The sequence below is a fragment of the Biomphalaria glabrata genome, chromosome 14 (assembly GCF_947242115.1).
Source record: "Biomphalaria glabrata chromosome 14, xgBioGlab47.1, whole genome shotgun sequence".
Lineage (NCBI taxonomy): Eukaryota > Metazoa > Mollusca > Gastropoda > Planorbidae > Biomphalaria > Biomphalaria glabrata.
The window spans coordinates 20,197,242-20,485,599 of record NC_074724.1 but is presented as its reverse complement, the minus strand read 5'-3'; the positions used below and the strand labels follow the sequence as shown (position 1 = coordinate 20,485,599).

General features: G+C 38.0%; 3 protein-coding genes and 2 long non-coding RNA genes across 11 annotated transcripts; 3 read left to right on the top strand and 2 right to left on the bottom strand.

Moving 5' to 3' along the window:
- Nucleotides 1–34,601: 34,601 nt before the first annotated feature.
- LOC129922974 (uncharacterized) lies at nt 34,602–46,866 on the bottom strand. Its single transcript, XR_008774902.1, has 3 exons — nt 45,985–46,866; nt 42,179–42,235; nt 34,602–34,655 (listed from the first exon to the last, which is right to left on the bottom strand). It is a non-coding gene; the product is annotated as an uncharacterized LOC129922974 (long non-coding RNA).
- Nucleotides 46,867–70,502: 23,636 nt separating this feature from the next.
- LOC106078045 (uncharacterized) lies at nt 70,503–89,271 on the top strand. Of its 3 annotated transcripts, none has more exons than XR_008774833.1 (4): nt 70,503–71,068; nt 72,579–72,711; nt 73,219–73,250; nt 87,015–89,271. XR_008774833.1 is itself a non-coding variant. In XM_013238787.2 (3 exons), exons 1-3 carry the CDS (start codon nt 72,867–72,869, stop codon nt 87,258–87,260), a joined length of 324 nt encoding a protein of 107 aa, XP_013094241.1. In that variant the 5' UTR covers nt 72,718–72,866; the 3' UTR covers nt 87,261–89,271. The 3 variants fall into 3 exon arrangements, 1 of the variants encoding a protein (XP_013094241.1); XR_008774834.1 differs by lacking the exon at nt 70,503–71,068 and adding an exon at nt 71,075–72,445; XM_013238787.2 differs by lacking the exons at nt 70,503–71,068; nt 72,579–72,711 and adding an exon at nt 72,718–72,912.
- On the top strand, nt 75,842–77,090 carry LOC129922877 (uncharacterized). Its single transcript, XR_008774835.1, has 2 exons — nt 75,842–76,772; nt 77,015–77,090. It is a non-coding gene; the product is annotated as an uncharacterized LOC129922877 (long non-coding RNA).
- A 14,713-nt stretch (nt 89,272–103,984) lies between the features above and the next one.
- LOC106073216 (filamin A-interacting protein 1-like) lies at nt 103,985–171,677 on the top strand. Of its 5 annotated transcripts, none has more exons than XM_056010280.1 (7): nt 103,985–104,260; nt 117,416–117,520; nt 126,573–126,696; nt 136,655–136,747; nt 165,154–165,887; nt 170,545–170,599; nt 171,045–171,677. In XM_056010280.1, exons 2-7 carry the CDS (start codon nt 117,416–117,418, stop codon nt 171,470–171,472), a joined length of 1,539 nt encoding a protein of 512 aa, XP_055866255.1. In that variant the 5' UTR covers nt 103,985–104,260; the 3' UTR covers nt 171,473–171,677. The 5 variants fall into 5 exon arrangements, with proteins under 5 accessions (XP_055866255.1, XP_055866256.1, XP_055866257.1 ...); XM_056010281.1 differs by having other exon boundaries at nt 117,413–117,520; XM_056010282.1 differs by lacking the exon at nt 117,416–117,520.
- A 1,202-nt stretch (nt 171,678–172,879) lies between these two features.
- LOC106075544 (alpha-(1,3)-fucosyltransferase C-like) lies at nt 172,880–285,646 on the bottom strand. The gene is made up of 6 exons (XM_056010286.1): nt 285,585–285,646; nt 267,519–267,629; nt 214,345–215,000; nt 202,405–202,530; nt 181,122–181,216; nt 172,880–181,028 (listed from the first exon to the last, which is right to left on the bottom strand). The coding sequence occupies exons 2-6, from the start codon at nt 267,554–267,556 to the stop codon at nt 180,540–180,542; spliced, it is 1,404 nt and encodes a 467-aa protein (XP_055866261.1). The 5' UTR covers nt 267,557–267,629; nt 285,585–285,646; the 3' UTR covers nt 172,880–180,539.
- Between the last annotated feature and the right edge of the window lie 2,712 nt (nt 285,647–288,358).

Below are 288,358 nucleotides of genomic sequence, written 5' to 3'. Positions count from 1 at the left end.
TCGTCCTGGGGCTTTCGAAAATCAGTCTCGAGTAGTACACTGAAGCGCTCTCGTACGTCAGCCAGCTTTTCGACATCTAGCTTCTTTGCCCTAGGCAGGCCACCTTTTTTACCAGCTTGATGGTGATTTTTACCTTCGTCCGGACAAGACGATGATCCGTGTAACAGTCGGCACTGCGCATTTCTCTAGTGTGCGTCACATCCCTGACATCACACTGCCTCACTATTATGTAATCCAACAGGTGCCAGTGCTTTGAGCGTGGTTACATCCATGTGGTCTTGAAGCGGCTTTTTTGTTGGAAATATGTGTTGGTTATAGCAAGCTTTGCTTCAGAGCAGAGTACCAACAGGAGCCTGTCGTTATCGTTGCAGTCGCAAATGCAATGCCTACATAGAACACCTGGCCAAGCGCTGTAGTCGTTCCCCACTCGAGCGTTGAAGTCACCCATGATAATAAGTTTGTCAGTAATGTCCACCTTGCAGAGGACTCTCCTCAGGTCAGCGTAGAATCTTTCCTTGGTTTCAGGCTCTACCTGCAGCGTAAGCACTGATAATAATGACTTATCTAGAGCCATTTAACGGTTGTCTGAGCGACATCAGTCGGTCTGAGTGACCAACAGGGATATCTAGTAGTTTCTTGGCAAGAGATTGTTTTACCATAAAGGCTACCCCCGATTGCCTGTGCTCCTCAGTGCATCTTCTGGACCAGTATAGGGTGTACTCAGCCCCTCTTTCGATCAGCGACCCCTGGCTCGCCAAGCGTACCTCACTGAGGGCAGCTATGTCTACATCTAGCCGAGCCAACTCTAATGCCACCAGTGCAGACTTCCGTTGAGGGCATTCACTTTTGTTGCTGTCCTGCAATGTGCGGACATTCCAGCAGGCGACTTTGAGAGGTATCCTTTTTTCGACTCGTTTGGGACTAGTCATTTGTGGGCTAATTACTGCATTGCCTCCAGCCTGCGCAGAGTATTTTTAAAGTGATAATTGGCTCGCGCAGACGAATGCCACTCTTTAAGCTAAATGCAGTTCACAGTAGCATATATATATATATATATATATATATATATATATATATATATATATATATATATATATATATATATATATATATATATATATATATAATTAATCTTTATTACATTCTCACCCTTCATTGTTTCGGAAGTCGTTTTTTGTAGCCTAGAATAGGTTCTTCCTGGAGTTAGTAAAAATAAAACTGTAAATACCCCGCCTTTGCTAGCAAGGGGGTCTGGGGGAGCGCTCAAAACCCCCACGGCGAGGTTCGGGGCTAAGCCCCGCTGCCAGTTACTATTTGCGGTATTTAAAATAAAAAAAAATAGATATTCTGAGGTATCTACAGTGCATTATATTGCTATAAAAAAATGTTAGTTCAAAAACCTAATCCGCTTTTCTTACTTACTTAGTAATTAGCTCCTCCCGTGCCGTTCGTCGCATTTGGCAGCACGATTTCTCCTCAAAAATATGTCACTGGCAATGTCTGAAGCCTCTTTCCACCTGGTGCCTACTGCTCTGAGTTATTCCACGAAAGTGTGGCGCTAAGTTATAGGAGGACGTTCCTGTTTGCACTTTCCTCGTAATGGCCTTCATGTCATCGCAATTCTTTGTATGCGTAATTCATTTTGTCGGAGAACATGTCCGCAAAACACATGCGACACTCTGTCTCAACCTCACTAAAAGGTCGACTCCCAGTTCGACATAGGATTTCCTTGATTGAGACTCGATCTCTATAACTGACTTCTAAAATCCGTCTTTATTAAGCCACATTTAGTATTTTTCAATTTCGGCAGATGACTAGCATGCACTTTATTAATGGAGCCCAGCGACCGGTAGAAATTTGTAATCTCTCTTGGCTACTCTTTTGGAATTTGGTGACTGTAGTTTGCTTTAGATTTTATATTTATCGCGAAACCATCTGTTGGGGGAGGAGAATAAATGAAAGAAATCTTTTGAGTTTTTTTTAAAACAAACTCAAAATCCCTTTATCTACGCTCATAGAGCCTTAGAATAATATTGATGAGGGGTTTTCAACCTCAAAACTATCGGTAGGGAGATTTTAAACTCAAAATCATCTGGAGGGGTTTTAAACTTTTTAAGCCCTTTGGAGGAGTGGGTTTAAACTAAAAATCCCCCATGGCTACGCTCATAGAATTTTGAGTGTTTAGTTTGCTTTTTTTTTTTTAAATAGATATTTTGTAGCGTAAAACACCGCTGGAAGGGAGGGGGGTAGGGATGCCTTTCCAGTCAGTTAGCATGAATATTCGTTGGGAGATAAGAATGGCCCTGCCATTGTTGTATGTCATCGAAGCTTAAGGAAGTGGGGTAAAATCAACGGTGAATCGGCAAGCTGCGAGGGCTGAGGATTGTCTTGAGATGGTAAATATTCCTTTTTTTTAGTCATGGAGTTAAGGCTGGATTCAGTCGCAGCCGAAAGGATTAAAAAACAACAACAGGAAAGCTAACAGGAATCCAGATCCAGTAGCTGGATAAAAGGATCCAATCGCATAAACTCCGGTGCCGGGAAAAATGGAATTAGTAGGAACAGACAGAAACAAGGATTCGGATCCAGAAGTAGGAACCAGACAGTGTCTCTAGTCGCGGTCAGACTGAAATAAAAACACCAAGTTAATTCTTTCTCTCCTAATTGACGATATCATCGTTGATTTGACCTAATTAAATTAGAATAATGTTTGATTTTATCAAATTTACTTTGTGTTATATATATATATATAAAGAGAATGCATTCCCCTTTAATTCTAGACCAAATAAAACACTTTCGTATAAAGGAAAAAATTATTCAAGCTTAATCATAGCAGGGTAGAAAAATACTAATGAGCAAAATGAAGAATTCCATAGGAATGTGGAAAATAATTACGGAGAGATAGAGTTAAATATATTCTTTATATAATATGGCATTGTGTTCTCCTCGTCGATTAGTGAATTTCATAAGGTCAATGGACACTTACAAGCACTGCAGGTCAATGAGATCAGATCAATACAAGGGGAATCACGGAAGGGGGGGGGGGGGGTAAACACAAACAAGAACAATGGATAGTGGTCAGTGGCCATGACGTCGTTGTTTACATACGGTCGTCGGTCATGAACAATGGAATGAAACTTAAATGTAGAGAGTGCCTGTTCAAGGGAAGCAAAATAGACAAGGGGATTTAATTCATTACTATTTTGTAAATGCAGTGTCAATGCGTTAAAAAGATTAAGGCGATCAGCCGAAATAAAATAAAATGTGCAAATATTGGTTGCAAGGTTGCAGCAATGACTAATGTGGAAAATAATAACGTCACACATGGTGGACATAAGTTATTGCAATACATAAATATGTACACATAATGTTTCTTACTTACAACTGTGAGAGATACACATAATGCACAGCACACATTCAATACGATTGAAATTCGGTAAATACAAATTACCAACGTCCAGCAATGTATACAATTCTTACCGCAAAGTCCTAGTGAATAGAATACGAATAAGGGAGCCCTACGAATAGAATCTGAAATGAACGCCTTTTAACTTTCTAAAGAAAATGGACTGACCATAGACATATATATATACTACTCTAGACTGGACATGGAGATTTTTTAACTCTACAAAAAATGTCGTGAAATTTTTTTAGAAAGTTGGATGAAGGCGTTGTTTTGTAAAGTAGTTAAAAGAAGTTTTGTTTTTTTTCAACCCTAACCTACGTAACATATAATTTAATTTTTAGATCTAGATCTAGTAATTGAACATCAAAAATTAGAGTACTCTCGTCTCATAATTATTATTTTGCAATTTTTATATACATAATCTAGAAAGATCTAAGTAATCAATCTATTTAAAGGAACATAAGATGATTTAAATCAACATGAGTTATTTCGGTCTAGGATTTTTGAAACATCTGAATGGAAACAAACAGGAAATGGCTTTGTTTCATATATTTGCGTGAATATCCGAGAAATGATTTTGCATTATTTCTAAACTTTGAAAACTAAAGATCATTACTTTTTTAAGACAGAAAAGATTGATTAGAGCATGAAAAAGAGTTTACGTACATAAAAATTTATCTATCTATCTATCTATCTATCTATCTATCTATCCATATATACATATATATATTATAGGTCTGTGAATCGATCAATCGCGGATAAGAATTTATTTCGTCTAGTATAATATATAAGTCTATGGGACTGGCTCTCTTGATTGAAGAAGTTTAAGATTTATATGCTGCTAGGGATTCGGCAGCAAAGCATGTGATAGATCAAGATAATGTGTCATCCGGTCAAGATCAGAGTCTCTTCAGACCTTAGTGGGAGGCGTTAATCTTGACCGGGCGTGAGGTCAAGCGTGACGTGCGCTCAGGGTCTAGACAAAGGGGAGGGGTAATTGTCGCCTCGCAAGATGAAGGACCTCATTGTCTCGAGCTATCAAGATTGACAGACCTGAATAGAATAATAGAGCCATAGGCCAGATATGTTAGATGATGAGTAGCAAATGTGGTTTGACTTAGGAAAGGTAATGTGCTAAGAGATGCTGGTGAAAATAGTCTAGGCACACAATTTTTTTCACGGCCCTTAATAAGGCAAAAATAAAATAATTTCTGCGTAATATGCTGAGGTCGATTGATTTTGCTCAGCAGACGGATCGTCACAGATGTACAAGACAAGTTTAGAGCCATGCATGAGGCCGAACTCAGAAAGTCTCAGGAAATTGAGGCAAACTGGAACCAACTAAAGTAGGCTCTGCTTGACACAACGGCAAATGTCTTGGGCTATTACAGACACTGGTTCAACGAGAACGACATAGCAATTCAAGAGTTATTAATTTTAAGAGAAAACGCACCTACCACTGTTATGTGCTGGTGAACCCCAACAGCACCGAAAAAAATCGCTCTACAGAGCCTTGTGTACTACTTTGATGGCAAAAGTTTTCGAATTAAAACAAAAAAGCTGGTTGGAGCTTTCAGAAAACATACTACGATACGCGGACGCAGGAGACACAAGCACGTTCTTTGAACTTACGGTCCAACTTAAACATACAGGACTATGGGGTCTCTAAAAACTGAGACGGCCATTTCTTGCTAACCGACTTACTTAATCAGTGACTAATTAGCGTCAAAATGATGTGTCTGATGAGTTTCTTTCTGAAATCCCGCAAGAAACAGTGGAAATGGAACTCAGCGAATATCCAAGTCTTCCTGAGGTTTCAACGGCAATCGGGACGGTCAAAAGACAAAACGCCTGGCTGAGACGCTCTTTTTTATTTATTTTTTTTGTTTGACGTCGTTCGAAATGAATTATTTAAATGAAATGTTATAAGAACCCTTCGTCTATGTCAGATGGCCAAGTTTGACTAACAAACTGTCTTTATCGACACGAAAGAGTTGATGAGAGTTACTAGACCTTGCCCAACGAGTTCTTATAGCATTTAAAGAATTCATTCCGAATGGCGTCAAAGAAAAAAACTTTTCCATTAAATCACACTGCCTAGTTTGACTAACAAAATGTCTGTGTTCTAGAAATCATATTGTGTTCGAAAAATGAATTAATGTGTCTTTAACTGTTCATAACATTGTAACTTTGATAGATACCAAATTCAAGTTTGGAACCATCATACATGCTTTTTAAATTCACTGTTATTCGTTTAACTTTTGGTGGAGTAAAACAATAAGAGAGGTTTCGTGCTGTAATTAGTTAACGCAATTCTGCTTTCAAGGCAGCTCTAATTATTTATTCCAGAATAGTTAGAAGAGTCTTATTATTGATGAAGTGTTGTCCTGTTTAAGTTTACAATTACGGCATTTTTTAATTTTTTTTTGGGAAATTGTATTACTTACGTGAGCAGGTCAGGAGGCGCGAGAGATCTTTTCTCTGCTCAACATTAATTTTTATACAGTAGGCAGATGTTAGCGCTACTAGGTGGGCTCAATCTGTGACACCTCAGTCTACGACCAAGGGGCTAGAGTCGCCTAAGACTAGACTAGACTAAACTAAGTAAAAGAAAACAAGAACAAAAACTTTACTTGAAATACTAAAAATAAAACGATACTTTATTTACGTGAAAAATAAATCAATAATAAAATATAATATATACACTAACAACTGAACCCAGCGACTAACTAAAATCCTCTAAATCTACGCCACTACCAAACACCAACAAACTAACCAAACCAACTATCTAACACAAACTGATCAAAAACAACTAACTAAATCACTACAACTACTACACTAGACCTAGATCTACACTAACACTAAAACAAGAACACCTTAGTACCTTATTATTCACTAAGCACAGACTAAGCCACTAGGTCTAAGCCACTGGCGGATCCAGAACTTTGGAGTGGGGGGGGGGCGATTTTTTTCCAAACCCTAACCCTAACGCCCAGTAAACCCTAACCCTGTGCATAAACGTGCGTACAGCATATATATATATATATATATATATATATATATATATATATATATATATATATATATATATTAGGGGTGCACCGGATAGTCCCTCCGGCTTCTGCCGAATATCCGGCATTTTTTACTATCCGGTGCTATTCGGCTCCGGTCGGATATCACTACCGGATAGTAAACCGGATAGTAAAAAATACACCTATTTAATATGCATAAAGTGGACCTCGTTCCATTACTGTCTGTTATAGAATGTATTAATGCTTATATGAAAACAAAATAATGTGCTTAAAAATAGAGCCATTATGAATATGCACCAAACTTTGTTTATGATAAAGACAAGGCGTGTTAATAACTTAATATAAATAGAGATGAAACTTTACATCATAAATGCGCTTTACATACAGAGCAGCAATGGCTGGCACTTTTTTCAATTTGTCTTGACCTTTGAGTAAGTTAGTTAACATGTTAAAATGCTACATTCCTTGACTACGTCATGCTGACCAGACGTCTGTCTAGCTGTGCGGGTATATCTCCAGAGGTAGAGATGAACTACTCCCACCCCCTTTTATTTGTTTAGTCCATCACATTGAGTTTTTTATGGGTGGGTAACCACAAGTTAAATACGATGGACGTAGGTTTAATGTCAGCGTATTGACACTCTCTAGTGGTCACACCTTTCGAGGGAACTGAGTTTGTTTACTTAGTAGTTAATCTTTATTGGGGGGGGGGGGGGCTGGACTACAAGAGCCACACCTCTAATGTAACCAGGTATATTTCTAGATGAACAACTCCCTTCCCCTTTTATTTGTTTAGCCCATCACATTGAGTTCATTGATTGACAGATGACCCCAAGTCAGATACGATGGACGTAGGTTTAATGTCAGCGTATTGACACTCTCTAGTGGTCACACCTTTCGAGGGAACTGAGTTTGTTTACTTAGTAGTTAATCTTTATTAGGGGGGGGGCTGGACTACAAGAGCCACACCTCTAATGTAACCAGGTATATTTCTAGATGAACAACTCCCTTCCCCTTTTATATATATATATATGATATATGAGAATAAAATAAGACTGTTTCTCAATCTTCGGCGAAAAAAACAGAAAAAAAAACAGTCTTTCTCTTGCAAGCTTGGGGGTCTGGAGAGTGCTGTAAGCTTCTTCAGTGGGTTCGACGCCCAAAAGCGTTTTCTTGCATTTTTCTCTGCAGAAACGCATTCTTCTGACATCTACAGCTCATTATTTATCAATGAACTCATCTCAACCGTGACTTATATTGAAAAATTTCGTTTGAAAAAGTCTTTCTTAAAATAGTTATGATAAATTCATGTCAAATTACACAAACTCTGTCCGGAAAGGGGAAGGGCGATAAAATGAAAACGATTAATTCTCGCTCCTTTTTATAATTTCTGCTGTTGATTGCATTTTGCATTAAAGAATAGGGGTTGGGCGACTCGATATAAGAATTTACTTTATAGCATATATAAATTATATTAGTGACAGATTTTTTAAAATTTATAATTTCTTACTATAACACAAAAAGAAAAAGAATTGATTTGTCCGATGGGGGGAAGGTGATTGCATGTATCGCACTTCCACCTGTTTATATTATATAGATATTTGACTAATTTTGTTCACATAGCCTACTATGATTTCTCCAATAAAAGTAGGACCGCCCCCCCCTCAAAGGGTTTAGATGGGAAGGGCAGTGGAGGTATTCTCTCTTCCCCTTCCAATCGGCCAACAGGTGAACGAAATTATATAAAGACCGGTTAAAATACCAATAACAAGTTTTAATCATATTGTTACGAATCTCACTATCCAGGCTCTCTGCAAACTGCACCATACACCACCAACTTAAAGAACTTGACAAGTCAGGGCTCCAAAATAACGTAAAGGTTTAATGTCCATAAATAACAGCCAATACTGTACAATTGGCAGCACGTAGAACAGTACAAATAGCTCTGCGATAACAAATATCTCTCCGATAACACCGTTCCGCCGTATCAAGTCTTGCACTGGCCTCTCCGTCTCGTTCCGGGCTTGCACTGGGTTCAACAGTTCGGGACTGACTTCACACACTTGGGCTCGTTGTGTCGGACTCGATCACAGACCAAGATCAAGACGCCATTCGTCGGTTGACCGCTCGTCTAGCGCTGGCCTGCGGCGATTTGCGTCGGCTGACTACACTCACACCACTACCCCCATCTGTGCCACCACCAGGTTTATAACAATATAGATATTTAATTGATTCTGTTAGTAAGCTGTGATTTCTACAAATAAATAGGACCGCCCCCCCCTCTCGAAAGTTTATGGTGGGGGGGGGGGCGGATTGATACCATCGCCCCCTCCCGACCCTACCAAATCGGCCAAAATACTAGAAGGGGGGGGGGGCGAAATAATCTAAAAATAGGTTGAAATATAAATAATTAGTATATATTATTAAAATAAGTAATAAATTCGCATACAAATTGTGTGAATTCTATACTATAATTCGTGTGAATTCTATACTATAATTCGTCCGCCCCCCCCCCTGGATCCGCCAGTGGTCTAAGCCGACTAAGGCAACACTACAAAAACAACATAACACTAGATTCCCTACATCTATCGACAGAAGCAAAAACAATAGCAGTAATAAATGCAGCAGAGGTTGTTATAGCAACAGAGTAATAGCAGCTTAAAGCAGCAATAACACAGCAGTAATATTCAGCAGTAACAATAGCCTGCAATACATAAATGCAAAACTATAAATACAAAATCATATATTCTACTAGATCTAGAGCATGAACAACATATTCATATCATGCTAAGCTGGGCGCCGCCATTTTTAATACAACAACTGCCAAGTAGAAAATAAAACTAAATTAAAATATATCTAGCATATTTACACATAGTGTGACATAGATCTAGTAAAAGAAAATATAAAATAGTTATACACTTACAGGCCGTCCCAGGTACAGAAATATAGCAATGATTAAATTATCATACGCCAGATCACTCAGATCATCAACTGTCACACAGACAGAGATATACTTTACTGACCGCTGGTCAACTGTACAGGATGTAGGATAGATTTAACTATTTGTACTACCCGCCCTAACCCATATAACAAAAAGCGGAAGTACAAATATTAATTCTGGCAGAAGCCTATAAAAAATAGAATACATAAAAATAGCTCTAGCCTATAAAAATACACACAAACAAGATTACAAAGAGAGTTTGTGTTGCCACACAAACTCAGAGGCGGACCCCGTGGGATCCCTGTCGGATCCGCATATTCATTGGTCGACTGAGGATGGCATCGAGCAGGGTATGAAACCGAAACCGTAAAGATAATCAGTCCTGCGCGCTACCCGCACGACCAGGCATTGCTCTTAATCTAATGACAAACTTGTTAGAAACTAATAGCCTACTATTGATAATATACCTACACATTAAAAAAGTAAAAGTAAAGTTCCCCTTTCAGACCTAGTGGTCTATGGGGCAGATGATGTAAAGGTCATCTGTTTCTCTGGCCTACGGTTAACAAGGGTGTCATATGGCCAGAACAACGACCAACCGCCTTTACTTTTCCCTAACTAATGTCAGGTACCCATTAGAGCTGGGTGACCTCCGAGGCGCCCGAAGATCCGAAATTAAAAATCCCAGTCTTCACCAGGATTCGAACCCTAGTCCCCGGTTGGGAAGCCAAGCGCATTACCGCTCAGCCACCGCGCCTCCATGCCTACACATTACGGAATGACAACTACCGGATATGTACAATATGTCAGAAGAGCGATTTTAGATAATCTTTTGGTATTGAGCATTTTTATTTAAATGGAACTAGAATGAGGATAAAGATCTACCTAAATTAAACTACTAATTTAGCACTCTCAATATCTATATCTACTAGATCTAGATCTAAAATATATATTTGGGATAATGTAGATGTAATTTAGATAAGATTTATATAAAAACAAACACTAGATAATCAATTAATAGACTAATTGCAATATGATAGATAGTAGATTAGTTTTAGTATTTTATGACATTGCAATATTGACATATTGACAATCTAGACTTTAGAAATAAAAATCTACACTTTAAGCCTAGAAATTAAAATTATAGATCTTGACCTAGTCTAATTCATGGCAGTCTGGTAGTGCGGTTTGCGCGCTGGACTGTCGTTTGGATTCATCAATTGTCCCAGGTTCAAACCCTGCCCGCTCCCATCCCCCGTCGTCCTACGGGAGGTTTGGACTACAACTCTGAAGGAACATCCGAAAAATGTAAAAAAACAAACATTCTAAACTAGACCAAGAAATTCTAGATCTAGATTCTATAATGATTTTAATTAGAACTTAAATCTAAATCTAGTTTTAAAAATCTAGCTCTAGTGTAAGAAAAAAAAATCTAGATCTAGTGTAAAAAATCTAGCTCTAGTGTAAAAAATCTAGATTAGATCTAATAGCTATTCTGTCTTTTTAAAATGCGAGTCATATTACGAGGTTTAATAAACATTACTATACCGAGTTGTTTTAGCATTTAAAGAATTTATTCCATATGACGTCAAAGGAAAAAAATCCACTACGTCACACGGCCTAGTTAGACTAAAAAATATCATCTATACGATCAGCTTGTTGAGTGTTCATAGACATTGGTGCACCGAGTGAGATCTTTTAGCATTTCATTTAAAGAATTAACTCCATAAGACGTAAAAGGAAAAAAAATTCATTACGTCACACATCCTAGTTAGACTAAAAAATGTCATCTATACGAGCAGCTTCTCGAGGGTTCATAGACATTGGTGCACCGAGTGAGTTATTTTAGCTATTCATTTTATGGGCTAGTTAGACTGTCTGTCCGTTATGTTAATAGAGAGAGAAAAAAAGACTAAAAGCTATTGAAAATCTTATTAAAATTTAATTTCCCTTCCGAAACATCGCGTTAGTTTTAAGTTTCTATAATAGATTGTTCCGGATGTTTATATATTTATAGTGAGAGAAAATAAGAATTCCAGATTAATCAAATGCCGTTAATTAAATTTATGGGATGGTCTGTTATGAAAATTAGATGTACCTTAGCCTTATGGAGATTTTTTCAAACCATACTTTGGTGTTAGGAAGTTGTTTTCGGAGCATAATATTAACGATAATTAGATTTTCTAACGTTTTAGCTAGAAAGTTTAATGTAGTGTAAGAGAGAAGTGCGATTTTACATAAATAGAGTTAAACTTTTTTTCATAAAAAATCCGGAACAACCAATTTTCGTAAATAAGAAAATTATTTGTTTTATTTATTAGAAGAGGGATTTCAAACATTTATTAGCGTTATTAGATTTTTCATATAAAATTCGGATCATTTTTGGCGACGATTTGTAAGAAATTTAAGGTAATGTAGGTCGATTTCTTTTTCGAAACAAAATCCGGAACATTCTTTACCGATTAAACAACTTTAATATATTTCGGCAAGAAAATTAACTGTAAAAAAAGTCTAAAAATTGATTTTCAATAATCGTTTCTAGTAAATTACTTTATTTTAAAATCCGGAATAACATATTGTTGATATTTTAAAATATATATATATATATTTGACATAAATTTGTTTTAAGTTAAAAATTCGGAACAATTGATATTGATAAATAAACTATAGTGACGTAGTGTCAAAGAATATAAGTCTAATAGTAGTCAATTATGCGATTTCAAATAATCATTTGACATAATTTATTTTTTATAAAACAATATCGGAACAACTTTATAGTTAATGAAATATAAATCAGTACAGATATTTTTATTTAGCATTTATATGCTATTTACATTAAAAAACCGGAACAATATATAAAAGATCATGTGTTTCTTGCAACGTTTAAGCATGGAAATAAAATCTAACATAAGTTAGAAGAGCAAACAAATACTCATTGGCATTGATTTGTTTTTCACAAAACATCCGGAACAATCTATTATAGATACTTAAAACTATTGCAATATTTCTGAATTAAAAAGTAAAGGTTAAATCAGATTTACAATAGCCTCTAGTGTTATTTGTTAATCTAATCGTGACGGACAGACTGACCAACAGACAAAACGCACAAAAATAATCTTCTTTTATTCGGATGGGGGGCACTAAACAAAAAATAAATAAATAAAATCTAATTTTTTAAAAAAGTTTTAGGAATTAAATTTTTTAATTGGTTTAGCACTTGATTATGTTGCGACGTTACGTTACTGCACGAAAATCGCTGCATAAAAAGTCCATTTTTTTAAATGTGCCTGATATTTACATACAAAATGCATTATTAGCCTTTATAAACAAACAGAAATGTTTTCTTATAATTTTAGCAGCTAGTTGACCAGAAAAAACATCTTTAACTATTATTTATATTTGTTGTAACGTTTTCTGTACATTTTATAAATATATTTGACTTAGTGATACTGAAAATACACAAAAATTGTCCATCTTTGTTAGCATATTGTAACATTGCCTCCCTTACATTTACGTAATTGTTTTAGAATTTTATGAAAAAATCGCTTGCATAATTAATTTTATAAATGAAATAGTTTGCTTTTAGAAAACCAAAAGTAGCCGTTGCACCTAAACTTTTCAAGCCGCATTTAATGATGAAATAATATTTTTCATATCTCTTCTAGTTTTCCAGATCTGAGTGTGACAGACGGACAGACGGACATTTTGCACAAACCTAATAATAAAAATAGCTCTGGGAGCGCAAGCTCACAGTTAAAACGATAAAAACAAGACCATGGCTTGAAAATTGCTGGTCCATGCGGCTGGCACTGGGTTTGCGTGGTAAGATAAACTCTCTTTATAATCTTGTGTTGTTGTGTTTTTTTTTTGTTGTTATTTTTAGCGGCCCCCGTAAGGGGAAAAAGCCGCTATTAGGTTTGTGCAAAATGTCCGTCTGTCCGTCTGTCCGTCTGTCCGTCTGTCCGTCTGTCACACTCAGATCTCGAAAACTAGAAGAGATATGAAAAATATTATTTCATCATTAAATCCGGCTTGAAAAGTTTAGGTGCAACGGCTACTTTTGGTTTTCTAAAAGCAAACCGTTTAATTTATAAAATTAATTATGCAAGCGATTTTTTCATAAAAATACACCAATTCTAAAACAATTACGTAAATGTAAGGGAGGCAATGTTACAATATGCTAACAAAGATGGACAATTTTTGTGTATTTTCAGTATCACTAAGTCAAATATATTTTTAAAATGTACAGGAAATGTTTACAACAAATACAAATAATAGTTAAAGACGTTTTTTCTGGTCAACTAGCTGCTAAAATTAAAAGAAAACATTTCTGTTTGTTTATAAAGGCTAATAATGCACTTTGTATGTAAATATCACGCACATTTTTTTAAATGGACTTTTTATGCAGCGATTTTCGTGCAGTAGCGTAACGTCGCAACATGATCAGGTGCTAAACCAATTCCTTAAACTTTTTTTAAAAATCAGATTTTATTTATTTTTTGTTTAGTGCCCCCATCCGAATAAAAGAAGCCTATTTTTGTGCGTTTTGTCTGTTGGTCGGTCTGTCCGTCACGATTAGATTTAAAAAACTAGAACTCTAAAAGCTATTGAAAATCTGATTTACCCTTTAATGTTCCTCCCATAACATCTCAATAGTTTTGAGTATCTAAAATTGATTGTTCCGGATTTTTTTGTGCAAAACTAATCAACGCCAACAAATGTTTGTTTGCTCTTCTAACTTATATTACATTCAATTTCCATGCTTAAACGTTGCAAAAACACATTATAAATAATATGTTGTTCCGTTTTTTATGTAAATAGCATATTAATGCTAAATCAAAATCTCTATACTGACTTATATTTCATTAAGTGTAAAAATGTTCCGGATATTGTTTTATAAAACATGAATTATGCCTAATGATTGTTTGAAATCGCATAAGGCTTTTAAAAAAAGTAATTTACTAGAATTGATTACTGAAAATTACTTTTTAGACATTTAATTTTCTTGTAAAACATAACATAGAAGTTTTGTAATCGATAAAGAAAGTTCCGGATTTTGTTTCTTACAAATAGTCGCCAGAAATTTCCGAATTTATTTAAAAATCTACTAACGCCAAATAATTGTTTGAACTCCCTCTTCTAATTAATAAACAAATAATCTTCTCATTTACGAAATAATGTTTTTACGGATTTTTATGAAAAGTATTTTAACTCACTACTCTCTTACAGTACATTTAACTTTCTACCTAAAACATTAAAAAATCTAATTATCGTTAATATTATGTTCCGATTTTTAAGGAAAACAGAATCCAAACACCAAAGTAAGGTATGAAAATCTCTCCACGTGGCTGTAGTACATCTAATTTTTATACGAGACCATCCAAAAAATTTAATTAACGGTATTACATTTATCTGAAATTCTCTTTTTCTTTTACTATTTATACAAACATCCGGAACAATCTATTATATAAACTTTTCAATTGTGTTCATACCTAAAAATTATTGCGATGTTTTGAAACGTAAAATAAAGGTTAATCAATTTTTAATAACTTTTAGTTGTTTTTTTATATCAAGATAACGGACAGACCGACTGACAGACAAAACGCAAAAACAATGTGGCTTTGATCCTTTTTAAATAATATCTATTAGAACTCAGTGCACCAATGTCTATGAACCCTCGTTAAATATCTCGTGTAAATAAAGACATTTTTTTTTATGGTACCGGTACTAGCCTATTGTGAGGTAATGGAATTTTTTTTCTTTGACGTCATATGAATGGACTCTTTAAATGTAATGTTAAAAGAACGCACTCGGTGCACCAATGTCTATTAACCCTCGAAAAAATTGCTTGTATTAATGAAAACATATTTTAGTCTAACTAAGCCGTGTGACGTAGTGTTTTTTTTTTCCTTTGACGTCACATGGAATGAATTCTTTAAATGAAATGCTAAAAGAACGCACTCGGTGCACCAATGTCTATGAACACTCGAGAAATGGCTCGTGTTGATAAAGGTGATTTTTAGTCTAGCTAGGCCTTGTGACGTAGTGTTTTTTTTTCCTTTGACGTCATATGGAAAGAATTCTTTAAATGAAATGCTAAAAGAACGCACTCGGTGCACCAATGTCTATGAACACTCGATAAAAGGCTCGTAATGATGAAGGCGATTTTTATTCTAGCTAGGCCGTGTGACGTAGTGTTTTTTTTCCTTTGACGTCATATGGAATGAATTCTTTAAATGAAATGCTTAAAGAACGCACTCGGTGCACCAAAGTCTATGAACACTCGATAAATGGCTCTTATAGATGAAGGCGATTTTTAGTCTAGCTAGGCCGTGTGACGTAGTGTTTTTTTTTCCCCTCTGACGTTATATGGAATTAATTCTTCAAATGAAATGAAAAAAGAACTCGGTATAGTAATGTTTATTAAGCCTCGTTATGTGACTCGCGTTTAAAAAAGGAATGATATCTTGATTTAGATCTAATCTAGATTTTTTAAACTAGATCTAGATTTTTATTACAGTATATCTAGATCTGGATTTATATTCTAATTAAAATTATTTTAGAGTCTAGATCTAGAATTTCTAGATCTAGTTTAGACTAAAATAGACTAGATTAAGATGTAGAATTTCAATTTCTAAACTTAAAGTGTAAAAAAAAAGTGTAGATTTTCATTTCCAAACGTTTTGATCAATATTGTAATGTTTTAATATACTAAAACTAATCTACTATTTTTTTATTAAATTTAAATTTAAATTTACGGCAAATGAATCTTTGAAACATTATTACTTTTGACCATCGGATGGCTGCCTGGTCGTGCGGTTTGCGCGCTGGACTGTCGTTCAGATTTATGGATGGCCCAGGGTTCAAACCCTGCCCGCTCCCATCCCCCGTCGTCCTGCGGGAGGTTTGGACTAGGAAGTAATTATCTTCAACTCTGAAGGAACATCCGAAACGTGTAAAACATTTTACATCAAAATTAAATCACCTCTTGAATATTATTTGCGAATATGCAGATCCGACAGGGATCCGACTTCGACGGGGGCCGCCTCTGAGTTTGTGTAACACAAACTCTCTTTGTAATCTTGTTTGCTTTGTTTTGTTCTTTTTTAAATTGAATTTTAGCGACAATCGTCAAGAAAATTAAATGTAAAATAAGTCCAAAGAGTGAACTTCATAATCATTTGTAGTAAATGATTTTTCCTTTTATAATCCTGAACAACCTATTGTCGATATTTTTTGTAAAATTAGGCATTTGACATAATAAGTTTTAGAGATCTAGTTGGAACAATTTGATATTGATAATTAAGCTTTAGTGATTTATTGTCCAAGAATATGAAGTATAAGAAATATTGTTACAGCCCTGCCATGCACACCCCATCCAAGCTAGTGCAGAAGGTGCGCACTGTTAGAGACTAGACTAGGAAAGGATGTTTATATTAGGAAGAGGATATCGGAGTTCCGCCCAAGTCTAGAACTTACAAAGAGGTTGTACTCATGGCAGACGTTGTTCTTTGTATTTGTGATGTTCCCATGTAAATAAACATCTACTTTTCGGTCTATCTATAAACCTCGGGAAAACAAAAGTCATGTTCCAGAAGTCACCCAATGAAACATACTCAGCCCCAAGGATCACAGTAAGCAGACAGCCCCTAAACGTGATGTCAAATGACGCCTCACTTTCAAGGGAAGTTGATAACCGTCTGCCAGGGCTAGTAGCGCTTTTCGACGCCTTCGGGCGTTAGTATGGAAGAACAAATCGCTCCGCCTGCCTACAAAAATCAATGTCTACCAGGGGGTGGTTCTCTCAACCCTTCTATATGGCTCTGAGACATGGACACTATATAAAAAACAACAAAAACTTCTTCGGCGCTTTCACCAAAGATGCTTGTGCTCCATCATGGACATACGATGGCAGGACCGCACTACAAACAGCGATGTCCTTGCGAACGCCGGTATGGACAGTATAGAGGGACTTCTTTTGGTCCGACAGCTACGCTGGGCAGGACACGTATCCCGTATGGGAGACGAACGTATGCCAAAGGCATTTTTTTTTTGTGAGCTAAAAGGTGGTCGACGTAACAGAGGCGCCCCACGGGAACGCTTCAAAGACCAGCTTAGGCGTCAACTTGCCTTAGCTGACATAGAAAAGAGCACCTGGCTGCATGCGGCGTCGGAACGAGATAGCTGGAGGTCACTCACGAAGGCCGCGGGATACACATTTGAAACCAAAAGAAAATCTGCTGCCGAGGACAAACGCAGACGACGAAAAGAAAATCTAAATCGACCACCTGCGGACAAGGGTTATGCTTGCCATGGATGTGGCAAAATATGTAGGTCACAGCTGGGGCTGCGCAGCCACGGGAAATACTGTATTCCTCACTAATGTTCGGACTCGAATACAAGCCTTATATCTATATCTATATTTATTTATTCAAAAAATTATTAGGGATTTTGAGGTGGTGCTAATTTCACAAAATGTTGATTCTATATTTATTGAGTTTGGTTATTGAGTTTTGGTTATTGAGTTTGGTAAAGTAATGGCTTCTGCTATCAGTGAGTCTTTTGATTGTTAAAAAAACTCTGTGGTTATCTTTCCTATAAACTTCATAATTGCTATTGAGAAATTATGAGTTATAAATTTCAGGGTGTAGCCAAGTTTTTGTTCCTGCAATTAAGTCAGGCTTATTTCTTTCTAATAAAATTTCTAAGCTAAGTCTTATGCATATGATGATTTGTTTTTAATACTTTGAAAGCTTATTACTAGGGGTTTGAGGTACTTTCTGCTTTAGTAGGTTCATTTGATGAGGGTGTTGTACTATTAGTATTGGATGGCTGCCTGGTCATGCGGCTTGCGCGCTGGACTGTCGTTTGGATTTATCTTGAAGAAGCTGAACATTTCAGGCTGAAAGCACATTATTACATAATGAGTGTTACTCTGAATTCAGCATGCAACAACCGTTCATTTTGTGATCATCTTCAAGATTATCGTTTAGGTGACACGAGTAACAAAGGATATTTCTTAGCGTTGATAGATTTAATCCCCAAGTAAGATTGTTGAAAGAGAACACTTTAGTCGCCCCATAATTTCAAAACTAGATAATGGACTTGTTGGACAATGCAGGTCTAGGAAAAATACTAAAAGAGATCCAATCCGCGCATGTTTATCTATCATTGTTGACAGCACTGAAGACGATCAAATTTTGATCAATTTCGCATTACTTAGATGCGAAATACCCAAAGATAATAATTTCTAGGTCTTCATATTTGTAAGAACCTTCAGTGAAGTCCAGTTGGGAATCGACGTAGGCGCCATTATCCTGTTGATTATTAGAAAGGCTTTTATCCAACAACCGGGCTGGACATGGGGTTCCCCATCCCGTGTCCTGTCTGAGGACTCCCAGCGGTAGACAGCCATATCGGTTGAATGAGTCAAACCGGGCCGTGCCGCGTACAAGCCAGAAATTTGCAAAGGAAAGATACTCCATATAATGAAAAATCACCATTTAAGATTGTGCTGGGAATGGACAATACAAAAGAAGACTTTGCGCATTCTGTTCACAAGTTTGACTTGGTCAGAATGATTTCTTCAGAGGACGTGGTGGCTGAGTGGTTAAGCGCTTGGCTTCCAAACCTGGTGTCCAGGGTTCGAATCTCGGTGAAGACTGAGATTTTTTATTTCGGATTTTTAGAGCGCCCCTGAGTCCACCCAACTCTAATGTTGTATCTGACTTAGTGAAAGTAAAGGTGGTTTGTCGTTGTGATGGCTGTTACAAGATGTTTAAATAGTTATTTTTGACTCGTTTGTTAAGGTCTAGGGGTAATTAATTTTATTTATCCCGCTCAAATATACACGTGATTTTAACAGGCATACCGCAACTAACAGTAAGAACAGACCAGTATAATAAATTTATAAATTAAAATGATTTAATGACAATAATAAATTAAAATGATTTAATGACAATAATAAATTAAAATGATTTAATGACAATAAGTTTACACAAGATAACTGATGAAAAAAATATATAAATGTGAAATCAAATGGATGCATTAATGTAAAAAATAATTGCTGATCATGGATTGCTAATTAATGAGTGAACGATAGAGTGTTCCTATTGCCTTGACTACTTATATTTCTTAGCTGCTAGCCCGTTGAGTCTTCTTCTGGTGGTCGTAGGACTGGCACTCAGAAGGATGAGTCATCCGGCTCTGTCTAAGGAGGTCCGCTCGGGGTGTCCTCTATGCTGTAGGCAAGCTGGCGCTAGGGTTAGGTCGCTGCCTGTTTAGCAGTAGAGAGGGTTGGTGCTGCAGACTAAGTTTTAGTTGTTGTTGTAGAATGATCTCTCAGCTGTGGTCTCTAGCTCGTAGATGGCCGTGCTAACTCACACCAGTTTATTTTCTGTAGCCAAGGTTTCTCTAAGCAGTGGGCAGTAGCTATTGGGCAGTGGACAGCTTGGGCTGGATACTGGGCATATGATACTGGGCAGTAAGCACTGTGGACACTGGGCAATATTCTATGACCAAGGACAGTAGGTAATGCCTTTTTGCTGACAGGTATGTAATGGGGTGGGGATATCAGGTGTGGTCGGCTCCGGTTACAGCTTTGCGTGGAAACTGCAGATGTGGGAACCAGTTACAGCAAGCAGTTACAGCAACAGCAACCAGGCTGGGGATATGATACACAATTAGGAACCTCCTAAAGGAATTGCATAGGGATTCTCATATGCCTTGCAATCTCTCAGATGCAGGCATTGGTGTCAATCTCAATAAGGCATTTAAAACAATTAGCATGAAATCTTAAAATATACATAGCTCAATGATAAACAAACTAGAAGGGAGTTAACCACAATTATTGTGTAAGATACAATGTAAGATTCATCCATTGAATGTGATTACGTCGATAAGTAATCAGTTATAGTAAAATGGGGAATGAGCACAGTACACTACAGCACAGGATAAGGCGAAAATAAAATGCTAGGGATAGAGCTAGAATGTTAAGAGTTGGTATGATTAATTGAAATCATATTCATCCATGGAACTATTAGCTCACAAGGGTGTGAGACATATCTTATCTTATATAATACAGTTGTTACTTTAAAAAAGAAGATGATTGTGTCCTACGCGTCATGCATTTAGTCATGCATATTAACCAATGACTTAAATTCTGCCAAGTCACTGGTTTTCCTGGCTAGCACAGGCAACCCATTCCATGCTCTAATAGCACTATGGATGAAGGAGTATTTGTACAAATGTGTTCTAGCATATGGGACGAGAAATGTGACTTTATCTTTGTGTCTTTCAGATTATTTTATTACATTTTGTTTTTGTATTTGAAGATTATGGTTCAGTGTTTCGTGTATTATTGCTACTTTACTTTTGAGTCTTCTGTCCTGAAAGCTTTCTAAATTTAGTGATTTTACTAAAGGTGTTATAATAATATTTATTAGGGATATAATGGGAATGTAAAATAATGAAACAGCTGCGCTTTATAAGTTTAGAGCACGGTGATCTAAGTTCTTAGACAGCACTTTGATTCACAAAAGGCTATCGTTTATAATGATCACTAAGATTCAGGGATGTATAAAACATCAAATATAATAACTATGGTTTCCAACGTAGACAACCGTAGTGGCATTACTAATACTATATCTATATGAAGATAGAGCATCGATATAAAATAACACAATACTCTTGCATAACAAAGTAATGATGTAATGACGGGGAACGTGGTTGTGTACACACACATTCCTATAAGATAAAATAAGTATAGTAAAATATTTATACTCACACGAAAAGTTCCGTTTGTCCCTAATGAAACCTCACAAAATTAACTCCCTTACAGAGGAGACTATGAATTCCAGCGGGCCTATCTTAGAATGCTTTGGTCTCTCTTTATATTAAGTTGGGACCTTTTGTTTAACGGGGGAAAGGTAGGGGATTTTCTCATGAAGATGTCAGGCGTCAGGTCAGATTTATGGTTTATATTCGTTGCCTACCGTGTGAGTAGGGACTTATACCAATATGTCTCTGTGCAGCCCGAGCAATACTATTCCTAGGGCGGCCTGTATTCTACGGGGGGGGGGGGGGGGGGGGAGTGAATAGCTATTAAAGCCGCTGTGTGTAGCGCGGGTGCAGCGCCTTTTGTGTCGTTGGTCATCCGTCCAGCGGTCAATAATTAAAACTTAGCCCTAGAGAAGCTAGTTTATGTTTTACGTCGAGTTTCGTCCCATGGGATACAGTACCTTTGTCTTGAAGAATTTGGTTATGGGTGGACAAGAAAATAATTGGTAAAGTTAAAAATAAAACCGTCTTTGTAACCTTGTTATTGTTTATTTTGGCCGGATTAACCCTTCTTTTCTTTTTTTTTTTTTTTATAAACGGACCTCATTAGTGAGGTTGTGACAGAGCGTAGCATGAGGTTTGCGGGACATGTTCTCCGACAAAATGAATTACGCATATTAAGAGTTGCGATGACATATAGGCCATTACGAGGAAAGCGCAAAAAGGGACATCCTAGTACAACTTGGCGCCACACTTTGATAGAGGTCCTCAGAGCAGTGGACATCAGGTGGGAAGAGGTTTTAGACATTGCCAGTGACATGTTTTTGTCGAGGCAGCATGCCGCCCAATGCACCGAACGGTGCGGGAGGATCTAACTTCTAAGTAAGTAAGAATAGCAGATTTAGTGTTTTAACTAAAACTTTTTAATTGCAGGATAATGCTCTGTAGATACCTCAGAATATGCATTTTATTTTTGGCTTCAAATACTGGAAATAGTGCTTGGCGGCGGAGCTCAGCCCCGAATCCCGCTAGGGGAGCTCACAGCGCTCCTCCAGACCTCCTTGCTGGCAAGGGCTGGGTGTCTACAATTTTCCCACTAACTCCAGGAAGAACTCCATTCTAGGGTACAAATACAATAAACGTCTTTTGAAAGAATCAAGTGTCAGAATGTAATAAAGATAAATTATGTACACATACACACACACATATATATATATATATATATATATATATATATATATATATATATATATATATTAAATATATATATATATATATATATATATATATATATGCCCGCGGGAGGGGAGAGAAAAAATACCCCCAACCCTCCCCCCCGAAAAAAAATCCAGTCTTCGCCTATGCTCTTATTGACTACTGAGAAGAAACAATTCAAGATGTAGCGAAAAAATTCAAGATGTAGCGAAGACTAAAAATCAACGTATATTTATTTTACCGAACTATTTAGATTAATTTGTCATTTTGGCTCTCACATAGAGTCTACATTTGTTTTGTTCACAGCGCTCTATAACTTAATAAGCTCTATAACTTATATTATTATTATGATTATTGCAACGTTAGTTGCTATTATCCCCTTGGTTGATATAACAGGAATCAGATTTATTTTTTGATAACTTCCTTTGTCACTTAATCTCCAAGCTTAGGTTATTATATCTTCTTTGTTTTTCAATTTCGGTTTTCTTTTTATTGTGGTATAGTGGTATGGCGACGATGGTTGATTTTTCTTTTTTCTATAAAAGTAAATTAAGGCGATTAAAATCCACGGCCTATCCCAGTATTACTAGATCTATTATTACTATAATTGTCGGAAAAAACTGACGGTAGATCTATGATAAACAAATTGAAGAAATTTGTGTATGTGTTTGCTTGCTTAGCTCGTGAATGTTTTTGTTGGTTCAATTGTTTCATGCACTCCCTTTTGTCTCTTTTTTTTTCTTCTAACCATTTGGTGTTTGCTTTGGTCTAGGAAACATGGACAATCCGAGGATGTGATCTATCTTGGGGAGGAGACATGTAGTTGGAGTCAGGAGGACTACTGCTACGGTTTGTCCTCACACAACCTTCACACTAACAGTACAATGCAAACACCAAGAGCAATTTCGAGCCGCCGCTTGTTTGTTTGTTTCTTGAAAAGGTGGAAAGAAAAGCAATGAGATCAAGTGAAACAACTCTCAACTGAGGATGTGTACGATAGATGGCACAATCGCTGTATCCGCCCAGATCACTCACTACCTGGTCTGAACTTAAACAAATAATCCATGTTGTCATGTTGGCAGACGGCACTCGGTGTACTTGACAACGTCTTTGGCAAATATCACTGTGTTGTTCATTCAGAAGCGGCCCTAGGTGGTGGAGATTTGGGCAGCCGCCTAAGGCCCCGCACTTTTGGAGTGCACCGCGAAAAAATCTTTTGTCGCTATCAGCCCAACAAGTATTAATGTCCCCGATGGACACTCGCCCAGGCCCCTGCGCACTGAGATGGCGGCCTCTACTTTATTCTTATACTCACTGATTACTCAGCAACACATTCGATTTTAGAAAACCAATTCAGACCCGCTCTGATTTTTAAAAGTTTTGATTTGTACTTTTATTAGCGGCCCGCGAAAGGGGAAAAGACGCTATTAGTTTTGTGTGGCCTGTCTGTCCGTCCCGTTTAGATAAGCTTAGGGGTGCAGATTGATTTATTATGTAAGCAGTAGTAATAGAATCACATCAAGAAGTGAATCTGTAACCCAGTAGTAATCCTGATCATAATATTGACCTAGATCTAGTAGATCTAGATTCTATTTATAGATCTAGTCTAGATTCTAGTCTAGATTAGGCTATGGCTATAGATTTAGTTCTGGATCTTTATTTAGAATCTATTTAGTCTAGACCTACTCTAGGGTGGCTGCCTGGTCGCGCGGTTTGCGCGTTGGACTGTCGTTTGGATTTATCAATTGTCCCGCGTTCAAACCCTGCCCGCTCCCATCCCCCGTCGTCCTGCGGGATTTTTGGACTAGGAAGTAAACTATCTTCAACTCTGAAGGAACATCCTAAACATGTAAAACATTTTCAAAACATTTTCTAGGCCTAGTCTAAATTCTAGATTGAGTCGACACCATTTTGGGGGTGACAACCAAGTTGGAAAAATTATAACTTTGTAAAAGCAGACACATGGGAAAAGATAATAATAAAATCTCTAGATATCTGCCCAAATATACCTTGGCATATCTAGATGGTAGTTTAAGTGTAAATGATACAGCACAACTTTATACCATTTAAAGTATAACAAAAGAAACCTGTTCATATTATGTTAAGTCTGATTATAATTTTAATTAAGTATTATTGTAAAATGTGCAATAACAATTGAATAAATGTAATTAACATTGGGATTTTACATTTGAGTAAAAATCAATAAAAGTAGGTAATCAGCTCACTCTGTATCGGTGATCTTAGGTGATCACTTAACGCTACTCTGCTTATTCCAGAAGAGTTAGAAGAGTCTTATCAAAGACGACGTGTTGGATTGTTTGCTTTTATGTGAAAAATAACACCGAATTCCTTTAAACGATCAAAACATTGATGAATTTGATGGGGGCCGCCTTGTTATTCTTGTTATTCACAAAGTTGGTTATTTTGTTTTTAACAGATCAAGCTTTCTCGCTGGGACTATTCAAAAGTAAAGCTATGAGAATTCAAGCATAAACCTGAAATAAAAAAATAAAGCAAACTACAGCCACCAAATTCCATAAGCCTAATCAAGAGAGCTTTTGAGGTTCAATACCTCTACTAAACAAAAAGCTAAAGCTAAACCACAGTTACCGAATTCCATTAGTGTAGCTAAGTAAAGAGTGGTGGGTTAATTTTCATCCTCTTACCCCAAAATTAAAAGAAAAAATGAATACTACTATTACCAAATACAAGCTTTAGCTTCTAAAAATTATTAGTTAAGAGACTTACAGATGGCATAAATCTTATTTAAAAAAATTACTTTTTTGCTCTTTGATAGTAGCAAAGTATCTAGTAAATGTGAATATTCCAGGGACTGGACAATATCTCGTTCGATAGATATGGTTGCATGACTGTTTAAGCGTTCTTGTATTGATTTCAACTTCAAAAAACTTTTTCATTCGACTCTATCCGAATCTTCAATGATGCAAAGGACTATAACGACATTTAGAACAACAGTATTCAAACCATGATCATTGTAAAATGTTTGTAAAATGTTTTACATGTTTCGGATGTTCCTTCAGAGTTGAAGATAATTACTTCCTAGTCCAAACCTCCCGCAGGACGACGGGGGAGGGAAGCGGGAAGGGTTTGAACCCGGGACCATCGATAAATCTGAACGACAGTCCAGCGTGCAAACCGCACGACCAGGCAGCCATCATTAATACAACGTAAATCATCAAAAGAATATCAGCATCTGGAAGAAGGTTAAAAACATTTGCAAATAATTGCATAAATCCTTTGGATAAATATCTGAACGAATTCATCGTGGAGCGCAACTTTTCATTAAATCGTTTTTGTTCCAATCCTGTATTTTTAGCGGCCCCAGAAAGTGGAAAAGCCGCTATTAGGTTTGTGTAAAATTTCCGTCTGTTCCTTTCAGATCTCAAAAACTAGAATAGAAAGGGGAAATCATATTTCATCATGCGTTGTGGCTTGCAAATTTACGTACAGCGGCTACTTTTTTGTTTTCTAAAAGCAAACCTTTTTTTTTTTTAAATTGATTATGCAAGCGATTTAGAAAACAAAACAAAACACTTCTGAAGCAAAACATAAATGTAAGGGAGATAATATTAACACTGTTTACAAGAAAGATAATTTTGTGTATTTTTGTATCACTTATTCATATATTTTTACATATCGGTAAAATGTACAAGAAACTTTCTCAACAAATATAATATGAATTACTTCTGTAATTTTTTGGGTACACTAGCTACTAAACTTAAAAGAAAACATTTATGTTTCTTCGTATAGACTGGCGGAGCATTTTGTATGTAATTTTCATTTTCTTAAATCGACTTTTTTTCAGTGACTCCCATAAGTCAACCTGTTTATGCTCTGTGTTATTGTAAGTGAAAGTATAATCTGAATAAACCACATAAAAAAGCTTTAAATAATTAGACTTTATTTTGTAGTGCCCCCGTCAGAATAAAAGCCTCTTAGTTGTGTACTTTTTGTCTGCCTTTGACCATTAAGTCGCAAAAAAAAAAAAAGAATAAAAGGCTATTTACTTTTCCTGATACACTACTATTGAAATTAAAAGAAAATATTTAATGTTCTTACTAAAACGTTAAAAAATCTTAATATCGTTATAATTATTGCTATGGATTTTTTTAAGGAAAAAAACTTCTCAACACAAAAGGATTGTATGAACATTTTTCTTCTACGTTAAGGCTTAGACCATCCCAAATATTTAATTATCGGTATTAGATTATTCCAGGATTCGGAATATATTACATGGGCGTAGCCAGGGGGGTTTGGGGTTCAACCCCCCCCCCCCAATGAAATCCCCCCGCAGAGGGGGGGGGAGTTTAGTGACTAATGTTTTTGCTTTGAGTTAGTTGAGATTTTAATATTAAACCATCACTTGCCCCAGCGCAGCCAATGGGGTTTTGATTTAAAACCCCCTACCAGGGGGTTTTGCAGTTAAATTCTCCTCTTCTATAGAAGAATAAAATAAAAAAAACAATAATGCATATTAAAAGAGCATACATAGCTAATGAAGATTTTGATTTTAATACCCCCTCTTCAATATGAGACTATTTATTTATCAGTCATTAGAATCTATGAGCGTAGCTAAAAAATACCTCTTCAATATAAAAAAAGCAAATGACACACACACAATTCTATTAGCGTATCCAAAAGGGGTTTTGAGTTAAAACCCCTATTTAGCAGGGTTTTAAACTAAAAAAATACCTCTTCAATATAAAAAAAGCAATTACGCACTGTGACAAGTTGGATTAGAATTTGGCCGTTGTGGGTGTCTATGGAATTTTATGATTTGAGAACCCACACTTGCACATATAATCTACAAGCTACATTATGAGTGGGTTTTGAAACTCTAAATCCCCCTGTTAGGGGGTTTTAAATTCAAAACCCCTTTGGCTATGCTGGGGCAAGTGATGGTTTAGTATTAAAATCTCACCTAAAATAAACAAAATCAAAGCAAGAAATCAGTCACTAAATTCCGATCCCCAAAATCCCCCCCCCCCTGGATACGCCCATGATCAATTATTGATGTTCGTCATCCTTCCTTGTACATTTATTTCTTCTACACGCAGTATAGTAACTGACACTTTAAATAATTTGATTAACCCCCTTTGGCTACACATGCATTGTAACTCGAGCAATAATTCTTATTGCCTCCCTTGCATGTGTTTAATTGAGATTATCTCCCCTACTTTGTTTTCTTTTTTTTACTGTATTCTTGATATATTAACATTCTCTTTAAGCTATTATTTTGTCATCTCACAGTTTTATAAATCTATTTTTTTGCTAGCCTTTTTCCAATGTATCTGTGATAGTCATATGTCAATGATGACAATTGTAACCAGATCGTCTCATTCTTTTTTTTTTTCCCCTGTATGTTAATAAAACCATTACAGTGATGGGGTGGGGGAGAGGAAGTATAGACAGTATTTGTTAAGAAATTATTGATCTGTTGCAGAGAAAAAAATGGAGGGGCCGACTATGACAATTAGGCCTGTAAGTGTTTAGAAGTTTCCGTAAATATACAACCAATAAAATATCTTGCTGCCTTTACCCTCAAAAGCATTTAAGAAATAATATTATATGAGCTGGAGCTCCAAGATATTATTTGTACATTTTTATTTATATTATCTGTATAGTTTAGTGCTATGATAGAGGAAATTTGGTATTTTTAGCGGCCCCAGAAAGTGGAAAAACAACAATTAGGTTTGTTTAAAATTTCCGTCTGTTCCTTTCAGATCTCAAAAACTAGAAAAGAAATGAAAAATATTATTTCACCATGCTTTGTGGCTTGCAAAGTTTAGGTGCACCGTGCAACGCCTACTTTTTGTTTTCTAAAGGCAAACCGTTTTGGTTTAAATTAATTTTGCAAGCATCTTTTTAATAAAAATACACCATTTCTAAAAAATCCATAAATGTAAGGGAGATTATGTAATTTATGTTAACAATATGTTAGCAAGGAATGATAATTTTGGTATATTTTCTGTATGTCTTATATATATATATATCATGGGCGTAGCCAGGATTTTTTTTCGGGAGGGGGGGGTTCTCCCCCCGCCCCCCCCCCCCGAAAAATATATATTTATATGTATGTATGTATGTGTGTGTGTATATATATAATCTTTATTACATTCTGACAAATTATTCTTTCGGAAGACGTTTCCTGGAGTTAGTGGCGAAATTGTAGACTCCCCGCCATTGCCAGCAATGGGGTCTGGGGGAGCGCTAGGAGCTCTCCCAGCGCGCGGCGGAGCCCCGCCTCCAAGCACTATTTCTGATATTGAAAGCCAACAGAATGCATATTCTGAGGTATCTACAGTGCATTTTCCTGCTATTAAAAAGTTTTATTTCAAAAACCTAATGTGCTATTCTTAATGACTTAGACCCTCCCGCGCCGTTCGGCGTATTTGCCGTCAAGCTGTTTCCAGAAAAATATGTCACTGGTAATGTCTAAAGCCTCTTCCCACCTGCTCTGAGGACCTCCATGAATGTGTGGCGCTAAGTTCTACTAGGATGTCATCGCAACTCTTCTTATGCCTAATTCATTTTGTCGGATACATGTCCCGCAACCTCATGTGACGTTCTATTACAATCTTACTAAGGGGTCGACTCCCAGTGCGGCATAGGATTTCCTTGATTTACACCCGATTTCTATAACTGACTTCTAAAATCTGTCTTAGCTATCTTTGTTGAGCCACATTAAGTGTTTTTCAATTTCGGCAGATGACTATTCACTGCACTTTATTTATTTAATTTTTCTTCTTTTGTTGCTTGGTGCAAGTTTCCAGCCTACTTGTCGTTTTAAACTAAGCTTTAAGCATCCATTAAAGCAGGCAGGCTTTGGCGGATCAGCACCTAAATGACTGGGGGGCTGCCCAGGTTGAGGCGAGTGGTAGCTGATCAATGAGGCGCGAAGACCTCTCACACCGTCAGAGACAACCCGTGTTATCCATACATTACGCCAATCAAGTTGGACTTATATCCCGTATCTGTTGTAGCCCGTGTTTTTTAGCCGCTTTGCAGCAGCACCAGAGTTTCCTCTCCCGGACGCTTTCCTGGGCCTTAAATAAAGGGGTTATGGGTAGTACAAGCGCCATGATCCTTCTCTCGACCTTGTTGATGAGATCCAAAGGAACGCTTCGCAAAACATTTGGCACCAGCTCAGTTGCAGAAGCTACCGGAGGGAATGTCATAGTTGCTATTCCCAACTCCTAAGGGGCTACACTCCCGATTTTTCCTCGAGGTTGTCTCCTGAAGCCTCAGTACCGTAAGGCAGCGGGGGTTTGGAGTATCCCTCTCCTAGATGAATTGCCTTACTAGGCTTACGAGCTCCATATGCCCAAAGCTCCCGGTTTTGTGGCGCGAGGTATCCGCCTTCACCCCTTCACCTGTTAGTAAGAGTAGTTTCGCGAGGTTTAATAAACATTAATCCACCGAGTTTTTTTTTAGCATTTCATCTGAAGAATTCATTCCATATGATATCAAAGAAATAATTCCACTACATCACACGGCCAAGTTAGACTAAAAAATGTCTTTATCAATACGAGCAAGTTGTCGAGGATTCATAGACATTGGTGCACCGAGCTCTTTTAGCATTACGTTTAAAGAATTGATTCCATATGACGTCAAAGGACTAAAAATGTCTTTTTCAATACGAGCAAGGTGACGAGGGTTCATAGACATAAAGTATTTCATTTAAAGAATTCATTCTATATGATGTAAATGCAAAAAAATTCCATTACGTCACAATGGGCTAGTTAAACTTAAAATGTCTTTATTAACACAAGAGAGTTAACGAGTGTTCATAGACATTGGTGCACCGAGTTCTAATAGAATTTCATTTAAAGATATATATATATATATAAGGATTAAAGACTCATTTTTTTGGCATTTTGTCTGTCAGTCTGTCTGTCCGTCATGTTAATACCTTAAATAAAACAACTTAGAGCAATTGAAAATCTTTTCAAAACAAAATCCAGAACATTTTTAAAGTATAAAAAATCTTCTGTTATGTTTCAGCAAGAAAATTAAATGTAAAATAAGTCTAAAAAGGGATTTTTAATAATCGTTTCTAGTAAATTACTTTCTAAACAACCTATTTTTTAAAAGTCATTTAACAAATTTGTTTTAAGTTAAAATTACGGAACAATTTGATATCGATAATTAAACTATAGTGAGGTATTGATCAAGACTATAAGTGTAATATTAGTCAATTATGCGATTTTAAACAATCATTTGACATAATTTATTTTTTTATAAAACAATACTTGGAACAATTTTATTGTTAATAAAATAGTCAAAATAGAGATTTTCATTTAGCTATTTACTTTAAAAAAACGGAACAACATATTATTGATCATGTATTTTGCAACATTTAAGTACGGAAATTGAATGTTAGAAGAGCAAACAATCATTCGTTGACTTTGATTTTTTTTACAAAAACATCCTGAGCAATCTATTATAGATACTTAAAACTATTGTGTGTCATTGGGAGGTATGGCGAGAGTAAATATGTTACTTTTATATTTTCGTATGATAGTTATATCCCCGTGTTTATGTACTCACAGGTTATGAATGTGAATAGTCTTGCGCGTGTTATGAACACGTTTTATCCCGGACGAGCCCCCAAATGTCGGGTTCTTTTTACTGCTTGGCTCGTTAGGGGTTACTTAATAAATACAATTAAAAAAAGCTTCAAATATGCTGACAAAATTATTAAATTCTTGATTCCTTGTGCCCTCCTTCAACACATATGTTTGTCATAAAAATCATTGCCAAGTGACAAGAACGGCATAATTCTAACAAATACTACAAAGATAATAAGTGTAAATATTTTGACAAATGTACAAATGTCTTGAATAACTTTATGCTGTGTTAGCTTTAGGATTGCTGCATTTCATGTATGTTATGTGCTTGAATGAGTACCTTTCTTTATATTTAGGAAAATACACATTTTCAGTTCTGGAAATACACATTTCCCTTTGAGCATGTAGGTATCTCTGAAAATGGTATTTGAAACAAAAGCTAACTCATTACAAATACACGTCCTTATTGTTTCCAATGTGTAGATAGTCTCCTTCTCTCCAAATCTGCATTACGAAAAATCAGCTCATATTTCAGCATTCATTCTGCATAGCCAACAACCTATCGCTAACTTCTTTTCACTGTCACCTTAAAAACTAACATACACACACTCATTAATAAGGGAGCTGTGTTGTAAACCTGTTCCCATATATCACTAACTTTTTATTTTCATACTTGTCACGTGTTGACCACTCATGATTGTGTCATTTCTTATGCTGAAAATGTAAACAGTTCATGCGGACCCAGAGTTATTTGTAGAAGAGAGATTTATTGGTAGATTTTCAAGAGCGAAGCATTTTTTTTTTACAAAGCTTATAGTAGCTGACTCTGTCTGTATAGTACACAGTTCTCCCACACCCAATTTCGGATTAAGTTGAGATTTGCACACTTATTTCTTTTATATGACATCACAAGAATCGATAAAAAACAATTACTTAATTTACTATTGGTATTAATTATTTTGTTTGGTATCTTGAACAAGGGAAAGAAATCGTACTAGACAGATGTGGTGGTATAAGTTGTGTTACTCCCCTTGAGCCCTGAGTGAACTTTTTTATGCTTAATGTGAGCAGGTCAGGGTGGCGCTTACTGAGTGAGGCCTTTTTGTGGTATCTGCTGCTCATCATTTATTTATTTATAACAGTAGGCAGGTGGTAGCTCTACTGGGTGGGCCCAATCTGTGCACCTCGGTCTGCGACCAAGGGCTAGAGTAGCCTAAGCAACCAGACAGCACAATTAGACTAAACTAAACTAATCTAGCTAACTAAAAGAACAAACTAAACTAAATTTATAAAACAAAACTTATATACACTTTATTAACAACAAACTTACAAAGCAATAGAAATATAGATGAATACAAAAAAAATAAACTTTACAGAAACAACTAAATAAACTTAGAAATAAACAACTAATCAACCTGACTATACCACTTGTGACGAACCGTTTTAGCTCACTCAAGGTATCACTCAGATCTAAGCATTTAATTAATTTATCTACACGCCAGTAATCATCAATTTTATTAATTTAGCCAATCAAGCGCTAAAAACACAGCCACCACCCCTCCAATCCAACCCCACCCCCTTTGGCAGCGATGTCACATTTTACTATCCCCACCTTGACACGTGCCACACTAGATTCTTGACAAGAGTACGCTCCCTTTTTCCTATCTTGGCAAACATCCGTTGACCCCCCCCCCTCTCGTGGGGAGCGACTGGTCAATTTAAAGGGGCCATTCAACTCGACACCTCGGGCGGCGGTCTCCCCGTTCGTCTAGCGCAAAGCCATTATCAAGGTATAATCTCCTTTGATCCAGCCGAGCTCTGATACCCCACCCCCTCCTTTCTATCCTCTGACCACCTGGCGAACTCCCTGGCGCCTTCGCGCGGTGTCTATCTCCCGGAAACGCCGTCACGGTCAAGCGAGGATCTCTTTGTCAAAGACGCCAGATAGTCTAGACCACCTTTGCACTTATCTTCCGCCACTCACACCCCCCCCCCCCTTTTTTATCCACGTGTATATGGACAAACTTCATCGTCCGATCTCATTCACGCTGGAGAGCCCACAGGGGGCACATCTATCTTTTGCTTGAGCTCTAGACTATTTTCATTCCCTTATTTCACTTTGGATTGGTGGTATGTAACTTAGTAAAGTGCTTGAGAACCATTTTACTTAGTAATGTATATATATATATATTTGTGCATTTATTACTACATTATTTGTGTACATATTTGTGCATTCTTATCATGGATAATGTAAGTAGATTACTGTATACTTATATTTTTTTATCATGACTTTGTGGCTAAATGTGCAAGCCATCTGGACTAGAGTCTATTAACAATTCTTACCAGATGTATTTAGCTCTTTAACTATTATTAATTTAACTCGGCACGAGCTTTTGATATATTATCATTGATTAATTCCTTGGCAGGGAGTTATCAAAGCATTTCTGTAAACATGTCTTATTACTGAGTATGTATTTACTTATGCTCTATGTTTACTTATGTGGGAACTTGGGCGAGTATCAGACGTTGATCTCCCCTTCCCCTTTCATCTCATTTATCTTAGTGATGTATGTACTTGCTATTCACCGTGATTGGTGAGCGTCACTTATATTACTTACCATACATCACTTACTACTGTTTGTTATTTCCCTTTATGGGAGTCCCCATTATTATTGTTATCCCCTTTGATGGGACACTATATTCATTTGTTAGTTCCCTTTGATATTTATGAAACTAGATTATAGTTTCTCCACATCAGTCTGAAGATGTCCTCCACGGAAAGGCATCTACCTCCCAGTGTTATCATTATGGCTAAACCAACGCATACATCATATCGTTACAGCTTTTATCTGTAGGCTACATCCGCCTGAAATCTTAGCAACCTAAAGCTGATAACAGATTTGCTGACACCAGATCTGTAGACATCAGTCCTACTCATCCTTCAAGAGTCCAAGTAACAACGCTAGCCACAGACTCGTCACTGGCTTAACTGATTGGTAGACGCAGCTTAGCTCTGCAACCATACAAGTTGGACTGCACACGGAGCCTGGATCCACTACGCCAGCCCACCAGCAGACAGCATCAGTATCAGCCACACCAGTCTCACCAGTGCAGCACCGGACCAAAAGCTAAGCAACCAGCCTAATGACACTCAGACCACTTGGTTCTAATATCTGATGATGATAGTCTCCTACATGTAAATACGCTAGATCCCATTCTAGCAACTGTACAGCATTTCACCTTTCATTATCTTATTTTGTATAATAAACTGTACATATTTTACATCTAAATAAAGCATTTGTTGCCTGCATTATAACGCTGTGCTTGTAGTTTATATGTGCAAGTAAGGATTCTCAAACCATAAAAATCCCCTAGACACCCAAAACGGCCAAATCTTAATCCGACTTGTCACACCACTACAAACGCTAATAAGAAACCAAAATGTCTAACTATCTTTACTAGATTACACCTAAAAATACCAACACTAAACACAACAGTACAGCAGACAGCTTAACTGTGGCAGTAATATACTAATAAAGGCAGACAGGCAGGCAGTAAATAATGGCAGCTATAACTGCGGCAAACAGGCAGTAGATGTAACGACAGTAATACCGCAGTTAGGCAGTAAACGTAACGACAGGCAGTAGACGTAACGACAGGCATGCAGTGGACGTAACGATAGGAATTATGGCCTGCAATTACAAATACATAAAACATAAGACATATATATAAAATAATCATTATAATATTAATGGAAATACTTTTAGAAACATTTACAAATAGACATAGTATAGAAAAGCAACAAGGGGATTATTAGGGATAGCTCGGGGGGGGGGGAATGGTGACGCTATCCAGATTAATGGAGCTTCCGGTCCCATCAGAGGTAATCATGGCTAATTAACTAGCCAGTGATGCCACTACACTAATCAGTCTACATCTAGACTATAACAGTAGATGTAGGAATAATTAATACAAATACCAACTAAAGAAATAAAAATAAAAACATTTTCCAACTTACAGGCGGTCCCAGCTGAAATTTACACTACATTAAATAACTATTAACTCCTACATGGTCACACTGACCAACGGTCAACACCGGAAAAAGAAAGAACTGACCGCACCTTTTCTATTTATAGAGCCAGGTCATGACTCACCTAAACTAACTCTAACATTAAAGAGCTGGCGGGAACCATGCATGCACTCAGCACTAGCCTAGATAGACTAAAAAGACACTAAATTACAAACATCATAGCCCTGGCCTATATAAATTACAAATTAAAATAAAGATAAAAATAGATAAAAAATTAGATCTAGGAGCGCCAGCTCACATTAAATAAACGATCATGTAAATATTCACAAATATTTCCCCTTCTCCTCTACCCCTTTCTCAACTGGTCCAGACAAGTGATTGGATCATAGTGCATTGGTAAAGATAGAAGCTAAGCAAAAAAAAAATAGGTAATAATATTTCTAATCGCTCAGATTTACTATGTCTAGGTTAATCATATATGAAATTACACGACAGATTCAAACAAATTAATACAATTACACTTAATTTAAGCTTCATTTAAAAACAATATTTTTTTATGTTGTTCTTGTTTAGTGATTGAGGATTTCTTAAATTGAAAGAATTCGTTTCGGATTACTGTAATTTGATACTTTCCTTGATCATACATTCAATGTTTTGGGCAATGATAAGATACTGTGCTTCTTGTGACTAGGCTGTATTCAGAGACATGTTGTTTTTTTTGTAACCCTAAATTATTGGAAACTACTACAGGATCATTAAGCACTTTTCTTTGACATCTGTCTCCTAGTTACCAGCCAACCTACCATATTTGGATCAACTCTTCATTATTAGTGTCATACACGGATATATCAAAAGACGATTGATCGAAGCATCATTGAGAGCCTACTGTGACAAGTCAAAAACTCGCTGTCAGAGTCACTCAAATTTATCACAGCATTAATTATTATTTATTTATTTTATTTTAATTATTTCCCCATCCTACCCCTAAATTCTCCACCCGCACCACCTTTTCCGCTCCAGGCTAGACTTAGTTGACCACATTGGAGATAGCTAAAGCGCGTCCTTTCATTTATCTGCCCTTGATCGGGGAAAGGTAAACACACAATCTCTTTTGTCTTGCCCGCCGGATGTCTGAAGGACGGTCGCGGTTGACACCACCTTGGTTTGAATGCAAGCTAATCCTTCCCCCCCCCTTCTCCCACGTCTCTCTTTGATCTAGGAGATTACTCCGGTCAACACACCGCGTGATACTCCAAGGTGCGACTCTTGTCGGACCTCACCCACGTGTAAGATAAATCTTAGCCTAGGACATTTCCTGCTTCCGCCCACATTTTCCAGGCCTATATATAAAGTAGGCCCAAATCAAATTAGACTCTCTTTCGTTTCTCATTCGAGCTGAGCTATCGAGTCTGGACTATATCATTTATTCTCCCTCCTAGAGGAATACCTGGTGGTAAACCGAACTTAATCACAAGTTCCATCTTAATTACTTTTGTGCTATTTCCATTGGATTTTATCATGTGTATTTTGCTTAGTTCATTTATATTTAATTAGTGCATTGTGTATTTCTCACTGGCGTAAGTAGAAAACATAAACATGCCCTATGTATTTATGAATTGCATTAATCTATTAATGCTACGTTGCTCAATTGATCGTTGATGCAACCATGTATATATTTGTACATCTTATTTTATTTCCTTTATCTCGGTTGATCGCCTTGATAATTTTGCTAGCGCACTAATACTGCGCTTAGAAAGGAGATATGAGTTATCTCCCCTGTATTGAATTATCTCCCCTTTACCCATTTTACTCTAAGGAGAGTTGCGCCGCTTGAAGGGACACCCTCTCCATTCAAGCACGCTTCATTGTTCTCGACCCACGGTCATATGTAAACAAACCATCTGGGTCGCTGACCACCGCCCATTCTCCCCCACCCCCTTCTTTCTCTATCCACCTGTGTTGTTCATTTGAGATTATTATTTCCCCTTCTATGTACATTTTATATTATTATTTCCCCTTTTATGTACATTTCTATATTGCTACTATCTGCCATCTATTTTCCCAAATCCCATTTGTCATCATCTCCTCATTGTGCTCTAAAGCAATTTCACCAATCTGACGAATGCACCTCAGTCGAGGGCATCGATAAGATGCATGAGAGACATGTCCTAACTTGTCTTTATTTATCCGCAGCCTCCCTCAGGTGTCTGCCTATTTATTTGCTATCGAGAATCACCTACTATTTATGTGCTTAGTGCTATTCAGCACTGCACTTGCCTACTGAGATCTACTCAACTCTACCACTTGGCGCTATCGGCATTGCCCGCCTATTCGACAGCCCACCTGTCAAGCTATTAGGTGCGACGTCCCTATAGATTCAGATCTGTGTGAGACGTCATAGCTACGCCTACCCTCTGCAACTCACTGGACTTATCCTGTCAATTACGCTGCCCACGGCAGATCAGCTCTGCCCGCAGTAACCTTGTGCCCACGGTAGCCGGCCACCCGCCCTACTGTGCCCACTACAGATATTAGATTTTGGGGATTGAGACTCCACAAGAACTATATCACAGGCGTCCCTCTATCCGCTAGAGCAGTGATGCTCAACCTTATACGGCCTGCGGGCCATTTTAATTTCTAAAACTCGTGTCGCGGGCCATATTAACAAAAAAAGATACCAAAAAATGAAATAGAGAATAAACCATTTTAAATAGTTATATTACAATTTCGTGGCTCCAATGGGCCTACTTACACCATAATTAAATTACGTATCAAGGGTTTTAAGTGTCTTATAACTGAAAAAGTTATCTACTAAAATAATTGCTTGTAAACATTGTGATCATACCATCAATTTTTTTCGCAAATGTGCAAGGCTTATGTAGACAACCTGGCATAGATATCTATTGTCCTCATTGTTCGAAATCTGGATTTGTAAGTCAATCAGTTCCAGCAGCAATAGTCATTATTTCGAAATCTGCTGCTCTGTCATTTAGTTTTGAATGGAGATTTTCACCAACTTCGTCTACTCGACTCGTTTTGCTATTGTCATGCCAGAAAGGCGGCACAGCTTCATTTTTTTCACGCCGATTTAATTCCATCACTGCTAGCAAGCACTCTGTTATGCTTCATTTCTCGCTAAACATCCAATTTTTGTTTCTTCAGCTCTCCCATTTCATTAACGTGCAAATGTGACACGACACGGCACCAATCATGTTGACGTCAGAAGTACACGAACCAAAATGATGCAGAAAAGATGTGCTGTGCTACACACATGAGATGTCATGAACACGGCTAGCTCTAGACAGCCGCGGTAGTGTCTAAGACTCTAAAACAACTGTAAATTCTTGTCGCCGAAAATAAAACAAGAAAATAAACATGAATACTACAAGAAAATAGATTAGAATGAAATCCATCAAAGAAAAAGCTAGAGTCGTATCAAAGAAAAAAAAATAATTTTCTACCTTTTTTCCCCCTACATTTTGTGCCGATGTTTTGGCGGGCCGGTCCAAACCACGTCGCGGGCCGGATGTGGCCCGCGGGCCGTAGTTTGGGCATCACTGCGCTAGAGCGCCACCTCCAGCTGCAGAACCTCAAGCCAGGACACAGCCAGCTGCGACATCAACAGGAATACCAGCTAAGTCAGACTACAAAGTGACATACTCTCTTATTAGGTGCAAGAGTGATGATTAAATCCATTATTATCTAGAGATAGCTGCAAACCCTCCCCCTTTTTATTCTTATATGTATATTTATGTAAATAAATATTCTTAAATTTTAACTTTTGTATCTATCTTTCATTGCTTGTCTCGTTGCGTATCTGCTCCCGATTCATATGCTGATAGGTTGGTGTGTGATAGCTTTAAAAATAATCATCCCCTAGACATAAAACGCGCCAAACACACATCACATTTCCCCACCTGTCACACCTACAACACGTCTTTGGGACAAGGTCAAAATAAACTTACGCCAGTTTACTATATATATATATATATATATATATATATATATATATATATATATATATATATATATATATATATATATATATATATATATATATATATATATTATCACGTCAAGTGAATACCAAAATTATCGTATACGACGATTTATAAAGTGTCATAATTATGTTATAAGGACGATGTATAAGATGAAATGAAAAAAAGTGAGTCAAGAAAAGCTTTTCGTCAACTTTATCCTCAATTCATGTCGGCCATTTATATTCAAATGTACCAGTACATGAATGATTGGCCATGGAAGCCAAGATGTTGACACTACAAGATTTTCCGTATAAGGTCAAAAAAAGTTCTGACCTCTTTTGAACAACATACAAAATTTGCTTCGGCAGATTGTTTTACTGGTGTAATGAAGAAATACTTAAATAGGCTGAAAGCTAGAAGATCATGAGAAGAAAAGAATAGCACAATATAAAGAAGAAATGGATTATAAATGTCTAATGATAGAGGAAGAACGACTTTTAAAAGAAACAAATATAATTAGCACAGGCTCAGAAAGAAGCAATAAGAGCTGAACAAATATAGACAAATGTCAAAGATGGCAACTTTTAAGGAAACAAAGGAAAATATCGATTTTTACCTAATGCGTTTTAAGGAGTTAGCAAAGTCATCGAAACTATCTACAGCACAATTTAATCTGACCTTAAAAAGCCTTTTAACAGGAAAAGCCATAGACTGCAGCTGACGAACTAGACATATGCAACAACGTCAAAAAAGGACTTCTGAGATTGACGAAATGAGTAAATTTGACTTATGGTCTAGAAAATCTTTATCTTGAACAGACTACGTCTTCTGGTATTTCCGCATGTAGGCTCTATTCTAAAATGTTTAATATTATAATAACTTAAGGGAAGCGAATCAACGATATATAGATGTTTATTCACAAGAGGACATGACAAACACAAAGTAACAATGTCAGCCTCTTCATAAGTTCTAGACTTGAGAGGAACTCCGTTATCAAATCTAATGTCAACATTTCTTTCTAGTCTAGTTCTTAGCACCGGTGCACACCACAGAGGTACAAATCAGAGTTACAACATTGCTCCCTCCTTTATGAGTCTTCGTTCCAGAGCACTATCTAGAGCGATGGGGGTTTATCAGTGGAGACGACAGACGAAAGGGGGCGAATTCCCCACGAAACCATATGCGCAGTTTTCTGCGGCTGTCGATTTCTCTTTCTACAGTTGGCCTGTCTGCTCTCGAGACAACATCGTGATCGCTGATTTGACCTCATGACAATTGTCGCTGATGCCAGCTAGCTGACACATGGGAAGGTAGTGGAGGTCACGGTTGCCAGCCACTTAACACAAAGGGAGGAAGTGGAGGTCCCAGGGCCGTAGTTCCAGGTGGCCAAGTCAGCAGACCTTTTCCATTGACGTCTTGTGAAGAGTTTGTAGTCACACAGGAAGCCAACCATGCAGTTTGCTGGTATCTCCTTTGCCATAAATTTTGCAGATATCGTCTCTGCCACACAGTTGCAGGTATTTACTATGTCACACATTTGCAGATATCTCCTCTGCCTCACATTTGCAGGTATCCTCTCTGCCACACATTTGCAGGTATCCTCTCTGCCACACATTTGCAGGTATCCTCTCTGCCACACATTTGCAGGTATCCTCTCTGCCACACATTTGCAGGTATCTCCATTCAAGGCATCGCACATACAGTTATAGTTAAACACCAGTGTGCAGTTATCAGGATTCGAGTTTCCCTCGTAGGTACTGGCAGATAGAGGCCTTTAAGGTCCACAGCAACAGTCTTGGGCGCAGACCAAACAATGTATTGACCTGTCCGGCTCATTCAGGTACTCGTTGCAGGTACATCAGGAAGAAAAGCTTCAGGCACATAACAAGGCTTCTCAAGTTTCTTCATTTGTCTCTTTCAATTCTTTGAGATCTTCGCAGCAATAATCCTCGTCACGTTGTTTACGTCTTCAAAGTCACCCCCGCAAGACTTACCCACAACACAGTTACCCCCGCAAGACTAACCCACAACACAGTCACCCCCGCAAGACTTACCCACAACACAGTCACAGACGGCGCTACAGTCACCAGCGCATCCGCCATTACTGTTTGTGCAGCCACAGTCCTGACCAGGTGACTGCTTCTTCATTAACGAGTCTACAGACAACTGTTTCTTCACTAACGAGTTTAGTCCGCCTTTCGGTTGCGACACCATTTTATCACTTGGTTTTCTACTAGGCCTTCCACTTGCACTACACCTTCATTCATGTTCATCGTCGTTTTCATAGTGCTCATTCAATGCATCCATAGATATTTCTGGATCTTGCCAACGACCTCAACAATCCCAGGTTCAAATTCAGATCTGTAGGTCTTCGGATCTTCTTCTTCATCGATAAGGGCTTGCCAGAGACGATCTTTGAGCTCTTGTCTTAGCTCTTTAATTAAGAGTTGATGTAAAAAGCTTCGAAGATGCCATTGAGATCGAATCCTACCTCCTCTCGTTGAGCCGCCTATAAGAGAGGCGACTCAACGATATACAGATGTTTATTCACAATAGGACATCACAAACACAAAGCAACAATGTCTGCCTTGAGCACAGCCTCTTCATAAATTCTCGACTTGTCTAATGTCAACATTCTTTTCTAGTCTAGTTCTTAGTAATGCACCTTTCGCAGAACGAGATGTGGATACACGTTACATGGGTACAAATCAGAGTTACAATATGTTGTTATAAATCTGGTGGTATGTTGTTATAAATCTGGTGGTGGTGCGGAAGGGAGTAGTAGTGTGCGTAGTTGACCGACACGAATCACCCCAAGCCAGCGCTAGGCGAGTGGTCAACCGTGACGAGTTGCGACGGACACCCGAGACGAGTGACAACATGACGGTTCGAGAAGGACATGTGTTGTGAATAGTACTCAGGCCAGTGACGTCAGATATAGTCAGTTGACCACTTAGAAGGGTCGAGCGATGTACCATTCGGTTCTAGCAGGGTCGAGTCAGTCACAACTTTCCGATCTACGATTCAGTACGGTATGACAGAGTTCAACAAAGTAAGGAGAAGCCAGTAGAGTTCATGCTACAATGTACAGTGTTTATACAGCGGTTCAGATATCCACGGCAGAGCATTTGTACAGTCAGTGTTATGTGTTGCCAATTACACAGTATTAGCTGTGATTTATTGAACGTTACGTTATTTTGAATACCTTTAGTTGTCAAGTTCTTTTGGTTGGTAGTTTCGTGTTGTGCAGTTCACAGGGAGCCTGGGAAGTGTAGTCATAACAATATTATATTAATAGACGTTTTTAAACATTTTGTACACCGTCTTCTAAGTCTAGATCTAACAATTAGAATTTTATATACTTTGACTCTTAACAAACTTTTAACCAGGATCTTTTTCGTGAAAGAAGGCGGAGTATAAAATGTTCCTTTTTAAAAAGAAAAAAAAATTATCATGCTAAATTAAGAATAACATATTCGCTTTTACTAAACAGTAATAAAGGAAAATTGTTTTGTTTAAGTAGTTTTTATATCTTACTTGTTTCATTCTTTCTCCGCCTCTTCAATTTAACCTTGTCATTAAGAAATTGAAACATACACAATTTTTTTTTTTAAGATTTGAAATTGTATTGGTTTGAGCAATTAAAAAAAACGAGGTCTCAAAACAAAAATATTTTTTTAAAGAATTTTACATTATTCTTTAATCCACTCCATTGTCATTAAGATATTATATATATTTTTTTTATTATTTGAAAGTAATCCTATATTCCTATTTATTTCATTCCCTTTCAATCTTTTCATTTATTATTATTTTTCGTTTCTTTCCAAGGTCCTCATAGAGAACAATAAAGACACAAATGTTTCCCATGAGCAATTATCGAAAATAAGCGCTGACCCATTGACGTCATGGAATTGACGTCATCAACTTCCTAGTGCAGATCGAACGATTGTCATGGTGAAGTTAGCTCATCACATAATAAAAAAAAAGATTTTGTATTTAAGTCTGCCATCGGTGATTGCAGTCTGGGAAATGTCTTCATTGTATCTGTTCACAAATGTCCTTACATTTCATAACACGAGTTCTGTAATAACTGTCTCGGCTTACTCCCTAATTCATTACGAGATTAAAATTTAATTATTCCAACACGACGTTGAATTGGTAGCAATTATAACATTTGAAAATCAAAACAAAAATAGACAACCCATTTATGATGCTAAGCTTGTGATAGAAAAATTCAAATTTCATTTAGACGAATGATTTTTTAATGTAACGAAGAGGTAAGATTGCGTATTTCTCATACGTATCTGCCTTTATCTATCTCCGTGAGCAAGTTTTAAGACTTTTCAACATAGCTCAAGGTCTATAGCGCAAAAGTCCAAACAATTTTTCTACTGCCGCTATACCAAAAATAATTCTTTCTTTCATCCCAGTGGTAGTACGAAAATACGCTAGGTAAATAGACAAGATGAGGCAAGGAAGAAAAAAGTCGCTACTAAGATGAGCTGAACTAATTAACCATATTGCATAGACTTAGCTTACATAAAGACTTTTTTTACCGAAGGAAAGACACTCACAAGGCAGTGATTACTAAATGCGTCAAAATACTTTGTAAGGCCCCCCCCCCCCCAAAGAATATAGAATCAACACCACTTATCCCCACTCCAAAAAATATAGAATCAACACGTTTTTTTCCCCCCCAAAGAATATAGAATCAACACCTCTTTCTCCCCCCCAAAGAATATAGAATCAACACCACTTATCCCCACCCCAAAGAATATAGAATCAACACCTCTTTCTCCCCCCCCCCAAAGAATATAGAATCAACACCACTTATCCCCACCCCAAAGAATATAGAATCAACACCACTTATCCCCACCCCAAAGAATATAGAATCAACACCTCTTTCCCCCCCCCCCAAAGAATATAGAATCAACACCACTTATCCCCACCCCAAAGAATATAGAATCAACACCACTTATCCCCACCCCAAAGAATATAGAATCAACACCACTTATCCCCACCCCAAAGAATATAGAATCAACACCTCTTTCCCCCCCCCCCAAAGAATATAGAATCAACACCACTTATCCCCACCCCAAAGAATATAGAATCAACACCACTTATCCCCACCCCAAAGAATATAGAATCAACACCACTTATCCCCACCCCAAAGAATATAGAATCAACACCTGTTTCCTTAATCTCAAAGAATATAGAATCAACACTTCTTTCCTGTCACCCTAAAGAATATAGAATCAGCAGCTCTTTCTGCCCACCCCAAAGAATATAGAATCGGCAGCTCTTTCTCCCCACCCCAAAGAATATAGAATCGGCAGCTCTTTCTCCCCACCCCAAAGAATATAGAATCAGCAGCTCTTTCTGCCCACCCCAAAGAATATAGAATCAGCAGCTCTTTCTGCCCACCCCAAAGAATATAGAATCGGCAGCTCTTTCTCCCCACCCCAAAGAATATAGAATCAACACCTGTTTCCTTTATCTCAAAGAATATAGAATCAACACTTCTTTCCTGTCACCCTAAAGAATATAGAATCAGCAGCTCTTTCTGCCCACCCCAAAGAATATAGAATCGGCAGCTCTTTCTCCCCACCCCAAAGAATATAGAATCAGCAGCTCTTTCTGCCCACCCCAAAGAATATAGAATCGGCAGCTCTTTCTCCCCACCCCAAAGAATATAGAATCAACACCTGTTTCCTTAATCTCAAAGAATATAGAATCAACACTTCTTTCCTGTCACCCTAAAGAATATAGAATCAGCAGCTCTTTCTGCCCACCCCAAAGAATATAGAATCGGCAGCTCTTTCTCCCCACCCCAAAGAATATAGAATCAGCAGCTCTTTCTGCCCACCCCAAAGAATATAGAATCGGCAGCTCTTTCTCCCCACCCCAAAGAATATAGAATCAACACCTGTTTCCTTAATCTCAAAGAATATAGAATCAACACTTCTTTCCTGTCACCCTAAAGAATATAGAATCAGCAGCTCTTTCTGCCCACCCCAAAGAATATAGAATCGGCAGCTCTTTCTCCCCACCCCAAAGAATATAGAATCAGCAGCTCTTTCTGCCCACCCCAAAGAATATAGAATCGGCAGCTCTTTCTCCCCACCCCAAAGAATATAGAATCAACACCTGTTTCCTTAATCTCAAAGAATATAGAATCAACACTTCTTTCCTGTCACCCTAAAGAATATAGAATCAGCAGCTCTTTCTGCCCACCCCAAAGAATATAGAATCGGCAGCTCTTTCTCCCCACCCCAAAGAATATAGAACCAGCAGCTCTTTTTGCCCACCCCAAAGAATATAGAATCAGCAGCTCTTTCTCCCCACCCCAAAGAATATAGAATCGGCAGCTCTTTCTCCCCACCCCAAAGAATATAGAATCGGCAGCTCTTTCTCCCCACCCCAAAGAATATAGAATCAGCAGCTCTTTCTCCCCACCCCAAAGAATATAGAATCAGCAGCTCTTTCTCCCCACCCCAAAGAATATAGAATCAGCAGCTCTTTCTCCCCACCCCAAAGAATATAGAATCAGCAGCTCTTTCTGCCCACCCTAAAGAATATAGAATCAGCAGCTCTTTCTCCCCACCCTAAAGAATATAGAATCAGCAGCTCTTTCTGCCCACCCCAAAGAATATAGAATCGGCAGCTCTTTCTCCCCACCCCAAAGAATATAGAATCAGCAGCTCTTTCTGCCCACCCCAAAGAATATAGAATCGGCAGCTCTTTCTCCCCACCCCAAAGAATATAGAATCAGCAGCTCTTTCTGCCCACCCCAAAGAATATAGAATCGACATCTTCCAACTCCAAAAAATATAGAATCGACATCTCTTATTTATTTAGATTATTAATGGCCTACAAATAAGAATTTATATACGTATAAACAGATAAAAAAAAACTGACTTAAATTGAAAGCGATTATCAGACTAAACTAAGATTAAAAAAAAAAAATCTACTGTCACTATGCCATCTCAGTCTAGCGTTGTCTTTACTCACCTATATCAATGCTAAGTCTTTGTTGAGTACAATGTGTGGAGCTCTTGTCGTGCACACAAAATGTTGAACGAGCGAGGCAGTTTATTTTGATTCCCATCAATGGAATGTACTCTCTAATCAGAAGATATACTGGCACATTCTTTAATACCTACAAATGCTGGAAAAAAACAAACACTTTGCATAAATATGAATTTGGAAAAGGAAATATGTATTTCAGAATCTTTAAAACCGGATACACGTATTGCATTTGTAAACAGTATGATAATAAAGTACACTACTTTAGGGTTGATCAGATTTAATGATCTCCATTTTTGCTGGTACATCAAAACTAGAACTCTCTTACAATTATTCATGAAGTCTTCAATCTGTGGGTCAAATTTAATACCAAGCATCGCTCGGTTAAATAATTTTTCATGGAAGGTTGATATTTACCCCAACTAATTTTCGAAACATTTTCTAATGACGAAAATTAGCATTGTAATTGCTTAAATGTTTAAGACAATAATATTTAGTGATGGGCAAAAATTAACTAAAAAGCTAGAAACTTTTAGTTTAACTAAAAACAATTTATTAAGGCAAGGCCATTGTTAAACTTAAAAAAACAGTTTAGTTAAAATCGTAGTTTACTTATTTTTTTTTTTAGTTACTAACTATAAAGTTTAATTAAAATTTGTGCAACTTTTCAACATGTGGTCAGGGTTGAAAGTTGAAACACACATCCCTGTTTTCTGGTCATGTGATATCAATAGGCCTAACTTTGATGATCAGAAAAATGATGCAGTTAACAACTATTTAGTTCGTCTGCATTTGAAGAGGGTAAAGTAAGATGCTGGTAGAAGTCATGGGAGTAAATATTTCCAACTGAAAGTAGCAGTATTATAAAATGTTAAACATTTTTTGCCAAATGCTTCTATGCAATATTATGAATGGGTTTGTTCCGAATTTTTGTGAGCCACGTGGAGGTGTTTAATTTCTGTCTATAGTGGGAATCTGATTAGTGAGTAATGTCATGTCAATATTTAGTGGTTTTAATCAATTCATTTGCGGCAAACAATAATTTTTTAACTGCAGGAACATCAAGTACACCTTATTTATAGTCTTAAGACTTATTTTTGAGATCTAGGTCTGAAATCCAGTAAATCGACAACTATGTAGGCCTATTATAGATCTAAAAGCATTAGGATAACCAACTCTAGAAAAAAAATTAATCCACACCCTCTCTAACCATAAAGTAAATAGACTGTGTCCAACTGATTTTAACAACTTGGTCAGCTAGACATACACATGTAGGCCTAGTGTACTGAATGTGTGTAGTCGATAATACTACAAGACTACCCTGCATTTTTTGTAATTGCGCGTTATGCAATAGTGTTTAGTTTGCTTAATGTGGAGTGGTCAGACAAGAAAATAACACACTGGCGTGGCTAATCAAGCATGTTCGTAGATATATCTTTACACTAAAATAGTTATACACCCTCCCTGCACAGAAAGTAAATAGACGGTGTGTCCGACTGATTTTAACAACCTGACCAGATAGACGTACACGTGTAGGCCTATATAGTGTAGGCCTACTGAGTGTGCAGTCCATAATGACAAGACCACCCTAGTTGTTTTTTTCCCTTGCGCGTTTAATGGTTATGCAATAGTGTTAGTTGTTTTTTTAGTGGTCACACAAGAAAATAGCACATCGGCATGGTTAGTCTTTTCAATATAAAATAGTTATACAGGTCAAATGTTTCTTAAAACTGTAACGATTTCGTTTCTATTTCTTTGGTTACTAGATCTAAATTTGAAATTCTAAATCTATGTTATTTAATGAGATTTTAAACTTTACCGGTATAAGTAAGATTTTCCGTTATATAATAAGTAAATATAATTTTTAAAAAAGGATACCATTCTTTTCTAGAGGTTTTAATTCAAGGCAAAAATACAAGCACACATATTTATTTAGACATCTTTTTTTTTTATTTCATTGTGCATTAACGTTTATGTAAGAAACATATTCCTTAATACTGATTCTATAATGGATAAATATTTCTACAATGTTAAAAGAAAAAAGAACCGTAAGCATACAGTTGGATGATTATATCTATATAGGTCTAGTTCAACCCCGTCCCCCTTTTTTCACTTTTTATTGCTATAACTTTTTTATTTGAATGTTTACCAAATTACTACTATATTGCTACTGCGCATGCACCTTTTTTCTTTATTTCCGACACATACTATTTCCTTTTCCTTGTAAAGGCTAAGTTCATGGTGAGGTCAAACTCAGGAGGTGTGAAATTATTCTTTTTTACTACCCGGTAGTGAAGGAAATGGGTAATGGGATTAAGGCTATTTTTAAGTCTGATTGCTGATCAGCTTATAGAGACTATTTGAAGTTGTGGAGGGTAGGAAATGGTGCAATGGATGGTGTTCTTGCGCTGGAGTAAAAAGAAAATGACTTTATAGTAAAAATTAAATATTAAAACATGTTTTTAGATATATTTTCTTTGATCTGCTCGAACCTTCCATCAACCCGATCGAGCTTACTAACTGGGGAAAAATCCGCTCTAGGAAAAGTACGCTTGGCGATACTTACCCTACACCTCTTTGACTTCGTATTTAATTTTAACTAAGCCTAGTGATACATTAAATCCAATCTATTTTTATAGAAAAAAGGACGAGAAATTCAGAGATACCATCAGTTTTTTCATAGGTCAGACCGTTACGGTGCTATAAAAATCCAAACTTGAAAATTGCTGCCAGCGGGCTTAATGCGCTCGAACTTCGCACTTTACTCTATATTTTGAAATTCATGATAAACTAATAGTTTAAATACTTTATTTTAGTTGAAAACTAGTTTTAGTTTAACTTTTAAAAGTTAGTTGAGTTCCCATCACTAGACATTAATATTGCAGCAGTCCATCAAATGTAAGAATATATCAGCAATACTCTGGCTATTCTCCATATTCATTATGTCTTTTGTGAAACTTCTTAGCTTCATCTAACATCAAATGAAGCTATGTCTCTAGGTTACAGAGTAAAACATGGATTTTGTAACAAAGTAAAATGCCGCACTATTCCCCGATAGACTTGAGCTCAATGCCATAGTGTTCTAAAGAAGGTCTCATTAAATCCATTTTCATTTTCGAACAATAAAGTCGAGCATTAAAGTCTAATTATAAATGTCAAATTTATTTTAAAGTTTAAATTTATATTATAATAATAAGTATCAAAATGAAATATATACATACATAATTTTGGAGTACATCTGGACTAATCTATGTCAGTTGTCTATTGAAGTTTAATTATATCATTATTATTAAAGAAGAGTGTTTCACAGAAATAAGGGGGGGGGGATTTCAAAGTTAAGAGAGAAACATAGGAACTTTATTAAAAATAGTTTTTTGTTTGGGAGGATAAATAAATGTTAAACATTGTTAATTTAATTGTGTACTAAATAAACTTCTTTGAGTAGCATAATCCACCTATTGTATTAAAAGCTTCATAGGTAAATAAAGAGTAAATACACCGAAAATCTATACATATAGGCCTAATATTAAGGCTTGTTTTGGTTCAAAGAAACTTTAAATTTATCACATCGAAAGACAACTGGTATGGATATCTTCTCCAAGCCAAAACAAAAATTAATCCCACTCCAGGCCTTTACTAAATATAATAATAACTATACTTACGTGCAAATGAAAACAAATCGTCACGACTAACGTGCAATAGAATTTTGACACAGTTTATTGTGCAGAAATTTAAATTGCAAGCCTATAATAGAGCTTACATGGTCGGACATAAACTATGGACTAACCTATTCTAGCGTATTCTCACAACTGTACATCAACGGAAGCACTACTTGCTCAGTTGCTACTTATAGTTTAATTGATTTGATAGTTCAAAACAAAAAGAGATAGAACTTTGCCACATATAATCCTGGAGTGTACATATGCACCACCTTGCACCCCCCCCCCCCCCCCCGTGGACACCCATGTCAGTAAGTTATATGTCGGGTTGGCTTGCAGAATAATGCATGATAGACAAGTGACAGATGCATTTGAAGTCCAAACAGGAGTGAGGCTAGGCTGCTTACTCTCTACTCTCTCCCTTTTTATTTCTGCTAGCCATAGATTGGGTCATGAAGACATCAACAGTGGAACAGTACACAGTGGACACTGTGGAAACAGCTAGACGACCTTGACTTTGCAGATGATCTGGCTCTTCTTTCTCTGGCTCGTCCGTTTCTCTTCTTTCTCACACACAGTAGCAGATGCCGGAAAAGATAAGCGTTTTTATGGACAATTCAGCTAGAATGGGTCTTATCGTGAACAGAGGGAATAGAAAGGTGTTCAAAATAAAGACGACCAACAATACACCCAATGCGAGGTGCTGGAAGAGGTGGAAAGCTTCACATATCTTGGCAGTAACCTAGACAATCATGGAAAAACAGATGCCGATGTCAAAACCCGCATTGTTAAAGCTCGAGCAGCCTATAAATTACCTGGGGCTCTAGGGAAATAAACATCACTACCAAGATCAGGCTCTTAACACCATTATCGAGCAGAGACCTAGAGAGAACCACAATTATTACCATGAAAAACAAACAAAACATGTATTTATCCATTCTTATGATCCGCTGACCAGACAAAATCTCAAATGAGGAATTGTGGCAAAAATTGACTGATGTGTATGACTGATATGTGTTTAAATGTTTATATGTTTAAAAATGAATGATTACAATGTAAAGTCGTTTCTTCTATGTGAGATTGGTTAAATTCCTTCAGAGTGACGTATCAACGTTCGACACTTTTTACGCAAACAATTAGGCACGCCACAAGATATCTTTCTAAATACCAGTAGGACCTTTCGATCAAGAACATCACAACGTACCTGCTCTAATGCCTAGAATATACCGCACAATTCAGGATTAAACTGTTCCAAGCTTCACTTTGACTTTAGCGCACTTTTCTTTCTAAGAGTAAAGTGTGGTATAGACCAAAACATGTTGAATATTGGATAAGGTGATGGGGGAGGAGAGTCTCGAAAGTAAGTTTTAATTTTTGGGTAGAGGAAGTTGGGGGAAGTCACTATTAAAAGTATGAGAAACATAGTTATAGGCTTGCCCCCCCCCCCCCAATTGGAACAGCTCGATCAATCTTGAGGTGGCAATGAGAAAACGAGCGATACGTTTGACAATAGTTTGGAAATACTTTACAACGTTTAGATCTAATTGAGCAACAGTAACCCCCCTCCCCCCCGACTCAATTTGGACATTAATTATGCACTAATTACCTACAATGCTTTTTTTTTCTTTATTCTTTATTGAACGCAGGTATGTAATCTGACATCAGGGCAGTATCATTATACTAGTGTGATCTAGGCTACAGTTTATTGATTAAATATGATAGAAAATGGCGTAGGTTTTGTGAAATATTGTTAGTCATCCAGTCTGTGATAGGTATTTTTATAGTGGAATGAGGATTGTGCAGACCAAAACCACTCTTTAGGCGTAACAGAGATACCCGCCACTGTAAGCGATATAAAGATCAACTCAGGCGCCATTTTTGCCCGCACTGACATAGAGGAAAGTAGCTGGCAACAAATGGTCTCTGCAAGAGACAGCTGGAAAGCTCTCACGAAGGCGCGAGACACATATTTAAGTCCCAAAAGGAAGCCCTTGTAGAAGACAGGCGCAGACGATGTAAAGAAAACTTAAATAGATAAATAGATCCTTAGCGGACAACAACTTAGTCTGGATCAAATGCAGGAAAATATGGCAATCGCAACTGGGTCTGAGTAACCATAAATTGAGTCAAATAAAGTTCCTAATTTTATTCGTTTAGTGCCACTTATAAGTTAATTTTCAATTTAGATCCCAGAGGAAGAATAAATTCGTTTGAAATAATGGTTATACGTATAGGGTTTGTTGGACTAGTCCGTTTCGTTTCTTTGATTAAAAAGTATTGGGCCGGAAGTGGCTTTTTTCCTTATATATCTTTGCATTTTTCAGTTCTCTCTTTAAAATAAACTGACATTATTATGCTATAATCATAGACATATATATAGTAGAGTCACTATTGCGGAACAGTTTGCTGCTACTTTTAGTTTTAATTTTTTTGCTCCCTAATGATTAGACCTATGGAAAAACTAAAAGTATCTAGGCATTGCCCATCCATTTTCCGATAAAAATAGAGGCATTGTTTAGTTTTTCAACATATATTTAAATTTTACATTAAAATCGACTGAGATATGGTCAGTCACAATTACGGAACAGGATTTTTTAAGAAGTCACAATTGCGGAACAACGCCTATATGAAGCATATATTAATATTAGTCTTATATAATTCGAACTAATTATCCTTTACATTAATTTTATTTTATTAAAGTTTAAGACAACACATTGTCACTTTTTAATCCTTTATCTCTTCTTTAATTTATTGGACGTCACACTACCCTGATTTTCCTTACAAGGTTTTATTTTTCATTCTATTTTTTTTTGTTATATTAATAATATCTATAAGATATTATTTGATATTTTGATTTGTCCTCTTTTTGCTAGACGTCTGGTAGCCTAATCATAATTCTATATTATATGTAATATTATTCTCTAAATGTTTTTAAATTTATATTATTCATAAACTAATATTTAAACTCCAATATAATCTAAATCACTATGTAAATGCGCAAGTCAAATATAAATAGCATCTATAGTGTTCCACAATTGTGACTATCTTTAAAAAGGTAAAAACTGGGTAATTTTGTTTTTAATTTTTTGTAATTGAATTCCTGGTAGATAGCTATAAAATGAAGTGTTTTCACATCCATTTATAAACCGAAAATTAGGTGTATCATGCAGGTGATGGGTCTTTATCATTTTTAAAAGCCTTAAGCCCCGACCCTTGCGGTTCTCCTGGTACGTGAAAAATAATGGACGATTCCACACCTGTCAACTTTAACCTGAAGTCAAAATTAATTTTCAGCTGTAAAAGGAAAACCCTTTTATTGGAAATGTAGAGAAATGGACCATGCTCAGTACCGTTAAAGTAGTTTAGCAGAAAATTTCAAAATAAAGTAGATTTAAACTAATTTCGACGAGCTGTTCCGCAAACATGCCTGTTCCGCAATAGTGACTCTACTCTATATAAACTGGACGACAAAGTAAAAATTATTATGGGAAACATATGGGAAAAGATAAGTTTGTATGAGTTATACAGCAGTTATGAGCAGTGTAAAATTAAAAGTATTTATAGTTGTTGTTTTTTTCAGCCATAACCTATATAATTGATAGTACCCCTTCTGTATTATTATATCTCTAATCGTGCCTACCAAATCTATGTCAGGCGAGCATTCTGATTATCTTTTGTTATAAAATGTTTTCATTTTAGCTTATTTGGGTCTTCTGCTGAAAAAAATCCGTTAATAGATGTATTCAGCTTTAACTTTAATTTTGCCTATGACACACTAAATGCAAAATCGGGCTAGTAGGCTACTAAATAAGATTATAATAACAAAATTACTAGCTCACAATTATTGGATGACTGGTTCTTAGAGACAGTAACCAACATAAGAAGTATCATAAATAAAAAAAACTGCGACAAACCAATAATAAACTAAGCAAGAGTCTACTCCATATATTTCAAGATATTTGTCAGCAAAAAAAAAGGGCTTTTTTTCACCTGAGAATGCTGAACATGACCTTCAAAGCAGCTATATGGAGAACTTCTAATCTGGAAACCACTGCGCAGTTCATCTCAGATATAGGATTACTGATCTCTTATCTTATCTTGTATAATACAGACGTTACTTCAAAAAAGAAGATGATTACGTCCTACGCGTCATGCATTTAGTCATGCATATTAACCAATGACTTAAATTCTGCCAAGTCACTGGTTTTCCTGGCTAGCTCAGGCAACCCATTCCATGCTCTAATAGCACTAGGGAAGAAGGAGTATTTGTACAAATTTGTCCTAGCATATGGGACGAGGAATGTGCCTTTATCTTTGTGTCTTTCAGAGTATTTTATTAAATTTTGTTTTTGTATTTGAAGATTATGGTTCAGTGTTTTATGTATTATTGCTACTTTACTTTTGAGTCTTCTGTCCTGAAGGCTTTCTAAATTTAGTGATTTTACTAAAGGTGTTACTCTAGTCAAATGTGAATATTCGTTTGTTATGAATCGCGCTGCTCTATTTTGTGTCTGTTCTAGTTTCTTAATGTTTTCTTGAGTTGAGGGGTCCCAAACAGAGGATGCATATTCTATTATTGGCCTAACCATCCAACATGTAAAATGAGAGCAAAGAAGAAAATAACTTTTTATTAATTTTTAAAATCCTTCACATCTGCTGACCAGACACTATTAGTAGCAGACATGCTGAAATGCAACAGTCCTATTCAAGTATATAAGATTACATTACAATCTCTTTAATGGAATTGTGTAATATTTTGCCCTTGGTGATTTACAGAATCTCAAGTTTATATAAGATAAGATAAGATTTTGTCTTTAAATTATTTTCTCCAAAAGATCTTATCAAATATTTTTATAGCTATAAGCAAGTGTAATACATTTTTTAGAATATAATCTTAAGAGCTCTTTTATCATGCTACTAAAAATATATACTTTTCTCACATTGTAAATGTAAATGCTTTTCCTCCTGGATAATAAAGATTATTATTATTATTATGAAATAACAAGTACAGAAGCATTAATATGAAAGCTCTTTAATATCATTCAATAAATTACATAATCTACTGATAGGAATGAAATAATAGTGCAATATATTTGCTACACAGAAAGACCTAAAATGATGTCTTATATTATTATTACAGAGTAACTGAATTCTTTACAAATAAATATAAATACAAATATATAACACAATGAATTATAATTATTACAAACTGCATTATAATATTACATAGCATCCTAACTAGCAGTACCTGAAAAGCTATTAAACGATTATTTATTACAAAACAATACACCTGAGCACCATTTTTATTAGCTCACACTGTCTCTGTGTCATTCCCATTCCTTTCATTAGCATAATTAAAAACTATCAGCTACTCATAATGTTGGAGTTCCTATATTGAAGTATTCTCCCATTCTAAAGAATAAGCAATCAAAAAAATATATTTTCTAAGTCTAACATAAACTTGTCAATAAAATGTATAGTTTTTATCTAATTTGCTTTCTTGACATTAATAACATTCAAGCCATGTAAGAATACAACTGTGGATTGTCACTAGCTTTTACCATGCTTTCATCATCTCTTTGTGGATGTCCGACTAGGCATCAATCTGGGCTAGTCAGAATAAAAAGTGCACATCATAGATCAATATTTTTTGCTAAAATAATATGTTAAGCATCAAAAAATATTACACATTTTTTTTAAATAGATAAATTAAAGACAAGTCATATTTACTATTACACAACTTTTGTGCATAAATATAAGATAAATGGGGTAAAATCATTTGTTTCTATGACCCAAACTTTGAATGTTCATTAGAATATTAGTTTTTTTTTCTCTCACTATAAAGGTACAATGGACCAGTAAGACCAACATATTTTTTTTTTTATAGCAAGGTATGGTAATGAACTTCAGTAATGCTTTAGAGAAATATAAAAAAAACACATCTATTTGCTCATTATGATCTAAGCCCTTTGATTCAATCAGACCTATTAGATGGGTTTCATATGACCTACATTTTTTTAAAGCTATGCTCCTATGGAAAAAGGACCTTACGTTTATCTAATTTGTTTGTTGTGACGCTACATATTATGTTTTCTAGTATTATACATGTACTGGTTTGTAGTTTCTTGGATAAGATTTATCTACTTGTTTAATTACAGGAGTCACATTAGCTTTGTTTCAGTCACTTGGTACTCTACCTGGATAAAGTGAAGTTTACAAAAGTAGCCTGAACATGATGTTAGCTTGTTGTTTACTTCCTTAAATTATATAGGTGCAATGCTATAAGGTCTAGAAGCTTTATAAGGATTTATGTTAGATAATAGTTTTACATCCATTTTTGTATTTATTTTTTTTCATGTGTCTCCTATGCTTTCAATTTGGTTTAAATTATGTTCAGTGCATGTCATATTATTTATGAGTAGAAATTTTACCTTTTTTGAGCTTCCTTAAGAATGTCTTCAGCATTACGGCCATCTTCACTTGTATTTGATGTTGTAAGTTTGACAATCTAGGAACAGAAAAAATAGTTTATTCCATAAATTTATTGATGAAGCCTAGTATAAAAATTCAAATAGTTTTTGGTATATCCTCCTTTTATTTAAAAAAAAATATACATATGTGTGTGTGTGTGACAAAACAGATAATCATGTCTACCGTTAATCTACCTGATGGAATATCTTATTGACTACTGTCATAAAAAGAACATATAACAAGCTAAAATCATTTTTTTTTTCTTTTTCATTGGAGGGTTTAGAGGAGTAGTACTATGTCTGCACTGACCTACGCAGTGGTTTCCAGTTATGGCAGCTCTCGACATATAATCTTGTTTTATAGGGGGGCTTGTGGCTAGTGTTTTGTTTATGCCTCTCAATAGAGTGTATGTAGCTTTGAATGACATGGTAAGGATAAAACATTTTTAAATTTGTGCAGTTACTATATAACAAGGTGCATGTCATACCTGCCATTGGCTTTAGTTCAAAATCTTGATCATTAAAATCTGTACTGTCCACTAAATCATGTACCTACTCTATTCATCTGGAGTGTCTATTCTTTCATTTGCATTATATAAATTGCCTTTCTCCATTTCAACAAGATGTTCATATGTTTTGAAAATCTGTTACAGATTAAAACAAAAATATTTAAATTATATACATATTCATATAATATAATATATAATTAAATACATGGACATGTATTATAATTGTATTACATCAGATGATACTGATAGACTGACTCTATAACTCTACTCTAGATCTAATTATAATAAATAATATTCAGAGAGATTCTAGATCTAGACATAGAGGGTTTAGATTGACTAGTCACTACTAGATCTAGAGTCTAGTGTCACTATAATTCACTTCACTAGATCTAGACTAGTTGTCTAATATTATATTAGTAATTAGCTCTAGTCTCGTACTTATAATCATAGATGTAGACTGTATTGACAATATAGTCTTATTTCTCTGTTCCCTCAAGACTCTAGTACAGATTCTGAAATTTTCCCTAAATGAAAGAAAAAGAAATACAATTACAGATATAATATACCACATTAAAATAATTATAAATAGTTTTAAATACTAGATTTAGATCTAGATCTAGTCTATATAAATACTATAGTAAAAAAAAATACTAATTACTACAAGTACTATATATACTATATGTAGTGGGGAGGACATAATATACGGGTCGGCTGAACTTGACCAAGCACCGGTCAGCAAAGGGTCAAGTTGACCTCTGCCCCGGTAGCTGGGATTTGAATTCCTTTTCCTGCTGGCATCCTCCATTGAAACTTGCTGCTACGCACCCTCCAATACCACCTTGTCTGATCCTGCTGTGCTTGTCCTAAGTTCATTGTTTTGACCAAGGCTGCAGGTTTTTTGTGTACATTAAACTTGAAATAAGCCTCCTGACTTGCTTCGTCATTTTGGTTGTCATATTCTGTGCTGAACCCACCACAGAATCTTTTGGTGTCAGAAGTGGGATCCGAAGAAAGAGTCTACCAGACCTCCCTGTCAGACGATAAGTGGAGCCTTCGGAACCTTCCAATCAAGTCAGAAGCTGACAAGTACTATTTTATTTTATATTGTACCATTTAAGATATTCCAGTTGTTTTTTTTCTACTTTCAGGGTAGTTAAGTTAGTTATTTTTTTAATATACAATTGTATTAAGTTAGAGTATAATTGTATTAAGTAAAAAAACCTGCAGTCAATGGAGAAGAACAGGATGAAACACAATGCAGTGGATTGGGGTGAGGTCGATCCGTTGAGTGGCGAAGGGGAGCCAGAGGAAGCAGGAGGGAACCAAACAGAAGTCGCCACCCTCCGGGCACAGTTAGAGGCACTGAAAATGGCCTGCCAACGGCCTCTCTTATTGTCGGAACCGACAAAGCGGATACGGCAGTTCAGTGGTAGGGGCACTGCTGATGGACCAACGGGTGAAGAGTTTGCAAGGGAAGTAAGGGAAGCCTGGGAGCTTAGGCCTTACTCTACCAAAGAGAAGGTGGCCGTGATAATGAACAATATCAGCGGCCCCGCCAGAAAAGAAATCGACCTGCAAACCCCAAGGACAAAGAGCGACCCAGAAGCCTTGTTGGAAACCCTCCTTGAGGCGTTCGCCCAGACTATGCCAGTGCGAGAAGCAGAGGTGGTCTTCCTGGGATCACGCCAACGCAGAGGAGAGTCCCTTCGATACTTCTCGCACAGGCTCTTCGGCGAACACTCGGTAGCGGTAAGCCAACAAAGGCGGGAGAGAGTTGAGTGCTTCAGCGAAGCAAGGCTGAGGGACCAACTCATCCATGGGCTCAGCGACTCTGCCCTACGCAGGGAACTGTTGAAACTGGTGGAGGATGAACCAGCAGTACCATTCATTACAATTAGAAATCAAGCCTTCAAATGGGAAAGCCAGGATCAAGGAAACTCCCATCCACAAAACCAGTGGTGCGAACTGGTAAGTTCCCAGCTGACCAAGTTTGGAGAGCAATTGGAAGCATTGAGGAGCTCCCAGCAAAACTACACACGAACTGGCCAACCTCGCAACCAAGGAAGGACGACAAACAGGGGACAGTGGTCAACTAATCGCCCAATGGCATCTGTAAACAGCAGTACCACAACACCAGCAATGAACCGCCAAACAGCTCCTGCAGGACTTGTCTGGACACAGACCGACAGGGGATTTTTTCCATATCCCTCTGACGGGGTTCCGGTCTGTACCAAGTGTTGGGAGCCAGGTCACATTGCTCGCCGCTGTGGAAACCACCCAATCTCCAGCCTCTTGGCATGAGGAGTCAAGTGCTGGGAGGGGCTGTTCATGACTCAATTAGTCATATCAAGAAGAATGCCATTGGCACCTGTCCTATTACAGCCACAGTCATCGGAAATGTAAGAGTCACGTTCTTGCTAGACACCGGGTCACAGGTATCTCTGCTCACAGAGTCATTTTTTAATGAACACTTTCGATCTCAAGGCCATGTGCTACAGTGGTGGTTCCAATTGACCGCAGCTAATGGGCTGGCTATACCATACGTTGGTTACTTTGAAGCGGATGTACAGCTCATGGATAAAGTTATAAGAAACCGAGGTTTCTTGGTGACCAAAGATCAAAACTCCCCCGGATGGAAGCGTCACAAAGACGAAGTCCCTGGGACATTAGGAATGAACATGCTAGGTGCAGAGGGCCTGGGAGTGCTTGTCTCCAAAATAGCTGTTAAAACTTCAATCAAACCCCAAAAGCAAGTATGGGGTAGAGCTCGACTTGCTCTCAAAGGTAAATTGTTGCTGCCAGCAGAATCTAAGAAAGTAATCCAATTGAGGGGATGCCCCAGGGACTACAGTGGTGACCTACTCTTAGAACCATCCCAGTCTGTCCCAAGGGCACTAGTTGTTCCTCGAGCGATTGTTAAGTCTACAAATGGCATCTGTCAAGCTGAAATTATCAACCTCTCAAGGGAAAATCTTGTTCTCTCCGAATCCATGGTTCTTGGCACATTTACAAGTTTTGACTGGCCAACGCCTAAGGCTGCCAACTTCCTCAAGGTATCAGCATCAGAGATCTGCATTACAGCCATTTCAGAACAGACGAGTCTCAGTACCTACGTGTGTCCAGTTGACTTGGAATCAATCGATTGCACTAAGCCACAGAAGGATGCACTAAGAGACCTATTCATCAAGTATGCTGACTGTTTTGCTACAAATGAAGATGACCTAGGGCTGACAACGGCAGTAAAGCACAGAATAGAGCTAGAAGACCAGACGCCAGTACACCAACCGTATAGAAGGATTCCACCCACACAGTTTCAAGAAGTGCAGGAACACATTAACCAGTTGCTCCACAAACAAGTAATCAGAGAGAGCACAAGCTCATTTGCCTCCCCTATAGTTCTGGTGAGAAAGAAGGATGGTAGTCTTCGACTCTGTGTGGACTATCGTCTTCTAAACAACAAGACCAAGAAGGACGCCTACCCGCTACCTCGAATTGATGAAGCATTAGACACATTGCATGGTGCTAAATTTTTCTCCTCTATGGACCTGGCCTCTGGTTACCATCAAATTGAAGTTGATGAAAGGGATAAGCATAAGACCGCTTTCACAACGCCGTTTGGACTATTTGAATATAACCGAATGCCTTTTGGCCTGTGCAATGCCCCTGCCACCTTTAGCCGCCTCATGCAATCTCAAATGAGCGACTTGATCATGCAGAGTATGCTGGTGTACTTAGATGACATCCTTGTTTACAGTTCTACTTTTGAAGACCACATTGCTCGCCTAGGGAAGGTGTTGGAGCGGCTACGGACAATAGGTTTGAAGCTGAACCCAGAGAAATGTCAATTTATGAGAAGTGAAGTTAACTATTTAGGACACACAGTTTCTGCTGGCGGTGTCTCAACTGATCGTGGCAAGATAGCAGCAGTTGTAAACTGGCCAGTCCCATCAACCCTTAAAGAACTCCAGTCTTTCCTAGGTTTTGCTAGTTATTACCGTCGGTTTGTGAAAGATTTTTCAAAGCTAGCCAGAACAACTGGGATCCTAGACATTTCAAGGTAATTGCTTTACCTCGGAAGGATGGTGATCCATACCTAGTGAGCCCAAAAGATGAAGAAGGAACTCCAAGGCGTGTTACCAGAACGGAGATCAAGCGCTACCAAGCTCCACCTGACTGGTGCCGAGGTAGTGAGGAGCGCCCAGAACTAGGCCAGGAGGCTAATAAAGTACCAGAGGGACAGCGCAGGACCCAACGACTGACCGCAGGGCAACATAACAATATGTATCACCTCCCAAAGGCTGTGCACACCAACTCGAACCAGTTGTTTGATTTTCAAGAGTCATTCTAGGACAGAACGCCCCGAGACGGGTCGTTTCAAGCTAGGGGCTCTGTAGTGGGGAGGACATAATATACGGGTCGGCTGAACTTGACCAAGCACCGGTCAGCAAAGGGTCAAGTTGACCTCTGCCCCGGTAGCTGGGATTTGAATTCCTTTTCCTGCTGGCATCCTCCATTGAAACTTGCTGCTACGCACCCTCCAATACCACCTTGTCTGATCCTGCTGTGTTTGTCCTAAGTTCATTGTTTGACCAAGGCTGCAGGTTTTTTGTGTACATTAAACTTGAAATAAGGCTCCTGACTTGCTTCGTCATTTTGGTTGTCATATTCTGTGCTGAACCCACCACATATACTATAAACTATAATTGTAATCTGTATAGTCTAGTCTATAGTTAGTAGAAATCTATATAAATAATTAAATACTCTGTCAGTACCACTGTGAGTACTGTGACTGTGACTAATTTAATATTGATAGATGATAATAGTTTATTAATAGATCTAAAAGACTAAATCTAATTATTCTAATTATTAGAATATTAGACTAATAAATATGACTAATATTTGTAATAACTAGGTCTAATACTTTTCATACTTTTTACTACTAACTATTAAACTAGTCAGTCTATCATCTATGCATGCAGACAATAGACTAGATGAGTAGATCTAGAGGTCTAGACTAGAATTATAAGAATCTACTATCTAGACAATCTAGTCCTAACTGAATGAGGTAGTTCCTTATTTCTGACCTACTTTAACCAAAGTCACGTGATTGTTGGACAACAAAGAGAAGAGAGGCCTTGTCTTTCTATATTTCCGTTGCTGTTGCTCCTCTATTTTTACGAAATTTTACATTTACAAACACTTTAAAATATACAGAGTACATCAACGAACTCCCTGAATGTTCAAATAATGTTTTCATTAAGGGCCAAGAACTGTTTAAGGATAGGTTTAAATTATCAATGATATTTCCTTTATAGTCATGACAAGCGTCAACACTTTGCCGATGATAGATCTACATTCACACACAGAAGAAGACGTTTTTACAAACGTTCTTGTAAGATTAAAAAAAAAGCTTGGTATAAACTACACAAAACACACACACACACACATATATGTATTTATTTATAGGCCTATATATGGGATAATATTAGTTGAAACATTGTTATTTTCATAAACTTCAGCTATTTTTAACTTATGTATTTCATATTCCGCTTATTGTTAATACATTATGCACATCGGTTACATTAAGAATTATTTTTTGTTTTGGATACATGATGTATTATTATGTTGTTAAAAGTTCTATCATTTTTAAGAAATTCACAAAATGTTACATTAAAGTTTCAAAAATGCGTCGACGAAATAGATCTAGATTCATTTTATTACTTAGAAACCAAATTTATCAATGAAAGGGCGGGGTAAGACACATTTGGCCTGTGTAACTGTAAGAGTAGATCTCGATTTATCCTTGACTATCAGATGTGTTATTTGTTCGCTAAACAACTGAAGCCTATTACGCATGGCAGTCTTTTTATCTTTTATAACAACTAGTCGACATATCGACTACACACTAGCCCTAGAGCTATCTGACCGATACACACTGGTCTGCTGTCAAACATTTAGTGTTCTACTCAAGTTCAAGCTTGTTTACTTTTGGGCAGAGAGGAAAAGGGGGGGGGGGGTGAAAGTGTTACTTTTTTTCTAGGACTGGTTACCCGAATGCTAAGAACTGTAAGTGTAGTCATTCATTGTAGATCAAGAAATCTTGATCTCAGTATGACAGATTATAGGCCAACGCTTCGGTACCTTCTATCAAAGGTATAACTGTTTGTTTTAGTTGAAACTATTAAAAATATGTATCTCTAGATTCTCCTGTTATTAACAAATTATAGTTTAGAGCTAATGAGTAAATTGAAACCACTAAATATTGACTTAAAACGCTTCAGATTCTCACTACAAACTAACTAAAACTAAGCACGGTGCGCGTTGTATACACACAACCACGTGACTCGGGGGGAATACGAAACTACCTCATTATTCTGACTTACCGGTACTGAAACTGAAAGTTAAAAAAATGTGTTTAATATTCAATTTTTTTTCAACCTTTAGAATTTATCCTTGACCTATCGTACTACGAACATTAGAGCACGTTCTGCTCATTTTCTTTGACTTTTTTGACTAAAAACTAATTCTAACAATTTGAATCGATAAGACGACCGCCATACATACATTAATTTTAATAAAGAAGCCATGTCAACAAACATAGATCCACATCACAAACCTATGTATATTTGCCTATGTCTATGATTATGAAACAAAGGCAAAATATTGGGAATATGGCAGTTTTGTACTTTTCAAAACTAAAGATCATAATTATATATTGGCTGAAATGTTAGTCCTAGAATTTATAGCTCAATTGCCGCCATTTTTTTTTCACATAGATATAGTACATAAAACATATTTGACTCCCCCCAAATAAAAATAACTTCCTACTTCCAGTCTGTATTTATTTATGTCTATGGCTATAATTTTAAGTGTGCCTGATAGAGAAAAAATTCTGCACAAAAATACGGGTCGTTGTGATCAAACCCGATAGAGGCTATAATAAGAAAAGACCTGAAACTAGCGCGTAAAACTACACATTTACAGTACTTTATTTGATGAGTATTTTACCCAAGATCTGTATTGTTTTTTAGGACTAGCTTATTTCAAGTACCCGGCATTTTCCGATACACAATTTCATACACAAAATAATTGTTGAAAAAAATTGTAGTGATTTTAAACTTTAAATGATTACTTAAAAAGGTGTTACTCTAATCAATTTTGAATATTATTTTGTTATGAATGTCACTGTCTATTTTGTGTCTGTTCTAGTTTCCTAAATTTTTCTTGTGTAAAGGGGTCGTTTTTCTCCTAATGGGTATACCTGATTTCTCCAAGCAGCCTTTGTAAAATATTGGTCCTAAATAATGCTATGTTCATAATCGAAAAATCACATGGCTGCATTATGATGAATGTACGTGTTAGTTCAATATATTTTATATTACTAGGTAACTAAAAATAACTGTATAAATAGACGTAAGTTTCATTTTTTTCTGTTAGACAAAGTCATATGGCAAATTTTTGTTTATATCCTGATTCTAAAAAGGAATAATAATAGAATTATACAGTAAAAATAATCATTAAGTTTTTTTTTAATAGTTTTGAAAGTCTAACTGAGTTTGTGTTTTTGCAGATGTACACAAGTTACACTATGAGTCAGTCCATCTCTTCTAATTGTTTAAAAATTAGTGTAAAAATGTATTTTTAGCCTGAATTTAAGAAGTTACAAACTTCAAACAACTCTTCCATAAATTTTAGTATTTAAAAAATAAATTTATCCAATGCTCGAAATCCTGCTTGTATACTTAGGCCCTATTTAAATCGATCCGGTATCAATGTATTAAGTAGCAATAATCCCGCAAAATAAAAAATTAAATGAAAGAAGATTGAGATATACATGTATTTTTGTGACGGTACGCACCGGTACGGGGTACCGGCACCTTTTTTCAATGTCGGAGAAAATGATTACTTTTCTTGTAATTCAACGTTAATTGTTAATTTATTATTAGTTGAAAGTTAGGCAATCTATCACTGAGTACCGGCACCTATTTTTATTTTTTAAAAAAAAAAAGCACTTTATAAACTTTACGTGAACTTCTTAATCATCTAGAGTTTAGACAGTCATTATTTTAGACTAGATTTAAGTATAGTCTAGACTCTAGACCTAGATCTAGTAGGCCTATTACTATATAAATTATTAAAATAATCAATCATTATAGACATCATTCGCAATTTTATTATTAGGTCTAGGCATTAAAAAGTACATCTTTTAATAAACTATAATAGATCTAAGTCTAAGTACTAACTTATTAAATAAGTCATTATAAGAACTCCGCCATATGCCGGTCCCAAGCCCGGGTGAGAAAGGAGGAGGGTTTGGCGTGGGGCTAGCGACCCCACCCTGTAAAACCACTATTGCTACAGAAACGGCAAACTCGACACATAATGAAAACTATACATGCGGCGAGGGCGGCCAAACCCTGATGAGGGTGTTGGATCAAAGCCAACTGGAAGTCCAATACCCGATACATGGCAAGCCTTTCAACGCAAAGAAACCGTCTCTTATAGGCACGTGGAATGTAAGAACCCTGAATCAATGCGGTAAACTGGCCCAACTTTTAAGAGAGTTTGACTCTTACCGGCTGGACATCCTTGGGATCTGCGAGATGCGGTGGACATCAAGTGGACAAATAATCAATGATGGCAAGACAATAATATATTCAGGACATGACAAGGAGCACATTGGTGGTGTAGGAATCATCATGTCTAAAATAGCAGCTTCAGCGCTAATTGCTTGGAAGCCGGTCAGTGACCGCATCATTACAGCTCGACTCCAAACAAAGCAAATTAAAGTCACTACCATCCAAGCTTATGCCCCTACAGAGGATGCAGAAGATACCATCAAAGATCATTTCTATAATCAACTACAAACCACTCATGATGAAACACCTACTCACGACCTAATTCTACTGATGGGAGACTTTAACGCCAAAATCAATCCCAACCGAACTGGCTTTTGAATATGTAATGGGACCATATGGCTCTGCAGAAAACATCAGTGATAATGGCGAGCGCTTGATTTCTCTCTGCGCATCCAACAGCCTATAAGTAGAGATCATTGTCTGGAGAGGGGTCCTTGAATATGTAAGTTAGGTCTGGCGACAGTTGGTTAAGGGTCTCTTTAAAGTGCTCTACCCATCTTGCATCCTGTTCTTCTTTCGTTAACAAAGTTTTGCCTTGCTTGTCTTTTATTGGTGCCCCATGTCCACTCTTTGCTCCAGTGAGATCTCGGACAATACGATGGAGGGTTTTTGTGTCATTTCTGCTTGCAGCTGCTTGTGCCTCTTGTCCCTTCTGCTTAATCCAGTCCCGTTTATCTTGCCGACAGCTTCTCTTTACTTTCAGATCTGCTTCCCTATAGGCTTCTTCCGCTAGGCTGCGATCTTGTGTTTCATTTTTCTGATCTCGTCTACGTTTGGCCTCTTTCCTCTCATCTATCAATTTCCATGTTCTGTCTTGTATCCACCGTTCCTTGCCTTGTATGAACCTCGCCTCCTTCCGATAACTTCTTCCGCGCACCCAATAGTGGTATCTTTGAAGTTGGCCCACTCTTCTTCAAGGGTCAATATATCTGCAAGAGCCTCAAAGCGGTTCGTTAGTTTCAATTGGAACTGTGCTGCAGTATTGCCGTCTTTAAGCTTCTCTACATTAAATGGGCGGGGTCGTGTGGCTCGTTTTGGTTGGCGTTTCAATCGGAGCTTACATTTTCCACTGACAAGGTAGTGGTCTGAGCCGATATCAGCTCCTCTGCGGGTCCGCACGTCTAACAGAGATGACCTCCATCGTTTGGAGATGCAAATGTAATCTATCTCGTCAAGACAGACCCAATAACTGCTGAGGAGGTTACCATGGCCATAGCAGTGCTAAAGAATAACAAAGCACCAGGACTAGACATGATATCAGCAGAAATGCTAAAATATGGGGGACAGTGCATTGTTAACAGAATGACTGATCTCTTAAATCTCTGTTGGCGAAGTTCAAAAGTCCCAGAGGACTGGCAAAAGGGAGTGATTGTAAAGCTTCCAAAAAAGGGCAACTTGGCAGACTGCAACAACTGGAGGGGCATTACTCTCCTCTCTGTCCTAGGCAAAGTTTTCAGCACTGTTTTGTTGAAACGGCTTCAACAGTCTGTAGATGAAAGGCTCAGAGAAGAACAAGCAGGTTTCCGAAGAGGCAGATCATGTACAGAGCAGATTTTCGTTTTACGAAATATCATAGAACAAAGTCTTGAGTACCAACTGTGACAGGTGGGGAAATGTGACGTGTGTTTGGCGCGTTTATTGTCTAGGGGATGATTAATTTTAAAGCTATCACACACCAACCTATCAGCATATGAATCGGGAGCAGACACGCAACGAGACAAGCAATGAAAGATAGATACAAAAGTTAAAATAAAAGGATATTTATTTACATAAATATACATATAAGAATAAAAAGGGGGAGGGTTTACATCTATCTCTAAATAATACTAGATTTAATCATCACTCTTGCACCTAATAAGAGAGTATGTCACTTTGTCCTCTGACTTAGCTGGTATTCCTGTTGATGTCGCAGCTGGCTGTGTCCTGGCTTGAGGTTCTGCAGCTGGAGGTGGCGCTCTAGCGGATAGAGGGACGCCGGTGATATAGTTCTTGTGGAGTCTCAATCCCCAAAATCTAATATCTGTAGTGGGCACAGTAGGGCGGGTGGCCGGCTACCGTGGGCACAAGGTTACTGCGGGCAGAGCGGATCTGCCGTGGGCAGCGTAGTTGACAGGATATGTCCAGTGAGTTGCAGAGGGTTGGCGTAGCTATGACGTCTCGCACAGACCTGAGTCCATAGGGACGTCGCACCTAATAAGATGACAGGTGGGCTGTCGAATAGGCGGGCAATGCCGATAGCGCCAAGTGGTATAGTTGAGTAGTGTCGAGTAGACACTGAACAGCAAATAGCGAATAAATAGGCAGGTAAATAGTCCGATAAATAGGTGATTCTTGATATCAAACAAATAGGCAGATACCTGAGGGAGGCTGCGGATAAATAAAGACAAGTTAAGACATGTCTCTTATGCATCTTATCGATGCCCTCGACTGAGGTGCATTCGTCAGATTGGTAAAATTGCTTTTGAGCACAAAAGGGGAGATGATGACAAATGGGATTTGGAATAATAGATGGCTGATAGTAGCAATATAAAAATGTACATAAAAGTGAAAGTAATAATATAAAATGTACATAGAAGGGGAAATAATAATCTCAAATAAACAACACAGGTGGATAGAGAAAGAAAAGGGGGAGGGGTAGAATTGGGCGGTGGTCAGCGACCCTGACGGTATGTTTACATATGACCGTCGATCGAGAACAATGGAGCGCGCATGAATGGAGAGGGTGTCCGTTCAAGAGGCGCAACTCTCGTTAGAGTGAAATGGCTACAGGGGAGATAATTCAACACAGGGGAGATAACTCATAACTCTTTTCTAGACGCAGTATTAGTGCGCTAGCAAAATTATCAAGGCGGTCAACCGAGATAAAGGAAATAAAATAAGATGTACAAATATATACATGGTTGCATCAACGATCAATTGAGCAACGTAGCATTAATAGATTAATGCAATCCATAAATAAATACATAGGACATGTTTATGTTTTCTACTTACGCCAGTGAGAAATACACAATGCACTAATTAAATATAAATGAACTAAGCAAAATACACATGATAGTCTCCAGTGAGAAATATGCACAAAGTAACTAAGATGGAACTTGTGATTAAGTTCGGCTTACCACCAGGTATTCCTCTAGGAGGGAGAATAAATGATACAGTCCAGACTCGATAGCTCAGCTCGAATGAGAAAGAGAGGGTCTAACTTGATTTAATTTACCTTATATACAAAGGCCTGGAAAATGTGAGCGGAGACAGGAAATGTCCTAGGCTTAGAATTATCTTACACGTGGGTGAAGTCCGACAAGAGATGGGATTCGCACATTGGGAGGTCAATGGGCGTGTTTGTCCTCGTGGTCTCCTAGATCAAAGAGAGACATAGGAGAAAGGGGGGTGGGGAGGAGTGACTTGCATTCCACACAAGGTGGTGTCCACTCCGGCTGTCAGACATCCTGCCGATAAGATCAAAGAGTCTGCGTGCATCTTTGCCCCGGTCAAGGGAAGATAAATGAAAGGACGCGCCTTAACTATCTCCAATGTGGTCAACTAAGTCTAGCCTGGAGCGGAAAAGGTGGTGCGGGTGGAGAATTTAGGGGTAGGATGGGGAAATAATTAAAATAAAATAAATAAATAAATAATGAAAAATAATAATTAATGCTGTGATAATTTTGAGTGACTCTGACAGCGATTTTTTGACTTGTCACACCAACAACGGCTAACGTTCAGTTTTGTGGACTTCAAAAAAAGCGTTTGATAGTGTCCACCGAGAATCACTATGGAAAATAGTTAGAGAATACGGTATCCCAGAAAAATTCGTCCAGATCCTACAACACCTTTACAGTCAGTCTAGTTTCTGCATTAAAACAGAAGAGGGAATAACAGAGTTTTTTACAATCGAGACAGGTGTGAGATAGGGGTGCATCTTATCTCCCTTCCTTTTCCTCCTAGCCATCGACTACATAATGAGGAGAGCAATGAACCAGACTGCCTTTGGTATTCCATGGCATGAACAACTCCGATTGACGGACTTGGACTTTGCTGATGATGTTGCACTACTCGGGGCTACAAATAAATGCATTCAAGAAATGACGGAAAGCCTAGACTACAGGGTGGCTAATGTATATCACTACAGTGTAATTGGTGCGTGTGACTACAGGGTGGCTAATGTATATTACTACAGTGTAATTGATACGTGTGACTACAGGGTGACTAATGTATATCACTACAGTGTAATTGGTGCATGTGACTACAGGGTGGCTAATGTATATCACTACAGTGTAATTGATACGTTTGACTACAGGGTGGCTAATGTATATCACTACAGTGTAATTGGTACGCGTGACTACAGGGTGACTAATGTATATCACTACAGTGTGAATAATGTATATCACTACACTGTAATTGATACGTGTGACTACAGGGTGACTAATGTATATCACTACAGTGTAATTGGTGCGTGTGACTACAGGGTGGCTAATGTATATTACTACAGTGTAATTGATACGTGTGACTACAGGGTGGCTAATGTATATCACTACAGTGTAATTGGTGCGTGTGACTACAGGGTGGCTAATGTATATCACTACAGTGTAATTGGTACGCGTGACTACAGGGTGGCTAATGTATATCACTACAGTGTAATTGGTGCGTGTGACTACAGGGTGGCTAATGTATATCACTACAGTGTAATTGGTACGTGTGACTACAGGGTGGCTAATGTATATCACTACAGTGTAATTGGTACGTGTGACTACAGGGTGGCTAATGTATATCACTACAGTGTAATTGGTGCGTGTGAATACAGTGTGAATGATGTGTCCCTACAGTGTTACTGGTGCCTGTGACTACAGAGTGACTGTGTAGCAAATAGTGTATCTACAGTGTGACTGATTTTTGCGTGTGGCTACAGTATAACTAATATGTGTCACTAAAGTCTGACTGATACATATGACAACAACTCATGTGCTTGACTACAGTTTGACTGGTGTGTGTGTCACTATAGTGTAACTCTTTACTTTGACTACATTCTGACGAACGTATGTGACTACATAGTGAAACAGATATTTTAATACATCATAACTGATATGTGCGACTACAATTTTACACGAGTGTGACTACATTGTAACTGATGAAAGTGGTTGATGTGCGACTGATCTGTGTGTGACTACATCGTAACTGATGAAAGTGGTTGATGTGCGACTGATGTGTGTAACTGATGAAAGTGGTTCATGTGCGACTGATGTGTGTGTGACTACATTGGATCTGATGAAAGTGGTTGATGTGCGACTGATGTGTGTGACAACAGTGTGACTGACTGACCTGTAGCACTACATTGTGACATGTATTTCATGATTTCAGTGTGACCAATGTGTGTGTGACTTCAGTGTATGACTACAGTATAACCGAGGTGTGTGATTAATGTGTGTGACCACAATGTGACCAGTGTGTGACTACAGTGTAACCGAGCTGTGTCATTGATGCGTGCAACTACAGTATGACTGCAGTGTACGATTACATTGTGTCTGATGTGTGAATACAGTGTGACTCATGAGTTTGAGTACATTATGACATCATTGTAACAAGTGTGTGTGTCACGGATGAATGTGTGTATGTATGTATAATTTATTTTTACAATCTGCGCGAATGACCGGAAGTGTGTTGGTTGTCAGACAGAGACCAGCTGGTGTGATTTGCAGTAAAGCTGATTAAAGTTGATGTGTTTGATCTCGTGGTTTCATTGTTTTATTTCGTTAACTACAGCTGAACCAGGGACACCTAGAGACGTAGCGAGACCTAAGGTAGATTCTATCGAGTTATAATTATAAATAGAATAGGAAAGCTGTGACATATTTGGAGGCTCGTTTATCTAGTTACTTGACTGAGTCTTGGAAGACATTAGGCAGAACTGCGGTTCGCCATTGTGAAAAGGTCAAGGACCAAGAAAGTCGTGAAGAGTGTGCGCTCACGTGCAACGGCGGGAAAAAACTAAGTCAATCAGCCGAGACGAAACCAGGTCAAACATAGTGATAAAACTATTAGTGTTGTTTATATTGTATACTAGAGATAAACAAAATGGCAGAGAGATTAACACAGTTAATAGCCGCTGGAAAAGAGATGGGATTGTCAAGGACAGCTCTACATAAGTGGGTGAAAGAAAGAGAAGTCAAGCTGGAAAAGAAAGAAAAAGAAGACAGAGAGCGAGATGAAAGAGCTAAAGAGAGAGAAGTGAGAGCTAAAGAGAAAGAAGCTGATGTAGAAATACACAAATTGAGAGTTAGAGAGTTGGAGCTTAGGGATACAAAAGGAGAAATCAAAGAGCATATAAAACCTGTATGGAAGCCAAAGTTGCCACCTTTCAATGAGAACGTGGATCAGATGGATGCATATTTGGCGAGATTTGAAGTGCATGCTCAAGCTACAGATATACCTAAAACTCAATGGGGAAGTCATCTTTACACATTGTTACAGGGAATAGCACTGCAAGCTTGTATCAACTTTTCTAAGAAAGATTTAGAGGAATATGACAAGGTGAAAGAAGTATTGATGAAAAGATACAACTTGACAGATGATGGGTATAGAGAGAAGTTCCATAAAGCTAAACCAGAGAGAAACCAGCCATTCCATGAATTTGTTGAGGACATTACAAGATACTTAATGCGTTGGGTAGAATTGTCTAATACTGAAAAGACATTCGAAAGTCTCATTGATTTGTTCATCAGAGACAAGATCCTCACATCATGCAACCCTCAGTAGGTGGCTTTTCTACATGAAAGGAAACCGAAAGATGTGCCAACAGCTGTAAAGTTGTGTCAGCAATATATTACTGCACATCCAGAGCAGACAATTCAGAGAGAGGAAGACTTGATAACTAGCAAGTTTGCATTTGCTGCAAAGACCAATGATAACAGAACTCGCTTTAAACAAGAATGGAGACAGGACCGTCTGCAGAAAAGAAGTGTGGGTGAAAAAAGAAAATGTTTTAAGTGTTTCAAAACGGGACATTTAGCAGCCCAATGTAGAAACAAAAGCCCGCTAAGACGAAATGAGACTATGGGTTCAAGCAGAAGTAAGGAGTTTAAAACCAGCAATAGGGGAAGACCGACTGGACATCCATACATTAACATTACGACTGTGTCGACCCCCGCGCTCAGAGAGAAAAACGTCCTAACGTCTTTGTAAGTTGTATTACTTTTTTGTCCATATCTATAACCTCTTCTCGCCAAGCTTTGATAACGCGAATTAAAATTCAATTACAATTATTATTTTGTATTTTCCTTTTTATCATAATCTTTTAACATTTTCTTTTAGTTGTTCAAACGATTCTTGAGAAGAAAAAAGAAAACTCTCCTCTAGAGGATCGATGTTTCAGCTATCGATTGACTCGCTGGATGACATTGACAATGAGTAACAGTTCATCTGAGTGTGTAGCTTCAAAGTGGAAGTGAGTATATGAATTGAATTTGTTTGTGTTGCTGTACATAATGTCCTAAGTCGAATGCATTATATTTTCAGTATATCTATAAGTAGCTATAATATTGAAGTGTTGTACATGAATATCCCAGTAAGTGTACTTGAACGCTTGAAGACTTATTGCACATGTTAGCGTCAACATCAGTCCAAAGGATGAAATTAGCCTACATTCGTAAGTGTTTTATAGCAATAATAATAATAATAATAATAATTTTATCCTTGTGCATTACACATAACACATCATTAGAGCAAATAATTTATACGACAGCTTACAAAATAAACATTCATACCAGTTTTTATGTAACATTACACGTGAAACTTACAACAGTAGGTTCAATGTTATTCTACGATATAATTCCAAACGGAACGAGTTCTTGTGTCCGTTAATTTCAGTGATCGGTGTCTTACATCTCCTTTGTGATGGTAAAATAGTCAAATCCTGAACCAGAGTGTATTTTTTTACTATTCTTCTTTTCAGGTTGCAAACTCATCATCAAGTCAAAAACCTGGGTGAGTGGACACCGTTCTAGAAAACGGCTCTAATGATTTCCATAGAAATTTGACAGTTGATTTTGATTCCTTGGGAAAACTTTAGTTTGACCGATATAATTTTTTGAAACATTTCACACCCCTCCCCCCGTGAAATGAAATTTCCCCCCCCCTGTGAAATTCTCTGACTGGTTTTTGATTGAATTTTGCTTTTTATAAGTCAGATTTTAATGTTAAACCATCCCTTTCCCCACCGCAGCTAAGGAGGGGGGAGTTGAGTGGGTGTTTGGCATTAAATCCCCCTCATCAATATAAAACTAAAGCAAACAAGTCACCAAATTCTATGAACGTGGCCAGCGGGTTTTGAGGTTAAACTTCCCTCTCCAATATTAAACTAAAGTAAACTACAGTCACCCAACTCCATAAGCGTAGCCAATAGATGTTTTGAGTTTTAAAAAACCTTAGAGGGTTTTGAGATTTAAACCCACCTCCCGCCGTGCACCCCCAAACCTCCTGGCTGGAAAGAGTGGGGTGTCTACTGTGTTTCCACTAACTAAAGGAAGAGTTTATTCTAGGCCAGTGTACAGTAAACGTCCGAAAGAATGAAGGGTCAGAATGTAATGAAGATTAATTACGTAAACACACACAGATACACACACACACACAAACATATATATATATAGGCTTGTCTTCGAATTAGAAGATTAATGAGGAATACAGTATTTCCCGTGGCTGCGCAGCCCCAGATGTGACCTGCATATTTTGCCACATACATGGCAAGCATAACCATTGTCCGCAGGTGGTCGATTTAGATTTTCTTTTCGTCGTCGGCGTTTGTCCTCGGCAGCAGATTTTCTTTTGGTCTCAAATGTATATCCCGCGGCCTTCGTGAAAGACCTCCAGCTGTCTCGTTCTGAGGCCGCATGCAGCCAGGTGCTCTCTTCTATGTCAGCCAAGAAAAGTTGACGCCTAAGCTGGTCTTTGAAGCGTTTCCGTGGGGCGCCTCTATTACGTCGACCACCTTTTATCTCACCAAAAAGACTGCCTTTGGCATACGTCTCCCATACGGGATACATGCCCTGCCCAGCGTAGCTGTCGGACCATAAAAAGTCCTTCTATACTGTCCATACCGGCGTTTGCAAGGACATCGCTGTTTGTAGTGCGGTCTTGCCACCATATATCCATGATGGAGCGCAAGCATCTTTGGTGAAAGCGCTCAAGAAGTCTTAGTTGTTTTTTATATAGTGTTCATGTCTCAGAGCCATATAGAAGGGTTGAGAGAACCACCGCCTGGTAGACATTGATTTCTCTCTCTCTCTCTCTCTCTCTCTCTCTCTCTCTCTCTCTCTCTCTCTATATATATATATATATATATATATATATATATATATATATATATATATATATATATATATATATAAATATGTATTGAGAGAAAGGTTCAAGAACGATTGCGCTCACCCCGTCCTTTAAGTCTTGATTTAAATTTGTATCATAATAATTTTATAATCATGATGATTTATATATTCGCTTATCCAGAATTTTTATTTTTTATTTTTGGGTGGGGAATGGGAATAGAGCATGGTAAAAAATGTGGCATTATTTAAATCTATTTAAATCTTTCGATATTAAAAGCAAAATAATCGCTCTTGCAAAAGTTGGTCAGCTGTAGAGGAATTGTCTTTTTAAAAAATAGTTTTTACTTGTTAATGTTGAAATTGCCAAACCGGGCTAAAAAGTTTAAACTTTACTGCAGATGCAAGCTTGTAAACATTGACAAGGCTTTTTCTCTAAATCTTAAGGATGACATTTTTCTCAGAAGTCTTAATCTTTGTTGCTCATGTTTGGTGATGCAATCTGTGTTTCCAGTTAAATGTATTGTCTAAGACAGCGCCAAGGTACTTGAAAAGTTTGAAGAACTTTATGCTCTCATTGAAGTAATATCATCACGTAAGAGGAAAAGCCGCTTTTAGATTTGTGCAAAATGTCCGTCTGTCCGTATGTCACACTCAGATCTCAAAAACTATATATATATCATGGGCGTAGCCAGGGGGGGTTCTTGGGGTTCAAACCCCCCCCCCCCGAAATGAAATCCCCCCCTCGGGGGGGGGGGGGGGAGTCGGAATTTAGTGACTGATTTTTTGCTTTCATTTTGTTTATTTTAGGTGAGATTATATTACTAAACCATCACTTGCCTCAGCACAACCAAAGGGGTTTTGAGTTTAAAACCCCCTACCAGGGGGGTTCGAGTTTAAAACCCCCTACCAGGGGGGTTCGAGTTTAAAACCCCTTCCAGAGGGGTTCGAGTTTAAAAACCCTACTAGGGGTTTTGAGTTTAAAACCCCCTACCAGGGTTTTGAGTTTTAAACCCCCTAGCTGGGGTTTTTGCAGTTAACTCCCCCTCTTCTATACAACAAAACAAAAAAAATGCAAACGAAAATCCCCTTATTCCAAGAGCACAGTTCAGGAAGATTTTGATTTTAAAACCCCGTCTAAAATTTACGATATACCCCCTCTTTAATATAAAAAAAAAAGCTAATTAAGCACTCAAAATGTTATGAGCGTAGCTAAATGGGTTTTGACTCAGTTTTGAGTTTAAACCCCACTCCAGTGGATTTTGAAGCTAAAAAGTACCTATTGAATATAAATAAAAGAAAATTACTCACTCTAAAATCTATGAGCTTAGTCAAAGGGGTTTGAGTTTAAACCCCCCGCCAGGGGGGTTTGAGGATAAAAAATACATTTTCAGTGTAAAAGAAAAAGCAAATTATGCACTCAAAATGCTATGAGCGTTGCCGAAAGGGGTTTTGAGTTTAAACCCCCATTCAGATGGGTTTGGTGCTAAAAATACATCTTCAATTTAAAAAAAAGCAAATTACACACTAAAATTATTTGAGCGTAGCCAAGCCAATCGGGGGTTTTGAGTTTAAACCCTTCTTCTACAGATGGCTTTTTTTTTTAAGTTTAAAACCCCTTCAGATGGTTTTGAGTTTAAGATCCCCCTACAGAGCATTTTGAGGTGGAAAACCCCCAATAGAAGATTTTGACGATAAAACTTCTCTTTTCGATTTAAAATCTAAAGCAAACTACAGTCACTTAATTCCAAGAGCATATTCAAGAGAGGTTACACATTTTTACCAGTAGCAGGGCTCCATTAATAAACTGCAGTGAATAATCATCTACCGAAATCGAAAAAACACTAAATGTGGCTCAACAAAGATGGCTAAGACAGATTTTAGGAGTCAGTTATAGAGATCGGGTCTAAATCAAGGAAATCCTATGCCGAACTGGGAGTCGACCCTTAGATTGTGAGAGAACGACGCATGAGGTTTGCAGGACATGTTCTCCGACAAAATGAATTACGCATAAGAAGAGTTGCAATGATATCCTAGTACAACTTGACGCCACTCATTCATGGAGGTCCTCATGGTAGGTGGGAAGAGGCTTCAGACATTGCCAGTGACAGATTTTTATGGAAACAGATTGACGTCAAATGCTCCGAACGGCGTGGGAGGGTCTAAGTCAGTAAGAATAGCACATTAGGTTTTGAAATAAAACTTTTTAATAGCAGGAAAATGCACTGTAGATACCTCAGAATATGCATTTTGTTGGCTTTAAATACCAGAAATATTGCTTGGCGGCGGGGCTCCGCCCCGCGCTGGGGAGTTTCTAGCGCCCTCCCAGACCCCTTGCTAGTAATGGCAGGAAGTCTACAATTTTATGGAAACAGCTTGATGGCGCCGAACGACGAGGGAGGGTCTAAGTCAGTAAGAATAGCACATTAGGTTTTTGAAATAGAACTTTTTAATAGCAGGAAAATGCACTGTAGATACCTCAGAATATGCATTTTGTTGGCTTTCAATACCAGAAATAGTGCTTGGCGGCGGGGCTCCGCCCCGCGCTGGGGAGTTTCTAGCGCCCTCCCAGACCCCTTGCTAGTAATGGCGGGAAGTCTACAATTTTATGGAAACAGCTTGATGGCGCCGAACGACGAGGGATGGTCTAAGTCAGTAAGAATAGCACATTAGGTTTTTGAAATAGAACTTTTTAATAGCAGGAAAATGCACTGTAGATACCTCAGAATATGCATTTTGTTGGCTTTCAATACCAGAAATAGTGCTTGGCGGCGAGGCTTCGCTTGGCTAGTAATGTCGTGGAATGTACAATTTTTTCACTAATCATGGAAGAACCTATTCTAGGGCACAATAAACGTCTTCCGAAAGAATGAAGGGTCAGAATGTAATAAAGATTATGTACACACACACACACACAATATACATATAATTTTTTTTCGCGGGGGGGGGGGGGAATTCACTTCCCCAACCCCCCCCCCCCCCGAAAAAAAATCCTGGCTACGCCCATGATATATATAGATATATAATATATATATATATAATAGCCATATGTTACCCGTAGCCTGAGGGTCTTAATTTGTGTATCACTGTCAGTATAGTCAATGATAGTGTTTTGGGTCTTAATTTGCGTATCTCTGTCGGTAGAGTGTTTTGGAAAGAATTAATTAAATGAAATAATAATGTTATAAGTAAAGCGAAAACGTGAATTCATGAATGGAGCTATCCAAAATAGCTAATCAACCTAAATCCATTTTTAGCGGCCCCCGAAAGGGGAAAAGACGCTATTAGTTTTGTGTGAAATGTCTGTCCGTCTGTCCGTCCGTCCCGTTTAGATCTCGTAAACTAGAAAAGATATTGAAAATCCGACATCACAATATTTTAGACCATTCAAAGTTTTTAAAAATTTTTTAAATCAGTTATGCAAGCAGTTTTTTAAAGAGAAAAAGCTAATTAGTATGCATTATAAGTTAGACATAATTTAAAATGAATAGTAATCTTATAAACTTCATTTTTCTGAACATTTTTTTTTATTGCGGAATTTGTTTATTTTTTTTTTAGGATTAGAATAGGAGATTGAGCCTTTTCAAAACAATTAGATCAATTATAAGACATTAGTTAGGCCAGGGGAGGTGCGGTGGCAGAGCGGTAAAGCGCTTGGCTTCCGAACCGGGGGTCCCGGGTTCGAATCCTGGTGAATACTGGGATTTTCAACTTTGGAATCTTTGGGCGCCTCTGAGTCCACTCAGCTCTAATGGGTACCTGACATTAGTTGGGGAAAAGTATAGGCGGTTGGTCGTTGTGCTGGCAACATGACATCCTCGCTAACCGTAGGCCACAAAAACAGATGAACTTTACATCATCTGCCCTATAGACCACAAGGTCTAAAAGGGGAACTAGTTAGGCCAGGTTCACATCTAACTTTACATTCACTTACACCTATCCTTTGATCTGCTGGACCGTTGGGGCACTACACAAGATCTGTTAACCTTCTTTCTCCATTCTTATCTATCATTTGTCTTTGATATAATTTCATTTGGATGTTCTTTCTGAAAATATTGAAGCCTGCCTGGGTGGACCTCTTCGGGGGCTGATTTTGAGTTTGTGTTTCCACACAAACTGTCTTTTGTAACCTTGTTTAAATAAAAATATTTGCTTAAAATATAAAATTGACTTAATTTTGAATATTAATGTGTTAAAGTAGATCTATCATCTTTGAATTAGATCCAGAGTTAGAGATAGATCTAGAGTTAAATATTGGTTTGGATATATTTCGTTCTGCGCATGCGTGAGCTATCTTGTTAGATGTAGGCCTACGCGACTCATGAATGGAACTATTAATATGTATGTCAACACGGCTTCGCAGCTATAGCGAACGAATGTATAAAAATGCTTTAGAAAAACAAATTTGAAGGTTAATTTGATTAAAATATGAAATGAATGGACTGTAATTAATATGTTCATGTCTTAAAATATAAAACTATCTTTGTAAAGAAAAGTTCTATCATCTTAGAGTTGAATTAGACCTAGGAATAAAGAGCTGTGTTATATTTCGGTCTTGTCTAATGAAAGAATACACGTCAGGATGTCTAAATTCGCAGATTTAAGGAACGAATTTATGTACAAATGCTTTTGAAACACAAAGTTAAAGGTTAAATATCAATAGACTATATTTTGTATTTTAATGTCAAAGTAAAGAACTATCTGTGCAAAGTGTAGATCTTAAAATTAGATCTAGAATAAACTAGATCTAGATCATTTCGATCTTCTCTCATGTAAACATGGTAAACATGTCCTAGATCCATGAAATAGCAATACTTTCATAGAGTTGGGCAACTTTTTTTTTAAGGTCTTAAGTTTGTTTTAGGGCTACTATACATAGTCACGGTTCTAATTAGTACACAAGGAACATTTATGCCAAGTTTTATCAAAATTGGTGAAACGGTTTTGATTTCTATGCGTAACATACATACACAGATACGATATACTTTCTGCTTTATATTATACTAGTCATATGTGTGACAAGTCAAAAGCTCGCTATCAGAGTCACTCAAATTTATCACAGCATTAATTATTATTATTCATTATTTATTTATTTTATTTTAGTTATTTCCCCATTCTACCCCCAATTTCTTCACCCGCACCACCTTTTCCTCTCCAGGCTAGACTTAGTTGACAACATTGGAGATAGCTAGGCCGCGTCTTTCGACTTATCTTCCCTTGACCGGGGTAAAGATAGACACATTCTCTTTGATCGTACCGGCCGGATGTCTGACGGGCGCAGTTGACACCATCTTGTGTGGAATGCAAGTCAATACTTCCGCCCCTTCTCCCACGTCTCTCTTTGATCTAGGAGATCACGCGGACCAACACGCCCATTAACCTTTCCAAGGTGCGACTCCCACCTCGAGTCAAATTCACCCACGTGTAAGATGATTCTTAGCCTAGGAAATTTCCTGTTTCCGCCCTTATCTTCCAGGCCTATATAAGGTAAAGTAAGGCGGAATAGACACTCTCTCATTTTCTCATTCTATCTGAGCAATCGAGTCTGGACTACTTCATTAATTCTCATTCCTAGAGGAACGCCTGGTGGTAAGCCGAACTTAATCACAAGTTCCATCTTAGTTACTATGTGAATATTTCTCGCTGGAGATTATCATGTGTATTTTATTATTTCATTTACATTTAATTAGTGTATTGTGTATTTCTCACTGTCGTAAGTAGAAAACATAAACATGTCTTATGTATGTACTTAAGTATTGCATTAATCTATTAATGCTACGTTGCTCAATTGATCGTTGATGCAACCATGTATATATTTGTACACCTTATTTTATTTCCTTTTTCTCGGCTGACGACCGTGATAATTTTACTAGCGCACTAATACTGCGCTTAGAGAAGATATATGAATTATCTCCCCTTTACTTATTTTACTCTAACGAGAGTTGCGACCCTTTAACGGACACCCTCTCCATTCAAGCGCGCTCCATTGTTCTCGGCCGACGGTCGTATGTAAACAAACCGTCATGGTCGCTGACCATCGCCCATCCCCCCCCTCTTTCTCTCTTCCAACTTGTGTTGTTTATTTGAGGTTATTTCCCCTTTTATGTACATTTTATATTGCTACTATCAGCCATCCATTTTTCCATATCCCATTTGTCATCATCTCCCCATTGCGCTCTAAAGCAATTTCACCAATCTGACGAATGCACCTCAGTCGAGGGTATCGATAAGATGCATGAGAGACATGTCCTAACTTGTCTTTATTTATCCGCAGCCTCCCTCAGGTGTCTGCCTATTTGTTGGGATCACCTAATGCCTATTTACCTATCTATGTGCTTAGTGCTATTCAGCGCTGCACTTGCCTACTGAGATCTACCCAACTATTTGTGTGGATCACCTGCCTATTTGCTGTTTAGTGTCTACTCGACACTACTCAACTATTTGCTATCGAGAATCACCTATTGCCTTTGTGCTTAGTGCTATTCAGCACTGCACTTGCCTATTTACCTGCCTGTTCATTTAGCATTATCTGCCTATTCATCGGATCACTTGTCACTTGCTAGTGAGTATCATCTACTGCCTACGTGGATCTACTCAACTCTACTACTTGGCGCTATCGGCCTTGCCCGCCTATTCGACAGCCCACCTGTCAACTTATTAGGTGCGACGTCCATATAGACCCAGATCTGTGCGAGACGTCATAGCTACGTCAAACCCTCTGCAACTCACTGGACTTATCCTGTCAACTACGCTGCCCACGGCAGATCAGCTCTGCCCGCAGTAACCTTGTGCTCACGGTAGCCGGCCACCCGCCCTACTCAAGCCAGGATCCCAGCCAGCTGCGACATCTGCAGGACAACCAGCTAAGTTCAGAAGACAAAGTGACATACTCTCTTATTAAGTGCAAGAGTGATGATTAAACAGAGTATCAATTAGAGATAGATGCAAACCCTCCCCCTAATTATTCTTTTATGTAAATATTTATGTAAATAAATATATTCTTCATTTTTAACTTTGTATCTTTCTTTCATTGCTTGTCTCGTTGCGTGCCTGCTCCCGATTTATATGCTGACTGGTTGGTGTGTGATAGCTTTAAAAATAATCATCCCCTAGACATTAAACGCGCCAAACACACGTCACATTCCCCAACCTGTCACAATATGTTACCCACGGCCCGAGGGTTCTCATTTGTGTATCACTGTCGATATAGTTACTGAGCGTGTGTTATAAAAAAAATAAATAAAATAATAATGTTATAAGTATAGCAAATGCGTGAATGTAAACATAGTATGAATGGAGCTATCAAAATAGCTAATCAACCTAAATACATTTTTTCAAATAGAAACATGTGCTTGTAGACCTACATATATTTGATTAAAATATAAAATGAATAGATTTTATTATGTATGTTCATGTGTTAAAGTACAAAGTAGATCTATCATCTTTGAATTAGATCTTGAGTTAGAGACAGCCTAGACCTTGACTGATCTAGAGTTAAATATTGGCTTGGATAGAATTCTTTCTGCGCATGCGTGGAGGCTTCGCTCTGCGCATGCGTGATCTTTTTGTTACATGTACGGAATCATGAATGGAACTATTAAAATGTATTTCAATACGACTTAACAGCTATAGCGAACGGATGTATGAAAAATGCTTTAGGAAAACAAATTTGAATGTTAATTTGATTAAAATATGAAATGAATGGACTATAATTAGTATGTTTATATGTTAAAGTATAAAACTATCTGTGCAAAGTGTATTTTAAAAAATTAGATCTAGATCTAGATCCTTTTGATCTTTGCTCATGTAAACATGGCCTAGATCGATGAAGTTATAATGATTTAATAGAGTTGGTCGACTTTTTTTTTGAGGGTCTTAAGTTGGTTTTAGAGCTACAATACATACACTACGGTCTAAGTTAGTACCCAAGGAACATTTCTGCCAAGTTTTATCAAGATCGGTCAAACGGTTTTGATTTCTATTCGGCACATACATATATGCCTTACTTTTTACTTTATAATATAGATTTTTAATCTTTGTCATTGTCGTTTTAAATCACATTTCACCACAAATGTACAGCTGTATTTAATGTGAAGTATATAACTGTTTACAATTGTTCGTAATGTTCCGAAACTGTGGAGCTAGCTTACTATTTGTTATCCTTATGACTGCTTTCAAATTACAGTCAGGCTGCATTGACCTGTTCGTTTAACTTATTTATTTTCAAACAAAGAAAAAGGCTTGTTCTAAAATACATGTGGACCCAATTAATGTGAAAATTAACCATCAAAATATTTTATTTTAAAGTGTGGAAATACAGCTTCTGTCACCCATAAAATTCACAATTCATAATTTGGTTGAAGGTACATCCGCTGAAAACAGGTTCCAAGCTCTTGATGTCTTAAAATTTGCTTTCGAATTCCACACTCAAGGAATTCAAATAATTTTTGTACTTTTCAACCATTTCACTAGAACTAGTTTCACCTTTCAGCAAAAGAAACTTTTTCACTTGCTAGTCTGGAGAAATGGGAAAGCTTTGTTTGAAAATATTTAATTCATGTGCAAGCAACTCATTGCAATATTTATTATGAAAAACATGAAGTCTGTCTTTCCCTCTTCATTTGAAATATTAGTAACAAAGTCAAGAAGTTCTTACCTGAGATTCCATATTCTTCTCAATATTCTTTTCAATACCTTGCCCATGCTAAGAAAGCGGAAACTACTGTGGTACAGAACATCTAAATGTTTTTTTTCCAAATCTTAAGTACTTATTTGAATTACCTGTGTTTAATTTTTTTCTTGTGGTTATGATCCCTAGTTCTGGTAAGTTTGATCACTGAAATAATTTGGTCAATAATATGTTTAATATGCAATGCGGCTTTGCTCAAACTTTAGAGTTTATGGTTGGGATCATCATCATCATCATTCCTTTGTGTTTCTCATGGAACATAGGGCCTCGACCAAAACACCCCACTCTCCAAGGTCTCTTGCTAGTTTTTTTATGGCTTTCCTCCAGCTCTTTCCAGTCTCCTCTAGTATACTGCGTCGCCATGTTCTTTTTGGTCTTCCATTACATCCTGATCCCTGGAGGTTCCACTCTAAGGCCTGTCTAGCTCTGTTGCTGTTATCTTTTCTAAGGGGGTGACCAATCCATCTCTACTTCCTAAGATCTGCACCTCTATATTTTTCTGCCCACTCATCTCCCACAGTTTGGTGTTGGAATATTGTTCTTTAATTTATTAAAAAATCTGTTTTTGTCAGTCAAAGCACGGACTCTATCAGTTATCTTGTTCCAAGCCAACCCCACACTTTCAACATAGTTCTTTATAGCATTAAATAAATACTGGCCTGAATGTGTGTCTTTGACTAAATGTTTCAAAACATTGCCAATAAGAAAAATCTTCGTTTACTTTAAAGTTTTTACTTTATAAATTGTAATAATTTATATAGATATTTAAAATTGTTTATTTTTTACTATATTTGAATTTTTATAATCTGTGGGTATACTTGATTTCTGTAGGAGTCCGCGGGCCGCATAAAACACTCCAGCGTGGCGTAATTAGCCCACCCTTGCCCTAGAAGAAAGCAGCTTGCTTTGAACAATATAGAAATAAAAAAGAAGCGCTCTCAATTGGATACAGACTAACTGCGACATTCCCCCTTATCAGCGAACTGGTAATTTTGAACAAAAAATCCAGTTATCTTAATAAAAGCCAAAAACTGCAAGAAAATTCTCCAGAAAACCAAGACCTCACCAAAATCAAGACAAAATTATCACAACTGCAAATATACTGCCAATATATACTAGGGAACCAAAACCGTTTTTTTCATAATGGTCACGTAGCTTATTTTTATTTATTTATCTGGATAGAACACGTGATTCTCAAATATTTAAAAAGTTCGACATTTTTAAAAACTCGTTTTTTTTTTCTTTCTTTTTCTTTTTTGAACTTCCAAATCTGTTTTTGAAGGACATTTAAAAAGAAACCAGAGATGAAACTAGTAAAAACATTCATGTGCACACAGAGAACTCGCTCAATTTTTTTCAAAGTTGTCAAAAAATATTTTGAATTTATTTACTTGTGTCGAATGCTGGATTTTATCATTTTAGCTTAGTTCAAAACTTAATAATTTACACCTAGAAGTAGCACGAGGTCTATGAAAGTGCGGGGCCCACTGCGGCCGCATAGGTTGCTTTGGTATAAGGCCGGCCCTGCAAATAGTGGCGTATGCTACGCTGCGGGTCGAATATCTATCTATCTATCTATCTATCTATCTATCTATCTATCTATCTATCTCTTCATGGCCCAACCATGCGTTACACCATGATTAAGTCATGGAGAGATAACTCTTTTATTTCAGCAAGTCAGACTAAAGTTACCTCATGAAACTTTCGCCTTGACAGAGAGCACGGTTCAGAAGAAAAAGAGGGGGGAGGAGAACAAGTCATCTTTCTCTTCATGCATTCTATATTTGACTACATTTATGTGTGAATTTTTTACACACGTCAATATCTGGTGTCATTAAAATAGTTGCATGCTTTTTTTCTGTAACTTTGTTTTGATTTGGCTCCTTCGTATTGCCCTTCGTTTCCTAACCATGGCCTCGGCTTCACATATATTTCTTTTAATGTAGTCGAAATTCTTGCATCAGGTAACCGTTTATTTCTATTAGTCGCATATTTCTGGAAAAATGTCATCGACGAAACTGTTGCTCTCGAACTTTGAAAGATGGCTGTAAGCTTTGTTTGCGAACATTGGGATAACTATGGCGACGCCCTGTCCGTTGTTCTTACTCACGGAAGCACAGTCATACACTCTGCTCGACAATACGCTGCCTACATGAATACATCCGGCGTTTATGGTGGCGAGGCTGAAATAGTGGCGATGTCTCAAATACTTCCCGCTACTATCACTATTCACTTCCGAGAACGTCCGCTTGACCCTGCTCGAATTTACAATCAGGGTCAACGTCTCTCCATATCCCTGCTCTTTAGCGGTTGCATTCACCGCAACGTACTGGAGTGTAAAACTATCGCAGCTACTACCTAACAAACTGTCCTTATTCCCCGGATATCACTGACTCCATCACATTCAAATTTGCCTTTTACCTTTACGCGCAGACAATTCCATGTTAGACTAGCTTTTGCCACGACAATTGGATTAGCTTTTGCCATGACAATTAGATTAGCTTTTGCCACGACAATTAGATTAGCTTTTACCACGACAATTAGATTAGCTTTTGCCATGACAATTAATAAAGCACAAGGTCAAACGTTCAAAAAGATATGCCTGTATCTTCCAAAACCTGTTTTCAGTCATGGACTATTGTATGTTGCTCTCTCCAGAGTTTCTTCTTTTCATTCACTCACAGTCTTTGCCCAAACTCACCCCATTGGGACAACTGTGTCTTTCAGGAAGTGTTTACCTTTCACTAAATAGCGGCTTATGCTACGCCGTGGGTCGACTACTTTTTTTTTAATGCGTGACATGTAGACTGCCGCTTTGTGGGGAAATACCGAAAATAAAATACAAAGGTTTGATATAAAGCTTGCGGTTTTCGCGAATAGCGATCCCAAGGTTGCAATTTTGTCAAATACTGTTCTTTGTGAGCACCTATAATGTAAAAGGAATTTTTAAAAAATATTTCATGCGGATCTGTACGACAGTTTAAGAGATTTCATGATCAATGAGTCAGTCAGTGAGTAGCATTTTGCGCTTACATTATAGACTATCCAGGCTTTATTTTTACGTAAATCTAATCTATATTTTTTTAAAAAGTAAAGTTCCCCTTTCAGTACTTGTTATCTATAGGTCAGATGATGTTAAGGTCATCTTGTTTCTTTGGCCAGCATAACATCCAAACGTCTTTACTTTCCCCCAACTAAAGTCAGGTACCCATCAGAGTTGGGTTGATTTAGGTGCACCCTAAAAATCCCAAAATCCGAATCCCAACTAAAGTCAGGTACCCATCAGAGTTGGGTTGATTTAGGTGCACCCTAAAAACCCCAAAATTCGAAATCCCAATAGCTCTGTTGATAACTGTGCAGGAACATCGAGCAGACGTTATCGAAGTACGAGTTCGATACCAGCAAGCCTAAAAATCTCGTAGGTTATTAGTTTGTTAAGAAAATAGCAACGTCAAAAGAATCTTTTACATGTTATTTCTTTGGACAATTAAAACAAAATCATGCTTTGAATATTCCTTGCAAATAAGCGGCTCTGAGGGGGCCGCCTCTGAGTTTGTGAGATAACAAAAACTCTCTTTGTAATCTTACTTTTAAACTTGATTTTTAAATGTTATTTGTTTTAAGTGATAAATATTATTGGTGTAGAGTAGGTTTAAAGTCTTTAAATTAATTATAATTTTAAGAAAAATTTACTTGCAAATTGTTTTGATTTTCAACTGTTAAGATTGTGTTCTATTTCAGAACATGCCTGAATGTCGACGAGATCAAACCAAGTTAGTCGTCTTCCTGGTTGTGATGGTTGTCATTGAAACGGCTGTCATTTTCAGCGTAATGCACATGGAACACAAGAAAGCAGAAAATGCTGCTAATAAGAAACGAGCAGAGAGACAATTAGAATTGCTGAAATGTCCAGGAAACAGAACTAAATGTAGAGTCCGTACAAAGCGTATTATTTCACAGTCTGGCACCGTATACATCAACAACTGATTAGAGTATAACAAACTGATTCATTAAATAAAACAGGTTACATTTTTGTGATGTAGAGAATTAAATCAATGACACATAGCAGGATAATAGGATATTCAATGATAGCACAAAGGGTACTAGCAATAGTATAAGTATATATGGGTCATCTGTTTGTTCTGCACTGTTTGCAGTCATTTGATTTTAGAGTTTTATGTGCTTGTCTATAAACGCATTTACATATAGACTTACTTACAATTTAAAAGTACAAATACATGTGGTAATGGGTGCCCGCAGGCATTTTTGCAGGAGATGCAAGTTGTCACCTATCTCTCAAAGTCGTCGCTTCAATTTTCTTGATATGTAGAATATTACTACCTATGCGATATTAAGTGCACTGTAAATAGAAAAACAACAACTAAAAATGTAAACAAAGTATTTACTGTAAACGCTGTTAAGTTTATTGTGGCCCGTGCCTTCCAACGGTTGATCAAACAAAAACTGAAATTTTGACTGTGGCTGCCGACACTATCAAAAGTTAACTACTGAATTGCTTCCCGTCATGACGGACCAGCTGGTGATGAACGCTTACCGCGCAGTTCTCATATTCTTTATGTTGCAGCTCTTTCATCGTCTTAGGTTGAACTGAGCGTTATTATTGCTTGAAAAACGAGACGTAATGAAGAAACTAACCAATCACGATAGGAAGTGTAAAAGCCCTGTTCTGTAATAACTCCCTAAATCGAAACATGTAGTTTTGGCTCGATGTCGGCGTGTCTGTCGACTGCCAATTCTCGGCAGCACCAACTAAGTACCCGGTACCACATTTGTCTGCCAACAGTCTAGCCTTCCCCAAGTTAAGCGGTTATGTTGGACTGACTGCAACATCAGATGAATAATTGACAACAATTAAAACACAATCAGTAATCAGTGCCTTCTTCTCATGTGCGAATGGATTCGTATTTCTCAGTTCGTGTGTCTCCCACAAAAGAGGTAACTTTACTCTCGCTTGGGACTATTACGGAAGAAATTGCCTTCTTGATGACACCAACAGCATTACATATACCTGAAACGTCATTCAGGTCATTAATAACAAAGTTAAGTCACAGTTCTGAATGCTAGGCATTACAGCCATGGTAGATTTGGTTTAGTTGTTTGTCCAAATCTAGATTGTACATAATGTATTCGCTGACAACGACGTTAGACACAGGCATGCATCTCTCTGAACAACAGGGACAAAACGAATGAAGTCTTCTCGACTACAATCGCAATCAACAAACCGAATGATCAAAGACATCAGCTTAATGTCTGCAGTGTCTGCACCAAAACGCCCAACAGTTAATTCACAATGTTGCTGCTTCTATTTTTATGTTTTGCTGCTGCCAGTGCTCCGTTGATAAAAATTAACATGTTAACTAAAACAATGACACATCAAGAGCTTTCTTATTTCTCTTCTATCGTAAACTGGTAGACATGTTTTAACTGTTATTTTATCGAGCACACCTCCGCAAGACGTAAATACATATATCAAGATGACTGCACTCTTCACTTGTTTATTGAAACTTTCATATTTATCACAATGAAAGAAGGGGCAGTATTTTTCCTCCAAGGATAAAAAAGGTTATCGTATTCTAGGCCTTAACTAAATATAATAATAACTATAATTATGTGCAAATGAAAACAAATCATCAGGAATAACTTCTTGTAGAATATTTGACACTACTATTGTGCAATCCTATACTAAAGCGTTCATGGTTTCAGGGGAGGTATGTGAATATATTACTTTGTTGATATTTTGGTATGATAGTTACATCCCTTTGTTTATGTACTCCCAGGTTATGAATGTAAATTGTCTTGCACGTGATGTGAACTGAATGGTTGAGTCTTCCTTGAATGTGAGAGAGAGTGTGTTAGTCAGTGAAGTCTTGTTCCCGGTCCAGGAAGGTAGGTCAGTTGCTTCCAGGACTGGTGTTTGTGTAATAATATTTCCTGAGAGAGGTGCTTTACTGGATATTAAAGTTATTATTTTCATGAATAGCTGGAGTTGGAGTTAATTTAGTATTAATTAATAATTGAGTAACCCCCTAATGAGCCAAGCAAGAAAAGAACCTGACACATGGTCGTACATGATCTACAGACTAGCCTGTTCTAGTTTATTACAATAGTAGCGTATCCTTACTACTGTACTTCAGTAGTAGCTCTACTTGCTAAGTTGCTACTTAGAAAAAAATAATTGATTTGAATGTGTTAATTAAAAAATTGAAATTTGGCTACTCAGAATTTAGAGGAGTGCACCGTGCACGTACATGGTCGTACAGCGATTCCTAATCAGACTTGGGCGTCCCGAGACATGACGTTAAACTGCGCTCCTCTTTCCTTAGCACTTTTGGAGCTCAAAAGTGCCCTACTTCTTTTCTATCATTGTGTCTGCCTCCTCTTTTCCTAAGTCTGCCTTCATTGATCATCAGACTGTCTCCTTAACTTTAAATTCTCACTACGTCCTAGACCAGTCCGTTTGCCGTGGACTGCGACGGGTAAGGGGGGATAAATAGATCCTGGTGTTTGAGTGGTGGCTATCTGAGGATAAACCACAACAACACAATACTTTGGCTCCAAGTTCCCCTAGACCTGAGGCCCAGATTGCCCGCTCTGGGTCAACCGGCTAGTCATGCCGAGCTACCAGCATAGGTCGTCGACATATGCTGGAGGGCGGTGGCTGGAGGGTCAATCAGGGAACTGCTGTATCGGACACATGTCCGATGCAGCAGCTGACTGAGTATAGCACCTGTGTAGCCCTGGCGGGCTCATTCTGGACATCCGAATGGCCCGTCCCCTTGTTGGACTCGATGGCGGGTGGGGAGCACAGGTGCCGAACTAACAAGAAAATATAAATGGATAAAAAAAACAATAAACTACTTGCCCCAGATTTAAGTCTGGGCAAGAGACGCCTTATTGAGGCTAAAAAGGAGGAGGCCACAAAAAGCTGTACTACCTGGCCATCATTTTTGGTGGTCAGGTGCACAGAGGAGGGGAAAAGCCTTACAAAGCTGAGCCCTTTCCTTATCTATAGGGGACTCAGGTCAGTAGTGGGAGAGCCCAAGAGTGTGACTAAGCTACACAAATCAATGGAACTTCTTATAGAAGTAGATGGTGTGACAAGTCAAAAACTCGCTGTCAGAGTCACTCAAATTTATCACAGCATTAATTTTTTTTTTCTTTCTTTATTTATTTTATTTTAATTATTTCCCCATCCTACCCCTAAATTCTTCACCCGCACCACCTTTTCCGCTCCAGGCTAGACTTAGTTGACCACATTGGACATAGCTAGGCCACGTCTTTCGTTTTATCTTCCCTTGACCGGGGCAAAGATACACACAGACTCTTTGATCTTATCGACAGGATGTCTGACAGCCGCAGTGGACACCACCTTGTGTGGAATGCAAGTCACTCCTCCCCCCCCCTTTTCTCCTACGTCTCTCTTTGATCTAGGAGATTACTCGAGTCAAAGTGCCTCTCGACCAATGTGCGACTCCCATCTCCTCAAGTCTAATTCACCCACGTGTAAGATAATTCTAAGCCTAGGGCATTTCCTGTTTCCGCCCACATTTTCCAGGCCTATATAAAGTAGATCCAAATCAAATCAGACCCTCTTATTTCTCTATCGCTGAGCAATCGAGTCTGGACTACTTCATTTATCCTTTCTCCTAGAGGAATACCTGGTGGTAAGCCGAACTTAATCACAAGTTCCATCTTAATTACTTTTGTGCTATTTCCATTGGATATTATCATGTGTATTTTGCTTAGTTCATTTATATTTAATTAGTGCATTGTGTATTTCTCACTGGCGTAAGTAGAAAACATAAACATGTCCTATGTATATATTTATGTATTGCATTAATCTATTAATGTCACGGTGCTCAATTGATCGTTGAGGCAACCATGTATATATTCGTACATCTTATTTTATTTCCTTTATCTCGGTTGACCGCCTTGATAATTTTACTAGCGCACTAATACTGCGTCTAGAAAAGAGATATGAGTTATCTCCCCTGTAGTCATTTCACTCTAACGAGAGTTGCGCCGCTTGAACGGACACCCTCTCCATTCAAGCGCGCTCCATTGTTCTCGACCCACGGTCATATGTAAACAAACCGTCTTGGTCTCTGACCACCGCCCAATTCAACCCCCCCCCCTTCTTTCTCTATCCACCTGTGTTGTTTATTTGAGATTATTATTTCCCCTTCTATGTACATTTTTATATTATTATTTCCCCCTTTATGTACATTTCTATATTGCTACTATCAGCCATCTGTTTTCCAAATCCCATTTGTCATCATCTCCCCATTGTGCTCTAAAGCAGTTTCACCAATCTGACGAATGCACCTCAATCGAGGGCATCGATAAGATGCATGAGAGACATGTCCTAACTTGTCTTTATTTATCCGCAGCCTCCCTCAGGTGTCTGCCTATTTATCTGATTACTTACCTGCCTATTTGTGTGCTTAGTGCTATTCAGCACCGCACTTGCCTACTGAGATCTACTCAACTCTACTACTTGGCGCTATCGGCCTTGCCCGCCTATTCGACAGCCCACCTGTCAACCTATTAGGTTCGACGTCCCTATAGACTCAGGACTGTGCGAGACGTCATAGCTAAGCCAACCCTCTGCAACTCACGGGACATATCCTGTCAACTACGCTGCCCACGGCAGATCAGTTCTGCCCGCAGTACACTTGTGCCCACGGTAGCCGGCCTCCCGCCCTACTGTGCCCACTACAGATATTAGAACTTGGGATTGAGACTCCACAAGAACTATATCACCGGCGTCCCTCTATCCGCTAGAGCGCCACCTCCAGCTGCAGAACCTCAAGCCAGGACACAGCCAGCTGCGACATCAACAGGACAACCAGCTAAGTCAGAGGACAAAGTGACATGCTCTCTTATTAAATGCAAGAGTGATGATTAAATCTAGTACTATTTAGAGATAGATGCAAACCCTCCCCCTTTTTATTCTTATATGTATATTTATGTCAATAAATATTCTTCATTTTTTAGCGGCCCCCGTAAGGGGAAAAAGCCGCTATTAGGTTTGTGCAAAATGTCCGTCTGTCCGTCTGTCACACTCAGATCTCGAAAACTAGAAGAGATATGAAAAATATTATTTCATCATTAAATGCGGCTTCAAAAGTTTAGGTGCAACGGCTACTTTTGGTTTTCTAAAAGCAAACCGTTTAATTTATAAAATTAATTAAGCAAGCGATTTTTTCATAAAAATACACCAATTCTAAAACAATTACGTAAATGTAAGGGAGGCAATGTTACAATATGCTAACAAAGATGGACAATTTTTGTGTATTTTCAGTGTCACTAAGTAAAATATATTTTAAAAATGTACAGGAAATGTTTACAACAAATATTATGCAGCGATTTTCGTGCAGTAGCGTAACGTCGCTACATGATCAGGTACTAAACCAATTCTTAAACTTTTTTAAAAAATCAGATTTTATTTATTTTTTGTTTAGTGCCCCTATTCGAATAAAAGAAGATTATTTTTGTGCGTTTTGTCTGTTGGTCGGTCTGTCCGTCACGATTAGACTAAAAAAAAAACTAGAACTCTAAAAGGTATTGAAATTCTGATTTACACTTTAATGTTCCTCCCGTAACATCTCAATAGTTTTAAGTATCTAAAAATTGATTGTTCCGGATTTTTTTGTGCAAAACTAATCAACCCCAACAAATGTTTGTTTGCTCTTCTAATTAATATTACATTCAATTTCCATGCTTAAACGTCAATCAATAATCAATAAGCTTATTAATAATATGTTGTCTCGTTTTTTATGTAAATAGCATATTAATGATAAATCAAAATCTCTATACTGACTTATATTTCATTAAGTGTAAAAATGTTCCGGATATTGTTTTAAAAACACGAATTATGCCTAATGATTGTTTGAAATCGCATAATTTACTAATATTACACTTATATTATTTGACAATGCGTCACTATAATTTGGTTATCAATATCAAATTGTTCCGTATTTTCATCTTTAAACAAATTTTAAAAATATCGACAATAGGTTGTTTGGGGCTTTAAAAAAAATTAATTTATTAGAATTGATTGCTGAAAATTACTTTTTAGACATTTAATTTTCTTGCTAAAACATAACATAGAAGTTTTGTAATCGATAAAGAAAGTTTCGGATTTTGTTTCTTACAAATCGTCGCCAGAAATTTTCGAATTTTTTCTAAAAATCTACTAACGCCAAATAATTGTTTGAACTCCCTCTTCTAATTAATAAACAAATAATCTTCTCATTTACGAAATAATGTTTTTACGGATTTTTATGAAAAATATTTTAACTCACTACTCTCTTACAGTACATTTAACTTTCTACCTAAAACATGTAAAAATCTAATTATCGTTAATATTATGTTCCGATTTTTAAGGAAAACAGAATCCAATCTCCAAAGTAAGGTATGAAAATCTCTCCAGATGGCTGTAGTATATCTAATTTTTATACGAGACCATCCAAAAAATTTAATTAACGGTAGTACATTTATCTGAAATTCTCTTTTTCTTTTACTATTTATACAAACATCCGGAACAATCTATTATATACACTTTTCAATTGTGTTCATACCTAAAAATTATTGCGATGTTTTGAAACGTAAAATTAAGGTTAATCAATTTTTAATAACTTTAAGTGGTTCTTTTTTTATATCAAGATGACGGACAGACCGACTGACAGACAAAACGCAAAAACAATGCGGCTTTGATCCTTTTTAAATAAATTCTATTAGAACTCAGTGCACCAATGTCTATGAACCCTTGTTAAATATCTCGTGTAAATAAAGACATTTTTTTTTAATGGTACCGGTACTAGCCTATTCCGAGGTAATGGATTTTTTTTTCACGACGTCATTTGAATGGACTCTTTAAATGTAATGTTAAAAGAACGCACTCGGTGCACCAATGTCTATTAAAACTCGAAAAAGTGCTCGTATTAATGAAAATATATTTTAGTCTAACTAAGCTGTGTGACGTAGTGTTTTTTTTTTCCTTTGACGTCATATGGAATGAATTCTTTAAATAAAATTCTAAAAGAACGCACTCGGTGCACCAATGTCTATGAACACTCGATAAATGGCTCGTAATGATGAAGGCGATTTTTATTCTAGCTAGGCCGTATGACGTAGTGTTTTTTTTCCCTCTGACGTTATATGGAATTAATTCTTCAAATGAAATGAAAAAAGAACTCGGTATAGTAATGTTTATTAAGCCTCGTTATGTGACTCGCGTTTAAAAAAGGAATGATATCCCGATTTAGATCTAATCTAGATTTTTTAAAACTAGATCTAGATTTTTATTACAGTATATCTAGATCTGGATTTATATTCTAATTAAAATTATTTTAGAGTCTAGATCTAGAAATTCTAGATCTAGATCTAGTTTAGACTAAAATAGACTAGATTAAGATGTAGAATTTCAATTTCTAAACTTAAAATGTAAAAAAAAAGTGTAGATTTTCATTTCCAAACGTTTTGATCAATATTGTAATGTTTTAATATACTAAAACTAATCTACTATTTTTTATTTAATTTCAATTTACGGCAAATGAATCTTTGAAACATTATTACTTTTGACCATCAAAATTAAATCACCTCTTGAATATTATTTGCGAATATGCAGATCCGACAGGGATCCGACTTTGACGGGGGCCGCCTCTGAGTTTGTGTAACACAAACTCTCTTTGTAATCTTGTTAACTTTTGTATCTATCGTTCATTGCTTGTCTCATTGCGTGTCTGCTCCCGATTCTTATGCTGATAGGTTGGGGTGTGATAGCTTTAAAAATAATCATCCCCTAGACATAAACGCGCCAAACACACGTCACATTTCCCCACTTGTCACAGATGGCAAGACACACTCTGGTGGGCTTTTAAGATGCAGACGACTCTGTGATCTCCTAGTGGAAGTCATGCCACACAAGAGTCTGAACACCAGCAGAGGTGTAACCAGCTCTAGGGACCTACTGGAATGTTTCGAGAAGGAAATAGTGGAGGGCATTGAAGGAGTCACTCATGCCCGGCGCATTACCAGGCGCAGGGATGGTGAGGAGGTCAAAACCGCCACTATTATCCTTACATTCGGAACTAGGACACCGCTAGAGTATGTGAAGGCAGGATACCTACGAGTTCCAGTGAGGCCCTACATACCTAACCCCATGAGGGGCTTCAAGTGCCAGGGTTATGGACACGGCGCGGCAGTCTGCAAGAGGAACACTGTGTGTGCCAGATGTACTGGAGAGAGTCATGAGGGCAAGAGCTGCACAGCCCAGATCAAATGCCCAAACTGTCACGCTGGCCACTCAGCCTACTCTAAGGACTGCCCTGTGTGGAAATAGGAGGTTGCCGTGCAGGAGTACAAGGCAAGAAATGGATGTACCTTCAGGCAGGCGAAATCGGCTGTACTGGCCCTACCCAAGGGCCAATTCGGTTTGACAAAGACCTACGCCCAGGCTGTTGCTAAGATAGGAAGATCCATAGCCACACAGACAGACACATTGACCCACCACCCCCTCCTCCTCCTCCAACTCAGAAGAAAACACCGCCAAAGAACACACCTCTGAAGAAACAAGAAAGCCCTGTTGTCATGCTAAAGAACAGGTTCTCTGTGCTTGCTGATGAGAACATGGAGACTGAGCATGTCAAAACCAACACTTCGGGAGAACCCGGAGACATCATGTCTGACACAGGTTCTCCTCAGAGAACCCAGCCAGACACCCCAACCTCTACCGAATTAGAAAGACTTCCCCAAAAGGGGGTTGTCTTCCTCTCCATCCAAACCCAAGAATAAAAATACCAATGTCACTGGAATAAAGGCCAAATAGCTCCAAGTAGGTCATTTAGAATAAGCCATGGATTCCAGAATTGTACAAGGCCAATTATGAGGAAATGCAGCTACTGATGGACTCTGAGACTCCTGTAGCTGTCTGCTTACAGGAAACATTTCTGAAAGATAACATCATTTGCCGAAGCTACAGTGCTTACAGCACGAATGTTAAGGATGCAGAGAGAGCATCAGGGGGAGTCTATATCCTTGTGAAGGACAGCATCCCCCAATGAGAGGGTAGAACTACAGACCACATTACAGGCCGTAGCATCTAGGATAACACTTCACAAGGTTTTCACTTGCTGCAGCCTGTATCTACCACCAGGCGCTCCATAAAACCCAACAGACATGGAGGACCTATTGAAACAACTCCCCCGGCCTTATTTAATCATTGGGGATTTCCATGCCCATAACACCATGTGGGGATTTAACAATTCCTACACAAGAGGTCGTATGCTGGAGGATATCTTCCTCCAACATGATTTATGCATACTTAATGATGCATCACCGACCTACTTGCACCCAGGTACTGGTTCACTCACATGCATTGACCTCACCGTATGCGTCCCCGGACTTCTAGACGATTTTAAATGGTCAGTTAGCAATGATCTACGGGGAAGTGATTACTTCCCAATCATCATTACTACTAACAATCTCCCTTCATTGGGACGACCTCAACGGTGGAAACTGAATAAGGCCGATTGGGAACAATTCCAAAAAAGATGCTCCGAGGATATCACAGAAAATATCCTCGATGAACAGAACCCAGCTGATACCTTTGCTAGCAAGCTACTAAGTATAGCCAGTAAAGTTGTACCCCTAACCTCTGCAGATCCAAAACGGCCTAGCAAACCATAATTTAATACAGCTTGTAAAAGTGCTATTGGCGATAGGAAAAAATGACTGGCTGCATTTATAAAGAATCCTTCGCAGGAAAACCTAAAGCTATTCAGGATAGCTAGAGCAAAGGCTAGACAAACCATACGGTCAGCCAAAAGGAATTCCTGGAAAAGTTTTGTCGGCAGTCTGGATGCCAAAACTTCTGCTAGAGCGGTTTGGAAGGCAGTAAGGCGAATCAAAGGGAAAGAATCAAATGCAATAGGGCTGTCACGTCCCCCAGAGAAATAGCTGACTACCTTGCATCCTCAATAGCAGAAAAATCATCCACTGCACACTACACGCCAGAGTTCCAAAAAGTCAAAACCAGGGAGGAAAGACACCCCATTGATTTCAGGTCAGAGAATAATGAAGACTACAACAAACCGTTCTCGCTTGAGTAACTGAGGGAATCGCTGAACAAGTCACATGACACAGCGCCTAGAGAAGATGAAATCCATTACCAGTTCCTCAAGCACCTTCCCGAACCCTCATTGGCAGTCCTGCTAGGGGTCTATAACTGTGTGTGGCAAACAGGCGCTTTCCCAAACAGCTGGAGGAAAGCCACAGTTATACCGATACCTAAACCGGGAAGAGACGGCTCTGACCCAGCTAACTATCGACCAATAGCACTAACAAGCTGCATCTGCAAAACCATGGAAAGAATGATTAACAGTAGGCTGGTCTGGTACCTGGAGAGGAATAAAGTGATCTCCAACTACCAGTGTGGATTCCGGCAGGGGCGGACAACAACTGACCACCTGGTAAGGCTGGAAGCTTTTATTAGAAATGCATTACTCAGAACAGAACATCTAGTAGCTGTATTCTTCGATATAGAAAAGGCCTATGACACAACCTGGAAACATGGCATTCTACGTGACCTGGAGCTTATGGGGCTTAAGGGACACCTCCCCCTTTTTGTGGGGGAATTCCTGAAAGACCGAAAATTTCAGGTTCGAGTGGGCAACTCCGCTTCTGACACTCATGACCAGGAAATGGGTGTACCCCAGGGCAGCATTCTGTCAGTCACCCTGTTCAACATTAAAATAAATAACATAAATGCTCTGTCCCCTGGCATAGAGTGCTCTTAGTATGTTGATGACTTTGTCATTTTTTCTTATGGGAAAAACATGAACACCTTAGAAAGAAAATTACAGTTATGTTTAAACAGCGTTGGGTAAACAATAATGGTTTTAAATTTTCGGACTCCAGAACAGTTAGTATGCATTTTTGTAATTTAAGGGGGCTCCACCCAGACCCTGAACTATTTATACACAAAAAAGAAGATCCCTGTCGTGAAAACTACAAAATTTTTAGGCCTCACCTTAGATTCCAAATTTAATTTTCTCCCCCACATTAAGGAACTTAAGAAGAAATGCCAAAAGTCATTAAACATACTTAGAGTACTCAGCCATATGGACTGGGGAGCTGACAGAGATACCTTGCTGCTGCTATATCGGAGTCTAATTCGATCCAAGCTAGACTACGGATCCATAATATATGGAGCAGCAATGAAGTCGTACCTTAAAATACTGGAACCAATACAAAATGCTGCCCTGCGTCTCTGTCTCGCCGCTTTTCGTACATCACCTATCCCAAGTCTCCATGTGGAGGCTGGAGAACTCCCCATGGATATAAGAATGAAAAAGCTTGCAATACAGTATATTGTCAAGCTAAAATCCAACCCCACGAACCCTGCTTTCGACTCCATATTTAACCCCACAGAGGTAGAATTATACAATCGAAGGCCTAACGTCATACAGTCGTTGGGCCTTCGAATGAGAGAACCCATCCAAAATTTAACCCCACCCATTGACCAATCTCTAAAATAGAAACCCCTCAGAATCCTCCTTGGCTAATGAATAAACCCAAAATAAATTTATCCCTCCTTAAATTCAAAAAAAGAAAATACAGACCCAAGCATACTACAAGTCCATTTTAGGGAACTGCAGGAGAGCTACGGAGATTGTGGCACCATCTACACAGACGGATCCAAAATGTATGGAAAGGGCGCGTATGCCTGCTCCTTTTGGAATAATCTCCCGTAGACTCCCCGATGGCTGCTCCATGCAATATCGCTTGCACTTATGGCCGTTAAAGCATCAGAAAGGAGGAAATTTATAATCTGCTCCGACTCCAAATCTGCATTGCAAGCTTTGGTGCGGATGAAGACTGACATCCCATTGGTACATAAGAGCCTAAAGCTGTTGGACCAAATAACAGCCGACCGTAGGGATGTCACCTTCATCTGGGTCCCGTCCCATGTTGGCATTGAGGGAAACGAAGCCGCAGACAGAGAAGCAAAGAGAGCCCTAAATCATGCGGTGTCAGGAACCCAAATTCCCTATCGAGAGTGGCAGAACCGATGGGAGGCTGAGACTCACAATAAAATCAGGCAGATTGTGGCGGATGTCAGGTGGCGGCCCACATCTAAGGGTCTGACAAGGCGTGGTAGCACGACCATGTCCAGACTTAGGATTGGCCACACCTACATCACGCCCTCTTTTGTACTGAAGAGAGAGGAGCTCCCACTTTGTGAGTACTGTGACTCTCGCCTCACCGTGGAACATATCCTCGTTGATTGCCCCAGATACCAGGATTTCGGAGAAATATTTTAGAGCCATTAACTTAAAAACACTATTTGATAATGTCGACCCTGGGAAGGTACTGGGCTTTATCCGGGAAGTGGGGTTATCTACGAAAATCTGATTTATGACTTTGTGAACATGTACTATTTACATTAGATTTTTACCAAATAATTAAATTTTTACTACCTTTACTATTTTAACTGTGAATAGACCTTGATTTTAATGACATGACTGTATAGAATTTGGCCCTAGTTGTTTAGAGAGAGAGTAGTCCTTAAGGGACTGCAGGCACGACATGGTCTAAATTGTGCCGATGTGCCTAAAATCAAAATCAAATCAAATCATTTGTACACCAATGATTTTCAATCCGATAGTCCTTTTTGCTCCTTCACAAAATTCATTGATGATGCGGCTCTTCTTGCCCTGCTCTCAGAGAGCTCAGACGTAATAGAACACATTGAAAAATTCTGTAAAGATAATTTTTTATTATTAAATTAAAAAGAAACAAAGAAATGATAATCGATTTTCGTAGGGAAAAGAAGGAAAATGATATTGTTTCTGAAGCTAGAGAGACTATTGAAATAGTGCAAACCTTTAAATACCTTGGTACTATCCTTGACAATAAACTAAATTTTACTGCAAATACTGATTGTATCAGCAAAAAGGACAGCAAAGATTATGATTACTGAGAAAACTGTCCTCGTTTAATGTTAGCGAAAAGGCCTTGTCTATGTTTTATCACGCTTATATTTGCAATATTTTAAGTTTTAGTATCACTACCTGGTATGGCAATCTGAGTATTAAAAATAAAAATAAACTTTATAGAATCCTAAATGCTGCTGGTAAAATCATTGGCAAAAAAACAAACCCCATTTGGGCAGCTGTTTGAGACAAACATCTATAATAAAGCTAAAAAGATTTTAGGAATAAAAAATCCCCCTTTGTGTCAGGATTTTTCTTACCATCACAAAAGAGATACAAGACACCGATAGCAAAGACAAACAGACACAAACACTCTTTTGTTCCCCTGGCAATCAAATCATTAAATAGAAACAATCACATATAAACTTTTCGCATGTAAATTATGAGTGAGTCTGGTGTGAATGTACATTTTGGTTTGTTATAGTTCTAGATTATAATGTTTTTTGTTTGGTGTAATGCACAAATTGTAAGACAAATTTCCGTACGGACAATAAAAGATTATTATTGTTATTATTAAGAAACACTTACAAGAAAGATTATTCAATAGGATAAAATGGAGTACAGAGTTAAGTGTAATAGATTTCAGAGACACTTTCATAAATCTACACAGCAAACACATTACACCCAAAGCTAGAGAAATAACACACATACTAATCTTTAGGATGACCCCTGTCGGAAGTAAGAAAAGAAAGGTACTTACTTACATGTGTTTTATGTCACACAGATAATGGTAACAATGAAAGCCATATGTTTTTAAAATGTAAAATATTTGATAATGTTAGATGCACTATGAAAGACCTACTAGAGGCAAACTGTAACACCAATGTTAATCTTAACCTAACTATTGTTTTAAACAAATTACCGAAAATCACAAGTAAGATGATTCTTAATTTTAACCTAATAATAGTGTCTGAATACAGAAGTCTTGTGTGGCACAGTAGAATTAAAGTTGTAAATAACAATGTATCTTTAAATCCTTATAATCTAAATTTAATATCCAGAAAAATAATCCAATAGAGAATTGATAACTATACGAGTTAGAAATTGTAATTATTGTTTAAGTTCCCAGACCTTGGAAAAAAATCTAAATCTTGTAATTTATCTATAAAGTTACTCTGACATTCTTATTGTTATTATGTCATTTAGTTAAAGCGGTTATGCGAGTGTGTGTGTAATCGTGTTAAAGAGAGATTGGGGTGGGAGATGCGTGATGGGCATCAAATGGAACTTCAGTTATCTATTGGAAAACTACTCAAGGACTGTCTTTTAAAGGGAAGTCAACACTTTTGCAGACTTATTTCTCCCTTGTGGTTATGTCCCCTTTGATCACATGATCGGAGAACATGTCACAAGTCAACATTAAGTGTGTCTGTAATACACTCACAGGGTGAGTGCAAAACACTGCAAGCCCTTGGACACGTAACAAGAATACTAGGACAATGTCTAGATCTTAGCGACAGCTTTATTCTAGCCATACGGTACTAGGAAACAAAGGAACAAGAAAACAAGACAAAGCTGAATAGAGCCGGCAAAGAGATTAAAAAACAAAAACTACCATAACCAAATAATCCTAAAGAATAAAGACAAGGGCAGACAATTGAAAGCCAAGAATCTTCTATGAATAATGTAATATTTAAAGACAAATTAACAATTTTTTAATTATTTTTTCTTACATGTCCTTTAAAAAGTTTATGTAAATACTAACGATAGGATTGCTACTATAATGTGCAGTTGCATTGCTTCAAACACGATATCCTGTAAAAAAAAAACAAAAAAAAAAAAAACACATTGGATCTCTTCTTAACCAACAGACGTGGATCAGTAGTAGACTAGGATATCCCTGGTCTATCAGACCATGATATCACTAATATACTCAGCCAGATAATAGCAGTAGGCAATACAAATCCCAAAATAAAAATCGTACTCTGGAATAAATGTAACCTAACACAACTACACCAAGCTGCATTAAACTTTCAACAAACATTCTTATTAGAAAAAGACATTAACCAACCAGTCGATGACCTCTGGAATTTCACTACAAACTATCTTACAAACATAGTAGAAAATCATATACCAACTAAATACATATGAAGCAAAATAAATAAATGCTGGTTTAATAACAGATTAAAGAAGCTTTGTAAACAGAAGGAAAACCTATATAGAAAATTTAAAGAAACTAAGGCAGAGAGATTAAAAAAATTATATAAAAATTAAACACCTAACCCAAAAAGTAAGCAGACAGCTGCAGAGTGAATACATAAACAATGTAATATCTAAGAATAACAACAAAAACCTATAATCATTCATTAAGTCTAAGAAAATGGAAACAACAGGCATAATGAAATTAAAGCTAACATCCTAAACAAATACTTTGCATCAGCATTCTCAGCCCTAGGAGACAAAGACATATTACTAATTTAGAAATATTATAACATTATAATAATTTTTAAGACTTCAGGAGAGGCGCGGTAGCTGAGCGGTAAAGCGCTTGGCTTCCGAATCCTGGTGAAGACTGGGATTTTCAACTTCTGAATCCTTGGCGCCTCTGAGACCCCCTAGCTCTAATGGGTACCTGACATTAGTTGGGGAAAAGTAAAGGCGGTTGGTCGTTGTGCTGGCTACATGGCACCCTCGTTAGGCCACAAAAACAGATGAACTTTACATCATCTGTCCTATAGACCACAAGGTCTGAAAGGGGAACTAGTTAGGCCAGGTTCACATCTAACTTTTCATTCACTCGCACCTATCCTTTGATCTGCTGGACCGTTGGGGCACCACACAAGATCTGTCAACCTTCTTTCTCCATTCTTATCTCTCATTTGTCTTTGATATAATTTCATTCGGATGTTCTTTCTGAAAATATTGAAGCCTGCCTGGGTGGACCACTTCGGGGGCCGTTTTTGAGTTTGTGTTTCCACACAAACTGTCTTTGTAACCTTGTTTGCTTTAATTTTGTTTATTTTAGGTGAGATTTTAATACTAAACCATCACTTACCCCAGCACAGCCAAGGGTGTTTTGAATTTAAAACCCCCTCCGAAATTTCCGATAACCCGCCTTTTCAATATAAAAAAAAAAGCAAATTAAACACTAAAAATTTTATGAGCGTAGCCTAAGGTTTTTTGAGTTTAAACCCTCATTCAGAGGGTTTGAAGCTAAAAAATACCTCTTCAATAATAAAAAAGCCAATTACACAATCTAAAATCTATGGGCGTAGCCAAAGGGGTTTTGAGTTTACCCCCCCCCCCCCTTCATTGGGGTTTGAAGCTAAAAACATTCCGGGCTCACATAGGTCTCACCAGCCACACGAGGAGGCATAAAACTCCAGTGCAAAGCCCTCAGCACCCCTGGATGACAAAGTGGTCATCATCGAACCACGATGGACGAACTATATATATTGTTATGGAGGGGGGGGATTTTCTCCAAACACCCCTCCCCCCCCCCCCCCCCGAAAAAATCCTGGCTACACACATGCTGTTTACCAATCTTGTAATAGAGAATCGTAGTCATAATATATATAAAATATATACCCTAGAGTTAATTATCTTAAAACAAAGTAAGTTAATAAATAACTCTGAGCCTTGATGTTACGTATATACTATAGTAAGACAGTAAAGCAATGTAAAAAAAAACGTTATCTCTAAGATTATACGTTATAGTGTGATAGATGCTATCTTGTTATCTCTGGATGCATGTGTTTATATTGTGTCTGAAGGATTGTGTGTGTGTAATGTTAATGTTTGTGAATATACACATTAGAGCACACCAAGAAATGAAAGTGTCTTTTTGTTTCAGAATTGTGTAACTAATGTTCAAATAAAGATCACACGCTATTCTCAAACAATTACTTTGTATCGGCAATATTGTGTTAAAAGATTAAAAAAGCCAAGTAATAAGTTCAGATTTCTGACAACACTTGAAGTTGTGAAAGTGTGAAGTGAAGTAGATCTTAACAAAGGTTTCTAAAGGTAAGTACAATTTGTGTACGGCTTTTTGATACATATTCTTCTCGTTGACAGTAAAATTAAAAAGCAAGACATTTTCTTTTATTCTGAAACCTGGGCGTCTCAGAGGCATGTGACTATAACCCTGACATTATATAATCAAATGCAAGGGGAGTTACCCGTAGATAAGCTTATCCTTCGTTATCCTGACCCTTAGCTCAAAATCTCGATTCTTATGAACTCAAAGATAGTTATTGTCCGATTTTCGCTTTGAAAAAGCAAGGTCTCTTAAGACAAGGATAGGTTGGGTCCATTGGCGAGCTTGTACTTATTGGCTTTTTTTTTTTGACGAGCAATCATTAATTAGGCATTCCAATTCATGAGTTTCGATTCATTGATAGAGCTCTTCAAAGTACCTTATTATCACCTTCTGAAGGGCTCTGTGATTTATTAGACATTTCAGGCGCTGACCTTATTGATAACGTCTTCCATGGCACAGCTCAACATAAAGAGGTTTGGGAGCATATGGACTACCTGACCAGCCCATTGTAATTTGCACTTTATTGATTTGATATGAATATTATCCATTGGCGAAGTGTTCAATGCTATAATATGAAACCAATTAATGGATATTATTTTATTTAATTTAGCGTAACTAGAAAGAGCTCAGAAGTTTCATGTTGCGTAAAATAAAGTACAGGACTGAAGCATATAATAGTAATGGAATGACTATTTAAGCGGATATCAAACAGTGTACTTCCTAACCGTGTATCATTATTATTGGTGAAAAAATGTCCATTATTTAGAATATGCTATAGTATTGCGAAGAAATATGTTTATGCTCAATAATAATTATAAGGCTAGTCTTCGAAGATTAGTGAGGAATGCAGTATTTCCCGTGGCTGCGATGTCCCAGCTGTGACCTACATATTTTGCCACATTCAGGGCAAGCATAACCATTGCCCACAGGCGTTCGATTTAGATTTTCTTTTCGCTGTCTGCGTTTGTCCTTGGCAGCAGATTTTCTTTTGGTCTCAAATGTGTATCCCGCGCCCTTCGTGAGTGACCTCCAGCTGTCTCATTCTGAGGCCGCATGCAACCAGGTGCTCTCTTCTATGACAGCCAAGGAAAGTTGACACCTAAGCTGGTCTTTGAAACGTTTCCTTGGGGCGCCTCTGTTACGTCGACCACCTTTTAGCTCACCAAAAAAAGAAAAGACTGCCTTTGGCATACGTTCGTCTCCCAAACGGGAGACGTGCCCTGCCCAGCGTAACTGTCGGACCAAAAGAAGTCCCTATATACTGTCCATACCGGCGTTCGCAAGGACATCGCTGTTTGTAGTGCGGTCCTGCCATCGTATGTCCATGATGGAGCGCAAGCAGCTTTGGTGAAAGCGATCAAGAAGTCTTAGTTGTTGTTTTTTTTATAGTGTCCAAGTGCCTGGAGTTAGTGGAAAAATTGTAGAATTCCCGTCGTAGCCAGTAAGGGGATCTGAGGAGAGTGGAGCCCCGCCGCCAAGCGCTATTTCTGGTATTGAAAGCCAACAAAATGCATATTCTGAGGTATCTACAGTGCATTTTCCTGCTATTAAAAAGTTTTATTTCAAAAACTAATGTGCTATTCTTACTGACTTAGACACTCCCGCGCCGTTCGGCGCATTTGGCGGCAAGCTGTTTCCACAAAAATCTGTCACTGGTAATGTCTGAAGCCTTTTCCCACTTGCGCTGAGGACCTCCATGAATGTGTGGCAAGTTTTACTAGGATGTCATCGCAACTCTTCTTATGCGTAATACATTTTGTCGGAGAACATGTCCCGCAAACCTCATGCGGCGCTCTGTCACAATCTTACTAAGGTGTCGACTCCCAGTTCGGCATATGATTTTTTTGATATAGACCCGATCTCTACTCCTAAGAGCTGTCTTAGCTATCTTTGTTGAGCCACATTTAGTGTTTTTCAATTTTGGCAGATGTCTATTCACTGCATTTTATTTATGGTGAAATGTGTAACCTCTCTTGAATACGCTCTTGCATTTAAGTGACTGTAGTTTGCTTTAGGTTTTATATCGAAAGGGGAAGTTTTATCGTCAAAACCATCTGTTGGGGGTTTTAAACTAAAAAATCTCTGTTGTTGTTTTAAAATTCAAAACCCCATTTAGCTACGGTCATAGAATTTAGTAACTGTAGTTTGCTTTAGAATAATATTGAAGATAGAGGTTTTTCACCTCAAAACGCTCTGTAGGGGGATTTTAAACTCAAAACCATCTCGAGGGGTTTTAAACTTTAAAAAAAAAGCCATCTGTAGGAGAGGCATTTAAACTCAAAACCCCCAATTGGCTTGGCTATGCTCAAATAATTTCAAAGTGTAATTTGCTTTTTTTATATTGAAGAGGCATTTTTTAGCATCAAATCCCTCTGAAGGGGAGTTAAAACTCAAAACCCCTTTTGGCAAAGCTCATAGCATTTTGAGTGTGTAATTTGCTCTTTTCTTACATTGAAGATGTATTTTTTAGCTTCAAACCCCGCTTGCGGGGGGGGGGGGTTAAACTCAAAACCCCTTTGACTACACTCATAACATTTTGAGTGTATAATTTGCCTTGTTTTTAATATTAAAGAGATATTTTTTACCTTCAAACCCCGCTATAAGGGGGTTTAAACTCAAAACTGAGTCAAAACCCATTTAGCTACGCTCATAACATTTTGATTGCATAATTTGCTTTTTTCTTAATGAAGAAGTATTTTATTCTTCAAACCCCGCTGAAGGGGGGGGGTTAAATTCAAAACTTGTCAAAACCCATTTACCTACGCTCATAACATTTTGAGTGCGTAATTTGCTTTTTTTTTATACCTGGTATTGAAGAGGTATTTTGTAGCTTCAAACCCTACTGAAGAGGAAGGGGGTAAACTCAAAACCACTTTGGCTACGCTCATAGAATTTTGAGTGTGTAATTTGTTTCTTTAATATTGAAGAGGGGTTTATCGTAAATTTCGGAGGGGGTTTAAAAATCCAAAATTTTCCTTAACTGTGCTCTTGGAATTTGGGGATTGTCGTTTGCATTTTTAGCGGCCCTCGAAAGGGGAAAAGATGCTATTAGTTTTGTGTGAAATGTCTGTCCGTATGTCCGTCCGTCCCGTTTTGATCTCGTAAACTAGAAAAGATATTGAAAATCCGACATCACAATATTTTAGACCATTCAAAGTTCTGATGCAACGGCTACTTTTTTTTTCTGAAAGCGAAAAATCTAATTTTTAAAATCCCTTTTTTGTCAAAAATTTTTGTTTTTATATTTGTATTGTTAAGTTATGTAAGTTCTGTTATACTAAGTTATAAGTACTATATTTTGGTATTTTACACACAAACAAATGTTTACTATTGTTTTAAAGAGAAAAAATCAATTTAGTATGCATTATAAGTTAGACATAATTTAAAACGAATAGTAATATTGTAAACTGCATTTTCTTATTTATTTTTGGATAAAGTACATTATCTTCCTTTTGAGGATTCGAATAAAAGATTAAGCCTTTTCAAAACAATTAGATCAATTATAAGACATCAGTTAGGCCAGGGGAGGCGCGGTGGCTGAGAGGTAAAGCGCTTGGCTTCCGAACCGGGGTTCTGGGTTCGAATCCTGGTTCACATCTAACTTTACATTCACTTTCACCTATCCTTTGATCTGATGGACCGTTGGGGCAGTACACAAGATCTGTCAACCTTTTTTTTTTTTCATTCTTATCTGTCATTTGTCTTTGATATAATTTCATTCGGATGCTCTTTCTGAGAATATTAAAGCCTGCCTGGGTGGACCAGTTCGGGGGCCGATTTTGAGTTTGTGTTTCCACACAAACTGTCTTTGTAACCTTGTTTGCTTTGATTTTGTTTATTTTAAATGAGATTTTAATACTAAGCCATCACTTGTCCTAGCACAGGCAAGGGGGTTTTGAGTTTAAAACCCCCTACCAAGGGGTTTTGAGTTTACCAGAGGGTTTTTCAGTTTAAAACCAACTACAAGGAGTTTAAAACCCCCTACCAGGGGGGGTCGAGTTTAAAACACCTTACCAGGGTTTTTTCAGCGAATACACCTCTTCTATAAATCAAAACAAAACAAGGTTACAAAAGACAGTTTGTGTGGAAACACAAACTCAAATCGGCCCCCGTCCCCATAAAGCCACCACAAATGGAGGAGTTGGAATACTTATCGAATGGCCAGATGGAGGAAAACTAGAAAAATCAATTGCAACTGGAGAGCTCTCTGACAGTCACAAAGCAGAAAGGGAAGCACTAGCACTAGCTGCTACCATGCTAGCAAATCATCCTAGTTCCCCTCACAGTCAGATTGTCTTACTAACCGATGCGAAAACAACCCTCCAAAGCTTGCAAAACTCTGATTCCTCTTATATTAAAAACCTCAGAACAGCACTTACAAAGCTCAACAACAACAGCAAAAAAAATGTTATTCAATGGATACCAGCCCATATACAACTAGATGGAAATGAGAATATATATCAAAAAAATTACGCGATGAGATGGGGAAGGAAGTCTTCTTTTTAAAAAACAACAAGGTTACAAAGACAGTTTGTGTGGAAACACAAACTTAAAATCGGCCCCCGAAGTGGTCCACCCAGGCAGGCTTCAATATTTTCAGAAAGAACATCCAAATGAAATTATATCAAAGACAAATGAGAGATAAGAATGGAGAAAAAAGGTTGACAGATCTTGTGTAGTGCCCCAATAGAAAGCAGATCAAAGGATAGGTGCAAGTGAATGCAAAGTTAGATGTGAACCTGGCTTAACTAGTTCCCCTTTTAGACCTTGTGGTCTATAGGGCAGATGATGTAAAGTTCATCTGTTTTTGTGGCCTACCGTTAAGGAGGGTGTCATGTAGCCAGCACAACGACCAACCGCTTTTACTTTTTCTCCAACTAATGTCAGATACCCATTAGGGCTGGGTAGACTCTGAGGTGCCCAAGGATTCCGAAGTTGAAAATCCCAGTCTTCACCAGGATTCGAACCCAGGACCCTCGGTTCGGAGGCTAAGCGCTTTGCCGAGCCTCTCCTGGTCTAACTAAAGTCTTATAAATAATGTAATTGTATTGAAAAGGCTTTGATGAAGGAAACCCACTTGTCCGAAGCACCTATTTTCGTCACCTCCACCTTGGATCCTTGTTCTGCAAATGTTTCTATGATTTCAACGATTCTGGTTTTCGCAATTGAAGGCGATACCTAATGTAGGGTAATTTTCAGCCTTTCTTCCTCTATTGGGAAGATCTCAACCTTGAAGGAAGTCTCACTACCGAAAGACTTACCAACAAGTCTGTCTCTTACTTTCGCAGTTGTTGGTACCAAAAACCATGTATAAGGGTTTTCGAACCTATATAATGCTGTTACTTCAGCAGCTGACAATTTGAGAGTCTCTAAAATGCTCCCAACAGAAGATTTCATGGCGTTATTGCCAGATAGTTTCAACAGGAGAGTACCATTCGGGTGGACAAGACCACCCTCTAAGTGCTTTTTGTTTTGAACAGGCTTAATATTTTATTTGAATCCTCTAATGTATCACATAAAAAAATGTTTAAAAAAATGAAGTTTATAAGATTACTATTTGTTTTAAATTAGGTCTAATTTATAATGCATACTAATTAGCTTTTTCTCTTTAAAAAACTGCTTGCATAACTGATTTTAAAAATTAGATTTTCCGCTTTCAGGAAAAAAAATTAGCCGTTGCACCAGAGCTTTCAATGATCTTAAATATTGTGATGTCGGATTTTCAATATCTTATCTAGTTTACGAGATCTAAACGGGACGGACGGACAGACGGACATACATTTCGCACAAAACTAATAGCGTCTTTTCCCCTTTCGGGGGCCGCTTAAAATGGGTTGTATTTGCATTGTAGTTATTTTATATTTTAGTATTTTGGCGAAATAAAAAAAAAAATTAAATTATTAATTGTGTGACGTGGTTTTATCTTCCAAGTAGAACTTTTCTACGCAATCAGCAAAATCGATTCAAGGTTCTTTTAAAGAAAACATTTTATTGCCTCTTCAGCAACGAGATTCTAGAGTCTAACCCGTTTTTCTTTTTTAGCAGTATTATCTACTTCCTCCCGACTAACGGACCATCGTTATATTCACAATTTTTGCATAATGATGAGGATGATCATATAACAAGCCCATTACAAACTCGCATGAATACTGCTGCTTTCCTCAAACTGTGGTGGGGGGCAACACATGGGAGGGAGGGGGCGACGTCCTGGCCATTGTGGAGGGATGAAGCCATTCAAATAATTTTACACGGGTAAAATTTTAAAAGTTGTGTGTTCTTTGTAGTTATCAATCAATTTTTGAATATTAACCCAGTGAAATCATATTATCAATGCTTAAAAAAAATTTAATTTGTGTAAGATAAAGACTTATCTTCTACTAATAAGGATATTTTAAAATATATACCCATTCAACTTTTTGAAGAAGACATTGCAAAACGTCTCTACTGACTTGATTCTTTTTGAATAGTCAGAATGGTCAAAAATTTCAAGTCTTTAACATCGTTAAGTTGACTTTTTTGTGACAAAAACTAAAACGTTGGCTTCTTACTGAACACAAAGATGTTCTTAAGACATACGTGCTCTATATGTACCTCGAACATCTCTTTATAATAGTATTGGCCAATGCTGCCTCCTTCTTTATTGAACTTAATTTCAGCAACTTTTATTAACTAGAATAAATATTGTGCTAAGATTCCATTATAATTTAACATTGACATGGGCTCTTTTTACTACGTCAAAAAAAATGCGTTGGAGGAGCTAACGGCGCTTCAACAGACTACCTTGCTGGATGAATAGTGAACCTGATGCCTCTCTAATACTATTTCCAGAAAGAACTTTTTTTCGGTTTTACAGAACAGTTTAAAATTATCTACATAACACTATTTAAAAAAAAAACTTAACGTTTAGCGGCGGGGTCGTCAATTGTAAAATTTTGAGAAACACTGCTCATTTGCCTCTAATATCTCTCACACTTCAGATTGGTCCGTTCACCTCTATATAAATTAATTTTATTTGACCTGCAATCTTCTTATTAGTAGGAGGATGAGTTTCTTAAGCCCAGAAATGCTGAAAAATACTTGGCGCCAGGGGCTTTGCCTCTGACTTTGCTGGTGGATTTTAAACGTTCCTCAAGACCAGTATCTGTCTAAGGATGTGTTCAGGCTCTCACAATATTCGACATCTTCTTTTCAGTTGTACTCACCAGCGCTTTAAATCCTGAAGGATGGAGTATACATCTACAGTAGATCCGATGGAAAGATATTTAACCTGGCACACCTTAAATCCAAAACGAATAGACAGCGTGTCTTGATTAGGGAACTGCTGTTCGCCGATGATGCGGCACTCATAATCTCCTTCACATGTAGGATTGCAGAGGCTTGTGAATGCTCTGGTAGCTGCTTGCCAAGAGTTTAGCCTTATAATAAGCCTGTCCAAGACCGAAATACCAGCGATACATATTGGAAATCACACTTACAGCGGTGCAGGAAGTATGTAGCAAAAATAACCAGCAACCTAGATTTAGACACTGAGCTGACAAAAAAAAAAGGAAAGGTTTCTGCAGCAATGGCAAAACTCTCCAAGCCCGTGTGGCAAAAACCAAATTGAATACGGCAACCAATATCCTAGTCTACAATGTCTGCGTTCTGAGCACATTTCTTTATGGTAGTGAGAGCTGGGCAACTTACATGCGTCAAGAACACAGATTAGATAGCTTCCGCTTCCGCTGCCTGCGACGCATAATGTGCATCTCCTGGATAGATCATGTCTCTAACCAGGACGTTTTGGAACAATATGCACAGCATCTATGCTCTTCTTACACAGAGAAAACTACGCTGGTTCGGTCATGTCACTCGCATGCCAGATGGAAGAATCCCTAAAGACATCCTATACGCTGAGCTGGCAGAGGGAGTTAGACCAAAGGTCCGCCCAAGACTAACCTACAGATATGTTTGCAAGCGAGACATGAGAACCACAGACATCGAACAAAGTATGTGGAAGGAGATAGCCAAAGACCGGAAAGCATGGAGAGAGACTGTACGTGCTGGAACGAACTTCGCCGAATGCAAAAGAAACGAAGCTGCATCAGTCAAGAGAAAGAAAAAGAAAGCTGCTCAGTCAGCTATAGCCCTAGGACAGATGCATATACATGCACGATCTGTGCTAAACTCTGTCGCTCCAGAATTGGCTTGATCAGTCACTCCAGATTCTGCCCGTCTCAAGACGAAACCAAAGCCAGCGACTCACCTGGGCGCATCCATTGTCTTTCGAGCAGAAGAAGCCATCTATATATATGCGTGTTCAAGATATACATTAATTATTATTATTATTTTATTATACTTATAAAAATGATCAATCCAGAGTTTTCCTAGTTCGTCAAAACAGCGTCCGCTCAGGTTTGTTTTTTACCCTTTGAAAACTTTGCAAGCTAAATAGAGGAACTATAAAAAAAAAATTTCTGTTTGATGAGAAAGCAAGTCAGATAATTGTATTTTGTAAGACGATTCGTCCTTTATGAAGCTGTCTCTTTCGTAGAGAGATTATTTTACCCTAAATAACCAATGAATGATAGATTTAAACAAAAATGGAATATTTTTTACCCCACCCCGAATCTTCCTTTCCCATTCTTTTTACGTGATTGTTTAAATCACAGACCTCTATATTGTTATAAACCTGGTGGTGGCACAGATGGGGGTAGTGGTGTGTGTGTAGTCAGCCGACGCAAATCGCCCCAGTCCAGCGCAGGACGAGCGGTCAACTGTGACCAGTGACAGTACATGCCAGTTCGGCAACGACCTGTGTGTAAATATTACGCACGCAAGTCACGGCGATTGTGATCATTCTGAGTGGTCAAGAACGTTTCATCCGATTCTAGAAGGCCAGTAGAGACAGTTTATAAGAGCGAGTGTGTCAGAAAGACTGGATTTCACGTTACCTCGCAATGTGACCATTACGAGGCGAAGTTAGAAACAGTACGGTGTGTGAATTCAGGCGGAGTAAGGCTAGGTTTTTGGACAGTTTGTGTAATATTGTTGCCAACTGCTTAGTGTTGTATTGTATTTGAAATTAAATTGGAGCCCTGAGTTGTGAGGTTCTTTAAGTTCGTTGTGTCGTGTGGTGCAGTTTGAAGAGAGCCTGGATAGCGAGATTCGTAACAATATATTATATCCAGTCTGGAAAACGGAAACAAATTCTTATCCACGATTGATCAACTCACAAACCTACATATATAGATTTTTATGTATTAATCACAGAACTATATATTCTCACAAATTCACGAAATAAAGCCATTTCCTGTTAGGTTCCATTAAGATTACACGTACGCTGCAGCCTTCTTTCTATTTAACTATAAACCTCAGTAAAAGGTTTGGGGTTAGGGCGTGGTGACGGAAAGCCCAAGAGAGATCTGAATGGAGGGATGTGTTGAAGCAGGCCCTATCCCTCCATGGGCTGTAGCACCACTGGGATGGATGGATGGCAAAAGCCGGTATGAACTTCATATTGTCCGACAGTCAGGCTGGGCAGGGCACGTATCCCGTATGGGGGACGAACATATTGTTCGGCGTAACAGAGGTGCCCCACGGAAACGTTTCTTTAGAAAACTAATGCAATGATTTAAGTTTATTAAGAAAAAAATGCGCCATTTTACTTTGTCAAAAAGTGCATGTTTTACTCTTTAACGTAGAGATTTGCGTCCCTTGATGTTTCGTACTAAAGCCATAATGAATATATTAATTGCATAATTAAATGTCTGAACGTAACCATCTTAGAAGTTACACTGCAAAGACTTTTTTTTACAAAGCCAATAATAGTAGGCCTACAATAGTTTTACGCAAAAGATGCAGTGTAAAACTATAAGACGGACGTGAGATGTGGTTTGTCTAGACTGTAGGAGGACTTAAGAGACTTTATATTTAATCACCATGTACAATTCTATTTAGAACTAGCCAAACACTAAAGCAACTCTTCAGATTAGTAGTCTTTATCCGATCGTTCATTTTTGTAACTACAAAAATATTCCCAAAATGACTTCGGGTATATAACCTTCCTTAAGAAATTATTTAACCGAGCGAGGCTCGGCCACCTGGTACTAATAATTATGAGATGAGAGTACTATTTTTCGATGTTCAATTATAGCTCTAGATCTAAAAATTAAATTATATGTTACATAGATTAGGGTTGAAAAAAACAACATACTTTACTTCTTATAACTGCTTGACTACTTTACAAAACAACGCCTTGTTTTAACTTTTTAAAAAATTCACATTTTTTTTGTAGTGTTAAAATATCTCCATGTTCAGTCTAGATATAATCTATATAGGTTTGTGGTATAAATCTGCTTAGAGTATATTATAATTAATGATAGGCTTAGATCTAGACTTAGACGACGTCTCTGGACTATGTATTGACTATGCCCTACAAGCGGAAATACCCATGACATGTCTGTTCAAGATAAAACAGTGATGCCCAACCTAATACGACCTGCAGGCCATTTTAATTTCCGACACTCGTGTCACAGGCTACATGACCAAAAATGTTAAAACAAAATTGACAAACAATTGTATTAGAAACTTGTGAATCTAGTAATTACATCAACGGTTCTAAACCTTTTTAGTGCCGCGACCCCCTAAAACGATTCTCCACTAGGCAGCGACCTCCAACCGTAATTTTTTATTTCGTTAATAGACCTACGTTAATGTAAATGTGCTAATGTGATAAAATCGTTATTGTAATGCCTCTCTCTGATCTATGTCCTATGTATTTTCATTGATAGACGTTGAACATAGAACAAAGCTTTATGTAATTGTAAATAGTGTAAAATAAATGTGTTTTATAATTATATTGCTAACAAAAAATGTATCTTTATAAGTTGCATTTTTAACTTTTCTATTGTGTATTCACCATATTCATGTGCATACTTGTGTGACTGTGTGAAAAGTATGGCGAAAGATGGAGGATGATGTTAAATAAGGTCAACTACATTCCTACAAATTTGTAAATACGCCAACGTTAGTGCGAAGGTTGGATTCTTGTGGTAGTCTTTGCAAGAGCCAAATGAATGTCATCGTCAGCATCAAATCTAGTTCTTTATTTAGACTTGATAACCAACAGGCTGGAAAAACCTGCTCCGTAAAGCCTACTGTTAGAAATACAATCTCAAAATAAGATATGAATGCAAACACATGATCCAGAATTGTGTAACTGACATTTTTAGCTGCATCGCTTTTGATGACCTCATCTTCAACTTTGACATCTAGAAAGTGTAAACAGGATGTCATGTAGATTTGGAAGTTTAGTAAATTTCACTTTCACGCTAGTGCAAATGTTCTTTGACAGAAATTACCATTGTAGTCGATCTGTCGATCTGTCAGATTCAGAGCCCTGTTTCCTCACAGAAAGCACATACAGTTGGCAAGATTTAAGTTTTATTTTCATCCTGTTTTGTTTGCCAAAGTTAATGTTTCATTTGGACGAAAGGATCTTTTCAGACAAATCGAGGCACACTGTATTTGTTCCTCGCATTGAAAAATTTAATTATTCAAGGTGACAATGATGTTTACCAGGTCCTCTATTTCTGTATTTTTGCTTTCTGATTAAAAAAAAACAGCAAGAAGATATTTTTTTAAACTTTTAGAACTTTGCCTCTCGAAAACCTTGTCAAAGTGTGACACAATGAATGCATAGAACTCCTTGCAAAGAAGTAACTATCAATGAAAAAAAAACATGTCTACCTTAACACAATGATCTTACACTCTCTAACTCAAAGTGCCATCTGCATCCACTAACAAAATATGTCTTCCTAAATATGTCACCATCATTATTTATTTGATTATATTTATCTTAAACGGTTGTTTCATAGTTTATAAAATTTAAATCAATCTGAGTAATGTCCCTTTGTTTTGTTAACAGAAATGAAAGCGTATACCAACTTAAGTACAAAAAAAAAATTCAGCTGATAAATAGACCAAAACCTCAAATTTTCTGATGGTCTTAGGCGACCCCTGACAAATGGTCATTCGACCCCCAAACGGATCGCGAACCACAGGTTGAGAACCCTTGACTTACATTAATTAATGGGATATTAGAGTTAATTTTTTTGTTTCTAAAGTTTTACACGTCGAAAACTGGATTCATTTTTCTACTTAAAATGTGAGCAACTTTGTAGTTACCAACGACTCATTTTCTTGTCTCTTGTTGGTAAATATTCCCATCGATCCTTCAGGCGTGGTTTAATAATCTTAAATTCGCGGCTCAAACTTAAAGTGTCTTAGAATCTGTTTATATGTTGCCACACTTTACAAAACAAATATGTTGGTTAATTATCATGTTCCACAAAAAAGTAAACATCTGTTCCTAGTAGATTCTAAATTGGAAGTCCACTTTTAGTTTCTTCGGCTCACACATTTCATAAACCTACAAATTTAAATGTCATGGTACCAATCCATCAGAAAAAAGCCCTAATGTAGGTAAAGATAAATTTGTCACTTTCTTAAAAAAGGAGGAGGGGATTTTATACACTCTGTACCAACGTTTCAGCGGGCCGATGAAATCACGTCGCGTGCCGGATCTGGCCCGCGGGCCGTATTTTGGGCACCACTGCTCTAGACCTTTAGACAAATTAGAATTATTGTATATTATACTTTGAAAAATTGAAAGGTAAAACTAAAGTCTCTCCAGTTTGGTGAACAAGATAGTAATTCTTTCCCAAAGGTAGATATCAACTGTTCAATTTCTAGAAAAATGGTTAGAGCCGTTTGTTTAATGTATTTGTTTAAATATTTGTTTCAATTGTGTGCTCACAAAATCCATATAAAATGTGTTTGTTCATTGTCGATTAGACTTGTATGAAATATACAAGCTATCATAGGCAACTTGCTTTTTATGACGAATTGTTTTGTAGCACCTTATTAATTTGACTCACAATCTTAGTCACACAAAATGTGCCGATAAATAAGTTATTATTTAATGCATTTTAAAATATCCAATGAGACCAGATTGTTTTAAGAAAGATTATCTTAAAACATTTATTTGAATATTTTCGCCTTATAAGTAAATGCAAAGTTTCTCTAAAAACAAAGTTTCAATACTCAATAGACATGGCACATAAGTAATATGTATATATGATTATGCCCTTAACAAGATGTCGGCAACCAAAAATCAAGTTAGCCTTGTGGAACTGAAATTGAAAGTTTTGGAAGATGAAAGAAAACAACTTCACGATGATCTGGATACTTATGTCAATGAGGTAAATGTTTCATTACTTAATAGGTCTCTTCCAAGTCCCTTAATACACATAAGTTAATTAGCATTAATACTTTGGTTCTAGTCAAACCATTCACACTTTCAGTATCCAGTAAATATAAATAGTAAAGTTAGATAATGTAAATATCGAACAAGAAAAATATTGAAAATACATTTAAAAAAAACAACTCTATACATCTAGAAGAGCGATTACTTTGCTCTTACTAACTAGTGAATGTTGGATTTAAACTAGAAAAACTTTTTAAAAATACTTTTTAAAAAGTTCAATACCTCCCTTTTACAACTTAAACAAGATTACATATTGAAAATATATTTAAAAAAAACAACTCTATACATCTAGAAGAGCGATCATTTTGCTCTTACTAACTAGTAAATGTTGGATTTAAACTAGAAAAACTTTTTTAAAATACTTTTTAAAAAGTTTAATACCTCCCTTTTACAACTTTACAAGATGACAAACTCTCATAAACTCAGAGGCGGCCCCCGTTGGAGTCGGATCCCTGTCGGATCCGTCCATTCGCAAGGAATACTTAAGACGTAATTTAATTTTGTTGGTCAAAAGTAATATTGTTTCAAAGATTCATTTGTCATTGTAAAAAAAATGTTTTTTTTGTTTTACATGTTTCGGATGTTCTTCTAAGTTGAAAATAATTAACTTCTCGCTGGACGACGGAGGATGGCAGCGAGCAGTGTATGAACCCTGACTGGTCGTGATGTTTGTGTGCTAGACTGTCGCTCGGATTTAGCGATGGTCCCTGGTTCAAACCCTCCCCGTTCCCATCCCCCGTCGTCCTGCGGGAGGTTTGGACTAGGAAGTAAACTATCTTTAACTCTGAAGGAACATTCGAAACATGTAAAACAAACAAACAAACAACCCGGGACCATCAAGATAATCAGTTCAGAACGCTAACCGCACGACCAGGCATTGCTCTTAACTTAATAGCAAACTGGTTACAAACTAATAGCCTGATGATTTTAGATAATCTTTCAGTATTGATTAGTAGGGATGTAGATCTACATAAACTAAACTTCTGATTTAGCACTCTAAAGGTTGTGATAACCCGTTTTAGCTCACTCAAGTTCTCACTCAGGTCCAAGCATTTAATTATTTTAATTTCTCTATTTATCATTAATTTTCTTTAATTTAGCCAATCAAGCGCTAAAAACGCAGCCACCACCCCTCCAATCCAATCCTCACCAATTGGCACCGATGTCACATTTTACTTTCCCCATCTTGACACGAGCCACACTAGACTCTTGACAAGAGTACACTCCCTCTATCTATCTTGGCAAACATCCGTTGACCCCCCTTCCGGGAGTGGCTGGTCACTTTAAAGAGTCCATTCAACGCAACACCTCGGGCAACGCTGTTCGTCTAGCGCTAGCCAGTATCAAGGTATAATCTCCCTTGATCTTGCCTAGCTCTGATAATCTCCCCTTCCTCTGACCACCTGGACAGAAAGATAGAGGGACGCGAGAGGACCAACCTCCGGGTCTTTCAATTCGCGCCTTCATGCAATATCTATCCCCGGGAACGTTCGTCTCGGTCAAGCGGGGAGTTCTTTATCAAATGACACCAGATAGTCTACACCACCTTTGCGGCCTATCGCCCCACCGCACCCCTCGCCACGTGTATATGGAAAAGATTTCACAGTCCGAGTCATTCACGCTGGAGAGCTGACAGGGAGCGCATCAATCTCTTGCTTGAGCTCTGGACTATTTTCATTCCCTAATTTCACTTTGGATTGGTGTTTTTATTTATTGGCAACATCCGCCTGAAGTCATATCAACCTAACGCTGATACCAGATTTGTTGGCACCAGATCTCCAGATACCAGCCCTGCTTATTCCTCACAAGTGTCCAAGCAGCAACGCTAGCCACAGACTCGTCACTGGCTTGACTGATAGTAGCCACAGCTGAGCTCTGCAGCTACGAACCGTTGGACTGCACCCGGCGCCTGGATCCACTACGCAGCCCACCAGCAGACAGCGTCCGCACCAGCCACACTCGTCTCATCAGTGCAGCACCTGACTCGAAGCTAAGCAACCAGTCTAATGACACTCAGACCACTTGGTTCTCGAATCTAATGATGATAGACTTTTACATGTAAATACGCTAGATCCCATCCTAGCTACTGAACAGCATTTCACCTTTTGATTATTTCTCTTGTATAATAAACTGTACATAATTTTACATCTTAGTATTTGTTGCCTGCATTATAACGCTGTGCCTGTAGATTATATGTGCAAGTGTGGGTTCTCAAATCATAAAACCCCCTAGACACCCTAAACGGCCAAATCCTACTCCACCTTATCACAAAGATATCTATTTGAGAACTAAATTTTGAATAATTTGAATGTAATTTAGATAAAATAAAAAAAAGCCTAGATAATCTATCAATAGACCGAATGCAACATTCAATTTAAAAATAGTAGATTATGTGAGCTTGCGCTCCCAGAGCTATTTTTTAATGTGTATTTTCATAAGCTATAGCTGTTCTGAATATTCTTTTTATAGGTTAGTTTCAGATTTTATAATTGTACTTCCGCATATTGTTATATAGGTTAGTGCTGGATAGTATAAAAAGTTATGTGCATGCTTTCTTAAAACAATTGAGTGTACATTTGACCAGTGGTCAGTACAATATCTCTGTCTGTGTCTGTGTGACAGCTGAAAGTCTTTGTGGTCTGTCGTGTAATTATTTTATTATTCTGTACCTGGGACGGCCTGTAAGTTTATAGATATTTTATTTTTTCATTCAACTATTTATGTGTAATTATGCTTTCTATCTTTATTTAGTTTTTTTGAATTTTTTGAATATTTTTCAAAAGAGTTGGCAGTTGTTCCCAACATGCTGTATTAAAAATGGCGGCGCCCAGCTTAGCCCGATATGAATATGTTGCTCATGCTCTAGATCTAGTAGAATCTATTATTTTATTTATAGTTTTGCATTTATGTATTGCAGGCTATTATTACTGCATTTATTACTGCTGTGTTATTGCTGCTTTAACCGCTGCTGTATTTAGTACCATTGCTTTTGGCTGTTCATTTAGATTTACTATTTAGTCTCTATTGTGGAGTTGTAAGCTGTGTTTTAGTCAGTGTTACTGGTTTGTTGTAGGATATTGCAGATTGAAGGTCTAGACTAGAGTTTGTTGGGAGTTACTTAGTATAGATTTAGGTTTAGTGTTGTAAGTTCCCGTTGTAGAATACTGTAGATTCTTGACTAGAGGGTTTTAGTTAGTGGTTGGATTAGTATTAGTTGTTTGGGTTTTATTATTGATTTATTTTTCCCTGATGTAAATAAAGTTTCATTTTTAGTATTTAATTTCAAGTAAGTTTGTTTCTTGCTTTCTTTTAGTTAGTTTAGTCTAGTTGTCTGGTCGCTTAGGCGACTCTAGACCCTTGGTCGCAGACTGAGGTGACACAGATGAAACCCATCCAGTAGCGCTAACATCTGCCTACTGTTATAAAAATCTATGTTGAGCAGAGAAAAGGTCGCCAGCGCCTCCTCACCTGCTTATAATTAGTTTTCAGTATATTATAAAATTGCAAAATAGATCTAGACATATGGAAATCAAAATCTACACTTTAAGTCTAGATTTAGATCTAGAAATTGAATATCTAGATCTTGATCTAGTCTATATAATTCTTAACTAGAACTAGACTATAATTAGAACATAAATCTAGATTTATTGTAAAAAAAATATATAGATTTAGTGTAAAAAATCTAGATCTAGTGGAAAAAATCTAGAGTAGAAAAAAATCTTAAGCCTACCTCACACGGTCTAGTTAGAGTAAAATGTGTTTTTATCTATACGAGAACGTTGGCGAGCTTTAAAAAACATTAGTGCACCGAGTTCTTATTAACATTTCATTTAAAGAATGTATTCCATATGACGTCAAAGGAAAAAAATCCTTTACGTCACACGGCCTAGTTAGACTAAAAATGTCTTTAACAATACGAGAACGTTAGCGAGCTTTAAAAAACATTAGTGCACCGAGTTCTTAAGAACATTTTATTGAAAAAATTCATTCTATGTGACGTGAAGAAAAAAAAACATAACGTCTCACGGCCTATTATATAGTTAGACTAAAAATGTCTTTATTAACACGAGAGAGAGAGAGAGAGCTAGCGAGGGTGTATAGATATGCTGTTCTTATAGTATTTCATTTAAAGATATATATACATGTCACGTACACTGTATCGATATTTAGCCGCCCAAGGTTACCAGCCAGAATTTCAGTTAGCTCGAGGAATTCCATCACGCAACAAACTTATGTTTTGGAGTGAATGTGTTTGGTTAGAAATATTAATTATTGTACTTTGAGCTGCATTTATTGGTTGGCCTTGCAGTGTAGAGATGTTAGTCACGTGATTACGCTCTAGAGCCCGGGAAGATTCTAGATTGACGCCAGTGTCGCGCGGAACGTGTTAGAGATAACATGTACTAAATTCTCGTGTTAGAACTCAAAGTAAGAAGACATAATTTTATTATTGTGTGGATCATTTATTCAATAGAAATATATTCTGTTCTATTCAAATACATTTAACTATTGTAATTATTTGCGAATAGCTTTTCCAAGGTTTGAATTAAAACATTTGTTTTAGACGAAGAGAAGTTTCTTCATTGAATATAATAATATACTTAGATCGACTTAGCGATTAGCAACTTCTAGATGATCCTCTTATCAACTGGCAACTTCTAGATAATCATCCTATTAACTGGATCTAGCTACTTCTAAACGATCATCTTATTAAAAGACGATTTCAAGATCCTCGGCAATTACGATCATTGATTGTGCTTGAAAGTGACATTTTGACATCAAGTTTGATTGTAACATCTAGCACTATTGATGATCGTAACAATATATATATATATATCAGGATAAAATCATCATTTTTTGTGCGATTTATCTATCAGTTCGTCTGTCTGTCACGTTTATATCGAAAAAAAAAAGTAGACTAAAAGCTATTGAAATCTGGTTAACCTTTAATTTTACCACCAGAACATAGAAATAGTTTTAAGTATCTATTATAGATTGTTCCGGATAATTATCTATTATATAAAGCAGAATGTTTGGCGTATGTATGTCCCCATATAGAAATAAAAACCGCTTGACCAATCTTGATAAAACTTGGCAAAAATGTTCCTTGGGTACCAACTTAGACCGTAGTGTATGTATTGTGGCCCTAAAACAAACTTAGGACCATCAACAAAAAAAAAGACCAACTCTATTACAGCTATAGTATTTTATGGATCTAGGACATGTTTACAATGTTGACATGAGAAAAGATCGAAATGATTTAGATCTAGATCTAATTTTAAGAACTAAACTTTGCACTCATAGTTGTTTTTTTTTTTTTTGACACATGAAAATACAAAATATAGTTTATTGATTTCATTATTTAATAAAATCAACCTTCAAATTTGTGTTTCAAAAGCATTTTTACATTAATTCGTTATTTATATCTGCGAATTTAGATATCCCAATGCACATTCTTTCATTAGACATTACCAAATGGTTACACATTAAAGGGAAACTCCGATGGTTTTTCAAATTTGAGTTATTGACATATTTAAATTTTGCGTAAAAAGTTGTAATAGTAAACATTTTACCTTTTTTATTTAAATGCTTAGAAACTTTTATATTTATTAAATTAGTCAGTAAATTCTTGACATGTCAAAAAAACAAAACGGGGTTCTATGAGATTTTGTTTTAAGCTAGTTCATACGTCACTTCCATCAACAATACTGAAAGAGAAACTAGATTTGACCAATATATATATATATGGGTTTAGTCGCTTAAGTAGGGTATGATATGATGGTCCCGTATCCCCAGCCTGAACAGAATAACACAAGAACCTAAAAGTAATGGCATGTAAAATACGAACATCGAATAACAGTTCTTCAACTGAACAGTTAGTGAATAACAACAGTTGTCAACATGAACAATATTTAATAATAATTAATTATAAGTTATCAACATATTTACATATACATCACTATCATTGAAGTCATCATTGAATTAATAATTAGTCTAATATCACACCAATAAGTTTCCATAACACACCTTCACGCTCACTCTCCATCTCGGCGCCCAACGTAACCTCAACTCCCTATACCTCAACAACAAGAGTTACTGCAAAACTCCAAGGGCGGAAAGGCGACACACTTTCCCATAGCCCAAAGCCTAACACCCTGAAACGACAAGAAAACCTAGATCTAGCGATGCTGCTACAAGAAAGAACTTTTCAATAGCGACACCCGTACCGAAAGATCAGCCTACTTAATAAAACTATGTACTTACGTACCCTTACAAGGGGGAAACACAAAACCAGCTACCCAGCCAACAAACGAAGCTCTCTCTCTCTTGCGGGAACTAAGGATGACGTAAACACACACACACACAATATTCTAGACAACAAAACGCACTTAAAAGAAACTACTTCCTATACGCTAAAACACCAATATTAAATGCAAAGAAAACTTCACGCGCGCACGACATATATATATACATGTATAGATAGATCTAAAAGCATTAGAATAATCAACTCGAGAAAAAGAGTAACATTTTCATCTAAGCCTTTCTCTGTCCCAAGAAGTAAATAGATCGTGTGTCTGACTGATTCGAACAAACTGGTCAGTGTAAGGCTAGTCGAGACTACGTGTAGTGGGTCATGACAAGACAACCAAGCGATAGTGTTTGTTGTGTGTTAGTGGTCTGGCGAGACAATACAGACTGCCGTGGTTAGTCAAGCATGTAAATCTAGTTTTAATACGCATTTTTTCTTAGCTTACAAGATCCTAGATCTAACTGCATAGACCAAGATATATTTCTTTTACGAGAATGTAAACTTTGCTGTATGGTCTCCTGTTATACAATAAGTCAATAGATTAAAACACATTTGTGACGTCACATAGAAACCCGGTGAAAGTCTGACTGTTTTGGATGCGCAGGAAAATTACGTCGGAAAAACATCAATTACTAATTTATTATTGCAAAGAAAAAAAAGAATTATATATTCATTATCTGTAAATCAAAACACATATTATATCAAAAATTGTCAAAACCATCGAAGTTTCCCTTTAACACATCTCTCTACTGAGTCTATTCCTAGGCCTAGGTCTAAAGCTCCTATTGAACTCTAATATGATAAAACTTCTTTTCGCAAAGATAGCTTTATGCTTTAACACATGAACATACTAATTATAGTCCATTCATTTCATATTTTAATCAAATTAAAATTAAAATTTGTTTTTCTAAAGCATTTTTAATACATTCGTTCGCTGTTCGCTAAAGCTGCGTAGCCGTGTTTAGTTAGGCCTATATTCATTCATGAAAAAAGGTCACGCGTGCGCAGAGCAAAGCCTTCACGCAGCACAGAACGAACTCTATAAAAGCCAATTTTTAACTCTGGATTAGTCTAGATCTAGATGAATGTCTACCTCAAGATCTACTTTATACTTTAACACATGAACATACAAAATTAATAATAATGTGCGTGATATTTACATACACAGTGCATTATTAGCCTTTATAAACAAAAAAAATGTTTTCTTTTAATTTTAGCAGCTAGTTGACCAGAAAATAAACACTTTTAACTATTATTTATAGTTGTAAACATTTTTTGTACATTTAATGTATGTAATAGACATAGTGATACTGAAAATACACAGAAATTAATCATCTTTGTTAGCATATTGTAACATTGCCTCCCTTACATTTACGTAATTGTTTTAGAATTGGTGTATTTTTATGAAAAAATCGTTTGCATAATTAATTTTATAAATTTAACGGTTTGGTTACACCTAAACTTTTCAAGTCGCATCGCATGGTGAAATAATATTTTTCATATCTCTTCTAGTTTTCAAGATCTGAGTGTGACAGACGGACAGACGAAAATTTTGCACAAACCTAATAGCGGCTTTTCCGCTTACGGGGGTCGCTAAAAATAAATAAATATAAGCGAGATTACAAAAGGAGTTTCACACAGACTCAAAGGCGGTCCCAATCCTTTATCTTCCACCCACCCCCCAGTTTCCAGGTTCCATGAATTTCTAACTTGAATTGTATTGTAAAAAGTGTTTTTTTAAGACAATTCCTCCTTTATAGGGCTAATAACTTTTTGTAAGAGCGATTACTGTGCTCTTAATAACTAAAAAATGCTAGATAAAAAAAACGAATATTTTTTACCCCGCCCCTATTCCCCCCTCCCCGAGACAAAATCTTGGTTACGCGCATGTATAGATCTACTCAGAGTAGTTTGGTGATACAGATCCAGACATGGAAGCATTTAAAGACTTGGTCTAAACTAGAATACTGAATCTAGATATTAGGTCTAAAAATATACTTTTAGTAATAGGCCTATAGATCCACACTAAGAGGACGTAGTAATAGGCCTATAGATCCACACTAAGAGGACGTAGTAATAGGCCTACAGATCCACACTAAGAGGACGGTGCGCAAACTTTGACAGAACGTCCGTTTATTTTTTTTAACTCTTGAATAAAACCATAACGGAATACTCGCTGACGTATGTTTGTTCAAGATAAATATTGTCTAGACCAAATTTAAATTTAGAAGATAATATTTTGAAAATGTATAACGTCAAACCGGAGTTTTCCATATGTGACTAATCAGCTAGTAATTCTTTTTCCAAAGATATACATAAGTTTTCAAATTTCTAGGAAAATCTTTAGAATCGTTTTCGAGATCCTTGTCTAGGTTTTTGTTTCAGACTTTTTGTTTGTTACCAATAAGAATTTGAAAGCTGATAAGAGAGTAAAGTAAAGTTCCCTTTTCAGATCTTTCGATCTATAGGTCATCTGTTTCTTTGACTAACGGTTATCGAGCAGGGTTTGTGTGGCCAACAGAACGACCAACTGCTTGTACTTTCCCCAAGTAAAATTAGGTACCCATTAGAGTTGGGTGAACTCCGTGGCGCCCTAAAAATCCCAGAATTCAAAATCTCAAGAGGAATTTTAAAAAGGTAATATGTCTTTAAATGCAAGAAAAAAAATATGTTTCAGGTCATTTGTATGGGAAAACAATTCGTGGAGACTGAAGGAAATGAAGGAGCGAATTTTAAAGACATAAGTCAAGCTATAGAAAGAGCTTTAATGTATGTTATGGAGAAACGGATGGACTATGGGTGTAAGTAAATATATAGTAGTTCAACATTTAGATTTAGTGTAGACACACAATCGCTTCACGTAGGAGAGACGTTTGTTCGTTTCTTTTGTTATAAAAAAATACGTTTGATGACTTGTTCCCAAGTATAATCCTCCCACAAACAGCCGAAACCCACTTTTTTTATTGCACCCTGGCATCATGCCGCTCTCCAACATAGTATCCTGGTGGAAACCTCACTCTTTGTTGTTGTTTTTTTTACTTCCAATGAAACGGCCCGATGCTTCCCAAACCTACTTTTGGTCATTGCTGAATTGAAGTTGAATTGGAATCGCCCATGCCCCCCTCCCCACGTACACACTGTAATGGATGCTGTTACATATATTTTTCGTTGCTTAACTGTTGTAAGACTTGAATAGCTCCTGAGATGTTTGGGTACTCTGTGCGAGTGTATCGCAGATAAAGATTGCGAGTACCATCAAAAACTACATGTGAAAGTCCAAACCGTTGAAAGATTCAACTTAAGTTTAATACAGAATGGGCCTTTGTCGAGTCTGTGTCGCTTCTTGATTTTTATCACCCACATGTTTTAATGACAATTTTATAAAATAACATATTGTTATGACTTTGTCATGCGCACCGCCATCCAAGATAGTGCAGAAAAAAGGTGCGCACTATCAGTGACCAGACAAGTCGGATGTTGACATGAGGAGAACGATTTCCGCCAAAGGAGTGAGCCAATATGGAGATGCAGTACTCAAGGCAGATGCCCTTTGTGTTTGTCATGTCTCTATGTAAATAAACGTCTATGTCCTCGTTGAGTTGCCTCCCTTCAGTTATTATATTGGTGTCAGAAGTGGGATCATAGGCGTCTCAACGAGAAGAGGTAGGATTCAATCACAATGGCATCGTTGAAACAACTAGATCAACTCTTAGTTAAAGAGCTAAGGCAGGAACTTCGTTACAGACGCCTGAAGCTTGGTGGTAGCAAGGAGGTGCTTACAGCTCGTCTCCGGCAAGCCCTAATTGATGAAGACGAAGATCCGGAGACCTACCTATTTGAAATTGAACCGGAGATTTATGAGCTTATTGGCAAGATAAATAAAGGTATTGATGCAATGTGTGAACAAATTAACAGTATGGGGAAAAAGGTAGATAAAATGGTGTCTCAAGTAGACTCGTTGGTAAAGGAGCAGTTGCCTGTAGACTCGTTGGTAAAGAAGTTGCGTGGTCAAGACTGTGGCTGCACAAACAGTGGTGACGGAGACGCTGGGAATTGGAGCGCCGTCTGTGTCTGTGTTGTGGGCAAGTCTTGTGGTTGTGACTTTCAAGACGAGAAACGTGACAACGATTGCTGTGATGATCTCAACGAGATGTACCGAATCGAACGGAAAGAGACCAATGAAGAAACTGAAGACTGTTACTTGCCTGAAGCGTTTGATCCTGTTGTACCTGTTACCTGTACCTTAACTGAAGTCTGTTATGTGCCTGAAGCGTTTGTTCCTGTTGTACCTGTTACCAGTACCTCAATGAGCCGGACAGATCAAGACAACGTTGGGTATGCGTTCAAGCCTGTTGCTGTGGACTTTAAAGACCTCTGCCTATCTTCCGGTGCCTATGAAGGAAATTCGAAGCTCGACAATTGCATCCAGAAGTTTACCATGAATTGTACGTGCGGCGCATCACACATAGAATTTAGATGCCAAGAAAACCACCAACAGGGCATATGTACTTCTACCATCATCATCGACATTGGCATAGATGAATGTCAATCGGACCACTAAATCTGAGCCGTCAAGAGGAAGACATTTTCCAATTGAAACTGAAAAGACCTGTATTCTGGACGTGAGACTGTTGTCTGATGATGACTGCGGTGCATTGGACTTTGTTTGCAACGTGGCTGCATGTGAACCTGCAGCTCCGTTGAGAGGCGTCTGTCGGGAAGGTCTGCTGAGACAGCGTGTCCGATCAACGGCTGTGCTGAAGAAAACAGTGCTCGACACTGTCTCTTTGTGTGTCAAACGGCCACGTCATCGTCGCAACAACAGCCTGGTCAACTGGAGAAAGAGAAAGCGGCACTGGAGGAAAACAATGCGGATGGCTTCGTGGTGAACACTCTCCCTGCCGCCTGTGGCTCCCTCTGATCGACCTCCACCTGAACTGTCAAACCTCAGCTGCAGTGTTTCTTTTTGGGACGAAAAGTGCTAAGACGGGGGCAATGTTATGACTTTGTCATGCGCACCGCCATCCAAGATAGTGCAGAAAGAAGGTGCGCACTATCAGTGACCAGACAAGTCGGATGTTGACATGAGGAGAACGATTTCCGCCAAAGGAGTGAGCCAATATGGAGATGCTGTACCCTTTGTGTTTGTCATGTCTCTTTACATATAAAGAAACTAAACCTCATTATCCGTGAAGTCACCGAGTATCGCGTTCAAAGTCCTTCAACTAAAGTGCGTCTCTAATATAAATAGGTACTTAATAACACACACATGCATTTGGCCAGTGAAGTCTAATATCATCATCAAACTCCATTTGAATAAGGGCTTGAGATACTCAATTCCTCTCTTGCAAAAGTCTTGAACAGAAACCCCGCTGTTTTGCGGATTGTATACATAATTACATATCTCCATACAGGTCGAGACGGAGATCACCAAATCTGGGGCAGTCAAAAAGAAATGAAAGCCTCCACCACGAGGAAGTGAGGTCAAGGCGCCTCATGCTCTCCCAGACTCTGTGGGCTTTTTGGGACTTGTTCCAGCACTTAAACCATTTCTCCATTTCTATTTTTGGATTTTAGTCAGAGCATGATGAAAACTCACAGCCTGCTTGTTAGGCAAAGTTAACCCTCCCTAGTTGGCCAAGGAGTCTACAATGGTGTTAAAGTCACACTTATGTGACAAGGTACCCACTGCATTATTACAGGCGTTGATTTATGTTGTGTGAAGCCATGATGAAAGTGTCGATATTGGGGGGGGGCATGGTCAAGGGCTTCGCAAAGTCTGTAGTACAGGTTTTGAGTTAGTGACCACAACAATCTATTTTGCCCTGAAATGTCCCTCATCGAGTTGAGAGTCAATGAATTTTAAGGCTTCACAGATTTTCATAACCTCCACATCAAAAGTGCAAACACCACCACATAGTCCAAAGACTTTAACTGAGTCTGAGCCAAGAAAGTCAATGTATCTCCATAGCCAGCTCTTCTAGAGTCTATTGATGCCGACCCATCAGTATTTGCAAAAATGGCACTGGGCTTTCCCTGAAACTTCCTAAATATATGCTTAGACATTTTTAGTTTGCAATCTTAAGTTACACCAGGTACTTGGGTAGCTTCTCCATGCTGAGAGCCCCTCCGTTAAGGAAGAGTCTGAAAGGTTGCTCGAGAATGCCAGTCCCGAGCGTCTTGGAGGTGTTTAATTCTAGCCTCCATTTTGGTGTGTATGAGAGGAGCTTATAGAGATGTTCTTGCATTACTTTTTGTATAGTGGTTGCGCTCGTTCTGGATTTCTAAAGGACACTGTCATCATCATTTTAGCTGAGCCGGTAGGTCATTTATAAAGGCCGTGAAAAGGACGCATGACAGGACGGAGCCTTGGAGGAGTTTCGGTTGTAGATTGTAGTAAAGTGCGTTTTAGTTTTAGTGTTACGGGTTCGTTGTAGAATATTGTAGATCTAGACTAGTTATGGTTAGGATGTTAGCCGAGACTTCAGTTTTGTGAAGTAAATAGGAGTAATTAAGTACTAGTTGATTGGTTAGTGTTGATTATTGTCGTAACATAGGTGGAGGGTTTCTGTTTGGGATTAGACTTAGTCAACTTTAGTGTACATATATAAGTGCGTCTACATGTTAATCTAGTCATGCATCTTAATTAGTGACTTTAAACTCTGCTTTGTCGTTGGTTTTTCTGCCTGATTAAGACAACCCATTACATGATCTAAGGACACTAGGGGAAAAGGAGCACTAATAAGAATTAGTCATAACATACGGAATAATATATTTGCCTTCATCTTTATGGCTGGGTATTTTATTAGTTTGTGTTTTTTGTATGTGTAAGTTATGTTTCAGTTTTTCTGCAATACTGTTACTTTACTTTTTACTCTTTTGTCCTGGAGTGTTTCTAATTTTACTGGTTTTACTAATAAAGTTACTCTAATCAAAATGAACATTCGTTTGTTATAAATATCAAGTCTTTATCTTGCGTCTGTTCTAATTTCTATGTTTTCTTGAGTTGACCGGTCCCAAATAGAGAAGACATTCTAATATTGGTAAAACCAAAGTTAAAAAACATTTTAGTTTTATGTTCTTGTTTGATTTGTAACAATTTCTTTATTAAACCCTTATGCTTTGTTTCATTTTTTTTATAATTTTGTCACTATGAGGATTCCGTGATAACTTTTCATTAATTAAAATAAAATAAGGCCTGTCTTTGAGTATAAACACCTACATAATTTGAGGTTTTAGTCTATGTAGCTAGCATTACCCACCAGCTTCGCCCGTTGATTTATTCGAAGACTATGTATTGTTTATTTTGCTATGAACCCCTCCCAGTTTTCTTGCTTATAACAAACAATATAAGGAAATAAAACTAAACGCTCCCCCCATGCATTCCTTTGGCCTCTAAGTCTAGCATATTTTACTTTGAAATGGACCTGCCCTTAAATGGGAGTATCACTTATATTCTCCTTAATTAAATTGGTCTGGTAGTATTTTGCTATTCAGTTCTCATTCGAAATATTTCATTGGCTCTATCATATTTTTGTGACCTGGGCCTTTTTTTCTCATTTCATCCTAAAAATGCTCAAATAATACTTTAGCTCAAATAATACTTTAGCTCAAATAATACTATGGCTCATATAATACTTTAGCCGTACTCCAAACCCTTTTTGTTTTAACTTTTAGTAAAACAGCGCGCATTTCAACCATCCCGACCATTTCGCGCAGTGTATTCTAATATATGTTACGTTTAATTGGAGCTGCCCGTTTTCAATCGCCCTCCAAAACACACTTCTGGCCTGTGAACTCTATATCACTTTTCTTTCCCCTCCCTTTTCTTACCCCGCCCCCTACGTCCCTCAAAACACTTGACTTTTAGTATCTATTAATCTAATCGCAAGGCCCGCTTTATAACGATACGACCCCCCATTAATTGAATTACTTAATCCTGTGCACTCCTAGAAGAGCATAGGGTCGCACCCACACCTCTCCACCGAACTCGGTTCTGAGCAGCTTTCTTCATCTGCTCCCATGTCATTCCAGTACCCTCTTCCAGGTTTGCTCGGGTCTGCCCACTTTCCTCTTTCCTTGCTGATTCCAATCAAGTAAATAAGATTACCAATATCAAGTATTTCCGTTCCCCCATTATACGCTTTAGAAAATAAACCTACATCACAATATGAGCATTCTTCTACTTTTCAGATTTTTTCGAATTATTTTTAAGTGAAAGGCTCTTTGACGCTTTCAAAAAACATCAGTTGTTTAATCAAGTGTTACAAATCATCTATGATTGAGGTTATTAATTCCGTTTCAACTTTCATGTAGGTCTAAATCTAAAATTAAATTGTGCGAACAACACTATTTTTAAAAAAATATTATAAAAAAATTATCGTACGATCAGAGACCACTGACCTTCAGATCTTAAGACCAACAGAGTGTTTTTATTATCAGTGAAAATTACTCACAAAAATTAAACGCAAGTATAATATTGTACCTTTAAAAGTGTCGGATTTAAGAACAAACATGTTGGATCGAAATCGTGAGTAAAAATTGTTTAAATTTTTTTTTGGTCTACATCTACGTCTACGGGAAGAATTAGAATCTAGACCTTTGCGCTTATAATATACATTTAACATGAATAGGATCACTAGTTTTTATTTATTTTATTTTTGTTACTCTAAATATTCATATTTATACATAGATTATCTGGATCTAATCTTTTTTTTTTTAATAAAAATGCTAAATGCTAAAGACTTTAATCTCATACCCTAATAATGTTGTCCACAAACATGCCTTCGTGCTCTCGAAAAAAAAAAGGAAATTTGCCATTATTGGAGATTTTTTAGGATAACAATGTCATGGACGCAAAAATTGCAAAGAAATCCAAATGGCCAACAAAATAAACATTACATAGAGAAGAAGTTTAAAATGTTGATTCTGCAGTGCTAAAATGTGCAACACAACTAATCCATGAACTTTTTCAAAACAAAGCTTATCAACCCTTCCACACAAGATGTGCACCAACTTGCTATTTAAAGTCCACCATATAGGAAACTCTCCACTAAAATGTTTGTGTTTTTCTACCGTGAAGGATCACCTGTCATTTTTAAGATTGAAAGAAGAAAAGTAAAAACACCTGTAGGAAGTAAATAAAAAAAAAAGATTAGAATTAAATAGAAACAAGATTACAAAGAAAGTTTGTGTAATCACACAAACATAGAAGCGGCCCCCATCGAATGGACCAAACATTCAAACCATAATCTTGTTTTGGTTGTTTAAAGTAATAAAATTTATAAAATCACTGGGCTCTAAAATAATAATAATAATAAAATTAAATTAATTTTTCTCTTTTGAAGTTTAAATTTCAAAATGAATTTTTATCAAACAAAAGTAATTTTTCAATTATAAGTTGTTTTTATATATTTCTTAATTAAAGTTCTCATATCAGACCAAGTGATATATGGGGCAGATGATGTTATGGTTCATGGTTAACGAGGATGTCATGTTGCCAGCACAACAACCAACCACCTTTAGTTTTCCACAACAGGTACCCATTAGAGCTGGGTGGACTCAGAGGTGCCCTGAAGATCCCGAAAGTAAAAATCCCAGTCTTCCGGTTTGGAAGCCAAGCGCTTTACCACTCAGCCACTCCTGTATATTCATTGAGCTTACACTTATATTTATTTCGATAATAATTATTAACCTTAACCATAAATTCGAAATTAATAAAATGTTACACATCATCAAGAGAAACTAAAAAAATAAATAATTAAGATTTATTGTTCTTACAAAATTAGATAAATTGGCAACACGAAAAAAAATATTCTTGACCTACTTCACAATTTAATTTAATCTCCGGTAGTGAGATAGAAATGAGTCACACAAATGAAGACTTTTCCCCTCGCAAATAAAAATTAATATATCCCCTTCCATTTGTCATACAATGATAAATTTAGTACGGTTGGAAATATTGTTTCAAGCCCATCAACCTATAACATTATAGGTTTTATTACTGTATTTTGAGTTTGACATTTTTATCGAACTACCTAAATCTATACTAGATCTAGATCTCCTTCCTTAATAACTCAATGAAGCTAGAGTTATTGATGAAGGAGTATGTGACCTTTGTAAAAAACTTACCTCCCTAAAGGTTTTAATTTAAAAGTGTATTTTTGTGAAAAATCTGCTTGCATAGAAATTTTTTAAAAATTAAATTGTTCAATTTTGGAAAAGAAAAAAGTAGCCGTTGCATCAGAACTTTGAATGATCTAAAATATGATGTCCGATTTTTACTTTCTATGCTAGTTTCTGAGATCTTAACGGGATGGACGGACAGAGAGACAATACACAAGTAATAGCGTCTATTCACCTTTCGGGGGCCGCTAAAAATTGGATTTAGGTCTACAAAGAAAAGCAAACAAAAATCGATTTAAAAAAAAAAGACCCTAGTGGTAATTTTTAGTGCTGATTCCTTGTGACAAACCGTTTTAGCTCACTCAAGGTATCACTCAGGTCTAAGCATTTAATTAATTTATTTACAAGCTATTAATCATCAATTTTACTAATTTAGCCAATCAAGCTTGGGGGAGCTACCTCCTTCTACCAAGCGCGTCCCCAGGTGGCGGATAGGGGAAAGACCCTTAGATATAAGGGTTAGCTGTGAATAGCAAATAAACAGCCGCGGACCAACTGGTTTGCAGTCATGGAGGATGAGGTGAAGTATTCCAGTGGTTAGAATATTTACTAAAAACATCTCAGAAAACCAGGGAAATGATTGCAAAAAGCGAGTATACGGCGCTCTAACTCTAAACCCGGGTAGATGAAACTCGTTAGCTAGGGATAACAGTTCATCTAGGTGAGAAAACTCCGAAAATAAACACCTGCTGCCTTGCAGATGATCTTGGATGCTATGGGAGCACACCCAGAAAGAAAAGCAGGCTGAACTCGGAGTCAATGGGCCTCCTGGCGCATAACACATTGACACGCAACCTCATCTATGTTGGAGTTCAGCCAATCAAGCGCTAAAAACACAGCAACCACCCCTCCAATCCAACCCCTACCCCCCTAGGCACCATCGTTGCGTTTACTATCCCCACCTTGACACGTGCCACACTAGACTCTTGACAAGGGTTCACTCCCCCTTACCTATCTTGTCAAACATCCGTTGTGGGGGGGGGGGAGCGGCTGGTCACTTCAAAGAGCCCCATTCAACTCAGCACCTTGGGCTACGATCTCCCCGATCGAGGTATAATCTCCCTTGATCTGGCCGAGCTCTGATAAACCTCCCCCCCCCTTCATATCCTCTGACCACCTGGGCGAATTTCCTGGATTTTCAACTCGCGCAATATCTATCTCCCGGAAACTCTCGTCACGGTCAAGCGGGGATCCCTTTGTCAAAAGACGCCAGATAGTCTAGACCACCTTAGCATTTATCTCCCGCCACTCACCCCCCCCCCTTTCTCCACGTGTATATGGACAAAATTTCATCGTCCGATGTCATTCTTGCTGGAGAGCTGACAGGGAGCCCATCTATCTCTTGCTTGAGCTCTGGACGATTTTCATTCCCTTATTTCACTTTGGATTGGTGGTATGTAACTTAGTAAAATGCTTGAGAACCATTTTACTTAGTAATGTGTATATATATATATATATATTCTGTGGCTAAATGTTCAAGCCATCTGGACTAGAATTTATTAACAATTTTTGCCACATATATCTAGCTCTTTAACCATTATTATTTTATCTCTAATGAATTCTCGCTCAGCACGAACCCTATGTATATTATTACTGATTAATTAATAGTTACTTATGTGAAAGCATGGGTGAGTATCAGTCGTTGATCACCCCTTCCCTTCATCTCATTTATCTCATCAATGTATGTAATTGCTATTCAACGTGACTGGTGAACATCACTTGTATTACTTTATCATATATCACTTATTACTGTTTGTTATTTCCCTTTATGGGAGTCCCCATTATTATTGTTGTCTCCTTTGATGAGATGCAATATTTATTTGTAAGTTCCCTTTTCTATTCATGAAACTAGTTTATAGTTTCTCTACATCATTCTGAAGATGTCCTTCACGGAAAAGCATCTACCTCCCAGTGTTATACATCATGTCGTTGCAGCTTTTATTTATTGGCAACATCCGCCTGATATCTTAGCAACCTAAAGCTGATACCAGATTTATTGGCACCAGAACTGCTGACATCAGTCCTACTCGTCCTTCAAGAGTCCAAGTAATAACGCTAGCCACAGACTCGTCACTGGCTTGACTGAATGGTAGACGCAGCTTAGCTCTGCAACCATACAACGTTGGACTGCACTCGGAGCCTGGATCTAGTACGCCAGCTTACCAGCAGACAGCGTCAGCACCAGCCACACCCGTCTCTTCAGTACAGCACCGGACCTTAAGCTAGCAACCAGCCTAATGACACTCAGACCACTTGGTTCTCAAATCTAATGATGATAGACTTACACATGTAAATACGCTAGATCCCATCCTAGCAACTGTACAGCATTTCACCTTTAATTATCTTCTTTTGTATAATAAACTGTACATAATTTTATATTTAAATATAGTAGTTTTTGCCTGCATTATAACGCTGTGCCTGTAGATTATATGTGCATGTGTGGGTTCTCAAATCACAAAGTCCCCTAGACACCTAAAACGGCCAAATCTTAATCCACCTTGTCACATTCCTAAATGTCGAAGTATGTATTAAAGAATAACTGCGTTACATTTTATTTTTTCACTATCTTATAAGGTTCATCAGTAACAACTGAGATGTACAATACAAGTTCCTTCTCACCACAGTCAGCATTAGACTCCACAGTCATAGCCTCTGGCTTTAATGCAGGTACAATGTCATTTGAAAATGATTATGCTTATGTGTAGTTTTTACTACCACTATTTTGTGTTGAAGCATTAAATTATAGAGATAAGAAAAGTTCCAGAATATTTAATAATTCATTTCCCTTTTCTTTAGAAAACTAGTACTTTATTGACTTGTTTGACATTGCGGATACTTCATTAACGACAATTGTTTGTAAAATTTTCTCACATGCTCCACTATTTCATGCAATACATAAATGCAATTATAATTCTCAGGAGGATTTTAGATACTAAGCACTCTACCTCATTAATTCTCAAATACACCAATCAACCTCTGTTGAACAGTGTCACAGGTTTTCGCGTGTGACGTGTGTTTGGCTTGTTTAACATCTAGGGGATGATTATTTTTGAAGCTATCACATACCGACCCATCAGCATATAAATCGGGAGCAGGCACGCAACGAGACAAGCAATGAAAGAGAGATACATAGTTAAAAATTGAAGAATATTTATTTACATAAATATTTACATAGAAGAATAAAAAGGGGGAGGGTTTGCATCTATCTCTAATCAATACTATATTTAATCATCACTCTTGCACTTAATAAGAGAGTATGTCACTTTGTCTTCTGACTTAGCTGGTTGTCCTGCTTGAGTTGCAGCTGGCTGTGTCCTGGCTTGAGGTTCTGCAGCTGGAGGCGGCGCTCTAGCGGGTAGAGGGACGCCGGTGATACAGTTCTTGTGGAGTCTCAATCCAAAGTTCTGATATCTGTAGTGGCACAGTAGGGCGGGTGGCCGGCTACCGTGGGCACAAGGATACTGCGGGCAGAGCTGATTTGCCGAGGGCAGCGTTGTTAGCAAGATAAGTCCGGTGAGTTGCGGAGGGTTTGGCGAAGCTGTGACGTCTCGCACAGACACGTGGTCTATAGGGACGTCGTACCTAATAAGTTGACAGGTGAACTGTCGAATATGCAGGCGAGTAGAGTCGATATCGCAAAGTAGTAGATCGCATTGCTGACTAGCACCAAATAAAGTAGTTGATTGATGTGGGATAAGTAGACAAGTGTTCTCATAAATAGTTGAGTAGATCCCAGTAGGCAGGAGATGATACTCAATAACAACTAGGCAGACACCTGAGGGAGACTGCGGATAAACAAAGACAAGTTAAGACATGTCTCTCATGCTATCAATGCCCTCGACTGAGGTGCGTTCGTCAGATTAGAAAATTACTTTTGAATGGGGAGATGATGACAAATGGGATTTGGAAAATAGATGGCTGATAGTAGCAATATAAAAATGTACATAAAAGGGGAAATAATAAATATCTCAAATAATCAACACGTGGAAAGAGAAAAAAAGGGGTGGGTATGGCTGTCAGCCATAAACAAAGGAGCGAGCTTGAATGGGGAGAGCGTCCGTTCAAAGTAAAATGACTAAAGGGGAGATAATTCATATATCTTTTCTAAGCGCAGTATTAGTTCGCTAGTAAAATTATCAAGGCAGTCAGCCGAGATAAAGGAAATAAAATAAGATGTACAAATATATACATGGTTGCATCAACGATCAATTGAGCAACGTAGCATTAATAGATTAATGCAATACATAAATATATACATATGCCATGTTTATGTTTTCTACTTACGACAGTGAGAAATACACAATGCACTGATTAAACATAAATGAAATAATAAAATACAAATGATATTATCCATTTAGAAATATACACAAAGTAATTAAGATGGAACTGTGATTAAGTTCGGCTTACCACCAGGTATTTCTCTAGAGTAAGAATAAATGAAATAGTCCAGACTCGATTGCCAGCGAGAGAGAAATGAGAGAGTGTATTTCCCCCCTTATCCTACCTTATAAAGGTCTGGAAGAGGTGGGTGGACACAGGAAATGTCCTAGGCAAAGAATTATCTCTCACATTTGACTCGAGATGAGAGTCGCAACTTGGAGGGTCGAGGGGCGTGTTGATCCGAGTGATCCCTTTGATCAAAGAGAGACGTGGGAGAGGGGGGGGGAAGAAAGAGTGATTTGTATTCCACCCAAGGTGTAGTCAACTGCGACCGTCAGACATCCGGCGGGTAAGACCAAAGAGACTGTGTTTATCTTTCCCCGATCAAAGGGAGATAAGTGAAAGCCGTGGCCTAGTTGTCGCCAAGGTGGTGGACTCAGTCTAGTGGGAAGAGAAAAAGGTGGGGCGAGTGAAGAAATTGGGGATAGAACGGGGAAATAATTAGAATAAAATAAATAAATAATAATTAATGCTGTGATAAAATTGAGTGACTCTGACAGCAAGCTTTTGACTTGTCACAAACAGATTACTTTTCAATTCACTAAAATCTAAATAACATACCTATATTCATTTAAATTTTTTAAACCTTTTATTCATCTTAATGTTTTTAACTCTATCCCTGATTCATTAAATAACGTTTAACAGCATCTGAAACTAATCAGTGTAACATATGAGGGTGTGTGTGTATGTATGAGGCCATCAGAGTGTGTTATAAAAAAAAAACAAAGCTTATACGAAATGTAATTATATCAAATAGTTTGGATCAGTTCTAACATTAAATTTTTAATATATCTAGACCAACAACAATAAATCTGTGCGATAAATAACTATTACCAATTGTTTTTGTTTAGCGCTATTTCATGTTTTTAGTGTTCTGAATACGCTATGATTCTATCACTTTACCACTTTACTAGACCAGTTGGGAAAATGGGAGGAGAGATAAACAAAGGGATAGCAGTCTGGATTTTACCGTCAGATTTTACACACAAAAAAAGGAGGAACGACCTGAATTCGAAATCGTGGATCGTGCTTCCCCAGGCCGACGTGCAAACTACCTTGCTAGTACCTATGACAAGATAATATTGCATATATATATATATATATATATATATATATATATATATATATATATATATATATATATATTAATAATAACAATAAGGCTTGTCTTCAAGTCCGAAGATTTAATGAGAAATGCAATATTTCTGGTGGTTACGCAGCCCCAGCTGTGACCTACATATTTTGCCACACCTAAGGCAAGTATAACCATTGTCCGCTGGTGGTCGATAAAGATTTTTATTTCTACCGTCTGCATCTGTCCTCGCCAGCGGATTTTCTTTTTGGTCTCAAATGTGTATCCCACAGCCTTTGTGAGTGACATCCAGCTGTCTCGTTCTGATGCCGGATGCAACCAGGTGATTTATTCTATGTCCTCTAAAGCTAATGGCGCCTAAACTGGTCTTTAAAGCGTTTCCGTGGTGCACCTCTGTTATGTCGACCACTGCTTTTGGGTAACGTTTTTCCCTCATACGGGATACGTGCCTTGCCCAGCGAAACTGTCGGACCGTAAGAAGTCCATCTATACTGTCCTTACCGGCGTTCGCAAGGACTTCGGTGTTTGTAGTGCGGTCTTGCCACCATAGGCCCATGAAGGAGCTTAAGCATCTTTGTTGAAAGCGTTCAAATAGTCTCAGTAGCTATCTATATAATATCTATGTCTCAGGTCCATATAGAAGAGTTGAGAGAACCACTGTTTGGTAGACATTGATTTTTGTAGGCAGGCGAAGCGATTTATTCCGCCAAACTCGTCCAAAAGCACTACTGGCCCTGGCCTGACGGTTAAATATATACATATAATTTAGAGCGGCGACCAATAAAGGGGACTGATTCAGCTTATACTACCAATTCAGTCAGGTACAATTTATTTCCCCTGTTCGAGTTACCAAACAAAATAATTAATTACCAATAGTTAATTGCCTAGTTGGTAAATTTGTTAAAATTGATACTTGTGTTGTCAAGTAAAAGAAATGATTGTGCCAAATTTCAGCTTGATCCAAGATTGGATGTGGGAGAAATAACGTGTAAAACCTTTTTACCAGACAGACAAAAAGGGGGGGGGTGATAGAAGCTTTGTAAAAATTCATCAACACGCTGCTTACCCAAAAAGTAAATATACTGTGTGTCTTAACTGATTTTAACAACCTGGTTAGATAGTCGTAGTAGGCCTTCACATGTAGTCCTAGTGTAGTGTGTACAGATATTGATGGTGATGACGTCTAGAGAGACCGAAACGTTTATAAAACTAATCAGACCAAAAAAGCAGGTTAATTTTTTAAATCATTGGCATTGGATTTATGTGTGAATATGTATGCTCATTCTTTTTGAAAAGTCTTGGACATTTTTTAAGTTACCTATTCGAGCTTTTATTATTAGAAAAAAATGATAATTTCAACATTTTAAAAGAAATTTTTGGCTTTTTCTAAGGGAAAAAAAACAGATGGTCAGACATATTTGAGGAAGGAAAGTCATATCTAGGAAATCATCAATCAAATAGAATTAACTGGAAATGTAATCTTGTTTATGTCTGTCAGATACTGATGCGAGCAAGTACTTTCAATTCATGAAAATGATTTTTAAAAACTGTATGTCACGAAATTAACTCTTAATATTGCAGATCTGGTGTAAGCATAGCAGATGGAAAATTTTATATTGCCTGTATGTTTATATTTTTTAAAATTTAAAACTACTATCAGTGTTTACAGATTATAATTTGTCTATAGGTCATACAGAGATAATAATATAAAAAATTATAAATGCAAACAAAAAATGATAACAAGGACAGACAGTAAGGTTTATTTGGTTGTTGTTTTTTCATCCCTTCATCTACTATACACTAATTTGTATAACAAACCAAAATATGTACAGTAAACAACTAATTAAACATTTTCACATCTCATTTACCCTTAAATGCAATCATGTGGACCCGTTGACCTCAATCTCACCCCTCAAAAAGGGTAACTTTAAAATCATTGTATATATATATATAGTAGACAGTGTTATCAACAATTACTTTATACATCATACTATTTTGAAATATAAATAATCATGGTTACAAACATGAACCAAAAAAAAAAAGAAGGGTGGTACCCTTCATACGCAATTCACTTTTAAAACAAACTCAATAATAATTTTTTTAAAAGTATTACTCTCAGTAAATACACACAAAATATTGAAAGGCTCTCTAAATAGAAAAATACACAAAATAGTTGTGTCAATGTAAAAACAATGTATTAACTCTCATAGTAAACACTTCAAAAAGGAACTATTACAAGAAGGTAAAAAATACATTTCCTTCTCATGAATAATGTTTAGACTTCACCAAAAATGTGAAGGCATAGTTGTAACCCTGTTCCTCCCTGACTAACCTTTTTTTCCACGTGCGAACTAGGGTGATTTGTGTTGATGCTGTTGAGTGTAAATGACCTTTAACTAGTTTGTAAATGTGTTAAGAAACTTTAGTTACGATTTTGGATTTCTTGACTGAGGATTGAGGTTGTTTTCTTTAATTTGTGTTATTGAATCGAGATATGTAAATGCGATTTGAAGATTGTGACATTATTTCTTTTCACCGGAGATAGTTGGATTGTATTGTGCTTCTGCAATAGAGAGATACCAGCGATCTGAGAATCGGTGAGTTATTTCCTTTAGTTCAATCCCACTTCTTAACAGTATCAATACAAACACCCAATAGAACTCAACAATTGAAAACACATCTCATGTGTAATGCTAATATCACAGTCTAGTGTGTGAATATTGTAAACAAACAATGACCTAAGGTCAACATTTAAGGTCGTCCAATAGAAGTCGAGGTTAATACAATATGTGAAGGTATAGTTGTAACCCTGTTCCTCCCTGACTAACCTTTTTTTTTTCTACGTGCGAAGTAGAGTGAATTATTTTGTTTATGCTGTTGGGTGTAAATGACCTGTACTAGTTTGTAAATGTGTTAAGAAACTTCAGTTAGGATTTTTTTCTTTTACTCAAATACCAGGATCTCTTTATCAAAAACAATATGCTAATGCAAAAGAAAACTTGGAGTCAGTGACTCCTGCAAAATAAAGAAACTTTGGTTATCATACTAAGATAGACTACAACACTCTCATACTGATAAGACAATATGAATACTGTAATATGTTTCGCTGACCGAAACAAACTAGTGAAGTAACAAATAGTAATGTTACTGTACACACTTCTATCCTAGATGAATAAGACTAAGACTAAAGACTGCTTTATTGATCCTTATGGAAATCTGTTGGACTGTTTTCTCATATAAAGACAACACAACAGAAACCTACACGTAAGTACACATAACTAGAACAGACACAACATAAAGAGTTCATTCAGCGACTACACACAGGCATCTTTGTCCTTTTCATGTTTCCTGATCAACAGTACTCAAATAAATTAGACTAAAAGTCTTAGTATACTCATTCCTAGTGACCAATTCTAGACCACTCTACAACCCACTTCTTTCTCCACCACGGTCTGTAAGAATAGGATGTCTCCCTTCCACTCCGTCTCTATCAGCACTAGCCTTGGCTACTATAGATACAAGGATGCCTATCATAGGAATTTGAATTTAGAGTAACTTGTTTACATTATTCTCTGGTACCGTATGCTGACACACCTCACACACCGTCCCGAGAAATGACGTTAAACTGCGCTCCTCTTTCCTTAGCACTTTTGGAGCTCCAAGGTACCCTACTTCTTTTCTATCATTGTGTCTGCCTCCTCTTTACCTCAGTCTGCCTTCATAACCCATCGCTCTGTCTTCTTATCTTTAAAAACTCCCTAAGTCTTAGACCAGTCCGTTTGCCGTGGACTGCTAAGGGTAAGGGGTGATAAAGAGATCCTGGTATTGAGTAAATGAAAAAAAAACCTACTTTGCCCCAAATTTATGTGTGGGCAAGAAGCGGAAACAAGAAGAAAAAAAGGAGGTGGTGGTTAGGTGCACAGAGGAGTGGGAAAATTTGACAAAGATAAGCTCTTTTCTCATCTACAAGTGACTTAAGGCAGTAGTGGGAGAGCCCAAGAGTGTATGAAAGCTGCTCAAATCATCTCAACTTCTACTACAAATTGATAGCAAGATACTCTGATGGGCTTCTACAATGCAAAAGAATCTGTGAGCTTCACGTGGAAGTCATGCCACACAAGAATCTGAACACCAGCAGAGGTGTAATAAGCTCCAGAGACCTGTTGGAATGTTCCGAGAAGGACATAGTGGAGGCAAGTCACACATTCCCGGCGCATTACCTTGCTTAGGGACGGCGTGGAAGTCAAAAACACCCACTATATCCTCATATCGGAACTAGGACACCGCCAGAGTATGTGAACATACCTAACCATGAGGTGCTTTAAGTGCCAGAATATGGACACGGCGCGACAGTCTGCAAGAGAAACACTGTGTGTGCCAGATGTGCTGGAGAGGTTCATGAGGACAACGGCTGCACAACCCAGTTCAAATGCCCAAACTGTCACACTGGCCACTCAGCCTACTCCAAGGACTGCTCTGTGTGGAAACCTGAGGTTGTCGTGATGGAGTACAAAGTCCATAGCCACACAGACGGACACATCAATCCTACCATCATTTCCTCCTCCTTAAACTCAGAAGAAAACACCGCCTCGAAGCATAGTTCCAAAGCGTAATGAGAGCCCTTTTGAGAAAGTCATACTAAAGAACAGATTCTCTGTTCTGACTGATGAGGGTTTGGAGACTGAACAGCATGAGAAAAACCATCACTCCGGGGAGAAAGCGGAGACAACATGTCTGACTCGGATCCTCCTCGGAGAACCCAGCCAGACACACCAAGTTTATTGAGTTATGGTTAATCATCTGGACAAATTTTAACGGCAGTTTGGATGCCAAAACTTCATCTAGAACGGTTTGGAAGGCAGTAAAAAGGATCAAATGGAAAAATCAAATGCAATAGAGTATTTGAAAAACCAAGAACAAATTGTTACGTCCGCCAGAGATATAGATGACTGCCTTGCATCCTCAATAGCAGATAAATCATCCACTGTACACTATACTCCAGAATTTCCAAAAGTAAAAATCAGTGAGGAGAGACATTTCATTGATTTCAGATCAGAGAACAGTGAATGAAGGCTATAACAAGCCGTTCTCACTTGAAAAATTGAGGGACTTGCTACCAAATCACTTGACACAGGGCTAGAAAATCATGAAATCCACTATCAGTTCCTCAAACATCTTCCTGAATCCTCATTGACAACCCTGCTAAAAATCTATAACTGGGTATGGGAATTGGGTGCTTTTCCAAAACAGTTGAAGGAAACTACAGTTATACTAATAAACCAAGAAGTGATGGGTCTTACCCAGCTAACTATCACCCAATAGCATTAATAAGCTGCATCTGTAAAACCATTGAGAGAAATAAACTAATCTCTAACTACTAATTCCGGGAGGGGTGAAATACAACTGATAACCTGCAAAGGCGCTGAATCTTTCATCAGGAATACATTTATTTAACGATAACATCTAGTAGCTGTATTTTTCGATTTAGAAAATTTGCCTCAGATACCAGGATACAGCCGAAAACATAGCATTCCACGAGACCTGGAGCTTATGGGGCTAATGGGACACCTTTCCTGCTTTGTGAGAGATCTCCTAAAGGACCAGAAATTCCAGGTTTAAGTGGGCAACTCCACTTCTGGTATTTATGACCAGGAGATGGGCGTACTTAAGGAGTAGCTGTGTTCAATATAAAAATAATCAGTATTATAAAGGCTCTATCTCCAGGCATAGAGTTCTCTCTGTATGTTGATGATAATTTCATTTTTACATATGGCTAAAAAGTTAAAAAGAAAATTACAATTATGTTTAAATAAAATATAAATTGGGCAAATGATAATGTTTTTAAAATTTCGGACTCCAAAACTGTTAACATGCATTTTTGTTATTAAGGGGAATACAACTAGACCCTGATTTATTCTTAGACAAAAAGAAAAACTCTGTTGTTAAAACTAAATTTTTAGGCGTTACCCTAGATTTAAAATTTAATTTTCCTCAACTAAAAAAGAAATGCCACAGGTTATTAAACATACTTAGAATATTCAGCTGTAAGGACTTGGTAGGTGACAGAGATGCCTGGCTATAACAGAGTCTGATTCGATCTAAGTTACAATAGTGAGCCATAATATATGGATTATCTAGGAAATCGTAACTAATAATATTGGAGCCCATACAAAATGCCCTACGGCTCTGTCTCGATGCATCTCGAACATCACAGAGGCTGGAGAAATTCCCGTGGACATCAGAATGAAAAAAGTTTGCAATGCCCAGGAGCCCTGCTTTCGACACAATATTTAATCCTAATGATGTAGAACTGTATAATCGAAGGCTTAATGCCATCTAATGAAAGAATCCTTTCAAAATTTAACCCCACAAGTCTCTAAAATGGAAATCCTACAGAACCCGCCTTGGTTGATGTATAAACCTAAAATAAACCTAAATTAAATTTATCCCGTCTTTTTTTTTTAAATACTGACCCTAGCACACTACAAGTCCACTTTAGGGAATTGCAGGAGAGCTAAGGAGATTGTGGCACCATTGCAAGCTTTAGAGCCGATAAAACTGACAATTATTGGTACATAAATGCCTAAAGCTTTTAGAGGATATAATATCTGACCATATGGATGTTACCTTCATCTGGGTCCCCTCCGATATGGGCATAGAGGTTTAATGAAATGGCAGACAGCAAAGAGAACTTAAACAGTGTCAGGCACCCAAATTCCCTGCACGGACCTGTTAGGCGCTTCTGCGCTGTGTATTATGCACCTAAGTCAAACGGAGGTAACACTCAAATAACGAAATCCAATAACACAGGCGAAAGGCCAAATAGATAAGTTAGTCGACCCTGATAGTGAACGTCGAATAAGTTTAATGATAACAAAGGGAACCTTCAAATGTCGTCAAGCAAAATCTCTACGTTCGTAAAAAGCTCCTCTCTCTAAAGTTGTCAATAGTTTCTATTTCGCTATTCTATCTCAAAATCTAATCTAGTTTTTACTAGTCGCGTCATTGTCTCTAAGTTAAAACTTCCCCTATTTACGAAACAAATAACTTATTTCTAATCGTGGCATAAAAAGTCTCTGCCACCTACCGAGAATGGCAGGATGGGTGGGAGGCTGAAACCCACAAGCTAAGATGGGTTGTGGCGATTCACATCTGGCACTGCGTGAAAGCATGACAATGTCCAGACAAATGGGTTGGCCACACCTATATCCAGTTGCTAGGAATTAGCCATCATTTGGGGGCTGGGGGGTCTTGACCTCTTTGGTGCCCCTGCATTTTGCGTAATATGTAAAAATAAATAACAAATTCGAACACTCATTTGGGAGCCCCCTCATTTGGGGTCCAGGGGGATTTTCTTATTTCCCCACCCTAGCTACGCCACTGCCTACATCGCACATCCCTTTGAGAGGAGCCCTGCTGTGTGATTACTGTCATGCTTACCTCACCGTAGAGCATACCCTCGTTGATTAATTAAATTTTTTCCTGAGTTTGAGTGGACCTTATTTTTAATACCTCAGTTGTGTAAGCTTTAGCACTTGAAAAATAAATGAGAAATAAACCTTGTAATCCTTGAAGTATGATGGGCACGACATGGCCTAAATTGTGCTGATGTGCAAAAAATCCGAAATCCAAATTAAATCCAGACTTCTGAAAGGACATCCCTTCTCCAGCCGTCTATATCTCTCTTGAAATATGACAGCTCTCTGCGCAACTTCAAAGGCGGCACTTTTGCCATTATTTCGAATGAGGCAATTGGCGTTGTCCGGAATGTTCGCAAATCAGTCTGATGGCTCGATTCTGAAAAGCGTGTAGGCATGACGTTTGAGATACGTAGACTTAAACATGGAGCCTGTAATCCATCTGAGAGCTCACTTTGCCCATGTAAAGTGCACTCAACACATTGGCTCTTGATTCCCTTTAAGTTCCAGCTAGCTTCTTTATGATATTCATCTTTACGGAGACTTTTTTTCGTACATGCTGGATATGTTCGTACATAGTCAATTTCTGATCGAGAATAACTCCGAGGTACTTGGGCTTTTTTTCCAATGATAGAATCTTGCCGTTCATCCGTAGCTCAACTGGCTCCTTCAATATATCACATCATAGCGTAAGCTAAGAATAAACCGACTTCGAGTGGTTTACGTTAAGATTCCACAATCTGGCTTTTCAGGATACCGTCGTCGAAGCCTGCTGTAGAATGTCAATGATTTGTTGTAGGTCTCTCCACGACTTCCACAACACGATGCCATCTGCAAACATGAGCTTTTGACATTTCAGGAGGGCTGGTTAGTCGTTGATGTACACAAGAAAGAGTGCCGACCCTTGCGGCACGACTTGAAACATTGGAATTGCTTACCACAACGTGTCTGCACCATTCATTCCTTCGGGAAATTTTTTATCCACTTAAGCATATGTGAACTGACACCTACGTTCATAACACCAGAACCGACCACCATACTTTATCATAGGCTTGCTTGAGATCTATGAAAACCGCTAGCATTGACTGACCATGTCATGAAGGGGAGATCAACGACTGATACTCGCCCATGCTTTCACAAGGTAAACATAGCTGGGGCAAAGTCCCCAACTAGAGAATAAGTAAATAAACATGGTTTTACCGAAGCGGTATATTCCTGCCAACATGGCCGATAAAATAGAATACAATATAGCTAGTTGATTCCTTGTAAAGGAATGAGAGTAAATACATACTTGGTAATAAGACATGTTACAGATATGTTTTGATAATTCCCTGCCAAAGAATTAATCAATAATAATATGCTAAGGGCATGTGAGAAACCAGACATAATTGCAGGAACAGAAACTTGGCTGCATCCTGAAATTTATAATGCAGAAATTTTCAATAGTAATTATGAAATTTTTAGAAAAGATAGGGCTGATAATCATGGAGGAGTTCTTTTAGCAATAAAAAACACTCTTATAGCAGAAGAAATTACCTTACCTAACTCAAAAAATGTAGAATCAACATTTTGTAAAATTAATACCACCTCAACATCCCTAATAATAGGCAGCATTTACAGACCACCAAATTCTAGTTTAGAATACATGCAGGAACTATGTAATCAGATTACTACACTTAAAGAGACAAATAAAAATGCAGTTTTTTGGATTATGGGTGATTTCAACCTACCTGATATAAATTGGAAAACACTAACCATAGATAAACACCAAAACCTTAAGGACATAAATGAGCTTTTCGTAGAAACTTTACACAACCTAAGTTTAGATCAAATCATTAAAAAGCCAACTAGATTAAACAACACATTAGATCTCTTCTTAACCAACAGACCTGGATTAGTAGTTGATTATGAAATTATCCCTGGTCTATCAGACCATGAGATCATAAAAATACACAGTCAGATAAAAGCAGTAGCCAATACAAAACCCAAAAGAAAAATCTTACTCTGGAATAAATGTAACCTAACACAACTACACCAAGCTGCACTAAACTTTCAACAAACATTCTTATTAGAAAAAGACATTAACCAACCAGTCGATGACCTCTGGAATTTCATTAAAAACCATCTTAAAAGCATAATAGAAAATCATATACCAACTAAATACACATCAAACAAAATAAATAAATGCTGGTTTAATAATAGACTAAAGAAGCTTTGTAAACAGAAGGAAAACCTCTATAGAAAATTTAAAGAAACTAATGCAGAAAGAGTTTACAAAAAGTATATAAAAATTAAACACTTAACCCAAAAAGTAAGCAGACAGCTGCAGAGTGAATACATAAACAATGTAATATCTAAAGATAACAACAAAAACCTATGGTCATACATTAAGTCTAAGAAAATGGAAACAACAGGCGTAGCGCCATTAAAAGATGAACATAACATAATACATAATGATAATGAAACTAAAGCAAACATTCTAAACAAATACTTTGCATCAGCATTCTCAGCCCCAGGAGACAAAGACATATTACTGAATTTGAACCAAGTAGACAACATAGAAGATATAGTAGTACAAGAAAATGGAATTCAAAAACTATTAGCCAACACCAAACCAAATAAAGCTTCTGGACCTGATGGTATTCCAGCTAGATTACTCAAAGAACTAAGTAATGAGCTAGCCCCAGTGTTCAAAATACTCTTTCAGGCTTCACTTAACCAGGGCAGAGTACCAAAGGACTGGAAAGAAGCTAATGTCACCCCCCTATTTAAAAAAGGAGAAAAATCTGACCCAGGGAACTACAGACCAGTATCACTTACCAGCATCACATGTAAAATCCTAGAACACATAATATGTAGCAACATCATAAACCACTTAGACAAACATAATGTCCTCACACCATACCAACATGGCTTTAGGAAATATAGATCATGTGAAACACAACTAATAGGACTAATTGATGATTTTTCAAAAGGTTTAGATAATAGTGAACAAATAGATGCTATCTTACTAGATTTTTCTAAGGCTTTTGACAAAGTTCACCACCATAGTTTGCTTAAAAAATTAAAATATTTCGGCATTAATGGTCCACTGCATCAGTGGATTAAAGACTTTCTGATAGGGAGAGAACAAACTGTAATAATAAATGGCTCTAAATCAACACCGATAACAGTAAACTCAGGTGTACCTCAAGGAACAGTCTTGGGTCCACTACTATTTTTAATTTACATAAATGATTTACCAAATTGCATTAGTTCAGGAACAAAAGTCAGATTATTTGCAGACGATTGCATAATATATAGAACAATAAAAACAACACAAGACACAGATATTTTACAAAGAGAATTAGATGAATTACAGAAATGGGAATCAAATTGGAGCATGTCTTTCCACCCAGAAAAATGTCAGTTGTTAAGAGTAACAAAAAAACTAAAACAAATTAATTCCACTTATCTTATTCATGGCAAACCAGTATCACAGACTAAAAACGCAAAATACCTAGGTGTTATAATAAATGAAAAACTATCATGGAATCCACATATTGATGAAACTACAAAAATCAAACAAAGCATTAGGATTTATTAAAAGAAATTTCTATAAATCAAATAAGAACATAAAACTAAAATGTTACTTAACCTTGGTTAGGCCAATAATAGAATATGCATCCTCCGTTTGGGACCCCTCAACTCAAGAAAACATTAAGAAACTGGAACAGACACAAAATAGAGCAGTGAGATTCATAACAAACGAATATTCACATTTGACTAGAGTAACACCTTTAGTAAAATCACTAAATTTAGAAAGCCTTCAGGACAGAAGGCTCAAAAGTAAAGTAGCAATCATACATAAAACACTGAACCATAATCTTCAAATACAAAAACAAAATTTAATAAAATACTCTGAAAGACACAAAGATAAAGGCACATTCCTCGTCCCATATGCTAGGACAAATTTGTACAAATACTCCTTCTTCCCTAGTGCTATTAGAGCATGGAATGGGTTGCCTGAGCTAGCCAGGAAAACCAGTGACTTGGCAGAATTTAAGTCATTGGTTAATATGCATGACTAAATGCATGACGCGTAGGACGTAATCATCTTCTTTTTTGAAGTAACGTCTGTATTATATAAGATAAGAAGGGCTAGTGGTGAGCGATAATTTATCAGTGATAAATTACTAATAGTTAAAGAGCTAAATACATGTGGTAAGAATTAGTGAAATATATTCTAGCCCAGATACAGGGGATTACTTGAACATTTAGCCGTAAAAGTCATGATATAAAATATAAGCATAATAGTAATCTACTTACATTATCCATATGTAATACATAAATATATGTACATAAATAATGTAGCAATTAAATTCCCAAATATATACACATTACCAAGTAAAATGGTTCTCAAGCAATTTACTAAGCTACATACCACCAATCCAAAGTGAAAGAAAAAGGGAATGAAAATGTGTAGAGCTCAAGCAAGAGAACGGTCCGCTCCCAATCAGGTCTCGATCGAGAATGACTCGGACCGCGAAGTTTGTCCAGATATAGATGGAGAGAGGTGGAGCAAGGGCACTGGGGCGTTAAGCCGCAAAGGTGATGTAGACTATTTGGCGCCATCGAGAAAGAAGTCCCCGTTTGATCGAGACGAAAGTTTCCCGGGGATAGACATTGCGTTAAGGCACGAATTGGAAGAGCAGGAAACTGGTCCGCTCGCGTTCCTTTGTCTTCCTGACCAGGTGGTCAGAGCAAGGGAGATTACGTCTTGACACTGGTCAGCGTGGGTGGGTATGTGGTAGGATTGGAGGGGTGGTGGTAGTGAGTTATAGCACTCGATGGACTAAGTTAGGAAAAGTGATGATTAAAAGGTGAAAATAAAGTAATTAAATGCTGGGACCTGAGTGATACCTTGAGTGAGCTAAAACGTGGTGTCACACCCACACACCCACACAAAAGATGCATTTAATATAATTAATTTAAGGTATCTCCAGCTGTGTATTTAAATTATGTTCACTGTAGGTCTTGTCTTCAGTTGTTCGTCTTTTCGTCAAGAGAAGATGTGTCACACAAAATATTGTTTTCAAATATACGTTTCATAGCTTTTATGGACATTAACCTTTGTAAAAAAAATGTCTTTTGGAAATAGAAATCAATGAATGTAGGACATAATCCAGTGCGCTTGGCAGAACTCGCATACAATTTAAGGGAGAGAGGGAAGCATGCCATTACAATAGTCCTAGGTAGGAGTCTGACTTATAAAATAATGTCAACTTTTGTCCGAAAAAATTCGATAGAATTCATTCATAATATACATAAAAAAATATTAAAGGGAAATATAATTTATTATAAAAGCTACGTGTTTCTTAAAAATTAAAGTCAGCATATCTTGCGCAAAAAGTCCTTTGCCCAAAAACATCTGCTCCAAAAGTCATGTACCGACAATTTGTAGTGGAGATTAAATACATCAATCAATTAACGTACAGTGATAAGAGATGCTGGCAGAATGAACAGTGTCCATGTTGTTTTGCTTTTTAAGCGCGGAACCAAGACGCCATCTAGTGGAAAAGGTCATTGCTATTGAGTAGACGTTGCGGCTTGAAGAAAGATCCCACCTCACTACACTTCGAGCTTATCTAAAAATGATGAAGTTTGTACAAATCACTTTGAAATGAGCCCAAAAATATTATTATGAACACGAGGCGTAAAATCATTCTTTGTCTCAATCATTTTGTTTTGGGAGCACAGGTTGCGCGACAATGCGCAAAGATCCTGTTTTGAAGTTACTCTTCCTTTACTATAGTTCCATGGTTTATTAGTGCAATCATGTATGTTTATGCAATGTGCATGGGGATTTCTCCAGCGTCTGTAATGTTTGAGATGCACCGAGACAGAGCCGTAGGGCAACATTTTGTATGGGCTCCAATATTTTTACTTAGGATTTCCTAGATAATCCATATATTATGGATCCGTAGTCTAACTTAGATCGGATTAGACTCCAATATAGCAGCAGCAAAGTATCTCTGTCAGCTCCCCAGTCCGTATTGCTGAGTACTCTGAGTATGTTTAATGACTTTGACGTTTCTTCTTAAGTTCCTTAATGTGGGGGAGAAAATTTAAATTGGAATCTAGGGTGAGGCCTAAAGATTTTGTAGTTTTCACAACAGGGATCTTCTTTTTATGTAAAAATAGTTCAGGGTCTGGGTGGATTCCCTTATATTACAAAAATGCATGCTAACTGTTTTGGGGTCCGAAAATTTAAAACCATTATGGTTTGCCCAATTTTGAATTTTATTTAAACATAATTGTAATTTTCTTTCTAAAGTATTAATGTTTTTGCTATATGTAACGTACTGAGATAATGCTGCCCTTTGTACACCCATTTCCTGGTCATAAGTGTCAGAAGCGGAGTTGCCCACTCGAACCTGAAATTTTCGGTCCTTTAAGAATTCCCTCAAAGAAGCAGGGAAGGTGTCCCTTAATCCCCATAAGCTCCAGGGCACGTAGAATGCCATGTTTCCAGGTTGTATTCTAGGCCTTTCTATATTGTAAAATACAGCTGCTAGATGTTCTCGTCTAAGAAGTGCATTTCTGATGAAAGCTTCCCGCCTTATAAAATGGTCAGTTGATGTCCGCCCATCCTGGAATCCGCACTGATAGTTGGAGATTATTTTATTTCTCTCAAGGTACCAAACCAACCTATTACGTCATCCTTTCTATAGTTTTGCAGATGCAGCTTGTTAGTGCTATTGGGCGTTAGTTAGCTGGGTCAGACCCATCTCTTCCAGGTTTAGATATTGGTATAACTGTGGCTTTTCTCCAGCTGTTTGGGAAAGCACCTGTTTGCCATACACAGTTATAGAGTTTTAGCAGGGTTGCCAATGAGGGTTTGGGAAGATGCCTGAGGAACTGATAATGAATTTCTTTTTCTCCTGGCGCTGTGTCATGTGATTTGTCCAGCGAGTCCCTCAGTTCTTCAAGCAAGAACGGTTTGTTAAAATCTTCATAGTTCTCTGATCTGAAATCAATGGGGCGTCTTTCCTCCCTTATTTTGACTTTTTTGAATTCTGGCATGTAGTGTGCAGTGGAGGATTTATCAGCTATTGAGGATGGTTTTTTAAATGCCCTATTGCATTTGATTCTTTCCATTTGATCCGCTTTAATGCCTTCCAAACCGCTCTAGCAGAAATTTTGGCATCCAGACTGCTAACAAAATTCCTCCAGGAATTCCTTTTGCCTGTCCTTATGTTTTGTTTAGCCTTCGCTCTAGCTATCCTGAATAGATTTAGATTTTCCTCGGAAGGATTTTTTATAAATGCAGCCAGCCGTTTTTTCCTATCGCCAATAGCACTTTTGTAAGTTGTATCAAACCATGGTTTATAAGGCCGTTTTGGATTTGCGGAGGTTAGGGAAACAACTTTCCGGGTAATATCTAGTAGCTTGCTAGCAAAGGTATCAGCTGGACTATTCATTAAGAATATTTTCTGTTATATCATCGGATAATCTTTTTTTGGAATTGTTCCTAATCGGTCTTATTCAGTTTCCACCGCTGAGGTCGTCCCAATGAGGGGAGATTGTAAGCAATGATGATTTGGAAGTGATCACTTCCTCGTAGATCATTGCTTACTTAAAATTGTCAGAAGTCCGGGGACACATACGGTGAGGTTGAGGTCAATGCACGTGAGAGATCCAGTTCCTGGGTGCATGTAGGTCGGTGATGTATCATTAAGTATGCATAAATCATGTTGGAGGAAGATATCCTCCAGCATACGACCTCTTGTGTCAGTATTGTTGTATCCCACATAGTGTTGTGTAAATGTAGGCAATTGAAATCCCCAAGAATTATATAGGGCCGAGGGAGTTGTTTTATGAGGTTCTCCATGTCTGGGAGAAGTTCATACTCTAACTAGTAGAGGTTGGGTTGTCTGGCTGGGTTATCTGAGGAGAACCTGAGTCAGACTTAATGTCTCCGGGTTTTTCCGGAGTGTTGGTTTTTGACATGCTACTCAGTCTCCATGCTGTCATCAGCGAGCACAGAGAATCTGTTCTTTAGCATGACAACAGGGCATTCTTGCCTCATTGGAGGTGTATTCTTTGGCGGTGTTTTCTTCTGAGTTGGAGGAGTGGGTGTTGGGGTCAATGTGTCCTTCTGTGTGGCTATGGATTTTCCTATTAACCATGGGTGACTTCTTCAATTCCCTCCACTATTTCTTTCTCGGAACATTCCAGCAAATCTCTAGAACTAATGTTTAACTAACAACTCTGCTGTTGTTCAAACTCTTGTGTGGCATGACTGACACTTGGAGATCACAGATTCTTCTGCATCGTAGAAGCCTATCAGAGTGTATCTTATTATCCGAAGCAGGACTTTTTGGCGCCGCCGTTTTTGCGCCGCCGTTTTTGGCGCTGCCGTTTTGGCGCGAATGTCGTTTTAGCGCAAGGGACTTTTTGGCGCGAAATACACTATGCACGTTCGTTGTATTATTTATTTACAAGAATTCTGCATATTTATGTTTTGCATGAGTGTTTGTGTTAATACATTTTTCACGTACTGAAGAAGAACAATTTTTGTCCGCTATTTTTGGTATTTAAGTTTGTTATTTAAGTTTGTTATGTAATTATTGTTAAATCTGTAATATTACACAACACCAGGCTGCCTTCCATACTTCATACTTAGAGTGGTCTGCACTAAACTTATCAAAAAGATATCCTTCATGCAAAATTTTGTCTTTTTCTCGCTTCGACTGGACTTTTCACATTGTTTATATAGAATGCCACAGGTTTTCAGTTAACAATATAATAGAATGAAATGGCGAAAGTTTTTCTAGTCTGTTAGCTTTCTGGAAAAAATGATTAGTGAATGGTCCAAACTACGCGAGCTTATAAAGACGTAGGGGCGAAGAGATTGAAAGAAAGGAATAGACTTTGGGCCGCTCTAGGAATTTAAGATTAAGGATTATAAATTCGCACCTAGGGATGTCAAGTGGAATGCTAGAAACAGATTATCGTTTTACGCATGAGAGACGGAATGGTTGGAGGAAAGAGTATATACAAGGAGTGAAATGTGCCCAGAAGAGAGGGGCGGGATAGGTGTCACAGGTAATGACCAGTCCCAAGGAGATGATCGCTAGACGCATGACACCAACGACCAGTGCTCGGTGTTGGTCCTGTCTTCATTTGTTCATTCTTTAATGCGAGATGTGTCACCCAAATCACCCCTACCCAAATTCTCAAAATATATCGTTACAAAGTATCTTAGTGTCGTGAATTTGTTTCTATCTATTGTCGCCCCTAGTGTTTGTTTACATTGGTAGATTCACGTCAGAGTTTGTACTGACCACATTCCGTGTCTTCATGTGGAGTTATTGTCGTCATTCAGCGTAATAAAGCTTTAGATGTTAACATGGTTTTTGTTATATGAAAGTATTACACTAATGTCAAATAAAAAACTTGTCTTTTGGAAAGAAATCGAAAATTGTCATCCAGTGCGATTAGCAGAACTCACATATAAATAAAGGGGGAGGGGATAGCATGTCGTTACCATTCAGGAATCTGACGTATTATAGGCCTATATTCATGAAATCATCAAAACCTTTATATTTAAAAAAAAACAAACAATTTGCTGGACAGTGTTAGAATTCATACTATACATACAATATTATGGTAGAATGAAATAAATACGCTATAATAGGTTATAAACGCTACGTGCTTATTAATTTATCGTCAATTTATATCTCGCGCCAAAACGTCCCCAGCGCCAAAACGCCAAAACGTCACATAACGTTACTATCAACTTCTACGAGAAGTTCCGATGACTTGTGCAGCTTAGATACACTCTTGGGCTCTCCCACTACTGACTTAAGTCCCTTGTAGATGAGAAAAGGGCTCATCTTTGTCAGGCTTTTCCTCTCTTCTGTGCACCTGACCACCAGAAATGATGGCCAAGTAGTACAGCTTCTTGTGGCCTCCTCCTTTTTTGCCTCTATTCGACGTCTCTTGCTTAGACACAAATCCGAGGGCAAGTAGTTCATTTTCTCCTGGCGCTGTGTCATGTGATTTGTCCAGCGAGTCCCTCAGTTCTTCAAGCAAGAACGATTTGTTAAATGGTGTCAATGGCCATTAGTAGTAATGCGGCACCTGTGCTCCCCACCCGCCATCGAGTCCAACAAGGGGACGGGCCATTTGGATGTCCAGAATGAGCCTGACAGGACTACACTAGTGCTATACTCAGTCAGCTGCTGCATCGGACATGTTTCCGATACAGCTGCTCTCTGATTGGCCCTCCAGCCACTGCCCTCCTGCATAGGTCGATGACCTGTACTGGTAGCTCAGCGTGCCAGCCGGTTGACCCAGAGCGGGTCATCTGGGCCTCAGGTCTAGAGGAACTTAGAGCCAAGGTACTGTATTGTGGTAGTTTATCCTCGGATAGACACCTACTCAAACACCAGGATCTCTTTATCCCCTGTTACCCGTAGCAGTCCACGGCAAACGGACTGGTCTAAGATATAGGAAGATTTTAAAGATAAGGAGACAGAGTGATGATCAATGAAGGCAGACTGAGAGAAAGAGGATAGTAAAGAAGTAGGGCACTTTTGAGCTCCAAAAGTGCTAAGGAAAGAGGAGCACAGTTTAACGTCATGTCTCGAAATGACCTTCCATTTGGAAGACATCTGAAATAATTCCAGTACCCAAAAAGAAGATCATTGCTTCCAACAACGACCCGTAGCACTTACATCAATTGCAATGAAGTGCTTGGAGAAAATGATTTTAAAACATCTATTGAAAGAAGTCGAAACTAGGGGTGCACCGGATAGTACTTTTTGATATCCGGCCGGAGCCGGATATGACCGGATAGTAAAATTTGATATTCGGCCGGGGCCGGAGCCGGAGCCGGATACCTAAGTGTCTTGTTAATAGATTGTGTTGCTGAACATTTTACGAAACTGTTAAATAACATACCTATATTGGTTGTTTTTTTTTCCTTTTATATACCGTATTGTTTTAAACTCTGTTACTGATTGATTTATTCAAGCTTAACAGTATTTCTAAAAATCGGTATAGCATGAGTGTGTCTGTGTGTATGTACGATGCCACCAACTGTAAAGGATGTGTAGGAAGGTCAATGTAAATAATGTACGTATATATTTAACTAGTTACTAATGTAAATCTCTCATAAGTAAATTGCAATCTGCCTTGTATAGTGGTCGGATGTATGTGTTCATGAATTTCAGATCAACAACCTGGTCAGATATACCTAGCAAGCCTACACATGTAGTCCTAGTGTAGTGTGTATAGTTGTTTGTTTTAACCATCAAGCATTGTTTTTTCCTTGAGCATACGCACGCAATAGAGTTGGGTGTCAGTCAAAAAAGATAACACATTGGCATGGTCAGTCAAGCATATAGATAAATTATACCCGTCCACTAGTTAGAGGTCAAGGTTGTTTTTTTTTACGCTCCATCATATTGTTTCTTTGCTTGCTAGATCTAACTGCGGTGCTATTATTCAATTTATTTTATGCGGTTTTGAAATTTACTGTAAGTTTTTCCGTTATTTATTAAACCAAAAGAATTAAACAATGAAATTAGCTTTCTTTCTAAAGGTTTTAATACAAGGCAAAAAAAATACACACACTCAAACGTGCACATCTTTGTTTTATTTTATTGTGCAAAGAACGTACGTAAGAAACATTAAATGCAAAGAACGTATGTTAGAAACATCTTCCTTTATTAATACTTATTAATTATTTTATTCGTGGTTTCAGTAACTGTTACAAAAGGGAACGATAGTAAGCCTATGGATGTCAGGTGTGTAAAAGTCGTCCTAGCCTGATACACAGTGGCTAAGTACGCATCTTAAGTAAAAAAATTTAGTAATAACAGGGAGTTAATTGACTGTCACAAATTATAAAGAATATTGATATCAAATCAAGACACTTAACTGCAGGAGTAATATTCAAGTTAACACGTTAGAAAAATATTTATTGACAGTGTAATATCCTTTGTTAGCACGTTGTGTTTTTTTCATTCTGGCTTAAAAAATGATCAATGTCTATCAATACATTGGGTGTCAAGGACCAAAGAAATAAAGAGTAGGGGGTGTTTAGCTCTCCATTTCAAGATATAGCTCTGGTCGTGTCTTCTACAAAATAATTAGTTACTGGCTTACTGGGCTATATAATCTCGCGGTTTGTGTTCTGTGTAGGTAAAGGTCACTCGTTTAGGTGCGTGTGATCTTTAGTCCAGCTTACTAATTGAGATTTATGTTCAAGTAACTCGGCACACTTGAAAAGGTGTGGCCTCTAGCCCAACCACGTGATTAAAATTTTTCTCCAAATAAGCAAACTCTTTGTCTGGATACCCGTGTAGATGTTAGGCTTGAAGTCCAGTCCACTCCCCCCCCCCAATTAAGATTAGCTATTAAGTAAACAAACATAGTTCCCTCGTGTGACCTCTAGAGAGTGCTTACGTCCATCGTATCTTACTTGTGGTCACCTGTCAATCAATGAACTCAATGGGATGGACTAAACAAATAAAAGGGGGAGGGTGTTGTTCATCTGGAAATATACCTGGTTACCTTAGAGGTGTGGCTCTTGTAGTCCAGCCCCCCTAATAAAGATTAACTACTAAATAAACAAACTCAGTTCCCTCGAAAGGTGTGACCTCTAGAGAGTGTCAATACGCTGACATTAAACTTACGTCCATCGTATTGAACTTGTGGTCACCTACCTATAAAAAAAAAACTCAATGTGATGGACTAAACAAATAAAAAGTGTGGGAGTTGTTCATCTCTACCTCTGGAGATATACCCGCACAGCTAGACAGACGTCTGGTCAGCATGACGTAGTCAAGGAATGTAGCATTTTAATATGTTAACTAACCTACTCAAAGGTCGAGACAAATTGAAAAAAGTGTCAGCCATTGCTGCTTTGTATGTAAAGCGCATTTATGATGTAAAGTTTCATTTCTATTTATAATAAGTTATTAACACACCTTGTCTTTATAATAAACGATGTTTGGTGCATATTCATAAAGGCTTTATTTTTAAGTACATTATTTTGTTTTAATATAAACATTAATACATTCTAAAACAGACATTAATGGAACGAGGTCCACTTTATGCATATTAAATAGGTGTATTTTTTACTATCCGGTTTACTATCCGGTAGTGATATCCGACCGGAGCCGAATAGCACCGGATAGTAAAAAACGCCGGATATTCGGCAGAAGCCGGAGCCGGAGCGACTATCCGGTGCACCCCTAGTCGAAACACGTCTTGACCCGCACCAGTTCGATTACAAACCGTCAAGAAGTACACAAGATGCAACACTATTCATGCTGAGCTGAATTGTCTATACCATCATCTTGATACTCAGAGACACTACGCCAGAGTATTATTCGTAGATATTTTGATCCGCATTGAACACCATCCAACCACATCGCATGATACAAAAACTATCTGATTGAACGTTAGCAAAAACATACAAGCCTGGATTCTAAACTTTCTTATCAAACGCCCGCAATATGTAAAACTGAACGGGCTTGTATCAGGCACGAGAAAGCTTAGCACTGGAGCGCCTCAGGGGTGCGTCCTGTCACCTGTATTGTATAACTAATACACAAATGACATTCAGAGCCTATCAGCTGACACTCCCATCATAAAATTTGCAGACGACACAGCAATCATTGGCTTTATTGCAAGTGACGAAAATCTGCACCATTCAACAATTAACACTTTTTATGAATGGTGTAAAGATAACTTTCTAATTTTAAATGTTCAGAAAACTAAAGAAATGCTAATAGATTGTATGAAACATAAAGGCCATCTTGCAGAAATTCAGATAAACAATCAAACCGTAGAGCAATAGCAAGAATATAAATACTTAGGTACAACAAACATCGACAACAAACTGAAATAGAGTGCACACTGTCAAAATCATTACACCAAAAAATTCACCAGCGTCTCTTTCTATCTTAGAAAGCTAAGAAAATTTTAACATCGACAAAACAATGATTAAACTTTTCTATACAGCAACCATTAGCAATCTAATTAATTTTGCCATCACCTGCTGGTATGGTAATACTTCACTGGCATTAAGACTTAGACTAAATAGAGTAATTAAAAAATCATCGTATATCACTCGAACACAGCTACCACTGTTACATAAGAACTGAACGAAGTGGTCATCTCCTTTCCATTAGGACTAAAACAGAAAGATTTAAAAACTCCTTTATCCCACTTTCGGTCATGAAAGCTTGTTGTTGATGATAATGCCTAGATATTTATATGCCTTTACTTGTTCTATAGATGTAGTGTTTATTTGCAGTTCACGTATAGTTTGTTTTTTCTTTCTAAAATCTATTATAAGTTCTTTAGTTTTTGTTACATTGCAATATTATCAAAACGTTTGGAAATCAAAATCTACACTTTAAGTCTAGAAATTGAAATTCTACATCTTAATCTAGTCTATTTTAGTCTAAACTAGATCTAGAAATTCTAGATCTAGACTCTAAAATATTTTAATTAGATTATAAATCCAGATCTAGATATACTGTAATAAAAATCTAGATCTAGTTTAAAAAATCTAGATTAAATCTAAATCAAGATATCATTCCTTTTTTAAATGCGAGTCACATAAGAGGCTTAATAAACATTACTATACCGAGTTCTTTTAGCATTTCTTTTGAAGAATTAATTCCATATAACGTCAAAGGGAAAAAAAACTACGTCACACAGCCTAGACTAAAAAAACGCCTTCATCAATACGAGCCATTTATCGAGTGTTCATAGACATTGGTGCACCGAGTGCGTTCTTTTAGCATTTCCTTTAAAGAATTCATTCCATGTGACGTCAAAGGAAAAAAACACTAGTCAGACTAAAATATGTTTTCATCAATACGAGCAATTTTTCGAGGGTTAATAGACATTGGTGCACCGAGTGCGTTCTTTTAGCATTACATTTAGAGTCCATTCATATGACGTCAAAGAAAAAAAAATCCATTACCTCACAATAGGCTAGTACCGGTACCATAAAAAATGTCTTTATTTACACGAGATATTTAACGAGGGTTCATAGACATTGGTGCACTGAGTTCTAATAGAATTTATTTAAAGAGGATCAAAGCCGCATTGTTTTTGCGTTTTGTATGTCAGTCGGTCTGTCCGTCATTTTAATATAAAAAAACAACAACTAAAAGCTATTAAAAGTTGATTAACCTTTATTTTACGTTTCAAAACATCGCAATAATTTCAGGTATGAACACAATTGATTTAATTTTATATAATAGATTGTTCCGTATGTTTGTATAAATAGTAAAAGAAAAAGAGAATTCCTGATTTCCTTAAAAATCGGAACATAATATTAACGATAATTAGATTTTTTTATGTTTTAGGTAGAAAATTAATTAAACTGTAAGAGTTAAAATATTTTTCATAAAAATCCGGAATAAAATTATTTCGTATTTTTTGTTTATAAATTAGAAGAGGGAGTTCAAACAGTTATTTGGCGTTAGCAGATTTTTAAATAAATTCGGAAATTTCTGGCGACGATTTGTAAGAAAATGTAAGTAATGTAAGTCGATTACTTTTCAAAACAAAATCCGGAACATTTTTTTATCGATTACTAAACTTTTATGTTATGTTTCAGCAAGAAAATTAAATGTCTAAAAAGTGATTTTCAGTAATCAATTCTAGTAAATTACTTTTTTTTCTAAAGCCCTGAACAACCTATTGTCGATATTTTTAAAATTTGTTTAAAGATGAAAATACGGAACAATTTGATATCGATAATCAAATTATAGTGACGCATTGTCAAATAATATACGTGTAATATTAGTCAATTATTCGATTTCAAACAATCATTAGGCATAATTCATTTTTTATAAAACAATATCCGGAACATTTTTACACTTAGTGAAATATAAGTCAGTATATAGATTTTGATTTAGCATTAATATGCTATTTACATAAAAAACGGAACAACATATTATTGATAATGTGTTTTTGCAACGTTTAAGCATGGAAATTGAATGTAATATAAGTTAGAAGAGCAAACAAACATTTGTTGGCGTTGATTAATATTGCACAAAAAAATCCGGAACAATCAATTTTAGATACTTAAAACTATTGAGATGTTAGGGGAGGAACACTAAAGGGTAAATCAGATTTTCAATAGCTTTTAGAGTTGTTGTTTTTTATCTAATCGTGACGGACAGACCTACCGACAGACAAAACTCACAAAAATAAACCTTTTTTATTCTGATGAGGGCACTAAACAAAAAATAAATAAAATCTGATTTTTTGTTTAAAGTTTAAGAAATTAGTTTAGCACCATGTCAAGGCCGGGCTTTACGCTACTACACGAAAGTCACTGCATAAAAAGTCCATTTAAAAAAATGTGCGTGATATTTACATACAAAGTGCATTCTTAGCCTTTATAAACAAACATAAATGTTTTCTTTTAATTTTAGCAGCTAGTTGACAAGCAAAAACACCTTTAATTAATACTTGTATTTGTTGTAAACATGTCTAGTACATTTTATAAAAATTTTTGACTTAGTGATACTGGTAATACACATTAAGTGTCCGTCCTTGTTAGCATATTGTAACATTGCCTCCCTTACATTTACGTTATTGTTTTAGAATTGGTGTATTTTTATGAAAAAATCGCTTGCATAATTAATTTTATAAATTAAACGGTTTGCTTTTAGAAAACCAAAAGTAGCCGTTGCACCTTTAACTTTTCAAGCTGCATTTAATGATGAAATAATATTTTACATATCTTTTCTAGTTTTCAAGATCTGAGTGTGACAGACGGACAGACGGACATTTTGCACAAACCTAATAGCGGCTTTTTCCCCTTACGGGGGCCGCTAAAAAAGGCTTACATAATTAATTTTGAAAACAAAACTCCTTTTCAGAAAACTAAAAAAAAGTAGCCGTTGCACCACTGGACCGGATTCGGCCTAAGACACTCCATCGAGGTTTTTTTTTTTTTTTTTGTTTCCCTATTGCCCTAATCGTCTTCTATAATGACCGTCTCCACCCTAGCCCCACCGTGAGGCCGGGCAATTTATAAGATAAAAGGAGCGATGTGGATTTGAATGACTCAGCATCGATGCTCCAAGATTACTCCATCACACACACAACTCTATGATAGAATTATGGGGATGAGTATATTTTTTACAAAGCTTATACCGATCACTCTGTCTTTCTGTCTGGTAAAAAGTTTTTACACGTGATTTCTCCCATACCCAATCTCGGATCAAGCTGAAATTTAGTATTAATTATTTATTTTACCCGACAACACAAAAATCAATTTAAAATTAACAAATTAGTTAATTAATATTGATAATTAATTATTTTGTTTTTTATCTCTGTTACATTTATGTGTATTTATGTCTATGTATGTGTGTTTGTTTGTTTACTTGTTGTCTCCCTTGTCCTACTGTTCAGTATGTTCACGTGCTCGCATGTTTTTCTCAAGTATGTTATTAGTGTGTATTAAAGTTTCCTGTTAGTTTTTTCACTTTCTTGTCATGTCAATAAAAATGGAGTTGTAATTTAAACAACAGTGTTGTTTTTACATCCTAATTGATAATATTACAATCTCGAAAAAGTGAAAGAAATAGTACTTGACTGAAATGATAAAAAAATAGTTCTTTTATAGGTCGCCGCTCTAAATTGAAACAAACAATCCATAACTATACATTTTTTTCTAATCTTAAGTACCTAACTAGTAGAGTAGTTAGCACCTTAGTCCGAGGAGGGATGAAATACGAGTTCTAAATCAGGTCGATCCCCCCCCCCTTTTTTTGTAAATTACGGTAAAATTTCCCCAAACTGGTTCAGATAAGTGATAGGATCATACCATATTGAGAAAGCCATACGTATGAAATAGTGCTAAACAAAAACAATTGGCAAACAAAATTATTAATTGCACAGATTTATTTTTGTTGGTCTAGATCTATTACAAATCACATGACTGATCCAAACTAATTGATACAATTACACTTCGAATAAGCTTGGTTTTAAAAAAAAAGTATTTTTTATGTTTTTCTTGTTTTTTCTAAATTTTTTTTGTTCTAATCTGATAATTGTTTGTTTTTTTTGTTGTTTTTTTTTTAAATCAGATAAAGTTCTGACGTCAATAAAATATTATATGGATAACATAGAATCTCAAGTCAGATCAAGCAGTTCGAAGATTGATGTTTTGACAGCGCTAATTCCTCAGATCATGAATGAAATAGGTGGTTTGAAATCTAAGCTTGAAGCAATGGAGGAATGGAAAGTTCAATTGGAACACTTGGACAGCAGGATATTAACTATTGAAACAGATGATAGCATTAACAAGACAAAAGTGAAACTAGAAGTCATAGAAACACATTTACCTGAGCTGGACTCACAACTGGTTACTTTAAGAGAGGAACTTGGACATATAAAATACGAGACAGTGATAAACTTTAAAAATCTTGAACAAAAGCACCAAACTCTAGACGTCAAACTTATGGTTACAGAGAATCAAGTCAATGAGCTGAGTAAGGCGATGGTAACCAATGAAGATAACTTGAACGTTGTGAAAAAATGTCTTCAAGAAAAATCCAAAGAATCGGACAAAATCATGGAACGTCTTCAGAAAAATGAAAGAGAGATAGAAAAAGAGAAAAAAGAGACAGAAGAGAGATGTGAACGCGACAGTGTCATAATGACAGATGTAGAGAATAGGCTCAGACGACACGAAGAGAAGTGGAATGACAGAGAGATGAAAAATGTAAGAAAAATGGAAGACAAGTTACAGAGAATGGATGCAGAAAGAAAGAAAGACGTTTATTTTATGGGAGAAAATCTAGAAAAACTTCTATCTAAGGTAAGTACTTCCTAGTTCATGCATTACTGAAGGAACGTGCAAAGCATTCTTAAAGGCTGTAATCTTTATTAAATTTGAAACCATTTGTCTTATATACATAATACACTTCAAGAGCAAAACGAATTATACTGAAACGTTTCTTCCTATTCAGTCTCTGCAAACTGCACTGCATGACACCACCAACTTAAAGAACTTGACAACTCAGAGCTCCAAAATAGCGTAATAGTTTAATGTCCAATAAATCACAGCCGATACTGTACAATTGGCAACAACGTAATACCAACCGCACAAAAGCTTCACACTTCGACGTATCAAATCTGTAACGCTGTATTAACTCTCCACCTCTTCCTATACGCACTCGATTCTCTGTTCCGGACCGACTTCACACTAGACTGGTTCTTTACTCCGACTTCGACTCGTACTTGTAAAGTTGCGAGGTAAGTCACTTGATACACTCGCTCTTACATAGGGTCCCTACTGGTCTTCTAGAACCGGACAAAACATCACTCGACCCTTCTGGTTAATCTGGTATTGCCGGGCTGGATCTTCGGGATACTTCCAAAGCCTGGCGTCTTCTTCGCAATCTTGAGGCCAAAGATTCGGCGCGTACAGCCACCCCATTATTCACACCCAGTGGGGATCGAGTGTCTAAAGATAGAAAAATGGCCGGTTTGCTTAATAAACATTTCGCTTCAATAAGCAAGTCCGAAAACAAGACAGCAACGTCTATAGCCCTCAACAAGGAGCTTAAAAGACTAGAGAGGGAGTCGGATGGATCAGAAGACTTGGACACGTGCAATGCGCCCTTCTGCCGTGCTGAGCTGGACAGAGCGACCTGGCGCTGTGCAACCATTGTTCCCATACTTAAAAAGGGCAAAGACGCGAATAGCGTGGAGTCCTACAGACCCATATCCCTGACCTCCACTATCGGTACGATAGCAGAACGGATGGTCAGCGAGCGACTCGTGTGGAGCTTTGAGAGTGCCGGTATCTTAGCGCCAGAGCATGCTGGCTTTAGGGCAGGATTGAGCCCGATCGACCAGGCCACAGTTATCATGCAGGAGGTGGCCGATGGATTCCAAAGTTCCGAAAGCAAATATTGTTTAAATATTTTTATACCTAAAACAGGCTTATGACCTGGTGTGGAAGCCAGGCCTCTAGCTTAAGCTTATAGCCATGGGTGTGCGAGGGCGGACCGATAACTGGGTTAAACAGTTTCTGAGAGGAAAACACGAACCCGGTTCCAGTACTCTCTAAGTGAGGAAAACATCCAAAATCCAAGGGTTACCTCACCTCAAGGATCCGCCCTCTCGTGCATACTTTTCGTGGCCTATCTTAATGATTTGCCCAGCTCACTGCGGTCTCGTAAACTGCTATATGCGGATGATATTGTTCTCTAGTCAAACGGTAAGAAAGCTGACCAAATGCAGGCAGCACTACAAGCCGACCTCCATACCAACTCCTCGTATTGTTCCAAATGGCAGATACGAATCAACGTTGCCAAAACGACCTGGTCCCTGTTAAGCCTGGAAATCGACATTCTTGGGGCCCCATTCGAGCTCCAACTCGGTGGGCTGCGACTCCAACGCGAAAATACGCCAAAATACCTAGGCATCACCCTAGACAGAAAGCTCTCAATGCACTTGCACATCCAGGATGTTGAACGAAAAGCCTCGGAGAAGTTAGAGTTACTCAGAAATCTAGCCAACACAAAGTGGGGTGCCCGAGCTGACATGCTCTGCACACTGTACACAGGGACTGTCAGATCGCAAATTGAGTCCAGCCTGCCCGTGCTGATGTACGCAAGCAAGACGGCCCTTGAATCACTCGACCGTGTACAGGTCCAAGCTCTCAGGTTCATTTGCGGCACCTAAAGAACGAGCCCAACTTCCGCTGCAGAAATCTTGTCCAACGTGGCTCCTCTCAGCCAGAGGAGAGAGCGCGACGTGCCCTGGAACGCCATTAAAAGGGCGAACTAGGGCTCCCGACCCATACACTAGTCACACAGTGGAGAGTACGTAACAGGATCAAACGGAAATCATTCATGCACCACGCGGAAAATTTGAGAGTGCAAGCTGGCCTCTCCCAATCCGCAGTATAATAATAATAATAATAATAATAATAATAATAATCTTTATTATCCGTAAGGAAATTTGTCTTACAATTTGTGCATTACACCAAACAAAAAACATTATAACTATAAGAAACCAAAGTGTACATTCACACCAGACGCACTCATAATTTACATGTGACAAAGTTTATACCAGATTGTTCTTATTTAATGATTTGATTGCCAGGGGAACAAAAGAGTGTTTGTGTCTGTTTGTCTTTGCTATCGGTGTCTTGTATCTCTTTTGTGATGGTAAAATCACAAAATCCTGACACAAAGGGTGATTCTTTATTTCGAGGACCTTGTTAGCTTTTTTATAGATGTTTGTCTCAAACAACTGCCCAAATGGGGTTTGTTTTTTGCCAATGATTTTGCCAGCAGCATTTAGGATTCTATTAAGTTTATTTTTATTTTTAATGCTCAGATTGCCATACCAGGCAGTGATATTGAAACTTAAAATATTGCAGATGTGAGCGTGATAAAACATAGCCAAGGCCTTTTCGCTAACATTAAACGAGGACAGTTTTCTTAGTAGTCGTAATCTTTGCTGCCCTTTTTGCTGATATAATCAGTATTTGCAGTAAAATTTAGTTTATTGTCTAGGATAGTACCAAGGTATTTAAAGGTTTGCACGTGCCCACCTTGAGGAGACAGCCCATCCCTCCCATAAATTTTACAATACACGGGTTGGAGGGGGACACAAAACGACACACACACACCCGGACCTATTAAGAAAAATGGCATTAGATACGTTAAAAACTTAACTGCCTAATGCTATATTCTGTTACACAGACGGGTCGGTTCTGAAGGACCCCGTAAGAGCTGGGTATGAGGCCTATATCTGCTACCCAGACCACGAACCAGAAAAGCTGTCAGGCGCATGCGGCCTCGCCACATGTAGCTTTGACGCTGAACTCACGGCGATAACAATTTCACTCAAACACTTGCTCCAAAAACTGCGTGAAAAGATAACCGTTGCGACAATCGTTGTAATAGTTACCGATTCCCAGTCCTGCCTCCAAGCCATGGCTGGCTTAGGGGGAAAGTCCCAAATGGTGGAAGAGGCATTAGGCGCCGCAAATAACATCCGCCTATTTATTGGAGCTGTCATCTTTATGCAGTGGGTGCCCTCGCATTGCGGCGTGAGGGGCAATGCCGTGGCTAACGCTCTTGCACGAGAACAAGCGCTGGCCGTGCCCACTTTCGAAGCACCAAGTACGTACGAACAGGCTACCACAGTTATACGAGAGTGGGTACATGATAGATGGTTGAAATCCTGGGATGATTCCGAAACTGCCAAGGGAGTCTGGCAGCACATGCGCCACCCAAATCGAGACGACCCGTGGTGAAGGCTAAAAAGGTCGGAACAGTCGATAATATCGCAAGGGCGTACGGGACACTGCCCCATTGGAGCTTATTTTGCCCGGTTCCGGCCAAATTTTGATGCCCGTTGCGGAGAATCAAAAGAGACGGTGGTTCACGACTTGCAAGAGTTTCCGCAGCTCGCGAGCTGCGGGGAGACGTATCCAGTGGTCTACTAGTTTTGTATGTTCGTTACGGTTGACCGCTCGTCTAGCGCTGGCCTGGGGGGAGTTGCGTCGGCTGACTACACACATACCACTAACCCCATCTGTGTCACCACCAGGCTGATTACAAAACAATAGAACACAAAATATACGTTCATACCAGTTTCACTTAAATATTATGTATGCCTGGGTTCGAAACTTCGAATCCTGATGACAATTTTTAATTTCGGTATTTTTAGAGCGCCTCTTGAGTCCTTTAAGCTCTAATGGGTACCTCACAGAACCAGATGACAAGGTCTGAAAGGGAAACATTTCTTTACTTTTTTGTTTACTTTACCTCATTTATACAACTTATAGGGCGATCACTTTGCTTCAAATAACTAATGAATATTAGATTTTTAAAAGATTGAATATTTTTCACCCCTCTCCATTCTCCTCCCTTCCTCGAGAAAAAAAATGCTGGTTAAGAGAATGTATACATATACTACTATTCTAATGATAGGCCTTAAAAGCCTACATGATGAAATACCCGAAGTCGTATAGGCTATTCAAGATAAATATTTGGTTGTTCTCTCGCCAAATTTAGATTTATTTTTTTTTACTTTGAAAAATTATATCGGTCAAACTGAGCCTTCCCAGTGTGTCCAACGAGCTATAATTCTTTTCTCAACGATATACATCAACTGTCTCATTTCTTGGAACAAACTGTCTCATTTCTTGGAACAAAGTTCTAACTATGTTCGAGATCCGTGTTCAGGTTTTGGTGCACAACTTTGAAGGTTCCACGAAGATTCTACCAAGGTATGAGTTGAATAGAGGTATTGTTAAAAGATGTATTACTTAATCATGTTTTCGTAAGAAATGTAATTTAGCTAAGTGACATGACATGACAGCAATAAATGACCAATTTTATTTTGAAAGCTGACACTTTTCTATTATTTGATTTCACTTCATATGAGTTTCAGTTCTCTCTGCAATAACTTTTATGTAATACATGTTTCTTATACAATGTGTATTCTAGCTAGACGACATGAAAACTAATGTCAACAATATGTCAACTAAAGTGGACATCGTAGGTATGTTAGTAATAGTTCTCCTGATTTAGTTTATCTTATTATCTCTTCCACTATCTAATCTATCTAATCTATCTAATCAATCTATCTATCTATCTATCTATCTATCTAATCTATCTAATCAATCAATCTAATCTATCTAATCAATCAATCTATCTAATCTATTTAATCTATCTAATCTATCTAATCAATCAATCTATCTATCTATCTATCTATCTATCTATCTATCTATCTATAATTCACTTTTTTTTCTAATTGGAGGACATTCTTGTGCTTTGTCTTTATGAAACAAAATCTAAATTAACATAATGGTGACAAATTCCAGCTGGCATATCCCAATAATGACAATTGGGATGTCCAGCATGTAAAAAGCGGTTGTAACAGACCAGATTTTTAGGCTAACAGGTCGAGTACAAGCTATAGTTTTATGACTGATGTCATTCCCCAGAAAAACGCCAAAAGAGACCTGTTGGATTCTCAGCAAAACTTTCTCTGTCTTTCACTACACCAACCAAGAAGACTGTGATGAGAGATTTTACTGACATTGTGACAAATAGAGGAGATCACTTTCAGCCTCTGACAGGAGAGTTCACTGCACCAATTGAGGGTCTTTATGTGGTAGCGTTAATGCACAGGCAATGGCAAGATGGGGAGATTTGGTTGGTTGTGTTGCACGCCTCACTCTTTGGTGGCAGTGGCAGCAAAGAGAAAGCTGTATGTGAAACGAGAACAGACATCAGCAGAACCAGCAGCAACAGTGTCAGTGTTATTTGGATGAACGCTGGAGACAAACTCTGGGTCAATGTGAGAAATGTAAAGGGAACGGATATTTGGATTGATGCACCATCCAGTTTTTCTTGTTTCCTTATTGGCTAAGTTTTTGTTCATTACTTTTTTACAATAATATATTACTTATTAGAATTAGAGCATCCAGTTTGTGAATAGTTTATATATATACCCACCCATATATATATGAAAAGAGACTTATTTTAATTTTTAATTAACTTTAAAAAATGAGATTTTACAGTTATTATGTAATTTTAATTTTTTTAGGAAGAGTAATAAACAAGAAAAAATTGAATACACCTTTTATTTTTTATATATTTTGTATTAAAAACTAAATACTAATGTATATTGTATTGTAATAACTTAATGGAAGCGACTCTACGAATACAGATGTTTATTCATATGAACACATCACAAACACATATTAGCAATGTCTGCCTTGATCAAAGCTATGTTTATTCATATGAACACATCAAAAACACATATTAGCAATGTCTGCCTTGATCAAAGCTATGTTTATTCATATGAACACATCACAAACACATATTAGCATTGTCTGCCTTGATCAAAGCTATGTTTATTCATATGAACACATCACAAACACATATTAGCATTGTCTGCCTTGATCAAAGCTATGTTTATTCATATGAACACATCACAAACACATATTAGCATTGTCTGCCTTGATCAAAGCTATGTTTATTCATATGAACACATCACAAACACATATTAGCATTGTCTGCCTTGATCAAAGCTATGTTTATTCATATGAACACATCACAAACACATATTAGCATTGTCTGCCTTGATCAAAGCTATGTTTATTCATATGAACACATCACAAACACATATTAGCATTGTCTGCCTTGATCAAAGCTTCTTTATCGGTTCTAGACTTGGGTGAACTCTGTTATCTTGTCTAATGTCTACATTCCTTTCTAGTCTAGTTCTTAGCAGTGCACATTTTGCGAAACGAGATGTCGATGTCACATAGATTCAAATTAGAGTTACAACATTGCCCCTTCCTTTATGAGTATTCGTCTTCAAACACTATCTGGAGTGGTGGATGTTTATCAGTTCAGGTGGAGATCAGGTAGAATGACAAACAAAATGGAACCCCCCGCGAAGTCATCTGCACTTTTCTCGGCGGGCGTCGTTTTCTTCTCCTCCAGTTGGCCATTCTTCTATTAGAGAGATGTCGAGGTCGTCAACATAGTCGTTGATTGGACCTCTGTCTCAACAGACTCTCCTTTTCTCAAGGGAGCTGCAGTTTCACATGCAGACACGTTGCAAACGAAGTCCAATACGTAGCAATCATCCTCAGGCAACAGTCTCACATCCAAATGATAGGTCTCCTTCAAGTTTCAATTGTATTCCTCTTGCCTGCTTAGATTTAGCCTGGATTAATTGACATTCGTCTAAGCCAATGTCGATGATGATTGGAGGAAAAACAAATGCTTTATTGGTGGTTTTGTTGGGATTCAGGATGAAAAGGCATACGCAAATAACAGATTTCTCTAGATTATTCATTTGTCTCTTTCCTTTCGATTTGGTATATCCAGTTGAGATCGTCGCAGCAATCGTCACGTTTCTCGTCTTGAAAGTCACACCCGCAAGACTTACTCACACACAGTCACAGACGGCGCTATAATCCCCAGCGCTTCCGTCACCACTATTTGTGCAGCCACAGTCTTGGCCAGACCAATGCCCCTTCACCAACGAGACTATTCCGCCTTTCGCTTGCAATAATCTCATTCACCGTGTGCCCCATCATGTTCATTTATTCATCCATATATTTCTGCATCTTGCCAACGACCTCAATAATCCCAGGTTCAATTTCAACTCGGTAGGTCTCCGTATCTTCTTCTTCATCAATCAGGGTTTGCCGGAGACGAGCTGTGAGCGTTTCCCTCCTACCGACGGATTGTAAACCTCGGTACCGAAGCGCTTGTCTTAGCTCTTTAATTAAGAGTTGATGTAATAGCTCAAAGATGCAATTGAGATCAAATCCCACCTCATCTCTTTGAGTCATCATAATCCACTTCAACACCAATTTTTTTTTGTTTCTTTTAGCCAGCTTTTTGCTGCTCTTTACACCAATGTAATAACTTAAGGGAGGCGATTAAACGAATACAAATGTTTATTCACATGAGGACATCACAAACACATAATAACAATGTCTTCCTTGAGTACAGCTTATTCATCAGTTCCATAGACCTATTAAAAAATATATATATTTAATAGCCATATATTACCCTCGACACGCGTGTCTTAATATGCATATCAATGACGATTTAGTCACTGAGAGTGTTTTTGAAACAAGTAAACGAAATAATAATGCTATAAGAAAGGGAATGCGTGATGTATAAATAGCATGAATGGAGATATCAAAATAGCTAATCGATATAAATCCACTGTTTATATACAAGAAATGACGGAAAGCCTAGATAGAGAGGCACCCAAAATTGGCCTCCGCATAAACTTGGATAAGACTAAAATTTTGCGAGTGGGATATAAAGCAAAGGGTGCCCCCGTCAGAATAGGAAAAGCAGGGAGCATTTTCCAAAGGCTGCAGCTGATTTGGACAAGCCAAGCCATTGGATTCGAGACAAAAATACACCTTTTCGACACAATCGTCATTCCTACTGCAACATATGCATGTGAGACATGGAAGTCATCTGTCAAAATTGAGAAAAGACTAAATGTGGCTCAACAAAAATGGCTGAGACGAATTTTGGGAGTCAGTTACACAGATCGGGTCTCAAACAAGGAAATCCTATGCCAAACTGGGAGTCGAACACTTAGTGAGGTTGTGACAGAACGTCGCATGAGGTTTGCGGAACATGTCCAACGACAAAATGAACTACGCATACCAAGAGTTGCGATGACATGGAGGCCAATACGAGGAAAGCGCAAACAGGGACGTCCTCGTATTACCTGGCGCCACACCTTTATGGAGGACCTCAGAACTGTGGACACCAGGTGAGAGGAGGCTTCAGACATTGCCAATGACAGATCTCTATAGAGACAGCTTGCCGCCCAATGCGCCGAACGGCGCGGAACCTAAGTCTAAGTAAGTTAATGAAAACATTTGCTTGTAAGCCTATATACATTAAGATCTAGAGTCTAGATACTATTAAAATAGATGTAGACCTACTATTATAAGAGTGAATTCAAGGGCTCAAGAAGCTTATTAATTATTATCCGATATCTTATCCGGTATTGATCAGATCACATACCTCTCTCTCTCTATATATATATGGTTCCTTCTGTCTTGGAAGACAATGGATGCACCCAGATGAGTCACTGGCTTTGGTTACGTCTTGAGATAGGGCAGAATCTGGAGTGACTGATCAAACCAATTCTGGAGCGCAAAGTTTACCACAGTTCATGCATGTATATGTATCTGTCCTAGGGCTAGCTGACAGGGCAGCTTTCTTTTTCTTTCTCTTGACATGCAGCTTCGTTTCTTTTGCATTCGGCGAAGTTCGCACCAGCACGTACAGTCTGTCTCCTTACTGTCCGGTCTTGGGTTTTCTCCTCCCACATACTTTGATCGATGCCCGTGGCTCTCAAGTCTCGCTTGCAGACACCTTTGTAGGTTAGTCTAGGGCGGCCCTTGACCGATTTGTGTGGAGACAGCTTGTCGCCCAATTCGCCGAACGGCACCGGAGGATCTAAGTCTAAATTAGTAAGTCCCTTTTCACAATAACATACTCACGGAGGTCATTTACACCCTCCTGAATAAAGAACATCGCACGTAAAAAAAAAAAAAGATTAGTCGGGGGGGGGGGGAAGGTTTACAACAGTACTTTTACAAAGAAAATATTTAAAAACAACTTTTAAAAAAACTACATGGAGTGTAATTCTATTCAAAATATGTTTACCAATTGTTTTTGTTTAGCGCAATTTCATGGTTGTAGCTTGCTAAATGCGCTATGATCCTATCACTTGTATGGACCAGTTGCGAAAAGGGTTGGGGTAGAAAAAAAATATTTCTGCTACAATGAATGAACTTTATTAATGATAATTTTTTTAATAATTTCCAGAACAACCACAAATTCAAAATTTATTTAGTGACATTATTGAGTTATAAAAAAGTAAACTAAATACAAACAATCATTTGTGGAATTACTAACGCAATAATCATTAATAGTTTCATTGTCTGACAGTTTCATGCAAAAGTCTTTACTGTCTAGCTGTCTAAAGTTATAATTACCGATTGAAATAGTATTGAAAATACGTTCTTTAGCAAAACTATAAACTGCTTGTTTGAAAACCTTGAGTGAATATTTTTATGACAATGGTAATAATAGTTAATTATTATTCGAATGAGTATGGTAAAAAAGAACTCTCTTTTTATGCATATGGGTTTTAAAGCATATAACTTTTTAAAAAACCCTGTAAAATGTTAATAGTAATGCAAAAAAACATTACACAATAGAAAAATGGATTTATTATCAAATGTTGCATTTTGTAATATAAAATAAACAAACATCAAGGATGATTGGAATGTGGTGACGAAAGGCAACTTGAAAACTAAACAACAAAACAATGATATATTTTGAGTGTAAATCATAACATACAAATAACAAAATAATTAAATAGTTGAGTGGTCACAAAGAAAAAGGCCCATTTCTTATGAAAGTACAGGCATATTTCTTACTCCATATCTAGGTAGGGTTAGTTCATGAAATTACAGACATATTTCTCATTCCATATCTAGGATTAGTTCATGAAATTACAGGCATATTTCTTATTCCATATCTAGGATTAGTTCATGAAATTACAGACATATTTCTTATTCCATATCTAGGAATCTAGGATTAGTTCATGAAATTACTATCTCTTTCTTTAGATCTTGAAATAGAATTCCAAAAAGACAATGACTTTGTGGAATCACACATCTAAGGAGAGGATTTACTAGTCCTCTTTTATTAAAGATATGAAATGTTTTCTTTAAGATCAAATACAAAATGTTGATATATTGATAATAGGATAAATTTATGGAATTACACACACACACACACATATATATATATATATATAAAAGGCTTGTCTTCGAGTCCGAAGATTAGTGAAGAATACAGTATTTCCCGTGGCTGCGCAACCCCAGCTGTGACCTACATATTTAGCCACATCCAGGGCAAGCATAACCATTGTCCGCAGGTGGTCGATTTAGATAGATACAACATAGTATAAATATCATCGTCTATAACTTATACATGTTTATCTCTGCGCAACCTGCAGCAGATAACAACATAAAGCAAAGTTACACAAAAGTAACTCTCATACTGAAATTCTCTACAAATTTATTTTGACATTAAACCTTTGTAAAAATATTGAACATATGCAAGTTGAGAAAAAAAATGTGTATATTTTACGTAAGAACATTATTGACACACTTCTTTTAACAAATGGTATGGCAGCATAAACAAATATGACTATTTACATTATGATGAAGTAGTGTGAAAATGAACTTTGCCTATACTAGCTAGTGTAACACCAAGAGAATGTCATTGTAACACATTGGGACTATCACTGTAACACCCAGAGGATGTTACTGTAACAAATTTTGAGTGTTATAGTTACTGTAACAACTTGTAAAACTTTATTTCTACTTTAAGACGTAGTGATCCGTAGGGCAGATGATGCAAAGGTCATCTGTTTCAATGGTAGATAATTAACAAGGGAGTCAGGTACCCATTACAGTTTGGAGGACCAAGTTTAAAACAAAATCTTTACCATAATTCATAGCCTAGTCCACTCAGTTTGGAAGATAATGTTTTACTGTTAAGCCAGCATACCCCTATAAAAGTAACTTTACCTAAACACTGCAAGTTACAGCTACTTATCAATAATTTCATTAAATCAAGCACAGCGGTGTACACATTGTGACTATCACTGTAACACCCAGAGAATGCATACAAAACAACTATTTCTTAAAGTTCACAGAATAATTTTTGTGTTAATCGAATTTGAGGATTTCTTTTTTAAACTAATACCATTTATAATAGAAACCAAATTAATGTGTCGCTTGAAAAATGCACACATTTTGAGCAGTCGAATATTTTTTTGCTCTCTAAAACCATTCACATATCCCATAATCTGTTGAACTGAGCGCCAAACGATCCGTCGACCAGTCAAGTCTCTTGCTTTCAATGACAGGCCCGTCCATTTTGTAGGATTTCTTTGCTTTCCCGAGCACCTTATAGCTATGGCTATAAAATTTCAGCTTGTGTTTTAATTTTTTTTACAGTGGTTAGCAGGCTATTGCTGTTGTGATTGTTTTTAATCTCTTCATTTTTGATGGGGTCTTTATAGGTGAAACCTAGGATTCAGCTATAGCATCTCAGTTCTATTGCTAGGAACCTCCTCTTAGAGTTCTGCATTTAGCATCCTACATTCGCAAACATACAAGAATGTGGCCATGACCAAGGAGCGCATCAGTCTGATTATAATGTCTAAGGGCAAAATGTTTTTTCTTTCCAGATTATTTTAAGTTTTGCAAGTGCTGCTTTGGACTATACAATTCTGGCCTGTAGTTCAAGTTTGATTCCATCTGAAACGATAGAGCTCTAAGGTATTTAAAACTACTGACACTTGTCAGCTTTTCGTCTCCAATGCTAATACCTCTTTTAAATCCCTGTAGGCTATTTTTTTTCTTTCGGCATTGATTTACATACCAAATGCTGAAGTCAGCTAGCTGTTCTTCACTCCCTGCCAGACTATTTCTCAATTTAGTCATTCTTTTTCCGCCAATGCTTACAGTAGCTTCGTAATCTCGAAGAGTTTTTTCCATTATCGAGAGTAGGCAGCCTTGCATCACTTCAACTTTGATTTGAAACTAGTCCCTAGAGTTATTGTTGAAGTATACCGCACTAGTGAACTGCTTATAGAGGTTCCGAATTTCTTTTTTATTTTCTTTTTATTTATATTGTACGTTTGCATTGTCGCTCAGAGCCCTCCTAGCTCTGTCGAAAGCTTTCTTGAAATCAAATAAAACGTTAAAAAAATATTTTTGGTTTTGAAGATATTTCTCGCACACTATCCTGAGGTTTAGGATTTGTTCTGATGTGCTTTGGCCTTGTCTAAAACCCGCTTGTTCTTCTGATATAATTTTGCCTGCTTTCAGCTTTAGCCGGTTTAGTGTGACTTTCTTGGAATGGCTTTTGAGGCTCACTTTGTAAATCTCTTTCTTGGAAGGATGATGTTGAGTGATCTTGTTGCAAACCTTAAAAAGTGCATATTTCCAGGTTTCGCCATCAGCTTGTAGAACTTTACCAGGAATGTTGTCAACTCCGGCTAATTTTCCATTTTTCAGGGATTTTACCGCTGATACTACTTCCATGCGAAGAATAGTATATTCGTCAATGTTGGTTACAGCAGGAACTTTGAGTAACTCTGGATCACCTGAGATGTCAACGTTATACAGCTCTGAAAAGTATTCAGTCCATTGTTACGTAGAGTTTTTGGGCTGGCTGCTATTGGTAGTCTTCTTTTTCAGGTCAAATTTTATACTTGCAGGTCCTTGTTTTGTTATCTTTTTTTTTTAGGTGTAAGTTAAAGGTCATCATTACAAGGTCATGGTCGCTTCTAATGTCAGCTCCAGGAAAACTTCTTGTTTTGGACATATGGATGCTTGCCTGCTGCACTAGTCGATCTGGTTGTGGAATTCTCAGTTGGGACTGTGCCATGTGGTTATTCGCGACTTTTTGTGGCATCGTTGTGGCCAACTTCGAAAATTCTAGTAGTCTCAGACCTCGCTTATTAGTTAAGAGGTTACATTATCTCCCACATGTGCCTTTCCAGGTTTGGTAGATGCTTCCTACCTTGGCATTCCAGTCTCCGTGTATCAAAAGGATGTCCTTTTTCAACACTTGCTCATAAAGCTCTTCCACTGCCTAATCATTGTGCAGGAGCTTAAGCTTGTATGATGATGATGTTGAAGATTGATGTTTTTCACCGTATGGAAATGAGTCGAAATTAGTGGTATTCGCAAAGCAGTTGATATAGCTGCATTGTAGAAAAAAAAACGACTCCTTGTTCATAACATCTTGCAGTTCACGGTAGTACAGTTTAGGACTGAAGCTAGTAGACAATAAATAGCGTATGAAATTTAAAAATGAATGGTTTGAAATTGGGGAAGAGATAGGAAAGTTATGACAAACAACTATTAGGTAACAAATAAAATTATGTCCTTTCAACAAGATATTCTGTTGATTGTTTAGTTATGACTCACCTTCCAATTATTCAGCATAAGATATCCATATAAAAATACCGTTATTATTATAGTTTTTTTTTGTTGCTTTATTCTTATAAATGTAGAATGTATTCAAACAAAAGACCAGGCCTTTAAAGAACAGAAAGACCAGTGTTTGAACTAAAGAATAAACAGGCTTAAGATCAAATAGGTTCAGAACTAACCACAGACCTTGATCCAACCATAAAAAAGACTACAAAATAAATTCAGACCTAAAGTGCAAATCTTATGCAACAACGTTGTGACTGTACCAAAACATAGCAAACTTATTCAGTACTCTAAATCTAACTTAGAGAGCTCTTTAGTGTTTCCTTAGCCAACACAATAAGCAGTAACTGAACCAAATCTGTGAGCAAGAAGATATAGTTTCAACCAGAAAGTAAAATGAAAAACACAGATCTTGGTGGCGATAAATCAAAGTTTCATCTAATCGTAGTTTCTTCTCATTGCGTCTGCTGATAGTGATTTGAAATTCTACAGAAGTGAAGAGGATTTCTGGTATCTACTACGGATACGTTAGGAGTTGTTTCATTATTGTTTCATTGATTTCAATGCTATTTTAGCATACTGGTCTAAATGATGGGGGGGGGGGGAGCAAGTAATTAGGAAAATTGTAAAGAAGGTTATTAAATTTCATTGGGCCTCTGACTTAGCAAGAGATGCCGCAAACTAAGCACTAGAGGATCCACACATATTAACATATCTGCAACATCTATCTACAAATCTTCAAACAGAATAAAGATACAATCAAAACGAGGAAGTGTCAGTTCTGAAACATTATTTAACTTAAGTAAGTAAACTAGCTCTGTTATATAAACATATTGCATTCCACACCAAATGCTGACAGCTAGAATTTTCAAGTATCGGAAGGAAATAAACATTTCGCAAAATTAATTATAAATCGTTAGCCTCATAACAACGATTATCTCCCATCCAGTCTTTCATATCGTAGACTTTTGCCTCATGATCTTGTTTCCTGGTATGTAAATATTGGCAACTTTTACAACCAATGTTATCTATTCCTGATTTCTCTTTCATTCTATACATATCTTTATGTTCTAAATATCTGCTGAACGCTGCAGGATCATTGCCGAGCTGTTTCAAAAACTGAGCTAAATCATTAGCACTTTTAAAGTCAGAAGCATTGATAAACGTGTAATTTGGTAGATGTTTATTATAATCAAGTCCACCTCTCACTACTGGAATCACGTGAGCATTAGGAGTAAACAGCTTAAAAAACTTTTCAGTTATGTAGTCTGTACATAAAGAGTTCTCAAAGGAGAGATAAAATCTGTACTGGGCAGGGAAGTCTTCGGTGCAGACAGAGCCACCTTGAGAGCAAGGCTTGCCACATCCACCATATATGTCAACATCTATGACTTTCTGAGAAAATACAAATGTCAATAAATGTTTTCATGTTGTAATATGCTTTATCTATATTTCAAAATATTTACTTTTGAAAAAAAAACACCATACCTGCATTTGCTGAACATATTCATGCCTTCTTGAAGGAGTTCTACAGTTACTCACAAACCAAGCAATCCACTTTGTTTTCTTTTGAGCAATTTCCACTAGAGTAAGAGAAATAAAACAATTGAATTAAATGACGTCCTGATGTCATACCTGATGTCATAGGTGGCAACGAGCTATTGGTCTAAACTGACCATAAACCCCTATAAAAGTTGATCTATAATCTATAAAGAATCTCAAGAAACCATCAATAGATGTTTGTGATACATTAAATCCATGTTTAGGTTGAAAAGTTTTATGGCACATCGGCACAATTTAGGTAGTAAAGTTTTATGGCACATCGGCACAATTTAGGTAGTAAAGTTTTATGGCACATCGGCAGAATTTATGCCATGTCGTGCCCTTAAACCAGCGAGGACCACTTTCTCCATACAACAAGCACAGAAGGAACGTTAACAGCTATAAACAGCTATACAGGTTACTGTAAGTGTTAGAATAAGTTTATAATTCATGTATTAACATTTTAAAGAATGTTAATAAGGTAATAAGAATCTATTGTGTGTGTATATATATATATATATATATTATATATATATATATATATAAAATAGATTCTTATTACCTTATTAAGAAAGAACTGGGTTTTATCCTGGGAGTAGGACAGTCATGATATAATTTAAGAGAGTTTGATACCCACACAAAAATAAAATGCCTTAGATTATTTATATATATAATTCTCTTCATGGCTCAAGAGTTTGGACACCACTTAAAGGAAAGAACACTCTTTTATTTCTGCAAGTCGGACGGACTAGAGTTACCCTACGAAAAAAAATGATAAGAGAGGGGAGAACAAGTAGTATTCACCCGTCACAAAATAGCAGGGCCGGACCTAACGTTGTGCCCAAGAAGTCATGGAAAGATCACTCCTTTTTATTTCTACCCCACGTAGTTGAAGTCACTAAATAGCAGGGCCGGACTCAACCGTTGAGGGGCTCTAAGCAAAACGGATTTTGCGAGGCCAAGTTTGGGTAGGGATACGGATAATAAGTGAAATTTAAGAGTTTGTATTAGAAAATAAATTCATCTTTGAATTGTATTCATTCTTTTCTACGTACAGAACTACTTTAGAGCATTACGTGTAGCAAAGCCATACAGTATATCATAAAAATTATGTTTCCTACATAGCAATAGCAAGAATTACCAAATGTTTCAATCTATCTTCGAGAATTGTTGACCTCAAGTAATTCTTCATTAGTTTGAGGCGCGAGCAGCTTCTTTTACTAGAATCTACAATGAAGGGTATTGCTTAATGCCTTTTTTTCATCGTGCGTAGGATTGGCGTCTTCCATTTTGAATGAAACCCCACAATGATAATTTTTTATCTATATATTTCAGGAGAATTTTTTTTTTGAGTTTTTAAAGTTTTTAATAATTTCCGGAGATTTCCATGACTTTTTCGTATACTTTGCACTTTCAGCAGATTTCAGGGAGCTCCTGGTAAATCAGGAGGCTGCGGGAGTTGTAAAATGGTTTAATTTAATAATTTACACCTAGAAATAGCGTGTATGCTACGCCGTGGGTCGACTAGTCTGTTTATATAATCCATATATAAACAGTGGAGGTTCTCACAGACGGCTCAATACAGTCCATGTTCACTACAGTCCGGTTCACTACTTGGTTCAGCGGTGTGGTTCTGTAAGGGGCATTACGACGATTCGGTGCGGAGTATTGTCAAGTAGTCAAGAAACCTCAATGGTATGAGACGGCGTCTTGCTCTTGATCTGCGATCGAGCCCGACACAACGATCCCACTGTGTGAAGTCAGTCCTGAACAATAATTGTACAGTGTGTGTGACGGGTTTTCCAATTGTACAGAATTGTCTGTGATTTATTGGACATTAAACTTTACGTTATTTTGGAGCCCTCGGTTGTCAAGTTCTTTTAAGTTGGTGGTGTTGTGTGGGGCAGTTTGCAGAGAGCCTGGATAGTGAGAAACGTTACATTACACAAAATAAACATGGAAGCAAATTAAAAGTAATAATAATGTAAATGGTAATATAAATTATGATTATAACACTAACAGGAAAATGGGGCAAAGCAGAGTAACTGGTGCCTTAACCAGTAATCTTCAGGCAGGAGGGGCTCATTAGCTATGGCTGGCAAGCCATCTAGCAGAAGGAAAAATCTGAATTCAAACCTCCGTTGCTTTGCCGCTATACCCAAATATGGGAAAGGCTTTTGAAGTCAACCCTGAGAGAAAATCAGGAGCTTGGGACCCTAAGGCAGTTTGCAGCACCCAGTGCTACACCCTGTTCTGCGACGACGCTGACCCCAATTGTATTGGCACTGCCGTTCCTTTGTATACATCTGCTGCGTGGAGAGGGGGAAATGATGTGTGGGCGATATCGTTCAGACCACAGATAATGCCCAGGCATTCATCTCATTTCCATGAGATTATCCATATTCGCTTCACGATCATGCGATTCACAAACAGTGAGATGGTTATCTAGCACCTAATTACAATCCAAGCCATCAAAGTAGCAACACACAATATGAGAATAATGATGTCATTTGTCATGCGCATCTTGCTTGGTATTTCTTTTGTGCACCATAAGGTTTTGTTAGTTTTAGTTTCTAAGGATGCGCTTTATTGGTGTCATTGCTCTCTTGTTTTGCCTTGAGATAGAGTTCTCTTGTTTTGCCTTGAGTTCTCTGTGTAGTTTTCTTGCCCCAGTATTGGGTAAGTTAGTTTATTTTACTGCCGTCTGAATGTCGTAGATCTAAAATCGTTTCTTTTATAATCGTGCGAATGGCGGTCTCAAAGGAGTGTGTATTTTTCTTATCTAGGGACGCAGACTTGGGACTCGAGTCGAGTCTGAGTTGTAGGCTTGGTATTTGACTATTGCCCGTGGCGTTGGGGTGGGGCGTTGTGAGCCCTGATCGACTATGGCACTGAGATTAAGGTGTGCTATAGTTCCTTTGAATGTAATTTGTAAATGCCTTGTAAATGCTATTGATATTTATTCGTAATGTATGCCTCATCATATCATTAACCCATTAAACCTTTGTTGTTATATGCAATAATGTTATTCACCAGTATACATTAATATTTGGTTTATTCGTTCCTGAATATTCATTGAATAAATTGATTGCTAGACTGTTAGGGGTGCCCAGGCATACGAGCCAAGGCTAAATTACAACCCGGGTAAAAAGTTAATGAATACTGTTCAGGCGGGGAGCCCGGCGAAGTACATCATACCCTAGATGAGCCCAGGAACAAAACCCTCCTGGCATCAATAATGTCATAAAGTTAAATATTAAAATTCCAATATTAAATTTAATAGCAGGATTTAACTTCTGAAAATATGCAAAGAATCAACTTTATGAATACACTGAATTTTTTTTTAGTATTTTTAGATCTACTTTTGACAAAAATACCATGTTACCAAATATCATTTTTTTAGTCTTATCATCATTTTTTCTTACAGTAGTTATTGTAAATATTTAGATTTAGCTATAAATGTTTTGCTGAAGTAGCTAAAATTGCATTAAATCTGCGTAAAGTAATGTGAACAACTTTAATGTATTGTCATCAATTTTGGGGTTTATCCCTTGTGAACCTTTTTTTTATAAGTATGAATGTTAATCATTTAAAAATATAGAACATAAAATAGGGCTCAAATGTTCTCCTTTTCTTAACCTATATATTCGTTAAGGCTCAAGAAAATGTGACTCCTCCTAAACTTAAAGCCATAAACATAGCCTTAGAAGTTGTAGTGACCTCTTTGCTGTTGCAAAAAAGCAATACAGACGTTCTGAGCATTTACAATTCTTCTTGAAAAAGTTGCTGGATAACGATGCACCGCTTGTCAATCATCATATAGCATGAAGCAGCTGTTGGGTTAAGTTTATTTTTTAAATTTCTGCAGCGCCTGCAGCAGACTTACTTAAACTTAGGTCTCTCGCACCGTTCGGCGTATTGGGCGGCAAACTGTCTACACAAAAATCATTCACTGGCAATGTCTGAAGCCTCCTCCCAACTGGTGTCCACTGTTCTAAGGTCCTCAATGAAGTTGTGGCGCCAAGTTATACTAGGACGTCCCTGTTTGCGCTTTCCTCGTATTGGCCTCCGTGTCATCGCAACTCTTGGTATGCATAGTTCATTTTGTCGGAGAACCTGTCCGCAAACCTCACGCGACGCTGTCACAACCTCACTAAGTTTTCGACTCCCAGTTCGGCATAGGATTTCCTTATTTGAGACCCGATCTGTGTAACTGACTCCCAAAATTCGTCTCAGCCATTTTTGTTGAGCCACATTTAGTCTTTTCTCAATTTTGACAGACGTCTTCCACGTCTCACATGCATATGTTGCTGTTCGGATGACGATTTTGTTAAGAAGGTGACATTTGTCTCGAGTCCAAAAGTTTTGCTTTTCCAAATAGGCTGCAGCCTTTGGAAAATGCTTCCTGCCTTTCCTATTCGGAAAGCTACATCATGGTAGGCATCCCCATCATTTGTAATGATGCTGCCAAGGTATGTGAATTTGTCCAACTCTTCAAGCTTTGATTCGCCAAGTCTGACGGGGGCACCCTTTGCCTGATATCCTACTTGCAAAATTTTATTTCTATCCAAGTTTATGCGGAGGCCAATTTTGGGTGTCTCTCTATCTACGCTCTCCGTCATTTCTTGTATGCATTTATATGTAGCCCCGAGTAGTGGAAGGTCATCGACAAAGTCCAAGTCCGTCATTCGGTTTCGTTCACGCCTTGGAATACCAAAGATAGTCTGGTTCATTGCTATGCACATTATGTAGTCGATGGCTACGAAGAAGAGGAAAGATGCACGCCTGTCTCACACCTGTCTCGATGCTAAAAAAAACTCGGTTGTTTCTCTCTTCTGTTTTAATGCAGCAACTAGATTGACTGTATAGGTGTCGTAGGATCTGGACGATGTTTTCTGGGGATGCCGTATTCTATTTTCCATAGTGATTCTGTGTGGACACTATCAAACGCTTTCTTAAAGTCTAGGAAACTGATCGTTAGCCGTTGTTTGTACTTGAGTCTTTGTTCTATGATATTTCGTAGGTAGAACGGAAGCGTGTGTGTTCTTCTCTGAGCCTCCCATCTACCTACAGAATGTTGAAGCCGTCTCAACAAAACAGTGCTGAAAACTTTGCCCGGGACAGATAGGAGAGTAATGGCCCTCCAGTTGTTGCAGTCTTTCAAGTTGCCCTTTATTGGAAGCTTTACAATTACTCCTTTTTGCCAGTCTTCAGGGACTTTAGAAGTTCATCCATCCCAGTGGCGCTACAGCCCATGGAGGGCTCTGGCCTGCTTTAACACATCCTTCCATTCAGATCTCTCCTGGTCCTTTCGTCTCCACGCCCTAACACCAAGCTGCTTCAGATCTGCTTCCAACTTTAGAAGTTCGCCATCATTTTCCTTCTTGTCCCTACGAAAATCGATTATCATTTCTTTGGTTTTTTTTACATTTAATAATAAAAAATTATCTTTACAGTATTCTTCAATGTGTTCTAATTCTTTGAAATACTCATTTACGTCTGAGCTCTCTGAGAGCAGGGCAAGAAGAGCCGCATCATCAGCGAATTTTGTGAAGGAGCAACAATAACTATCGGATTGAAAATCATTGGTGTACAAAATGAACCACAATGGCGATGTTACAGCCCCCTGGGGCACCCCTGTGTTAACTATGCGTTCATTAGATATAACATTGTTTACCCTAACCCTCTGAGCTCTCTGGGTCAAAAATTCATTAGCCCATAGTATTATGTATGGACTAATCTGCAACGCTTTCATCTTTTCAATGAGTAAATGAAGTTGTATAGTGTTAAAAGCTGATGAGAAATCCATAAAGAGCAATCTTACATAAGTGTTCGGTAAGTCCAGATGTTTGTAGACACAGTTTAAAATATTTAGGATGGCATCGTCTACACCTTTACCCTTTTGGTAAGCAAATTGTAAAGGGTCTAACTTATTACAAAGATCATTCAGAAGAAACATTTTAACCAATTTTCCTAAACATTTAGACACAATGGAAGTAAGTGAAACAGGTCTATAGTCATCCATTTCCTTTGGTTTGGAAACCTTTGGCACAGGTACAATTATAGATGACTTCCACACAGGTGGTATCTCATGGTTTAGTAATGAAGTAGAAAAAATATCTTGGAAAGGTTCAGCTAGTTGTTCAGCACATTCTTTTAAGATTCGCCCTTTTATTCCATCAGGCCCACCAGCTTTCATTGGGTTGACGTTTTTGAAAATGTTACAAACTTGCTCTTTAGTAATCGCTAATTCTAAGCAGTTGTTAACATTGACATCCTCAAGGGCTTTGAGTCTTAGATAATTAAAATCTTTCGTGTCGAAGCGACAATAGAAATCATTTAACTCGTTGGCCAATGTTTTTTCGTCTCTTGTAGCAAGATTATTTTTAAATTTGACTTGTGCTCCTGCCATTTTGTTCATGATGCCCCACGTCTGTCTCATGTCACTTGTATTAATTGAGTCTTCCAGCTTGGTGCGGTAGTTTCTCCTCCCTTCCTCAAGAACGACGTTGAGATTTCGTTGAGCAATTTTCCTTGTCTGTCCATCGCCACTCATAAATGTTCTTTCCTTTCTATTATTTCCCGTTTTATTTTTGCAGTGACCCATGGTTTATTGTTGGGGTATATCTTGATGCTCTTAGTACTGACACACATGTTTTCACAGAATTTGATGTAATTTGTCACTGCGTCGACCCATTCTTCCAGATTTGAAGTGGTCTCTTTGAACAAATTCCAGTCAGTGCAGTCTAGACATCCCTGTAGTTTGAGAATATTGTCTTGTGTCCATTCTTGTACGTTTTTTTGAATGATTTTTCCTTCTTTAAGTTTTGTACGGTAAGTAGGCAGCAGTTGTATTGTTTTGTGGTCCGATGATCCTAGTGGTGGCTTTTCACGAGATGTGAATGCTCCTTTGATGTTACAATAACATAAGTCCAGAGTTCTGTTTTCTCTTGTCGGACATGAAATGTGTTGATAGAAGGTGGGTAGGTCAACCTTCAAGGTGCATTTATTAAAATCACCCAGTATAACTACTGGTGCGTCCGGTGACCTTGTCTGAAACTCATGCACTACGTCAGCGATTATTGCAGCTGCAACTTCCGTTTTGGCTGTAGGCGGAACATAAACCAGGACAATGTAAATAACCCCAAAGTCTCGTGGCAAATAAAAAGGTCTCAATGAAAGCGCCAGTAGTTCTAGATCCGGACAGCACATTCTCTTTTTAACCGTGTAGTTGGTACAGTATTTGAGGTTGATGTACACACAAAGCCCTCCACCTTTCTTCTTCTTAGACTCAGCTGTTCTGTCAGATCTCACGCAAGAGAAACCATCAATAGCAATCAGATTGTCGTTGTCATCCTCCTCTAACCATGTCTCAGTAAAAGCAGTAAAAGGACAATACCTAACGTCTTAACAAAAATAAGCCTATTAACAAAAAATCAATAATTTCCTGTCTCCGAAGAAGTCAAAAGAACATTTGAAAGTTTGAAAAATGAGCTTGAAATAGCCACCGTATATACTATAGATCCAAAAGCGCCCTTTAACTGTTGAGACGGATGCTTCTGATATAGACATTGTGGTTACCCTCAATCAAAATGGCTGGCCCGTTGCTTTCTTCTCTCACTCATTAACAAAAAGTAAAAAAAAACATTCTTCAGTTGAGAAAGAAGCATTTGCCATTGTTTGTCGTTGAGAAAATGGAAACATTTCTTAGTTGGCAAGGCGTTCCCTCTTATTACTGTGACAGGTTAGCGAAAGTGACGTGTATTTGGCTGGTTGATTTGATTTTTTGATATGAGGCACATCGGCACAATTTAGGCCATGTCGTGCCTGCAGTCCCTTAAGGACTACTCTCTCTCTAAACAATAAGGGCCAGATTCTATACAGTCATATAATTAAAATCAAGGTCTATTCACAGTTAAAATAGTAAAGGTAGTAAAAATTTAAATATTTGGTAAAAATCTAATGTAAATAGTGCATGTTCACAAATTCAGAAATCAGATCTTCGTAGATAGCCCCACTTTCCGAATAAAGCCCAGTACCTTCCCAGGGTCGACATTATTAAATAGTGATTTTAGATTAGTGGCTCTAAAATATTTCGCCCTGACATCCTGGTATCTGGGGCAATCAACGAGGATATGTTCCACGGTGAGGCGAGAGTCACAGTACTCGCAAAGTGGGGGCTCCTCTCTCTTCAGTACAGAAGAGTGCGTGATGTAGGTGTGGCCAATCCTAAGTCTGGACATGGTTGTGCTACCACGCCTTGTCAGACCCTTAGATGTGGGCCGCCACCTGACATCCGCCACAATCTGCCTGAGTTTACTGTGAGTCTCAGCCTCCCATCAGTTCTGCCACTCTCGATAGGTGGCAGAGGCAATACTTTGTCTCAGGTCCGTGTAGGGAATTTGGGTTCCTGACACCGCATGATTTAGGGCTCTCTTTGCTTCTCTGTCTGCGGCTTCGTTTCCCTCAATGCCAACATGGGAGGGGACCCAGATGAAGGTGACATCCCTACGGTCGGCTGTTATTAGGTCCAACAGCTTCAGGCTCTTATGTACCAATGGGATGTCAGTCTTCATCCGCCCCAAAGCTTGCAATGCAGATTTGGAGTCGGATCAGATTATAAATTTACTCCTTTCTGATGCTTTTACGGCCATAAGTGCAAGCAATATTGCGTGCAATTCGGCCGTAAAGATGGAGCAGCCATCGGGGAGTCTACGGGAGATTGTTTTGTTCCGAAAGGAGCAGGCACACGCGACCTTTCCCTCCATTTTGGATCCGTCTGTGTCGATGGTGCCACAATCTCCGTAGCTCTCCTGCAGTTCCCTAAAGTGGACTTGTAGTATGCTTGGGTCTGTATTTTCTTTTTTAAAATTAAGGAGGGATAAATTTAATTTGGGTTTATTCATTAGCCAAGGAGGATTCTGAGGGGTTTCTATTTTAGAGATTTGGTCAATGGGTGGGGTTAAATTTTGGATGGGTTCTCTCATTCGAAGGCCCAACGGCTGTATGACGTTAGGCCTTCGATTGTATAATTCTACCTCTGTGGGGTTAAATATGGAGTCAAAAGCAGGGTTCGTGGGGTTGGATTTTAGCTTGACTATATACTGCATTGCAAGCTTTTTCATTCTTATATCCATGGGGAGTTCTCCAGCCTCCACATGGAGACTTGGGATAGGTGATGTACGAAACGCGCCGAGACAGAGACGCAGGGCAGCATTTTGTATTGGTTCCAGTATTTTTAGGTACGACTTCCTTGCTGCTCCATATATTATGGATCCGTAGTCTAGCTTGGATCGAATTAGACTCCGATAGAGCAGCAGCAAGGTATCTCTGTCAGCTCCCCAGTCCGTAAGGCTGAGTACTCTTAGTATGTTTAATGACTTTTGGCATTTCTTCTTAAGTTCCTTAATGTGGGGGAGAAAATTAAATTTGGAATCTAAGGTGAGGCCTAAAAATTTTGTAGTTTTCACGACAGGGATCTTCTTTTTGTGTATAAATAGTTCAGGGTCTGGGTAGAGTCCCCTTAGATTACAAAAATGCATACTAACTGTTTTGGAGTCTGAGAATTTGAAACCATTATAGTTTGCCCAACCCTGAATTTTGTTTAAACATAACTGTAATTTCCTTTCTAAGGTGTTCATGTTTTTCCCATAAGTAAGAATGACAAAGTCATCAACATACAAAGAGCACTCTATGCCAGGTGACAGCGCATTTATGATGCTATTTATTTTAATGTTGAACAGGGTGACTGACAGAATGCTGCCCTGGGGTACACCCATTTCCTGGTCATGAGTGTCAGAAGCGGAGTTGCCCACTCGAACCTGAAATTTTCGATCTTTCAGGAATTCCTCCACAAAACGGGGGAGGTGTCCCTTAAGCCCCATAAGCGCCAGGTCACGTAGAATGCCATGTTTCCAGGTTGTGTCATAGGCCTTTTCTATATCGAAGAATACAGCTACTAGATGTTCTCTTCTGAGTAATGCATTTCTAATATAAGCTTCCAGCCTTACCAGGTGGTCAGTTGTTGTCCGCCCCTGCCGGAATCCGCACTGGTAGTTTGAGATCACTTTATTCCTTTCCAGGTACCTTCGATGAAGTCCAGTAGGGAATCGGCGCCGGAGGCGCCATTATCCCGTTGATGGTTAGAAAGGCTTTTATCCAACCACCAGGCCTGGACATGGGGTTCTTCACCCCTGTCCTGTCTGAGGGCACCCAACGGTAGGCGGCCATATTGGTTGAATGACTGGTAAAACCGGGCCGTGCCGTGTACACAGCGCACCGTCCCCGAATCTTAAGTCACCCGCTATAAGTGTCAGGGACAGCGCTAACTGCGGGGAGCTTGTCTCATATTCCTATACTGTAACCGCCACTATTCCGTGCAAGGGCCGCCAATCCAGCAATCCGGAACTGATGACGACCCCCTTTTTGGACTGAGTTGCAGGTTACTTGTTCCATCCCCACCCCGAGTGAGATAAAAAAAACAAAAGCTCACACAGGGAGACCTGCTAGAAGGCCTGGTTCGCTACTCGTTCTTAGCCTGTCCAGATCCACCTCTGGATGTTTCCACCGGAGGGCCACGCTGAGGCGACGGGTAGCTGGAAATCCTCCGGTTTCCAGGTACCAGACCAGCCTACTGTTAATCATTCTTTCCATGGTTTTGCAGATGCAGCTTGTTAGTGCTATTGGTCGATAGTTAGCTGGGTCAGAGCCGTCTCTTCCCGGTTTAGGTATCGGTATAACTGTGGCTTTCCTCCAGCTGTTTGGGAAAGCGCCTGTTTGCCACACACAGTTATAGACCCCTAGCAGGACTGCCAATGAGGGTTCGGGAAGGTGCTTGAGGAACTGGAAATGGATTTCGTCTTCTCCAGGCGCTGTGTCATGTGACTTGTCCAGCGATTCCCTCAGTTCCTCAAGCGAGAACGGTTTGTTGTAGTCTTCATTGTTCTCTGACCTGAAATCAATGGGGTGTCTTTCCTCCCTGGTTTTGACTTTTTGGAACTCTGGCGTGTAGTGTGCAGTGGATGATTTTTCTGCTATTGAGGATGCAAGGCAGTCAGCTATTTCTCTGGGGGACGTGACAGTTCGTCCTTAATTTTTCAAATGCCCTATTGCATTTGATTCTTTCCCTTTGATTCGCCTTACTGCCTTCCAAACCGCTCTAGCAGAAGTTTTGGCATCCAGACTGCCGACAAAACTTCTCCAGGAATTCCTTTTGGCTGACCGTATGGTTTGTCTAGCCTTTGCTCTAGCTATCCTGAATAGCTTTAGGTTTTCCTGGGAAGGATTCTTTATAAATGCAGCCAGTCGTTTTTTCCTATCACCAATAGCACTTTTGCAAGCTGTATCAAACCATGGTTTGCTAGGCCGTTTTGGATTTGCAGAGGTTAGGGGTACAACTTTCCTGGCTATACTTAGTAGCTTGCTAGCAAAGGTATCAGCTGGGTTCTGTTCATGGAGGATATTTTCTGTGATATCCTCAGAGCATCTTTTTTGGAATTGTTCCCAATCGGCCTTATTCAGTTTCCACCGCTGAGGTCGTCCCAATGAAGGGAGATTGTTAGTAATGATGATTGGGAAGTGATCACTTCCCCGTAGATCATTGCTAACTGACCATTTAAAATCGTCCAGAAGTCCGGGGACGCATACGGAGAGGTCAATGCATGTGAATGATCCAGTTCCTGGGTGCAAGTAGGTCGGTGATGCATCATTAAGTATGCATAAATCATGTTGGAGGAAGATATCCTCCAGCATACGACCTCTTGTGTCGGTATTGTTGGATCCCCACATGGTGTTATGGGCATTGAAATCCCCAAGGATTAAATAAGGCCGGGGGAGTTGTTTCAATAGGTCCTCCATGTCTGTTCGGTTTAATGGAGCGCCTGGTGGTAGATACAGGCTGCAGAAAGTGATAACCTTGTGAAGGGTTATCCTAGTTGCTACGGCCTGTAGTGTGGTCTGTAGTTCTACCCACTCATGGGGGATGCTATCCTTCACAAGGATACAGACTCCACCTGATGCTCTCTCTGCATCCTCAACATTTTTGCTATAAGCACGGTAGCTTCGGAAGCTGATGCAATCTTTCAGAAATGTTTCCTGTAAGCAGACAGCTACAGGAAGCTCAGAGTCCATCAGTAGCTGCATTTCCTCGTAATTGGCTTTGAGGCCTCTACAATTCCACTGTACAATTCTGGAATCCATGGCTTATTCTAGATGACCTACATGGAGCTATTTGGCCTTGGGAGGCCCCCGGAGGGGTTTCCTTTTATTCCAGTGACCTTGGTATTTTTATTCTTGGGTTTGGATGGAGAGGAGGACAACCCCCTTTTGGGGGAAGTCTTTCTCTCTGGAGAGGGGAGATCCCTCTGGTTAGAGCGGAGGTTATTTCCTCCTCTCTCACCTCGGGCATCCTCTCCCCTTTGATTTCTCCCCTTAGGGAGTTGGTCAACCTGTAATTCGGTAGAGGTTGGGGTGTTTGGCTGGGTTCTCTGAGGAGAACCTGTGTCAGACATGATGTCTCCGGGTTCTCCCGGAGTATTGGTTTTGACATGCTGCTCAGTCTCCATGCTCTCATCAGTGAGCACAGAGAACATGTTCTTTAGCATGACAACAGGGCTTTCTTGTTTCTTCAGAGGTGTGTTCTTTGGCGGTGTTTTCTTCTGAGTTGGAGGAGGAGGAGGGGGTGGTGGGGTCAATGTGTCCGTCTGTGTGGCTATGGATCTTCCTATCTTAGCAACAGCCTGGTCGTAGGTCTTTGTCAAACCGAATTGGCCCTTGGGTAGGGCCAGTACAGCCGATTTCGCCTGGCTGAAGGTACATCCATTTCTTGCCTTGTACTCCTGCACGGCAACCTCCTGTTTCCACACAGGGCAGTCCTTGGAGTAGGCTGAGTGGCCAGCTTGACAGTTTGGGCATTTGAACTGGGCTGAACAAGAGCAGAGCAAACCTAATTCTAAGAACTACACTTTGCAAAAATAGTTTTACTTTAACACATGAAAATACAAAATATTGTCCGTTTATTTCATTATTAAATAAAATTAACCCTCAATTTTGTGTTTCAAAACATTTTTAATATAAATTCGTTCTTGATAGCTGGGAATTTAGACTTCTAGATGTACATTTTCATAGCTACATTCATGTTATTCCGCGCATCTTTCATTAGACAATACCGAAAGGCCACGCATGTGCAGAACAGAAGATCTACCGAAGGCTAAATGTGTAAATGTAGATCTAATTCTAAGATGATAGAGCTACTGTTCGCAAAGATAGATTTTTACTTTTACACATGATCATATAAAGTATTTTCTATTCATTTCATTATTTAATAAAATTAACCATCAAATTTGTGTTTCAAAAACATTTTACATAAATTCGTTCGCTATAAATACGAATAGCTTTAGCCATGTTTACAACTCCAAAATATAGCGAGCACTTGACATGCGTAGTGATACAATGAAATTAACTTCAGATATATCGCGCAAATATTAAAGGCGTATTATTGAACTAATAAACTACATACATAATACACTTTACTTTCCAATGTGTTTTTAAAAGCATTTTACAACTAGGCTACATATTTGGTTTAATTTTAAGTCTTTATTTTTACTTTATACAACTACAGTGTAAGCACATCTATAGCTTGTGAACAATGATGCCAATATGATTTGACATTGAAAAAAGCTGATATGAGAATCTATACGGGAGATATTCAATATATTTATATAAAATACTTAATTAATTAGCTTATTGTGCCCTTCCATTTCATTCGAGAATGTTTAGTAAAAGTAGATGTATTGTACCTAATTTTAACAAATGAATCCAATTTAAATCTAACAGCTAAATAAGGCCTCTTAGCTTTTATTACATACCTTTATTTCGGATTAAGTTAATGTAGGTCAAAACGAGTTTAAAGTGCTTAGTAATTAACTAGGCTACTATGGCATTCATATTTCTTGGATTCTAGATCTAGATCTACATGCAATTTAAATAAAAATAATTTAACAATCACATCTATACATAATCATCTACTTCTTATAGTTACCTATATGTAACATATTGGTATTATATGTACATTTGCACACTAGAGCGTCAGTGTTGTGTTTATGTACTAAATGAGTTCCTTATATGTCTTCCCTCTTAAAAACTAGATTGTTTAGCTATAGAAATTGGACAACAATATGAGATGTCGGTAAGCCAATTGAAAATGTTTAGTTCTAACAATCAAGAGACAGTTACACAATGTACTCAAGCAGAAGTCTAATGTTAAAGACAACTCAGATCAATTATGTAGTAAATGCGGCAAGAACCACGAAAAGGGAAAATGTCCAGCAATAGGAACCACATGCAATTTCTGCAAGAAGAAAAACCACTGGTTTCAAATGTGCAGAAAAAGACACAACGTTAATCTAGTAGAAGATGACAGCCACAGTGATGAAAATATTATACCTATTAATTAGGACTGCAAGTAGACAGTATACAAAAGGTAAATTGAGAAAATCAATGTCGTTGAAGACAAGTGGACTGTAAAACTAGTCGTACATGGCAAGACATTAATTTTTCGTATCGACACTGGTGCAAGATGTAACATTCTTGTCAAGTCAGAGTTTGAAAAGCTCAAAGACAAAGTAAAACTTGCTTATTCAGCAAAGTCACTCAAGTCTTACACTAATCATGTTATTAAGACTTTAGGAGCAGTGGTGCTACCTTTGTAAAATAATATCCAAGTGGTGAAAGCAAGGTTTGAGGTAGTAGACATTAGCCAAGAGAACATTTTGAGTGGTGACACAGCAAAATGTTTAGGACTACTACAACAGATAGCATAGAATCCAAGGCAGAAGACAAGTTACAAAGAGAATTTCCTGAAATGCTGAAAACAACTGCCAGGAGAATACAAGATCCAGTTACAGGAAAATGCTAAAGGAGTTATCCATCCACCACGTCGCTTAGCAGCATCGCTACGTAATAAAGTGGAAGAAAAACTTAAAGAAATGCAAGCTGATGGATTTATTACTCCAGTACATGAGCCTATTAAATGAATTAGCTCCATGATGGTATCGATCAGGAATGACAAAGTTAGAATATGTATTGATCCAGAAGATCTCAATAAAGACGGGAACATCACCCAGTGAGAACTATTGAAGATGTGATCACTAACATCCCAGGTTCGAAGATATTCTCAGTACTCGATTGCCAAGTCAGGGTTTATGCAACTAAAGCTTGAAAGAAAATCCTCTTTTCTCACAACATTGAACACACCTCGAGGAAGATATAGATGGTTATGATTACCTTTCGGATTAAAATCAGCGCCAGAAATTTACCACAGAATTATGGACGACATTCTAGTAGCTGGTAGAGATATTGAGCATCATGACCTCATTTTGAAACAAGTGATGCAAAGATTAACGGAGTACATATAATCTAAAGCTGAACCATGACAATTGCAAGATATGGCAAAACAGAGTACATTATATGGGCGATATCTTGTCAGAGAAAGGTTTAGAACCAGAGCCAGAAAAGATAAAGGCAATTATTGACATGCCAGATCCTCAAGACAAAGATGGAATCAGAAGATTTCTAGGTTTAATTCAGTACCTAGCAAAATTTATTCCTAATCTAAGTCAAGCAGATGCTTCAATACGAAAGCTTCATGTATTATTTCAATGGAATCATGAACAAAACAAGAGTTTTGAAGAGTTGAAACATTTTTGTACGAACCCTCCAGTTTTGGCATATTACGATGTCAACAAGAACGTAGAGATAGAATGTGATGCAAGTAAAGATGGACTGGGAGCAGTATTACTCCAGGAAGGTCGTATAATTGCATACGCATCAAGAGCTCTCACAGATACAGAAACAAGATATGCTCAAATTGAGAAGGAAATGCTATCTATTGTGTATAGTACAAGCAAATTTCAATGCTGCATATTTGGTAAAGAAGTAACAGTTTATAATGATCACAAACCTCTGGAGCAAATCTTCAATAAACCTTTATTACCAGTACCAATGAGAATGCAGAAGATGCTAATAAGACTACAGTGGTATGTTCTGAAAGTTTGTTACAGAAAAGGCAAAGAAATTTTATCTCCGATACACTTTCTCGTGCACATCTACCAAATACTGATACACAGACATGTGAATTTACAGATGATTCAGTGCATATGATCTCTGTAAGTGATTCGAGATACAGTGAAATTCAAGACTGTACAAGCAAGGAACTTTCAATGCTTCGAAAAGTAATTATGACTGGTTTGCTAAAGAAAAAGCGAGACTCCCATAAAGTCAGGCTATCTAGGGATTCAAGAGACCAGTTATCAACTTCGGATAGAATTATATACAAAGTCTGAGAATAGTCATGCCACCAAGCTTACGTACATACATGCTAAATCTGATTCACAAGTCTCACTTAGTATTAGTGAAGTTTAAGCATAGAGCCAGAGAAGCCATGTTTTAGCCAGGTATGAAAGCAGTCAGGGATTGTAGCAGGTGTGCTGAACATCTGAATCAAAATGTGTCAACACCGCCAGACCTTCCTTACAGCATGGTTGGGTGAGATCTGTTTAACTTTAAGGGGAAAAACTATGTACTTCTAGTTGACTACTTCTCAAAGTCTGTTGATGTCAAAAAACTGCCACAGGAAAATAATCAGATATCATCGAAGCAATATATTCGCATGCCATGAAATACCTAGAAGATTAAGGTCAGATAGTGAGTGGGCCACGGTTCGCTTCAAGAGAATTCCTGAATTTCTATAAATCATGCGGAATAGAGCATGAAATGTCGATTCCTCATTTTCAGACTTCAAATGGCGAGGCAGAAAGAGCTGTGAAGAAACTGAAAAAAGCGAAGACAAATTTCTGTCACTATTAGACTACAGAACTACTCCACTGACTAATATTAATATTAATTTGTCGCCAGCACAATTACTTATGGGACGCCGACACAGAAATTTGTTACATTCGAGCGAGGAAATACTCACACCTAAGACACCAGATCTCTAGGTGCTAGGTGGTGAAGAAACACTTTGACTCCGAGAAACAGTCTAAAAAAAACTAGATTGACAACAAGAGGAAAAGAGTTTAGAATCATAATCCACTACAAGACGAAACGGCAGTCAGAATGCAACTTAATTCTAAGTGGAAACCTGAACAGTAGTTTCCAAAGCCTAGATCATATAATATCAAAAGTGGAAATCAGGTCTACAGAAGAAACAGGAAACACATCAGAAAGTCGTCTGAGAAATCAAATAGATTTGACAATTATTATAACTTTCCAGATGACATCTCAGAAGAACCAGAACCAGAATATCAAGAGTCCAAGATCACAAACTACGCTAGACACCTCTAGACCATATGAACCTTACGCAATACGCCCAGGGAGAATATTTACAAGAGAGACTTGATTTGTGATTAACTGAATTGACTTTAATCTTTGAATCGTTTGTTAGTTATTATGATAAATAGATTTTCTGAATTAAAAGAAGAGCGATGTAACATATTGGTATTATATGTACTTTTACACACTAGCGCGTCAGTGCAACACCGCTTGTGTTTACGTAATAAGTTCCAAATATGTTTTCCCTCTTAAACACTAGTTTGTTATTTATCTAACATGAATATTCTACACTATAGGCCTATATAGATCTAAGTAAATAAGTGGGTCTCTAAGCTAAAAGTATCAGATATAATAATTAGACATAAACATAAATGTACATATAGATATACATCTATCCCTATAATCATATCCCTATACAAAAAGGGTGACAAGTCTAACTGCTCCAATTATCGAGACATTACACTTCTGTCAGTAGCAGGAAAGATCTTTGCTCGAGTATTGCTCGACCGACTAACCCACTCTTTAGTGGACGAGAGCCAATGTTGCTTCAGAGCCGGTAGAGGTACACCTGACATGATATTTGTTCTGCGACAATTACAAGAAAAATGCAAAGAGCAGAACCGTAAACCTATACGCTGCATTCGTGGACCTCACCAAGCCTTTCGACACGGTCAGTCGCGATGGTTTGTAGATGATTTTGGCTAGGCTGGGATGCCCACCTACGTTCCTATCCATTCTCAAGCAGTTTCACGTGGGACAAAAAGGCCAGATCAGACACAATTGTGACCTGTCTGAACACTTCCCAATAGAAAATGGCGTGAAGCAGGGCTGTGTACTTGCTCTTACTCTATTCGCTATCTTCTTTGGCGTAATGCTGGGTCAAATGAGGCATCGATTGCACGAAGGCATCTATATCCGGTTTTCTTCAGACGGCAATGTGTTCAATCTCCGGCGTCTACTATCCCATACAAAAACAAAGGAGATGGTCATAACGGAGCTTCTCTTTGCCGATGATTGCGCCATGCTAACTCACAATGAACATGACCTCCAGAACTCGGTAAACGAATTTGCACACGCTGCCGCATCTTTCGGTCTATCTGTAAACGCTGCCGCATCTTTCGGTCTATCTGTAAACCTCGGGAAAACAGAAGTCATGTTCCAGATGTCGCCCAACAAAACATACTCAGCCCCAAGGATCACCGTAAACGGACAGCCCCTTAATGTGGTAGACCACTTCACATATCTAGGTAGTATAGTGTCAAATGACGCCTCACTTTCAAGGGAAGTTGATAACCGTCTGGCCAGGCCAGGGCCAGTAGCGCTTTTGGCCGCCTTCAGGCGACAGTTTGGCGGATTAAATGAATATTAAAAATGAATATCTACTAGGCGGTGATTCTCTCAACCCTTTTATATGGATCTGAGACATCAAAAACTATACAGAAAACAACTAATACTACTTGTGCTTGCGCTCCATCATGGACATACGGTGGCAAGACCGCACTACAAACAGCGATGTTCTTGCGAAAGCCGGTATGGACAGTATAGAGGGACTTCTTATGGTCCGACAGTTTCGCTGGGCAGGGCACGTATCCCGTATGGGGGACGAACGTATGCCAAAGGCAGTCTTTTTTTTGGTGAGCTAAAAGGTGGTCGACGTAACAGAGGTGCCCCACGAAAACGCTTCAAAGACCAGCTTAGGCGCCAACTTGCCTTAGCTGACATAGAAGAGAGCACCTGGTTGCATGCGGCCTCAGAACGAGACAGCTGAAGGTCACTTACAAAGGCCTAGGGATACACATTTGAGACCAAAAGAAAATCCGCTGCCGAGAACAGGTGCAGACGGCGAAAGGAAAATCTAAATCGACCACATGCGGACAATGGTTATGCTTGTCCTGGCAGTGGAAAAATAGGTTACAGCTGGGGCTGCGCAGCCACGGGAAATACTGCACTCCTCACTAATCTTCGGACTGGAAGACAAGCCTTATAATTATTATTATTATTATTATTATTATGTTAGAAATGAACGAGTAGTCATTCTCTGGCGCTGCCAGGGTCTAGTTTCGTTAAAGAGAAACAAAATTCATCGTAGTCCCTTTAATTTATTATTATTATTATTATGTTAGAAATGAACAAGTAGTCATTCTCTGGCACTGCCAGGGTCGAGTTTCGCTAAAGAGAAACAAAATTCATCGTAGTCCCTTTAACAGTTTCCACTGAGGAATTTTCTGGTGATGTGGCAGGTCTGCAGCAGTACCGCCCTCTGACAGGCAACGAAGATGTTCCTAGGAATGTTAAGGGCCTTGAAGGTGTCTGTGAGGTCAGTTGTTATTATCCCCTCGGTTGATATAACAATGGGGTATATTGTTATTTTGGACAATTTCCATAGACGCTTAATCTCCAAGCCTAGGTTCCCATATTTTCTTTGTTTTTCTATCTCAGTTTTTCTCAAATTATGAGACAGTGGTACGGCGATATCGATAATGGTAGCGGTTTTTTCTTTTTTATCAATGAACAGCAGATCCGGGCGATTGAAATCTACCGTTTTGTCGGTCAGAATAGGCCTGTCCCAGTACAGCAGATGTTCAGTAGACTCGAGAACCTCTTGCGGAGAGTATTTATAATAAGGGGGAGTGTCCTTACCGATCAATTTGTACGTCAAAGCCAGGTGTTGGTGTATTAACTTTGCAACTTGGTTATGGCGACCTAGGTAGGCTGATTCTGATAGGGCTGGACATCCTGCCATAATGTGTTCAATCGACTCGCCCACATTTCCACATTTTCGGCATTTGTCGACAACATTGAGTTTCAGGATATGCTTCTCGTAATTTTTTGTCTTGATTACTCTGTCCTGTATTGCTGTAACAAAGCCTTCTGTTTCAGGGTAGAGATGACCTGCTTTGAGCCATGTTAAGGAAGCAGCCTTGTCGATGTTGTCCCCATGTAATGAAGCCGGAAATTTTCCGTGGAGTGTTTTTTCTTCCCATTGGCGAATCTCATGCCCTGCGTCGTCCAAACCGATATTGACATCAGCATTGTGTAGGTTCAGAGGGGTTATTATTATTATTATTATTATTATTATTATAAATAGTTTCTAGACTCTAGATCTAGATCTAAATATTGGCCTATATATAAATGTTTCGATTTAAAAAAATAGATCTAGATTAGCTATTTTAATATTTATAATATTTTGACATTCACGCATTCGCTATACTTATAATAGTATTTTTTTATTGATTCTAATATATTATATTACTGACTATATCAGTGATACACAAACGAGTAGCCGAGGGCTATCTATCTATCAAAGACAAAATCTATTAACATACCAATAAATAAGCAAACAAGTTTGCCTTTCTCATTGGTTTGAATAAGAAAGCGCCTGGCAGTTGACGGTTTCAAAGGTTCGGTGCCAGAATTAGACCAAATTTTTTTTATATTATTTTTTTAAAATTATTTTATTATATTTGAAGTTTAATAATATTGTATTTTTTATATTTTAAAAATGTTCTTCTTACTCAATGTAAATGTTTATGTCACTAATGATGTAAGTTGTGTACTTAGCGTGTAGGAAGGAAATACTCGTACACACGTTTGAGATTTAGAATGAGAAAGTTAATAAACTAAAAGAGGAAATATTTTTAAGTATGAAGTAAGTTGTGATATTTAATTAAGCGCAGACTGAGGCTGACTGAGCTAATATAAAGAAAAGCAATCATGTTGATTTGACAAGAAATGATGGTATCTGAAAGTTGGCCTGAATACTTAAATAGGGTTATGTCCCATTCAGATTGAAATATCTCAACAGATTACACCGTGACAAAGCTGTGTACACAGAAGTGATAAGAGTGATTGTGGCTGAGATTAAGAACATGTTTAACTTCAATTATACAAATGTACTTGCAATAATTAGGACGTTTTCCTTTTGGCGTTGGCTGAAAGATCAATCTGGCATAAGGCACAAATATTTCGGAATCAGTTCTGTAAGTGGCAGTCACATTAAAAACAAAATTCCAGTAAGAGTTCTTGTCTGAAAAACAAAAACAAAAAAAAAAAATATTGAAAAAGTTTTAAAATGACTAAAAAATGAATAGTATAGAAATGAAACAAAGTAACGTCTGAAGGCATATTGAAATGAAAGTTTGATTAGGAAAAAAAGGGTACAGCTAATTCTAAATATTGACTTTTTTTCATATTTACAACCTGCCTTAAAAAAAATAACACTTAAAAAAAACTGTTGTTTTTTTTTACCTACATTTATAGCGTCTTCATGGATGCTAATTTCATAGAGTTTTATTAACACATTCCAAAGCAGTAAATTTAAATCTATATGCCTATTCATCTTTTTCTTTTTTTGATGTAACGTTTTGCTCATTTTTGAAATAATATAATTATTTAATTATCTATTTGATGCAACCTATCTTGTTCTAATAGCCATTGCATTGTTAACCAATCTTTCCTCTTAGAAATTATGCCTTTATACAACTTTTTTGCGGTATGATAGCGAACTATACCGTTATGTGTGCTGACCACTTGGGTAAATAGTACCGGTTAGTACCGCAATCCATAAAGGCTGTCACGTGATACGTTTTTAAAAATTGTTTTATCAATATTATCACGTGGTTAAATGTTGCTTACACAATTACGGCTAATGCATAATGCCTTTTTTATTTATCGCGCGTAGGGTAGGCGTTTTCTATATTGAATGACACCCCAAAATGACAATTTTTGTCTATTTATTCCATATATTATAAGGACTTTTTCGTATCTTTTGCAATTTCAGGAGATTTCCAGGAGCTCCTGGTAAATCCACAGCAGGGCGCGGGAAATCTGTTTTAAGTTATAAAATAGTTTAATTTAATCATTTATATACCTTGAATTAGCTCGGGTCCTATAAAAGTGCGGGGCCCACTGCGGTCGCATAGGCTGCAGTGGCCTAAGGCCGGCCCTGCAAAATAGCGGCGTATGCTACGCCCCCGGTCGACTAGTTGACTTATAATACACTTATATTCTTGGACAATACGTCACTATAGTTTATTTATAGATATTTAATTGTTCCGTTTTTTAAATTAAAACAAATTTATGTCTAATGACTTTTTTTTTTTTAAATATCGACAATAGTATGCTCAGGATTTTTAAATAAGAAAGTAATTTACTAGAAACGGTTATTTTTTTAGACTTATTTTAATTTAATTTTCTTGCAGAAACATCCCAAAAGACTTTTTATCGTTAAAGAATGTTCTGGATTTTGTTTAGAAAAAGAAATCGATCTACATTACTTTAATGTTCTTACAAATCATCGCCAAAATCGTTCCAAATTTTTTATGAAAACTCTACTAATGCCAAATCCCAAATAACTGTTTGAAATCCCTCTTCTGATAAATAAAACAAATAGTTTTGTTGGTAACAGGTCGCGATAACTCATTTGCTAAAAATCGGTTCTTTCGGATATTTATGAAACAAATTTTAACTGCATTTGTTAAAAATCGCAATTCTGTCTTACACTATATTTAATTTTCTAGATAAAACATTAGAAAATCTAATAATCGTTAATATTATGTTCCTTATTCTTTAGAAAAACAACTTCTTAAAACCATAGTTTGGTATAAAAATTTAACCACAATAACTCACTCGCTCTCTCTCTCACTCTCTCTCTCTCTCTCTCTTACTCTTTTACTCTCTCTCACTCTCACTCTTTCTTTACTCTTACTCTCTCTCTCACACTCTCTCTCTCACTCTCACACACTCTCTCTCACACTCTCTCTCATTCTCACATATATATAAACATCCGTAACAATCTATTATACATACTTAGAAACTATTGCGAAGTTTCGAAAGAAAAATTAAAGGTTAATCAAATTTTCAATAGTTTTTATACATATTTTTAAGATAGTAAGTTGACGGACAGACAGACTGACAGATAAAACGTAAAAAAATGCTGCTTTTATCCTGATGTATATATATGTTTAAATAAAATGCTATAAGAACTCTGTGCACCAATGTCTATGAACCCTAGTCAGCTCTCTCGTGTTAAAGACATTTTTTGTCTAACTAGGTCGTATGACGTATGGAATTTTTTCCCTTTGAAGTCATATGGAACGAATTCTTATGGAATGAATTCTTTAAATGAAATGCTTTAAGAACTCGGTGCACCAATGTCTTTTGAACCCTCGTCAGCTCTCTCGTGTTAATAAAGACATTTTTAGTCTAACTAGGCCGAATGACGTAGTGGATTTTTTTCCTTTGATGTCACGTACATTAATGTTTATTAAATCTCGTAAACTTTCTGGTATTAAAAAAAGATCTCGATTTTTTACACTAGAACTGGATTTTTTACACTAGAATTACATTTGTCACACTAGATCTAGATTTATATGGTAATTAAAATCATTGTAGATTCTAAATATATAATATCTAGGTCTATTTTAGAATTATATTGGATGGCTGCCTGGTCGTGCGTTTTGCGCGCTGGACTGTCGATCGGGCTTATTGGTGGTCCCGGGTTCAAACCGTTCCAACTCCCATCCCCCGTCGTCCTGAGGGATGTTTGGACTAGGAAGTAAATTATCTTCCACTCTGAAGGAACATCTGAAACGTGGGAAACATTTAAAAAAAACATTTTATATAGATTAGATCAAGATCTACAATCTCAATATCTAGATCTAAAACTAGACTTAAAGTGTAGATTTTCAAATGTCGTGCGGTTTGTGCGCTGGACTGTTTGGATTTATCGATGGTCCCGGGTTCAAACCCTGCCCGCTCCCATACCCCGTCGTCCTGTGGGAGGTTTGGACTAGGAATTAAACTATCTTCAATTCTGAAGAAACATCCGAAACATGTAAAACAAACAATGTTGCAATGTTATCAAATATTAAAACTAATCTACTTTTATATTTAATGTTGCTTTTAGTCTATTGATAGATTATCTAGGCTTTTCAGTGGCCCCCGAAAGGGGAAAAGAATCTATTAGTTTTGTGTGGAATGTCTGTCCATCCGTCCGTCCCTTTTGGATCTCGTAAACTAGAACAGATAGTGAAAATCCGACATCATAATATTTTAGACCTTTTGATTGAAAATTCTAATGCAACGGCTATATTTTTCTTTTCTGAAAGAAAAAAATCTAATTTTTTAAATCACATATGCAAGCAGTTTTTTTTTTCATAAAAATACACCACTTTTACAACTATTCACTATAGTCGACCCACGGCGTAGCATACGCCGTTATTTTGCAGGGTCGGCCTTAGACCAATGCAACCTATGCGACCGCAGTGGGCCGCATTATAAAGAAAAACAAGATTACAAAGACAGTTTGTGTGGAAACACAAACTCAAAATCGGCCCCCGAAGTGGTCCACCCAGGCAGGCTTCAATATTTTCAGAAAGAACATCCAAATGAAATTATATCAAAGACAAATGAGAGATAAGAATGGAGAAAGAAGGTTGACAGATCTTGTGTAGTACAGCAGATCAAAGGATAGGTGCAAGTGAATGCAAAGTTATATGTGAACCTGGCCAAACTAGTTCCCCTTTCAGACCTTGTGGTCTATAGGGCAGTTGATGTAAAGTTAATTTGTTTTTGTGGCCTACGGTTAACGAGGGTGTCATGTAGCCAGCACAACGACCAACCGCCTTTACTTTTCCCCAACTAATATCAGGTACCCATTACAGCTGGGTGGACTCAGAGGCACCTAAGGATTCCGAAGTAGAAAATCCCAGTCTTCACCAGGATTCGAACCCGTGGCCCCCGGTTCGGAAGCCAAGCGCTTTACCGCTCAGCTACCGCGCCTCTCCTGGCCTAACTGAAGTCTTATAATAGATGTAATTGTTTCGAAAAGAATCAATCTCTTATTCGAATGCTCAAAAAAAAAAAAAAAAAAGGAAATATTTCCGCATTAAAAAAAAATTGTTCACGAAAATGACGTTTACAAGATTACTATTCTTTTTAATTTAGGTCTATCTTATAATGCATACTAATTAGCTTTTTCTCTTTAAAAAACTGCTTGCATAACTGATTTTAAAAATTAGATTTTTTTCACTTTTAGAAAAAAAAAAGTAGTCTTTGCATCAGAACTTTGAATGGTCTAAAATACTGTAATGTCGGATTTTTAATATCTTTTCTAGTTTACGAGATCTAAACGGGACGGAAGGACAGACGGACAGATATTTCGCACAAAACTAATAGCGTCTTTTCACATTTCGGGGGCCGCTAAAAATGTCATTTTGGGGTGTCATTCAAAATGGAAAACGCCAATCCTGCGCGCGATGAAAAAAAACGGCATTATGCTATACCCGTAATTGTGGAATCTGGTGAACGAAGCTTCTCGCGCCTCAAACTTGAGGTCAACATTTCTCGAAGATAGGTTGAAACATTTGGTAATTCTTACTATTGTGCGTGATCTATTTAGGAAATAATTTTTTTTATGATATACTGTATGGTTTCGCAACTCGCAAAGCTCGTAAAGTAATTCTGTAGGTAGTAAAGAATGAATAAAATGCAAAGACGAATTTATTTTCTAAAAACAATTCCTTATTTTCACTAATTATCAGTATCCCTACCCAAACTTGGCCCCGCCAAATCCATTTGCATAGAGCCGCACAACGGTTGAGTTCGGCCCTGCTATTTAGTGACGGGTGAATACAGAGTAGATTACTTGTTCTCCCCTTTCCTCTTTTTTTTTTCGCCGCTAAAGTTACGTGGGATAACTCTAGTCCGACATGAATAAATAAAAAAAGTGATCTTCCCTTTACTTCTTTTTGTTCAAACTGTTGAGCCATGAAGAAAATTAAATATTTATAGTCGACCCACAGCGTAGCAAACGCAGCTATTATGCAGGGCCGGCCATAGGCCACTGCAACCTATGCGACCGCAGTGGGCCCCGCACTTTCATAGGGTCCGCGCTAATTTAAGGTGTATACATTATTAAATTAAACCATTTTATAACTTAAAACAGATTTCCCGCGCCCTCCTGTCGAAATCTCCTGAAATTGCAAAAGATACGAAAAATTCCTTAAAATATACGGAAAATATAGACAACAATTGTCATTTTGGGGTGTCATTCAATATGGAAAACGCCAATCCTACGCGGGATAATTAAAAACGGCATTATGCATTAGCCGTAATTGTGTAAGCTGGTGAAAGAAGCTTCTCGCTCCTCAAACGAATGAAGAATTGCATGAGGTCCACAATTATCAAAGATAGATTGAAACATTTGGTATTTCTTGCTATTGTGCCTGATCTATGTAGGAAACAGAATTATTATTATATACTGTATGACTTTGCTACACACAAGGCTCGTAAAGTAATTCTGTACGTAGTAAAGAATGAATAAAATGCATAACGAATTTATTTTCTAATACAAACTCTTAAATTTCACTTATTTTCCACTTCCCTACCCAAACTTGGCCCCGCAAAACCGTTTTGCATAGGGCCCCACAATGATTAAGTCCGGCCCTGCTATTTAGTGACGGGTGCATATACATAGTAGATTAGTTGTTCTCTTTCCATGACTTCTTGGTCACAATGTTTAAGTCCGGTCCTGCTATTTAGTGTTTGTAAAATGTTTGTTTGTGTTTTACATGTTTTGGATGTTCCTTTAGAGTTGAAGACAGTTTACTTTTTAGTGCAAATCTCCCGCAAGACGAAGGGGATGGGAGCAGGCAGGGTTTGACAGTCCACCGCGCAGCCATCCGTAGCGACGTACGAGTACCCACGTGTTGTCCCACCCTCTTATTATTTCGTGGGGTGACTCCACAGAAATAAGAGAGAAACTACAAAAAAATCAAACAAAGCATTAGGATTTATTAAAAGAAATTTCTATAAATCAAATAAGAACATAAAACTAAAATGTTACTTAACCTTGGTTAGGCCAATAATAGAATATGCATCCTCCGTTTGGGACCCCTCAACTCAAGAAAACATTAAGAAACTGGAACAGGCACAAAATAGAGCAGTGAGATTCATAACAAACGAATATTCACATTTGACTAGAGTAACACCTTTAGTAAAATCACTAAATTTAGAAAGCCTTCTGGACAGAAGGCTCAAAAGTAAAGTAGCAATCATACATAAAACACTGAACCATAATCTTCAAATACAAAAACAAAATTTAATAAAATACTCTGAAAGACACAAAGATAAAGGCACATTCCTCGTCCCATATGCTAGGACAAATTTGTACAAATACTCCTTCTTCCCTAGTGCTATTAGAGCATGGAATGGGTTGCCTGAGCTAGCCAGGAAAACCAGTGACTTGGCAGAATTTAAGTCATTGGTTAATATGCATGACTAAATGCATGACGCGTAGGACGTAATCATCTTCTTTTTTGAAGTAACGTCTGTATTATATAAGATAAGAAGAGAGTGATCTTTCCTTTACTTCTTGCTTAGAACTCTTGAGGGAAGAATAGAATTATATATATATATACTAGCCTGACATTACCTGCGGCCTGCGGATCTAAGTTTGTGTCTACTAATCTAGTGGATTGGATTTAGATGTATGTTAAACTTAGCTAATGATCCTTTCAAGTTTTTTCTCATTCGCTACGAAAATAAAATTAGTTTTGCGAAAATGGGTTTACCCGAGGCGATACATTCATATCTATTAAAAACGAAAAGAGCGATAGCTTTGTTAAATGTATGGGATTATAAAGTAAACAATTAAACGAAATAATCTTTAGTACGCGATTCACGAATGAATATAGGCCTATCTCAACACGGCTTCGCAGCTTCCGTAAACGAATGTATTAAAAATGCTTTAGAAAACCAAATTTAAATGTTAATTTGATCCAAATATGAAATGAATGGACTATAATTAGTATATTCATGTGTTAAAGTATAAAACTATCTGTGCAAAGACAAGTCATATCATCTTAGAGTTGAATTAGACTTTTAGATCTAGGGATGGAAAGATGTGTAACATTACGGTATTGTCTAATGAAAGAATTTTCGTCAGGAAATCTGTAGTCACAGATATAAGGAACAAATTTATGTAAAAAAAATTTTTAGTCTTACTAGGCCGTGTGACGTAATGTTTTTTTTTTTCTATGACGTCATATGATTAAATTCTTTAAATATAATGCTAAAAGAACTCACTCGGTGCAACAATGTCTATGAACACTCGACAAGCTGCTCGTATAGATGACATTTTTAGTCTAACTAGGCCGTGTGACGTAGTGGATTTTTTTCCTTTGACGTCATATGGATTAAATTCTTCAAATGAAATGCTAATACAACTCGGTATAGTAATGTTTAATAAACCTGGTAATCTGACTAGTATTTTTTTTAAACATAAGCTAGATTTAGATCTAATCTAGATGTTATTACACTAGATCTAGATTTCTTTTACACTAGATCTAGATTTTTAAACTAGATTTAGATTTATATTCTAATTAAAATCATTGTAGATTCTAGATCTAGAATTTTTTGTTCTAGTTTAGAATGTTTGTTGTTTTACATATTTCGGATGTTCCTTCAGAGTTGAAGTTCAAACCTTTCACAGGACGACGGGGGATGGGAACGGGCAGGGTTTGAACCTGAGACCATCGATAAATCCAAATGACAGTCCAGCGCGCAAAACACACAAGTAGGCAGCCATGATTTAGACTAGATCAAGATTTATAATTTCTATTTCTAGAATTAAAGTGTAGACTTTTATTTCTAAATGTCTAGATCAATATATTACAATGTTATAACATACTAAAATTAATCTACTTTTTTTAAATGTAATATTGCATTTAGTCTATTAATAGATTATTTAGTTGTTTTTTTACATAAATCTTATCTAAATTATATATACATTATCCCAAATTTATATGTTAGATCTAGATCTAGTAGATATAGATATTGAGAATGCTAAATCAGAAGATTAATTTTGGTAGATCTACATCTTCATTCTAGTTTCATTTAAATGAAAATGCTCAATACCAAAAGATTATCTAAAATCGCTCTTCTGAGATATTGTACATATCCGGTAGTTGTCATTCCGTAATGTGTAATATATCTCTTTAACAATAATAGGTTATTAGTATGTAACCAGTTTGTTATTAGGTTTAGAGCATGGCCTGGTCGTGCGGTTGGCACACAGGACTGATTATCTCGACGGTCCCGGTTTCATACCCTGCTGAATGCCATCCTCCGTCGTCCAGCAGGGTATGAAACTACATTTTTTACAACGCCAAATGAATCTTTGAAACATTATTACTTTAAACAATCAAAACAAAATCACGTCTTGAATATTCCTTGCGAATATGCGGATCCAACAGAGATCCGACTCCGACAGGGCCGTCTCTGAGTTTGTGTGACAACACAAACTCATCTTGTTTTTTACGGAAATTTTTTTTTCTTGAGTAGGCCTATTTGAATAAGAAATTGACCCTTTACAAAACAATTAGATAAATTAGATATTCATTATAAGACATTAGTTAGGCCAGGTACACATCTAACTTCACATTCACTTTTACCTATTCTTTGGTCTGCTGGACCGCTGGGGCACCACACAAGATCTGTCAACCTTTTTTCTCCATTATTCTGTTTTTTTTTATTTGATAATATTTCATTATGATGTTCATTCTGAAAATATTGAAACCTGCCTTTTTACCTGCCTGGGTGGAAAACTTCGGGAGCCTATTTTGAGTTTGTGTGATTTGTGTTTTCACACAAACTGTCTTTGTAACCTTGTTTTACGAAATCTTATCTAAATTGCATCTAAATTATTCCAAATTTAGATTTTAGATTTAGATCTAGTAGATGTAGGCGGATCCGTTAAGGATACGATGGGGGCCGCCTCTGAGTTTGTTAAAATATTTTTTTTTCAGTTAATTAAAGAAAGTACCTCCTTTGCGACTACAAGATGATAAGTTCCCTGCTAATTTTTTGTTAATAAGTTTTCAGGGATGCTGCCAACTTGTATGTTTTTTTTTAGGATGCCACTAACGTGTGTTTGAACCAGAAATTATAAAGTGCACTTATATAATGTATGAATAAAATATTTATTATTTAAATAATAGACTATTTATTATTTATATTTAATAGAATAAATTAATAGTTTGGGGTGCTGCACTTGTTTTTGTCGTTTTTCGTGTTGTTGTTGTTGTTTTTTTTACCTGTATTCAAGTCAGAACTACATGGAGGGTGAGTGGGCGGAGGTTGGGTGGATGCTGATATCAAAAACAAAAACCTAAAAATTTAACATTTGAAAAGAATTACTAGCTCGTTGGCCGCACGGTGAAAACTCTAGTTTGACCGTTATAATTTTTCAGAATAAATTTACATTTGGCTAGATAACTAGATCTAAGTCTAGATCGAACATCGGTTTTAAAAGGACTATCACGTTCTTGAAAGGACTGTCGAAGGCTTCATTGATTCAATCTCGGATTAAGCTGAAACTTTGCACAATTATTTCTTTTACCTGACAACACAAGAATCAATAAAAAAAAAATGTAACCCATTAGTTAAATAACTATTGTTAATGAATTTTTTTGCTTCGTATCTTGAAGAAGTGAAAGAAATTGTACTTGATTGAAGTGGTGGAATAAGCTGAATTATTCCCCTTTATAGGTCGCAGCTCTAAACTGAAACAATATATTACTTCACTAGCAGTAGCACGTCGCCCGAGGAGGCGTGAGCCACGAGTTCTAATTAAGGTCGTGTCCCTCTCCACCCCCCCCTTTTTTTTTTATAAATGCTTTTAAAACACAATTACAGTAAAATCGACACAGATATCCCTTTCTTCCCCCCCACCCCATTTTCTCCAACTGGTTCAGATAAGTGATAGGCTTATAGCGTATTAGGAAGCTAAAGCTTTATTTCATTGATTTGAGCAACTCTGTAGCATACCCTTACCGCAAACTCATTTTCTTTTTCCTTATTGGTAAATATTCTTGTCGATCATCTAATCTCGATAATTAGCAATCTTTTATTCGTGGCTCAAACTAAGAATGCCGCCATATTTGTTTATGTTTTTGAGTTCATAAAGGCTGTTTAACGTTACATTCTATAGAAACAGTCACAAACAGCTCTATACAAAATCAAACATTTTGGCTTATTTTTATGCTCCACAAAAATGTAAAGATCTTTCCACTTTTCCTGCTTGTTTCTACATTCAGAGTCTACTTTTCGTTTCTACGAATCCCACATTTCATTAACGCACAAATATTAAATAGTACGCCACCATTTGCGTTGATACCAAAAAAAAAAAAAGACAACCCAAAATGGTGTAGGAAAGATGCACACACAAGATGTCAAGGACAAGGCCAGCTCAAGAAAGAAGCAGAATTTTTCAAAATTAAAAATAAATGTTAAATTATCTCACTGAAAACTATCTTTTTTTTTTGTTTTTTTTCTTTTTTACAAGAATATTGCAAAATCTTAATTCAGATCGATTAAGGTAAGAACAGTTCGTTTGGTTCGTACCGATCAGTTTTAAAGTTTAAGTTGGGATTGTTGATTTGTTGATTTGTTGATTTGAGGCACATCGGCACAATTTAGGCCATGTCGTGCCTGCAGTCCCTTAAGGACTACTCTCTCTCTAAACAACAAGGGCCAGATTCTATACAGTCATATAATTAAAATCAAGGTCTATTCACAGTTAAAATAGTAAAGGTAGTAAAAATTTAAATATTTGGTAAAAATCTAATGTAAATAGTGCATGTTCACAAATTCAGAAATCAGATCTTCGTAGATAGCCCCACTTCCCGAATAAAGCCCAGTACCTTCCCAGGGTCGACATTATTAAATAGTGTTTTTAGATTAGTGGCTCTAAAATATTTCGCCCTGACATCCTGGTATCTGGGGCAATCAACGAGGATATGTTCCACGGTGAGGCGAGAGTCACAGTACTCGCAAAGTGGGGGCTCCTCTCTCTTCAGTACAAAAGAGTGCGTGATGTAGGTGTGGCCAATCCTAAGTCTGGACATGGTTGTGCTACCACGCCTTGTCAGACCCTTAGATGTGGGCCGCCACCTGACATCCGCCACAATCTGCCTGAGTTTACTGTGAGTCTCAGCCTCCCATCGGTTCTGCCACTCTCGATAGGTGGCAGAGGCAATACTTTGTCTCAGGTCCGAGTAGGGAATTTGGGTTCCTGACACCGCATGATTTAGGGCTCTCTTTGCTTCTCTGTCTGCGGCTTCGTTTCCCTCAATGCCAACATGGGAGGGGACCCAGATGAAGGTGACATCCCTACGGTCGGCTGTTATTAGGTCCAACAGCTTCAGGCTCTTATGTACCAATGGGATGTCAGTCTTCATCCGCTCCAAAGCTTGCAATGCAGATTTGGAGTCGGAGCAGATTATAAATTTACTCCTTTCTGATGCTTTTACGGCCATAAGTGCAAGCAATATTGCGTGCAATTCGGCCGTAAAGATGGAGCAGCCATCGGGGAGTCTACGGGAGATTGTTTTGTTCCGAAAGGAGCAGGCACACGCGACCTTTCCCTCCACTTTGGTTTAAGTTGGGTTCGGTTCAGTCGTAAGGGAGGTTCGGTTCGGGTTCGGTTCGCTTCCCATCTCTAATTTATACTCTATACATAGATTGCAGCCTTTTGGGGGAAAATAAAATACAGTTTCATAGAAAGCTTGCGGTTTTTCGCTAATTGCAGTCGTCAGCTTACGAATCTGTCAAATCCGGTTCTTATTGAGTGCCTGTGAGGTAAAAGGAACCTGTGTGACAAATTTCATGTGAATTTCTAAGACAGCTGATGATATCTCTAAATCAATCACTCACTTTTTGCGTATAATATATATTTTGTATTACAATAGAGGTCTTATACTATAAAATTATTTGAGGAATTTTTTTTTAAATACTTAAATCGGAGCAGTATAAAACATGTTTGAATTATTAGACTTACCAGACAAAAAACTAGCATGTGTATGTGGTGGTGATTCCCAAGTAGCGGCAGCATAGATCTGCCCTGGCCATCTTTGGCTTAGTTTAAAATTGTCGTTTAGTCCAACAGTGTAAATAATGATTAGACGTGTAGTATTGTCAATTGTATCACCTTGAAATACACATTTCGAATACTGACATTTGGAGAAGTCAAATCTAGATATGTCCATCCATCCTGGTCTTCTTAGCAGCACGACTCCAAAAGTTTCATTGGTGGTAGATTCATCCATCAGAGAGCCGTCGCAGTCAACATATGGGCTTGGAGAACAGTGGACTTCAATAGCTGCTTGTGGAGAGATCAATGTGACACTTGTACTTAAAGTCGTTGTTGTTGTCGATGATATTAATGTAGTCATTAGCAAAGAGGTAGAAGCAGATGTAGCTTGGGTACTAAATGTTGTATGATATGTTTTAGTTTCCATCATTTCTCCTAAGCCCAGCAGGCTGTTATTTTGAGAGTTATTGTAGATTTGGACTTTGTCTTGTGTGAAGGCAGCTGGTATAAAAACTCCTAGGATTCTGTTTTCTGATAGGGTGTCAATGAAAAAAGCTGACACGCCAATTATAAGCATAACAAGAAATAACGTGACTGGTCGTTTGGGTAATGTCTCCCATATCCTGAAACAAATACACAATTCAAAATATTGTCAATGTTTTTTTTTACCATTAAATACATTTCAATATGATATGAATATTGACAAATTGATGAAATTAAACTAGTGTGCATGACACGACTGGTTTTGATATAGAAATGTACAAAACAAATGCTTCAAAGATACTTTGTCACGTTCGTATCCTACAAGTACAATTTTGTTTTACGTTTTTAATTAGGTTTCATTACATTGTCCCCAAATTTTCCACATCGCTTTTTTTAACAGAAACGCACATCAAAAATAAAAATTCTAACAAAGAACATTAGTGGAAGTCATGAATAGTAACTGCTGGAATATTTACAGTTTATCAGCTGTGGAAATACAAGATTATTACTTCATTAAAGTAAACATTTTTGCTCCATTCATTTGTTCTTCAGTAGTTTAGTCTAAGAATAATTTCGTCCCACACAATGATCTTTTAAAAATTCCTCTTAAAAGCTTACAAACTCTTTAGGGGTGAAACCTAACTGGGTGGGTGAAAACGGATTTCGAAAAAAAGCTTTAACGATTTTTCTAGAAATGTGTCAATTTATGATTATCTTTGGGGAAGCCCGACTGCCAGAAGTAGTAGTCCTCCTACAGAACCCCATACACCACATTGGGGCTCCTTGAGAAGCTCATTAACCTTGGTCTCCACTCAGAGCCCAGCTCTCACCTGTAGCTTAGTCTAGTTTAGTTTTGGATTTTTGGCACATCAGCACATTTCAGGCCATGCTGTGCCTATAATCCCTCAAGGGTTACTTCAACTATCTAGGTCAGAGTATTAAGAGTTATACAATTGAGGTATTTATTATATGATCATCTTACAGCCCAAATAGTAAAAAAAAAAATGTAATTGTGACGATACGTAAACGCTTGCATATAGAGTGTCACAGGTTATTTTTGCTTTGACTATGTCACGGCTCCTCTTATAGTTGAAGGTGCTAAGTAGGTGCCCTTGTTGAAGATAGTGCTAATTCGTCTAAGGTGCTGTGAAGTGCTAAAATCGTAGACCTTTACTTGAAGCCGTCAGATGTTATAATAAATTAATGTGACCTGCCGGGGATTCTATGTCTCTACATCTAAATAGTATCTAGTAGATTGAATAAATGAAGATCCTTTAAAATTCGTATACAGAACTTTAATTTAGAACTTGGAACCACAAAACGTATAGTATTTACAATAGTAAACTGTACCAAATATAAAATATTCAAATTTACTACTAGATTTAGTATAAGTACAAAACTGATCTCTATTAGTTCTAACTCAAGAGTAATCTACGTCCTAACTATATGACAATCTCCAGACGACTGATCTACCAAAGCGTCTATTTTAAAACTTCCGGTTCGATACCTTTGGCTTAACCAATCAAATCATAGCCTCCTGTCACGTGACAAGCGCGTTACTCAAATGATTGACACATGTCAACTACGTCATTGAAAAAAACGACAACCTTGACTTGAATTTATTATTTTATATTTTTTATTTAATAAAATATTTGACATTGATACGTAACATAGAGCTTTCATTGGCGCATTAAAACGTTCGAGAAAACAGTTTTTTTTCTGTAGGAATTTCTTGTCCATTAAATACGCTCTAACTTGGTGTATAAAAGTTCATGAACTTATTCCGTATACGCCTTTGTCCAACTCCCTCTCCCCCCCCCCCCCCGCGTCCAGCGAGGTCGGCAACTAAATGGATATCTACACCCTTCCGTTCTCGGGCAGGACACGACGAGTAACGTCCGCTTAACAATAGAGTCAGTAAGTGATATCGTCTCTATATATTTCCAACTTTCCAAATTACCACCTTATTTAACCCCTGACCTGTTCACACTAGCGGATCCAGAACTTTGGAGTGTGGGGGGGCGATTTTTTTTCAAACCCTAACCCTAACGCCCACTAAACCCTAACCCTATGCATAAACATGCGTACATCACACACACACACACATATATATATATATATATATATATGTGAATACAAAAAGCAGCATTTCTCAACCTTCGGCGAAATAAAAAAATGGGGCAGCGCTATAAGGTTCTATTGTGGGGTTCGGGGCGAAGCCCCAACGACAAAAGCGTTTTCTTGCATTCTTCACTGAAGAAACGTATTCTCCTGACATCTACAGCTCATTATGTATTAATGGAGTTCGGGGCAAAGCCCCGACGCCAAAAGCGTTTTCTTGCTTTTTTTCACTGCAGAAACGTATTCTCCTGACAAGTACAGCTCATTATTCATAAATGGAGTTCGGAGTGAAGCCCCGACGCCAAAAGCGTTTTCTTGCATTCTTCATTGCAGAAACGCATTCTCCTGACATCATCAATGGAGTTCGGGGAGAAGCCCCGACGCCAAAAGCGTTTTCTTACTTTTTTTCACTGCAGAAACGTATTCTCCTGACATCTACAGCTCATTATTCATCAATGGAGTTCGGGGCGAAGTCCCGACGCCAAAAGCGTTTTCTTGCATTCTTCACTGCAGAAAAACATTCTCCTGACAAGTACAGCTCATTATTCATAAATGGAGTTCGGAGCGAAGCCCCGACGCCAAAAGCGTTTTCTTGCTTTTTTCACTGCAGAAACGTATTCTCCTGAGATCTACAGCTCATTACTCATCATTGGAGTTCGGGGCGAAGCCCCGACGCCAAAAAGTGTTTTCTTGCATTCTTTACTACAGAAACGCATTCTCCTGACCTAAAGCTCATTATTTATACTATTAAAAAAGGACCTTTTGAATAATGTTGTACTTGAAAAATATTCTAATATGAATTTATAGGCCCCTAATACATTGCAAATAAAACCGATGTGTTCCTTGAAAAGATAAGATGCTCCACATATTTAGATTTTGGATTTGAGGATCGCCGCCGAAAAAAAAATTATTCCATAAATAATATTCAACAAAAAATTGAAGTATAAATTTATTTAACTAGAAAAATATGATTGAGTAAAGGTTGGGAAAAGGCGACTATGAAAAGAGTATTTGGGTTTAGAACTCATCTCAATCATGACTCTTATACTGAAAAATTTCGTTTGAATTCTAACTTTTCCAATGCAAAGTCCTTCTTAAAATAATTATGATAAATTCATGTGAAAATACATAAACTCTGTTTGGAAATGGGAGGGGCGGTAGAGTGAAAATGATTAATATTCGCTCCTTTCATAATTTCTGCTAAAGTATGCATTTGGCTTTAAAGAATTGGGGTGGGGCGACTCGATAAAAGAATTTAATTTACAGTATATATAAATTATATTAGTGACAGATTTTTTAAATTTTGTAATTTCGTAAGTATAATAAAAAAAGAAAAAGTATTGATTTGTCCGATGGGAGAAAGGCGATTGCATGTATCGCCCCTCCCACCTGGTACAACCCGTTTTGATTTAAATTTACTAATGATACTATTTGAGATTAGAGTGTGGTACGACATAATATACAATGGGTCACATATCAATAAGTAGTTTATATTTTATAGATATTCAACTAATTTTATTCACAAACTATGATTCTCCCCCACTCAAAGGGCTTAGGTTGGAAGGGCAGTAGATGTATTCGCCCCCCCCCCCAAATCGGCTAATAGGGGAACGACAATACGACAATATATAAAGATCGGTTAAAATATCAATAATAAGTTATAATCATATATATATTTAATTGATGCTGTTAGCAAGCTGTGATTGGGCCGCCCCCCCAATCGAAAATGTATGGGGGGGGGGGCGGGATTGATACCATCGCCCCCTCCCGACCCCACCAAATTGGCCAACATACTAGAGGGGGGGGCGAAATAATCTAAAAATAGGTTGAAATATAAATAATTAGTATATTTTATTAACATATATAATATATTCGTATACAAATTTTGTGAAATCTAATAATAATAATAATAATAATAATCTTTATTATCCGTAAGGAAATTTGTCTTACAATTTGTGCATTACACCAAACAAAAAACATTATAACTATAAGAAACCAAAGTGTACATTCACACCAGACTCACTCATAATTTACATGTGACAAAGTTTATACCAGATTGTTCTTATTTAATGATTTGATTGCCAGGGGAACAAAAGAGTGTTTGTGTCTGTTTGTCTTTGCTATCGGTGTCTTGTATCTCTTTTGTGATGGTAAAATCACAAAATCCTGACACAAAGGGTGATTCTTTATTTCGAGGATCTTGTTAGCTTTTTTAGAGATGTTTGTCTCAAACAACTGCCCAAATGGGGTTTGTTTTTTGCCAATGATTTTGCCAGCAGCATTTAGGATTCTATTAAGTTTATTTTTATTTTTAATGCTCAGATTGCCATACCAGGCAGTGATATTGAAACTTAAAATACTGCAGATGTGAGCGTGATAAAACATAGCCAAGGCCTTTTCACTAACATTAAACGAGGACAGTTTTCTTAGTAGTCGTAATCTTTGCTGCCCTTTTTTGCTGATATAATCAGTATTTGCAGTAAAATTTAGTTTATTGTCTAGGATAGTACCAAGGTATTTAAAGGTTTGCACAATTTCAATAGTCTCTCCAGCTACAGAAACAATATCATTTTCCTTCTTGTCCCTACGAAAATCGATTATCATTTCTTTGGTTTTTTTTACATTTAATAATAAAAAAATTATCTTTACAGTATTCTTCAATGTGTTCTAATTCTTTGAAATACTCATTTACGTCTGAGCTCTCTGAGAGCAGGGCAAGAAGAGCCGCATCATCAGCGAATTTTGTGAAGGAGCAACAAGAACTATCGGATTGAAAATCATTGGTGTACAAAATGAACCACAATGGCGATGTCACAGCCCCCTGGGGTGCCCCTGTGTTAACTATGCGTTCATTAGATATAACATTGTTTACCCTAACCCTCTGAGCTCTCTGGGTCAAAAATTCATTAGCCCATAGTATTATGTATGGACTAATCTGCAACGCTTTCATCTTTTCAATGAGTAAATGAAGTTGTATAGTGTTAAAAGCTGATGAGAAATCAATAAAGAGCAATCTTACATAAGTGTTCGGTAAGTCCAGATGTTTGTAGACACAGTTTAAAATATTTAGGATGGCATCGTCTACACCTTTACCCTTTTGGTAAGCAAATTGTAAAGGGTCTAACTTATTACAAAGATCATTCAGAAGAAACATTTTAACCAATTTTTCTAAACATTTAGACACAATGGAAGTAAGTGAAACAGGTCTATAGTCATTCATTTCCTTCGGTTTGGAAACCTTTGGCACAGGTACAATTATAGATACTAAAATTCTTCCGTCCCCCAACCGAAGGGGGGGGGAGGGGTCGGCCGAGTGGGGGGGGGCGATCGCCCCTACCGCCCCCCCTGGATCCGCCAGTGCCTGTTCATAACTTTAAATGAGGCACCTTTGGTTTGCTTTAAAAAACTTAAGGTTCAATTCTACTGGATGCGGGTAAGTTAGGAATTAGAAAGCTTTAATATCATTGGGTCTAGCATCAAGGTTATTTTAAAATAAGATTTAAAATAATCCAAATCTGTTGGATCGGCACTTAATAAGTTTTAGGCCCAATCTGTATAAGAGTAGGGTTGAACTTAAACAGACCCTCACACCCGCCAAATTTCTGTATTAAACAGGCAAAGTTAAAACTTAGCTTCAATTTCATAAGTATAAACTGTGCCTGGTTGTTACACTAGACTTGCAGCCATGGGCGTAGCAAGGATTTTTTTTTCGGGTGTGGGGGGTCTGGGGGGATTTCCCCCCTTTGCCGCCAATATATATATATATATATATATATATATATATATATATATATATCAGCATATATATACATTGTAATAACTTAAGGGAGGCAACTCAAGGAGTCGAGGATGTTTATTTACAGGACATCACAAATACATAAAACATCTGTCTTTAGCACAGTCTTTTCACTTAGGCTCTAGACTTGGACGGAAATCGTTCTCTTCTTCCTTGTTGATGGAATGTGATATTGTATGAAGAGTTGTGCCCATGCACAGGGGAAACTACTCTAGTAATCAAGATGGCTGATTAAACTTGTTTATGTTTACCTGAGATTGTTCTTATGTCAAGTGTATCTATATTTGAGTGTCCATCATAACATGGTGGCAGCGGTTTACACATCAAATAAAGGTAAACGATAACCTAGAGTAACTTGAGGAAAATATAAGAAATCAGTAGCTAAAATGGCAACTGCTAACAGATATTTCCCAGTACCGCAACCGCTATTGCAAACAGGCAATATGGCGGCCAATTGGAAAAGATTCAGAAGATACTGGTATAACTATGAAAAGGCCACGAAACTCACAACAGAGACAGAAGATATACGGGTAGCAACTCTAATGACCATAATTGGAAGTGATGCAGCAGACGTGTTTGATTCATTTGGAAAAGGGCAGGAGACAAAAATAAATGAAATTTTAAAGAGTTTTGAAGAGTTCTATGTTGGGAGAACCAACGAAACATATGAGAGATATGTCTTCAATACGAGAAGACAAGAAGAGGACGAGAACATTGACTCGTACAAAACTGCCCTGAAGAAACTGGCAAGCAGCTGCAACTTTGATAAACTAGAAGAGAGTCTGATTAGAGACCGAATTATCTTAGGGGTCAGAAGTGAACACTTAAAGATGAAACTGTTGCAAGATGATAAACTAACCCTACAGAAATGCATAGATGTGTGTAGGATATATGAAAGATCACAAAGACAAATGAAAGATATCAGAGAAGGAAGAAACGAACCTTTGGACAGACCAACAATTGAAAGAATCTCAACATCTAAGTCAGGTCCAAAATACAGAAAGGAATATCAACAGAGTGACAAGGGGCCAAGACAAAGTAAAACTTGTACATTTTGCAAGGGCGACCATGAATACAGAAAGGAAAAATGTCCGGCCTGGGGAAAATCATGTCACATTTGTGGAGGCAGGAATCATTTCGCCTCAGTCTGCAAAAAGAAAATATACAGCATTACTCAAGCAAAGACACAGAGCAACATAGACTCAGACACAGAAGAAGAAGAAGTTACACTGCAAACTGAATGGGTAATGGCAATGAATGGCCCCAAAAAGCATAGGATGACGGCCGTCATGATGATCAACAACCAAAGAGTCAGATTCCAAGTGGACAGTGCCGCCGACGTCAATACCATAAACGAAAAATATGTGTGCCCAGACCAGATAGTACCGACGTCCCAGAGATTAACAATGTGGAATAAGACGGTAATGGAGCCAAAAGGAAAAGCTACCTTGTTAACCACCAATCTAAAGACCAATGAGAAATTCAATGTTGAGTATGTGGTAGTACCAAATGATCTAACATGCCTGCTAGGATTATCAACACTGAGGAAGATGGAACTCATTCACATTAATGAAGACCGATTTATTGCCAAAGTGGAAGCCACAGGGAACAATCATCAAAACATTGACACACTCGGTGACTTGGGCGTGGCTACATTGAAAATAGACAAATCTGTGAAGCCCAAAGTCCTACCAAGTAGAAGAATTCCTATAGCATTAAAAGAGAAAGTCAGAGCCGAACTAAACTCATTAGCTCAACGAGGAATTCTGGAAAGAATAACTGAGCCCACAGAGTGGGTTAGTCAAATGGCATTGGTAGAGAAATCAGATGGCAGTATCAGAATCTGCATTGATCCTCAACCCTTAAACAAGGCACTACTGAGGGAGAACTACAACCTAACAACACTAGAAGACATTTTGGCTGAAATGGGTAACGCCAAGATATTTAGCAAAGTCGACATTTAGGAAGCTTTTTGGCATATCAAACTAGACCCGGACTCATCAGGTCTCACTGCAATGGCGACTCCATTCGGTAGATACAAATGGAATAGACTTCCTTTTGGTCTCAAAGTAAGCTCGGAAGTCTTTCAAAGACATTTGAATGATGCGTTGGAGGGACTAACAGGATGTTTTAACGTGTTGGATGATATAATGGTAATAGGAAAGGGGGACACAGTAGAAGAGGCTCGCAAAAATCATGAGGAAAACCTATCAAAATTACTCAATAGGCTAAAGGAAAAGAACATCAGACTAAATGAAAAGAAATCAGCATTCCGAAAGTCAGAAATTGTGTTTCTGGGACACATTATTTCCCAGTCAGGAATAAAACCAGACCCAAACAAGGTGAGAGCCATAACAAATCTAAAAACCCCTGAAGACATTACATCGGTTCGTAGATTTTGTGGAATGATACAATATCTATCAAGATTCATCCCAGGTCTTTCAGCAGACCTACAACCAATAACAGAACTGACTAAGAAACACAAGCTATTCGTGTGGTCTAATGACTGCGAGAAAGCATTTAATAGTGTCAAACAGAAGATATCCAATCATGGAACCCTAAGTTATTTCGACCCGGAGAAGAAAGTAACTATTCAGGCAGACAGCAGTCAAAATGGCCTAGGAGCTGTACTACTACAAGATGACAAACCCATAGCATACACATCAAGATCACTCACAGAGCCTCAGAAAAAGTGGGCTCAAATCGAAAAGGAACTCTTGGCAGTAGTAGTAGTTCTAGAAAAATTCGACCAGTACACGTACGGCAGAACAATAATAATACAGAATGATCATAAACCTTTGGAAAATATACTCAATAAACCCCTCAGTTGTGCACCTAAAAGGCTTCAAAGCTTAATGATGCGCTTGTACCGATACGATGTTCAGTACCAGTATACCAAAGGAAACAGATTACAGATCGCTGACACGCTAAGCAGAGACCCTTTGCCAGAACAGGAAGATTTTCCTGACACTTCTATCAACACTGTAGGACTGGCCCTCCCAGATATAATGTTAGATAAAGTTAAAGATGCAGTCAAAATAGACAATGAGATGCAGATGTTGAAACAGTACATACTGAACGGTTGGCCAGACAAGCATCATATTGTACCAGAACTCAAACAGTATTGGTCACTTGCAGATGTACTGACCTATGAGGATGGCCTTCTAATGAAAGGGGAGATAATAATTATCCCAAGAGCATTAAGAAAAGAAGTTGAAACCAAACTACATGCAGCACATTTAGGGTATGATGCCATGATGAGAAGAGCAAGGGACGCAGTTTTCTGGCCGGGAATAGCGGCAAGAATAAAAGAAATAGCCCATGGATTTGCATGCCAACCTTGTCAGCAAAGTAAACCTGCAAACCTGAAAGAAAGCTTAATACAGCATAATGAGGGTTCAAATCCATGGGACAAAGTTGGAATAGATTTGTTCCAAATATTTGACCAACAATACCTTGCCATAGTTGACTACTATTCAAATTTTATTGAAGTAGAACATTTGCACACGACAACAAGTCAAGTTGTCATAAGAAAACTAAAAAATTTGTTTGCCAGATATGGAGTCCCCAAAGTGTGCATCAGTGATTTTGGACCTCAGTTTTCATCTGCTGAATTCACCGCATTTATGAAAGCATGGGGTGTCCACCACTTAAAATCTTCACCAGGACATCATCAGTCAAACGGCAAGGCAGAGGCAGCAGTGAAAATATTAAAGAATCTGATGAAAAAATCCAAAGAAAGTAAATCAGATGCCTATGAAGCCCTATTATAGTTTAGAAATACACCCAGGCAAGACACCAACTTAAGTCCGGCTCGGATGCTCTTTGGAAGGGCAACAAGAATGCTATTGCCAAGAAGAGAGCATCCTGCAAGAATGTCACAACAAGAAGCCGCGGCCAAACGGGAGAAGCGACAGCAAAGTATCAGAAAACACTACAACCAAACAGCTCGTGACATGAAGCTTATAAACGTCGGACAGAAGGTCTTTTATCAATCGCCAAACGATACTACCTGGAGACAAGGCAGAGTATGTCGGAAAGTGAACGAACGTGCCTACATTATAGAAGGTGAAAATGGTTTTAAGTACCAAAGAAACAGAAGGCACCTAAGACCTGACACCATAGACTTTTCTCCAGATAGAGAAATTAATTGTACTGACATTTTCCCAGACGCAGAGAATGAGTGTATTAACAATCCGCCCAACGCCGAAAACACTCACCGGTACTCTCTGCAACCTACGGACACTCTCCAGAGACCGTCAAGATATGGAGACTGTTTAAGTACTGTATATATAAACTGTTGGAGTTTTGTTGATCTGATTGTAGTTATTTAATTTGAAACATATTTACGGTTGTAAATAGTTTTGTCAATTTGATTGTATAATTATTTTTTTCATTATATTTTTTTCTTTCCTTTTTTTTAATTTTTTTTTTTTTGGGAGGAGAGGGAATGTTGATGGAATGTGATATTGTATGAAGAGTTGTGCCCATGCACAGGGGAAACTACTCTAGTAATCAAGATGGCTGATTAAACTTGTTTATGTTTACCTGAGATTGTTCTTATGTCAAGTGTCTATATTTGAGTGTCCATCGTAACATTCCTAATGTTGACATCCTTTTCAGTCCAGTCTATAACAGTGCGCACCTTCTGCACTAGCCTAGATAGCGGTGAGCATGTCATGGTTATAACATTGCCCCCATCTTAGAGCTTTTCTTCCCGAAAAGGAACAGTGCAGTGGAGGTTTGACAGTTCAGATGGAGGTCAATCGGTGGGAGCCACGTACGGTAGGGTGCTTGTTGCCCATGAAGTCATCTCCAAAGTTTTATGCGGCCGTCGCTTTCTCTTCTTCCAGTTGGCCAGTCTGTTCTTGAGACGATATCGTGGTCGCTGCTTCGAACTCATTACGATTGTCTCTGATGCCAGCCAGCTGACACAGGGGGAGATAGTGGAGGTCAGGGTTGCCAGCCACTTAACACAAATGGAGGTTGTGGCGATCACTGTAGTTCCCATGGCCGTTTTTTTAAGACACCAAGTCAGCGGACTTTTCCATGGACGTCTCGTGACACAGTTGTAGGCTAAGAGGTAGCCATTGTTTCAGAAACATAGTCATTCTCAGCCTCGTTTATAAGGTATGCCAATGAAGCACTATTGTAATGTTGCATAAGCAAATGTTCATCCACCACTTCCGCTGGACTTGATTCAGCATCGTTCAAGAAGCTCTCACTTATGTAGGCAGAAGTACCAATGTCTGCTAAGTTCAGACCGTATTGCTGGGTTTCTTGACATGGGTTCTGTCCCAAGGGCGCCGCATATACAGCTCTTGTCAATTGCCTGGAAGTAGTTGCCAAGATTCATGTTCTCTCCTATGCCGCAGACAAAGTTAAATTCGTTGCTTCTGTCTTGGCCTTTCTTTGGACCCGTATTCACAATTTCACCCGACGACATCCAAGGCAGCGAATCAGAAACGGTCTTCAGGTTTTCAATGGTTGGGCTCTCGTCAAAGGTACGACAGATAAACAGAGGTCTTTAAGGTCCACAACAGCAAGCTTGGACGCAAACCCAACGTTGTCTTGATCTGTCCGGCTCACTGAGGTACTCGTTGCAGGTACACCAGGAACAAAAGCTTCAGGCACAATTTGTTTCTTTCCTTTCGATTTTGGTGCATCCCGTTGAGATCGTCGCAGAAATCGTTGTCACGTTTCTCGTCTTGAAAAACACAACCGCAAGACTTGCCCACAACACAGTCACAGACGGCACTACAATCCCCAGCGCCCCCCTTCACCACTGTTTGTGAAGCAACAGTCCTTGCAAGGTAACTGCTCTTTTACTAACGAGTCTACAGGCAACTGCTCCTTCATCATCGCTTGCGACACCATTTGATCACTTTGGTCTATTTTGGCCTTTCTTTTTCAATACTATCTCATCCACTTTGTTCCCGATCATGTCTTAGACTTAGACTTAGGTCCTCCCGCGCCGTTCGGCGCATTGGGCGGCAAGCTGTCTCCATCTGTCATTGGCAATGTCTGAAGCCTCCTCCCACCTGGTATCCACTGTTCTGAGGTCCTCCATGAAGGTGTGTCGCCAAGTAATACGAGGGGGTCCCTGTTTGCGCTTTCCTCGTATTGGCTTCCATGTTATCGCAACTCTTGGTGTGCGTAGTTCATTTTAACGTAGAACATGTCCCGCAAACCTCATGCGACGCTCTGTCACAACCTCACAAAGTGTTCGACTCCCAGTTCGGCATAGGATTTCCTTGTTTGAGACTCGATCTGTGTAACTGACTCCCAAAATCCGTCTCAGCTATTTTTGTTGAGCCACATTTAGTCTTTTCTCAATTTTGACAGATGTCTTCCATGTCTCACGTGCATATGTAGCAGTTGGAATGACGATTGTGTTGAGATGGTGTATTTTTTGTCTCGAGTCCAATGACTTGGCTAGTCCAAATAGGCTGCAACCTTTGGAAAATGTTCCCTGACTTTCCTGTTCGGCACGCTACATCATGGTAGGCATCTCCTTCATTTGTTATGATGCTGCCAAGGTACGTGAACTTATCCAGCTCTTCAAGCTTTGATTCGCCAAGTCTGATGGGGGCACCCTTTGCCTTATATCCCACTCGCATAATTTTAGTCTTATCCAAGTTTATGCGGAGGCCAATTTTTGGTGCCTCTCTGTCTAGGCTCTCCGTCATTTCTTGAGTGCATTTATTTGTAGCCCCGAGTAGTGCAACATCATCAGCAAAGTCCAAGTCCCGATCATGTTCACCATCATTTTCATTTCTTCACGCATCAAATCGTATATGTCTTTTAGCTAGTGTTTCATAGTTTTCAGAAGCTCGCCGATATCTGGATCCACCCCAAACAAGTATGTTTCCCGATCCCGGTACGGGACGTTTTGGCGCCGCCGTTTTAACGCGAGACGTTTTGGCGCAGATGACGTTTTGGCGCGAGATTTAATTTGACGATAATTTAATAAGCAGGAAGCTTTAAAAAAAAAGTTTATTTCACTTTACCATAATATTATATGTATAGTATGAATTCTAACACCGTCCAGTGAATCTATTTCTTTAAAATATAAAGGTTTAGCATATTTCATGAATATAGGCCTATAAAAAGTCAGATTCCTGAATGGTAATGACATGCTATCCCTACCCTTTATTTATATGTGAGTTCTGCTAATCGCACTGGATGACAATTTTCGATTTCTTTCCAAAAGACAAGTTTTTTTATTTGACACTAGACAGATATTAGTTGAGTTTGAGTTTTTGGCACATCAGCACAATTTAGGCCATGTCGTGCCCGTAATCCCTCAACGATTACTCCCCTTTACAAGAGCTAAATTCCATACAGTTAAATCATTAAAAACTAGGTCTATTTACAGTTAAAATAATAATGGTAGTAAAAATTTAATAATTAGTAAAAATATGTAAATATTATAGGGTCACAATTTCACAAATTAGATCTTCGTAGTCAACCCCACCTCCCGGACAAAGCCCAGTATCTTCCCAGAGTCGACATTGTCGAATAGGGTTTTTTAAGTTGTGCGCTCTAAAAATTTTTCCCTAACATCCTGGTATCTGGGGCAATCAATGAGGATATATCCACCACCGTGAGGCTAGAGTCACAGAACTCACAAAGTGGGGTCACCTCTTTCTTCAGCACAAAGGAATGCGTGATGTAGGTGTGTCCAATCCTAAGTCTGGACATGGTCGTGCTACCACGCCTCGTCAGACCCTTAGATGTGGGCCGCCACCTAACATCCGCCACAATCTGCCTGAGTTTGTTGTGAGTCTCAGCTTCCCATCGATCCTGCCACTCTCGATAGGTGGCAGAGGCATTACTTTTTCTCAGGTCCGAGCAGGGAGTTTCGTTTCCTGACACTGCTTGATTTAGGGCTCTCTTTGCTTCTCTGTCTGCGTTTCGGGGTTTGAGTTTAGGCACATCGGCACAATTTAGGCCATGTCGTGCCCGTAATCCTTTAAGGATCACTCTCCCTTTACACAACAAGGGTTAACTTCTATACAGTTAAATCATTAAAAACAAGGTCTATTAACAGTTAAAATAGTAAAGGTAGTAAAAATTTAATAATTTGGTAAAAATCGTATGTAAATAAAATATCAGATTTTCGTAGACAATCCCACCTCCCGGACAAAGCCCAGTACCTTCCCAGGGTTGATATTGTCGAACAGTGTTTTCAATGTGTGTGTTCTAAAAAAATTATCCCTGACATCCTGGTATCTGGGGCAATCAATGAGGATATGTGGCACGGTGAGGCAAGAATCACAATACTCACAAAGTGGGAGCTCCTCTCTCTTCAGCACAAAAGAGTACGTGATGTAGGTGTGGCCAATCCTAAGTCTGGGCATGGTCGTGCTACCACGCCTTGTCAGACCCTTAGATGTGGGCCACCACCTGACATCCGCCACAATCTGCCTGAGTTTGTTGTGAGTCTCAGCCTCCCATCGGTCCTGCCACTCTCGATAGGTGGCTGAGGCGATACTTTGTCTCAGGTCCGAGCGGGGAATTTGGGTTCCTGACACCGCATGATTTAGGGATCTCTTTGTTTCTCTGTCTGCGGCTTCGTTTCCCTCAATGCCCACATGGAAGGGGACCCAGATGAAGGTGACATCCCTATGGTCGGCTGTTATTTGGTCCAACAGCTTCTGGCTCTTATGTACCAATGGAATGTCAGTCTTCATCCGCCCCAAAGCTTGCAATGCAGATTTGGAGTCGGAGCAGATTATAAATTTTCTCCTTTCTGATGCTTTAACGGCCATAAGTGCAAGCAATATTGCGTGCAATTCGGACGTAAAGATGGAGCAGCCATCGGGGAGTCTAAGGGAGATTGTTTTGTTCCGAAAGGAGCAAACACACGCGACCTTTCCCTCCATTTTGGATCCGTCTGTGTAGATGGTCCCACAATCTCCGTAGCTGCCCTGCAGTTCCCTAAAGTGGACTTGTAGTATGCTTGAGTCTGTATTTTCTTTTTTTTGAAATTAAGGAGGGATAAATTTAATTTGGGTTTATTCATTGGCCAAGGAGGATTCTGAGGGGTTTCTATTTTAGAGATTTGGTTAACGGGTGGGGTTAAATTTTGGATGGGTTCTATCATTCGAAGGCCCAACGGCTGTATGACGTTAGGCCTTCGATTGTATAATTCTACCTCTGTAGGGTTAAATATGGAGTCGAAAGCAGGGTTCGTGGGGTTGGATTTAGCTTGACTATATACTGCATTGCATTTTCATTCTTATATCCATGGGGAGTTCTCCAGCCTCCACATGGAGACTTGGGATAGGTGATGAACGAAACGCGGCGAGACAGACACGCAGGGCAGCATTTTGTATTGGTTCCAGTATTTTTAGATAAGACTTCCTTGCTGCTCCATATATTATGGATCCGTAGTCTAGCTTGGATCGAATTAGACTCCGATATAGCAGCAGCAAGGTATCTCTGTCAGCTCCCCAGTCCGTATTGCTGAGTACTCTAAGTATGTTTAATGACTTTTGGCATTTCTTCTTAAGTTCCTTAATTGGAGGGGGGGGGATTAAATTTGGAATCTAGGGTGAGGCCTAAAAATTTTGTAGTTTTCACGACAGGGATCTTCTTTTTGTGTATAAATAGTTCAGGGTCTAGGCGGAGTCCCCTTAAATTACAAAAATGCGTATTAACTGTTTTGGAGTCCGAAAATTAAAAACCAATATCGTTTGCCCAATTTTGAATTTTGTTTAAACATAACTGTAATTTTCTTTCTAAAGTGTTCATGTTTTTGCCATATGTAAGAATGACAAAGTCATCAACATACAGAGAGCACTATATGCCAGGGGACAGAGCTGTTTATTTTTATATTGAACAGGGTACTGAGAGAATGCTGCCCTGGGGTACACCCATTTCCTGGTCATAAGTGTCAGAAGAGGAGTTGCCCACTCGAACCTGAAATTTCCGGTCTTTTAGGAATTTACTCACAAAGCAGGGAAGGTGTCCCTTAAGCCCCATAAGCTCCAGGTCACGTAGAATGCCATGTTTCCAGGTTGTATCGTAGGCCTTTTCAATGTCGAAAAATACAGCTACTAGATGTTCTCGTCTAAGAAGTGCATTTCTGATGAAAGCTTCTTGCCTTACCAGGTGGTCAGTTGTTGTCTGCCCCTGCCGAAATCCGTAGTGGTAGTTGGAGATTACTTTATTTCTCTCAAGGTACCAGACCAGCCTATTGTTAATCATCCTTTCCATGGTTTTGCAGATGCAGCTTGTAAGTGCTATTGGGCGATAGTTAGCTGGGTCAGATCCATCTCTTCCCGGTTTGGCTATCGGTATAACTGTGGCATTCCTCCAGCTGTTTGGGAAAGCGCCTGTTTGCCACAAACAGTTATAGATTTTTAGTAGTGTCGCCAATGAGGGTTCGGGAAGATGCTTGAGGAACTAATAATGGATTTCATCTTCTCCAGGCGCTGTGTTATGTGATTTGTCCAGCGAGTCCCTCAGTTCCTCAAGCGAGAACGGTTTGTTATAATCTTCGTTGTTCTCGGATCTGAAATCAATGGGGTGTCCTTCCTCCCTGATTTTGACTTTTTGGAACTCTGGCGTGTAGTGTGCAGTGGATGATTGATCTGCTAATGAGGATGCAAGACTGTCAGCTATATCTCTGGTGGACGTAACAGTTTTGTCCTTGGTTTTTCAAATGCCCTATTGCATTTGATTCTTTCCCTTTGATCCGCTTTACTGCCTTCCAAACCGCACTAGTAGAAGTGTCACGTACACTGTATCTATATTTAGCCGCCCAAGGTTACCAACCAGAACTTGTTAGTTCGGGTAATTCCATCACGCGGCAGGGCTATGTGTCATCTATACGATCATCTTATTAAAGACGATTTCAAGATCCTCGGCAATCACGATCATTGATGGTGTGATATAGATCAAGATAATCTTCAACGTGACATCTATCATAGCATCCATTTTAGATATTGACATCTGAGCATCCATAATTGACAATCATGACAAGAAGTTTTGGCATCCAGACTGCCGACAAAATTTCTCTAGGAATTCCTTTTGGCTGACCGTATGGTTTGTCTAGCCTTTGTCTAGCTATCCTAAATAGCTTTAGGTTTTCCTGGGAAGGATTGTTTATAAATGAAGCCAGTCGTTTTTTTTCCTATCGCCAATAGCACTTTTGCAAGCTGTATCAAACCATGGTTTGCTAGGCCGTTTTGGATTTACGGAGGTTAGGGGAACAACTTTCCGGGCAATATCAAGTAGCTTGATAGCAACTGGTTTTGGTTCATCAAGAATATTTTCTGTGATATCCTCGGAGCATCTTTTTTTGGAATTGTTCCCAATCGGCCTTATTCAGTTTCCACCGCTGAAGGGAGATCGTTAGTAATGATGATTGGAAAGTGATCATTGTTAGTAATGATGATTGGGAAGTGATCACTTCCCCGTAGATCATTGCTTACTGACCACTTAAAGTCATCCAGAAGTCCGGGGACGCATACGGTGAGGTTAATGCATGTGAGAGATCCAGTTCCTGGGTGCAAGTAGGTCGGCGATGCATCATTAAGTATGCATAAATCATGTTGGATTTCGCTTGGCTGAAAGTACATCCATTTCTAACCTTGTACTCCAGCACGGCAACCTCCTGTTTCCACACAATGCAGTCCTTGGAATATGCTGAGTGGCCAGCGTGGCAGTTTGGGCATTTGAACTGGGCTGTGCATTTTGTATTCATGACCCTCTCCTGCACACCTAGCACACACAGTGTTCCTCTTGCAGACTGCCGCGCCGTGTCCATAACCCTGGCACTTGAAGCACCTAATGGGATTATGTATGTAGGGCCTCACTGGAACTCGTAGGTATCCTGCCTTCACATACTCTGGCAGTGTCCTAGTTCCGAATGTGAGGATAATAATGGCGGTTTTTACCTCCTCACCATCCCTGCGCCTGGTAATGCGCCGGGCATGGGTGACTCCTTCAATGCCCTCCACTATTTTCTTCTCGGAACATTCCAGCAGGTTTCTAGAGCTGATAACACCTCCGCTGGTGTTCAGACTCTTGTGTGGCATGACTTCCACTTGGAGATCACAGATCCTTCTGTATCGTAAAAGCCCATCAGAGTGTATCTTACTGTCAACTTCTACAACAAGTGCCATTGACTTGTGTAACTTAGATACACTCTTGGGCTCACCCACTACTGACTTAAGTCCTTTGTAGATGAGAAAAGGGCTCATCTTTGTCAGGCTTTTCCCCTCCTCTGTGCACCTGACCACCAAAAATGATGGCCAGGTAATACAGCTTCTTGTGGCCTACTCCTTTTTTGCTTCTATTCGACGTCTCTTCTTCAGACATAAGTCTGGGGCAAATAGTTTATTGGTTTTTTTTTATCCATATATATATTCTTAATAGTTCGTAACTGTGCTCCCCACTGTGACAGGTTGGGGAATGTGATGTGTGTTTGGCGCGTTAAATGTCTAGGGGATGATTATTTTTGAAATTATCACACACCAACCCGTCAGCATATAAATCGGGAGCAGGCACGCAACGAAACAAGCAATGAAAGAAAGATACAAAATAAAAATAAATAAGAATGTAGAATATTTATTTACATAAATATTTACATATAAGAATAAAAAGGGGGAGGGTTTGCATTTATCTCTAAGCAATAATGGATTTAATCATCACTCTTGCACTTAATTAGAGAGTATGTCACTTTGTCTTCTGAACTTAGCTGGTTTTCCTGTTGATGTCGCAGATGGCTGTGTCCTGGCTTGAGGTTCTGCAGCTGGAGGTGGCGCTCTAGCGGATAGAGGGATGCCGGTGATATAGTTCTTGTGGAGTCTCAATCCACAGTTCTAATATCTGTAGTGGGCACAGTAGGGCGGGTGGCCGGCTACCGTGGGCACAAGTGTACTGCGGGCAGAGCTGATCTGCCGTAGGCAGCGTAGTTGACAAGATAAGTCCAGTGAGTTGCAGAGGGTTCGGCGTAGCTATGACGTCTCGCACAGATCTTGGTCTATAGCAGTGGTCTTCAACGGGGGCGATTTCGCCCCCTAGGGGGCGTTTTCGAGATTTTGGGGGGCGCTGAGAGCCAAAGGGGCGGTAGGGGGGCGCTAGGCACAAAATGTGGCGGTAAGGGGGCGCTGGGCATAAAGGCGGAAAGAAAAAACTAAAGATGCTCTGAAACAAAACAAATTTAAAAATTCTTTAACATTAAAGCTGGGAAACTTAATATAGACAAATTATAGTTAACTTGCTTCTAATTTAAGAACAGAAACAGCGTTAGAAATTGAGTTCGGGAATCCCATTTTCTATTTTTAAATTCTTACTCCTTTGCTATGGTATTTTGATATCTATTGTCCCTGGATCTCGCGCGTATAAACGTTTAAGATTTGAGAAAAAAAGTAGGTAATACGCCTTTTACATTATAGTTTATTTTATCTACAGATGTTAATATATTGATATGTCAATGTTAATTGCAAATAACATTAAAGGTAACATTTCAAAGAATATTTTCAATTTTTAAAAACAAAAAAACATTGCTAAAATGTTGTTACGAAAACTCACTAGTATGTCATGTAATATTTCCTTGAGATGTAGTGAATTGCCACTAGAAAAAAAGTACGTTCTAATTTGATGGCATTTTAAGATGAGGTTATGAAACCAAGTCCGCTTTACGAACATATAGCGATTTCCAAAAATAATTTAAGAATATTCATGAACAATTATAAAAATCTACAATTAAAACAATATTAAAAACAAAAAACGGCAAAGCAGGATATGTTTTAATGGCTTCTTAGAAAAATGCATAGCTTTTTTTTTAAATACTTGTGATATTGTTGAACAATTTATTAAAACTAAATTTATTTTAAAACTAACTTACACAAAAAGACTTTTTTTCTGTTAGAGATTAAATATTATTTAAAAATCGTCTAGATATGTAGCTTATGAGGACATATAGGAAACCATCAGTGGTAGGACGCTACAATGACTTCATAAGTAATATAGAATAAAGAACAAATCTATTCACTATTCACCTTGTGAGTTATGATACACAAGAAAAGTTTAGCCCGCAATTTCATTTCTATTTGAATCTAATTATAAAACTGTAAATAAAATACAAACCCATGCCGAAAATAAGCGCATCTATCAACAGTTTTGTGAAACAAATGATGAAAAAAGATGTTGTAAACATGTTCGCAGGATTTCGAAAGGGTTTTGATAATGGTTATGGCTCGTTTTTTTTAACTCTTAAATAATTTTTGAGAAACGGGAAGATTCAACGGTTGGCGATGACTTAAAGAAGGCTAAAAAAAAAATGTTTTACATGGAAGGCATCTAACACAAATGAATGAAACGAACCTCCGACTGCTAGGAAAAAGATTAACTTTTATTGATAATATCATTTTCTCTTTTATCGAGATATTAAATCTATTTTACAGAGTTTTAGAATCTCACATAACCTTTTTGTTGACAAATGAATTACTGCCCAAGGGCACCCATATCTATGCAATTTACATAACAATGCTCTATGAAGAAATTAAGATTCGCTTCTAAAATATGTATATTTAAATTTCAATTATTAAACATCTGTTACTGATGTTAAAATTGAGTTGCATGAAAAAATAGATTTACAAAACTATGTCTTCAGTAAAAAGAATGTAAACATAGGAGGCACACAGTGGCGTAGCTAGGATGGGGGGAGGTTCAAATCCCACGGGTCCCCATTCAAAGTGGGGGCGGCAAATTAGTGCTTTTCAATTAATTAAATTAAATATTACGCAAAATGCAGCGGCCCCCAAAGATGTCAAGCCCCCCCCCCTGCCCCCAAACGATGGATATTCCTAGCTACGCCCCTGGAGGCACAACAGAGATGTGGCTGCATTTAAATGTTTCAGTAAAATTCCAAAACAGTGAATTCAGCAATAATAATATTTATATTAAAAAATAAAACTAAATTTACAATTAAACCAAAAAACAGAAGGCCCTAATATTCAAAAATTTAAACGGAGACTATTCTTAGGATTTGAAAGAAAGTCTTAACAATTAATTTTTGTGTGTAATCACTGAAAATTATGTGACATAATTTTTTGTACAACGATAATATTGGCAGTTTTTGCCTTAAATTCCAAACATTACGACTGAGTCTAGTGTTTCACATAACTACGCAAACCCAACTGCGACCTACATATTTTCCCGAATTTTATGCAGACAAAGCCGTTGTATGCTGGTGTTCTATTTAAGTTTTCTTTCCGTCTTTTGCGCCTGTCTTCAATAATGGCTTTTCTTTGAGTATCAAATGTTTGTCCTGCAGTTTTTGTAAGAGCCCTGAACTGTTTCTCTAAGAGGCTATCTGCTGCCTGAGAATGCTGCAGGTACTTTTCTCTATGCCAGTGAGAGCGAAATGGCGCCTGATTAAATCTTTATAGCGCTCACGGGGGAGGGGGCACCTCTGTAACTCAGTTTTTCTTAAAGCTCGTCAGTCAAAGGCCAAGAAGTTCACAACAATTGCCTTTGCCATGCGGTCGTCTCCCAAGCGGGATAAGTGTTATTGACAGCATAAAAATTAATAAATAGATGATACTTTGTTCAAATTGGCCTTCTCACGCTTCTTTATAAGTGTTTTTCTTAGAGGGGGGCGCTGGCGGATTTTTTAAAATAAAAAAATCGAAAAGGGACCGGTATGCCAAAATAGGTTGAAGACCACTGGTCTATAGGGACGTCGCACCTAATAAGTTGACAGGTGGGCTGTCGAATAGGCGGTCAAGGCCGATAGCGCCAAGTGGTAGAGTTGAGTAGATCCACGTAGGCGGGAGATGACACTCAATAGCAAATAGGCAGTTGACTAGGCAGACAATGCCAAATAAATAGGCAGGTGAGTGATCCGCTAAATAGTTGAGTTGTGTCGAGTAGACACTGAACAGCAAATAGTTGGGTAGGTCTCAGTAAGCAAGTGCAGTGCTGAATAGCACTAAGCACATAGGCAGACACCTGAGGGAGGCTGCGGATAAATAAAGACAAGTTAGGACATGTCTTTCATGCATCTTATCGATGCCCTCGACTGAGGTGCATTCGTCAGATTGGTAAAATTGCATTAAAGCACAATGGGGAGATGATGACAAATGGGATATGGAAAAATAGATGGCTGATAGTAGCAATATAAAATGTACAAAAAAGGGAAAATAAAATCTCAAATAAACAACAGAAGTTGGAAGAGAGAAAAAAGGGGGGGGGGGAATGGGCGATGGTCAGCGACCATGACGGTTTGTTTACATATGACCGTCGGCCGAGAACAATGGAGCGCGCTTGAATGGAGAGGGTGTCAATTCAAGGGGCGCAACTCTCGTTAGAGTAGAATGACTACAGGGGAGATAATTCATATCGCGCAGTATTAGTGCGCTAGTAAAATTATCAAGGCGTTCAGATAAAGGAGATAAAGGAAATAAAATAAGATATACATGGTTGCGTCAACGTAGCATTAATAGATTAATGCAATATATTTAAATATATACATATGACATGTTAATGTTTTCTACTTACGATAGTGAGAAATACACAATGCACTAATTAATGTAAATAAAATAATAAAATACACATGATAATCTCCAGTGAGAAATATGCACAAAGTAATTAAGATGGAACTTAAGTTCGGCTTACCACCAGGTATTCCTCTAAGAGTAAGAATAAATGAAGTAGTCCAGACTCGATTGACAGCGATAGAGAAATAAGAGGGTCTGGCTTGATTTAATATACCTTATATATAGGCCATGAAAATGTGGGCGGAAACAGGAAATGTCCTAGGCTAAGAATTATCTTACACGTGGGTGAATTTAACTCGAGGTGGGAGTCGCACCTTGGAAAGGTCAATGGGCGTGTTGGTCCGCGTGATCTCCTAGATCAAAGAGAGACGTGGGAGAAGGGGGGGAGGGGACTTCAACTGCGCCCGTCAGACATCCTGCCGGTAAGATCACAGAGACTGTGTTTTTTTATCTTTTCCCCGGTCAAGGGAGGATAAGTGAAAGGCCGCTAAGGTGGTGAACTCAATCTCGTGAGACGAGGAAACGGTGGGGTGGGTGAAGAAATTGGGGATACGACGGGGAAATGACTAAAATAAAATAAATAAATAATAGTAAATAATGATTAATGCTGTGAAAAAATAATAGAGTGACTCTGACAGCAAGCTTTTGACTTGTCACACCCACCCGCCATCGAGTCCAACAAGGGGACGAGCCATTCGGATATCCAGAATGAGCCCGCCAGGGCTACACAGGTGCTATACTCAGTCAGCTGCTGCATCGGGCATGTGTCCGATACAGCAACTCCCTGATTGATCCTCCAGCCACCGCCCTCCAGCATAGGTCGATGACCAGCCGGTTGACCCAGAGCGGGCCATCTGGGCCTCACGTCAAGGGGAACTTGGAGCCAAAGTATTGTGTTGTGGTGATAGTTATCCACTCAAACACCAGGATCTCTTTATCCCCCCTTACCCGTCCCAGTCCACGGCAAACAGACTGGTCTAGGACGTAGTGAGATTTTAGAGATAAGGAGACAGAGTGATGGGCAATGAAGGCAGACTGATAGAAAGAGGACGCAGACGCAATGATAGTAAAGAGTTCCAAAAGTGCTAAGGAAAGAGGAACGCAGTTAACCCAGAGACCTCTGAGGGTTAGGGTAAACAATGTTATATCAAATGCACGCATAGTTAACACAGGGTCGTCCCAGGGGGCTGTGACATCACCATTGTGGTTCATTCTGTACACCAATGATTTTTAATCCGATAGTCCTTTTTTGCTCCTTCACAAAAAATGTTTGTTATTAAATGTCAAAAAAAAACAACCTTAAAGAAATGATAATCAATTTTCGTAGGGAAAGGAAAGAAAATGATATTGTTTCTGTGGCTAGAGAGACTATTGAAATAATGCAAACTTTTAAATACCTTGGGACTATCCTAGACAATAAACTAAATATTTCAGCAAATATTACGCTTACTGAGGAAACAGTCCTTGTTTAATGTTAGTGAAAAGGCCTTGGCTATGTTTTATTACGCTCATATCTGCAATTTTTATGTTTTAATATCACTGTCTGGTAAGGCAATCTGAGCATAAAAAATAAAATAAAACTCCATAGAATCCTAAATACTGCAGGTAAAGTCATTGGAAAAAAATTAATTTGGGCAGCTGTTTGAGACAAACATCCATAAAAAAAGCTAAAAAGATTCTAGAAATTAAAAAAATCACCCTTTGAGTCAGGATTTTTTTTATTTTACCATCTCTCACTCACAAAAGAAATACAAGACACCGATTGCAAAGACAAACAGACACAAATAAATAAATATATATATATATGTTTGTATGTATACATTTATCTTATACTTTTTCTAATCCGTCCTCTATTATCATTATCATGGACTCAGCAGAATTAGCTTCTGAAGTTGAGGAGATTATGATACTCATTGGATTTAAAGACCCCGAGTTGGAAGACATCGTACGCGGGTATATTTACCAAGAAAGAAAATTCGAGCAAGAAATGGAAGAATTGGACAAAGCCCATGAGCAGGAAATACCAGAAATCAGAGATAGCTATACACCGCAGAGTTTGGAGCACACCGGCAAGACAAGACCAGGAAATAGAGGAGAGTAAAACCACGACTCATGTCCCAACCGGGCACACTGCCCAAACGGACACAGAAGTTACTGCTAAGGATGAAACATTCATGCCTGATACCCCTTCTCTCAACAATACCACGTTGTCTACCCAGGCCGACCCTCCTGCTCATTCTAATAGTCTCTGCGACGCCCCAATCCAGCCAATGCCCTCGGGCAAAATCCCACCTAAAAAAGCACCAATCCAACAACCAGCCACGCACGAAAACTGTAATCGCCCAGCATGTAAGCCTCGTCATAACCAGAACAACCGAGCCCACCGTGACTGCAACAACAGCACGCGTGGCAACAAACCTAACCGAGCCTACCGTGACTGCAACAACAGCGCGCATAGCCGCAAATCTAACCGCCAAAAGCAGCAGGCCCCACAGACCATTTCAGTAATGACCACGGTCCTCAAACCCTCTGTGACTAATCAGCAAACACAGACTGATAGAACAGTGAGAGCATGGGCGAGTATCAGACGTTGATCTCCCCTTCCCCTTTCATCTCATTTATCTAAGCGATATATGTACTTGCCATTCACCGTGACTGGTGAACATCACTTATATTACTTATCATATATCACTTATTACTGTTTGTTAATTCCCTTTATGGGAGTCCCCATTATTATTGTTATCTCTCTTGATGGGACACTATATTCATTTGTTAGTTCCCTTTGATATTTATGAAACTAGCTTATAGTTTCTCTACCGCAGTCTGAAGATGTCCTTCACGGAAAGGCATCTACCTCCCAGTGTTATCATTATGGCTAAACCGACGCATACATCATATCGTTGCAGCTTTTATCTATAGGCAACATCCGCCTGATATCTTAGCAATCTAAAGCTGATAACAGATTTGTTGGCACCAGATCTGCAGACATCAGTCCTACTCGTCCTTCAAGAGTCCAAGTAACAACGCTAGCCACAGACTCGTCACTGGCTTAACTGATTGGTAGACGCAGCTTAGCTCTGCAACCATACAACGTTGGACTGCACCCGGAGCCAGCCCACCAGCAGACAGCATCAGTACCAGCCACACCCGTCTCACCAGTGCAGCACAGGACCAAAAGCTAAGCCACCAGCCTAATGACACTCAGACCACTTGGTTCTAATATCTGATGATGATAGTCGTATATAAAAGCTAGATCTCATACTAGCAACTGTACAGCATTTCACCTTTCATTATCTTATGTTGTATAATAAACTGTACATATTTTACATCTAAAAATAGTATTTGTTACCTGCATTATAACGCTGCTTGTAGTTTATATGTGCAAGTGAGGATTCTCAAACTTTAAAATCCCCTAGACACCCGAAACGGCCAAATCTAAATCAGAATATTTTAGAGCCACTAATTTAAAAACACTATTTGATAATGTCGACCCTGGGAAGGTACTGGGCTTTATCCGGGAAGTGGGGCTATCTACGAAGATCTGATTTATGAATTTGTGAACATGTACTATTTACATTAGATTTTTACCAAATAATTAAATTTTTACTACCTTTACTATTTTAACTGTGAATAGACCTTGATTTTAATGATATGACTGTATACAATCTGCCCTTGTTGTTTAGAGAGAGAGTAGTCCTTAAGGGACTGCAGGCACGACATGGCCTAAATTGTGCCGATGTGCCTAAAATCAAAATCAAATCAAATATACTATACTATAAAGTAGAAAGTATGTATATCCCGCAGAGAAATCAAAATTTTTTGATCAATCTTGATAAAACTTGGCAGAAATGTTCCTGGGGTACTAACTGGAACCGTATAGTATAGTAGCCCTATTGCAAAGACCCTAAAAAAAAAATGATCAACTCTATGAAAGTATTACTATTTCATGGCTCTTGGCCATGTTTACATGAGACAATATCGAAAGGATCTAGATCTAATTTTAAAATCTACACTTTGCACAGATAGTTTTTTACTTTGACACATGAAAAAACAAAATGTAAGTCTATTTATTTCATTATTTAATAAAATTAATCTTCAAATGTGTGTTTCAAAAGGATTTTTACATAAATTTGTTGCTTATATCTGCGAATTTAGACGTCCTGGCGTATGTACTTTAGAATCCAAATAGAAATGTGTACATGAGACAAGATGGAAAGGTCACGCATTCGCAGAGCGAAGGCTCCACGCTTGCACACAAACATCCGATGCCTAGGTCTAACTCTAATTGATCTAATTCTGAGATGACAGATGAACATACAAAATATAGTCCATTCATTTCATATTTCGATCAAATTAACCTTCAAATTTGTTGTTCTTAAAGCATATTTACATGCATTCGTTCGCCATAGCTGCAACTCTATTTTTGATATCGCGCACGTCTAAATATAGATCTATACACAAACCAATGTTTTCATTTTTTAAAAATTGATTTAGGTCAATTAGCTTTTTTAGCTCCATTCATAATATCTAATATCAGGTGACCGAGCCTCGCTCGGATGAATAATTTGTTAAGGAAGGATATATACCAGAAGTCATTTTGGGAATATTGTTGTAATTACGAAAATGAACGATCGGGTAAAGACTATCAATCCGAAGAGTTGCTTTTTCGTTCTGTCAGTTCTCAATGTAATTGTACATGGCGATTAGAATAGATAGTCCCCCAGACAGTAGGTCTATAGAAAACCACAGCTCACGTCTTAACGTTTTACATTGCTTCTTTCGCGTAAAACTATTGGGCTATTATAGGCCTGGAAGAAAGTCTTTGCAGTGTAACTTCTAAAATGGTTACTTTCTGACATTTAATATTGCAATATATTCATTCATTATGGCTCTGAGACATGGAAACTTTACAGAAAACAACTAAGACTTCTTGAGTGCTTTCACCAAAAATACTTGCGCTCCATCATGGACATACGGTAGCAGGACCGCACTACAAACAGCGATGTCTTTGCCAACAGTTGCACTAGGTAGGGCACGTATCCCGTATGGGAGACGAACGTATTCCAAAGGCAGTCTTTTTTCGGTGAGCTAAAAGGTGGAAACGCTTCAAAGACCTGCTTAGGCGTCAACATTTCCTTGGCTGACATAGAAAAGAGCACCTGGTTGTATGCGGCCTCCGAACGAGACGGGGGTCACTCACGAAGGCTGCGGGATACACATTTGAGACCAAAAGAAAATCTGCTGCCGAGGACAAACGCAGACGGCGAAAAGAAAATCTAAATCGACCACATGCGGACAATGGTTATGCTTGCCCTGTATGTGGCAAAATATGTAGGTCACAGCAGCCGCGGCAATTCCAGATCCCACCTCATCGTGGTTGTCGCGTGAACACCCCATGTGGGGGTGGCTAAGTGGAACTGGTTTTTGATTACAGGTTTTAAAGGCCAGGTGATCAATGTAAATTAAAACAGCCACACGTCTCCGCCTCCCACCGAGTGGGGGAGCATGGCTAACTTAGTAGTCACTGTATTCGGCTCGCAAGGCTGAGTACGGGGATGAAAAGATCGGAGTCCAGCGTGCTACGATACGGCGCGCCATAAACGTTGGGGGACCTCGGGGCCAGTGTTTCCGGAAACACCGGCATCGCACTAAGCCGCCACGCCGACGGCATTGGTAACGAACGTTGAAAGAGACGGTCTCCAAAATTTCCCCTCTCTCGAGGGCAAGCTCGCAGTGCCGACAATGGGTTCAGCTGTCTTGGGGACCAGTCCAAGACATTCAGCTACTGTCTCAACTATGGGGACAGCCTATGTGTCTTACATGCAACCAGTCCGCCCCCCCCCCGGGGCAAATATCTCTCTATCTATGCAAAAGTCAATAATCGAAAACGCGGGTACGAGCATTACCGGTCAAACAGGCTCCGACCACACAACGGCAACGATAGGTTTGTGGTCAAAAATGTGCTACTGTCGGACAAGTTAACACGGGAGGAAACGGTTTCCCCTGGATGTGAGTCAGGTGGCCAGCATCCCTCGGGCGCGACGCCCGAGCCCAGCCCACTATCACAGAGCACCACGATGGCCTCAAGCACCTACGGGGGAGTCGTGCCCCCCCTAAAGACCGGCTATACTTTAAGATGTGAGTCAGGTGGGCAGCATCCCTCGGGCGCAACGCACGGGCCCAGCCCACTGTCCCAGAGCGCCACGATGGCCTCACGCACAAGCGGGGGAGTTGTGCCCCCCCCCCTCGAAAACCCGAAAGGTGACCGTACCAGGAGGCAAGGCTAGAGGACGTGGTACACACTCATTCACCAAAACCCGAAAGGTAAACGCACCAGGAGGCAAGGCGAGGGAGAGTGGTGCACCCCCACCCGGTTACGACCGAAGCAAACAGCTTCGGATTATCCACCTCAATCTGAATCGGCAGTTCTCGCTGAAACGGATCGAGGTCTATACGATAGCAGAGCAATACGAGGCAGATGTCCTACTGTGTCAAGAGACTCTACGCTCTTCTTTACGGCTTCACAGCCTACCGGTGTTCCTGCTCGAGGTGCCAGGTGTTAGTAACGTTCGTAAGAAATACGCCTACGGCCCGAGTAGTGGAATCCAGCGCCCCTGCGGGACCCGGTGGGACTGACACTTTGACAGTGGAGGTGTACAAATATGGTCAGCGATTCACATGCGTAAACCTCTACAATCCACCTAAGTCTGAGTTGCAATTCAAACTGCGTGAGCCATTTGATACAAGGATTATCGTTGCAGGTGATTTTAACGCTAAGTCCCCAGCGTGGGGATGCCAGGAAACAGACATCCGAGGGCGCCGACTACTTGAGATATGTGACGAAACAAACCTGGTTGTTTTGCAGGGCAAAGACAGCCCCCCGACCTTTCTGCACACCGGGCATGGGGGCATGTCGCGACCAGATTTGTCACTGGTGTCAACTGACTTAAGGTCACAGTCGAGAGTGGACGTTCTCAACGACGTTGGAAGCGATCATCTGCCGGTCTTGGTCACAATCGAACTCGAGAAGCTCAACGTGAGTACCCCATACACAGAACCAAAATGGGTGTATAAACGTGCTAACTGGGATCTGTTTAGGAGTGCATCGGATGCAGCTCTGAACGGATTGGATATCCAAGCAGATTGCATTAACCGGACTTACGGACTCTTTGTCAAAGCCATCTTAGGTGCTGCTCGAAAAGCTACCCCGAGGTCCTACGGGGGGCGCAAGTTTAGGCACTTTTGGTCTCCCGCTCTGGCACGCCTAATCCGACTGAGGCGGGCTGCACGTAGGCAGCACAGTCGTCGAAAAACAGATGAAACCAGGAGAGCTTACAACAAGCTTACGGCGGAGGTGAAGGAAGCCATTGCGGAGGGTACGAGACAAAAATGGGCCAAGACATGTGCTAACCTGGATCTTGAGGACGGACGACAGGCATGGAAACTTCTCAACAACCTAACCAGGGCGAAAGAACCAAAAGCAGCTGCGCCACTGCAAACGGTTCAAGGCTTGGTGGTCAGTGACTCTAAACGCTCGGACGCTGTAAACCATGCTTTTGCGGCCATCTCTAGGACGGGTGAGAGGAGCGAAGTGTTGAAAGCTCTAGACAGCATCAGGAAGGCTAAAGCGAAACGCAGTTACGTCTATGGTGAGGACGAGACGAGCACATTCATTAACTCTTTTACCTACGGAGAGCTAGATATTGCACTTCGGAAGTGCAAATTGCGCAAGGCACAGGGGCCAGATGGGATCAGCAACGAAATGATGAAACATCTCGGTCCTATTGGCAGAAGGAAACTGTTGGATTTGATCAATCGTACTTGGACTAAGGGGGATTTCCCTAAGGCTTTGCGCGTGGCAACGATTGTTCCCCTGCTCAAAAAGGGGAAGGTCCCAGATCGTGAAGAAAGTTACCGACCAGTTTCGTTGACGTCCAACGTCAGGAAGGCGGCCGAACGCATGGTCAACAGAAGGCTCACGTGGTTTCTAGAAACGAAGGGTCTCATTGCTCCTGAACAGGGCGGGTTCAGGAGGCAACGAAATGCGATCGATCAAGTGACGTTATTCATGCAGAAAGTGGCGGATAGCTTCCAGTGGGGCAACAGTCCACACTGACCTGGTCAGTCCACACTGACCTGGTCAGTCCACACTAGCGGTATTTATCGATCTCAAGCAGGCCTACGACAGGGTATGGAGGCCCGGTTTGTTGTTGAAACTGATGAACTTAGGTGTCAGTTCATATATGCTTAAGTGGATCCAAAATTTCCTCACGGAAAGAGCGGTACAGACTCGAGAAAACTTCCACTCGAGCAGGGGGTGCCGCAGGATCAGCACTCAGCTGTAAGCTTTTTTTGGTCTATATCAACGACCTGCCGGCCCTTTTGCAATGTCAGAAGCTGTTGTTTGCAGATGATCTCGTGTTGTGGGAGTCAGGGAGGGATCGCCAACAGCTCATTGGCACTCTCCAGCAGGCATTAACAACTTTATCCTGCTACGCCAGAATGTGGAGCCTTGAGGTAAACCACTCGAAGTCGGTTTACTCATGGTTTACGCTGGGCCGTGATATATTGAAGGAACCTGTCGAGCTACGAATGGATGGCAAGATTCTGGAATGGGATAAAAAGCCCAAGTACATTGGAGTAATTCTCGATCAGAAACTGACTATGTGCGATCATATTCAGCAGGTGAAGGAGACAGCTTCCGAGAAGCTGAACATCGTAAAGAAACTAGCTGGAACGAAGTGGAGAGCGAGAGCGGATGTGCTGAGAAGATTGTACATGGGTGCAGTACGCTCTCACTTGGACTACAGTCTTCCTGTTCAGGTCTGGGCTTCGCAAACGACTCTAGCAAGCCTAGATGCTGTTCAGAACCAAGCCATAAGACTAATCTGTGGAACCTTTAGGACAACGCCAATTGCCGCTGGCGAGATTATGGCAAACATCCCACCGTTGAAATTGCGCAGAGAGCGAGCCGTCATACTAGCTCACGAGAGATATATGCGGCTGGAAGATGGATGCCCACTCAAAAGTCTGGTCGACAACTGGGAGGGTAGGAGACGCCTCAAAAACCGGCCCTGCTTCATGCATGTGGCGCGCGGGTTGGTCAGAGAGACAAATCTGCCGGTGGAGCGGGCTGCTCTTTCCCCGTCCGGTTCTATCTTCCCGATGGAGGCCCTCGGCATGCCGACGATACGGAAGGGCCTACTTCGTCACCCCACACGGCTACTACAAGCAGCCAGAGAGACTATCGCAACATATCCAGCCGGAGTAACCACCATCTACACAGACGGCTCTGTGCAGACGCTCGAGGGAACTGTGAAAGCTGGGTACGGGGCGGTAGTTCGACTCTCTGGCAATCCTGAAAGGGACGAGCTCAGGGGATCCTGTCAGTAGAAAAGCAGCCTCGAGGCTGAACTCGAAGCAATGTTCCAAGCACTGGACTGGGTGGCAACGAAGGTACGTAACGGGACTGCGTCGGCGAACGACCTAGTCCTTTTCACGGATTCAATGGCCGCACTAGAGGCTTTAGAAGGGTTTGATGAAGGTGTTAGAAGGGTATGGGACGTCCTAACGGTCGGAGGGCGTCTCCTACGATTCGGCGTGAACGTTACTTTGCAATGGGTGCCCGCTCATTGTGGGGTGGTCAGCCACGACTTAGCTGACCAGCTCGCGAAAACCGCGGTCGCAACGGCGCTCGAACATGATGAACCGTGCTCTTATCAAAGTTTGCGAGCCCTAGTCAACAAACGCATGTTGACACTTTGGCACGATGGCTGGGATTCTTCGGACGTGAGCTTTACCTGGCAATGAGTAGACCAGACAAAAAAGATGCATGGTGGCAACTGAATCGTGCGGAACAGGCGGTCCTAGCCCAGTTCCGGGTCGGAAACTATCCAATTGGTGCTTACCTCGGACGGTGGAAGGAGAATTACGACACACGGTGTCGCCATTGCATGGAGGACGACGAAACAATAGACCACATTCTTTACGAATGCAGAGTTCTGCACGAAGGACGATTGGGACAAGGATTAGATAGAGAGATAACTGGTTCGTGGCCGACACAAAGGCTGTCCTTGTACGGGGACAAGGCAACCTTAAGACTCACTGCTCGCTTCTTCTCACGTGCTCTAAGGGAGTAATACCCAGCATGTTGTTCGTTGTCAATGGGGTTTCTGAATCGGTCACAGCAGCCACGGGAAATACTGTATTCCTCACTAATCTTCGGACTCGAAGACAAGCCTACTATTATGGCTTTAGTAAAAATCATCAAGTGATGCAAAATCTCTACGTTATAGTGTAAAACGGGCACCTAGTAACAAAATAAAATCGCGCATTTTTTCCTAAGAGACTTAAAAACATCCCTTTAGTATTCTAAGGACGCGTTATTGTGAGGCATCTCTTTTACTCCGACAACCTTTCAGCTTACTAAAAAAAAAAGATTGCCAAAAATATGTTCATCCCCCATACTGAATAAGTGCCCTGCAAAGCGTGACTGTCGGATTATAAGAAGTTCATACCATTTTGCAAGAATATCGCTGTTAGTATTGTGGTCTTTGGGAAGTCGTTCAAGAAGTCTTAGTTGCTTTCTATAAAAAAACTCATGTCTCAGATCCACATAGAGGGGTTGAGAGAATCACTGGTTGACACTGATTTTTGTAGACAGGCGGAGCGATTTATTTCACCACACTCTCGCTTGGAGGCGTCCAAAAGCACGACTATCCCTGATCCCATATCAACCTCTCTTTAAAGCAATGCGTCATTTGATACTATGCTTCCCAGAAAATGTGAAGTTATCTACCACTTAAGGGATGTCTGCGCGGTGATCTTTGGGGTGAGTAGGTTTTATTGGATGACTTCTGGAACATGACTTCTGTTTTAACGAGGTTTATAGGTTAACCAAAAAAAGCAGCAGCGTGATGAAAATTCGTTGACCGCGAGCTGGATATCATCAGGGCCAGCCTTAGGCCTATGCTGCCGCAGTGGAACCCAAAGCCCCGCGCTAATTCTAGGTGTAAATTATTAAACCATTATAATTTATAATAGGGTTCCCGTGGTCTCCTTGTTTTCAAGGAGCTCCTGGAAATCTCCTGAAACTCATAAAAATGTCCTTAAAAAGACAAAAATTGTCATTTTGGGGTGTCAATCAATATGGTAAACGCCAGTCCTACGCGTGATATAAAAAAAAGGCATCGTCAGCTTTCATTTAATAAAAATGTAATGCAAATACGAATTTATTTTCTAATACAAAATCTTTATTTTCACTTATTATCCTTATCCCTACCCTTACTGGTCCGCGCGCAATCCATTTGACATAGGGCCCCGCAAATGTTAGGCCCGGCCCTGGTTGTGCAAGTAAGGCATAGATAAGCTGTGTTATGACCATTTCCTATGTTTTGGTATGGGACAGTAGACTTCGAAGCTTGAACACATTGCAATAATGAGGTAGTTTCGTATTCCCCCCGAGTCACGTGGTTGTGTGTACACAACGCGCACCGTGCTTAGTTTTAGTTAGTTTGTAGTGGGAATCTGAAGCGTTTTAAGTCAATATTTAGTGGTTTCAATTTACTCATTAGCGCTAAACTATAATTTGTTAATAACAGGAGAATCTAGAGATACATTTTTTTAATAGATTCAACTAAAACAAATAGTTATACCTTTGATAGAAGGTACCGAAGCGTTGGCCTATAATCTGCCATACTGAGATCAAGATTTCTTGATCTACAATGAATGACTACACTTACAGTTCTTAGCATTCGGGTAACCAGTCCTAGAAAAAAAAAGTAACACTTTCATCCCCCCCCCCCTTTTTTCCTCTGCCCAAAAGTAAACAAGCTTGAACTTGAGTAGAACACTAAAAGTTGGACAGCAGACCAATGTGTATTGGTCAGATAGCTCTAGGGCTAGTATGTAGTCGATATGTCGACTAGTTGTTATAAAAGATAAAAAGACTGCCATGAGTTTTCCTTGTGCGTAATAGGCTTGAGTTGTTTAGCGAACAAATAACACATCTGATGGTCAAGGATAAATCTAGATCTACTCTTACAGTTACACAGGCCAAATGTGTCTTACCCCGCCCTTTCATTGTTAAATTTGGTTTCTAAGTAATAAAATGGTTCTAGATCTATTTCGTCGACGCATTTTTGAAACTTTAATGTAACATTTTGTGAATTTCTTAAAAATGATAGAACTTTTAACAACATAATAATACATCATGTATCCAAAACAAAAAATAATTCTTAATGTAATCGATATGCATAATTTATTTCAAATTAGCGGAATATGAAATACATAACGTTAAAAATAGCTGAAGTTTATGAAAATAACAATGTTTCAACTAATATGCATATTATCCCATATATAAATAAATAAATAAATATATTTATATATGTGTGTATTTTGTGTAGTTTATACCAAGCTTTTTTTTTTAATCTTACAAGAACGTTTGTAAAAATGTCTTCTTCTGTATGTGAATGTAGCTCTATCATCGGCAAAGTGTTGACGCTTGTCATGACTATAAAGGAAATATCATTGATAATTTAAACCTATCCTTAAACAGTTCTTGGCCCTTTATGAAAACATTCGTATAATTATTTGAACATTTAGGGAGTTCTTTGATGTACTCTGTATATTTTTAAATGTTTGTAAATGTAAAATTTCGTAAAAATAGAGGAGCAACAGCAACGGAAATATAGGAAGACAAGGCCATTCTTCTCTTTGTTGTCCAACAATCACGTGACTTTGGTTAAAGTAGGTCAGAAATAAGGAACTACCTCATTCACCAGCAAACAATACTCACGTTAAGACCCGCGGGCATATTATATATACGTAGTGATGGGCAAAAGTTAACTATAAAGTTACAAACTTTTAGTTTAACTAAAAAAAATGTGTTAAGGTCATTGTTTAACCAGAAAAAAAAGTTTAGTTAAAATCGTAGTTTAATTTTTTTTTTTTTAGTTACTAACTAAAAAGTTTAATTAAAATTTGTAAAACTTTTCAACATGTGGTCAGGGATGAAACGAGCTCCCTGTTTTCTGGTCATGTGATATCAATAACTTAGATTATCATAAAAAAAATTATGCAGTTAACAACTATTTAGACAGTCTGCATTTGAAGAGGGTAAAGTAAGATCCTGGTAGAAGTTATGGGAGTAAATATTTGCACTTGAAAGTAGCAGTATTATAAAATGTTAAACATTTTTTGCCAAAAGCTTCTATGCAGTATTATGAATGGGGTTGTTCCGAATTTTTTAGTGACCCACATGGAGGTGTTTAATTTCTGTTTCTAGTGGAAATCTGATTAGTGAGTTAGGTCAATATTTAGTGGTTTTAATCAATTCATTTGCGGCAAACAATATTTTTTTTAACTGCAGGAACATCAAGTACACCCTGTTATAGTCTTAAGAATTATTATTGAGATCTATTAAGTCTAAATCAACAGCTAGGCTTATATAGATCTAAAAGCATTAGGGTAACCAACTCTAGAAAAAAAAATCCTATTCCACACCCTCTCTGACCATAAAGTAAATAGACTGTGTCCAACTGATTTTAACAACCTGGTCAGCTAGACATACACATGACCACATGTAGGCCTAGTGTATTGTACGTGTGTAGTCGATAATACTATAAGACTACCCTGCATTAAGCGTTATGCAATAGTGTTTGCTTAATGTGGAGAGGTCAGACAAGAAAATAACACACTGGCGTGGCTAGTCAAGTATGTTCGTAGATATATCTTTACACTAAAATAGCTATACACCCTCCCTGCCCAGAAAGTAAATAGACAGTGTGTCCGACTGATTTTAACAACCTGGCCAGATAAACGTACACGTGTAGGTCTATATAGTGTACTGAGTGTGCAGTCCATAATGACAAGATCACCCAGTTTTTTTCCCTTGCGCGTTTAGCGTTATTTGTATTTTTAGTGGTCAGACAAGAAAATAGCACATCGGCATGGTTAGTCAAGCATGTATTTTACACTATAAAATAGTTATACAGGTCAAATATTTTTAAAAATCCAACGATTTCGTTTCTATTTCTTTTGGATACTAGATCTAAATTTGAAATTGTAAATAAATGTTATTTAATGAGATAACCATTATTTTCTAAAAGGTTTTAATTCAAGGCAAAAATACAAGCACATATATTTATTTAGACATTTTATTTTATTGTGCATTAACGTTTATGTAAGAAACATATTCCTTAATGCTGATTTTTTAATAAATATTACTAGAATGTTAAAAGAATAAGATTGAACCGTAGGCATACAGTCGGATGATTATATCTATATAGGTCTAGTTCAACCCCGCCCCTCCCCCCCCCCCCAAAAAAAAAAGAAATGTTGTTATAGTTTAATTAACTTTCTTTAGTTTAGTTTAACTATCTTTTGAAATTCATGATAAACTAATAGTTTAACTACTTTATTTTAGTTGAAAACTAGTTTTAGTTTAACTTTTAAAAGTTACTTTAGTTCCCATCACTATATATACATTAGGGGTTTATACGGATAGTAGCTCCGGATTCGGCTCTGGGCATCCGGCCATTTTTCACTATCGGGCCGTATTCGGCTCTTGCCGAATATCACTGCAGAATAGTTGGCCGGATAGTAAAAATTACACCTTGTACCTACATTTCTATTAATATGCATAAATTGGACATCGTTCCATTAATATGTATTATGGAATTTAGTCACGTTTATATGTAAAACCTAATAATGTGCTTGAAAATATATGAATATGCACCAAACATATTTTATTACAAAGACAAGGCGTGTTGATATAATTATCAATGAAACTTTACAATATTCGCTTTACATACAGAGCAGCAATTGCGGGCACATTTTTAAAAACATTTTCTTGACTTTGAGTTGTTTAGTTTACATGGATAGTGTGGTTCTCTTAGATCTATATAACTGTATATCTAAACATAGATCTCAATAATAAGCCTACAGACTACAATTTAATCTATGCTTCGGCACCATCTAAGGTTGAAGCTATAAATAGGTGTACTTGCATGTTCCTGCTTTTAATAAAATATCGTTTTCCGCAAATGAATTAATCTAAACCACTAAATATTGACCTACAGCACTTCAAGTTGTAACTGCAAGCTAAGAGCCATTAACAAGCCCTAGATGCCAGGACCAGAGACGGCCTGAGATAGCATTTGAAAAAAAAAACAAGCTTCATGACCAGTTTGTGATAGATCTATCTGTTAAACAAGATTACAAAGAGGTGGACGCGGCGGAGTCGGATCCGATAGGGAATATTGAAGACGTGATTTTCTTTTAATTGTCAAAAGTAATAATGTTTCAAAGATTCATTTGGCGTTGTAAAAATAAATATTTTTTTTCTGTATAATGTTTTACATGGTTCCTTCAAAGTTAAGGTTTAGTTTTCAACATTTTATGCTATTTGATGTATTCAAATGATGTATTAGATCATAAAAACACAAAAAGCTTTAAAAATATACATTTGAAATGAAATTCAACTATTTTTCATCAAAAGAGGGGGGGGGGGGGGGGTCGAGGGGTCAATACACCTCATTTTTTATGAATGTTTTCTAAATAACTTCTATAGCTACAGGTCTGAAATTTGGTATATTGATAGGCACCCTCTCTTTACAGGGTGACAAAAAGACATTTTGAAAAAAGTATATAATTTTTTAAAATTAATTTTTACATTTTCACCTCATCCTTTACTTCCTTATCCAAACCTCCCGCTGGACGACGGGGGAAGGGAGCTAGCAGGCAGGGACAATCGAGATAATCAGTCCAGCGCGCTAACCACACGACCAGGAATTGCTGTTAACTAAATAACAAAAATAATAGCCTATTATTGATAAAGAGATATATTACACATTACAACATGACAACTACTGGATATGTACAATATGTCAGACGAGCAATTTTAGATAATCTTTTGGTATTGATCTGTAATAAAAAAAAAAAAAAGAACAGGTTTCGAACTTGTACTTCGGCAACGTCTGCTCGATGTCCCAGCACAGTTATCAACAGAGCTATTGGCATTTTCATTTAAATTGAACTAGAATGAGGATGTAGATCTACCTAAACTAAACTTCTAATTTAGCACTCTTATCTTATCTTATCTTACAGACGTTACTTCAAAAAAAGATTTTTACGTCCTACGCGTCAATAATTTAGTCATGCATAACCAATAACATAAATTCTGCTAAGTCGCTGGTTTTCCTGTCTAGCTTAGGAAACCCATTCCATACTCTAATAGCACTAGGGAAGAAGGTGTATTTGTACAAATTTGTCCTAGCATATGGAACGAGGAATAATTTTTTTTTTCTTTGTCTTTCTAAGTATTTTATTAGATTTTGTTAGTTTTTGTTTTTGTATCTGAAGATTATGGTTCAGTGTATATTTGCTACTTTACTTTTGAGTCTTCTATCCTGAAGGCTTTCTAAATTTAGTGATTTTATTAAAGGTGTTACTCTAGTCAAATGTGAATATTCTTTTGTTATGAATCTCACTTCTCTATTTTGTGTTTGTACCAGTTTCTTAATGTTTTCTTGAATTGAGGGAGTCCCAAAACAGAGGATGAATATTCTATTATTGGCCTAACCAAGGTTAAATAACATTTTAGTTTTATGTTCATATTTTTCTTTTAATAAACCCTAATGCTTTGTTTGATTATTTGATAGTTTCATCAATATGGCGATTCCATGACAGTTTTTCATTTATTATAACAGCTACGTATTTTGCATTTTTAGTCTGTGTTACTAGTTTACCATGAATAGGATGAGTGGAATTAATTTGTTTTAGTTTTTGTTACTCTTAATAACTGACAATTTTCTTGGTGGAAAGATGTGATCCAATTTGATTCCCATTTCTGTAATTCTTCTAATTCTCTTTGTCAAATTTCTGTATCTTGTGTTGTTTTTATTGTTCTTTATATTATGCAATCGTCTGCAAAGAATCTCACTTTGTTCCGGAACTAATGCAATTTGGTAAATCATTTATGTAAATTAAAAATAGTAGTGGACATAAAACTGTTCCTTGAGGTACACATGAATTTACTGTTATTGGTGTTGATCTAGAGTATTCTAGAAGCATTTTTTTTGGTCTCCTTATCATAAAATCCTTATCCCACTGATGTAATGGATCATTAAGGCCAATGCATATTTTTTTTTTTTTAAGCAAATTATGGTGGTGAACTTTGTAAAAAAGCTTAGAAAAACCTAATAAGATGGCATCTATCTCAAGATCATCGCCCTTAAGATCTATATCTAGTAAATCAAGATCTAAAATATAAATTTGGAATTTGTAAAAAAAAAAGGCATAGATAATCTATCAAATGACTGAATGCAAAACAATAGTAGATTAGTTTTAGTATTTTAAAACATCGCAATATGATCAAGACATTTAAAAAAAAAAATCTACACTTTAAGTCTAGAAATTGAAAGTCTATATCATTCTAAACTAGACCTAAAAATTCTAGATCTAGAATCTACAATTATTTTAATTAGAATATGAATCTAAATCTAGTTTTAAAAATGTAAATCTGGTGTAAAAAAAATCTAGCTCTATTCTAAAAAAAATCTAAATCTAGCTAGTATGTCTTTTTTTAAAATACTAGTCAGATGACGAGGTTTAATAAACATTAATGCAGTGAGTTCTTTTCATTTGAAGAATTGACGTCAAAGGGGGAAAAATCCACTACGTCACACGGCCTAGTGAGACTAAAAAATGTCTTTATCAGCAATTAGAGTTATTTAAAAGTCATATAGGTATCCGGCTCCGGCCGAATATCAAAAAGTACTTTCTGTCTGGCGTACCCTTAATATATATATATATATATATATATATATATATATATATATATATATATATATATATATATATATATATATATATATATATATATATCATCATTGGCCTTCTTCAATCGTAGAACGACTATGGTTCATCTCAGAGCACACTTCGTCATTTGGCTGTGGAGCCCTATTTTGGAGAGACACTCCCGTCCACATATAGCGCAGGTTAAGGTGGCTTTTGCTTCGGTGGTAGAGGAGCTGGCCGTTTTTCGGATTGTACGTTTTTCTTCCTGAGCTGAGACCCATGTACTTTCACTGTCCAAAGCTTTCTTGGTCACTGTCTCTTTCCATCTGTTGCGGTCTAGAGCTGTCTTCCCAATTATCAGTATTGATATTCACTGATTTGAGGTCACGTTTTATTACATCTATGTAACGGAGGTGGGGGCGACCAGTTTTTCTTGTGCCAGTTGCGAGTTGACCATAGAGGATGACTTTCGGGATGCGCTTGTCCTCCATCCGGCGAACATGTCCAAGCCAGCGCAAACGGCGTTGTCTGAGGGCTCTAAAGATGCTGGGAATACCTGATCGCGCAAGTATCTCAGTATTGCACACTTTTTCTTTCCTTGTGACATTCAAGATCCTACGGAGACATCTCAAATGGAATGAGTTCAGTTTTCTCTCTTGCTTTGCGTAGGTGGTCCATGATTCACTGCCATACAGCAGTGTACTCATAACGCATGCCTTGTAAACTTCAATTTTGGTCACCGTAGTTAGCTTATGGTTTTCCAAAACTCTTGGTCTGAGTTTAGCAAATGTCGAGGCAGCCTTCCCTATGCGTTTTTTCATCTCCTCTTCTAGAGACAAGTCATCTGTAATTGTGGATCCCAGATAGCAGAATTCGTTTACGGCGTCCAGCTTGTTATCGTCTATGAGGATGGAGGGTGGTGCTGTAGCAGGTGGTCACATAACATTTGTTTTCTTCGTGCTAATAGTCAAGCCATATTCTTTACAGGCCTGAGAGAAGCGGGACATAAGTGACTGAAGTTCCTCTTGCGTGTGTGCCACTACCGCTGCGTCATCCTCTTACGAGGGTGGCTCTGATTTTACTTTTGGCCCTCAGTCTGCCAATATTTAGGAGTTTGCCATCAAATCTGGAATGGAGATAGATGCCTTCAGTGGATTTGTCAAACGCGTTGTGGATTAGCAGTGAAAATAATATTCCAAAGAGGGTTGGGGCCAGGACACATCCTTGTTTAACACCGCTGTTTATACTGAAACTTTCAGAGCTGGCACCATCGAATTGCACTGTACCCATCATATTTTGGTGGAAAGATATGATTACATTTAGTAGCTTGGGTGGACAGCCTATTATCTGTAAAATGTTAAAGAGGCCATCTCTGCTAACTAGATCGAAGGCCTTTGTCAGGTCAATAAACGCAATGTACAAAGGCATCCTTTGTTCTCTGCACTTTTCCACCTTCTTGCCAACATTTGCAAAGCAGTTCGTGTAGAGGTTGGATTAGAGTAGTTTTGCATTGTTTTAGAAGATCTGGGGGGATACCATCGCATCCGGGTGCTTTGCGGACAGCAGTGTTGTCTATGGATTTGTTGAGCTCTGAAAAAGTGGGTGTTTCGTCTAGCTTGTTCATTGTGGGTAATTGTATGATGGCCTTAAGAGCTGAGTCAGAGACTGAGCTTGTTGTGGCGTAGAGCTCAGAGTAATGCTCAACCCATCTATGCATTTGTTGGCACTTGTCTGTGATAATTTCCCCAGTGGTTGATTTCAGAGGTGCTGTCTTGTTTTGGGAGGGTCCGAGAGCCTTTTTGATTCCTTCGTACATCCCTCTTATGTTGCCCACTTGGGCTGCGAGCTGAATATTCTCACTGAGCTCTACCCAGTATTCATTGGAACAGATCCTTGCTGTCCTCTGTGCATTGGCTCTAGCTTCTTTCAGGTTTAGCAGGTTGCGTTGGGTAGGTTTTGCCTTGTAAGTAGCGAGTGCATCTCTCTTTGCTCAGATGACAGGTGCTAAAATAGCTGCTTTAGAGTCGAACCAATCATTTTGTTTTGTAATTTTTCTTCCAAAGATTTCCAGGGAAGTCTTTTGTATGGTGGACTTGAGGTGTTCCCATTTTTCTGTTGATGTATTTTCAGAGATATTTTTATACTCGCGTTCAAAAGATTCCGCAAACTGTATCTGGAGATCAGGGTGACACATCTTGCTTACATCCGATTGGGGTCTTCCAATCTGCTTGGTATGGTGGATTTTTTTTGGGAGAAGATTGATCTTACAACATACCAAGGAGTGATCTGTGTCGCAGTCTGCACTGTGGTAGGACCTGGTAAGCTTGACAAATTTTAAGCACTTTTGTCTTACCATGATTAGGTTTAGTTGGTGCCAGTGTTTGGAGCGAGGGTGCCGCCAAGATACTCTGTGCTGCGGTTTAGTCTTAAAATAGGTATTAGTGACGCAGAGGGAGTGTAGTGAGCAAACCTCGAGGAGCCTTTGTCTATTTTCATTTACTTTTCCGACACCAAAACGCGCAATATAATAAAATAGGTGCCAGTGATGGATTCCTACTAATACATTAATAATAAGCGTTAAAATATCTAAGAAAAGTAATATTTTTTCCACATTGAAAAAGGTGCCGGTACGCCACACAAGTGGGTACCGACACAAAGAAAAAAGCACAGTCCCTGAGGACTGGCAAAAAGGAGTGATTGTAAAGCTTCCAAAAAAGGGCAACTTGGCAGACTGCAACAACTGGGCTGTCCCGGGCAAAGTTTTCAGCACTGTTTTGTTGAGACGGCTTCAACAATCTGTAGATGATAGGCTCAGAGAAGAACAAGCAGGCTACCGAAGAGGCAGATCATGTGCAGATCTTCGTTCTACGAAACATCATTGAACAAAGTCTCGAGTACCAACAACGACAAACGATCAATTTCGAAGACTTTAAGAAAGCGTTTGATAGTGTCAACCGAGAATCACTATAAAAATAGAGAATACGGCATTCCTAGAAAAATTCGTCCAGATCCTACGACACCTATACAATCAATCTAGTTGCTGGATTAAAACAGAAGAAGGAACAACTGAATTTTTTAGCACCGAGACAGGTGTGAGGCAGGGGTGCATCTTATCTCCCTTCCTTTTCCTCCTCGCCATCGACTACATAATGAGCAAAGCAATGAACCAGACTGCCTTTGGTATTCCATGGCGTGAACAAAACCGAATGACGGACTTGGACTTTGCTGGTGACGTTGCACTACTCGGGGCAACAAATAAATGCATACAAGAAATGACGGAGAGCCTATATAGAGAGGCACTCAAAACTGGCCTCCGCATAAACTTGGATAAGACTAACATTTTGCGAGTGGGATATAAGGCAAAGGGTGCCCACGTCAGACTTGGCGAGTCAAAGCTTGAAATGAACTATGCATGCGATGATATGGAGGCTAATGCGAGGAAAGCACAAACAGGGACGTCCTCGTATAACTTGGCGCCACACCTTTATAGAGGACCTCAGAACAGTGGACACCAGGAGGGAGGAAGCTTCAGACATTGCCAGTGACAGATCGTTGTGGAGACAGCTTGCCGCCCAATGTGCCGAACGGCGCGGGAGAACCTTAAATCTAAGTATATATATATATATAAGGGGTGCACCGGATAGTCGCTCCGGCTTCGGCCGAATATTCGGCAATTTTTCATAATTTGGCGAATTTTCGGCTTCGGCCGAATATCACTGCCGAATAGTTAGCCGGATAGTAAAAAATACACCGTAGTACCTATATTTCTATTAATATTGTTAGGCACCTCTGCTTTTCCAGATAAGTCAAACGGAGGTAACACTGAAATACCGAAACAATGCATGCGAATGGCCCACAATATAAGGGTTTTTAACGCTGATAAACTATGTCGAACAAGAAGTTTAATACTTTATGAAGGAAACCGTCGAATGTCGGCAAACTAAATCTCAATAAAAACCTGCCAATATTCATAAAGTGGACATGGGATTCAATAATGTCAGTTCTGAAATACATTAACGTTTATGTTTCAAATAAAAGAATGTGTTTTTAACACTATGACTATGCACCACACATCTTTTAGTACAAAGACAATGCGTGTTAATCTGAACTAAAATTTTACATTATAAATTTGCATTACATACATAGCAGCGATGGCTGACACATTTTAATTTTTTTTTCTTGACATTTAAATGGGCTAGATAACATGTAATATTCCTTAATTCTGTCACGCTGACCATACAAGACTAGATGTTAGGTAGAGATGAACAACCCCCACTTTCTTTTGTTTGCTAAGTCCATAGCATTGAGTTCATTGATAGACAGGTGACCACATTAAACCAGATGTCAACATGTTGACACTGTCTAGAAGTCAAACCTTATGAGGGAACTGAGTTTGTTTACTAGGAGAAGAATCTTTATTAGGGGGCTGGACTTCAAGCCACACCTCTACACAGGTAACAAGGGTAGAGATGAACAACTCCCACCTCTTTTATTTGTTTAGTCCATCTCATTGAGTTCTTTGATAGACAGTGTACCACAAGTCAAATGCGATGGACGTAGGTACTTTCTAGAGGTCACGCGAGGGAACTGAGTTTGTTTACTTGGTAGCTAATCTTGATTAGGGGCTGGCCACACCTCTACAGGGGTAACCGAACAACGAGTTTGCTTAATCACAATCACGTGGCTGGACTTCAGGTCACACCTATTCACAAATGCCAAGATTGCTTACTTGGATATAAATCTCAATTAGTAAGCTGGACTAAAGATCACACACCTAAACGAGTGACCTTTTGCTACACAGAACACAAACCGATTTCATAGCCCAGTAAGCCAATAACTAATTATTTTGTAGAAAAAACTACAAGGCTCAGATTTGTGTATATTAGCGTAAAAGACATGACCAAGCATATCTTTAAAGGGAGAGCTAAACACCCCCTACTCCTTATTTTATTTATTAATTCCTTGACACTCAATTTATTGATAGACATTGACCATTTTTATGCCAGAATGGAAAAACACAACGTGCTAAGAAAGCACACTACACTGTAATTAAATATTACGTTAATTTACTTTTCCTAACGTGTTAACTTGAATATTACTCCTGCGTTAAGTGTCTTGATTTGATAACGATATTCTTAATAATTCCTCGTTTTTATTGGGGGGGGGGGGGTTAACTTACGATGCGTACTTAGCCACTGTGTATCAGGCCAGGTCGACTTTTACACACCTGACACCCAAAGGCTTACTATCATGCCCATTTGTAACAGTTACTGAAACCACTATATAGTCAGTAACAATTATATTTTAGAATACATATGCTGTGGAACCCCCAGGGAACAAGACGCACAGGAAGACCAAAAAGAACAAGGTGAGCAGTGTACTAGAAGAAGCTGAGAGGACCGGGAAGAGCTGGGAAACCATAAAAAAACTAGCAAGAAACCTTGGAGAGTGGCGTGTTTTTGTTGAGGCCCCATGATCCATGAGGAACCCAAAGGAATGATGATGATGATGATGATGATACATATGCTGTGTCTGCGTTTATGCAAAGGGTTAGGGTTTACTGGCCGTTAGGCTAGGGTTTGCAAAGGAAATCGCCCCCCCCCCCCTCTTTCTCCAAAATTCTGGATCCGCTAGTGACACATATACACGCTTCAATGAATATGAAACGTATCACTTTTAAAAATCAACATTAAAAAGGTCATTAAGAAACTTAGTCATTGAATCTTGTCTGTTTCTTCAACTGATCTCTTGGTCGCAGGGAATGATGAGTAGTTCTTTGATTGTCACTTCTAAAGTTCGCCTATGGCTAATGTTTTTGTCTTGAGTTATTTTGTCCTGTATGTTGCATGATTCTTATTGACGTATGTCTCCTGTATAGTATTTACATCAGATCCACTATTTATTTGAACCTTTACACGGTGACCATTCACTGCCATAACTGCTGTCATCCTTTTTGTTTTGCTGTTCTCTAAGGACATTAACCATTTATTTTCGATCATCAAAACTTCATCTATTGTGTCCGACAGCAGTTGTCTTTCATCGTCAGACATCTCTGTGACCTGCTGAATTTTCTTTTTGCACTAAGCGCAAATTTTGTGTCCACTAACATGCTAAGCTAATTTTACCCCATGCAGGGCACTTTTCCTTAGTTTATTCATGAATCTTTCCACAATTCGTGCATTTACTTTTCCGATTGTTTGTTCTTAAGGGTGTTGATACTTTCTCAATGATTGGTGGGTCGGATTATATATATATATATATATATATCATGGGCGTAGCCAGGGGGGGGGGGTTCTTGGGGTTCAAACCCCCCCCCCGAAATGAAATCCCCCCCCTGCAGGGGGGGGGGGACGGAATTAAGGGACTGATTTTTGCTTTCATTTTGTTTATTTTAGTTGAGATTTTAATACTAAATCATCACTTACCACAGCACAGCCGAGGCAGTTTTGAGTTAAAAACCCTCTACCAGGGGGTTTTGAGTTTAAATCTCCCTACCAGGGGGTTTTGAGATTTAAAAAACACCTATCAGGGGGTTTTGAGATACAAATCCCTCTACCAGGGGGCTTTGAGTTTAAAACCCCCTACAGGGGGGGTTTGAATTTTAACCCCCCTACCTGAGGTTTTTTGCAGTTAAATCCCCCTCTTCTATAAAACAAAACAAAAAAAAAAATGCAAACAACAATCCCCAAATTCCAACAGCACAGTTGAGGAAGATTTTGATTTTAAAACCCCCTCCAAAATTTACGATAAACCCCATCTTTAATATAAAAAAAGCAAATTACACACTCAAAATTCTATGAGCGTAGCCAAAGGGGTTTTGAGTTTAAACCCCCCTCCCCTCCAGTTAGGGTTTGAAGCTAAAAAGTACCTCTTCAATATAAAAAAAAAAAGCAAATTACACACTATAAAATCTATGAGCGTAGCCAAAGGGGTTTTGAGTTTAAGTCCCCCTTCTCCAGATGGCTTTTTCTTTAAAGTTTAAAACCCCTCCAGATGGTTTTGAGTTTAAAATTCCCCTACAGAGCGTTTAGAGTTGAAAACCTCTCTCTTCAATATTATTTTAAAGCAAACTACAGTCACCAAATTCTATGATCGTAGCTAAATGGGGTTTTGAATTAAAAACAAAACAAAAAAACTCCAGAGATTTCTTAGTTTAAAACCCCTCAACAGATGATTTGACGAAAAAACTTTCCTTTTCGATATAAAATCTAAAGCGAAATACAGGCATGTAATTCCAAGAGCGTAGTCAAGAAAGGTTACAAATTTCTACCAGTGGCTTGGGCTCCATTAATAAAGTGTGAATAGTCTTCTGCCGAAATTGAAAATCATTAAATGTGTCTCAACAAAGATGACTAAGACAGATTTTAGGAGTCAGTCATAGAGATCGGGTCTAAATCAAAGAAATCATATGCCGAACTGTGAGTCGAATTTTTAGTAAGGTTGTGACAGAGCGTCGCATGAGGTTTTGTGGGACATGTTGTCACACAAAATGAATTACGCAAAATAAGAGTTGCGGAAACAGCTTGCCGGAAAATGCGCCGAACGGCTCGAGAGGGTCTAAGTCAGTAAGAATAGCACATTAGGTTTTTGAAATAAAACTTTTTAATAGCAAAATAATGCACTGTTGATACCTCAGAATATGCATTTTGTTGGCTTTCAATACCAGAAATAGTGCTCGGCGGCGGGGCTTCGCCCCGCGCTGGGGGAGCGCTGCGAACTCCCCCAGACCCCCTTGCTAGCAGGGAGTCTAAAATAAACAATAAAAGTCTTCCGAAAGGGTCAGAATGTAATAAAGATTAATTATGTACACACACACACACATATATATATAATTTTTTTCCGCGGGGGGGGGGGGGGTCAGAGAATCCCCCCCCAAAAAAACCCTCCCCGAAAAAAAAATCCTGGCTACGCCCATGATATATATATATATATATATATATATATATATATATATATATCAGTTGTTTGTTGGCTGTCTCGTAGGCTCAGCAAATGTCTCTGCACCTTTCTGCACTATTTTGTTATAATTTTATTTTGAGGCACTCATGTCTAACTCCGAGAACTACTCTGTCTCTAATTAAGCTATCTTTTAGGCGTTCAACTGTACATGTTTTTGCTAGTACTGATATTCTCAGATTTGTAATGTACTTTTCAATGTCTTGTTCACCAGCTCATAAGTTTCATTATTTTTTTCCAATGCAAAAAACTCTAAATTCGTTCAATATTTTCCCCCCTTTTCTCCTTTTTCAATTTCAAGACCTCCATCATTTTTGTCCCTACAATCGTTAGAAAGCTGGCCTCGATTCTTCCGACAATTTAGTGGCTAAGTCATAATTTCGCCAGCTCCGGTGAAACTTTTGCCAATTCGCGGCCTTGTTACCTTCTACCTCGAGCGGCTCGGGTACATGAAGGACATTTCTAGCCACCATTGTAAGGTGTAATTGTTGTCTATTTAATATTGCACAAAAAAAAACAACAAAAAAAAAACAACTTATGATTACCTCTAATTATTTTTTTTTATACACCGCTGCCATCACGTTAATTGAGATCTAGATTCACAGTCAACAATAAGCTACCATTAGCGTCATGGCGGAAAACAATAACCATAGACTTATATATACTATATCTAGACTGGAAATGGAGACTTTTTAACACTACAAAAAATGTCGTGAAAATGTTTTAGAAAGTTGGATCAAGGCGTTGTTTTGTAAAGTAGTTAAAAGAAGTAAAGTCACTTTTTTTCAACCCTAACCTATGTAACATATAATTTAATTTTTAGATCTAGATCTAGTTATTGAACATAAAAAATAAGAGTACTCTCGTCTCATAATTATTATTTTGCAAATTTTAGATACATAATCTAGAAAGATCTAGTTAATAAATATATTTAAATGTACATAAGATGATTTAAATCAACATGAATTATTTCGATCTAGGATTTTTGAAACATTATCTCAATGGAAACAAACAGGAAATGGTTTTGTTTCATATATTTGCGTGAATATCCGAGAAATGATTTTGCAGTATTACTAAACTTTGAAAACTAAAGATCATTACTTTTCTAAGTTTTATTGGGGTGACGCCCCTTAGCGCTAAAAAAGAAAAGAGTTTACGTACATAAAAAGATATATATATATATATATATATATATATATATATATATATATATATATATATATATATATATATATATATATATATAGGTCTGTGAATCGATCAGGCGCGGATAAGAATTTATTTCCGGTTTCCAGTCTAGTATACTATATAAGTCTATGACAACTTTTTTTTATCTTCAACGAGTGCTGCACTTTTGCGCACCATATCAACATTTATTTCATTGATTAATTTAATTCGTTATCCACTCTACCCAATTTTATGCGAACGTAGGGACAGCTGTAACCAAATCACATTAATTTTGTCAGATTATTTTAGGCTTTGTCAGATATGTATGTTAGTCACCAAGAAGACATAGACTGGTTTTTTTTTTCGCTAACTTTTCGCTTGGCTTTAATAGTTTAGTGCACGGGTCGGCAACCAGCGGCTCGCGAGCCACATACGGCTCTTTGGATGTTAAGCTGCGGCTCTTTAGTTCCATGCGCAAATATTATTTATTTTATCGAAAAAAACATTTAAAAATCCTTCTGATTTGATTCTATCTCTCAGCCACTTGTACTCGCCTTTCAGCTCACCCCTCCCCCATGTCTTTATTTTATCGAAAAAAACATTTAAAAATCCTTCTGATTTGATTCTATCTCTCAGCCACTTGTACTCGCCTTTCGTCTCACCCCTCCCCCATGTCTTGAAATCTAACATATTAATAGGTGGAAGATCCTCAAATTTCTTCAGCCTTATCACTTGATATACATGGGTCTTGCAACATAAAAGTCACGGCACAAGTTGCCCTTTTTTATCAGTTATATTTCTTCCCAAGGTTCTAGGATTGCTACCGGTCTCTTGACAAACAAGAGAAGATACAGCTAATATCTTGCAGAAATACATTGAAGGCAATATAATCGGTAAAAATAAAATCTTTTCAATAGCAACCGAAGAAGCCAGAAGTACGACAGGAAAAATTAAAGAAGCAGCTACAGCTACAGCTACAATTCTTTGGAGCAAAAAGAACCCACCTAATTCTCACGTTTCGCACATAATACACCAAATAGAGCTTTGTGTTCAAACATTTTCGGCTCAAATAGTTGAGGTCATGAATTTGGTACTCAAGATTTTTAACAGCATCTTGTCGAAGGCACTCTACCGACGTCAGTTTAAAGAATTCTTAACGAAATGGAGGTTCCGACCTCCTTCTTTACAATAAAGTGCGATGGCTTTCCAAAGGTAAGGTGTTGAAACGTTTTGCTTTGTGCTTGAATGAATTAAATACATTCCTAAATGATAAAGGCATTAATCCCCCTGAATTAGAGAACGGCAAATGGTTGCAAGCATTTTACTTTATGGTGTATATAACAGTGAAATTAAATGAGCTGAATCTAAAACTGCAAGGAAAGAGTCTATGTTTCGGTAGAAGAATTCGTTTGTTTTGAAGAAAAAAATATTCTTTATGTAGAAATTATTCTGAGCGGTCAATTACTTCATTTTCAATTTGTAAAGCAATATTGCAATAAAACCAGTGTAACTGTTGACACGAGCTAATTCAGCACATTTATAAAGAAAAAAAATAAAGATGAATTTATTGACAGATTTGAGCAATTCGAAACAAACAAAACGATTGTAGCATTTATAAAAATAATCTTCTCAACACTAATAGTACCGAAATCCACATCGAGCCATTTGGAAATGATACTGGATCTCTAGACATGCAATTGATCGATTTAATAAGTAGAGCTTTGAGGAGTGGAAAATTTACAGAGTTGAAAATCAAGTTGGAAGATTTGAAGGTCCAGAAATGTATGTAACGCAACAAAAGTGGACAGCTTTAAAAGAAGTGCCGCGAGATTAGGCACTTATATTCGACGCACGAAATAGTCTTCTAGATTGCTACAGCCAGGTAAAAGTCGGCATTTGGAAGGCTGACTATCGTCGGATCGGTATATTCGTGAGAGCAAGCGTTCTCTTGCATAAATATAGTTAAAAGTAAAGTAAGAAGCCAACTAACAAATAAAAATTTAGAGTCGTGTTTGAAACTAAAGACAACAAGTTATGAGCCATATTTATCCAAACTTACTAAAGCCATGCAAAGTCATAGTTTCCACTGAATTTGTTTGCTCAATTACTTGTTATTGAAGTACAGGTTAGTGTTTTATGTAAATGTTAAATTGTTTACATTTTATACTTCAATAATAAATATTCATGTAGTGGTACCTATACGTATATAGATAAATTACACATATAGGGTGATGTGCATCTTGTGTATATTTTATAATCCAATTTGTTGTGTAAATTACTATTTATATGAAGATAAATTGACATATTTTCTTATGAATAAATACACTGGGTTTTTTTTATAAAAAAATGTTTATTTATGCGAGTAGGACTACTATTTATTGTTTGGGAGAAAAAAATTGTGGCTCTTTAAAAACGTTGAAATTTTGTACATTGTAATTTTAGGCTCTTCCGACTCAAAAGGTTGCCGATCCCTGGTTTAGTGCAGGCCTAGATGGGTCTTTGTTTTCTGGTTTTCACTGGCTATAGAAGCTCACTTGTTTTATTTTACCGTACTATGACCCTCTTTTTTTTATCTTCACACAAAATATTGCTACAGATATGAGGTATAAAAAACTATTTATGAAAATGTTAGAGTCATATACACAAACAGAAAGCAATGAGGCCCCAGATTAAGTGATTTAACCTCAAACTTCTAAATATTAGTTTAATTTATATATGGATATCACATTATATTATGTGCTTCAAACTATAAATAAGTACATTCTTCCTTCCTCCGTACAAAATATATACCAAAATTACATGCGCACTTTGCCGGTAGCATATCCAAGCATTTGTCTTCTGTACATAGATCTAGAATTTGACTTACTACATTCAATGTAATGGAGAAATGTAAAATGAAAATGAAAGTTATTTGGGATATAAGCACTGCTAATTGTTTTTGTTTGTTGTAAAATGTTTTTGTTGTAAAATGTTTTACATGTTTCGGATGTTCCTTCAAAGTTGAAGATAATTACTTCCTAGTCCAAACCTCCCGCAGGACAACGGGGGATGGGAGCGGGCAGGATTTGAACCCTGGACCATCGATAAATCTGAACGACAGTCCAGCGCGCAAACCGCACAACCAGGCAGCCTATAGCCTGTTGGCTATAGCTGCTAAGTTCTAGAGGTTCCCCATTAGTTTTGTTTAGTCCATTTACGTGTTAAAAACGAAGACTGTTATAAGTACTTTAAAAAAATGCGTTCAGTGCATTATGTGTCCTTCAGAAGAGTTCATACCCCAAATAAATTGATTGACTTACGTTTTTAACATAGATCCACTTTGACTTTGATGGTCCATGTTGTTCACTGAATAAGGAGATGTTCTTACACAATAAACAACGTTTTGATAACTTGAGATTAGTCTACGAAATCTGAAAAATATATGTTTGTACTATAGTATTGTAACATCATTTTTTTCCATATTTTAATAGATATTTTAATGAATAAAAACGGGTACAAATTTATGAGGTAAATATAATCTAGGGGGAAAAAAGGAAACTGTTAGGGCTGCATGGAGAGACAAGCATAAAGTAGTATAAATGTACTGTAGAAAGCGAACACACCAAGAGCATGTAAACGCTAAAAATGTTGCATCCTCTGGTTCTTTTCATTTTAAAAGAGATGTTGTAGAAGGAAAATATTGTCTCTCAAGACGCAAAATGAGAACAGATAAACACACTTTTAAGGTCAATAAAAATAACTCTCTTTATAAACGACCCAGCTAACCCAAAGAACCTGACAACTCAGGACTCCAAAGTATCTGTAACACTTTGATTTCAAATACATCACAATTGGCAACACCATTAACACTGACTGTACAAAAACCTTGCCTCTCTGTCCAAGACCGTCTACACATACCATGCTGTTCTGACTTCGCCTCGTACTGGTCACATTGCGAGATAACGTGAAGTCCTTTGACTCCAACACATTCTCTCTTTTATAGGGTCCCTACGTGCCATCTAGAACAGGATGGAACGTTGCTTGACCGCTCTGGTGATCACATTCGCGCCGTGATTGCATGCGTACTATTTACAACACAGGTCCTTTCCAAACTGGCGTGTACTGTCACTCGTCACGGTTGACCGATCGTCTAGCGCTGGGCTGGGGCGTGACCTCGTGTATGTCGAAGGCGCCGGCTGGGGCGATTTGCGTAGTCTAAAAACACACACAGCACTACCCCCATATATGTCACCACTAGGTTTATACCACTGTCTCCTCCTTAGATCTGTCCGGTCCCGGACAAAATCCAACTCATGACGTGAGATGTGAAGTTTCATCACTGCTTGTGATGATCGATCGGTGGGGGTGACAATGGGCTTGCCTCTTGAACTTCACGAAGCCATCCACATGTAGAGGCCGGAGTCACCAAGATCGTTGGCCTAACAGGTGATTTCGTAGGGCATTTAAGAGAAAGGCTTTGGGAATGGGTTTCAGGTCCACAGGAGGGGAAATAGTGGCACACATCATCTTCAGCCTTGTCCGGAGGACATACTAGTATGGCAAACTGGCTTGTACTGTCACTCGTAACGGTTGACCGCTCGTCTAGCGCTGGGGTGGGGCGATTTGTGTAACCTAAAAACACACAGCACTACCCCCATATGTGTCACCACCAGGTTTATAACAATATTATATATATGACGGAATTTTTTTTTAATTTTCTTGTATTTTAAATTTATTATTAATTTATTAGTAGTTAATAGTTAGGCAATCCATCACTAAGTACCGGTACCTATTTCTTTACAGAAAGCACTATCTTCTATATATATAATTCTCTTCTTCGCTCAAGAGTTTGGACGAGAAGAAGAAGTAAAGGAAAGATCACTCTCTTATTTTTGCAAGTCAAACGAACTAGAGTTACGCAACGGATAATACGTGAAATTTAAAGAGTTTGTATTAGAAAATAAATTTGTCTTTGCATTTTATTCATTCTTTACTACGTACAGAACTACTTTAAGAGCCTTTCGTGTAGCGAAGTCATACAGTATATCATAAAAATTCTATTTCCTACATAGATCACGCTCAATAGAAAGAATTACCAAATGTTTCAATCTGTCTACGAGAATTGTTAACTAAAGTAATTCTTCATAAGTTTGAGGCGCGAGAAGCTTCTTTAACCAGATTCCAAAATTACAGGATAATGACTTTTTTTTTTTATCGCGCGTAGGATTGGCATTTTCCTTATTGAATAACACCCAAAAAGGACAATTTTTGTCTATATATTTCAGGAGAATAATTTCCGGATATTTCTAGGACTTTTTCGTATATTTCGCAAATATCAGATTTCCAGGATTTAATTTTGTTTATTTTAAGTGAAATTTTAATACTAAACCATCACTAGCCTAGCAAAGCCAAAGTGGTTTTGAGTTTAAAACCCCCTACCAGGGGTTTTTGAGTTTGAACCCCCCTACCAGGGGGTTTTAAGTTTACCCCCTACCAGGGTGGTTTTAAGGGGTTTTGAGTTTGAAACCCCAAACCAAGGGGTTTTGAGTTTGAAACCCCATACCAGGGGGTTTTGAGTTTGAAACCCCATACCAGGGGGTTTTGAGTTTGAAACCCACTACCAAGGGGTTTTGAGTTTAAATTCTCCCTCTTCTATAAAACAAAAACAAAAAAAAAACGACAATCCCAAATTCCAAGAGCACATCAAAGGAAGATTTTGATTTTAAACCACACTCCAAAATTTACGATAAACCCCCTCTTCAATATAAAAAAAAAACTAATTACACACTAAAAATTGTATGAGCGTAGCCAAAGGGGTTTTGATTTTAAACCCGTCTTCAGTTGTGTTTGACGCTAAAAATACCTCTTCAATATAAAAAAAAAAAGCAAATTACGCACTCACAATATTATGAGCATGGCCAAAGGTTTTTTTTTAGTTTAAACCCCGGCCAGCGGGGTTTGAAGCTAAAAAATAAATCTTCAAAATAAAATAAAAAAATTCGCAATCAAAATGCTATGAGCGTAGCTTGAGTTTAAATTTCCCTTTAGAGGGGCTTGATGTAAAAAATACCTCAATATAAAAAAAAGCAAATTACACACGAAAATTCTTTGAGCGTAGCCAGGCCAATGGAGGGTTTTGAGTTTCATCCCCTCTCCTCCAGATGGCTTTTTAAAAACCCCTTAAAATAGTTTTCAGTTTAAAATCCCCCTACAGAGCGTTTTAAGGTTGAAAGCCTCTCTCTTCAATATTATTTCTAAAGCAAACTAGTCACCAAATTCTATGACCGTGGCTAAATGTGGTTTTGAATTTTAAAAAAAATCCAAATATATTTTAGCTTAAACCCCCCAAGAGATGATTTTGGCGATAAAACTTCTCTTTTCGATAAACATCTAAAGCAAAATAGTCACCTAATTCCAAGATCGTAGTCAAGAGAAGTTAAAAATGTCTACCAGTGGCGGGGCTCTATTAATAAAGTGCAATGAATAGTCATCTGCCGAAATTGAAAAGCACTAAATGTGGCTCTACAAAAAGATGGCTAAGACAGATTTTAGGAGTCAGTTCTAGAGATCGGGTCTAAATCAAGGAAACCCTATGCCGAAGTGGGAGTCGACCCCTTAGTAAGGTTGTAACAGAGCGTAGAATGAGGTTTGCGGGACATGTTCTCCGACAAAATAAATTACGCATAATAAGAGTTGCGATGACATCCTAGTACAACTTAGCGCCACACTGAGGTCCTAAGAAAAGGTAGGAAGAGGCTTCAGATATTGCCAATGACAGATTTTTGTGGAAATAGTTTGCCAGCAAATGCGCCGAACGGCGCGGGAGGGTCTAAGTCAGTAAGAATAGCACATTAGGTTTTTGAAATTAAACTTTCAAATAGCAAAATAATGCACTGTAGATACCTCAGAATCTGCATTTAGTAGGCTTTCAATACCAGAAATAGTACTTGGCGGCGGGGATCCGCCCAAAGCTGGAGCTGGCAAGGTCGAGGAGTCTACAATTTTTTCACTAACTCCAGGAAGAAAACCTATTCAAGGGCACAATAAACGTCTTCCGAAAAACAATGAAGGATCAGAATGTAATAGAGATTAATTATGTACACACACACACACATCCATCCTATGTATATATAAAGAAAAAGTCCCCCCCCCCAACCCATCCCCCGAAAAAGTCCTGGCTACGCCCATGATATATATATATATATATATATATATATATATATATATATATATATATATATATATATATATATATATATATATATATATATATATATATATATATATATATATATATATATATATATATATATATATATCGGATCCTAAACTTTGGAGTGGGGGGGGGGGCGATTTTTTTCCAAACCCTAACCCTAACGCTTAGTAAACCCTAACCGTATGCATAAACGTGCGTACAGCACATATATATATATATTGTTACAAATGAACAGTGATAGGTAGAGGTCAACGTATGACCCCGGCGAGATGACAAAGCAGTGAGTGTTCTCTGGAATCTACATGTATAAACAAAGACAGGATGTGACGTGTCCTCACGTGTTGTTCCAGGGGACGAACAGATCTAAGAAGGGGCCAGTTACTAATGAAAAGTGACAGATAGATGTCAGTACGTGTGACCCCGGCTTGATGACACTGCAGCGGGTGTTCTCTGGAATCTACATGTATAAATAAAGACAGGATGTGACGTTTCCTCACGTGTTATTCCAGAAGATACTAGCAGTGTTTGTGCAACTTTGGAGGAGCGATTAGGGACTTTATATAAGCCAGAGAGTTAATGTGAAAGTCAGTCGTGAGTGAGCCGTTACAGTCGATACAGTCCTTGTAAGACGTGTGCGGCTCTGATTCGGTAGACTTGAGTACGAATTGGTTCAGCTTTGGGAGACCTGGAGCGACACTGGGAGTGTGTGTCGTTGGTCTGTTTTGTGGAATACGGCTCGATACAAGTTGAGAAGAGATGAATTGCAACGAAGTATAGCTAACTGTAAACTGACAGATATTGTACAGTCTTCTACGCTACATGTTACAAGTTCTTTGCAGTGTTTTTATTTGTGTGCCTACTAATACATTTAGCTAGAAGATTCAGAGATACGTAACAATATATATATATATATATATATATATATATATATATATATATATATATATATATATATATATATATATATATATATATATATATATATATATATATAAGAATAAAAAATGCAGCATTTCTCAACCTTCGGCGAAAAACAAAACAACTGGGGAAGCGCTATAAGTTTCCATAGTGGGTTTCGGGGCAAAGCCAAAAGCGTTTTCTTGCTTTTTTTCACTGCAGAAACGCATTTTCCAGTCAACTACAGCTCATTATACATCAGTGGGGGTCCGACGCCAAAAACGCGCATTAGTCATAAAAAGAATTCGGGGCGAAGCCCCGATGCCAAAAGCGTTTTCTTGCATTCTTCAATGCAAAAACGCATTCTCCTGACATCTACAGCTCATTATTTATCAATAGAGTTCGTGGCGAAGCCCCGACGCCAAAAGCGTTTTTTTGCATTCTTCACTGAAAAAACACATTCTCCTGAAATCTGCAGCTCATTATTCATAAAAAGAATTCGGGGCGAAGCCCCGACGCCAAAGCGTTTTCTTGCATACTCAATGCAGAAACGCATTCTCCTGACATCTACAGCTCATTATTTATCAATGGAGTTCGGGGCGAAGCCCCGTCGCCAAAAGCTTTTTTTTTTTGCATTCTTCACTGCACTGCACTGCAGAAACGCATTCACCTGACAACTACAGCTCATTATACATCAGTGGGGTTCCGACGCCAAAAACATTTTCTTGCATACTTCACAGAAGAAACGCATTCTCCTGACTGTGACAGGTTAGCGAAAGTGACGTGTGTTTGGCTGGTTTAATGTCTAGGGGATGATCATTTTTGAAGTTATCACACACCAACCCGTGAGCATATAAATCTGGAGCAGGCACGCAACGAGACAAGCAATGAAAGAGAGATACAAAGTTAAAAATGAGGAATATTTATTTACATAAATATTTACATAGAAGAATAAAAAGGGGGAGGATTTGCATCTATCTCTAATCAATACTATATTTAATCATCACTCTTGCACTTAATAAGAGAGTATGTCACTTTGTCTTCTGAACTTAGCTGGTTGTCCTGCTTGGTTGGCAGCTGGCTGTGTCCTAGCTTGAGGTTCTGCTCTAGCGGGTAGAGGGACGCCGGTGATACAGTTCTTGTGTAGTCTCAATCCAAAGTTCTGATATCTGTAGTGGCCGGCTGCCGTGGGCACAAGTGTACTGCGGGCAGAGCGGATCTGCTGTGGGCAGCGAAGTTAACAGGATAAGTCCAGTGAGTTATGGAGGGTTTGGCGTGGCTATGACGTCTCTCACAGACTCTGGGTCTATACGGACGTCGTACCTAAGAAGTTGACAGGTGGGCTGTCGAATAGGCAGGCGAATAGAGCCGATAGCGCCAAGTAAATAGGTGAGTAGATCCAAGTAAATAGGTGAGTAGATCCAAGTAAATAGGTGAGTAGATCCAAGTAGGCAGTAGATGATACTCAATAGCAAGTAGGCAGGAGTGCAGTGCTGAATAGCACTATGTACAAGGGCAATAGGCAGTTGACTAGGCAGACAATGCCAAACAAATAGGCAGGTGGGTGATCCGATAATAGGCAATAGGCAGACACCTGAGGGAGGCTGCGGATAAATAAAGACAAGTTAGGACATGTCTCTCATGCATCTTATTGATGCCCTCGACTGAGGTGCATTCGTCAGATTGGTAAAATTGTTTTTGAGCACAATGGGGAGATGATGACAAATGGGATATGGAAAAACAGATGGCTGATAGTAGCAATATAAAATTGTACATAAAAAGGGGAAATAATAATTTCAAATAAACAACACAAGTTGGAAGAGAAAAAAAGGGGGGGAGGAGAAATGGACGGTGGTCAGCGACCATGACGGTTTGTTTACATACGACCGTCGCCGAGAACAATGGAGTGTGCTTCAATAGAGAGTGTCCGTTCAATAGGCGCAACTCTTGCCAAAGTAGAATGACTACAGGGGAGATAACTCTTTTCTAAGCGCAATATTAGTGCGATAGTAAAATTATCAAGGCGGTCAGCCGAGATAAAGGAAATATAATAAGATGTACAAATATATTCATGGTTGCATCAACGATCAATTGCGCAACGTAGCATTAATAGATTAAAGCGATTCATAAATACATACATATGCCATGTTCGGTACGTGACTTTTTGGCGCCGCCGTTTTGGCGACGGGACGTTTTGGCGCGAGCCGTTTTGGCGCCAGATATCATTTGACGATAATTTAATAAGCACGTAGCTTTTTTTTTAATGAACCCTTGAATTCCAGCGACTAAGGCAAATAACCATGGTGTCTATGTATAATTAGCTTAAAGTATTTTGAGAAACATGGTACGTGTATTATATTTTTACTTATATTAGCAAGTGTTTGGTATGTATAGTTGGAGATACCATACAGTTATTAAATAAACTAATGTTAATGTAAACAAATAATTGCATCAATTTTTAGTCTTATCATTGTTTTATTTTGTTTTTAATTTTAAAGTAATATCTTAAAAAACTTTTTTGAAAATAAATGTGTGCCTCTTAATAAACACACATACACAAGCCAAAATGTTTATTATAGAAAATGATGTGAAAAACTAACACACATTTACATTTAATACGTGAAAAATATGTCTTAACACAAACACTCATGCAAAACATAGATATGAATAATTCTTTTAAAAGAAATAATACAATAAACGTACATAATGTATTTCGCGCAAATGTTTTTGTATGTTTTCTACTTACGACAGTGAGTAATAAACAATGCACTAATTAATATAAATGAAATAATAAAATACACATGATAAAATCCAGTGAGAAATGCACAAAGTAATTAAGATGGAACTTGTGATTAAGTTCGGCTTACCACCAGGTATTCCTCTAGGAGTAAGAATGAATGAAATAGTCCAGACTCGACTGTTCAACGAGAATGAGAAATATGAGAGGGTCTGACTTGATCTATTCTACTTTATAAAGGCCCTGAAAGAGGTGGGCTGAAACAGGAAATGGGATTGACCAAAGATTATCTCCCACGTGGGTGAAGTCCGACAAGAGTCGCACCTTGGGGTGTCACGAGGCGTGTTGACCCGAGTAATCTCTTAGATCAAAGAGAGACGTGGGAGAGGGGGGGGGGTTGAAGAAAGATTGGTTTGCATTCCACCCAAGGTGGTGTCAACCGCGACCGTCAGACATCCGGCGGGTAAGACCAAAGAGATTGTGTGTTTATCTTTCCCCGATCAAGGGCAGATAAGTGAAAGGACGCGGCCTAGCTATCTCCAAGGTGGTAGACTGAGTCTAGCCGGGAGAGGAAAAGGTGGGGCGGGTGAAGAAATTGGGGATAGGACGGGAAATAACTAAAATAAGATCAATAAATTATAATAAATAATAATTAATGCTGTGATAAGTTTGAGCAAGCTTTTGACTTGTCACACTGACCTAAAGCTCATTTTTCATACTATTAAAAAAGGACCTTTCGAATAATGTTGTATTTGAAAAATATTGTAATATGAATTTATAGACCCTTAATACATTGCAAATAAAACCGTTTTGTTCCTTGAGAAGATAAGATACCACAATTATTTAGATTTTGGCTTTGACGATCGCCGCCGAAAAAAGAATTATTCGATAAATAATATTCAATAAAATTGAAGTATAAATTGTGAGTTATAGTCCCAAATTTATTTAACTAGAAAAATTTCAGATTGAGTAAAGGTTGGGAAAAGGCGACTATGAAAAGATTATTTGGGTTTAGAACTCATCTCAATCATGACTCTTATACTGAAAAATTTCGTTTGAATTCTTTCTTAAAATAATTATGATATATTCATGTCAAATTACATAAACTATGTCTGGAAATGAGAGGGGCGGTAGAGTGAAAACGATTAATCCTTTCCTTTAATAATTTCTGATAAAGATTTCATTGGACATTAAAGAATAGGGGTGGGGCAACTCAACTAATTTTGTTCACAAACTATGATTCTCCATAAAAATAGGACCGCCTCCCCCACACTGAGAGGGCTAGAGTGGGAGGGCAGTACATGCAATCACCCTCCCCCCAACCCCACCGAATCGGCCAAGATAACAGAAGGGGATTGACATAACATTAAATTTATATATTAATTGAATTAATGTTTTTCACAAACTATGATTTCTCCATAAAAGTAGGACCGCCCCCCCCCCCACTCAAAGGGTTTAGGTGGGAAGGGCAGCCCTGGGCAGTAGAGGTATTCACCCCCCCCCCCAATCGGCAAACAGGGAACGACATAATATAAAGATCGGTTAAAATAGCAATAACAAGTTTTAATCATATAGATATTTAATTGTTTCTGTAAGCAAGCTGTGATTTCTAGAAATAAATTAGACCGCCCCCCCCCAACTCAAAAGTGTATGGGGGGGGGGCGGGATTGACACCATCGCCCCCTCCCGACCCCACCAAATCGGCCAACATGCTTAGGGGGTGGGGGCGAAATAATCTAAAAATAGGTTGAAATATAAATAATTAGTATATATTATTAACATAAGTAATAAATTCGTATAGAAATTGTGTGAATTCTATACTAAAATTCGAGTGGGGTGGACGATGGCCCCTACCGCCCCCCCCCCCCGGATCCGCCAGTGATATATAAATATATATATATATATATATATATATATATATATATATATATATATATATATATATATATATATATATATATGATTTGTCTTCGACTTCGAGTTCTAAGATTAGTGAGGAATGCAGTATTTCCCGTGATTGTGCAGCCCCAGCTTTGACCTACTTATTTTGCCACATCTAGGTCAAGCATTACCATTGTCCGCAGGTGGTCGATGTAGAGAAGATTGTGGTTTGTGAGCATCTTACAATATCTCTTTACTTACAGCCAAATACGGAAATCACTATAGGTAAAACATTGATTTTACCAGCCGTTGAAGTAGTTTTAAAAACTGTTTTACGCAAACCTACATCTGATATTATTAAACGAATTTCTTTAACAATCATAAAGTTCAAGGGCACATCGGTAGTATGAATTATAACATTATAAAAGTTTCTTATGTAATTCTTTACAAACGAAATATACAGTCTGGGATCAGCGGCGTCACATGCTCTGATAGGGTGTAGCGCTGTGTACTGCAAACTGCCTAAGAGTAGCTAAGGGTAGCTGCTCCTTAGTTAGCCTCAGGGTTGAGCCACTAAACCTTTTGAATTCAGTTTTCATTCTGCTAGGTGGGTTGCAAGCCAAGGCTAATGAATCTCTCCTGAATGAAGCTTACTGGTTTAAGCACCAATTACTCGCGTTCGCCTCTTCTCCTGTTAGTGAAAAGGTGAGTTTAAGTTTTTGGCATATAGGCCATGTCTGCCCGTTTGTGAAAAGAGTTTCTCATATCCAATACTAGAGCCAGTCGTGAAGGATCAAAATATACACGAGAAACTGCTCTTTGCGAGAACTTATGTTTATTTGTTTGTAAAATGTTCTACATAATTCGGATGTTCCTTCAGAGTTGAAGATAGTTTACTTCCTAGTCCAAACCTCCCGCAGGACGACGGGGGATGGGAGCGGGCAGGGTTCGAACCCTCGACCGTCGATAAATCCGAACGTCAGTCCAGCGCACAAACCGCACGACCAGGCAGCCATCCAAAAAATAAAATGCTATAAAATAAAATGCTACTTAAAGTAAATTAATTAGGCCTAATAATTATCTTATGTTTGAAGAACTACTTTTTGAACAACTAATTCCTAGATAAAACATAATATCTGTAGGAACGGATCATGAATTGTAAAAACAAACAAAGATAACCAACATTTCCTGTGTGTTTGGTGATTCCAGCATTACATTTCAATTGTTATTTCAACTGGTTTAAATTAGAATTTTATCAATTTTTAACAAAAGATAGATCTCTAAACTTAAAATGAAGCTATTAATTATTTTTTCACTCTTCGACTCACTAAAGTTAGAAATTAGATAATAAATTTGCAAAAATGCTATATAAGTTAAGCAGGGGGTCTACGGAAAACTAGAAAACATGTCAAGGGTCTATTAGACAAAAAAGTTTGTGAACCACTGTATCAAAGGGAAGAGTTTCTTCCTTGAGACCTTGAATCACTAGCGGATCCAGAACTTTGGAGTAGGGGGGCGATTTTTTTTCCAAAAAAGCAGTGTTTCTCAACCTTCGGCGTAAAAAAACAAAAGAAAACAACAAAAAAAAAAAAAACAGACATGTTGAGTGAGAAAGGTAGGCGGTCTGGGGGAGCGCCGAAGCCCCGACGCCAAAAGCTTTTTCTTTCATTCTTCACTGCAGAAACGCATTCCCCTGATATCTACAGCTCATTAAAGAAAAACGCCAGATAAGAAAAGCAAGGCCAATGACACTAGCTCCAGCTGGAATAACCTGCACAGTGTGCAGCCGAACAATCCGGGCTCACATAGGTCTCACCAGCCACATGAGAAGGCTTAAAACCCCAGTGCAAAGACCTCAGCCCCGTGGATAACAAAGTGGGCATCATTGAACCACGATGGACGAACTATATATTATTCATCCTAATAAAAAGGACATTTTTAATAATGTTTTACTTGAAAAATATTCTAAAATGAATTTAAAGGCCCTTACATTGGAAATACAACCGATTTGTTCCTTGAAAAGATAAGATACCCCACATTTTAAGATTAAGACTATGAGGATCGCCGCCGAAAAAGACATTATTGGAAAAATTATATATTTTTTTTAAAAATTTCATTTGTAAGTGATACATTTTGCATGTTTGTAACTTTGTTTTGTTATAGAACTACAATTTAAAGCTCTAAACAAAAACGTTTGGAAGTGGGAGGAGAAATTAAGTGGACCAATTAGATTCTACTCTGGGATTCAAGTATACATTGTGAGTTATAGACCCAATTTTTTTTAATACAATAGAAAAATATCAGTATGAGTAAAGGTTGGAAAAAGGTGACTAGGAAAATAATATATGGGTTCAGAACTCATTTCAATTGTTACTCTTATAATGAAATATTTGGTATGAATTATACATTTTCCAAAAAAAAGTCTTTCTTATAATACCTAAGATAAATTCATGTGCAATTACATAAACTCTGTCGCCATATTTGACTATTTTGTTTTAAAACGTCATGTTTTCGTCTGGAAAGGGGAGAGGTCGGTAGAGTTGGAAACATTAATCCTAGCTCCTTTTTATAATTTCTGCTAATGATTGCATTTAGCATTAAAGAATGGGGGTGGGGCGACTCGATATAAGAATATAATTTATAACATATAAATTATATTACTGACAATTGTTTTTTAATTTTGTAATTTCTTAACTAAAATACTAAAAGAAAAAATGTATTGGTTTGTCCTATGGACGCAGGACGATTGCATGTATCGCCCCTCCCACCTGGTACAACCCTTTTTCATTTTTAAAAAAATTTGAGTTCATAGTGTGTGTGCGACATAATATACTAATGGGTTAAAACATCAACATGTAGTTTATATTATATAGATATTCAAGTAATTTTGTTCACAAACTATGATTTCTCCATAAAAATAGGACCGCCCCCACCCCACTCAGAGGGCTAGAGTGGGGAGGGCAGTAGAAGCAATCGCCCCCCCCCCACCTCACGGAATCGGCTATAATACGATAAGGGTAGCGACATAATATAAATATTATATAGTAATTCAACTAATTTTTTTCACAAACTATGATTTCTAATTAAAAGTAGGACCGCCCCCCCCCCACTCAAAGGGTTTAGGTGGGAAGGGCAGTAGATGTATTCGCCCCCACCCCACCCATTCGGCTAACACGAGAACGACGTAATAAAAAGATCGGTTAAAATATCACTAACAAGTTTTAATTAAATATAAATATTTAATTCATCTGTTAACAAGCTGTGATTTCTACAAATAAATTGGACCGCCCCTCCCACACTCGAAAGTTGGGGGGGGACGGGATTGATGCCATCGCCAGCTCCACATCCCACCAAATCGGCCAACATATTAGAGGGGGGGGCGAAATAATCTAAAAATGGGTTGAAATATAAATAATTAATATATAGTATTAACATAACTAATAAATTCGTATCAAAATTGTGTTATTTCTTTACTAAAATTCGTCTGTCCCCCCCCCCCTGGAGGATCCGCCAGTAAGAGATTGGTCACTTTTCATTAGCATCAGTTAGGCCAGGTTCACGTTGAATAATATTTTCATAACTATCAGTTTATTGGATAGATAATAGATATGAACATTAACAATGTAATCATGTCGTCAGTCGGACTGACAATACAATAGTATCCGTAACACTTTGGAAACTTGCTCGTCTCTTCTTTTTATATTGGCGGAGATATGGCTGTGGTTCTTCATAGCATGGGCGTAGCCAGGGGGGGGGTTTCTGAAATGAACTCCCCCCCCCTGGGGGAATGATTTTTTGCTTTGATTTTGTTTATTTTAGGCGAGATTTTAATACTAAACCACCACTTGCCCCAACACAACCAATGGGGTTTTGAGTTTAAAACCCCCTACCAGGGGGTTTTGAGTTTAAAACCCCCTACCAGGGGGGTTCGAGTTTAAAAACCCCTACCAGGGGTTTTGAGTTTAAAAACCCCTACCAGGGGTTTTGAGTTTTAAACCCCCTACTTGGGGTTTTTGCAGTTAACTACCCCTCTTCTATAAAACAAAACAAAAAAAAATGCAAAAGAAAATCCCCTAATTCCAAGAGCACAGTTAAGGAAGATTTTGATTTTAAAACCCCCTCCAAAATTTACGACAAACCCCCTCTTCAATATAAAAAAAAAAGCTAATTACGCACTCAAAATGTTATGAGCGTAGCTAAATGGGTTTTGACTTAGTTTTGAGTTTGAACCCCACTTCAGCGGGGTTCGAAGGTAAAAAAATACCTCTTTAATAATAAAAACAAAGCAAATTATACAATCAAAATGTTACGAGTGTAGTCAAAGGGGTTTTGAGTTTAAACCTTCCTCCAGTAGAGTTTGAAGCTAAAAAGTACCTCTTCAATATAAATAAAAGCACTCTAAAATCTATGAGCGTAGCCAAAGGGGTTTTGAGTTTAAACCCTACGCCAGGGGGGTTTGAGGCTAAAAAAAAATCTTCAGTGTAAGAAAAAAAGCAAATTACGCACTCAAAATGCTATGAGCGTTGCCAAAAGGGGTTTTGAGTTTAAACCCCTATTCAGAGGGGTTTGATGCTAAAAAAGACCTCTTCAATATATAAAACAAGGTTACAAAGACAGTTTGTGTGGAAATTATATCAAAGACAAATGAGAGATAAGAATGGAGAAAGAAGGTTGATAGATCTTCTGTAGTGCCCCAATGGTGCTGCAGATCAAAGGATAGGTGCAAGTGAATGCAAAGTTAGATGTGAACCTGGCCTAATTGGTTCCCCCTTCAGACCTTTTGGTCTATAGGGCAGATGATGTAAAGTTCATCTGTTTTTGTGGCCTACGGTTAACGAGGGTATCATGTAGCCAGCACAACGACCAAACGTCTTTACTTTTCCCCAACTAATGTCAGGTACCCATTAAGGCTAGGTAGACTCAGAGGCGCCCAAGGATTCCAAAGTTGAAAATCCCAGTCTTCACCAGGATTCGAACCCGGGACCCTCGGTTCGGAAGCTAAGCGCTTTACCGATCCTCAGCTGGTTTTTACTATATGTAATTGTTTTGAAAATGTTATATATTGTATTCGAATTCTTAAAAGTAATTTATAAATTAAAAATGCTCAAGAGAATGATGTTTATAAGATTACTATTCGTTTTAAGTTAGTTCTAACTTATAATGCATACTATATAGCTTTTTCTCTTTACAAAAATGCTTGCTTAACTGATTTTAAAAATTAGATTTTTCGCTTTCAGGAAAAAAAAAAGTAGCCGTTGCATCAGAACTTTGAATGGTCTAAAATATTGTGATGTCGGATTTTCAATATCTTTTCTAGTTTACGAGATCTAAACGGGACGGACGGAGCTTCTTTTCCCCTTTCGGGGGCCGCTAATACGGTTAACGAGGGTGTCATGTAGCCAGCACAACGACCAACCGCCTTTACTTGTCCCCAACTAATGTCAGGTACCCATTAAAGCTGGGTAGACTCTTGGGCGCCCAAGGATTCCGAAGCTGAAAATCCCAGTCTTCACCAGGAATCGAACGTGGGACCCTCGGTTCGGAAGCTAAGCGCTTTACCGAGCCTCTCCTGGTGTTTACATAATGTAATTGTTTTGATAATGCTTAGTCTTTTTTTTTTTTTTTTAAAGGAAACCTCAGAATTTGCGCTATTCAGTTTTAGCTTTATCATCATAGGAATCCTTGGGCCCTAGGCCTCTTTTCTTTGTCTCTTTTTTGGGCTTTATGTGCCTCTTTTATGGGCCATCTTGCCTCTTTTGTGGGCTTTTTTTTTTTTAATGTTTTTATTTGTAAGTTATCATAATTCACAAGTAATAAATCATAAACAATTGAAAAGTGATTAACCTAAAAATATAATAATAGTAATAGAAATATTATTTAATATCAAAGACATACTACCTAACCAATGAACCCCCTAAAGACAAAAAAATGATACAAGTATCCTCTACTCCAGAACAATCAACACAATATCAGATATCCCTGACCCCAACACCCTATTTCTGGAAAACTACATGAGCATTGTACAGGTATATGAAAATCAAACTAGATAATTCTCTACCCTAAAGTCCATTATTTTTCTAAATGTTAATTCCAAGTGATTAGGATCAAACACCTTATTATTATGTAGACATTTGAGCCAGCTAGCCCAAACAAGATTCCTGTATTCGGAAACAATAATCAAGTTAAAGTTGTGTCTTTTATTCGAATTCTCACTGTGATTTATATAAAATAAACTGTTCAAGAAAATGGAGTTTATAAGATTACTATTCGTTCTAAATTAGGTCTAACTTAAAATGCATACTAATTAACTTTTTCTCTTTAAAAAACTGCTTGCATAACTGATTTTAAAAATTAGATTTTTCGCTTTCAGGAAAAAAAAAAGTAGTCGTTGCATCAAAACTTTGAATGGTCTAAAATATTGTGCTGTCGAATTTTCAATATCTTTTCTAGTTTACGAGATCTAAACGTGACGGACGGACAGACGGACAGACATTTCGCACAAAACTAATAGCGTCTTTTCCCCTTTCGGGGGCCGCTAAAAAAGCAAATTACACACTAAAATTATTTGAGCGTAGCCAATTTAATCGGGGGTTTTGAGTTTAAACCCCTCTTCTACAGATGGCGTTTTTTTTTTAAAGTTTAAAACCCCTTTAGATGATTTTGATGATAAAACTTCTCTTTTCGATATAAAATCTAAAGCAAACTACAGTCACTTAATTCCAAGAGCGTATTCAAGAGAGGTTACACATTTTTATCAGTGGCAGGGCTCCATTAATAAATTACAGTGAATAGTCATCTGCCGAAATTGAAAAACACTAAATGTGGCTCAACAAAGATGACTAAGACAGATTTTAGGAGTCAGTTATAGAGATCGGGTTTAAATCAAGGATATCCTATGCTGAACTGGGAGTCGACCCCATAGTAAGATTGTGAGAGCGACGCATGAGGTTTGCGGAAATGTTCTCCGACAAAATGAATTACGCATAAGAAGAGTTGCAATGATATCCTAGTACAACTTGACGCCACTCATTCATTGAGGTCCTCATAGCAGGTGGGAAGAGGCTTCAGACATTACCAGTGTCAGATTTTTATGGAAACAGCTTGACGTCAAATGCTCCGAACGGCGCGGCAGGGTCTAAGTCAGTAAGAATAGCACATTAGGTTTTTGAAATAAAACTTTTAATAGCAGGAAAATGCAGTGTAGATACCTCAGAATATGCATTTTGTTGGCTTTCAATACCAGAAATAGTGCTTGGCGGCGGGGCTTCGCCCCGCGCTGGGGGAGCTCCTAGCGCTCCCCCAGACCCCCTTGCTAGTAATGGCGGGGAATCTACAATTTTCCCACTAATTCATGGAAGAACCTATTCTAGGGCACAATCTTCCGAAAGAATGAAGGGTCAGAATGCAATAAAGAATATGTACACACACACACACACACATAAATACATATAAAAAAAAAATTCGCCTGGGGGGATTCCCCCCCAACCCCCCTCCCCCCCCCCGAAAGAAAAATCCTGGCTACGCCCATGCTTCATAGTTCATAGTTTCTTATAGTCATGCTGAAAATAATGAAACCTAGTCTCCGTGGCGTCACTAGGGGTGACACCCAAATAACAAAAATGCACTTTGTGAATAGCTGACAATTTAAAACAATTAACGACTGTGGCTAACTATCGGAACATGTTATTCGCAAATGATAAATAGATCTAACTACTGTGTTTTTCATATAAACTAAACATATTTAAATTTTTTAAATCTATAAAAAGGTTTGAAATGCTATATCATACTTAATAAATCTACGAATACGTGAAACCTTACTTTCAGATGTATACCAGCTGCATGTATGTATATGAGCATTGCTTTGATTAAAACAAAAAAGTTTTAATCGAATCTATTGACTTTGTAGCTAGCGCCGTAATATCAGGATGATAACCAATAATCACTGTTTAACAAATGACGACATTCTTCAGGCATAAAATATGATTGAAATCTCACATGCAATTATTGTAAATTTTGTAGAATTACATAGTAAATAAGTGGCCATTGAGATTTCTGAAGATGGTGTCATTTCATTTTTCTGTAAAAGAAGCTCTAAGCCAGATGAAGGAAATGTTACAATGTGTCGAAGGATATACTTGACGATTTTTCTTCTTGTCTAGTGCCAAGAATGGTTCTGATGCTTCCTAATGGGAACGATTTAGTCACTAAATAGCAAAAAAATGTATTCTTTTGTTGTCGACAATTTTCAACTAATTTTATAGAAATAAAATAGAAATTTGTGACTTAATTTAATGTGTGGTTGAAATAAAGTCCGAAATAGGAATATGAAAAGACGTATGAAGAATTCATCTGGATTGGAAAATGAGAAAACAAGAGCATCCGGCTGCAAATACATTTGACAAGGAAGTCGTTGTTATGATTGATGTAAATAAGAAAAACAATGGAAGGATGTACTGGACGGACTGTTTCTATAAAAGCCAAATATTTGATATTTGCGACTATATTATCAACGAGTCTTTATTGAATAAAAAATGTCCATGAATTCATGGAAATAATATAAACCCAAAGCTGAAAGTACATCTGTAATGTTAAAAAGTATATAAATGTTTTAGCAAACGACGTAAAGGATATTAAAGTCAGAATGACATTACTCACCTTTGTATTTTGTTTGACAACACACCTGACAAAGCACACCTAACATAGCACACGCTGATCAGATTCAGAAGTTATACGATTTTAAGGGAGACAAAAAAGCTGATGAGACCAACTTAATATCTTAAAATGTCTAGAAAAGGTTGAACTTGAGTTTATATTTGGAGCTCAAAGATATGAAAATGCAGCTTCAATGTCTGGAACCATGGAGGAGTACAGGTAATTTATTAATAACCAACAGAAAAGGCATTTAACAGATACATAATTATCGATTACTCAAACTACGTGGTCAACATTCTTTTTCAGAAATACGTTGTTGTTTTTTTTGCCCAGCATTTTGTGATACGATTGAAATACTTATTTATCTTCTGAAATTATTGCCACTAGAAGCGAAGTTTAAGATCTTTTTATTTTACCTATCTTTACTAAAAAAAATTTGGTGGCAGATGTACTAGAAGGCCGAAGATACACAAGAGTAGGCATATCTTTAAACTATTTACAAATAGGTGACTAATTAAACCTTTTCTTTAAAAAAGTTATAGCACGTTAGAGCAAAGTATTATAAAAAAAAGGTCTTCAAAATAAAAAAAAAAAGCACTGTGTGATTCAGAAGAAAAAAATATTTAAAACAGGAAGAAAATGCCAATCGAGCAATCACTAGATGCCGTACTCACTATTTAAGAAGAGAAAAAGAGGTTCATTATTATGTGCATTTATCGTTTTTTTAAGAGCTTCAATTTTTACACTTTTACTTGAAGCAATCATTGATGAAGCAGATAAATTTGGAGCACTCCAACCGCAAATTATCTAGTTCAACAACCAAAAAAGTATTGTAGATGTCAGTTAAAAATATTGGTGAATATGATTCAAACAGAAATACCATGACTGAGAAAGAATCTAAAGCAACAAAAGTTATTCTTGAAGAAAAGAAAAGTTGACATAAGACCTTAGAAAATATCTCTAAATCATTTAACAAAGCGTTCAACCGTTTCTTACCATATGCTTATCTATGGCGTCATGTGAAAAAGGATTTTTAAACTTAAGAACTTTTTGAGACAGAGAAACAAACGACATTTTCACTAAGGGGAATTTTTATAAAAAATGAGATCGTTAAAGTCATAAACTTTAATCAAGTTTGAAATCCAGAAAGAAAAAAAAACAGAGTAATTTATTAATGGTTACATTGTTTCAAAATTGAACAATAGATTAATGTCATGTCTTAGATTCTTAAGTTCAAAGATGTGTGCAGAGTTTCACATGACTACACAAACCCAGTAAACTGTAGATAAATTATAATAAACAAGTGAATTTTAAAATGTAATAAACACTAATTGTATAGTTGTTGAACAATCAAATAACGTAGGTAATTATAAACTATGTGTATTAGAGCGCAACAAACTAACGAACAAAAATTTAAAGGGGAGGGGCTGGGGTGACACCCTGAGTTGACCGCACCAGGTGACACCAACCCTAGTGACGCCACTGCCTAGTCTTTTATCTGCATGAGGCCGATTTCAGTTTGTTTCCAGAAATTGAATTGTTCCGATCAACTTATTTATCGTTGTTATGTGATTACATTCTTTAGTTTCCTTCCGCTCAATGTGCATATACGTAACTATCATCGATTAATATGTCAACATTTAATACACATCAAACTTAATGATCAATATTTACTCACCAAAGTGACTGAAATACTGATTTTTTCACAATCATGTTGATAAGATAATTTGTTTACAAGATAAAAAAAAAAAAAAAGAAGCAAGAAAATGATCTGTCTTGATTAACGAGTTTAAACCCAAATTTGTAGATCTAGAACATGTTTTTTTCGTTTTCAATATAGCTAAAATTTTATTTTTAACTTTAACAACTAAACAAATGTATTAATATTGGCTTTCAGCAGATCGAATAGCCACGTGGTTACCAGTCTCTGAGGTAAAACACTGTTGACAATCAACCGAGTAAGAAAACTGATAGCAAACCATGTACAATGTCAAGGTTACCTGATATCACACTTCTTTACAAGCTCGTGTGTACATGTGTGTGTGACATTTTATAAATAGCGTGTTAAGGCCATGTTCTGATAAGGGGCCTATACTGTGTACCATTGTACTGACTGATAGTCAATGAACGTGGCCTTCGTCAGAATTGATTTTAGTGCTTGCGTTTTATTACTTCGACATCTGTCGGGATTATGGATTATATATGTTGCTCAATAGTGAAACTAAATTAAGATCCCGAGGTTCAGCCTGAAAAGAACATCATTAACACACAGTCGTATGTCGAGTAACCAACTATGTGGATGATTAAATAACAAAATTATAAATTTAATTATATTATATTATATCTAAATCTACAATAGTAAACTCGAAGCTGAATGATGATGTCACAACACTGACAACTTTGCATTGGCGTAGCCAGGATTTTTTTCGGGGGGGGGGGGTGGAGCCAATATATATATATATATATATATTGTTACAAATGACCAGTGACAGGAAGAGGTTAACGTGTGACCCCGACGAGATAACACAGCAGCGGGTGTTCCCTGGAATGTACATGTATAAACAGAGACAGGATGTGACGTGTCCTTACATGTTATTCCAAAAGGTACTAGCAATGTCCAGTGACAGATAGAGGTCACAACTTGTGACCCCGGCAAGATGACACTGCAGCCAATGTTTTCTGGAATCTACATGTATAAACAAAGACAGGATGTGACGTTTCCTCACGTGTTATTCCAGAGGATACTAGCCGTGTTTGTGCAACTTTGGACAAGCGAT

What these genes read in the sequence shown, in the direction of transcription:
- LOC106078045 (XM_013238787.2), top strand. Translation starts at nt 72,867, where the DNA reads ATGTTAGCGTCAACATCAGTCCAAAGGATGAAATTAGCCTACATTC. An exon ending in GATGAAATTAGCCTACATTC is followed by an intron (nt 72,913 to 73,218) that starts GTAAGTGTTTTA and finishes TCTTCTTTTCAG; the next exon opens with GTTGCAAACTCATCATCAAG. An exon ending in TCATCAAGTCAAAAACCTGG is followed by an intron (nt 73,251 to 87,014) that starts GTGAGTGGACAC and finishes GTTCTATTTCAG; the next exon opens with AACATGCCTGAATGTCGACG.
- LOC106073216 (XM_056010280.1), top strand. Translation starts at nt 117,416, where the DNA reads ATGTCGGCAACCAAAAATCAAGTTAGCCTTGTGGAACTGAAATTGAAA. An exon ending in TAGAAAAACTTCTATCTAAG is followed by an intron (nt 165,888 to 170,544) that starts GTAAGTACTTCC and finishes TGTGTATTCTAG; the next exon opens with CTAGACGACATGAAAACTAA. An exon ending in AACTAAAGTGGACATCGTAG is followed by an intron (nt 170,600 to 171,044) that starts GTATGTTAGTAA and finishes GTCATTCCCCAG; the next exon opens with AAAAACGCCAAAAGAGACCT.
- LOC106075544 (XM_056010286.1), bottom strand. Translation starts at nt 267,556, where the DNA reads ATGGACCATCAAAGTCAAAGTGGATCTATGTTAAAAAC. An exon ending in AGTGGATCTATGTTAAAAAC is followed by an intron (nt 215,001 to 267,518) that starts GTAAGTCAATCA and finishes TATTTGTTTCAG; the next exon opens with GATATGGGAGACATTACCCA. An exon ending in ACATGCTAGTTTTTTGTCTG is followed by an intron (nt 202,531 to 214,344) that starts GTAAGTCTAATA and finishes TTTGTTTTTCAG; the next exon opens with ACAAGAACTCTTACTGGAAT.